This window comes from Pseudonaja textilis, chromosome 2 (assembly GCF_049901715.1).
Source record: "Pseudonaja textilis isolate UNSWEBS1 chromosome 2, rPseTex1.2, whole genome shotgun sequence".
In the NCBI taxonomy this organism is placed as follows: Eukaryota; Metazoa; Chordata; class Lepidosauria; order Squamata; family Elapidae; genus Pseudonaja; species Pseudonaja textilis.
In genome coordinates, this window is record NC_141991.1 from 159,751,254 (window position 1) to 160,019,302 (window position 268,049).

Sequence of the window (268,049 nt, forward strand, 5' to 3'; positions counted from 1 at the left end):
GATTGAAGCTGAAGTATTCATTTGCAGGTAGGACATTGCAATGTATGATTTCATATACTATATTTAGATCGGACCGGAGGCGGCGTAGTTCTAGGTTTTCTAGGTCTAGAATTTCAAGTCTGGTGGCATAAGTATTCTACAATGAGTAGAGGAGCAGAGAACTCTTCTTGTGAAATATTTCTGGACTTTCTCGACTGTGCTAATATCAGATATGTAATGTGGGTTCCGGACTGATGAGCTGTATTCGAGTATTGGTCTAGCAAATGTTTTGTATGCTCTAGTTAGTAATGTGATATTACCAGAGGAAAAGCTATGTAGGATTAGGTTAACAACTTTTAATGCCTTTTTGCCTATGTAGTTACAGTGGGCTCTAGCACTTAGATCATTAGAGATGAGTATTCCAAGGTCCTTTACAAAGCTTGGATCATCAACAAGGTCTTGACTATTCAGCTTGTATTTTATTTTCTGAATTTTTTTGCCAATATGTAAGACAGAGCATTTATTTGTTGAGATTTGAAGTTGCCATTTGTTTGACATTCTGATACATGGTCAAGGTCTTTTTGAAGGTCTAAATCAAAGGCTTTACAGAAGTCTATGTAGATTGCGTCTATTGTTTTGCCCTGATCGAGTTGTATAGTCCATATATTTTTGCAGTGTAAAAGTTGCAATTATTTTTTTCTGAAACCAAATTGTTTATTGGAGAGTAGGTTGTTTGTCTCTAAGTGGAGGATAATGGATTGGTTAATAATTGATTCCATGACTTTACAGGTGATGCAGCATAAGGAGATTGGTCTGTAATTTTCAACTAGGCTGGGGTCTCCCTTTTTGAAGATGGGGATGACCGTGGCTTGTGATCATAGGTTAGGCAAGGAGCTGGTCCTGAAACATTTTTCAAAGATTATGCTTAGAGGTTCTGCTATGGCAGTGGATAGCTTTTTTAAGAAGTAGGCACATATTCCATCTGGTCCAATAGATAGAGATGGCTTTAGATTGTGTAGTGCTTTTTCAACATTGTCTTCTGTAAAATCGATATGCATTAGATCATTGTAGTTTTCTGTGGTTCGACTAGGAAATACTGGGCATGATCCATTGCTGTTTACAAATACTCAGCCAAAGAATGTGTTAAAGAGGTTGGCTTTAATGGTGTCATCATTGCAGTCTTTACCATTAGGTCCTATCAGGGGTGGGATGGACCTTGAGTCTTTTAGTTTGTTGTTTACAAAATTGTAAAAAGCGCGGGTGGAATTGGTGTGTAGAAGGTTTTCCTCTTGTTTAATTTGATAACTGGTGCATTCAGTCTTTATCTGGTGGCATAAATTTTTGTATCACCAGAGTGATCACTTTTTGGATTGAAGTTTCCTTATTGTTATGGGTAATCTGTTTTTGTTTTGTTTTTTTAGCACACAAAGTAATAGACAGAAAAGTAGAAAAAGAGTACAACTCAGATCAGAAGAACCTAACCAGGACACACTGTCAACGTACCTTCTTCACATTCAAAAGGGAAATATATGAACAAATAAAGGGGATGCCAAGGAGTCCAACATCAGGAGTCATTACAGAAACTATCCTGTGCGGACTAGAACACTGTGCAATTCAAAACTACACTTCTAACTTTTGATGCCGCTACATAAATGATATGTTTGTCTTCATCAAAAGAAATGCACTGAAAAACTTTCATATCCTACTGAACTCCATCTTCCCAGAAATATAATTCACAATGGAGGAAGAAATGGCTAGACAATTACCCTTTTTAGATGGGCTTATCAATAGGCAGGAAGATGGAAGCCTAGAAATCAGTTTATTGCAAGGCCACCAACACTCCATGAATTCTCAGTTTCAACAGTATCCACTATCACACAAAAAGCATTGCATCAGAACACTATATGGAGCCTGTGTAGTTTGTTTGTTTGTTTGTTTATTGGTCAAGTGATTATAAGATAACAGGTATAAGTATAAACATAGTTACAAATACATGAAATGGATATATATAAGAAAAATAAAAAGAAACAATAGGACAGGGATGGTAGTCACATTGGTGCGCTTATGTACGCCCCCTACAGACCTCTTAGGAAAGGGATGAGGTCAATAGTAGACAATCTAAGGTTAAAGTTTTTGGGTTTGGGGAAGAAACCAGGTAGAGTATTCCAGACATTGACCACTCTGTTGCTGAAGTCGTATTTCCTGCAATCAAGTCAATGTGTAGATCAACGCTAATGTGACAAACAGCTTGCCCAGAATAACAATCTTGGAACAGTGTCAGTGGGAACAGGGAAGCAGAAATAAGGGTTTGGGAGCAGGGCAAAGAAGTGAGAGGAATGGACAGAAGTTAAAATGCAGGGAGATCTGGGCTAATCTGAAGGTAGAATTTGGGCATATCCAGGGTTGCTTCTGGTGAATTGGTGTTGTTGCTTACTGGCAAAGTGCGTGTGTGCACGCAGTCACTGAAGCGGTTATTATACCGGTGAAATCCCACCTCTGGATAAAGGATACTGTCGGTATGTGCTCCTTTCAAAATCCAAGAAAGAAATACTCAGACTCCATGGTTCAGAGCAAAGTTCTTCTTTTACTGGAAGATGAAAAGGAAGCTACAAATGGAATTCCGAAAGTGAGAATTTGGCGCGCAGATCACACATACAAAGAAATGGAATTGTTCCCACCCCCCAAAGTCCAGAAGTCTCTGCCAATTAAAAGTTCCGAATATGATCATGTGAGCATCTTCAGGTAGTGATGAGGCCTCTGTCCGTTGACCTTGACATATTTTGATAAGACCTCGCAGCTGCGCAAAAAGGATAGAGGCTAGGAAAGAAATGGGGAATTGGAAAGAAGAAATCCCCCCCCTTCTTCTGCCCACAGTAAAAGAATGCAAAACACCTCCAGCTCTCTTCCCCCCCACAATTACCCCTCCCCCCCGTTGCTAATGACAGCCGAAAGAAGTAAGCCTAGTAGTAGAGATACTAAGGGAGAAATAAAGGATAATAGTTGGGGTACCAAGAGATCTTGAGGCTGACATTCGGACCCCCTAGAAAAAGGACATTAGTCCCTGTAAGAGAGAATAAAAAGATATGTTAAGCATTGCATACATTCTTATGGTTTATCAGGATACTTAGTATAAAATTTCTTTAGCAGGTCAGGAGCCCTAACGTCTTTTCATTCACCCACTCAGCATGAGAGGGGGGAAATGTTTCCAGGCTACAAGATATTGTAGGCGACCCCCCTTTTTCGAGAGTCTAAAATCTCTTTAACTTCAAAATGTTGTTCACCCTCAATCAACAATGGGACGGGGGATCAGTCTGGGTCGGTCTCAATGTACAGGTGTGTTCGGGTTTTAGCAGGCTGACATGGAAAACAGGATGAATGCGACGAAGAGTCTTTGGTAGCGTCAATTGAACTGTCACGGGATTCACACCGCTCAATAGGGAAAGGCCCCACATACTTAGGGCCTAACTTCTTTGATCTCTGAGTGGTTTGCAGATACTTGGTTGAGAGGAATACTTTGTCGCCTACTTGATACGACTGTTGTGGGGCTCTTTTCTTGTCTGCAAACTTCTTATGGGATTGATGCGCTTCGTCCAGAGCTTTGCGAGCGACTGGCCAATTGAGTTGTAGTTGAGATATCCAGTCATCCAATGACTGGATATTGGGTTTCTCGAGGAAGTTCAGGTATGGGTACAAAATCTTGTCCCGTGGCCACTTTGAACGGGGTAAAACCAGTGCTGCTGTGAACGGAGTTGTTATACGCTACTCGGCAAAAGGTAGCAGGTCCACCCAGTTGTCTTGCTGATAATTTATGTAACATCGGAGATATTGCTCTAGCACCCCGTTAGTCCTCTCGCAGGCCCCATTAGTTTGGGGTGGTGGGCGGAGCTTAACCCTTGGGTGGAGCCTATCAACTTCAAAATTCCTCCAGAAGTTCGAGGTAAATTGAACTCCTCGATCTGATATTATACGCTCAGGAACACCATGCAGTCTGTAGACGGTATAATGAACAGTTTGGCTAACGACTTCGCCGAGGGAATCTTGGTGCAAGGTATGAAATGTGCCTGTTTGGAAAACAAGTCGGTCACCACCCAGATCACCGTGTGCCCAGTACTCTCAGGTAAATCTACTATAAAGTCCATAGAGATTTCCTTCCAAGGGGCAGTTGGCCTGGCCACATTCTGCAACAGACCTGGCGGCTTACCGGGAGGTCTCTTAGCTGAGGCGCAAACTGGGCAGCTTGCTACATAAGTTTCAATGTCTTTTTTCAAAGAGGGCCACCAGAACTGCCGTTTCACCAGGTGTAAGGTCTTCACGAAACCAAAGTGACCCGCTGCCTTGGAATCATGAGTTTGTTGTAATACTTGGCTCCTCAATGTTTTAGGTACATACAGCTTCGCTCCCATCCAGGCTAACCCATCTCTAACAGTGCAGTTATTTGCATTTGCCTGGAACCATTCATCTGTTTTCAAAGCTTCTTTAAATTGTTCGATCAAATCATTGGACAGATCTGCCTCTTGTTTCTTCTTTTGCGCCCTGGTGACCACTGGTGCTGCCAGCTGTGTGGTGGGCACAATCGGACTTATCACTTCTTTTCGAACACTGTTGTATTGTGGCATCCTAGATAAAGCATCCGCCATAAAATTCTTTCCTCCTGGGATGTACTTCAGAAAGAAATTGAATCGCTTGAAGTACTGGGCCCACCTAACTTGCTTAGGAGATAGTTTCCGAGGCGTTTTAAGGCCTCCAGGTTTTTATGATCAGTCCAAACCTCAAATGGGTACCTCGCGCCTTCTAGAAAATGCCTCCAGGTCATTAGAGCCCAGCAGACTGCAAAAGCTTCTTTCTCCCAGACAGCCCATCTACGTTCAGTGTCAGTTAATTTACGGGATGTGTAGGCACACGGTTGTAGTGTCCCCTTCTCGTTTAATTGAAGTAAGACCGCTCCTACCGCTACATCACTTGCATCAGCTTGGATCACGAAGGGGACATCCATGTCCGGATGCTTTAGCACTGGCTCGGCAGCAAATAGTCTTTTTAGCTTCTCAAAAGCGGCTTGGCACTCCATAGACCAATTCAACGGCTGGCTAGGCTTTGGCTTCGCTTCTCCCTTTGTTTTTAGGAGGTTGGTGATAGGCATGGCTATTTTAGCAAAACATGGGATGAATTGCCGGTAAAAGTTAGCAAATCCAAGGAAACTTTGAAGTTGTTTTCGGGTTCTTGGTGGGGCCCACTCCAATACGGCTCGTACCTTCTCCGGGTCCATCTCAAGACCCTCGGGTGAGATACGATATCCCAGGTAGTCAATCTTTTCTTGATGGAACTCACATTTGGACAATTTGGCGTACAATTTGGCAGCGCGCAATTTGTGCAGCACGGACGTGCACCAGTTTCACATGTTGGTCTCTGGTCTCCGAGTAGATAAGGATATCGTCAAGGTAGACCAAAACCCCTTGTATAAATGTTCGTGGAGCACTTGGTTGATCAATTGCATGAAGACAGCTGGTGCCCCTGTAGGCCAAACGGGAGAACATTGAATTGGAAGCAACCTATTGGGCAGTTGAATGCAGTTTTCCACTCGTCTCCTCTTTAATTCGGATTCAATAGGCCTCCTCAAGTCCAGTTTCGTGAAGATCTTCCCTTGGCCAGGTGAGCCAACATGTCCTTCATTAGAGGGAGGGGGTACACATTTTCCACAGATACCGCGTTCAAATTTCGGTAGTCCACCACCAAGCGCTTGGAGCCATCTTTCTTCTCGCGGAACATCACAGGGCCGCCACTCGAGGTCTGACAGGTTGGATGAACCTCGTTTCAAATTCTTGTCGATAAACGATCTCAATTCCTCTAACTCCTTTGGGGTCATCGAATACATCTTTGGTTTCGGTAGTGTCACCCCGGTAGAAATTCAATGCTGCAATCGGTTGACCGATGGGAGGGAGCTCATCGGAGGCCTCTTCGCTAAAAACTTCTCTTAGGTCCCAGTACTCTTCGGGATTTTCTCCTCCCCTTCTATGCTCGGCCCCTGTGGAAGCTGTCTCAGCAGGGGTTTGGGGCTTGGGATGGGGATTCTCCCCGGTTTAAGGGGGTTTGCTCCTCCCTTCCTGGAGGTTGGTCAGTACGAATCCGTATCCACCCCTTTCTCCAGTTTACTTGGGGATTCCATTTCAAGCCAGGGCAATCCCAAGATTAGGGAGTGTTCCATCCCGGGAGCCACAATAAAGCACAAGGTCTCGCTGTGGGTTCCCATGGTCATCTCTAAGGGCTCCGTTATAAACCGTGCAGGGCAAACCCCGCTTCAGACCCATCTAATTGGTAAAAGGATATGGGCGTTTTCAAATTTCTCAGTCCAATGCCCATGCCTTTAACTACTTTCATGCTAATTAGGCACCTCGTGCACCCCGAGTCCAATAAGGCCAGCATTTCCCCTCAGTACCCGAGGTGGGCACCCTTAATTTAATTGGAATGGTAAGGGGGCCCCGGTTAGGACTTACCGAGACGTCATCTTCCGAGTCGGTCTCACTCTCGCCGGGAGGAGTCGGGGTCCCAGCTCTTTTCCGCTGGGGAGTGACTTCTACAACCTCCCCTATTGTTAGCCCGGTTTGCGAGGCCTGGTTGGGGAGGATTCGGGCTTCCTTCCAGGGCCCCGTCCTTTTTTTGGATCTGGTTTGACTCGACAATCCGCACGGTGGCCTTCCTTCCCACAACGGAAACAGGCAGTGGATTTGGCCCTTGTCATCACCCCTCCCTTCCGGGGCTTAGGGATCTCTCGGAGCCGAGGAGGGAGCATGGTGCTCCATGCGGAGCCTCCTCTGCGTCTACTTCGGGCTAGATCTATTTCCACCTCTTCCGCTAACAGGTACCACAACTGCAAGTCATGGGGATCCCTTCTGGAGATGCACATGTGGTATACCTCTTCATTTAGGCCATCTTTGTAGGCTTCTATTAGAGCTTCCTGGGACCAGCCTCGAATGCGATATGCCAGCTGTCTGAACTCTTGGGTGTAGTCAGCAACTGATCTTCCCCTTGAGTTATGGTTTTCATCCTGATCCTGGCCCTTCTCTCTGCCAGAGGGTCTTCAAACCTCCTCCTCAAGGCAGTCATAAAACATCAAGGCTTCGCAGTTGGGGGAGTTATCATTATATAGAGTCACCACCCAGTCAGCTGCCATCCTCCAGGGTTCTGGTAACACATCTTACTTTGGCTGCTTCAGAGGTGAACTCCCTTTCATATTCTGCCATATAGCTTCCAACCTGCACCAGGAAAAACCCCAAGTCCTTGGGATTTCCTCCAAACTTCACATCTAAGGAGGGCAGGTGGCGTCTTCTAGGCATTACCCCGCTGCTGGGGCTCCCCAGACGGGAGCTGGTGGTTGCGCCGGCGGGATGGGCCAGGGGGTGGTGGCAGCCCGACTTCCCAGGCTGAACTCGCTCTCTTCCCCTCATATGTTGGAGCCCTGCCGGGTTTCTCAGAAGCATCCTTAAAGCTTTTCCCGGCTTGATCCAGCCTGCATTCCATCTCCTCCCCCTGCCACAGCCGTTCCTCGCACCTCTTCGACTTACAGTGATTCCAGGAGGGGGGTCTTCCGGATTTTTCCATCCAACTCCTAACGACCATCTGGGCATCTCGGTTGGAGTTTCTTCCAGTGTAAGGTCAGCTAACAAATCGGTGGCTGGCATCTCTGGTAACAGCATTTGCTGCCCCCACAGCTCCCTGCTCATCCTCCTCGCTGGCTGGAGATGACATGATGTGAAACCCCTCGGAAGAAAAATTGGTGTTTTCTCCGGGTGGGCTGATGGGGACTTTCGGAATAATGTCGGTATGTGCTCCTTTCAAAATCCAAGAAAGAAATACTCAGACTCCATGGTTCAGAGCAAAGTTCTTCTTTTACTGGAAGATGAAAAGGAAGCTACAAATGGAATTCGAAAGTGAGAATTTGGCGCGCAGATCACACATACAAAGAAATGGAATTGTTCCCACCCCCAAAGTCCAGAAGTCTCTGCCAATTAAAAGTTCCGAATATGATCATGTGAGCATCTTCAGGTAGTGATGAGGCCTCTGTCCGTTGACCTTGACATATTTTGATAAGACCTCGCAGCTGCGCAAAAAGGATAGAGGCTAGGAAAGAAATGGGGAATTGGAAAGAAGAAATCCCCCTTCTTCTGCCCACAGTAAAAGAATGCAAAACACCTCCAGCTCTCTTCCCCCCACAATTACCCCTCCCCCGTTGCTAATGACAGCCGAAAGAAGTAAGCCTAGTAGTAGAGATACTAAGGGAGAAATAAAGGATAATAGTTGGGGTACCCGAAGAGATCTTGAGGCTGACAGATACTATTGAAGTCTGCCTCTGTCTGGGCAACCTGGCTCATAACATGAGATGGTTACATTGTTTCTAGTGTCTGACACTTTCTCCCAGCCTTTTGATAATACTTTAAATTTTGTATTTGTTGAATGTTCTTAAATAATGTTTTTATCATTTGAATTTATGCTTTCTAGGTTCAAATCTCATAAGATGGGTAACTATACAGGTAGTATAGATTTATTGACCACAATTGAGCCCAGAGTTTAAACATCTGTAAATCAGAACAATCTTGTGAGCCTTGGTTGTTTACAAAATAAAAGCATTCATTGTATTGTATGTAAAGTAAAATAAATAATCTGTGAAAATTATCATTAAATTTAAAAAAGTATCATAATAACTGAGTTGAAACAGAGGCCTTCCAAATTGGTCCGAATCAAGCCCAAGAATAGACTTGTATCAGATGTATAACCTGCCAGAAATAAAGAAAAAATCTCAAGAGTTTTTAAAATGGCATTTTGGGATTAGGGTAATCATTTTAAAAATATACTGGGACTAGAAACCCAGACCTGTTGAAATAACATTTTCTTTTTCCATCCTTTAAAAAGCCTCTAACATGGTTTCTGATACTGGACTTTAAAACAATGTCTAGCCTAATTTGATTATATAATCTTCTAACTAATAATTGTTTGGAAAGGCTCAATCTTTTCCTACAAGCACTGACAATGCTAGAATGCAGTATTGCTATGGCAAAGCCCATTCCCAGAACCATAGGCACAGTCTACATTTTAGGGGACAAATCCTTAGCTCTAGAGAGCAATAGTTCCAAGTTCCAAGATGTGATGACTGATGTAATGCTTTAGGAGATGATCCTCAGCAGACCAGGAACAGCCTGTGCCTAAGTTGAATCAGTTGACACCCATATGCACTAAGGCACATAACACTTGCTGCACATTTCCTGAAAATAAATTTTCTCTTCAAACTTTCTTGGCATTGTAAGGGAGGACAAATACAAGAACCATTTGTTCCAGCTCTCGATGAGAAAGTGCAGGAGAGAGTCCACAATGCTTTCTATGGTCCAGGTAATCATTCTGGATCACTTGTGTTTAAACTTTCAACAAACAATATTTTCTAGATTGAGATGCAGTCCACTCTCTTTTCCACACCATTAACTCTCCCCACCTGTCTTGGCAGCGCCTGATGTTCTAGCCCTGGATGGTCTTCTAGAGCTTTTCTCCAAGAAAAATCTGAGTCCAAAATCAAAGAATATATTTCAGAGCAGACCAACAACTTATTTGTTCCCATCTCACAAACATATTGCTATTCTGTAGAGGAAGATGACTTAAAAGATATTAAACTAGTACGGTATTTCTAAAAGATGCACCTGAATTTTTAAAGTACTCCTCATATACTTAAGTAATACTTATTGTATTTTGACAGTCTAACCAAGAGTCATCCTTTAGCAACTGCTCAAAGGTTTGCTTTCCCCCCATCTGCTCTTCATTCATTCTCTCCAGAGTAGGATATGATTTACATGGAATTTTACATCAATTATTGACACAGAAAGCCCTTCTTGCCTATATGGGATATTTTCAGTCATAGTGAAAAATATCCCGCCCTACATTTTAATTTAATGACTGGAAATGACTTCTCACATCTGCATATCAGCAATTTGCTGTTGGGTATATGGATACACCAACTAGGTTTGGATGACTAAATATATAAACCTAGGTTTAAGTGTTTGTAGCTTTAAGCACCAAACTGCAATGTAATTAGATAATTAAGGGTGCGGTTGCAAGCAGCAATAAAGGCAGTAAGAGAAACGTAACACTCCCTGGTTACTGGTTCTCTGGTCTCTGTTCCGGTCTGCTGGTCTCTCTGATGTCTGCTGCCTGCTGTTTACTCCTGTTTGAGACGTCTGCTTGTTAATGCTTGTTGGCTACTGTGCTGAACAAAAGGACTGTTTACTTGGTGAGCTGATATCCTGTGCATACTCAGCGTTGTCTTCGAGAGAAAGGTATCGTGAGGAGAAAATGTACAAGCAGATAAAGACATTGTACTGACTAGTTAATGGACTAGGTTACTGAATGGATATATTGGATAATGACATATGGACTGAATGACACTGCTTAAACTCTGTGTGAATTAAATAACTATTTAAAACTACAAACAGTGTTTTTGTTTCCAGTGTGTGTATACTCTTGGGCCCAGCCTCTCTCTCACGTGGCTGCCTGGCTTGACTGCTGCTGTGCACTCTGCTTGGGGGTTTGTCCCCAAACACTAACATTGGTTATGGGCCCAGTGCACACAGTCTAACTAACCAGGTTATAGCAGAGAGAGTTTTGGGGTGAGTTGCACATTACTGCACAAACTGTTTGTTGAATAGTTATTTATCTGAAGAGCAATGGCACAAGTAAATTTGCCAAGTCTGTCCATGATATCCAGACTAGATGGAACAAACTATGTTTCATGGTCAATGAAATGTAGTTTACTTCTACGAAGAGAAGGTTTGTGGGACATAATAACAAACCCACCAGATGTATCTAACTTAGATCCTACTGTTGAAGAGGATGCCAAAAAGATACAAGACTATGAACGAAAGAATGAGCAGGCTTTATGCATCATAGGACTGACTCTATCTGACCAGCAACTCATTCATATCCGTGGAGAGGAAAATGCTGCAAACTGCTGGGAGAATCTCAGAAAGATTTATGTTCGAGACAGTGTAGGAGCTCATATCAATCTTACACGGAAGCTGTTTAGAACACATCTTGAGAAGAATGGAGACATGTTGACTCATTTAAACTGTATGAAAAGCATTTTTCAAGAGTTACAAGAAAAAGAGCTTATATTTAATGAGTTGCAACAAGTATACATCATACTGTCTTCTTTGGATCGAAGCTATGATGATTTTGTGACTGCTTTAGAGGTATTGCCAAAAGACAGTTTATCAGTAACTGAGATTACCGGCAGGCTATTAGAAGAAGCCAGAAGAAGGTTTGAACGTGACCAGCTGAGAGAAGATAAACCTAATAAAGAAGAGAAATTATCTTCAAAGCTTGAAAGAAACCAACTTAGTAAAGTAAAGCACCCGGAAGAAGAGAATTTATCTTCGACGGCATACACAATTAAAAAGTGTTTTAATTGTGGAGGCAGAGGACATTTGGCAAGATTCTTCAGAAAAGGAAAAAGCCAGAATGTAAAGAAGCCAAAGAAATCCTTTGAACTAGCCACGTTTAGCAACTGTGATGTGAAGAATGATTTATGGGTGGTGGACAGTGGTGCATCCCACTGCATCACGAGAGATAAGACAAAATTTATAAAAATGTCTACAAGCTCTCAACATATATCACTCGCGAATGGCTGGCACCTCAAGGCCAAGGGTGAAGGTATTGCATATTGTCCGTGTTTAAAACAGAATATAAAAATGTTGTATGTACCACAGTTAAAGATGAACTTACTTTCTGTAAGAGTATTAGATAAACTAGGTTATGTAGTTACATTTAAGAATAATAAGTGCATACTTGATAAAGATAACAAAAGGGTAACTGCAGCTTTAAATGGAACATTGTATGTTTTACATGATAGTAAGAAAGGGGAGGCACAGACTGTATTTAACAATATCAAGCCTCATAATGAATGTATCCATTTATTGCATAGGCGTTTGGGGCATGTAAATTTTAAAATGCTAAAACGTACAGTAAAGTTATCTCATGGAATAAGGTTAAAACCCTGTGATAAATATTTGCGTTGTAATGTCTGCTGTGAAGATAAGAGTAAAATATTGCCTGCAAATAGGCTAAATGGTTTCAAAACTAAAGAACCTTTAGAAGTAGTATTTGCAGACATTATAGGTCCAAAGAAACCCAGTATGGGGGGTGCTCGATATATACTGAGCATTATGGACCATTACTCTAGATATGGGTTTTGTTACCTAATGAAAAGCAAAACTGAAACATATCAACATTTCTTCAACTGGTTAAAGTTTGCAGAAAGAAAGACTAAACGGCAACTGATAACCCTGGTGACAGATAATGGTACGGAATTTGTTAACAGCAAATTCCAGAATAGATTAAAGGTAGCTGGAATAGAGCATAAGAAATCTGCACCATACAGACCACAACACAACGCATTTATAGAGAGAAGAGGCCAAACACTACAGGCAATGGTTAGAACAATGTTAACTGATTCTGGATTACCTGATTCTTTGTGGGGGGGAGGCCACAATGTGTGCTAATAACATATTGAACAACATTGTTAACTCAACTACTGGTGAAATACCATTCACCATGTGGCATGGCAGGAAGCCTGATCTGAGTTACCTGCACACATTTGGTGCACCAGCATGGGTGCATATCCCTACACAACTCAGGCGTAAAGGGCAACACAGAGCTAAACAATTTTTCTTCGTTGGTTACCAAGCTAACCATAGGGCATATAGATTTTGGGAGAAAGGCACATCTAAGGTGCTATGTAGTGCCAATGCCCAATTTCTAGAGCACGTAGGATGGGATAAGTTAGAACAGGATAACAATAAAGAAGTGATTATTGAATCCTACAGAAATCCCATTAAGTATCCCTGTAACTTTAAGAATAAAGTAAAGAGGGAAATACAGGAAGAAATTGTGCCCATAGAAGAAGAAATAGAACCAATAGCTGAGCAAGCTGAGGAACGTGAACAGGTAGTAATTCAAAAAAGTCCTCATACAAGCCCTGTAATTCCCAGAAGAACTACACGTATATCTAGACCGCCTGATAGATACCAGGCTAACACAGTGTGCCAGGAAAATAGAGTTCCATATACTGTGGATGAAATTAAAAAGTATCCTTCTAAAGATAAGGAAAGTTGGTATGCAGCAATGAATAAGGAATTAAAATCCTTGAAGGATATGAAAGTATATGAAAATGTGAGATTACCTGGTGATATAAAACCCATTGGCTGCAAATGGATTTTTAAGATAAAAACTGATAAGGATGGAAATATAATCCATAAGGCAAGATTAGTAGCCCAAGGTTTTAGACAAAGTGCCAATGACTATGATGAGGTATTTGCACCTAGTCTTAAAGCAGCAACATTAAGGGCAGCATTAGTGTGGGCAGCAAGCAAGAAATATATAGTTAACCATTTAGATGTGGAAACTGCTTACTTGCATGCTCCACTAAGACATACTGTATATATGAAAAAGCCTATTGGATTTAAAGGTGAAAATAATAATGATTATTGGTTGTTAAAGAAGAGCCTCTATGGTCTTAAACAATCGGGCTATGAATGGAACCAGTATATTGTGAAGGAACTGAACAATATAGGGTTTAAAGCTGGTTTAGCCGATCCATGTCTGTTTAAAAGGGAGACAAATGGGAAAATATCATTATTATTATTGTTCACTGATGATATTGCCTTGATTACTGAGACTAATGATGAAGCAAATAAAATAATAGCATCATTAGCTAAGAAAATAAAAATCAAGCAATTAGGGGAGATAAAGAAATATCTAGGTTTGAATATACTGAAAACACAGAAAGGTTTTAAGATATCTCAGGAAGATAAGGTATCTAAATTGCTCACAGATTATAAGATGGAACTTTGTAAGCCTGCAAAGACTCCAATGAGTCAGGATATTTGCAAAATGGATGCTCAAAGTCCCAAGTTTGATAAGGTATTATATCAATCCTTGATTGATAGCTTATCATACATTAGCAATTGGTCAAGGCCAGATATAGCTTATAGTATTAATCAGCTGGCACGACACAATAATGATCCGCTTCAATGTCATTGGATAGCATTGAAGAGAATCTTAAGATATCTTAAAGGAACATTACACCATGCACTGTATCTAGAACCAAAAGGTGATCTCATATTGAGTGCTTATGCAGATGCTAGTTTTGCATCAGAAAGAGACACAAGAAAGTCGACTTCAGGAACAGCCATAATGCTGGGTAAGACATTAATAGGTTGGAAGTCAATAAGACAACAGCATATAAGTTTGTCTACTATGGAGGCAGAATTCTCCTGTTTATCGCTATTATGTACTGAGTTAATCATGTATAAAGAAATGATGAATGATATGGGTATAACTGTAAATTAACCTATAATTGTACATGAAGATAATCAGGCAGCAATTCAAATGGCCACAAATATTGCAGTAAAAACTAGGAGCAAGCATACAGATTTAAGGTATCTAAACGTTAGACAATCTGTGCAGAGTAAAATGATACAGCTGGAGTACTGCATGTCGGAGGACAATATAGCTGATAATTTTACTAAAGCCCAAGGTGCCATTAAGCACCTAGAGAGTTGTGAAAAGTACGGGTTTAAATTGTAAGCGTATTATATATTTATATCACCCAAAAGGGGAGAATGTTGGGTATATGGATACACCAACTAGGTTTGGATGACTAAATATATAAACCTAGGTTTAAGTGTTTGTAGCTTTAAGCACCAAACTGCAATGTAATTAGATAATTAAGGGTGCGGTTGCAAGCAGCAATAAAGGCAGTAAGAGAAACGTAACACTCCCTGGTTACTGGTTCTCTGGTCTCTGTTCCGGTCTGCTGGTCTCTCTGATGTCTGCTGCCTGCTGTTTACTCCTGTTTGAGACGTCTGCTTGTTAATGCTTGTTGGCTACTGTGCTGAACAAAAGGACTGTTTACTTGGTGAGCTGATATCCTGTGCATACTCAGCGTTGTCTTCGAGAGAAAGGTATCGTGAGGAGAAAATGTACAAGCAGATAAAGACATTGTACTGACTAGTTAATGGACTAGGTTACTGAATGGATATATTGGATAATGACATATGGACTGAATGACACTGCTTAAACTCTGTGTGAATTAAATAACTATTTAAAACTACAAACAGTGTTTTTGTTTCCAGTGTGTGTATACTCTTGGGCCCAGCCTCTCTCTCACGTGGCTGCCTGGCTTGACTGCTGCTGTGCACTCTGCTTGGGGGTTTGTCCCCAAACACTAACAATTTTTAAATAACTGAACGTGTTGTTGGCCATCAATGGCTCACAGAAATGAACTTGAAGTAAGTCCGAAAATAGGAGAGATAAACTCACAGACAGCAAACTGTAGAAGAGGAATTTGATAGGATCCAGAAAAACATAGGCAGCATTAATGACACTGCAGGCATCAAGACAGAAAAATATTTTGCACTATTTGTGGCAGAAGATAGCTGCAGATGGTATGGCTGTCATACTGCAGGACTGGAGTTGCCAGGAAATTACCATGATGGTGTTGTTAATTCAATAATGCTAATAAACAACTTGGTAGGATTAATATCCTGCATAAGAAACTTCATCTATATATTCAAACTTTAGTTCAGCTGTGGGAGCGTGCATGCGGGCATGCATGCTTTATTGATTTTATTGACAAAATAGGAAAAAGTATTGAAAATACTGAAAGTGCAAGGAAGAAAGAGGAAAAAAAAGAAAAATAGAAAAAATTGATTTCCAACTTTCTTTGGTACAGATATAAGTAACAAATACATAAAATACTTATTCTAGGTTTAATAATTGTCTACATTTTCATAGTCTCATATAATTCTAATCTCAAAATCAATTTTTCTCTTATTTCCATTTCTTACAAAAAATCCAGAAATGATTACCAAGTAGAAATACAATTTGTCAAAGACTTTGCTTTCATCAAGGCTGTCAATTTCACCATCTCTGCCAATTCTATCAGGTTCCCCATCAATTTTCCCATTTTAGGTATTTGAAGTACTTCCACCCTTGATATTCAAAAGTCTTGCTGCATTTATCCTATATAAAAGCAAAGTTCTATAAGTTGTTTACATTTGATTGTCCATTAAGTCCCCAAAAAGACCTGGGGTTTTGATTGTATATTCACTTTTAAAATTCTGCGTCAAAAATATATACTAGATCCCAATATATTCTAGCTTTGGTATATGTTCATCAATGACAAGAAATGTTGCTTCAGTTTGATTATATTTCCAACAATATTTCCAACAAATATTTGAAATTCCCTTATATATTTTGACAGTGTTCCTGTGTAATATACCAAGAATACATCACTTTATAAAAATTCTCTTCAAAATTATAATTCAATGTAAATTCAACCCTTTTTCCACATACTCTTCCTTCGCCAACTTTACATTATATTCAAATTCTATTGCCCATTTTATCATACAATCTTTAACTTGTTCATCCTGTTTCCATTTCAATAAGTTTATATTATTAGCATAGTATAATCATCATTTGTACAGAGCTCTACATCAAATTCAGTTTTAGCCTTTTCAAATTCATAATTCTTCTTATCCAACTTAAATCTTTTTATTAGACTTTTCCTATAGTTGAATAGTGCAAATTGTGCAAGAAATGAATTCCAGTCAATTACAAACCCAGTAAATTATAAATTACAAAGTTAAATCATATACGGGCTGCAAAAATATAGATGATCACTAGAGGGAAGCAAAGAGTTGTGGTTTCCTGATCTTTGTAATCCTGGTGTGATAACCTTACTTTTACAGCTTAGTTTTGGGAAGGGTTTGAAGAATCAGATTCCAAAAAAGAAAGACTATATAAATGACATCAATTACATAATTACATCAATTCTAAACTATGTAATGACATCAATTGCATAACCTTTCTATCCCATGTATACATGCCTAGTCAAAAATAAACAATGGCATTGTTGAGAGAAGCTGTTTATTAATGCCTTCTCTGATGTGACACTCACTGGAATTGGTGCTGCTTATTCTGAAGAAATATATGTAAGATTGTACTTTCTTTACAGAAAATTAACACCCAAATAACAGCATCTAGAAATCTCCTCCAGACAACCCCTTTTTATTGGGCTAACATAAAACCATTTATAGCAATGCTGTCTTGTTCTACAGAATGTTACATAATAGAGAAGAATATTTGTGGCTCAGGGTTGAAATGCGGGGTCTTTGAAGTTCTCTGAACTTGAGTGTTCCATCACTGGAAGTTTTTGAGTTTGGACAGCCTTTGTCTGAAATGGTATACAGTCTCCTGCCTGAGTAGGGGTTGGACTGGAAGACCTCTAAGTTGCCTTCCAACTCTTATTTGGTTCTGTTCTGGTTGTACACTGATGGTATTATCTATTTGGGTAACAAAATGTCTGCAAGAAAACAGCCAAGCTCAAAGAGCACCAAGGATCCCTCAACATGTTAACTGTTATGGCACAGTGCAATCTTATACATGCCTGTTCAGATATGAGTTCCATAAAATTTAGCCCTAGATAGCAATAGCACTTAGACTTATATACTGCTTCACAGTGCTTTACAGTCCTCTCTAAGTGGTTTACAGAGTCAAGAGTATAATGGGTTTGCAGTCTTACTATAGGAGAATTAAACACCACAAACAGATTCAAATGATATTGAAGATTGATTGATTGATTTATTTTGTATCTGGTGGCATTTACAATTTTGCAGCGTTTCTGAAATAAACATTCCATCATTTCCATCTGCCTCCACCTTCTGCTGGTTTATCATATGTAAGTATAATATAATCAAGAAATGTGCACGTATAATTTGTATATAACATGTACAGTAGCATTCACCATACTTTTTATCAAAAACTTGGGAGGCAGAGAATAGATGAGGGCAGGGCCAGTCAGAGGTGGTATTTCCCATTCTCCAAACTACTCAAAATTTCCACTCCAGAACTAGTCAGAACCTGCTGAATACTACCTCTACATCAGAGTCAACAAGCCTATGTAATAGTTTTTATTGATTTGTCTTGGTTTATGATCTGAAGTCCTTTGTCTTACATTGGCATGGTTTAGTGCCCAAGTGAATAGAGCTGCGAGCTGTTTAAATCAAACCTGACATCCACTACTTTGTTTTCTCAGCCTGCATATTCCGCACATTTCTTTCTGGTTTTGACAGAATCTATTTTCACAAAGCTGCCATAGAATAACAAGGTTTTTTTTTTTTTAGAAGGTTGTATGGATAGCCTTGTGGTGTGGCAGCTTGCCAAACAGTGAACATATTACAGAGAGAGTTCATTATTGGGTGGTTAATTTGACATGCAGAATAGAGTGATTAGGCCCTCTCTGAACATTTCAGACTCCCAGTATTATTGCTAACACTTGCTTTCACATTTAAGCTATGTCACTACAAATCAGATTGACTTCAGCCAATCTGATCTATTAAATATTCATTTTCTTTGACTCAATCGATTTACTCCACCGTAGTGTGTAATATTAATTGCACCTTTACAGATCTAAATGGATCTTATCAAACTGAGATGTATCATAGGTGAAAGAGAAAAATTTGGTATTGGGAAATAAAAATGCCCAACATTACCGATGAGCAACCTCTCATTCTTTGAAAATGCAGAAGTGAGGTTTAGCATTGCCTTGAATTTTGAGCGGTTTAGCCCTTTCCACAGAACCTCCAGGAAATGAAGTTCTCTTAGAGAACACTAAGAGAGAAAGCTTATGCTTATTTGGTACAACTGTATGGGTTATTAATCCTGTCTCTCCCCTCCTATATTTATCAATTCCTGGCATCTGTTGCTTTTTTCTCTGTATCTGATTATAGTTTTTTTTTTCATGTCTATTTTCTAGGGCCAAATATAGAAAATGATTTAATCAGCAAATTAACAAGGCTACATGACAGTTCAAAATTTTGCATTGAATGGGTGATTGCAAGCCTCAAGGTTTCCTTTTGCATACCAGTACAGTACTTAGGATTAAAGCTAATAGCTATTTTTGTATTAAAGTGAGTTATTACGCAAAATCCCACTGCCTTCTTCATAGACTGGAGGTAAACGGAGAAAGGACAGTGGGGTACTTGTTTAGACTCCCCATGAAACACTGACTCCTATTGTGAAGTTCTAACACTGTGGCAGATGCCATGTTCATTATAGAACTAAAGATTGACAAGGGACATCAAAGAACAACTCGTCCAACTTTTTCCCCAAGAATGGGACTCCACAAATGTTTTAGAAGTGGCTTAATTGGTTTATTTACCATTATGGGCTCCTATTGATGTAAATTAGGTATCCTGCTCAACTCACATATGCTGAGTAGTATACAAAATTAAATCACACTGTAACAGTTTAAGCACTTTCCTTGACTCATCACAGTGGCTAAAATGTTTGAATAACTTCTAGTCTTTTCTGTTACTACTAGTCTTCTAGCTGAATTCTGTTCAGCTACTAAATGCAGACTTCCTGTCCAATCCATTCAAGCACAACTCTGTTAATGATATCACCTGGAGCCATTCTTTGGAAGATGCCTAACATTGCTTCTGGCCCAATTCATACAGATGACATATAAGGCTGATAGTATGTCCAAAGAGCAGTGAGCCACTCATAGAAGCATTACCTCTGCTCTCTTCTTTTGTTTCATTATTTGATTTTAATTGGTCTTTTTTATGGTTTCCTCAGCCCTGGATTAACCCTTAGGCAAAATAATCTTATGCTTAGGACACCCAGGGAAGAGGTTTACCCCCATAGTTATCATGCCCTTAACTCTTTCATTGCCCCATTCAACTTTAGTTTTCAGCATTTATCTAGTTTTAACATCTTGTCAGATAAGTAATGTAAATACCAAGAGGCACCATTGTTGGGCTGCATCAGTTACCCTTAATTTGGCTTTAATTTGCCTGCAGAATAGTCCTTCTTTTTCATTGTTTATCTAGGAAAATAAAACATTTTTTAAAAAATCTGAATAATGGATGGGGCAGTACTTGGAGGTACAGAATAGAAAAGAAAAGAACTGGAGAAAAATCACAAAATACAAAGACCTGCAAATAGAAAGAGAATGGCTGTGGCCAAAGAAAACAAAGTACCAGTAGTAATAATGAAGTCGAGTGCAACCCGAAAACAACTAGAGCACCAGTTGAACAACCGTCAACATTGACAAAGTCATCATCAGTCCATTGCAAAAAGCAACTTTCCTTGGATCAGCTTAGAACCTGTAACAATATCTTTAACACCATCAAACAACATCTGCCTACTCCAGGTCCTTTGGGAAGGACTCTACAGGTGGCTAAAAATGACAAATTCATCTGGTTGACTATGTAATCAACCATAATAATAATATCGAAAATAGCTTCCACAAAATAAATCAGTATCATTTATTGGCCTGATTGTGGTAATAACTGCATGTTTAAAGAACATCTGGAATGCTCTATTGTATGTTCTTAATCTTTTGAAGCATATAAATATAGTGTAATTCAGCTTGGTTTTCATGAAAAAATTGCATGCATTACATGACCAATTTAATAGATTTTTGTTTTAGTGGATTTCTTGAATTTGAATATTTTATACCTTATTCTGACCTGCACCGAAACGAGAGGCTAGGAATACTTTAGAAGTGAGCAAAGATGAAGAAATTGACTGCCAAATCCTGGCAGCTCAAATGGCTTTTCTCCACCTCCAGGTGAAGTGTGCTTGGTAGATAATTTAGGGTTCACACTTGTCATTCATGCTCTCTATTCCCTATCCCTGCTTTCCCTGGTGGTCTAATGTCAGCATCTTAAGCCTCACACCTTTTCTTCCTTGAGGAACCAAGGGAAGAAGACCTTGAAGTGTACATGATAAAGCAGAAGAACTGATGCATAAATCAGAAGGATTTTAGCATCTGATGACAAACCTAATTCCTGTCAGAAAAAAGCTGAGCTGACCCTTCCCAAACTGTCATCGAAGCTAGCCCATAAAAATCATAGCTGTCACCAAAGAATGCCTGGCCTCTCTGGAGCATGCCATCCAGGGGAATCATCTGTTATGTTCATGGCCAAATTCCCAGCCCACAAGCACATTTCTCTTGACATTTTGTCACATCTTTCACTGCTGCATCTGTTCCAAACTCTCTACTCTTCCTAAATCATTTGTTCTCTTTTTCTTCTGGAAAAAAATAAGGACACACAAGATGAGCCCTTGATTTGAGAAGGCAAGCTAAACCCTTGGTTTATCATCTAGTTAATTCCATTAATATTTAGATTTTTGAATCAGCAAATTTCTGCAGTATCAAACAATTACTAAACTGACCCAACTGAAAGAACTAAGATTTAATTTTAAGATTTTATTTTGCAGCTGTTTCCTTTTCAAAAGATATTAACCAACTTTGACAGTATCACTTTCAATCTTTTGAAAGTACTGTATAAGGAGCATGGATCATATGAAAATGAGTGCAAAAATTCTTCCTGGTGTTTAAAACACCTATACCAGAGGTGGTATTCAGCAGGTTCTGACCAGTTCTGGGCAACCGGTAGTGGAAATTTTGAGTAGTTTCGGAGAACCTGCAAATACTACCTCTGACTGGCCTCACCCCCATCTATTTTCTGCCTCCTGAGTCCCAGCTGGTGTGCTGAGTTTTCTTTTGTTGCCCTGCACAGGAGAATGGAGCTGGAAAGCAGGTTAGTGGGGTGGGGAGGGAATGGGATTTTGCAATAACCTTCCCCTGCCACGCCCACCAAGCCACGCCCACAGAACCGGTAGTAAAAAAAAATTGAATCCCATCACTGAATCCCACCACTGACCTATACACCCCTTCACCATGTAGAAATTATTCTGTTAAAAGTGGTTCATGTCCCTTTCGGTGAGATGGTAAATCTTAAGAACTTCAGAATTTATGTTGGGGTGAATTCTCATGAGCAATAATCTAGTTTGAGTGGGAGAAGTTCAGTCCAGAATCTTCCTTCATGATCTTTAAATTTATATAAGAAAAAAATGCTCTATGAAAGATGGTTTTTAAATATATATTTTTTGAAATTTAAAAGTACAAAGATAAAAAATAATACAAACTAAAGAGGAGAAGAAGAAAAAGTAAAATGTGCAAAAAGGAGGGAGCGGGGAGGGAAAAGGGGAAAATACATTAAGTAAAAAATAGAAAGAATTAAGTTTCCCCATTCATCAAGACAAATTTAAACATGTTCAATAGTTTAACACCCTTTTAAATACTTCAGCCAAAACTTTCATTGCATATGTCATGTTTATCTATATAAAACCTCATCTTTCAATCATAATAAATGAAAATCTATGAAGAGCTACCTGAAATAAGAAACAACATTAAAAAGTAAATCAGTTTTATAATTCTTTCCTTTCCTTTACACAATACCTTGTCGGTTTGTCGGAAAATGCAAAGGGAAAAAAACCCAAAACTTTTCTTCCCGTGTCTTACTTCATATCTATGAACACATCTTTAAAACCTTATCATTCAGACTAAATTCACTAAAATTCTATTAAAAGTTTCTAAAAGCAATAAATTGAAAATTAATATTTTTAATTTGTTGCTTCTAGTAACACTTAATAGGATAATTCCCTCAAATGTTCTACAAATTAATTTTTTATCATCATCACCTCATCTCTCAATTTTAATAACATAGCTTATCACTTTCTCCAAAAATAATACAAATTTCCTGACCTGGTCTACCTCAAAGTCAACATTACTGCAAACTCTTCTCAAAAAATAACAAACACCTTTGCTAAACAAAATATTTAAATTGTACAAAACATAAGATTAAAAAAACAAACGGATTGTCTTTCCTACCTCAGATTTAAACTTAGATTTTGTAAGTTACCTTCAATATAAGTATATCTTCAGCCTGAAAGCTATTAAGTTTAAAACCAACATAGGTAGAAAATAGATAACCAGTTCTGCCATTCTTCAATCTTGACTGTATGCTGGCTTCCCCTCCTGGATCTTGTCAAGCACAGAATAAGAATAGCCCCATTTCTGAGCTCAAGAACAAGGATGCTGAAAGGGTCCATGACTGTAGAGAAGGCCAGTAGGGCAGCAGACAGGGATAATGGGAAGCCAAGCAGCATGGGTGCTGCTGAAAATTGTGAGCTGTCCACTCAACCTATGCTAGTCACTTCTTCAGATGAAGAGGAAGAATTTAATCAGTTTGTATGAAGTATAGCAAACAAGGTATGCAACACCCCTGCTACTAATTTACCAACATCTCCACATACTGAGGCTTCAAGAACACAGACTAAGGTTGGGATAGACCTAGAATGAAATTTGTTCAGTGCACATTTGCTGTACATGTTTGAACTAATGTACAAACTGAAACCCAGTTGCTGTTCAAGAGTGTGTACTTCTGTGGATTTTTAGCTGAAGTGCAATGTTTATATTAATTAAATTGTGTATACATTTTCAGATGCAATTTAGGTGGGCATGGATGGTTTCCTCCCATAGGTTCTCCATTCCCAACACCTTCCACACTGTGATGCCAATGAAAAACAACATTTTCTCAGTCAAATCACCTCATCTTCTTCATGCAAGCAATATATTTGTTGACAGCCAGCCTCTTGTTCAGTGATGGAGGGTAATGTCTGGAACTGTTCTAGCTGAGAACATCGGGTGTCCTTGAACAAAAGGGATATTTCTTATTGCTTCTTAATGATAAAACAAAAAAAGCATTGGGCTCCTAAGGACAAAACAAAACATCTGCAAGCCTACCTTGAAAAGTAGGACATAGTGCATTAAACAAGTCTATGAGATAGGCCTTCAATAGGATTTACCTGATAGATGTGTTCTGTCTGTTAATATGAGTCTAGCATTGTTGTTTTGCTGGTACCTCACCTGGAAGTACAAGGAAGCAAAATTAACAATCCTCCAAAAAGAGAAACACAGATTTTTATCTGGATACAGTCTCTGTTTCTAGACAGCTAGTTCAATGTCATTAATTACTATATATACTATAGAAATCTGTAATTTCACAAGATATACAGACATTGCTGCCATCCTTTAACAACCAGCCCATTTTATTTTCTTTCTTTCTCTTTCTCTCACTCCCAAATTGTAATCATCCTTAAAAAAAAGATTTTATTGCACAACCATGAAAGGAAAAAAAGCGGGGGTGGACCAGAAAAGGGTTTTATTATATATGATGGAAAACTGGACAAAAAATGTTCAAAAATATGTGAAATCAATACCTTATATAAACTAACAATTATTATTGGAACTGAGTCAATGCAGTAATAAATTTTAAACAGAATAACAATAAAAATATTTCAAACTTAGGAGATAAGTATTACAACAAAGCAAAAAAATCTGAACGTCTTTAAATCTTACATTAACAGAAGCCCACATTGCTGTGTGATACAAGTCCATGAAATTAGACAGAAAGGTTTGGATCAAAAGCTGAAATATGTCAGATATCTTGTCTGCTTTAGTGCTTCATTCTTTTATAGTTTTCAAGGAATCTGGTGATACTCACCATAGCTCTCTTCCACAACTTTCTCTACTCTCTTTAACCCACTAATTTTTCCAGCCACTCATAGACTTGTTTCATAAATTTAATCATTCACCTTTGAAGAAAAATCACAATTCCAGAATGTCAAAACTCAGATTTGTCAAAAATGTATAGAACCCCCTAATTTTGGTTTGGAGACAGTTCAATCTTCTTTTTAGTTATATATAACATTTCATTAAACTTCTTCCAAAAATCTGAAGCATTGGTTGTGGACCAGATGAGTGGCACATAAATCAGATAGATAGATAGATAGATAGATAGATAGATAGATAGATAGATAGATAGATAGATAGATAGTCACATCTTGCCAGAGAATGTTTCTTCAATTTACAATTTACAGTGAGTTCTTCCCAGAAACTCACTGAATAGTTAGAAGAAATGTACAAGATATTTACTAGAGTTTGATACTCCAAACCCCCAAAACTTTAACCTTAGACTGTCTACTATTGACCTCACCCCTTTCCTAAGAGGTCTCTAGGGGGCGTGCATAAGCGCACCAACGTGCCTACCGTCCCTGTCCTATTGTTTCTTTTATTTTTATTTTATTTTTCTTATATGTACCCATTTCATGTATTCATAACTATGTATACATTTTGTTAGTGTTTGGGGATAAACCCCCAAGCAGAGTATGCAGCAGCAGTCCAGCCAGGCAGGCAAATGAGAGAGAGAGTGGGCCCAAGAGTATACACACACTGGAGACAAAAACACTGTTTGTAGTTATAAAATAGTTATTTATTGCACACAGAGATTAAGAAGTGTCATTCAGTCCATATATCATTATCCAGTATATCCATCCAGTTATCTAGTCCATTAACAGTAAATACAATGTCCTTATCTGCTTGTAAATCTTCTCCTCCCGATACCTTTCTCTCAAAGACAACGCTGAATCCTCAGCTCACCAAGCAAACAGTCCTTGTATTCAGTTGAAATGGTATCTGGCACAGTAGCCTCCAAAAGTAAGCAGACAGACGTTCCAACACAGCAGGCAGCAGACCAGGAACAGAACCAGGTGCATCCAGAAGCCGGGTCTATTACGTTTCCCTTCCTACCTATATTACTGCCTGCAACCGCACCCACAATGACATTGCAGTTTCTTGCTTAAAGCTACAAGACACTTAATCCTAGGTTTACATATTTATTCAACCCAAACCTGGTTGGTGTATCCATATACCCAACATTCTCCCCTTTTGGGTGACATAAATATGTAATGCCTTACATTCTAAACCCATATTTTTCACAACTCTCTAGATGCTTAATGGCACCTTGGGCTTTAGTAAAATGATCAGCTACATTGTCCTCCGACATGCAGTACTCCAGCTGTATCAATTTACTCTGTACAGATTGTCTTACATTAAGATACCTCAAATCTGTATGTTTACTTCTCGTTTTAACTGCAATATTAGTGGCCATTTGAATTGCTGCCTGATTATCTTCATGTACAACTATAGGGTAATTTACAGTTATACCCATATCCTTCAACATTTGTTTGTACATAATCAACTCAGTACACAGTAGCGATAAACAGGAGAATTCTGCCTCCATAGTAGACAAACTTATATGCTGTTGCCTTATTGACTTCCAGCCTATTAACGTCTTACCCAGCATTATGGCTGTTCCTGAAGTTGACTTTCTAGTATCTCTTTCTGCTGCAAAACTAGCATCTGCATAAGCACTCAATATGAGATCACCTTTTGGTTCTAAATACAGTGCATGGTGTAATGTACCTTTAAGATATCTTAGGATTCTTTTCAATGCTATCCAGTGACATTGAAGCGGATCATTATTGTGTCGTGCCAGCTGATTAATACTAAAAGCAATATCTGGCCTTGACCAATCGCTAATATATGATAAGCTACCAATCAAAGATTGATACAGTTCCTTATCACATTTGGGACTTTGTGTATCCATTTTGCAAATATCCTGACTCATTAGAGTCTTTGCAGGCTTACAAAGTTCCATCTTATAATCTATTAGCAATTTAGATATCTTATCTTCCTGAGATATCCTAAAACCTTTCTGTGTTCTCAATATATTCAATCCTAGATATCTCTTTATCTCCCCTAATTGCTTGATTTTTACCTTCTTGGCTAATGATGCAATTATTTCATTTGCTTCATCATTAGTCCTAGTTATCAGAGCAATATCATCAGTAAACAACAATAATAATGATACTTTCCCATGTTTCTCTCTCTTAAATAGACATGGGTCGGCTAAACCAGCTTTAAACCCTATATTGGTCAGTTCCTTCACAATATACTGGTTCCATTCATAGCCCGATTGTTTAAGACCATAAAGGTTCTTCTTTAATAACCAACAATCATTATCATTATTATTGTCTCCTTTAACTCCATTAGGCCTTTTCATATAAACAGTATGTCTTAGTGGAGCATGCAAGTAAGCAGTTTCCACATCTAAATGGTTAACTATATATTGCTTGCTTGCTGCCCACACTAATGCTGCCCTTAAAGTTGCTGCTTTAAGACTAGGTGCAAATACTTCATCATAGTCTTTTGCACTTTGTCTAAAACCTTGGGCTACTAACCTTGCCTTATGGATTGTGTTTCCATCCTTATCTGTTTTTATTTTAAAAATCCATTTGCATCCAATGGGTTTTTCATTACTAGGTAATCTCACGTTTTCATACACTTTCATATCCTTCAGAGACTTCAATTCTTTATTAATTGCTGCATACCAATTTTCTTTCTCTTTAGAAGGATATCTTTTAATCTCATCCACAGTATTTGGGATTCTATTTTCCTGGCACACTGTATTAGCCTGGTATCTATCAGGCGGTCTAGAAATACGTGTAGTCCTTCTGGGTATTAATGGGCTTGGTTGAGTTACTACCTGTTCCTCATCTTCAGCTATTTCTTCCTCTAGGGGCTGTACTTCTTCCTGTACTTCTTCCTTTACATTATTTTTAAAGTTACAGGGATACTTAATGGGATTTCTATAGGATTCAATAACCACCTCGTTATTGTTACCCTGTTCTAACTTATCCCATCCTACGTGCTCTAGAAATTGGGCATTAGCACTACATAACACCTTAGATGTGCCTTTCTCCCAAAATCTATATGCCCTATGGTTAGCTTGATAACCAACGAAGAAAAATTGTTTAGCTCTATGTTGCCCTTTACGCCTGAGTTGTGTAGGGATATGCACCCATGCTGGTGCACCAAATGTGTGCAGGTAACTCAAATCAGGCTTCCTGCCATGCCACATGGTGAATGGTATTTCACCAGTAGTTGAGTTAACCACATTATTTAATAAATGATTAGCACACATTACGGCCTCCCCCCACAAAGAATCAGGTAACCCAGAATCAGTTAACATAGTACGGGTCATTGCCTGCAATGTTTGGCCTCGCCTTTCAACATATGCATTGTGCTGTGGTCTGTATGGTGCAGATGTCTTATGAGCTATTCCAGCTGCCTTTAACCTATTCTGGAATTTGCTATTAACAAATTCCGTGCCATTATCTGTCACCAGGGTTATAAGTTGCCGTTTGGTTTTTCTTTCAGCAAACTTTAACCAGTTGAAGAAATGTTGATATGTTTCAGTTTTGCTTTTCATTAGGTAGCAAAACCCATATCTAGAGTAATGGTCCATAATGCTCAGTATATATTGAGCACCCCCCATACTGGGTTTCTTTGGACCTATAATGTCTGCAAATACTACTTCTAAAGGTTCTTTAGTTTTGAAACCATTAAGCCTATTTGCAGGCATTATTTTACTCTTATCTTCACAACAGACATTACAACGCAAATACTTATCACAGGGCTTTAACCTTATTCCTTCAGATAACTCTACTGTACGTTTTAGCATTTTAAAATTCACATGCCCCAAACGTCTATGCAATAAATGGATACATTCATCATGAGGCTTGATATTATTAAATACAGTCTGTGCCTCCCCTTTCTTACTATCATGTAAGACATATAATGTTCCATTTAAAGCTGCAGTTACCTTTTTGTTATCTCTCTCCAGTATGCACTTATTATTCTTCATATCACAATTGCTAAACATGGCCAGTTCAAAGGATTTCTTTGGCTTCTTTACATTCTGGCTTTTTCCTTTTCTGCAGAATCTTGCCAAATGTCCTCTGCCTCCACAATTAAAACACCTTTTAATTGTGTATGCCGTCGAAGATAAATTCTCTTCCTCCGGGTGCTTTACCTTGCATAGCTGGTTTCTTTCAGGCTTTGAAGATAATTTCTCTTCATTAGGCTTATCTTCTCTCAGCTGGTCACGTTCAAACCTTCTTCTGGCTTCTTCTAATAGCCTGCCGGTAATCTCAGTTACTGATAAACCGTCTTTTGGCAATACCTCTAAAGCAGTCACAAAATCATCATAGCTTCGATCCAAAGAAGACAGTATGATGTATACTTGTTGCAACTCATTAAATATAAGCTCTTTTTCTTGTAACTCTTGAAAAATGCTTTTCATACAGTTTAAATGAGTCAACATGTCTCCATTCTTCTCAAGATGTGTTCTAAACAGCTTCCGTGTAAGATTGATATGAGCTCCTACACTGTCTCGAACATAAATCTTTCTGAGATTCTCCCAGCAGTTTGCAGCATTTTCCTCTCCACGGATATGAATGAGTTGCTGGTCAGATAGAGTCAGTCCTATGATGCATAAAGCCTGCTCATTCTTTCGTTCATAGTCTTGTATCTTTTTGGCATCCTCTTCAACAGTAGGATCTAAGTTAGATACATCTGGTGGGTTTGTTATTATGTCCCACAAACCTTCTCTTCGTAGAAGTAAACTACATTTCATTGACCATGAAACATAGTTTGTTCCATCTAGTCTGGATATCATGGACAGACTTGGCAAATTTACTTGTGCCATTGCTCTTGTGAAAAATAACTATTTAACAAACAGTTTGTATTTACAGTAATGTGCAACTCCCACCAGCTCTCACTGCTATATCCTGGTTAGTTAGACTGTGCACACTTCTGGGCCCATAACCAATGTTAGTGTTTGGGGATAAACCCCCAAGCAGAGTATGCAGCAGCAGTCCAGCCAGGCAGGCAAATGAGAGAGAGAGTGGGCCCAAGAGTATACACACACTGGAGACAAAAACACTGTTTGTAGTTATAAAATCGTTATTTATTGCACACAGAGATTAAGAAGTGTCATTCAGTCCATATATCATTATCCAGTATATCCATCCAGTTATCTAGTCCATTAACAGTAAATACAATGTCCTTATCTGCTTGTAAATCTTCTCCTCCCGATACCTTTCTCTCAAAGACAACGCTGAATCCTCAGCTCACCAAGCAAACAGTCCTTGTATTCAGTTGAAATGGTATCTGGCACAGTAGCCTCCAAAAGTAAGCAGACAGACGTTCCAACACAGCAGGCAGCAGACCAGGAACAGAACCAGGTGCATCCAGAAGCCGGGTCTATTACGTTTCCCTTCCTACCTATATTACTGCCTGCAACCGCACCCACAATGACATTGCAGTTTCTTGCTTAAAGCTACAAGACACTTAATCCTAGGTTTACATATTTATTCAACCCAAACCTGGTTGGTGTATCCATATACCCAACATTCTCCCCTTTTGGGTGACATAAATATGTAATGCCTTTACATTCTAAACCCATATTTTTCACAACTCTCTAGATGCTTAATGGCACCTTGGGCTTTAGTAAAATGATCAGCTACATTGTCCTCCGACATGCAGTACTCCAGCTGTATCAATTTACTCTGTACAGATTGTCTTACATTAAGATACCTCAAATCTGTATGTTTACTTCTCGTTTTAACTGCAATATTAGTGGCCATTTGAATTGCTGCCTGATTATCTTCATGTACAACTATAGGGTAATTTACAGTTATACCCATATCCTTCAACATTTGTTTGTACATAATCAACTCAGTACACAGTAGCGATAAACAGGAGAATTCTGCCTCCATAGTAGACAAACTTATATGCTGTTGCCTTATTGACTTCCAGCCTATTAACGTCTTACCCAGCATTATGGCTGTTCCTGAAGTCGACTTTCTAGTATCTCTTTCTGCTGCAAAACTAGCATCTGCATAAGCACTCAATATGAGATCACCTTTTGGTTCTAAATACAGTGCATGGTGTAATGTACCTTTAAGATATCTTAGGATTCTTTTCAATACTATCCAGTGACATTGAAGCGGATCATTATTGTGTCGTGCCAGCTGATTAATACTAAAAGCAATATCTGGCCTTGACCAATCGCTAATATATGATAAGCTACCAATCAAAGATTGATACAGTTCCTTATCACATTTGGGACTTTGTGTATCCATTTTGCAAATATCCTGACTCATTGGAGTCTTTGCAGGCTTACAAAGTTCCATCTTATAATCTATTAGCAATTTAGATATCTTATCTTCCTGAGATATCCTAAAACCTTTCTGTGTTCTCAATATATTCAATCCTAGATATCTCTTTATCTCCCCTAATTGCTTGATTTTTACCTTCTTGGCTAATGATGCAATTATTTCATTTGCTTCATCATTAGTCCTAGTTATCAGAGCAATATCATCAGTAAACAACAATAATAATGATACTTTCCCATGTTTCTCTCTCTTAAATAGACATGGGTCGGCTAAACCAGCTTTAAACCCTATATTGGTCAGTTCCTTCACAATATACTGGTTCCATTCATAGCCCGATTGTTTAAGACCATAAAGGTTCTTCTTTAATAACCAACAATCATTATCATTATTATTGTCTCCTTTAACTCCATTAGGCCTTTTCATATAAACAGTATGTCTTAGTGGAGCATGCAAGTAAGCAGTTTCCACATCTAAATGGTTAACTATATATTGCTTGCTTGCTGCCCACACTAATGCTGCCCTTAAAGTTGCTGCTTTAAGACTAGGTGCAAATACTTCATCATAGTCTTTTGCACTTTGTCTAAAACCTTGGGCTACTAACCTTGCCTTATGGATTGTGTTTCCATCCTTATCTGTTTTTATTTTAAAAATCCATTTGCATCCAATGGGTTTTTCATTACTAGGTAATCTCACGTTTTCATACACTTTCATATCCTTCAGAGACTTCAATTCTTTATTAATTGCTGCATACCAATTTTCTTTCTCTTTAGAAGGATATCTTTTAATCTCATCCACAGTATTTGGGATTCTATTTTCCTGGCACACTGTATTAGCCTGGTATCTATCAGGCGGTCTAGAAATACGTGTAGTCCTTCTGGGTATTAATGGGCTTGGTTGAGTTACTACCTGTTCCTCATCTTCAGCTATTTCTTCCTCTAGGGGCTGTACTTCTTCCTGTACTTCTTCCTTTACATTATTTTTAAAGTTACAGGGATACTTAATGGGATTTCTATAGGATTCAATAACCACCTCGTTATTGTTACCCTGTTCTAACTTATCCCATCCTACGTGCTCTAGAAATTGGGCATTAGCACTACATAACACCTTAGATGTGCCTTTCTCCCAAAATCTATATGCCCTATGGTTAGCTTGATAACCAACGAAGAAAAATTGTTTAGCTCTATGTTGCCCTTTACGCCTGAGTTGTGTAGGGATATGCACCCATGCTGGTGCACCAAATGTGTGCAGGTAACTCAAATCAGGCTTCCTGCCATGCCACATGGTGAATGGTATTTCACCAGTAGTTGAGTTAACCACATTATTTAATAAATGATTAGCACACATTACGGCCTCCCCCACAAAGAATCAGGTAACCCAGAATCAGTTAACATAGTACGGGTCATTGCCTGCAATGTTTGGCCTCGCCTTTCAACATATGCATTGTGCTGTGGTCTGTATGGTGCAGATGTCTTATGAGCTATTCCAGCTGCCTTTAACCTATTCTGGAATTTGCTATTAACAAATTCCGTGCCATTATCTGTCACCAGGGTTATAAGTTGCCGTTTGGTTTTTCTTTCAGCAAACTTTAACCAGTTGAAGAAATGTTGATATGTTTCAGTTTTGCTTTTCATTAGGTAGCAAAACCCATATCTAGAGTAATGGTCCATAATGCTCAGTATATATTGAGCACCCCCATACTGGGTTTCTTTGGACCTATAATGTCTGCAAATACTACTTCTAAAGGTTCTTTAGTTTTGAAACCATTAAGCCTATTTGCAGGCATTATTTTACTCTTATCTTCACAACAGACATTACAACGCAAATACTTATCACAGGGCTTTAACCTTATTCCTTCAGATAACTCTACTGTACGTTTTAGCATTTTAAAATTCACATGCCCCAAACGTCTATGCAATAAATGGATACATTCATCATGAGGCTTGATATTATTAAATACAGTCTGTGCCTCCCTTTCTTACTATCATGTAAGACATATAATGTTCCATTTAAAGCTGCAGTTACCTTTTGTTATCTCTCTCCAGTATGCACTTATTATTCTTCATATCACAATTGCTAAACATGGCCAGTTCAAAGGATTTCTTTGGCTTCTTTACATTCTGGCTTTTTCCTTTTCTGCAGAATCTTGCCAAATGTCCTCTGCCTCCACAATTAAAACACCTTTTAATTGTGTATGCCGTCGAAGATAAATTCTCTTCCTCCGGGTGCTTTACCTTGCATAGCTAGTTTCTTTCAGGCTTTGAAGATAATTTCTCTTCATTAGGCTTATCTTCTCTCAGCTGGTCACGTTCAAACCTTCTTCTGGCTTCTTCTAATAGCCTGCCGGTAATCTCAGTTACTGATAAACCGTCTTTTGGCAATACCTCTAAAGCAGTCACAAAATCATCATAGCTTCGATCCAAAGAAGACAGTATGATGTATACTTGTTGCAACTCATTAAATATAAGCTCTTTTTCTTGTAACTCTTGAAAAATGCTTTTCATACAGTTTAAATGAGTCAACATGTCTCCATTCTTCTCAAGATGTGTTCTAAACAGCTTCCGTGTAAGATTGATATGAGCTCCTACACTGTCTCGAACATAAATCTTTCTGAGATTCTCCCAGCAGTTTGCAGCATTTTCCTCTCCACGGATATGAATGAGTTGCTGGTCAGATAGAGTCAGTCCTATGATGCATAAAGCCTGCTCATTCTTTTCGTTCATAGTCTTGTATCTTTTTGGCATCCTCTTCAACAGTAGGATCTAAGTTAGATACATCTGGTGGGTTTGTTATTATGTCCCACAAACCTTCTCTTCGTAGAAGTAAACTACATTTCATTGACCATGAAACATAGTTTGTTCCATCTAGTCTGGATATCATGGACAGACTTGGCAAATTTACTTGTGCCATTGCTCTTGTGAAAATAACTATTTAACAAACAGTTTGTATTTACAGTAATGTGCAACTCCCACCATCTCTCACTGCTATATCCTGGTTAGTTAGACTGTGCACACTTCTGGGCCCATAACCAATGTTAGTGTTTGGGGATAAACCCCAAGCAGAGTATGCAGCAGCAGTCCAGCCAGGCAGGCAAATGAGAGAGAGAGTGGGCCCAAGAGTATACACACACTGGAGACAAAAACACTGTTTGTAGTTATAAAATCGTTATTTATTGCACACAGAGATTAAGAAGTGTCATTCAGTCCATATATCATTATCCAGTATATCCATCCAGTTATCTAGTCCATTAACAGTAAATACAATGTCCTTATCTGCTTGTAAATCTTCTCCTCCCGATACCTTTCTCTCAAAGACAACGCTGAATCCTCAGCTCACCAAGCAAACAGTCCTTGTATTCAGTTGAAATGGTATCTGGCACAGTAGCCTCCAAAAGTAAGCAGACAGACGTTCCAACACAGCAGGCAGCAGACCAGGAACAGAACCAGGTGCATCCAGAAGCCGGGTCTATTACGTTTCCCTTCCTACCTATATTACTGCCTGCAACCGCACCCACAATGACATTGCAGTTTCTTGCTTAAAGCTACAAGACACTTAATCCTAGGTTTACATATTTATTCAACCCAAACCTGGTTGGTGTATCCATATACCCAACACATTTATACTTATTATCTTGTAAACAATTGACAAATCAAATAAAATAAATAAAAAATAAATAATCTAAAAGCTTAAGACATGGATACTTATAAGAATCTCATGGTGCCACAGAAAAGTCTAGGCAACTTGCTGCAGGATAACTCACCATGGGACAATTCAACGCTACATTAATCATTTCAGGTACTTTTATTAGTGGTGACCACATTTTTGTCAAAATTATTGCAACTTTTGTATTTCTGGATTGACTTTATTTTATTATTATTGGCCACAGTTCTGTGGAAATTAGTTTAACTTGTATTTGTTGGTTTGTCTTGCAGCCAGTTGTCCTATGGCAAGTTGTCCCACGATGAGTTGGCCATGGAGAGTTGGCTTTCGCAAATCGGTCATAACAAGTTGGCCTGGTAAGTTGTCCAATTCCAGCCACAAAGATTGCCAAGAATGAATATTTAATTGTTTCTGTAAACTTAATTCTTTTCTTTCATTTTGTGGTTGATTCACTTCATCCGTTTCCAATGAAATCTGATACTATATATTCTAGAAATTACACCCTTAGATATAAAATCTGTTGGGAAGAAAAAGGGAAAATTTAGATTATTATCCCTAGAGTCAATATTTTCTAGCAACCAACTGAGCTGCTTGATAGCAAGTTTTAAGTAAGGTCTGCCCCATCATCCTTTATTTTGTATAAAATATAGAGTATTTCTTTTTATTCATTTTTACATTGACTTTAAAACAAAAATTCTCAGGAATATCTATCAAAAGAATATAAAATCAATAAATCTGTCATTATCTTTATTGCTACTATTCAGCTTTATGTTATTGGTTCCTTCGATCTTATTCCACTTTTTCATATAGTTTATTTTTTTCCAAATAGGACAATAATTATTATTGAATAACCTGTTTATTTACATTCTTGTATGCTAATTCTTAAATATTTAAATATCTCCTAGACTTCTTTGCGGCAACTGGGAAGAATAGCAAAATGGCCACCCAACCTGGGGGTGGAGGGGGGAGTCAATGCAAATGGGATCAGTTGACACATGTTGATGAATTGATTAAGCAAGATAACAGATTACTGAGCCATCTGCCTTCTGCAATTTTTTTAAAGGACATTGTAGTAAAATTAATTTGATGCTTTGGAGCAGTCTAAAACAATTCATTATTGTGTACATTGCCCATGGAAGTAAACAATTGCAAAGGAATGAATTTTAACTCTGTCTAGGAAAATAGTCAAATACATTTTTAAATATTTCAGAACTTTTAAATTATAATGTTTGTGAGATTAACATTGTGCTGAATATTTGCAGTAATAGATTTTTAGCATCCCAACTCTCAAAAATACCTCCCACTTTCTATATATAGTGCCATTTCACAGCCTGTTTGCTGTAGGATCAACAGCTGCTTCAATGTCATTTGAAAAAAGAAACTATTTACTGGCTACATGATCACAGCCAGGCAGTCAATCCAATGATATCACATAGCACATTTAACCAATCAGATCTGACGAGCTCATCAAGGTAAATCCAAAGGAAGGCAGGGTGGCCAAAAGGGCATTTTTCTTCCAGTTTCGAAAATAATACTCAGTCTTTCAGCTGTAAAAATTCAGATTCCTCCACCCTAACCCTAACCCCAATTGAAATAAGTAAATTGGCAGAGGCTTTCAGGTCTATTCATGTTAGAATTTGAGAAAGAAGTTAGGGAATCTTTCCAGTGGAAGGATGAGAGAGCTCTTTTTCATATGTAATTTAAAAAGAAAGGTTTTTCTTCTGGGTCGGTGATCCTATTTTTCTCAAATATTAGTTCAATCAACCCAAAATTATATAGCAGTAGCTTTATCAGTCTCATGGTGGCAGCAACTACTATTTTTCCTACCCATTTGGCTACCATTGCCTGTCAAATTTCTGCAAAGTGTGTAATTTTATAGTTTCTCAAGGAAATATCAGGGAAAAATCATTAAAGATTAATTTTAAATATTACTGTTTTTAAGAAAGAAGAGTTGAAATGAGTTCCAGGCAGCCTTTATTTTGTAATCTTTATGAATCCTATAAAAGCAAATACTTTTTCAGCGGAGGATATACTGTACTGTAATATGGAATTGATGGATGAAAGAGTTAGTGTACAATATCATTGATTTCCACTAAAGAGCATAGACAGATCTGGAGAAGAAATGGCAAGTATTACTGACATGAAATGAGCAGCCTGCAAGGTTCCAGCTTCTCCTGTCCTGCCTGTTGGTTTAGAGGAAAACATCCTGATTATTCATTGTTTGTCATAAAGGGCAGAGGGAGACTCATTGAATTTGCACATTGAATTGCAGGATTTATAGTCAAGCTGCATTACAACAGAATGCACTTCTCTCAGGAACTTGAAATACATTCTTGTCATTCGAGTTCCACTTGCATCCATATGTTTGAAACTAAAATGTTCCACAGATATATCTTGGGGAAAAAAACCAAAACTTTGACATCTTGAATGCCATCCAAACTTTTATTCAGGACTCATCTTTATTAAAGATAACATTTCCTTCCAGATAAATTTGATTTTTGGTGGGACTTCTTGGATGCCTCCATGTAGTCTTTTTACACAAGACAGATTGTAGTTTTCAGTTTTCTCATTTTTTGTGTGTTTTGAAAGGGTAACTGAAAAAAATCAGAGCTCGGTGTTTTGAGAGTAGGAATCCTAACCCGTCCTCACCCCATCCTATTTGCCCATCAGGCTGCCTCCCATAGCTGCACCTCCGGCTCCCCTTCCATTTCCCCTCATCTGGTAGTTTTCTGAATAATCTCATCCACCTGTTAAACCCAGGAATGTCATCTTGAATTTACAGCAGAGACTGGAAACAGGAAACGCCAGAGAAAGAATTTTAATTAAAGTCCTCTAATTGAATGCATGCTTCTCCACTGGGGAAAGCAGCTGGTCTGAAAGGGCCCATGGTGGCACCAATTCTCCTCCTGTGTCGATTTGGAAGAAATGGATGGATAGCAGCAATGGAGGTGGGGGGACCAGAAGCAGTTCCCTGGGAGGACATTGCTTGGAACCACCTCAAGATGGTCAAAAGAACTTGTCCAATTTCAGCCTCAATATGATTTCCATTTGCTGTTTTCATAAGTCCTTTCTTCTGCATGACCATAGGCCAACATATATCCAGCTGCAAATACACCAGGATCCTAATATTAAATAACATTGGGCTGACAACATGGAGTAATCTTCATAATGATTTGTCAACTGGTAAGAGTGTATTTCAATTATGACCACCAATTCTTAGGTGTGGCCTGCTAAATATTGGAAGGCAAATCTATCACATGATCCAATAATGTTTATATTTAACTAAGGAATGTTAACAATCATTTGATGAAAAATTGAACTTTCAAGAGAGGCAAAAGGAACCTTTTCAGAAGCAATATACACCAGAAAGCTGGATCCGGCTCAGGAAGGTTGTAGTGTTCTTGCTTCTGCCTAGACACAAATAGCTGAACTAAATGGGTCTTATCCAACCTGTAATATTCAACCATTTGTCATTAAATAGCATTGGCTACTGGTCATTATTTAATTGTATTACTAAATTTTGCAAGGTTCTTAGAGTCCTGTTTCATATAAGCTATGCAAGAACAGTATTTACAGAACCATGCTGGAATCAATTGGATGAGAAGTCAATCAGTAGCATTTTAGTAAGACTTACACCCAGATAAGTATGGGGAGAATTGCTACAATTATTGAATTATATTTTTCGATGTGCAATCCTGTGCAATAAGGAGGCTGTAATTATAATGACTAGTTATAGGATCCAGGTTAATGCTATGTCTGGTTTTTTTTTACCCTCTTCCAAGTTCTGAGGTGATGCCATCAAGTGATGCTGCTATCTCTGATGGAGGTTGCAGTCTCTTGGCATGGGATAGGATTCTCCACGAGGTAAAGCTGTTGTGGAATCAGAAGAGAACTTGGTTCAGTGGTACTCACATGAGAAAGTTCATCTGTATCAGGTCCACAAGTTTGAATGTTTTCAATTCAGAGGCTATAGGCAATCCTATACCACAAAAAAGTATTCACATTCTAATGGGAATTGGAGGCATGGAAACTAAGAGCAGCATATTTGTCTGCCTAGAAAGGAAACAGAGAATGAAGAATTTTGGTTTCAATCTCTATGACAAGTCCTTACAATCCAGACAGCTTTTGTCTGAACAAAAATGGTTTTTATGGGATTTTTTCCCAAAAAACAGAGGTTGGGGCATGGAGAAGCAAAAACAAAGAAAATCTAAGTTCAAAAGATCAGGTTTCTTTTTCATTGATGTTAGACTTGTAAGAGGTGCTCCATCAATCACAGTTGCCTAAAAAAACCCATTAATGGCTCTGAATGTTGGAGTTTTCCATATGGTTTATCTTTGCAACATTTGGGCTTTTTCACTTGAACCAGCGTGTGAATCCGTCAGTGTCAGAACCAGATGCTGGGCTTCAGCTTCCCTTCCCATGTTCTTAGCAATCGTCAAAAGAAATTGAGGAAGAAAAGAAGTTCATGGAATTGAGGAAACTGAGAGGTTCATATGATAAAGCACTGCTCTGTATAGATGAGTATGTAGCTTTCAGAATGTCTGCCTTCAGAAGATTCAGCAGGCACAGAGTCCAGCTTAGGAAACTAAATTACAAATCAGTCCTGCCCAATTCATTGACAATAACCTCACTAAGGTGCCAACAGGATTATTGAGCCAATAATCTTAGTGCTGTTTAAAAAGAATATGGGAATTGTTTGGTCTAGTGGTTAAGGCACCAGGCTAGAAAGTGAGAGACGGTGAGTTCAAGTCCCACCTTAGCCATGAAAGCCATCTGGAGTGACTTTGGACTAGTCACACTCTCAGCCAAATCCACCTCACTGAGTGGCTGTGGGGAAAAGAAGAGGTGTTGGATATGATATGTTCACCCCCTGTGTGTGTGTATCTGTCTGTCTGTATGATGTTTAACACATCACACACACACACACACACACACACACACACACACACACACACACATATATATATAGCTAATTAGTAGCCAGGTTTGAAGCCAAAGTGAAACAAATTTATGCCCTACCAATTTTTTTGCCAAATATGTAAGAAACTGCTGCTGATTCACAGTATTCTCTAGCTTGGTAGATTTCAGTCAATATCTACAGCACTCAGATTTATCATTTCAAACTTTTTCACCAATTCAACACTTGTACACTATTCTGGAATGTTTACCTTTGAGAAGAGAAAACTGAAAAGGGATGTAATAGCTTTTTTCAAATATCTGAAAGGTTGTCAGACAGAAAAAGCTCAACTCCTGCTTTCCAGTGTTGCAGAGGCTGTTACAGAATAATGAGTTTCAGAAAAACAAAGTCTGGTTTAATACAAAGACAATATTCTGTACCAATAAGATAATTTCTTGTACAAACAACAAATGGAATATTTCAGGACATGCTCAGGGCTTGTTGTGGTATTCTATTTTTTTCAAATATTTCTTAATATTTCTTCTAATATGTTTCTCCAAAGGCAACAATATTGTGTGCCAAACTTTCAATGCATTGAAAAAGGAGCATGTTACCTAGATATAACCATGTTATCAATCAGTCAGGTATTTCTAGAATCAAATTAAATTAGCCATTATTAGGAGCAACACTTGACATGCAATTTGCACTGCAGCCAGTAGAATCTCAAAATGTTCCCTATTCATATTGTATGCATTTTTATGATACTTTATTATTTGAATCTTCCTGAACCCTTCACAAATTCAAAGAATGCACAAGAACAACAATATATTCTTTCTGTGCATGTTGAATAAATGTCAATAGAACAAATTATATTGACACATACTCTAGGTCGTTTCCTTGTCATTGTTTCAGAAACAACAATTTATTTAAACTTGTACAAAATCTGATCATGGCTCATTTATTATTTACTTGCAAATTGGAAATTCCTCTTCATTTTTTTTTAAAAAATGGCCTTTTGATAGTTCCTGCATAAGCCACAATAATTTTAAAAAGCAAATGTCTACAAAGTTTCAAAAACGATTAAAGGCTCATGTCTATGTTGAGCAGGAAGCACCAAAGAACAGTGATTTTGTACATTCCTCATCAGGAAAAAAATGGGACAGTGTAAGAAAAAAAAAAGTTAAAGGACATTAAAAAATATTATCTAACATTTGTTCCTTATTCCCCTGCTATGCTTTCTAAGAAATTGCAAAGTAATAGTAACTGTAAGCTTATTTTCTACTAAAGCAAATTTGTATGAATATTCTGCAAAATCCTGAAGAATAACCAGGGCAAAATGGCATCTCAATTAAAGCTGTAATCCTTTTGTGGTTTTTTTGCCCCAGCAATTCAAGATATTATAACATGTATGCAACATCTGAAGAATAAATGTCAGCTTTCAAGAGTGTTATTCAAAACTTAACAAAAAAGATAAGGAGTTAATGGAAAACTATAAAAAGTCCTTTTTTTCTCTCTAAGTGAACGTGTTGTTTGGTTAACAAATAAACGAGTTCAATTTCTGAATGTGAAAAAATACATGATGTAGATCTTTAAAAAAAACTGTGGGTAGTAAAAATTATCTAGCATACTTACTAAGTGATGAACTTTATCATGAACTTAATCCTTCATAATTAAACTGAATATACTTGTTGAAAGAGAGAGAAAGAGGGACGGAGGGAAGGAGAGGGACAGGGAGAGGGAGAGAGAAAGATGGGGGCTGCTTTCCAAGAGCATGTTTCTCATTTTCTCATCCAGGGAGGTATAATATTCTGCCTTTTTAACATTTCCTAGACTATTTCATTCTTCTAGAAGAGGAGTGGGTACTAACTTTCTACAACAGGTATGGATATTTGCAATGTTATTCATAAGGTCAAGCAGAATAAAACAATTGCTAATTATTGATGGCACACAATCTTCCCTACTCGAATTAGCAAAATGAACTTTTGTCTTGGAATCCTGGCTGAGTACAATATAAATTGCAGTCAAACAGATTTGTCTTTAGAGAGTATTAAGATGCCAAAATCAACTTTGTCTAGGCAGTTTCACTCAGGTAAAAAAACAATAATTTGCCTTGGGCTGAGAATATTTGGTAATGTATCTCAGAAAAATAAATTGTTTTGAATTGTTGGGTCTCACTTGAATTGAATTCTTAGGATAAAGTTAATGGTTTAAAAATTACCATTGACAATGCCTATTTTGATAGTGCCTAGGATATTTGACTGTATATTCCAGTGGTGGGATTCAATTTTTTTTTTTACTACCAGTTCTGTGGGTTTGGCTTGGTGGGCATGGCTTGGGACTCATGAGGCAGATAATAGATGGGGGCAGGGCCAGTCAGAGGTGGTATTTGCTGGTTCTCCGAACTACTCAAAATTTCCGCTACCAGTTCTCCAGAACTGGTCAGAACCTGCTGAATACAACCTCTGGTATATTCTTAACATTTATTTTTCAGAGGGAGATAGAAGGACTTTTCCCACACTTTCATATAGAAAGCTTCAGTTAGGAAAGAAGATTCTAATTTTCTAAAGTTAAGTTAATGCTGAAAGTTTTTCTTAGTGTAGTGAATGGTAAAGGTTTCCTACTTGTCCTCATGAGCCGTTTGACTTTTTCCTTTATAAATTAGCATATTTGGTATATCTTGAGTATTGGACGAGATTAGGCTCCAATTACCTTGACATATATGAAATTGTCCCTTCTGTTATTCATGTGACAGAAGATATTCTTTTTTTCATCTCTTTCAATAGTGACAAGGTAGTTGTGCTATCTTTAGCATATCAATTCCAGCCTGATCTTTATGATCATTTTTAATTTTAAGAATTCCAATATTTTTTATTTTAAGAGTTCCAATATAGAAATATTTACTATAAAAAGTACAGAGTAGCAGTATCTTCAAGTAATGTATCTTTTGAAATTTAGATATTTGCCAGTTCTCAGTGCTCCAGAACACTCTCAAGTAGTAAGAGATTTAATATGTTCTCTATAAAACAAGATTTACAATACTGATATAAAAATGGTTAGAAGAACACAGCAAGATAATTGTTTGGGAGCACAGGATGGCATGAAATAACGAACTAGAGTGATTATCACCACAAACATTTTAGAGAAAGACAATTTAGCACCTACTTTTATATTAATTTAAAATACATTGGTTTTGGTTTTGCTGGAAACTTGTTTAAAAAAGAAATGGGTGGGTTCAGCTCATTGTAACTCAGCATGCAGTTCCTATGGTGAAGAAATCATACACTACGGTTGCTCAATTTGAGAAATGCATTATTTTACTATTTTTTCTGAAAGACTCATTGATTTTGTGAGTACGTCCTTATAAGTTATATTTATAGTTTGGAAACATAAACAGAGGGAAACATTTTCCCCCTCACAATTATACAATGACATGCATTCTCAATGTTACTCTGGGATCTCATAGATAAGTTTGGAATGCATATCTTAATCATACATGATTTTTATATTACTAAATACACTCAATTTAATAGTAATTTTCTTGTTTGTGAGCCATATGCAAAACAAATGTGATTCTCTCTGCTTATATGTGTTTTGTTTGATTTCTTGTTCTTTTTGCTTTTGGAAAAGATGAAAATAAAATGTTTGTTATGATTTCAAAAGCATATTTGAACGGATAACCACCATCTCTTTCAACAGTGACTCCATAATTGCTATATTTCCAGAGCAGCGCAAATTAGAGGATTATTTCCCATTGTGAGACAGTTGGCAGCCCAAACGGGAAACACTTGAGCAGCAGGTGACTCAGAAATGTTGCCATGATGCCAATAGTGTGAGGAGTTCTAGTGTTGCATCAACCCTGCACAGCAAAGTAGCAAACAGCTGTATGGATTGAGGCCCTCGGGGGGGGGAGGAGGGGAAGGCAGTTGCTTTCCCCAGCTAGACAGGTCAGCTGGGTTTCTTTCTCTCCTGCTCAGTTGTGCTCAGTAAGGCAGAAAGGGACTCTATATAACTGCAGGGCCTGGGAAACGGAAAGTTCAGCTTTCTACAATATGCATTGCATGGCACTGGCATGTGTGCGGAAGATATATATAGCAACAGCAATATATTGCTCAGACTAAACATCTGACTTGGCTGTTTCAAAAGCAGGGTCCAGCTGAAGGCATACAGTAAGCACAAATCTGCATATCTCTAGGTGGTTTTAGAACATAGAATAATAGGGCTGAAAATGACCTTGGAGATCTTCTAGTCCAGAGGTGGTATTCAGCAGGTTCTGACCAGTTCTGGAGAACTGGTAGCAGAAATTTTGAGTAGTTCAGACAACTGGTAGCAGAAATTTTGAGTACTTTGGAATACCACCTCTGATTGGCCCCACCCCCATCTATTCTCTGCCTCCCGAGTCCCAGTTGATTGGCTGGGCCTTCTTTTGTCACCCTGCACAGAAGAACAAAGCTGGAAAGCAGGTTAGTGGGTGGGGAGGGAATTGATATTTTACAGTATCCTTCCCCTGCCATGCCCACCAAGCCATGCCCACCAAGCCACGTCCGCCAAGCCACACCCACAGAACCAGTAGTAAAAAAATTTGAATCCCACTACTGTTCTAGTCCACCTCCCTGCCCAAGCAGGAGATACTATACCATTTTGGAGAAATGGCTGTGCAGTTGCTTCTTAAAAACTCCAGTTATGAAGCACCTACAACTTCTGGAAGCAAACTGTTCCCCTGATTAATTGTTCAGTAGGGAAATTTATCCTTAATTCTAGGTTGGATCTCTCTTCAATGATCTTCCACCCATTACTTCTTGTTCTGCCTTTTACATTTCCATTAAGAATCAATGGTAACACCTTTTCTTAGTGTTTCATAGATTGAATGAAACTGCAGACTTAGCCATCAAGAAAAGAAATAGGGAAACATACACTGCTCAAAAAAATAAAGGGAACACAAAAATAAGACATCCTAGATCTGAATGAATGAAATATTCTTATTAAATACTTAGTTCATTACACAGTTGAATGTGCTGACAACAAAATCACACAAAAATTATCAATGGAAATCAAATTTAGCAACCCATGGAGGTCTGGATTTGCAGTTATACTCAAAATTAAAGTGGAAAAAAACACTACAGGCTGGTCCAATTTTGATGTAATGTCCTTAAAACAAGTCAAAATGAGGCTCAGTAGTGTGTATGGCCTCCACGTGCCTGTATGACCTCCCTACAACACCTGGGCATGCTCCTGATGAGGTGGCGGATGGTCTCCTGAGGGATCTCCTCCCACACCTGGACTAAAGCATCCCCCAACTCCTGGACAGTCTGTGGTGCAATGTGGCATTGGTGGATGGAGCGAGACATGATGTCCCAGATGTGCTCAATTGGATTCAGGTCTGAGGAACAGGCGGGCCAGTCCATAGCATCAATGCCTTTGTCTTGCAGGAACTGCTGACACACTCAAGCCACATGAGGTCTAGCATTGTCTTGCATTAGGAGGAACCCAGGGCCAACCGCACCAGCATATGGTCTCACAAGGGGTCTGAGGATCTCATCTCAGTACCTAATGGCAGTCAGGCTACCTCTGGCGAGCACATGGAGGGCTGTGCAGCCCCCTAAAGAAATGCCACCCCACACCATTACTGACCCACTGCCAAACCGGTCATGCTGGAAGATGTTGCAGGCAGCAGAACATTCTCCATGGCGTCTCCAGACCCTGTCACGTCTGTCACGTGTGCTCAGTGTGAACCTGCTTTCATCTGTGAAGAGCACAGGGCGCCAGTGGCAAAGTTGCCAATCTTGGTGTTCTCTGGCAAATGCCAAGCGTCCTGCACAGTGTTGGGCTGTAAGCACAACCCCCACCTGTGGACGTCAGCCCTCATACCACCCTCATGGAGTTTGTTTCTGACCGTTTGAGCAGCCACATGCACATTTGTGGCCTGCTGGAGGTCATTTTGCAGGGCTCTGGCAGTGCTCCTCCTGTCCCTCCTTGCACAAAGGCAGAGGTAGCGTCCTGATGCTGGGTTGTTGCCCTCCTACAGCCTCCTCCACGTCTCCTGATATACTGGCCTGTCTCCTGGTAGCGCCTCCATGCTCTGGACACTACGCTGACAGACACAGCAAACCTTTTTGCCACAGCTCACATTGATGTGCCATCCTGGATGGGCTGCACTACCTACTTGTGTGGGTTGTAGACTCCGTCTTATGCTACTACTAGAGTGAAAGTACCGCCAGCATTCAAAAGTGACCAAACCATCAGTCAGAAAGCATAGGAACTGAGAAGTGGTCTGTGGTCACCACCTGCAGAACCACTCCTTCATTGGGGATGTCTTGCTAACTGCCTCTGCTTTCCACCTGTTGTCTATTCCATTTGCACAAAAGCATGTGAAATTGATTGTCAATCAGTGTTGCTACCTAAGTGGACAGTTTGATTTCACAGAAGTGTGATTGACTTGGAGTTACACTGTGTTTTTTAAGTGTTCCCTTTATTTTTTTGAGCAGTGTATTATTTTTAGGCCTTTAAAAGTAAATTTTTTAAAAAAACTGGATGCACTTCATATATAGGCAGCCCTCATCTTATCACCAATTGTTTAGCAACTGTCAAAAGTTATGACAGTGCTGAAAAAAATGACTTGCAACCAATTCTCACACCACTGTTGCAACATCCCCATGGTTATTTGATCAGAATTCGATTTGGCAACACAGAGTTATATGATTGTCATTTGCGACTTTCCCAGCCAGCTTCTAAGAAGCAAAATCAACAGGGGAAACTGGATCCATGTAATAAGCATTCATTTAACAACCATGGTAATTAAGGTTATAAAATTGGGGGTGTCTCACTTAATGACCACCGTACTTAGCAACCAATTTCCAGCCCCAATTATAATCATAAGTTGAGGACTACCAGTGTATATTCATTCATTTTACGATATCTCAAAAATACAGTTATTAGAAGTGGAACAGCAAGTACAGCATAATGTCAGGGTTCCAAGTAACACCCCCAACCAAGTAAGACTCCGAGGCAGGCATTTCCTCAAAGTTCCATTTTATTAGAGATGTCATATTGGCACATCTGGGAAAACCCGAATCTGAAAGCCCCCCTAGGTTATCCCCGCCCAAAAGAAAGTCAAAGTCTCTTCTCCTGCACCAACATATCCGTCACATGGTCCAATCAATCCACCATCCCAACTGGAGATGACTCCCAGTCACACCTCTCCAGGTGCAGGCTGAACGTCCTTGACTTTCAGAGAAAAGAATGTTGTTGTGGACATATATAATTCACTCCAACTCCATCCAACTCCCAACTCCTGTTTTCCCACAGCATACCCATCCACTAAGTGTGGCAGCCCTGAAGTTCCAAAGTAAAAGATGGCTTCCAGGACTGACAAGTAATGTTTTTCAACCTCCCCTCAAATATTATTTTTTGTGGAGCACTTGTTTATAAATATTTCATACAGCAAAAAAAAGTGGCTAATGCAATATATTATTGATGTCTATTGTCACTAAAGATGTCCATGAAGTACTGAATTGCTCACAATCTGATCTGGCTCAACATAGGTGAAAAGGTGTAGCAAAATTCTGAGAATGGAAAATTGTTTCTGTATTTTAAAAATGCATCAGGCTGTTAATAAATAACTAGCTGATAACTAGCATTGTGCTGGAAATTGATTGACTTTTTCTAATCTTGCATCCAATGAGATGTTGGAGGTCATTTGTGGCAAGATAAAGAAATGAATGTGAAATGGTGGAAGTTAATGCTGAGCAGGGTCAGAATTGCTAAGAAAAGGAATGGGCAACGTTCAAATGGGAGCAGAATTGTCTTGTTCTGTTGTCACTACAGAAATGTACAGGAGTTAGTGATGTTTTCTGCTTTTGTTCAGGTTCTGGCCATGCTTTCAGAAAACTGCAATGGAGTTGAGAGGCCAACAGAAGACTGAATGCCTGGATGGATTCTATGGTGGGAATGTTATATACAGCTTTGGTTCACTGAAATGTTCATGGCTTCTGTTTCCCTTCTGGGCCTGGGAGAAGCATTAGAGCAAGTATTTAGACATCATAAATAACTCTGTTCTATTTGAGTTGTTAAAATGTTGCCAAAAATGAAAAATGGTAGCTGAAAACTGAATTAAAAATCTCCCAGTAGTGCCATTGTGGAAGCAAATGATGAGGGGGAAATTCAGATATTACAGCTGCATATATGGCAAGAATTTCTGGGTGTTATACTCAGCTTTAACTGAAGATATACAGTGACATATACAGGAGGCTCAATGGAGTCTTTATTCATCTTGCCATGTCATAGAGCAAGTAAAGAGGGCCGCTTTGCCGTTTTTCTGCACATACCAAATTGGTCCCCAAGCACACTTCGCAGGAACCGGAACATCCTAATTTTGAAATATCCAAAGCAATTAGGAAGCTATATACCTACCAAAGTAAAAAATGTTGCTGCTAAGGGGTTTTCTCTTGAATTAAGCTTACATCAAGGCTGCATTTTTTGGACGGTTGAAAGCTGAGATCAAAACAGACACTGTGGTCAACAGATCTAGCTGTAAAATCATACTATCTGAAACACACTTTTGTTTCAGAAACCAATAACAATTGCCCCCCATGGCTATACTACCTCAAGTGTGTGGTTATTCTGATTCTTGGATTCTATTCTTTGGATGGCCTACACAGAGATGTCAGTGAACTAATTCAGGATGTTAACCTAGCTGTTTTTTTAATGTTTACAATAGTTTAACAATTCTACTTCGGTCAAATACTGTATGAATATTTCCTATTTTGCATGTTGGAAAGGTATGGGAATGTAACTGAGTAAATCTAGCTTATGGCCACCCTGTAAAATAGCATAATGTTCCTGTAGCTTTCATTTCATTGGCTGCTGTGAAAAAGCCGTACGTAAATCTGAATCTGAACAAGAAACCATAACAAGCAGGGACCAAAGTGCTTTCATTGCTTGCAAAGTTACTAAAATGTGAAAGAAAAAGAAGTCACAATTTTTTTTCCTTCGCAAATTTCTTCTATTTCTAGTTTTTGTTGCTGCCCTGTTCAAAAAATATCAAAGATTCTATATCCCATCTCACTTAAAGAACTTCTTGGGGAAAAAATCAGCCTTATTATTACTTTATTATTGTTATTGCCAAGATCCTCAGCTTCTTTCCAGTTCTTCCTCTTTTTTTTTTTTAAACAGATTGGTCTTGGAAACCTATGCATGGAAATCAGGCAAACTTCCACTACTCGGTGGCCTTCCTTAAAACAAGTCATTCAACTGTTAGTGCCAAGATAGATCAGACCAAAAACTACATCTGGACATTCTTTCATAATATTTATTCATCTACCATAGAGACCACTAGTACAGAGTGGGCTACTCATTCTGGCTTTGAGGATGGGTTCTTCTCTGTCTATATTGCTTTTTATGTGGTTCTGTCTGAATTCTGGTGGGTAAAAATATACAATGGAGATTTTGCTGATTTTTTTTTCATTTAGGAATGGCTTACATTAAAAGGCAAAGTTTTAAAATAACCAAAAGTATCACATCTTTTAATATGAGGAAACAAGCATGGAAAATAGACAGGATCTATCTGGGGCCCAGTTCCATAATTATATTAAGGTTACTTTTTTTTAAAAAAAAAGGAAGTACCAGTACAATGAATACATAGATTGGTGTTTCTCAGCCTTGGCAACTTTGAAATGTATAGACTTCAACTCCCAAAATTCCCCAAGCAGCATGCTACTTGGAAATTCTAGAAGTTGAAGTCCACACATTTCAAAGTTGCCAAGGTTGAGAAACACTGGTATAAATGTATAGGATAAATACTGTGCTCTAAAATTTAGTTAGAAACCAGCTAGCCTTCCTAAAAGCATATACCAGTGGTAGCTTTCAACTATCAGTTAATTTGCAGGCCTGGAAAAAACTGGGTTCATCTCACTTGGTTTTATAGTATATCAATTTCATTTCTTGACAGACAAAGCACAAAAAGGGCAAAAGTTTATTTTGTATAAGATCTGTGCTTGGCACCTAGAAACAGAGTTCTCTGCATAAGGCAAATCTTTATACACTTTCTTTCTTAATATATATTTTACATACACTTTTATCACCCTCTTTAATATTCATAATATTGTACTCCCCTCCCTCCCACAAATTCTAGAAACATATTAAATACATTTATCTACAACACATCAAAACAACCTCTCTACTGCAGTTCACGTTATTTGGCAATTTTATTTTCACACTTTAACTTAAAAGATCACTTTACTCTTTTTCTATTGAGCATCATTTGCTTACTTACTTTCCAACAGATTAAGAAAAAAAATAATATTAGAAGAGAAAAATATTTGAGAAAGGCACTTATTTCTTGGCCAATTCAGCAGACAGAACAGGCCTTCTTTGCAATGAGGCTTCTGCTTGTCCATTCAACAAAACCTCTGATTAAGATAAATTCTTCCTTTATAACTACCTCCTGGGGAAGATAAACTTTTTGCACATGGCTTGCCATTTTTTTTTTCAATTTTATATAAGCCCCTGAATGTTCAGTTGAGCACAACTTCCCCTTATTCCTTTTCTAAATGAGATGTCGTGGGCAGCAGTCATGCCTGTTTCCAGATAAGCCTGCTATAAAAACAATTCCCTGCCTGCATACATCAAGAAAATATTTTAGGGTTAATGGGCATTTCCTCTCCTTCTCTTCAGGCAAAATTTTGTAAAGAGAAAAAGATACTGTTCTCTTGCAAGAGTCACATACTCTCAAAATAGAAAAGGCAAAATTCTCTCAAGAAGAGACATTCCAGTCAAATAAAATGTTCACCAAGCTGAGTGAGAGATGGCTATGAACTTGAACTAATAAATGTAGATAACAAGAAGGCATTTTGGCAATTGTCTATTTCTGATAGTGCAGTTTTATAGGACAGCTTGAATCTTCAGGGATTGGTGCACACATCCGGGAAGCTTCAAAAAAAAAAAAAGGCAGAAACACTGGTTTTCTGTTAGGAACAGTTCACACCCAATTTAGAATTATTGCATATACTGTAAAGCACGGCCCCTATTATTTGTAAACAGTTTTCTCTTTTTAAAATGCATCCATTGAAAATGGAAGCTATTTAGTTCCACATGGCTTTTGACTCCAGTCTGCACGATTCAGTTCTTTGAAATATAGCTATAATTGGCTTAGATTCCATTGAGCATTCAAATGCAAGTCCTGTTTAAATTTGAAAAGCAACCGGAATGAACCCACCAGAAGATAAAATGAGATGTTTGTTCACAATTTGGCCAAGGCGATGGCTCCGAGCACCCTTTAAACCATGTGCATAGACATTTGTGAAGATGATCCTGTGACAGCACCATACTGCCTATTCTCACAAGTGCTGGCTGTGGGCTGGCTACTGTTGGGGGGGCTGATCATGTGCATGCTGTGATCCATCCCTGTTGAAAGATACTGCCTCTCTCCAAAGGCACCGCTGGAAGGAGCAGAACAAAGTAAAGTGCTTTGTGTGGTGGCCAGTTTTTCAGGGCTTCCTGCCAACCTTGGAGAAGCTGAGAAATTGTATCCATACAAATTATAAGGGTTGTGAAGGGAAAAGGCATTGTAGGAGCTCTGTTGCATGTGGCCACCGCTAAACATATGGGAAGAAGAGGAAGAAGAAGAAGAAGTGGAGGTGGGGTTGCCAGCTTGCATGACATACTGGAACTGAGATGTTGGGAATGATCCCAGCTGGCCACCATAAGCTTCCATTTTGCCATTAGTGGGCAGGGCAGAAGGAGCAGGCATCCCTGAGATCAGAGTTGGAGTCCGCTGAGGTATGAAGTTTTCCGATGGCTGAGCAGCAGCAGAAGACCCGCTCTGGAGCCGGCTGTATCCACTCTCACTCAATCCTGGGTAGCTCTGCAGGGCAGCCATGTTGCTTCTTGCACACGGTGGATACTCGGAGAGATTCAGGTTACAAAACTGGCTCTCTCGGCAGCCAACATTGAAAGTGTTGGGGGTTAAATGGAAGGCTGGAGGAGAACAGGATGGGGACAGGAGGTGGGAAGATGCCGAGGGTGAGGGGGTCCCTGTGCTGGAGGTTGTTGGGGAAGTGCCTGTGCTGCCCCCTAGGAAGACAACAGAAAAGAAAGCAACAACTTAAAATGGACTTAAATTATATAACACGAACAACACTTATTTCAATTTCTATCTTTTCCTCTAATAATTTGCTCTCTTACTTTATCCCAACAGAAAATATGAAAGATGTGATCTTTTGTCCTAATTTCAAATTCATTCCAAAAGTGCTAAGGTAGCCAGAAACTTTGCCAACATAGTGCAAAGCAAATAAAAAGCTCCGCTACATTCCCCCCACCAAAATGCCTCTGAGCCCCAAATGAGCTCCGTAGGCTTTCTGAGAAAATGAAATAATGTCCAACCACATCCCAAGGCTTTGTTTGAACTTAGTTTTACATATCCAGAAAAAGAACAGAAGCAAGCAGGGATAGTGAAAACGACCTATAGAAGAGGGAGGTAGTAAACTTCAGCATTTCAGTAAAGCGGCACTTTCTCATCTAGCCTCCATTTATTGAATTGAATAAGTAACTTTTCCATATCCTCCTTTTTCAAAAATTTCTCACAGCATATTTTCAAATTTAACAGATAACAGATAAACAGAGTTGGAAGGGACCTTGTAGGTCATCTAGTCCAACGCCCCCCCCCCCGCCCAAGCAGGAGACCCTAAACCATTTCTGACAAATGGCAGCCCAATCTCTTCTTGAAAGTCTCAAGTGATGGTGCTCCCACAACTTCCAAGGGCAAGCTGTTCCATTGGTTGATTGTTCTCACTGTCAGAAAGTTTCTCCTTATTTCCAGGTTAAATCTCTCCTTGTTCAGTTTCCATCCATTATTCCTTGTCTGGCCTACAGGCGCTTAGGAAAATAACTTGACCCCTTCCACTCTGTGGCAGCCCCTCAAATATTGGAAGACTGCTATCATATCTCCCCTGGTCCCTCTCTTCACTAGACTCACCATGCCCAGTTCCTGTAACCGTTCTTCATATGGCTTAGTCTCTAGTCCCCTAATCATCCTGGTTCTTCTCTGCATTTTTTCTAGAGTCTCGACATCTTTTTTGTAATGTGGTGAACAGAACTGGATGCAGTACTCTAGGTGTGGGCTTTATAGAGTGGTATTAGTACCTCCCTTGAAGGCTTTAAAAACACCTCCCTTTTTACGACTCTTTTACGTAATCCCTTAATTTAGGATAGAATCAGGGCAACTGGATCAATCAGCACTTACTGCCTAGATGCCTCTCCTGATGCCACAGAGTTCACAGCAGATATTTTGTCTTTGTGCCCTAGGAGAGAAACACCTGCTGCCACCCAGAATTGAACTCTGAACTTCTGGATGGGAGGCAAGCATCTTCACCACTAGGTCACCACACTGCTATCTCTGGATCTCTGTCCATAAGGGAAGTATCACTAGGGTGGGGAGTTAAAGCATGTGGCAAATCATACTATATCCATCCACCTGATAGATTCTTTGAATGGCCCTCTGCAAATGTTGCTATTTTGTTCTTCACACATCCACCTCCCCTCAAAAATGTAGTCCTCCCATTTTCACTGATGGTACCAAAAAAAAAAAAAACCCAAGTCCAGGTTCTTCTCCTCCCATGAAATCCTGCTTCCAGTTGTGAGACTTAAGTGTCTGTTCAAAGTCAGCTGGGTTTCTAAATAATAGGATCTTCTCAGAGGCCTAATTCTCAGTGAATCATTTTGTTTTATGTCCCACTTGTTATAAATATTATAAAAGCAGTTTATAATGCAGCTCATAGAAAATAATACCACTTCTATTTTCCTTTTTTTGAGAATACCAGGCATGAATAGTCAATGTATCTTCAAGAACTCAGCTTAGATGTATGGATATGAACTTTTATCTATTTTTCTTATTCAAGGGTATAAAAAACATCTGTCTTTCCTGCTACCCAATATTCTGCTTTCTGTGTCCTGGGAATCCTTATACCTCTTGCACTAAATTTTGGATATGTTTATTTTTATGGGAAAACTTTCTTTGTCATCAATTTTTGTTGCATAGACTACAGTATCAATATAATGTGATAAAAGGAAGCAGAAGTCAGCAGCTAGTGCCTTACATGTTCAGAAAATAAGAATACCAGACAATGTTGATTGATTTCACTTATGTCATCATCTTCTGCAACCTGGACAATGTCTCTCTGCTGAAAGTTGATTCAATTATTTGAAAAGTCATCCAGCCCTGATCATTGGAGTCCCAGCAGAAAACCACATATGAAGTGCCAAAAACATCTATGCAATCACTGAGGACATCAGGGAAAGCGGCATGCAACAGAACCTATTTAACATACTTAATAGGAGTGTCTAAGGCATCAGCAGGAGCCATTTGGAAACAGGCTGCTATTTAATAACAGGAAACATTTATTATATTTGTACGCCATCTGACTCTCAATGACTCTAGACCAGGAATGGGCAATTAATTTTCCCAAGAGGTCAACATGAGAAATGGGGATGGTTGTAGAAGGCCAAAACAAGAGACTGAACTTAATTCTGCTCAATATAAATTTTATTGCTTTATAAAAACTAGTAAATTCTATTATTTTGTTTATTGTGAAAGTGCATAGGCACACCCGCACTCGCGTATGTAAATTAAAAAATATATCCATCGCCTTCCAGATAAAAGCAGCACAGTTGTATTGCATGCATGGCAAACATTTATGTTTGACTTCTAAGTTCTGATTGGTCTCACGGGCGCTGGACAGGGACAACTAGTTGTCAGACGTGGCCCCAGGGCTGTAAAATGCCCAACTCACAATAATTGAAGAAATTACAATAAAACCAATGAAGCATAAAAATAACCACAGGGTTGTTTAATCTGATATATTTTCAACAATGAAATACCAATTCGAAGCAATATTCATTTTAAAGCAGATAGTCATGTTATAGTCCTTTGTTTTGCATTCCAATGCAGGTAGTTCTTGACTTATGACCACAACTGAGTCCAAAATTTCCAATGCTAAGCAAGACAGTTACTTAATTTTGCCCCATTTTACAACATTTCTTGCCACAGGCGTTAAGTGAATCACTGCAGTTGTTAAGTAAAGAACACGGTTGTTAAAGTAAACCTGGCTCCCCGTTGGTTTTGCTTGTCAGAAGGTTGCAAAAAAGTGATCACATGATCCCCAAGGACACTGCAACATCATAAATACATGGCATTTGCCAAGTATCTGAATTTTGATCACATGACCATGGGGATGTAACTGAGAAGAACCGACACTTTTTTCAGTGCCTTTGTAATTTCAAATGGTCACTAAATGAATAGTTGTAAGCGAAGGACTATCTGTGTATCCTCTGAGTATTTGAGTTTAAATAGCAGCACTAAATATGAATGTGTTAATCATGCTGCTTACTAGCATAGGCCTCTGCTTTTCTTACTGTAGTGTCTCTGTATACAGTACAGTATACAGTATACTGTATATACAATAGATCTATATTCATCTGTATATCTTTTAGAGATTTGATCCATTCAGAATCCATCATTAGCCATCATTTTTAAACTTAGCCATGCTCTTTTTCAGTTAAATATATATATTTAAAGGTTCTTCTAAATCTGAAATGTGCCGGATATGATTTACCAACATATTTCTAGTGCTTCATTTTCATTACTGTATTTCAAAAGATTTTCTCCAATTTCTTCAGTTTTAATACACTTTCCATTAGCAAGATATTTTTTTCTTTCAGATAAATTATTAGTGTAAATTATTCAAAGGCAGACCTGTCATTTGTAATATGACTTACAGCTGATGTCAGTCCATCAGCCTTTGGAAATTTCCAGTCCAGTTATTTATCCAGTCTTTATTAGTGCTTGTTATTTTGTCTTTTTGTCTATGCAGTTGAAAAAATCCCCATAAATTGCTTCAATTTCAGTAAGGCACAAGCCTCATTTTCTTACTCTTGAATCAATGTTTAATTTCTTTTTCTGTATAATTTATTATTTGTAATATTACAAAGCAGTTTCTTTTTTTTTTCTTTCTTTCACAACTTTCTAACATTGCTTCAGATGGAATACACAAAAGTTAAAGCTGTTCCACCTACTACTTGTAATACAAAATGAATGTGTTTTTGACTACTTTCAGTCTTTCTTTTCACTGAATACAGTTTTCTTAGTTGAGGCTTCTTTTATGTTTTTAATGTAAAACTACTCACAACCCACCTTAGAACACCTGGATCTATTTTTGCACTTCATGTCCATATGGTCATAGAATTACTTTGTGGGGATGGCAAAATCTTAAGAATTAGTAAACTAAGAATTAACTTATCTACTTTTTATGCTTCAGCTTAACATTGAAAAAAAGCTGCATACAGAACATTTGTTAGTTAATTGTACATATTGACAAAGCTCGTAGTACTAATCTGAACATTTCCTATTTGTATTGTGTGGGAAAGAGAATTCCATACAGAAATCAAGAAAATCTGTTGAATATATATATAATTACTGGAACTCTGATTTTATTTTTGTTTATAAATTCTCTTCATTAAACAGAATAAAACAAAACCAAATATTTTTAACAATGAGAATCTAGATCAGATTCAACATGATTTTTAAAAGTCAGTCTAAATTGTTTAATCAATTTTTGGCTCTCTCTAACCTAACTGAACCCCATAAAATTTAATTGCCATCTGTGAGAAATTAATTGTATGTCTGTTTTATCCCAATGTAAAACCAAGTTTGGGGGTGATAATATCATTTTTGAAGAGTTTTTCCTTTAATGCCTGGTATTCTGGAACTATAGTTTTTTTATTTCAATTCTGAAAGAAGGTGCTTGAAAAATATTGATAAGTTTAGAACCTCTTGTTTGTCTTCTTGTAAAGCATTTTTTTCTAAGCTAAAAAGATACAGGTAGTCCACAATTTCCAACCATTCATTTAGTAGCTGTTCAAAGTTACAACAGCACTGAAATCAGTGACTTACAATTAGTCCTCCTCACATTTATGACCACTGTAGTGTCTCCATGATCATGTGATCAAAATTCTGGTATTTGGCAATTATTTACGATGGTTGCAGTGTCTTGCAGTCAAATGATAGTCCCCAAGTGGGCTATCTTTCAAGTGGGCTTCTGGTAAATAAAGCAAATGGAGGGAAGCCAGATCTTGTGATTCACTACGCAACTGGAGTAGTTGTTCACTTAACAACTATGGCTTATATAGGTATTAAAATTGGTTGCAATTCACTTAACCAACATCTTGCTTAGCAACAAAAATTCTGGTCTCAATTGTGGTCATAAATCAAGGACTACTATAACAGTTTCCCACTGGAAAGGGAAGAAAAAAATCATAACTGAGTGCCAATCAGTTCTGTTGAGGAGTAATGCATAAACATCTGCAGTTTCCATATCTCTGCAAGTCATGCAGACCCAAACTGGATCTGTTTGAAAGAGTTCATACCATAGAAACACGAATAACATCCCTTGACACCATAGTAGCATCCCTGGATGCTTTAAAAGAAAGATTATCCAACCTTGAAAAAAAAGACACAACGCAAAATCCTGAACATCCAGTAGCTACAAATCACATCTCTACCCAACAACCACAACCCAATCCACACAAAAACATAAACCAGACAAATAATGATATCCCAATCCTCATCAGAAAAGCTGTTGAGCGCGAATGGAAACATCCAAACGCCATCTTCTCTGGTCTAGGGGACATCAATTACAATGATGACATCACAACTGTCTGCAACATCATCAGTGATTATCATGCATCAACCATCTCTCCAATGAAATATTTGACATTTCCCGCATTGGCCGAGTGCTCAAAAACAGGGACGGCTCTGTGGCCCCACGCTTCTGCAGGCCATTTGTAAAAATGAATCAAGCAAACGTAAATTCATTTATACTATAAATTCACTTGCCAAAAGCAACATCAACCATAAGAACCTCCATTCTTGCCCCAGCTTAACCATACAGCAACATGCCTGCTCCCGTGTACTCCACACAGAACTCAAAAAATGTCTAGACAATGGAGAGAAGGACCTGTACATTGACCTACCGTGCTGACTGTATCAAAAGTAAGTCACACAACCCACAACTCAGCTTTAATGTTCAACCACAACCCTACTTCAACCAATCCACCATCACCCAAGACTAGGCACACACGCCCCTAACTACCTCAATTCCAACTACAGCTGGACTTAAATGCAAGCTAGTCGATACAATTCCAACTACAGCTGGCCTTAAATGCAAGCTACTTTTATGTGAATAAAATACCTGAATTTTTCCTCTTACTAAATATGGCTAAATTCGACATCATATTTGTCTGTGAAACATGGCTCAACGTTTCTCTCCCTGACTCCATTACCACAGTAAGAGACTATCATGTTTACCAATCAGATCGTGAAATTCGTAGAGGAGATGGTGTTGCTATCTTCTATAAAAAGTCCTTACATCTAAAAAACATCCAAGTTACCCAGGAGCTTGATCTTCCTGAGACCATCATCTGTGAACTATTCTTAAATATCACATTTTGATTCTTACTATGTTACAGAACCCCTGATTATGACATTGAACATGTAAACAAGCTAAATTCACTACTAACATGGGCAACATCCTGCTCAAACACTTTTATATTTCTTGGTGACTTCAATCTACCTCATATTAACTGAACCGTAAATGAATGTACAACTGAACCCATACATACAACCTTCTACAATGCTGCTACAAATCTGGGACTGGAACAACTAGTAACCAACAACACTAGACTTAACAACTGCCTCAATCTCATCTTCTGCAATAGATTGAATTCAATTTACAGAATAGAAATTAAAGAACCCTTTTCCAACAGTGACCACAATATGACTGACATTTGTCTCAACATACACCCATACAAAAATCATCACAATGACGTAATCCCCAATTATAACTTCAAAAAAGGCAACTATGATCTTATAGAAAATGATCTCTCATCCCTTGATTGACAATCTCTATTCACTGGATGCAATACTGTTGAAGACCATTACAACATATTTTTACTTGAAGTCAAAAGAGTCATCAAACTATATGTACCAATAACAACTCCCAAAACAAAAACTAAAAACAGATTACCCATAACAATAAGGAAACTTCAATCCAAAAAGAGATCACTCTGGCGGAAAAACAAATCTGGTCATGTTGCCAACTTCAAAAGCCGATACAAAAATTTATGCCACCAGATAAAGACTGAATGCACCAATTATCACATTAAACAAGAGGAAAACCTTCTACGCACCAATTCTACCCGCACTTTTTACAATTTTGTAAACAAGCTAAAAGATTCAAGGTCCATCCCACCCCTGATAGGACCTAATGGTAAAGACTGCAACGATGACACCATTAAAGCAAACCTCTTTAACACATTCTTTGGCTGAGTATTTGTAAACAGCAATGGATCATGCCCAGTATTTCCTAGTCGAACCACAGAAAACTACAATGATCTAATGCATATCGATTTTACAGAAGACAATGTTGAAAAAGCACTACACAATCTAAAGCCATCTCTATCTATTGGACCAGATGGAATATGTGCCTACTTCTTAAAAAAGCTATCCACTGCCATAGCAGAACCTCTAAGCATAATATTTGAAAAATCTTTCAGGACCAGCTCCTTGCCAAAACTATGGTCACAAGCCACGGTCATCCCCATCTTCAAAAAGGGAGACCCCAGCCTAGTTGAAAATTACAGACCAATCTCCTTATGCTGTGTCACCTGTAAAGTCATGGAATCAATTATTAACCAATTCATTATCCTCCACTTAGAGACAAACAACCTACTCTCTAATAAACAATTTGGTTTCAGAAAAAAACTATTCTATAATCTGCAACTCTTACTGCAAAAACATATGGACTACACAACTCGATCAGGGCAAAACAATAGACCTAATCTACATAGACTTCTGTAAAGCCTTTGATTCAGTGGTACACAACAAACTACTCCTAAAACTAAAATCTTAAGGTATCTCCGGACAACTGCATAACTGGATTGAAGCATTCCTGTCAAACAGACAACAAATGATCGAAATTGGGAGTGTCCTATCAAATTCTGTACTTGTCAATAGCGGTGTCCCCCAAGGCAGTATTCTAGGACCAACTCTCTTCATACTCTACATAAATGACCTCTGTGATCATATTAAGAGCAACTGCATTCTCTTCGCTGATGATGTAAAGCTGTTCAATACCATAGACAATACTTCAAAAAGATCTTGACTATGTATCAGAATGGTCAAAAAAAAAGGCAACTTCAAATCTCAACAAATAAATGCTCTGTCTTACATATTGGCAAAAAAAAAAATCAGAAAATAAAATACTAGCTGAATAGTCAAAACCTTGTTGATGATCCAAGGACCTTGGAATGATCTAAGTGCTAGAGCCCACTGTAACTGCATAGTCAAAAAGGGATTAAGAGTTGTTAACCTAATCCTACGTAGCTTTTTCTCTGGTAATATCACACTACTAACTAGAGCATATGAAACATTTGCTAGACCAATACTCGAATACAGCTCATCAGTCTGGAACCCACATTACGTATCTGATATTAGCACAGTTGAGAAAGTCCAGAAATATTTCACAAGAAGAGTTCTCCACTCCTCTGCTCGTTGTAGAATACCTTATGCCACCAGACTTGAAATTCTAGACCTAGAAAACCTTGAATTATGCCCTCTTCGGTCTGATCTAAGTATGGTATATAAAATCATACATTGCAATGACTTACCTGTCAATGAGTACTTCAGCTTCAACCATAACAACACAAGAGCACACAATAGATACAAACTCAAGGTTAACCGCACCAAACTTGATTGCAGGAAATATGACTTCAGCAACAGAGTGGTCAATGTCTGGAATATTCTACCTGACTCTGTGGTTTCTTCCCCAAACCCCAAAAACTTTAACCTTAGACTGTCTACTATTGACCTCACCCCTTTCCTAAGAGGTCTGTAGCAGGCATGTATAAGCACACCAACGTGCCTACCATCCTTGTCCTATTGTTTCTTTTATTTTTCTTATCTATACCCATTTCATACATTCAAAACTGTATATACTTATACCTATTATCTTTTAAGCGATTGACAAATCAAATAAATCAAATAAATAAAAATAAACAATAACATCTTGGGACACTGCATTACTTCTTCAGGAAATCCTATTGTTCATGAAAGTTTCAGTGGGAAAAAGGATAACTATGATTTTAGTAGACTTATAATATCAATTACTTAGCAATACATTTCTGATTACATTTAGATATGAAATCCTTCTTGCATTGCATTGCAAATTTCCAACTTAATGAGATCGTATTGCTGGAATTCTTTTAATGTCATTAAAATCCTCTGGCAGTGTCTAGTTTTTGCAAAAAATAAATATATATTTTAAAAAACAAAAGGAATCTTTTTCTTATAGATCCATCATCTACCTTTTCTCCCAAAATGCAGTCCCTGGAAAATGTCTGGGAAGCTGTAGGTCACTACTGCATAAGTGCAAGTATATTGGTCAGTGACTTGAAAGAATTATTTCTATGTTCTTAAAAATGTTCAGGTCCTCGAGAATCTGTTGAAACAAAAAGATCTAGAAAATTGGAATAACCTTCAACTATCACTGATAGGTAGAATTTCAGCAATCAAAATGAGCATACTACCCAAATTTTTGTTTTTATTTCAAAAGATACTGATTAAATTAGAAAAAAAATCTTTAAAGATTTGAATAAAATGAAGTTAAATTTCATGTGGCAAGGTAAGAGACCAAGGATTAAATTGAAACATCTCCAATATGCAAAAGAAAGAGGGGGATTAGGGTTTCCAGAATGGGAACTGTATTATGAAGTGGCCGCTTTAACATGGATTAAGGATTGGATAAATGTGGATAATAAAAGACTCCTACTTTTAGAAGGGCAAGATTTACAACAGGGCTGGCATGCATATTTGTAGAAATATGATCCACCAATATTTTCTGAGGCACAAAATTCAGCAAGCTTTAATTTCAATTTGGAATAAAATAAGACTGCAAAATTATATGGAAACCCCATGTTGGCTCTCATTTTTAGAAGCAATATCATACCCGAATCTCTACAATCAGGAAAAGGCAATCACATTTAAAGGTATTTAACAGATGAAGGCAGATTAAAGCAGAGACAGGAACAGACAACAAGGTATAGCATTGGAATGGTGGGCATATCTTCAAATACAATCTAGATATGAAAAAGACAAAAAAGAATGGGGAATTAATTGTCAAGATATAATATCAGATAAAATACTATTAGGATTAGAGAAAAAATAAAGAAAGAAACTGTACAAATATCTATTGGATCACAAAATGTATGAAGAGCAGTTAAAGAACCGATGTCAATTTGGACTAGAGATTTCGGACATAGCATAAACTTAGACCAAGGGCAGTAAATTTGGGATCGGAATAAAAAGATCATGCTAGCCACATCTTGTAAAGAAAATCTGTTTAAGATGTTATATAGGTGGCATCTACCATTGGCCAGGTTAGCAAAAATGTATAGTTCTCAATCGCCTACATGCTGGAAATGTTTGAAAGAACGGGGTACCTATTATCATATGTGGTGTTAGTGCAAGAAAATACAAGAGTTTTGGCATAAATACAAGAGTTTTGGCATAAAATCTGGACCTGGCTAGAAGAAATGTTGGGTATAAAAATTAACTTTACATCAGAGATGTTCCTATTAGGAATAATAAATGAAATTTTTAGTAAAGCAGATAATTACCTAATTATTCATGTTATTACAGCAGCAAGATTATTGCTTGCCCAAACTTGGAAGTTAAAAGAAATCCCAAATGACGAAGCAATAATAGACAAGATTTTTCCATGCGCTGAATTAGATATGACATTAGAATTGAAAGAACAAAACATATCAGAATACTATAAAGTATGGAATATTTTTTATGTGTGGAGGGATATGAAAGGAAGTCTATAAAATGTCAATCAGAATTTAAGATGTGATTGAAATACAGCACAATGATTAAGATATAAAATCACACAAAGATCAAATGTAAATATATGTATATATATATGTATATATACATATAAATGCTTATATTGTTTAATTATTTTTCTCTAGTATAATAATGTAAAGACTGATATGTATGTCAAAGAAAACCCACCACAGATTTTTTTAAATGTTTATCTTCAATAAAAAACTTTTTTTTAATGTTCAGGTCCTCTATAGTGTTCTAGAGTTCCATAGAAGACATGTGTTCCTCATTTAAAACATGCTCCTGTATAGGACTTGGCATGTCTTGCATCAAGAAAGTAACTTTTAGCAGTACTTTTAATTGAAGAAAATAGCATGTGGAAAAAGAATTATTATCTGTCTGAGGTAGCTTTTCTGAATCAATGTGGTGCCAATGAAATAAACAAAAGGGATGTTAGTCATGAAATATTTATACCCTATCTAGTTTGGTTTTAACAATCTATGAAGTTTTAAGGATCCTGCTGGAAATATATATATATATATATATATATATATATATGTATATGTATATGTATATGTATATGTATATGTATATGTATATGTATATGTATATGTATATGTATATGTATATGTATATGTATATGTATATGTATATATATGTATATATATATATATATATATATATAAATATTTCCAAGAACATAAGCAAACAAATATTAAGTTAACTAACATGTAATGTAATTTCCATCTGCATTTGTCAAATTGTTGGTTGTGACACCTTCCCAGCTATTTGAAAAGCGAAGATGAGAACTTTTTCTACAGTCAGGGGAGACTACTGATTGCAATTTTGTGACTTCCTTTTTCTATCTCTTTCGCAAGGAATTGAAGATACTTTCATTCCAAAGAGGTTGTAATATCATGTGAAAGATGCAATATAATGTGAAATAAAGTTTTATTGCTGCCATTTTTATGTATTAACAGCTTTTAAATGTCTTGCTATTCTTTTATGAGGTTATTATACAGTTACCATACTATATTCTCTTGTATTCATTTAGGCATTCCTGTATATTCTGTCTGTTATTTTATTATACACCAACCTTAATACTTTCATAGAAGCATATCTGTGTATGTGGGCACAGATAGTTTGTATAATTTTAAACAGGGATTTACATAAGAATTCTACCATATGATATGAATTGTGATGCATAAAATCTGTGTAAGTTACTATTTGGATTATCAAATGGCAAGGCCTCTAATGTCAGAGCCCCTTGACAAAACTGAAGGTGTTAAAGGTAAAAAAGCTGTCCCTAGATTCCCTAGAAAAGGTTGGTCATCTGCAAAATATCGACCAAATGATAACCAGCTCTGTGGAGAGCTAATACTCTAGAAGATAGAAATAACAAATAAAAACAACCTACCTGTGACAGAAGAAAGGATTGAAAATAACAGTGAAATTTAAGAGAGGACAAGGACAAGTTCTTTGCATAGGTAGTAGAAACTAGATGTACAAGTATAGGTCAAGGGAACCCTTAGTTTAACAATAGTACATAAAAAGATACCATAATACTGTAGTTGTTGATAATAAACTGAATATGGATCAATAGTGTGATATGGCTGCAAAAAAGACTTGAGGAATCAGGCTACAACAGGGCCCCCCAAACTTGGCAACTTTAAGACTTGTGGACTTCAACTCCCAGAATTCTCCAGTCAGCTATGCTGGCTGGAGAATTCTGGGAGTTGAAGTCCACAAGTCTTAAAGTTACCAAGTTTGGAGACCTCTGGGCTACAAGAACAAACATAATTTCCAAATATCAGGTAGAAGTTTCAATTCCTTCTGCTTTGTCAGGAGCCACTTACAAAGACAGTATTGTCCAGCCTTGAGTGCCAGACTTTAACAAAGGTCCAGAGAAGTTAGACCAGGTTCAAAGAAAAGGTGGGAAGAGGATCAAAAGACTGAAACCTGAGGGTGTTTGGATAGATAGAAGATAGGGGGAAAGAGGAATGAAAAAGTTTCACCTAAAAAGAGGCGCTTTTTATGTCAAAGTGTGATGCAAGGCATGGTAGCAATACTACTGAATTACAGGAAGATGGATTCCAACTAAACATTTAAAAAAATACTTCCTAACAATAGGAAGAGACTGGTTTGGGGGGTCTCTTTCTCAGGATTCAAGCAAAGGCTACCTAGTCATCTCACTTGGGGGTATTTTAACTTAGATTCTTACATTGAGCAGAAGATGGACCTGGATAACCTAAAAGACCTGAAAGTTTTCTTGTTATATGGGGAAGAAGAAAGGAAATAATTGTGATGGTTTTTTTCCAATTTTTGAGCCCCATTTGAGTTTAACAAATCTGTACTTGCAGTTAGAAGCAGCATTTATTTATAAGTCATTTGAAAGATTGGTTAGTATTCAGAGCCTGTATGAAATACTACTAAATTCAGTATTCAGCCCAAAATCTGATCATTAATGTAGAAAGGATTGGGAATAAGAGATCATCCGGTTGCAATGAAGGGCATCGTCACAAAGGACTTTTCCTTCTCCCTCAATGTGGAGATTAGAAATGGAAATATTGTTTAGGAGTTCAGGCTCATGCAAGCATTTGGCTCTGCAACAGGCACTTCAGGCAGCGAGAAGTTGCTCTTTTAACACTAGCAACTCTCTGCTTTTGGATCTACTGAATTTGTAAGAATTTGGAGAATCTTTAGATTTCCTCTTTTGCAATTACTCAGCCTTCAATATAATTGCCTGCAAAGTAAAGAATAAGCGAATAAATTCAAGATTTTAGCAAGCAAGTTCTGAACTGGAAACCACATTTTGTGCATGCCACCTTTGCTTGAGCAGCCAAAAGAACAGTTGCTAGTAGCCTGCAGGGAACTAACTGGTCACATGGTGTTGGCTTCCTTCCTGGTTTTTCAGCTGCCAAATTACATTTAAAGCAGCTAAAAATACATTAAATATTTTCCTTTCCTTATATTACTTGACTATATCAGCAGTTGCTGTAGCTGCTATGAGTATGTTATTTGATAACCAAGAGGAGGATAGAAGGTTATCAGTGCAGATATTAATACAAGGCGCATCTAATCAAGCGTGTAAATGCCACAGGTTTCAGCTCCAAGGATATCCCCAGAGAAATGAGGAGTTAAAATCTATTCCACACTCTTATTTACACCTCCAGAATGCACTGAGATCTCTTATACAATCTTATTGCAAGGAGAAAACAAGCTACCCTAGAGGTAAAAGACATATCCCCTTGTTGATTCTTGCTTTAAAATAGCTCTTGGAAAGTTTAGAAGAAAGTTGCCTTTTTTAAATTTGTGCCATTATTCAGATCTAAATTTCTTCCCTTCAAATTTACTATTAATTTTAAGGAACTTCTAGAAAACAATGTATACTACAGAAAGCACTTCAACAACAATAGCAACCTCTTTACTATGATTTTTGACCAGAATTCTTTCAGAAAACACATTATCAAAAATTATCAGAAAAGAAAGAATAAATCTAGAAAGTTTGTGCCATTGCATGGCTCAGTGAAGATATTTGGCAATCTGGATTATGAGTCAGTGTCCCTTAAAAATCATATATGTAAAGTTTGTATGACCCTCAGTTTTGGAAATAATTGGAAAGAGCACAGCACATCTCAGAATATCATACAAAAAACCACCATAAGTAGATGTGGGCAAGAGTCTTTGTCTCCTTAGAGTCACAAGGACAAAGTTTCTGAGAATAAGGAGTCTCATGAAATCTTCCCACAAATAATGCAGAAAGTAGAGCATTGAAACATATTCTAGGAAAATCCATGTACATTTAGTCAGGGTTAGATTCAGAGGTGATATTCAGCAGGTTCTGACCAATTCTGGAGAACTGGTAGGAGAAATTTTGAGTAGTTCGGAGAACCAGCAAATACCACCTCTGACTGGAGATTTTACAGTATCCTTCCCCTGCCAGGGCCACCAAGCCATGCCCACAGAACCAGTAGTAAAAAAAAAAATTGAATCGCACTACTGGATTGTGTAAATACCCTGTAGGAAACAGGGTACATATGATATTACATATGACAATAAATTCCAGGAACAGTAATGGTGAGATCATTGTCATGATCAGTGTTCTTGCTTCATTACCATTAATTGGCCTATATATTCATGAGATAGGCTAAATTATGAAACTACATAATTCCTCCATACATTAACTACATAATTCCTCCATATCAACAAGGTTGATAGCAGTCTATCAACAGCAGAAGCAAATGTCCTTTAGGATCAAACACGATTCTGAGAAAGGAACACCCATTACACAGGTATCAGCGTAAGGATCACAATACAGGGCTTGGAAATAACACATTCAAGTATTGCAAGGAATGCTGTAATGGAGTTGGGTAGTACTATTACAGGAATATTTTTTTTCTAATATGTCAAATCAGGGAGGGGTTTGGAGTTTTTGTGTCTTTGATTAACTATCATGTTTTTTCTAATCAATATTTTTTCCTGCTAAGCATATTTATTACAGTTGGTATAGGCAGGATTTTTTTTTTAACAATCAAGCAGGATATAAGGGCGATTCTAATCTTACGGGGCATGTAACAGCAGAAGGGCATCACTAGGAACAGGCAAAAGTGCCATTCGGTTGGGTGTTAAATTCCCGAAGTAGCTCCATATAATTGAAAGAGGGTTTCCAATTACACAGCTCACACATGTAATTGAGCAATGAGGGACTGACCTTTTCATACATTTGAATAAACTTTGGATTGAAAAAAAATAGTCTTTGAGTAACAGATGGACAGATCTAGAAAACCCAGCTTGGACTTTACCAATTTCAACTAAATCCTAATCTTTCCCCTTGTGGTTGAGTTCCATCTGATCCAGAATAGAGGCACAGTAGGGGACAGGGGAGAGATGATGGTTGTTTCTGACACTTTTATAAAGAATCTTGCTAACCAAAAGATGACCATTCTGGGTGCAGCAAGGTGCTATTTCAGTTGTACTATACTGTCTTTCAGCCTACACTCTGCCAGATCGTGCCACAAATGTTTTGTTAACATAAATATTAATAATTAAGAATATTAAGAAATATTCTTAAAAGCAAGAGAAGAGGGTGGGGAAGCTTAGCTTCTTCCTACCACCTTATCACTCAGGAGAAGACAGGAATCCAGTATTAACCAGTGTTAGGATTTTCCAGTGACCATTTACACTTTCATCCTTGAATATTATACTATTTAAGAATGTAAATCCTCAAGGGATATTGTGACAAACAGACTGGAAATATTGCCAGTTTTCCCAGGAAATATATCAGCAAAGGTTTATTTCAGAAGTGGCATTTGCTAAAGTCAGGGATCATCTAACAGTGCTCCATGTTCCTTGGCAGTGACAAGAAGTAGCCAGGCCCAGCAGGGAGGCAAGGTAGAAACCGTAAACATACAAACAAGCAACATCATCAGAGAATTACAGATGGCATGGGATGGGAGGTAGCAATAGCTCAACTACTTGGAAGAACATCCATTGATCAGCTGGAAAAAAAAAAACATTATGCATTCAATCTGGTAAGTCACTAGACAGGCTTTTAAAAAGGCATGAATCTTTTCATGAACCAGGTCATATAGGTTCATACTTTTAGCATTGTTGACTCCAACCAACTCTTAAATTTTAGGCAGAGGAAGGCTTTCTTAGCTAGGCCAGGTATTAAAAGTTGCGCCTGCCTGGGGCTTTAGCTTGGAAGCATCTGAACAGAAAGTATGCAAAACAACAGACCTCCCCTCTACCACAGGGGAGGTAGCCCAGATAAGAATAGCCCCTTTCAATGGCTATAAAAGCTCCATGTTACAAATTTTTCCCTATTTCTGAAACTAGTAGCTGGACTATTCTGTTTTATATCTTTGCCCGACTGTCAAGAGACTTAGGAGTTTCATGAATTCAGCTGGAGGCCAGATGTCTCTTATGACACTCTGAGGCTATTCCATCGCCACCCGTCTGCTGCCTCTTAAAAAAGCGGCTCACCTTGCTGTTTTTGCATGGTGGTGAAATCTTCAAAGGTGAGTGTGCGCACAGGGGGCCTCCAAAATGCATATGTTTCCATAATGGCCTCCAGGCCAGTTCTGCAAAATGAAAAAAAAAAGAAGAGAAGAGGGAAGGAAGGAAGGTTAAAAACATCAATGAAGATGTATTTCTCCTTTAGCGAATAAGAAAAGGCATGATTTTCTCTACCAACTCGACAACCATTAATTTTATCATCCTACATTTCTAATGACACACTATCCACCTTCCAAGTTTCCTCTGAAAAATGAGAGAGAAATAATATTAAGTCTGAACTAGATGTCCACCTGAAAAAAGACAAAGAATTAAATGCTGTTTATGAGGGAGAAAGAGGGAGCTGATGATGTGCCACAGAGCAAAATCAAGGTCAAGTGAAGAACTGGGAACGTGTCCAAGGTTCAGGATGGCTTCTTCATGCTAAATAACGGTTGGGAGAAAGAAGTATTAAGAAAAGAGAGAGCAATTCATCTTCTGCTATTATTACTCAATCATTTGTTGTTTGTTTTCTTTCGTCTGCTCTGTCTTCTTTCTTTTGGTTCATTAACTTTGAGAACATGCTCACCTTCCATTTCTGGAGTTCAAGGTCCCTAAAACCCCTTTTGTTGATGAAAAGACTTTTTTTGTTTGTTTTTTTGCAGCTAAAAAGGAATGGAGCTACATTCCAAAGTCACCCCGGAAGCAAGGATATCACTGGTAAAACGTACCGTTTTAACAGTTAATTTAGCAGTGGAGAAATTGCCACAGTGTATTAGCTGCTAAATGTCTGCAAGCAGCAATTGGGAATAGGGGTACAGAATGTTTCATCACAGACATTCTCTCTCAGTAAAATGACCACCCAGAACTCAATGAGAAGAAATTAATACAAAAAATGTTTAGATTGCTAAAGATAACAGAAACCATTACATCCAAAGTTCACACAGTGGAAAGCAAGAAGTACTAGAAATAAGATGATGCAACAAGACTTTAATTCATTTCTTTTCAAATATGATTTATGTGAAATCAGCATAAGCATATTCATATGATAATATAGAGTTTGCCAACATTTCTCCTTTTTTCAGATTGGGGAATCACAGGAGACAGGTATTCATCCATCTCATCAGAGCCTGCTGGTGTGTATTGTTTAACTTTGCATACAATGTTTCCACTTTTTGTCTGAAAAATGCAGCAAAATTTAAATGGAACCCAGATGATTCAGATGTTCACAAAACCCAATTACATCATGTCACTGCTAAATCTACAGGAGATTTTCAGAGTCTCCATGGAAATTATTGAATATTTGAGTTACAAACCAAGGGCAAATCTCTTTTATATAACTTGGTTCACGTATACTATTAATCTGTTGATTAAGATGCAGCACACACTCCAATTCTAGTGCCTGTTCTATGACAAATTTTGTTTTTCATGCTTTTATTAATGATAGCCTGAGAGAAAGAAAAAAGAGAGAGAAAAATATGCACAACTCTAGTTTGGTCTCTGTTGTTTGATTTTCATGGAGGAGGGGAAAGACCACTACATTGTAATAATAGGTAATATAAAAGGATCCCGTGGTACAAAAATGATACCACGTGAATGATATTTGATACATTTCTTTGTTTCAGTAATGCCTTCCATATGGTCCTCCTCCCCTGTTGCTTTCAGCCATCATTGTTCTATGAAACCACCCTCTAAGCTCCAAATTCAGACATATCTGATCCTAAATAAATGCCATATCTCTGAAGCATTCAATGGGACTTTCCCCAAGACACACATATATATATACTGGACCCTAAAATACTGGACCCTAAAAAGTCTTTTTAAGAATAAAATGTCCCATAAACAGCACATGTACATAGACACATGTACCTTTCATTCACTGGATTGCATGTATGCAAAATTACAATTATAGCATTCAACCCTTCCCAGATAAAAAGGAGCTTCCAAATGAAGGAAAACTTCTCAAATGAGATTGAAATGAGTTCTAAGATTCAGGGAAAAAATTGCCAGAAAATAATTGCCAATAAAGGTTTTTCTACAAAATGAAGAAGTTGTTTGAGAATATGAAGCTAAAACTAACTCTTTGTGAGCAAGTTTTAGAAAGGCCACAATGAAACAGAGATAAAAAGGAGGTTTTTTTAAAAAGCCTGCCACCTTATTTATTTTTGCCTTTTTATATTCCACATAAATCCATGTCCATTGTCTCACACAATGGCTTTTTACAACAAAACAAAAAACTGAGGATTATTGCTTAGTAAGAATACTATTCTACTACTGTAATCATGGAAAGCAAAGCACACACTCATGCAAATCCTATTAGTTTTGGCTTAATAGCAATAGCACTTAGCCTTATATACTGCTTTATAGTGCTTTACAGCCCTCTCTAAGCGGTTTACAGAATCAGCATATTGCTCCCAACAATCTGGGTCCTCATTTTACTCACCTCGGAAGGATGGAAGGCTTAGTCAGCCTTGAGCCTGGTGAGAATCGAACTGCCAAACTGCAGGCAGCAGCCAGCGGAAATAGCCTGTAGTACTGTACTCTAACCACTGCTAATACTTGACTCTAACCGAAGGTATTACTTGAGATTTATCTCTAATATCCACTATTAGACTTCACTTAAAAATCTATTACTATGGATTGTTTGTTATGAAGGCCCACCATCACATGAAGATTTGTATTTAACAGTCCTTTAACAGGTGACTAGCATAATGTTTAGGAATAACTTTGGATGCTCCAAAATGAAGCCAAGCCAAATCTTTGCAGAAAGCTCAATAACCTGATATGGGCCGTGGATGTTTTTCTACTTGTATGAAAATCATCTCCCAATCAGGGGTGGGATTCAAATTTTTTAACAACCGGTTCTGTGGCTGTGTCTTAGTTGGTGGGCATGGCGTGGTGGTCATGTGACTAGGTGGACATGGCTTGGTGGTCATGTTATTGGCTGGGTGTGGCCAACTCAACATCACTCACATTGAGGCACGCATCTCACCTGGCCTCTCGTGACTGTGGGGATGCTGCAACAGTCGTAAGTGTGAAAAACGGTCATAAGTCACTTTTTTCAATGGTCACTCCACACAAGCAAAGTACCAGCAAAGGAGGGGAAAAAATACCTCCAGAGAAGTTCCTGAGACAGGAAGTCTAGTCCTGCCAAGAAGGGTTAACCGAGAGGCAGTTTCTGTAAGCAGAACCAGAATGTTTCCTTCCTGCCTTCCTTACAAGATTTCTTCTAACAACTGGTTCTCTGAACTGCTTAGAATGTTCTAGTGAATAGGTGTGAACTGGTAGAATCCCACCCCTGCTCCCAATACTTTGTAAAGTGTCAGTTTGACCTTGCAATGTTTTAGCAAATGTACATTCAGTGTGATACTTTATTTGGCAAAAATATTCTCTTGTAATTAATTTTTTAATAAATACTTTTCCGGATGTTTATAGCAAAAAGGCAAAGAAAATTCCCATTTCATTTACAAATTATAATTATGTATGTTCAAAATTGTTAAGATGAATGAGAGATAGGCTTGGGGAAATAGATGAAGTGGAGACGAATGAGAAAGAGCTGGTATGGAAAAATGTTGTTATCCCCACTGGTGAACTATAGTATAGCATAATCCAGCTTTTACTGAAATGATATGGCTTTAATACAAACAGACTATATCACCAAAGCATTCTTCTGGATGAGCACAGCAGGAATGGAAAACTAAGATCAGGGAGAATTTTTAACATCAACTCTATATTAATGGGAAAGAAACTGGAAAAGCCACTTTTACATTATATATTAAGGCTACACTGATCACATAATTTTCATAATTATTTGCCTTACTTATAATGGACTTTTGATTCATTTCTCTGTATGAGTTTAATTAAATCATTTCACTAAATGAAAAGCCATTGTTCACATATGAAAAATGGCTGTACAAATGAATGAGAAAGAGTTCCAAACTTTCAAGAGCCATAAGCAATTGGGTAGGAAATTAAGCTGAAATTAAATCCAAACAAGACAAAGGTGCTATTAGTAAGGTGAAAACTGAACTTTAAGATGGAATCAAAACCTAATCTGGATGGAATTGCATTCCCCAAAGAAAGCCTATTCAAAATCTAGATTTCTTGACCTAGAGGCGTCATTTGAGTTGCAGATGGCAATGAGAACATTTTCACAATTACAGCTAGTGTAGCAATTGCAGCACTTCCCAAAGTAGACTGGACTTAGTGGTCAGCTGTCCCTTGGCTTATAGCTCAAATGCTGTAATGCTTCTTTTCTGGGGCTTCTCTTGAAAAGAAAGCCAGTGTGGTGACCTAGAGGTGGAGCTCTTGTCTCACAATCAGAAGGCTGTGAGCTCGATCCTAGGTAGAGGCAGGGGGTTGGACTAGATGATCTCCAAGGTCCCTTCCAACTCTGTTGTTCTAAGTGTCTACAAATTGGGGTGGTGTAAAAAATGGTAGCCAAGGTCAGGAAGGATATGGTTCCTGCTCTAAAAGATTTAAACTGACTCCTAATAGCTGGAATAGATTATTGGTTGCTTCTACTAGGTACAGTGTAAGGTTCTAGTTTTGACCTTTAAAGTCCTTAATGGCTTACGTTCTAATTATCTGAACCAGCCCAATTACCTAACTTAGCCAGACAGAGTCTTAAGAAGAAGCCTCTGTTGCTGGAAGTTTAGCTGTTGCTATGTGAGAAAAATATATATATACACATTTGGCTCCAATTCTCCCAGAATTTAGGAAAAGGACAATAATGGTTGTCTTTCACCAAACTTTTAATTGTTTTAAGGATGGATTTTGGTTTGGATTTTGATTCAATTGCATCAATTTTAATCATCGTGCTTCACTTTTTAATGCTATATACCTCCTGAAGTGTTTGGATAAATATGGTAGAAATTGAGAAATAACTAAATGAATAAAAATAATTCTGTTTCCTAGCATTCTTTAAGATTAGGCGATTACTGACCTGTACATCACTTAGCAACACATTATTTTTCAAACAATCCATTGTTTAAAAAGGACAGGATGTAATACTGCAACTCTGCTAGACTGACTTGCCTTCTCTGACTGCCAGAGAAGAAATACAAAGCGTAACTACCAAGTCTAGGACTAAATTACATTAGGTGTCTTCCTTGGTCTAGTGCCCAATCATATACTTCTTATTTCTTTTAAAATTGATTTATGTATCTAAATATTTTATCCTAACAAGTTTTATTTATTTCAGAAACCTATTTGGCCACCCACTTTATGTACCATAAATCACAATGAAAGCAGTAAAACCATTTAAAAAGCATTGACAAATCAATGTCAAAAAAGGAAATGGAAGCCTCCGCCTATTCCAATCTTTGGGGGAAGTATTCAATTTAACAGGACTGTATGGGATAAGTGGCCTATATGAACAAACTAAAGCCATGTCATGAATGCCAATTACACGCTTTACAAATGCTACATTTAGCTAATTAAAAAAACAAAACCACACATTGAGAGCAAACAGACCTCAACTTCCTTTCAGCAAAGGAAGAAAAACAGACTACTAAATAGAAAAGATTGATGAAAAAAAGAAAAGAAAAAGGCATTCTCTTTTTGATACAAGCTACTCATATTTCATGCTCAAAAAGCATGACCCAGAGAAAGAGAGAGATTTAAAAGGAACAAAAGTTGGTAATGGAAGATAAGAGCGTAGTAAGTTATCACTATTGTTTTTCATCTTTGTGATCCTTGACTCCGCCAACATAGTCAAAAGCATTTTTATGACTCATTTTAAGTTAGGAGCAGCTGCTGTACTTTAATGCCTCTCCTGACTGCTGCTTCATAACCACAAAAATCTTAACTTCCCTGTGGCAACTTCCAAATGTGAGTCTGAGCGCATAGAAATACTTCTGTATTGGTAGAAAATTTGCAATTAGGAGAAGAATAGAGAATAAAACCCTAGACTTTTAGTGATTTTACAAATGGCCAGCCATAAAATGGTGGCAACTGAAAGAAAAGAGAACACTGGCATATCCTGGACAAAGTTATACTATATGCTTAGATCTGTTGATTTGCAAACATAGTCCCCTCACTCTTTAAAGAATTCTATAATTGTAGTTTGACTCCTGAGAATATCCTCAACCTACGACCATTTATTTAACAATGTTTCAAACTTATAATGGCCTCAGATAAAATGACTTACAACCAGTCTTCAAATTTACAACTGTTGCAACCCCCCATGGTTATGTGATCACAATTTGGGCACGTGGCAACTGGATCACATTTACAACAGTTGCAGCATATTGCAGTCATATGATCAAAATTTGCAACCTTCCCAGCTAACTACTGACAAACAAGTCAGCTAGGGAAGCCTGATTCATTTAACAACCATGTGGTCTGCTTAATGACCATGATGAAAATGGTCATAAAATCATGTCCAATCACGGGATGATTCTTTAATGACCTTAGCAATTAAAATTCCAGTCCCAATTGTTGTAAATCAAGGAGTCCCTGATTAGCAGGCATAAGATATTATCATTGGAATAATTGTCAGCCTCTGGGCATTGCTGCAGACAGCATCTGATTATTTTGGAAACCCCTGAAGATTTACAGGCCTTGGACAAGCCACTCCTTCAGCACCATCTTGGTACTTTTTCTTCACAGAACCCAAGGCATTTAAATTCTTCTTGTCTGGGACCCGGTTCCATTTGTCTCTCTTTGATTATCTTAAAATCTTAAATATTTCAGTTCAGTTTTGCATCAACAAAGCATTCTGTTTCAGTTACTTATCCTTTCTAATATGAATGAACCACAAGTTATCATGATTCCTAGTATTTGTAGGAAAATGTCCAAATGTAATACACTAAGACCTTCTGGGAGTCTCATTCAGCTATGCCTGAATTTAGCCAGTAAGCTCTGAATCACTAATAATTTGCACAAATAATTAAATCGACCCTTCCCAATTTCTTGTTTAACATCCTCAATGTTAATATCAATAATGGCTTGTCCATTATTCTCAGTTCAGAATAATGGCAAATAACCTCTTCAACATTTAAAAGACAAGACAGTTTAATTTTAGAAGGTGCTTGGGAGGATTAAAGCAGGTAAAGTGAGAGGCAGAACAAGGTTTAGATGCAGTACATTGATTCCCAACATAGGTTCAGATGAATTAAATGAACAAGTCTATTCTGCAAAGTATTTCAAAATATGAAAACATTTGTGCTGAATTCTTTTTAAAAAAATGCTATGAGGTTTGCTGTATTAGCTTTTAGAAGTGTGTGACTGGGAATTGGTTAGCAGTGCAGGCAACCCATACAAATCCACCTGGCTTTATATTTGGCTAGAGAGCAAGAATTTATGTTAATATTACAAAAGATGCATTACACCAAAGATTAATTCAAGTCGCAGATGATAACTACATTGAACTCTAAGAAAACAACTTTGCAAAAAATGGTATACCATTTTAAGCATTACATTATACCAATAAATTTAATACAATTTTTTTACACAGATCAGCAAAGTACACCTTGCTTGGCCAAATATTGCATAGAAGCAGAACTCTAATGTGGGAAGTTTTGGTCTAGTTTTCCAGTGAAATCTGGATATTATAATAGCACTCTTGTTCTTACAGCAATAGCATTTAGCGCTTAGTCTTATATACCACTCCATAGTGCTTTACAGCACTCTGAGCAGTTTACAAATGGCAGCATATTGCCCCCAGCAATCTGGGTCTTCATTTTAACTGACCACAGAAGGTTTGAAGGCCAAGTCAACCTTGAGCCAGTCAGGATTGAACTGCATACTTCATTCTAACCACCATACTACCACACAGTGGTGAAAAAAATTATAACTCATGCACAAATCATAAAGCGTAAAGTTGCTGGACTATGTCTGTCCCTATAGGATTCTAGATTTACTGTATCATTACTTCTAAACTGCCTTGAGAAACGTTTTACTGAAAGACGTATGAACTTCAAAGCAAACATGTTACCATAAGTGTTGGTTGCAGAGCATTTTTGCTCCCTATGGAATCACGGGATTGGAAGAAACTTTCTAGTCCAATCCCCTGCCCAAAGCAGGGGGTATCATCTCTTCCATCCACTGGCCTACAAGAAATTGGCATGCTTAGAAGGGAAGACTTGAAGGAGTTTTCTTACCTGTTTCTTCCAGAATCCCTGAACCCTTTTGCAAATGGATTTCGGTCAATTTTCAACCTGGTAATCTGGGGAACAGAAAATGATTTAGATTCCATAGTGAATATCTTATTCATCTTTGTAAACTTTCACCATTCTGCAACTTTTCTTTTTTGTTGCATTGTCTATGAGACAATTAATTTACTCAACCTTATCTTCAAGCTATCTGATTTTATGGAACTCCACTTGCTCCTTGCTTTCTTCTTTTACTGTTATTTATTGATGAAATCTAGCACCAACTTCTGGGGCAGGAACTTTGAATAGTGACATATATATATATATGGATATTGACTAGTTAATATATATTAACTACACTGCTATATGAATAACAAATGCAGTTTCAGATGGAATGTTAAAATAAATTTCCTCTCCCAAATGAGCATTTGTGATTTTGCATTTCTTGACAGCTGAAAAATGTACAAGTCATCCATGTATTTAAACTGGAGCTCAGTCACATCATGAAGAAAAATATAAACTCTCTAGTGCAGATGATTAGTTAATACATATACACAGATGTTTTCCAAGTGAATCAAAAGTGCAGGAGGCAAAGGTCAATACATCTGGGTGTGACAGACAGCACGGCTACCCACATGACCCATAACCTCTCTTTGGTTCCTTTAATGCAAGAAACCCGGCGGGGGTGGGGGTGGAGAGATTAACCCAGAATGTTACTAAAATGATATGAAATATACAGTATTGTTCCATTCTGAAGGAAATATATTCATTCCATTCTTAGACATTTTTATTGTTATCCAAACATGCAAGGCTGTATTCAAACTTCTTTCTTGACTTTCCAAAATGAAGTTAAACATGTTTTTTAAGTAAATTAAAAACATATTGTCTCTGCTGTTAGCTAATGCTTCAGAACATAAGCAATGGGTTTTTAGTGCTATATTTGCAATACAAGAGATTCATTCCTTAGGTCAGGGCAAGCTCATCAGAGCATTGTAATCCTTTGTAGTTCTCAATCCTGCAATCTCTTATACAATGTAGTGACCTCAATATCCATTAAAGTTATAAATTGTAAAAATATTTTCTTTATATTCTGCAAAAGCCATTCAATATTTAAGATGGATTAATGGATGGATGGACGGACAGATGGACAGGCAGGCAGGTAAGCAGGCAGACAGACTAGACAGACAGATAGACAGACAATAGAGAATCTTGATATTTAGATTGTTTTTCCTGGAGTTCTTCCAAAGAAATGAATTTCTATATTTACAGGTGATTGTCAACTTAGAAACAGATCAAGCCTGCCTCAGCCATCTTTCCAATTCTCAGCTTGCCACACGGTGTGGAAGGGGGGAGAGGTTAGAATGTCAGACCAGACAATAACAACAGATCATCCTGTGGGTGGGAACCAAGTTCATCTCAAACAGGTGCTAGCCTGAGACCAGAAGGAGTTGCCAGAGAGATGCCAGAACACCTAATTGGACAATCTGACCTGTGACAATGAGGGAGGGAGTTACCTATTCTTTAATTATACTACAACTGCAAGAAATAGTTAGAGTTGATTTTGCTTTCATGCGTGCCAAAATGATATACTCAATAAACAGTTTTTTGAGAAAACTCTTAGCCTCGGAGTGCTGACTTAGTTGGATTCGTCAGTTGGAATCTTGACGGTGATCTTGTAATTGTCCAATGGTTCTGGTTTATAACAAATTTTGCTCCTCTGAGAAATGCAGCCTCAAGAATACGGTGGGTTCTTCCCACCTGCCTTTTCTTTCAAGATGTCATCCCGCCCTTTCTCTACTATATTATAACTTTAGATGACCAGTCTACTGATCTATTGCAATGGAACTATTCTTATTATTTTTTCCTCTTTCCAATTAATTTAAAGCAAATTGCTTACATATTTGTTCATCCATGAATCATACAGCTCCATTTCCCAATCTCATTGATAGGTCCATGGAAGATGCTATCAAAAATCAAAAACTCAAATTTGATTGATATTGTTTAATAATATAATCTGATATTAAACCACGTAAGCTGAAGTGAAATGCAGTTGCAAAGCAGACAGGTTACCAGGAGTTAAAAAAACGAAGCAAGAAACACCCTTAACATATCCAGGCCAGCCAGATTCCAGGTGAGAAGAGCTCTCCCCTGCTGAAGTACATTTGTATATCATGCCCTACCAGAACAAACATAAAATTTAAATTACAATATGTGATATTTCAGTAGGGAAATTAAGTCCTAAGTGAATTTAACCTTCTAGAAAGCAAGTGACCTTTCCTTACTAATGTTTTGTTTCATATGTGAAAGGAATGTTCCTGTGCTCGCAACTTGAAAATATCATGATCTGAACATGTTTCAGCTATTCAACAGATCTGAATTATAGAAAAGAGATTTATGCCACCTAAAGTCACAGCTTTCCTTCTTACACTATATCCTGTTGAAATCTAGATAATATTGCTTGATTTGGCTTCTATTAACTGTCTTTACATTGTGCATCATCAAATATACAAATTTGACTTTTTTTCCTTTACAGGAAAAAAAGGAGAAAAGGTTAAAGTTTACCATTGGATTTTATGTTTTTCAAAACAAAGATTGGGAAATCAGTCATGTCGATGTTTATTTGGGTAGTCTGTGAGATGGCCTTGAGTTTATCCTCCCAGGAACTTTTATAGCTGATGGGAATATGTCCATTTGCCTGTCTGCAATCTGTTTCCACATTCCAGCTATGAGTAGACATAATTCTGGCATGGTTTCAATATCAGTTACTTATCTTCCTCTCACCTTTTTCTCTTTTTGGTTTTGCCTGATTCCCTTTTGTTTTTTTATAATCTAATCTTAAATAAACATTTAATCTGATTTAAATTTATGAAGTTGTAAACTCAGAATGAGTAGCATGCTCTCATGAAGCTTGTCAACCACCCAAGCTGTAAAGACTAGGATAAATGAGGACATGTCTTTTTCCATTCCTGGCTAGGATGGTCTTATTGTCCCACAAATATCTCTGTTCCTTGGAGGAATGTGATTTGTCAAATAGATACAAAAGAGATGGAGCTGGGTCAGAATGTGGGGCAAACATAGTACAGGTCTCCTTTTTAAAAATAATAATAATAGAGGATACCTGTTTATGAATACTATGCATTTTCTAGCTCATTCTAGCTTTTTTTTTATTACAGTCAAAGACAGCCATTATAAATAAAAGCATTAAAAACACTAATGATAATAACAAAATTAAAAGCATTTAAATAAAAAGGTGTCAAGGGGCACACCTTCTTGCTGTAATGGTAGAATCAAGACTACTGCTGTGACAGGAAAAGGCTACAAGCCTTTTCAAGTTCCTCTTTGATTACCTGCTGATTTTGATAAGCAGTAACTGTGGTGAAGACGGTCTCTGGAAAATGGAAGGTTTTTACCCCATCACCTGTGGGGACTGGTTTTGTGGGAGACAGGTCACTGCTGAAGTCTTTGCAAATAACATGGATGCGCGGCTGATACTTATGCATTGAATGCAAGATTATCTTTTAAAAAAGCAAACAAGAAAAGAGAAAATCATTTGAATGCATTATTTTCAAAATAAGATTTGAAGTGAGATTTGGAGATCAATAATTAAGAATGACACCTCAAAATATAGATTACTGATCCATCCTTAACAGGGAGAGCAAAATTGAGAGCCCCTACTTTTTGAAGAGTTTATTGCAGGAAGAGATGGGATGAGGCTGATATCTAATTTGGGTTGACAATATCAGCACTTTCATGATACAGAAATAGTTTTATGAGGAGAATTTCCGTAGAGGGTTTTTGAAGGACCCCTCATCCCCAGTTAAATCTAACCTTCCTCTCAGGTCTGACATGAAAAGCATGTGACAGGTCCTGTCTGCTACGGAGTTCCAGCTGATGGGACCCAGAAGTAGACCCTTCCTGGTAATGGCACCCACCCTGAGGAACATCATCCCCATCAAGGATGACTGGCCCTAACACTACTGATTTTCCTGAAATCTCCTAAAACTTGAGGATCCCATGGAAATGGGGAGTCCATGAAATGGTTATATTGTATGCAACCCCTTGAATCTACTCTCCTGTGGTTTTGATTATGCTTTTATTATTATGTTTCCTAGTATGACTTGATTGCTTATTTGTACCCTTTGACTACTATTTAGCATTATACCTATGATTCTTGATAAATGTATTCTTTTCTTTTTCTTTTTATAAACACTGAGAACATTTGCACCAAAACAAATTCCTTGTGTGTCCAATCATACCTGGCCAATAAAAATTCTATTCTATTCTATTAATATTAGTATTTTTTTAGATTAAGTTGTTTTGTTTGTATTGCATGCCACATTCATGAGATAATATACATGCTACACATTATTTGATAGATAAATAAATGAATACATTTGATAAATAATCAAATAAACTAGCTACCTAATGAAGTAAATACTTTATGTTTGTTTGTATGTGCCTTCAGGTCAATGGACTCTTGGCATTTGGTTGGAGAAATCCCTGTAGTTTTCTTAGCAAGACTTCAGACATGGTTCACCCTTGCCTACTTCCTAGGGGTAGAAGAAAGTGACTGGCCTAACATCATCCAGCTAACTTTGTGCCTAAAGTGGCATCAGAACTCATAGTCTCCCAATTTCTAGTCTAGAGCTTTAACAACTATATACTAAATTGGTTCTCTGCATGCATAAATTTACACTTACAACAGAGAGCAGAAGATGGGAATACCTCAAGAGAGGTAAGAAAGTGGCACTAATGTTGTGAACAGACATTGTTTGGAGAATGTAGAAGAGTAAAACAGGCAATATTGAGAGCTAGAAAGGGCAAAGCTAAGTGGACATCTATTGAAAATTGAAGGCAAATTTTTGTGACTTACATGGCCTTGATCATCTAGTTCATTGTTGGTCAGCTTGAGTTTATCAAAACTGACAACTTGCCGCATCCAGGTGTCTCCAGATGCCAGTGAGTCAGGGTGAATATAGACTCTCGGAGGCACAGGGGAGTCAGCATTTCCTGCTACCATCCACTTGGAACTGTGATACACATACCTGGGAGAAGTGAAGATAGGAGGGAGAAAGCTGTATTACTTCAAGAGCAAATTCTCCCTCCCTTTATTTTATTTCTCTTTTTCCTTGTCACCCATCAAACAGCATTCAAGATGTCAGATTGTTTGCACAGGAAGGAAACAATATCCTCTGTCTGTCTGTAATGGGACCCAGATGATATCTGGAAATACTTCCTCACTTCTCCATCTCTATTAATCCTCTTTTCCAATTAGTACCCCCTAAAAACTTTGCACAATTGGGCAAGTTAATTGGTTAACCCTGCTAAAACCAGATGAAAGTCTTTAGACGCACTAGGAAATATTTCATTATTTGCAGACAATCCAGATGCTTGTGTTTCTCAATTTAAATCATGGAAATCCATTATTTCTTCTCTTGTTTCTTTTCTGTTTCTTCTCTAGATTTTGTATTATGACGCTTGCCGCTATATTTCTCGTGATCATGGAATTCAGTAAATACCAAGGGCACAGCATTCATATCCCCTCCTGCCCAAAGGGTGACGTCTGAGGAAACTGAATGGAATCTAGATGGACTGGAACAAAGGAACAAACGCTAACAATCTGAATCAGACAATGCCCAAAGATCCATTAAGGGTTCCAGAGCCACAACTAGGAAGGAATCAATCCTTATTTAATCTAGAACATTGTAGATGAATTCGTAATCACAGAGAAAGAAAGAAAAATACCATAGTAGCCAGATACATGTACACTCTATGTTTAGTTATTTTAAGAAGCCAGATTCCAATGAAAATTGCTTCCCTGGTACTGCTGACATAACATTTATTTTGTTGTTATTAAGTAGTGTGGTAGATTTGTATTTTGCTTCATCATTTCTTCTCAAGCAGTTTTTAATCTAAGCTTATATTTCCATTTCATTTTTCTACATTCTGTACAGAGGTGGTATTCAGCAGGTTCTGACCAGTTCTGGAGAACCGGTAGCGGAAGTTTTGAGTAGTTTAGAGACCCGCAAATACCACCTCTGACTGGAGATTTTACAGTATCCTTCCCCTGCCATGCCCACCAAGCCATGGCCACAGAACTGGTAGTAAAAAAAATAAGAATCCCACCACTGATTCTGTTGTGCCTTTTGAACCAAAAAAGGGTGAGCAGGTGGGGAACAGCTTGAAAAACCTAAACCCATTCAATTCCTAAAGGTAAAAGGTGAACGTTTCCCCTGTGCAGTTGAGTCCAATTTTAGGGGGAAGTGCTCATTTCTACTTCTTAGCCAAAGGAGTCAGTGTTTTCCAAAGATACTTCCATGGTCATGTGATCAGCATGACTTTATGCTGAGGCACACAGAATGCTTTACCTTCCCACCAAAGTAGTGCCTATTTATCTACTCGTATTTGCATGCTTTCAAACTGGTAGGTTGGCAGGAGCTGGGGCAAATAACAGGAACTCACCCTGTCATGCAGCCCTTGGGTCTTGAATTCAGGCTGTCAGCTTTCCAGCTGACAAGCTCAGTGATTGATTAAATACTATATCCTTCCTGGTTAATGGGTAAGAAGTACGCCGTGTTTGGCATGTCTCTCTGGATTGTTACCCCATTCTTTCTCCAAATTCTTTCTAGCAAATGGGCTCAGCGTTGCCTTGCTTGGATTCCTACTCCTTTTTTTTAGAACACTATTCAATATAATTTTTTAATCCACTTTTTTCACTCCTTTTCTCCAAATGTTTATATTGTGTTATTTTCTAAGAGTAGCTTTTGAAAATATTAATGTTCTTATTCTTTATGGAGAGTAATAAAATATGTTTAGCAGATATTATAAGGTACATCCCCATGTTTAGGTAGCTATTTTTATGTTATGCATTGTTAGGAATATAAGTCACCTAACAGGTATTTGGGTTGGAAATATATAAACCAAGATAAACATTTTAATACTGTATCTTTAAGAAAATGCAAAATTGTAATTGGATGTGGTTTCTCAAATGGCCATAAGATGGAGCCAGAAACGTGGGTTGTTTAGTCTTAGTCTTTGTCTCAGAAGAACTCTCAGTGAGTCTCTGTTTTCTTCTGTTGGAGAATATTGCCGTTCCTCTTAATTGACTGTTATTCTTGGATTTGATGTAAGTCTGATACTGAACTGTTTTTGACACTGGACTTTGTTATTGGATTATCCCTGGGTGAAAACTGACTGATTGTACCTGTAAGTAACTTTGGACTGCCTGTTTTTGAACTTTGCTTTAATGTCTCTGGAAGTAAAAACCTACATTTACTGTACAGTGTATCTGTGTGTTGTGTGTGTATTATTCAAACACTACTCTCAAATATGTTTCCCTGTATGCGCTCATTCTCCTAACAGGGAATTACCTCAACATGCATCAATAACCATTTTGGTTCAACACTCAAGAGAAAGAAAATTTCTCAGGCAGATGAATAACATATCTATGAAAAAGATCTGAAATAAGATACTGTCCTATTACAAATTTTGGAAAATCTTGTTCTAACTTCTAAACATTTCTCAGCTAAGCTAATCTTTACCTGTATCTCTTATTATCCACAGGTACAATGTCCATGGCTATGTAATACTGCTGGTGAGGATCCAATCCTGTAATCTTCACTCTCATTGCAGGAAACATTCTCCTACGAAAAAAAGGGCGGGGTGAGTAAAGAAATATGATTCAGTAAGAGCTCTCTTTGCTGAGACAGAAATGTTCCAAAATTAAGAAGTTATATTGTAAGGTGCCCAGAGCCACTTTGAATTGAAATGGGCTGCCAATAAATTTCATAATAAATACATACATACATACATACATACATACATACGCAAGTAAGAAAATAAGTAAGTAATTCATGGGATGTATTAAGTGAAACAACTATATATTTATCTCATTGCTGCGTCTTGTCCATTATTTTGTTGTACAGATTGTTGTACAGATTCCAAGATTTGGGTCAGAATCAAGATTTTCGTATAGAGACAGAAGTATGCATATAAGATTTTCATAGTTTTTTCTGTACATCTTACAAGACTGTGGCAAGCCAATGCCACAGAACAATTCAATTTGTTTATTCGTACAGTATATTTAACATAGTAGGTATTAATTGATGTTCTGGTTTTTTTCTTTATTCTGCCCTTCCATATTTAATTACATTCTTTTTTCTTTTCTTTTTTCTTTTTTGGATGAAGCCCACTTCTGATGGCCTTGCTGTGGTATCAGTGCTGACAGCTGAGGTGATGTACATAATTTGTATCATCTAACTAATCATACGATATTTTGCATTAAATAATAATTTGCAATGAAGATAGCTTTCAGAAATGGTGTGAAAACATCAACTGCATAATGATACAAATAACATAACGTACATCAAATTGGATTTAATAGACATTTCCTTTTAACAGACAATCCCTCATCTCCAAATGTTCCATTAAGCCAAGGTTTTATGGTTTAAACTCAGAAATGATCTCAACGAAGTAAGTTATCAATTAATATCTTCGGGGGGGGGATAATAGAGGGAGAGCTGATGAGTAAACTGTTGCTTAGTTAATGTTACCTCATGAAGTGAGAGATCAGCTATAGTCTTTTCACCTTTAATGTGCATTTTTCACAAACAAGAGAATAATGAGTGGCTTTTACTCCTGACAGCTAGACGGAACTGTCTTCTGCATTTTACTGCAGAATAACAGGGGAATGAACATAAAAAAATACATCATATCTTGCAAAGGCCAACTAAAGCCTGAAGCATTATGCTTGCTCAGCACACCTGATATTCTTATGTTCTTTCTGTGTGGTCAGTGTCATTTTACATGACCTAAGCAATTTCTCTTCCCCAAGCAATACCTTATATGAAGAATGAGCCAAACTTCACCCAAATAATGTGACTGTTCTCACAGCCAAAACCGAATAAATATATAAATAGTATTAATTTCCACCACCTTTTTTGGTTTTGTGACTATTTCTCCTGCAGGATGTGAGAAAGAAATGAATGTATTTGCAAGCCCTAGGGTCTGCCTGCTCCCCTGCATATATCCCCTCCATCTTAGCTCATTTTCAACCTTAGACAGCTTATTACAGGGCCTTTTTATTATTTTATTTAAATGCCTTCATCCTAGAAACTCTGAGGTCACACTTAGTTGGTTGATTTGATTCATTACTGACAACCCTGTGGGTAAAGAAAGATTATGGACATGTGCCCTTAATAGTTTCATTTGACTTGAAACAAAAATATCACTGTGATATGTGATATATGAAATATGTGAAATGGGTAAGAAAACAGTGTCATGCTAAGATTTTATTTCACTCACAACTTCACACTACTCTATCTGGGTTGTGTAATCTGATGGTGCTTGCAGTTACTCCCTCCTCCAATAGCCTTCATCAAGTCAAAAAGAATAGATTCTTTTTCCTAACCCAACAGTGCATGTTTATAAATGCATTTCAACAGAATTAAAATGAAGAGCTTTTTTTAAATCATGACCTCCCCTCACTCTCCCAACTTCTGATGTTGAGATTCAGTTATCTGGAATAAAACATTTATCCCCCATTGAATATGAGATCTCAAAGCACTTTCAGGCCTACTAGATAAACAAGGGATGTCAACAGTTACAGAGTTTACAGGATGAAAAGCCTGTTGTGAATGAACCGTTATCAACAGGGGTGGGATTCAAAAATCCCAGCAACCAGTGGGTGGAGCCATGGTGGGCGGGGGTTACTGGAACTTCCTGTTTCCGGCTTCCGGTGGGCCTCCAGAGCCTGGGGGAGGCCGTTCTCACCCTCCCGAGGGTCCAGAGGCTTTCCCCAGGCCTCTGGGAGGGCGAAAAAAGCCTCCCTGGCCTCTGGAAGCCCACTAGAAGTCAGAAATAGGCCTGTTTTGCCACTTTCGTTTTTTTCTGGGAAGGCCATTTTTTGGATTCCCAAGGGTCCAGAGGTCTCCCCCAGGCCTCTGCAAGGGTGAAAATGGCCTCCCCCAGGTTCTGGAGGCCCTCTGGAAGCCAGAAACAGGCCTGTTTCTGGACTTCCAGAAGTCTCGTTTTTCCCCCTCCCAGAGCCTCCGTGCGGACCCTGTTCTTACCTCCATTGAAAATGGACCGTGTGGAAACTCCTGGGAGGGGAGGGGCGGGAGAGGAGGGGCCAGCCAGTCGGTTGAAATACCGGTTCGGCGAACCAGCTGTAACTTTAAAATCTGGTTCGCCCGAGTAATCACACTTGATTATCAATAAAAAAATTTTACCTATGACAAACAGGGAACCAATGATTTTAAGTTACTAAAAGAAACAAATGCTCTAAAGGTACTCTTCAAAGCTGGCGATATCCTCTTTTTTTCCTTCCCTTTTTACTTTGGGATCAATCTAAAAGTATCCCTTTGCAAAAAACCATATTTACTACTAAAAACTGTGCTCAACTCTTTATTAAGAACCAAAATCTCATTATGTTATTTTGGAAATATTTAACAGGTTAATCTTCCTTTATAAATACCTCCTAGGAACTACAAGCCACCACCCACAAACCTCCAGCAGCTCCCAGGTTACCTGTTGAAAACATCAGATCTAATTGATGACTTATTCTTATTGAAGGGAGGGTTTTCAGAGGGGGAAAAGTGTCTATCCTAACTTTTTCCCCAGACAAGTACCGGTGAGAATTTGGCACAGAGTTATTCTTTAAAGCAATTGTACCATAGGTAGAATATAGAATACAGAATGATAGGGTTGGAAGGAGCCTTGAAGGGTCTTCTAGGTAGTACAACCTCCTGCTCTAGCAGGAAACCCTATACCATCCTGGACAAATGGTTGTCCAATCTTTTCTTGAAAACCTCCAGTGATGGAGAACACCCACAACTCCCCAAAGCAGGCTGTTCCACTGATTAATTGTTATCGCTGTCAGGAAATTTCTCCTTTTAATTTACTTTGATTTAAGATCTCTCTTTAATGATCTTCCACCCATACCTGCTTGTCCTGCCCTCAGATACTTTGGAGAATAGAATGGCCCCAGGAAGCCTACTGCATATTAGAACATCATCTTTATTGCCTCACAAACCATGAAGGCTTTCAACCTTGTCTAAAGGAAAAGTTTAGAACTACGCGGAGAAGGAACAGACGTTTAGAGGTATTCAGCTTTGTGACTTTGAATCTGCTGTAGTAATAAACTGCTCACATTCCAGTATACAGTAGCTGATCACAATGATTGTTTTACTGGATTTAGGTAAACTGAAAGTGGTTAAAAAATACATATTCAGATTCTTTTCTGACCACTTTAGGAAGACATGTAACAAATTTATGATCTCTTGCTCCACCTAGCTGTTGTTTCTTCCATTTCACTCCTTTCTAGGTTGGGCTTTGTAAGCAATAGCATGAGGTTTTGGTTGATAATTGCCTCTGTCTTGATTTTTATGGATCGCTTTCAAATATCTCCCTGTTTCCAGGAACATTGGCAGGAAGGGACTTCTAAATTTCAATATTGAGAAAAAGGATTTATACGTCTGAGACTGATTGCTGAACTGAATATCTGGTGCAACTTTTCAGGGTAAAGAAATCATTCCTACATTGACTTTTATTTGTACGGTAGAATGTCTACACTGTTTCAGTAGACATTATGTAGATCCTCTTGTATATTTATAACAATAAATACACAAACATATAACCAATATAATAAATGGTACCACATCTTCCTGAGGCAGGCAACTATTTCATTCCATTCCCCAAAAGCTTATATAACATCTATGCTTCAGAGAAATCCCACTTCCATGCCCTCTCCCATTCATTCTTTTGATAGGAGGGAATTTCAATCAGACAGTCAGTCAATTTCCATAGCCATCCAATTCAACCAAGTGATTCTGGATGGCTTACAATTCTAAAACAATTTAAATAATATAAAAGAACATTAAAACAATCAAACAACCACAAAATAAATATGTACAAATAACAGCTGTGGTGATTAATCAACCTACAGTAAAACTAGGTAACAGGGTCCTTAACACTTTTCAAGCACCAGGCCCATAGCCAGGCTTTTAAATCTTTGCAAAAACCCACAGGATTGGGGCCATTTCCAATCTCCAAGGGGAGAATATTCAATAAGGCAGAGGCCTCACAGGAAAAGTCCATCTTCTAGTTCCCATCAGCCGACAGTTTTTGATTGATAGGATCTGCAGCACACTCTGCCTGTTGGATTGGATTGGATGAGTAGAAACTCTTGAAAAAAGAGTTCCCTCAGGTAACTCAATCCCAAGCCATGCAGGGATTTAAAAGTGACAGCCAACACCTTGAATTATTCCCAGAAACAAACTGGCAGCTAGTGCAGCTCACAGAGCAATGGTGTTATGTGTATTCCTGCAGCTGCATTTTGCACCAGTTCAAGTTTCCAAATGCTCTTCAAGGGCAGCCCCACATTACATAAATCTTAATCTGACCATCTTTGTTTGTATGTATTGGGTGGGGAGATCTATTCAGAGTTCTCAATGTTGAAAACACTAAAACTGTATAGTTGTTGGATATGTTTGCCACTTTGAACTTATGATCTAAAGATAATGACAGTATTTTGAATAGATGCCAATTTCAGAAATATCTTCAAGGACCTCCCCATGTGCAGTGCACGGAATGAATCTAAACTCGAGGTTGTCCTAGCATGTGACTCCTGCACAATCACTATGAAAACTTTATTTATCAGTGGGTCTAAATTGCAAAGTTGATTCTCGAAAAGAAGTGTAATCACTTGTAAAACAAGCTAAACCTTCTTCCTTTCTATTCCCTTTCATAGGAAAAGGGTATTGCCATGAACACTTGCAGGATTGTATCCGTTCAGTTCGCATGAAATTGTATAAGAGAAGCTAAATGTAAATATCATGGGACTAAACACTTGTTGCTGAAAGGCTCCCAAATTTGCCCATAAAGCAACATTAGTTATGAATCCAATTATGCTGACAGAGCAACAAGTCCTGTGAATCTATCAAACATGCTCTGCGCTATAGTTGATCAAATGCCAAGGAGCATTGGGGATGCTGAAAGCACCAGGTGCAAAGAGCCAGCTGGCTCCAAAGCCTGGGATCACCACTGTCTAGAATCTCAAGAGATTACAAAGTACTGCAGAATAGAGGAGGGGGACACATGGAGCCAGCTGCAATCAGCTTAAAGGCTGGGAAAGTAGTGCAACATCCTGACCTAAGTGAAGTCATGGGAGATTTGCTGTAGAAGTCAATTGGTTAAGGCTTTTAAGTTATAGCAAGATGATCGTCATGCAGCTAATGTGCTGCATGATAGCAATTTACAACTGCTATACACTGTAAGTAAAATGCAAGTGCCATATCCATACACAGAGCACTTAAGAGGCCACAGCCCTAACTTGTTGCAGGCCCATCAGAATCTTCAAAACAAACGTGTAAAGCTATTTGGCTTTACCCAGCCCCAGTTGTGAAAATTGAACAAAATGCAACAGTTAGCAATCCTGTATGCAAATGATTTCCTTGCAATGAGCAGCAAACATAAATTTCAATAAATGAGAAGTAAATTTCTTATCTGTGATATATATTAATTTGCATACCAGCTTTCCTATTATTTGTAATGGTGCATTCTGACCAAATATTAAAATAGCTGCCCAAATCTAATGTATTTGTTTATGTTTTTAATCCTACCATATTTTCAAAAAGCAGAGAAAGTGTATCTTCCTGACTGATACTCAAAACAATCCTTGCTGGTAGGTTAAATAGACAAAATCATCATATATCCCTGACAATATTATGAATTGTTGATCATAAAAGCATGAAGACTATTGAGATAAACAGTAATAAATATAATTTAGGATTAAAGGCTATAAACTATTTTTTTAAATGTTAACTCAAAATCATAACTCAAAATACCAAAACATATATACAAATTAAGAACGCATGAGTAACACTGCCTAGAGCAGTGTTTCTCAAACTTGGCAACCCAAGTTATGTGGACTTCAACTTGCAGAACTCCTCAGCCAAAATGGGGAATTCTGGGAGATGAAGTCCACACCTCTTCAAGTTGCTAAGACTGAGAAATACTGACCTAGTATCATGACTCTCTATGGATAAGTTGCACAAATAAATCAATTTAATTTTTTTTTAAAAAAAAAAACATGTTTTGAACAATTTTATTTGAGGTGATAAAATTTTGTCAAGATAATTTTTATTAAATTGTACTGTAAAGAGGCAAAGGAAAATAAGTTGTCAAACTGACCATGTTTCCAGATGATGCGGTGTTGATTCATTCCATGCAACATTATAGTGGTGGTTTGCCATTTTAGGATATTGTGGGGGTAGGGATGGGGGTTATTTCTCAAATTCCTAATTCAGCATTTCTTTGTAGTACAGTTTAAGCAGAGGATTTTGTTATATGTTTGATGATAAATGCCATCTTAAAAGTCTTTTGATTTTTAAAACTTAACAGCTAAATATGCTTTATAAAATTAAAGTGGTTGGTTCCTTAAATGTGGAAAATGTGGCTAGCTACTTCTATTGTTTTCAGTAGCATATATCATTAGGGGATTTTTTTTCCCCCAGTTTTTAAGCATATAACAAAAACAAGATTAGTGACAGTTGTTTGTACCCCATTTAAATGCATCAAAAGGCTTCAAAAGAGAAGACTGGATTTAATAATTTTCTGAAGTATTGACTGTCAAAACTTTTCCAAGTACATCTCATTTATTTGGAACTTGAGATCCTTACTACTACCGCAGAGATCATCTCACAAGCCACAGAGACAATCTACAATTGGTCTCACTAATCAAATTCATGAAGCAAACCAAAAGGGGAAGAAAAATAAAATATTGTGGACAGGAGGATTTCTGTCACTGGGTATTGCTCAGGCAGAATAGTCTTCTTCCTGGTTTTTTCTCTGTCCAAGGTGCTGATTGCTTAGAAAATAAACCTTAATTTGCAATGATAAAGGAAGCTGGCTGGAATACACAAGTTTATACACAAGATCAGAGACTTTTCTTGAAGAAATTAAAGATTTTGCTCTAATCCTATTAGTCTATTATAACATTGCAATTCCTTAAAAGAAACATTAGCAGTAGGATGTGGAATTTGTAGAGGGTTTCTACCCATCAATGTTGACCCAGCTAGGTATGGTATGTTGTTCTTACAAAATGACAACAGAGGCAAAAAGATCTAATCCATGGAACCTGGATAGGCTGGATGAAATGAATGTCACTCTGTCTGTCCTCTGAGACATTGCATAGTGCCTGAATCAATGTGAATGGAGGTTGGCCAGCTGTGCATTGCAGGTTTTCCCCTCACTCTGCTACGTGGTGCTTTCTTTTTCTCCATATGCAAGAAAATATAGGACTCTATTTTAAGGGGTGTCTAGTTCTGCCTTTAGAAATCCAAATCTGGGATGTAGAGTAAGCTTTGCCCCTCTCAAGTATAATAAAAGATAATTTACTGCCATGCACAAAAAATACGATCCTTTTAAAGTGGAGACAACTTTACAGAAGATATTATGGCTATATCATTTATTGTGTCAAAAAGTTGTGTTCATAGCAGGGAAGGCATGGAAATTAATGCAGCTAGTTATGATAGAATGATGCAAGTTATGTAAGGACATAAAAATATATGCAGTGCCCTGCTTGGTCAGATCCATGGCCTATCTTATCCAGTAGTCTATTCTCACAGTGACCAACAACTGCACAAGAAAGCTCACTAGTTTCCCAGCAGGTGGCCTTCAGAGGCAGTCATGCTTCCATCAAGACTAATAGCCATTAACCCCCATGAATTTTTCTCTAACCAGCTTATTTTTTAAAAAAAGTAAAGGTTTTTCTTGTATGGTCATGTCTGACTCTAGGGGGCAGTGCTTATCTTTGTTTCCTTATTGAGGGAGGCAGCATTGTCTGAAAATGTTTCTGTGGCCATGTGGCTGGCATGACTATATACTGAGGCACATGGAAAGCTATTATATTCCCATCAAAGTGATACCCATTTATCTACTTGCATTTACATGTTTTCGAACTGCTGGGTGGGCAGGAGCTGACATGGGAGCTCTCCCATCACTTGGATACCTGGGTCTGGAACTGCCAACCTTCCAGTTTATAAAGCCCAGCATCTTAACCATCTTATGAAGCCAGCCAAACTAGTAGCCAGCAGCACATTGTATGGTAGCAAATTCCAAACTTGAATTATGTATTGTGTAAAAAAAGTCCTTATGTGTGTTCTGATTCTTCCAGGATTCAAACTCACTGGATGGTTATAGTATCTTGGAAATGAGAAAATAGCTTCTCCTTGTCCATTTTATTCACACCATGGATAATTTTATACACCACAACCATGTTCCCTCTTATTCAACTCCTTTCTGGCCTAAAAAGCCCCAAATATTGCAATCTTTCCTCATAAGGAAGCTATTCCAGATTCTTGATCATCTATTTGCCCTCTTTTGTACTTTCTCTATCTTATATCCTTTCTGAGAGGAGTGACCAGAATTGCACATCTCTCCGATGCAGACACACACAGATTTCTATAAGATCATTGTGATATTGACATCTCGATTTTCAATTCTGTTTCTTATGCCTAACAATATGTTATCCTTTTTTTTAATATAGTGGGTGTGCACTGTGTTGACACCTTGCTATTCCTAATTTTAGGTCTTGGATTTAAAACAGTCAGCTGTCACAAGAAGTTGCTAATAAAAGAGCTTTCTCTGCCCTGATCAGTTTTACCAGTAGATTTCATTTTTTGAGCTATAATGAATATTAATTTCCTCAACCGTTTATTTTGTGGGTTCCCTTTTCAATTAAAAACGGAATTTATTTCTAAACAATTAAAGACTGTTTGGGAATAAAAATGGAATTGAAGTCAAAAATGAATCAACACTACAAATTGTTGACTCAACTGCAAAATCCTTAATTCCACATTCTCACTGATCAATTCTGGAGTCAAATACTCCATAAACTCCAAATATTCCTGAATCATCGATTTATGACCACAAAAGAGCCCAAAATTTCTGTTGATAAGTGAGATCCTTGTTCAGAGAGTTTTACAACTTTTCTTGCCACTGTTGTTAAGTGAATCACTGCAGTTATTAAATTAGTAACACGGTTGTTAAGTGAATCCTGCTTCTCCATTGACTTTGCTTATCAGAAGTTCACAAAAGGTGATCATATGATACCGGGACATTGCAACCATCATAAATATGAACCAGTTGCCAAGCATTCAAATTTTGATCACATGACCATGGGGAAGCTGCAATTATTGTAAGCATGAAAAATGGTCCTAAGTTGCTTTTTTCACTGCTGTTGTAACTTCAAATGGTCACTAAATGAATGGTTTTAAGTCAAAGATTACCTGTAACTTTATCAAGGAAATTTGATGCATTTGTATACTGCTTATCCAAACTTGTAGACTCACAGCATTCAATAACTTAATCATTGAGAATAAGTATGGATGTCAGGAGTTGGTCAGCATATTGTTACTAGTACAGTATTATTCATTTGCACTCTTGCATTTATGGTAGGCACTGCATAATTCATCATTTCTTTCTTCTTCTGTTTTTAGCAAGAACTACATACTGTATACATCTGTATACAGAAGGCTACAGGTGTTCATTTGGTTAGAAGCATTCTCACAAATATTCATTGGAAAATCTTTGCAAGTGATTTCAAAAGCATAAACATTGACAAAATATTAATAAAAATTTGAGATAATGACAACTGTGTGAGTGTGTGCATGGGTGCACACATGCATGTGCATGTATGTATAGGTCTATCTATTGCTCAATCATTGTGGGTGAGACCTGAACCTGATAGTTATTTTCACATTGTTGCAACTAGAATTAAGAAATAAATTACAGAGTTTACTGCACGCAGAGAAGTTAACCTTTCTATCTTTATCTGCTTTGTAACTGCTGGGCAATACCGTCTATACACCACTAGCTGGGAAAGATATGGGGCTAAATTATAATAAAGAGGAGCAGTTATCAATAAAAAGCAGACAGGATCCCTTACCTGCCTGCTTTGGTGATGATCATTTCGGTGCCAATATCATGGAATCGCTTCCAGAGATCAGCACATTGCAATTCCACTTGGATCTCCTCCATGGATGAGGCAGGCAGAGACTGAGAGAGTGAGCTGCTTGAGGTGAGGTCCGATGGGGAACCAAACGAGCAGGATGTCCGCTCTGCCAGCACTTCGGTTTCGGATCCTGTGCTCTGCTCTGAATCTAAAAGAAGCGGAAGCAGAAAGCAGAGTCAAACCAACTTGAAATGTCTAAAGTTCCTCGAAGCAGGAAGAGATAAAATGAAGCTATTTGAACGGCTCCAGGGAATTAGAGGAATGACATATTTCTCATTAGAAGACTGTTGTTGATGCTGTAAATTGTGCTGTAAATTACAATCTGACTTCTGGTTTTTAATTTCCAACATGACATCTGGTACTTTAATTAAATTTTAAAGCTGTTGAATAAAACTGCCCACAGTTAAAAATAGAAATAGTAACAAAGTAATCTGGATACAGGAAAATGCAGCTTGCAGTTGTAGGCTGAGAGAAATGGGGGGTGTGGAGGGGTGAGAATCATTCAAGAGTGGAGAAATAATGTTGTATTTAATTGTATGTTTTACCACATGTGCTGTTTATGTGTTTTGAATAAGGGATTTTTTCCAGATTTCTAATTTCTTTGTCCTCAAAAACAATAAAAGCTGTCCTTTTGTTTTGGTTTCAAGCAGATATATGTTATTTGTTCCTATGTTACAGTTCTTGAACAATTATTTTCCCTGAGAAAATAATAACATTGTGTTATGGATGTAGAATCCCCATGGAGTTGAAGAAAGCAAGCATATGGAAAAAATTACTGCCAAAGTAATTGTTATTTCAAAGAACACCTAGACTTTTACAGAGTCTTCAGATATAAACATCTGGACCAAAATGAGAGAAAGCCAAAAAGCTGGAGCTGAATTAAAGACATCTCTCAGGTTCAAATCTTTTTACAAAGAGCTCTGAACTCATTCGTTGCGAGGACCCAAGGGAAGACTTGCCTTGCAGGCCTTGCCATTGGAAGTTCAGTTGACTGGGAATGCAGGTCACAGGGAATCCCATTTTTTGTCATGAAAATCACTTCCACCCAGAGGCCCAACTGAATTGTGATTCTCAGCACTGCACTTCTTTGCCACTTATTACTCCCTATTATTATCTCCTTCTCATTTTAATGCTGTCTTGATGTAACTACTACATGGTCCTGTTGGAATTAGGGTATCACTGAGTGTTAGTTATCTGACAGATAAAATGTTATTTATTTATTTATGGTCATCAATCAGTAAAACATGCTCTCTTCCACACAAGGATATTCTGGGGCCCTTTCTCTCTCTCTCTCTCTCTCTCTCTGTAATTTTAATTTTGGGAAAACATTAAGCCCTCAGCCTCTTTAATTGTAGAGATATAAGAGAAAATGTCTGTGCAGTATTCATATCCTCCCACTTCTTCTAATGATATGAGCTGATTTAACACAAGATAATTTTCTGAGAATCCAATTACAGAATGTCCAACACTGTAGCTTGGGTTTTAGTAACAAATGTTGAAAAGGGTGGAATACCGAAGAAATCAACTCAGCAAGCACTGCTGGCAACAATATAATCGGCTTGGAGAAGATACTGAATTGCAATTCATGACTTTCATACGAATTGTGCCAGAGTCACATGTAAAGGAAATGTAAGCTGTCCAGCACGCTCCTCTTAAAAATATTTAATGGAAGGATTTCAGCAAATCTTATTTCCAAACAATAATGCTTGGCCTCTATTCAGTGTGCTCAAAATGTTTCACATCTGTTATCTAATTGCAGTTCAGAAAGATAAGGCAGCATTACTGTAGATGGAGTTTAAGGCTCTTCCACATGGCAACCTTCAGCTGTTTGCCTCCCATAAATAAACCAGCTGGAAATGAAGCCGGCTTAAGCAATTTCTTCCCAGATGTCAATCCCTTCCTCCACTTTGGACATGGTGATGGCCAGTTGTTCTGTTGCTGAATGGTGATTCACACAGCTCCTAATTGGTGAATTCTCCTGTTTCTTTACCCCCTCAAGGAGGTAAAACACAACTGCTTCCCTTCCCGTGAGAGGGTCATTCAGGCCATAGCCTTCAAGCAGGACAATGGACAGAACATTCAAAAACCCATTCCAGAAATAGCCAACATTAGCAGTTCACCCTGTAGCAAAGCAACTATTATACTGGCCTTACATGTGAAGTGTCTCTGGTTTGAAGCTGGGTAGAAACCACTTTTGTTCATTACTGTTTTTCCTTTCCTAAACTCTCCACTTTGTTGCTGTTCTTCTTTATCAGTTTGCAAGTGAATATTTTCACATTTATCAGTCTTGCCCCAGTTCCCAAATAGCCCAAACAGAGAAATGTTGCAAAAGGGCTTATCCCTGAATTTATCTGGGGCTCAGAGAGAGGTAGGCAGGGGTGGGGGGGAGGGGAGGAAGGAAGGATTGTTTCAGCGTTTCAATGGTCTACTAGTGAACTTATTATAAAATAACAAGCAAAAAGAGTTAGTAAAATAATTAAAAAGGGAGGTGATGTTTTCAACCCATTTCACGTTACTCTACAGGACTACTGTTATAGCAGCAAATGCAGCAGAGATTAAGAAGCACCCAAGACAGGGGCTTTTATTTAAAGCTGGTAGTGGTGAATGCATGAGTACAGAGGAGCACTTTAACTTTATAAACTGCAGTGCATCTTCCCCCCAAATGTATATATAAATAAACAAAAGCAAAAGTTCATGTTGATGATGAGACTAAGAGGCTCTATTCACCCTGTAGATTATGTGGATTCATCCCCTTCAAGGGCATTTACCTACAACACAGAGAGCGCAGCCGATGAACCAGTCATCAACCCTTGTTCCATCCATTAGTGGAAAACACCCATTCTGAAGCAGTCCGGGAAAATATGAGCAGAAGTTACATTTCCTGCAAGCTGGGGGGTTGGGGGTGGATTGAGGACAACCTGCTTTGGCCCTCCAATGGTTGGTGGTTCGTGCTCGGGCAATGTGGATCTGCCTATGATCTAACCAGCTGAGAAAATGGGATTTTGGATGGGACATTACTCTTTTATGGCTGTATCACCTTACAACACAATCCTACACAGGGCAGGCCTTTTCAGAAGTAGGGCTCTTTCTGACAATCGAACAAGCCACTTGTGTTGTATTTGTTTGGATGAAACCTGTACGGAACAGATGTAACCCTTGAAGAATTTTTATTGTTTTCACCATTATGGTGGTTGGAGACTTAGTCCAATTCCAGGCATCTAGAAACAGAGAGAAAGGGCCTTTTTTCAAGAGTTAAATCACATTCATTTTATTATTTATTATTTCCATAGTGGACAACAAAAGGGAATTTAAGTACAAACAAATGCGGAATATACAGGTGCAGAAGCTGAAATATATTGAAATATTTTTAAGATTGGAATGTTGGCTTTTTTGGTTTAAATATGAATGGAATAATTAATGCAATATGTGTATTAAATATATGGAAATAAATGAAATGATATAGGAGGAGAGCTGAAATGGAATTAATTTAGGATTGTTTTACTGTTTGAATGAGTAGATTAATATGTCCTTTTGGGGGGGAAATTTAATGAAATTTAAAAGGAGAAAAATCATGCAGAATCTGATGTACATATGCTATGTAGTTTTAAAGGGATTGTTAATTTTAATGTTTTAGGTAATAATGTTAAATGTTTTAACGAGATTTAAAAGGGGTGAAAATAAATGAATTTATAACTTAGAGGTGGTGCACTTATATTGAGATTTCAGGGGGGAAACCAATTTATAGAAGAAATGTCCTTTTTTTTATTAGAATTTAAGATGAAATATACAAATGTGACAGTTAAAAGTACTAAAGTATAATGATTATGAAGTTATCATAAGTGAATTAAATAATGAGATAAATATTTGGAATAATACAATAAAATAGAACATGTATAAAAGCACTGTTAAGATGAGGAATTGGATATAAAAATTGAATATGTAACCATGGTCATATTTGTATGTATATGTGAAACCTGTAATCATGCTGTTCACTAAAAAAGACGTTAAAATATGGAAAACTGAATAAAACTTGTTTTTTAAAAAGTGAATTTAAGTACAAACAAATGCTGAAAATACAGGTGCAGAAGCTGTACCTTTTAACCACTTTTTTTTCTAGGTTCATGTTAAGGTGCCAGCTCATCATTGAAAAAACATTATGGGTTTGAGGTTCAATATTAAAGGAAGAATCCACTCTCACTCATTCATTCCCATTTTTCCCTCAAACAGATTCTCAAAGCGTCTCGCTCCTCCTATACAATATCTCCTCCATATCTCAAAATATGTGGCTGCTCCCTCCTTCAGGGACTTTGACATCCTCAACAAGGGACCATTCTCTGTGGCCCTTTAAATAACTAGCATTGATGTCTCTGGAATGTTCTATAATACCTTCAACTATTCATTGGAGCCACAAAGATTTAAACAAAATAACAAATATAAAAACCAGGCATTTCTTACTTTCATAGTTTATGGAGTGGAGTTTGGTTTGTATTCCTTTTATAGTTACTGCTGTTCATTCTTCATATTTGGGTATTTGGAGCTTTACTGTTGCTTGCTTTTTTATACATATATTGCTCTCCATGAGGAGAATTTAGCTGAGCAGAATTAATTGTAATTTCAATTAGGTAAGGTAAGTTTAACTACAATTAAATTGAATTGAATTGATATCCTGATTCTGTCCAGGGTTGGAGTTGGAGACCATGGGAGAAATTCAAAGAAGTGAAGTGGCCCTTGATTGAGAATGATTGCTGATTTAAGTAGAAACTTAGCATCAGACATCAGATGGGCATAAGAGTAAAAGGAGAAGAAAGGAGAGGAAACAGTAAAAATAATCTGAAATTTCTCTTCGGAAACACCGAGGGAGGCAGTAGAGAGACAGAATATTTTAAATGAATATATTTAAAAGCCAAGTTTTTAAATCTTTGAGAAAAGCCAACAAGGTTGGGGCCATTCCAATCTCAGGGAGACCATTCCATAAGACAATAGAGAAAACCCATCTTCTAGTTCCCATTAGCCGACAGTCTTTGACTGGCAGGATCTGTAGCATGCCCAACCTGTTGGATGGACATGTAGAAACTCTTAGAAAAAGTTGATCCCTCAGGTAACTTGGTCCTGAGCCATGTAGGGATTTAAAAGTGATTGAAAGTGATTGCACTTTGAAATTGTACCTGGAAACACACCAACAGCCACCACCACCACCCCATGCCCAAGAGAAAAGAAATAAATCCTGTAAAATGTGCAACATTCCCATCTCAGGTTGCCAAATTCAGCTAAAATTTAGTTCAGGCTCACTGAAATAAGACCCTCACTCATTTCCCCACCATATTCAGGGTATGTTTCCAAGCAACATATTTGCAGGTATATGTATTTAAATGCAGAAGTAAAAGAACTGTAGTGGCGCAGTGGTTAGAATGCAGAATGGCAGGCTAACTCTGCCCATAGCCTGGAGTTTGATCCTGACTGGCTCAAGGTTGACTGAGCCTTCCATCTTTCCGAAGTCTGTAAAATGAGGACCCAGATTGTTAGGGGCAATATGCTGACATTTGTAAACCGCTCAGAAAGTCATCAAAGCACTATGGGGCAGTGAGTAAGTCTAACTGCTACTGCTATTGCTATAGAACAAGGCACAGAAAAATAACAAACATAATATACTGAAATAGAATTGCTTCTCAACACTGTTCATATATATAGCCAAGATATTGCAATGTAGTTTGGACTAGTGACATCCTTGTCATCAACAGGGGGGAAATAGTGAAAACTGAAGGAATCAAGATGCCTATGGAGCCTGGATGAACACAATCAATAAAAAAATGCCTGGGTTTCCTTCAACTTGATAACATCAAACACACTGAAGTCAAGAAGAAGCTTAGTCATGAAAACATTATGAAAATGAAGATTTAAAGTTCAAATTTAATGGAATTTAATGGAAAAAATGCCATCAAAGAAATTAATAGCCATGCATTATATATACAGATGCAATGGTGACTGAACACAAGAAGAGCTGAAAGCCCTAGATAAGAAGAGAGAAAAAAATGACAATAAATCACCTTTCATCCATGCAGTGAAGTGGACAGATTCTACTTACCAAAGAGCATAGATGGGCATGGAGTGTTGTAAGTACATTAGACAACTGAAGAAGAAGAAAAACATTGGAAGAATATCTGAAGGACAGTGAAGATGATGAATTGAAATTATTACACTATGAAAGATTACTAATACCAAAGAGACCTGGAATACAAGAAAGACCAAATGAAGATTAGAAAAGAGACATGGCAAGGCAAATTAATACATGGACAGTACATTAAAAAGTTGGCAGGGAAAGCAGATAACAGCATGGCCTGGCAATGGCTAAGAGCAGGAAAGTTGAAGAAAGAGACAGAGGGATAATTCTGGCTGCACAAGACCAGGTCTTAAGAAGAAATGCATACAAAGCCAGAATTGAGAAGATAGCAACAGACAAGTGCCACCTCTTCAAAGACGCTGAAGACACAATGGGTCAAATGATTAGCTGCTGCAAGATCATACAGAATGACTGCATACAACAGCATGACAAAGTAGCAACAATGGTGCATTGGAATAGTTATAAGAATATCACTTCCCTGCAAGCAAGAACTGGTAGGACCACAAAAATAGAAAGTAATGCTAAATGAAGAGGCTAAACTGCTCTGGGGCTTTAGTATTTGACAGACACCTGCCAAATATCATCCTAGATTTAATAACTATCAATAAGAAAGACAAAAAAGGCTTGATAGAGGACCTGACAATACCTGGATGCAGCAGAGTAGAAGAGAAAGAAGAAGAATATCACAAAATACAAAAAAACTTGCAAATAGAAGTAGAACCATTGTGGCAATCAATCAATCAAGCAGTAACCAATAGTGATAAGCTCATTCAGTACAATGCCCAAGCATCTGGAGTAGCATTTGAACTCCATCAGCATTGACAAATCACTATCAGTCAATTGCAAAAGACAGTCTTACTAGTAATAACTTACATCCTGCAGTGATATCTTTAAAATCATCAAACTATACCATCTGCATGTCCCAAGTCTTTGAGAAGGGCTCCATGGGTGGATAAAAATGTCAAATCCAGTCAAAACATCTGGCTAACTGTGCAAACAACCATAATAATTGAATAGATAACTATTGGTTAAAAGTAAGCATCTCTTAAATCAGCTCCTGTTTACAAAATTAATGTTCATAACTAGCTGTTCTCTCACAATAGACAAATATCCACACTCTTCTTTCAAGAAAGAGAGGAGGAGGGAGGGAGAGAAAGAAAGAAAGAAAGAAAGAAAGAAAGAAAGAAAGAAAGAAAGAAAGAAAGAAAGAAAGAAAGAAAGAAAGAAAGAAAGAAAGAAAGAAAGAAAAGTTAAGAAGAAATGATAGCTGTATGGAAAAGGAGAAGAAAAGAGAAGTGGAGAAACAAGATTAGATGGAAATGAGGGAAGCAGACAGGAAATGGGGGGAGCTAGTTTTGTTTAGGCATTACAAAACTAGTGCTGGCTAGGGAATTCTGGGATTTGAAGTCCACACATCTCAGTTGTCAAGTTTGAAAAACACTGCTTTATAACAACCAATCTCTTCACCTACTTGTAGCTCTTGTTGGTGCCTTTATTTTCAGCAGTTCCTTCTATTCTAATTGACCCAATAGAGTCTATAAAATGGATTCCAAGTCACAGGTTGTTATTCATGAGGAAAACTGGTTTTCCTATAATAGAAATGGGTGATCTTCTCTCGCTGTTCTCTGCTTACAGGAAGATTTATTTTTACAGATCAAATAGCCATCTCATACATATAGCCTTCAGCTTATGCCCATTCATTTAGCAACTGTTTGAAGTTAAAACACTGCTGGAAAAGTGACTTATGACTACTCTTTGCACTTAACGCCCATTGCTGCATCCCTACAGTCATGCAATCAAAATTCAGGTGTGTTTTTTTGACAGTTGCTGTGTCCTGGGATCATGTGAACACCATTTGTGACCTTCCCAGCTGGCTTTTGACCTGCAAAGTCAATGGGGAAAAACAGATGTGCTTAACAACTACATGATTCACTTAATGACCATAGTGATTCACTTAATGACCATGATACAAAGGTCATAAAACCAGGTGTGACTCACTTAACAACCACCTTGCTTAGTGACAGAAGTTCCAGTCCCAATTGTGGTCATAAGTTGAGGACTATATTATTCTATAAACTCCCTGAGAGTTTATTATAAATAAACAAATACACTGTCTATGTCATGGCTGAGCTACTATATTCCTCAGGTAAACATACAAATATATTTCATGCTGTGGGGAAATTTCTGGCATTCCTCCAAAATGTTTAAAAACACATTATTTCTCTAATGCTTCACCAAATAATGCTTTGACAATGCCATGGCACAGTCCTCCGTGAAACAATTTTACTGAAACAGATGTAGTATCTGTAAAGTATGCAGTAGTATTATGTTTACTTTTTATACCTTTCATCCTTAAAAACATATCACTAGGGCAGTATCTGATCATACTTCTGGATAATTGTTGTCATGGTTTTTTTGTAATATTTAATCTGCTTTTATTCTTATTTATTAATACTCTTGATTCCAAATTTACCCTCTCCCTGAATTCATCCCTAGGACAGATTTCAGAGCTCCGTTTTCTAAATGTTTGTCATTCATTCTTTGTATTTCTGCCACAAAACGCAAGTACAAGCAAGCTGAAAGACACATCTGCTCAGTTCCCCTGACCTACGCTGCTTCGTTTTTTTAAACTGTGAGATTTCAATGGAACTGAAAATATCTCATAGGAGAGATTTTGCAGCATGCTGTCAGCAATTTACAGCTGCCAAAACTATATCAATCAAATCCCACTGGAGACTACTTTCTTCCAATCAAGAGTGGTTAAGAAGAAAAGGAGGGGCACACACACACTCAGACACACACAGACACACACAGACACAGACACAGACACACACACACACACACAGAGAGAGAGAGAGAGAGAGAGAGAGAGAGAGAGAGAGAGAGAGAGAGAGACTGACTCTAGCTTTCCTCAATTGAAATAGCTCCATTAGATGATATTTATAAAAAAATCACTAACATATTATAGATAAAATATGTTATAAAATATACAGCACACATTATAAAAATAATTTTGGATCCTCTGTTAAATGAGATATTCCATCTGGCTACACTGTATGATCTGTATAACTGATTTGATTGCATACAATATGCACACAGAATTGCAATAAAAGGTGGCTGCCAAATGTGGATCTAAATTAACCATAATATTTTTGTTTATTTTCAATGATATAATGTGTGTTTATGTGTCTGTGAATATGTGAAGAATATTCAAAGAATTGACTTTGCTATGCAGCCAAACTATTTAATCCCTGGTGGTATGGGGGTAAGTAAATAAAGATGGATGATTCTGTATAGAAAGCAGCTAGTTGCAAAACCCAGCAATTAAAGTATTTTTAAAAGTTTCTGGCCAATTCTCTTCTCAGATTGATCTTCCATCAGTCATGATTAAATATTCAATGTAGTTCCCATTTCAAAATAAAAATTGCTTGACAAGTACAGGAAGCACTCTAGAGATTACCTACCAATGTCAAGATAATATGCAAACTCCCCCAAACATGTACCAGAATAAATTACATAGACCTACTGTCTAAACTGAAGCTTCATGTGAGTTCAGTAAAGCCCCTGAAGTTTTGAGATGACCGGGGAGCTGTAACCACACAAGATCTTTTTCTTTACCCTCACAATGGTTGGAAGCTGCTTCAGACTTTGCAAAATGCCAATCTGTTTCAATCTCCATATAAAATGATCTCTATGCTACTTTGATTCCCCACTCTACATCCTGAGATGCTAATTAAAAAAAATATTGTGGGAATCACTGGCAGTTCCTAAAGCCCTGGAGATACATATGGCCAGAACAGAAGATGATGGCATGTTATTTTTGTTTTCTTTTGATTTTATGATTTCCTTCCCATTGGCTGCTATAAATGGGAGCTAAGAAAGGCTGATGAACTGCTGGGCATAATTTGTGGAGTAATTAGGTTGATAATTTCTCTGAACTTCTGAGATTAAGGATAAATTTTCCCATGATTTTTCATCAGTGGAACAGTCTTTTATAATAAAACCATTCTGGAAAAAGCCCTATAGAAGGAGTTCCACTATGATGTCTCTTCCTTGGGGATGAATTGAAAAATGGAAAGCAAGGGAAAATACAAAATACTGCAGATGTTTATTCAATGGAAGAGATATTCTTACATATATCTCAGCCACTCCATAACTAAATAATGTTCTGTATTGCCTGCAAGTATTTCTTCAAAATGTCTTCTTTGGAAGCATTTCTAAGGCATATTCTCTTTCGTCGGAATGAATCTATAGCTGGTAAGAAAAACAGAGAGAAGAATTTGTCTGCCTAGATTATTGATATAATTTTTTTTGTTATGTTACATTTGGATCAGTTCAGGAGTATGTTTGGTGACTCAAGAAGAGCCTCTGAATAATTTCCTCAAAGGGTTTCTTGTAAATGTTGAAAAATAGCATGAGGGCCAAAACTCTATAGACCAATGAATGAAATATTCTATCACACTACTTGTGAGGCTGTTTCACAAGGAAAAACTAAAGCCACCCTGCTTCTAAACCCAAGCATATTGCAGATAAGCAATCCAAAAGATACGATAGAACCATATATCCTGCATTCATCACCTGGTATCAGCTATCTATTAAGATGGCAGTGATTGCATTAAACCCGTACAGTTTCCAGTCATGATCATGCATATCTAAATAAACTGATGAATATCCAGAGAAATGTAGTGGAGTTCACAGAGGAAATGGAAAATATTTATATGCAGAATGTCCCAGAATTTAGATGTAACATCTTTGTGTTTTAAAAGGGTACAACATAACAAGAGCGAATCACTATCACTTTAACTAGATCATGGCTGGACAGTGTGGCCTTGGCCTTCCTTGCAATCCTCTATCCCTACTGCCACAGAGAGCCATAGAAAGCTCCACCATCTTTTCCCACTGCCAACTATCAGCACAATCATTTTGTCAGGCAGGAAACAGATCGCTGCTTTCCTGCTGCCATTAAAGAAAAGAAACCAGACAATCTGGTCCCCACCCGCTCCTTGATTACCTGATCAACTGAATGTGGGGACCAGATCAAGTATCCGGTTTCCAAGAATGACCTACATGTGGGAAGCACTCAAGCTGGGCAGGAGAAAGACAACAGCTTTCTCTTTTGTTTTGTTCTTAGCACCTGGCTGCCGGAGAAATTTGTCCTTGAACTTTCACTTGTATTTCTGAGAAGGCGGCTAATCAAGGCAGTTTCATATGTTTAAGTGTGGAAAATCTGAACCTACAAGATGATGAGGAAAAACTTCTAAGGAACCAATAAAGCTTTCCAAATCGCCCAAAGATAATGTGACAAAAAGGGATTTTTTTTCCCTTTAACATGTTATTTTTATTTTTTTTATTTTAAAATATTTAAATGTTTATTCTAGAAAAAACATTTATTTGACATACATTTAAAACAGACAAATCAACACACACACACACACACACACACACACATATATATATATATACACATATATACATTTTACAGCATATATTGAGCACTGGTTAAATTTTTTTTCTTTATCTTTATCATTGACGTGATCTGCCTTGTTACAATAACTCCTTCGTTCTTTTAATGTTTTAATTTCTCTATATAGTTTATAATTAAATGCATGTCTTCTGTCATTTCCATAACTTATCCAAATATCAAGTATTACCTTTTCTTTAACCAATCATACCAAATGTTCCATATTTCATAATAGTCACTATCTTGTTTATTTTTTAACAGTTTGGTTAGGCTATCCATCTCAGTGCATTCATGTATTTTTTTAATTACCATATCCTCTGAAGGGATAGAAGACACTTTCCAGTTTTGTGCGTAGGTTATTCTGGCCGCAGTTATGATGTGCAAAATTAAATATTGATATTTTTTCTCCATGCTTGAATCTTTCATACATAGCAGAAAGGTTTCGGGTTCAAGTTTTAAATTTTGTTTTGTTATATTTAAAATCCAATTTCTAATATTTCTCCAAAATTTCTGAGCACAAGGGCAAGTCCATCACATGTGAAAATATGTTCCTTGTGTGTAGTTACATTTCCAACAGTTGGGTGGTAGGTTGGGAAACATTTTAGCCAGTCTCGCAGGAGGTAGGTGCCAGCGATGAAACATTTTATGTAGGTTTTGAAACATTTTATATAGGTTTTCTTTATCCGAGACTGACATGGTTAATTTGTAATTTGTTTGCCAAATGTGTTCCCACTTATCTAATTCAATATTATGACCCACGTTTTTGGCCCAAATTATCATAGATTCTGTGACTGTTTCTTCTTTTAATTTGTAGTCCAAAAGATATTTATATGTTTTACTAATTGTTTTCTTTTCCTCTCCTAGCCATATTTTATCTAATTCTTGTGGGGTCAAATTAAAGCCAAATTGTTCTCTATCTTTTTATAATGGGTTTGTATTTGTGCAAAGGGCCACCATGCTATCTCCTTTCCTTGAATTTGTATTTGGTTCCTATTTTTAAGCTCTCCAGTGTCATATAATAAATAACATGTTATTTTTCATAGCCATGAGATCTCCTGTTTTAACTCAGTGACATTTGACTGTTTGGAGAGCTTCTGCATCCTTTTTAGATGGATTTTGCTGTTCTTGCCTGTTCTGCCCCCCCCCCCTTCCTCCTCCTCCTCCTCGCCCAGATGGATAGACCAGGGAAAACACAGCAGGGCATTCTTCTGATTTTGCATTTGGCTGGTTCGCATCTTGCAGTGTTTATAGGCTTGACGTGACTTTTCCAGCAAAAAATTGACGTGGGCAAGCTCTCCACATTTTCTCCCCACCCCACCCCTTTTCCCTTTCATCCAAACCGTACACCAGACGTTTCTGCTTTCAATATCCTAGTGCATTTTTGCAATGGACTTGCAGGGGGTGGAAAAATCAATACATAGGGAAGTCACACCAACCCACTAGGAGATGCAAAACTTCCCTATTAAATTACAGCATCAGGCTCTGGTGATCTGATACTATTTCCTCTTTGAAGACCTTTTTAGTCCTGAAGATTATGAACAAGTTTGTGCTACGCTTAACACACATTTTTTTCAGCTACTAGAAATAATCAAAACTTGAGGCCCCCAAACTCTATCCCTTTTCCCAAAGCATTCCCATTCATATCGGGCAAAGATGGGAAAGCAGAGTTCATGGAACACATGGCATTTAACACAAGCAGCAGATCTGCTATTTCTGCAACAGAGACCTATCTGGGGTGCCTTCTGTGCCCTGACCAGAGAGAGACAATGGAAGCCCAACACCAGTGTCAAAAAGAAGAGAAAAGCATGTGATCTCCAATAATTACAACTCAAAAGCAGTTCTGTAGGGCCATCCAAGTCTTCAGTACCCATTCTATTTTTTTGATCCAACCAAATCATCCAGACCCATATTTTAGATTTAGACAATGTTCCAAGTGTCTGTTGAAACAGTATTGTGCAAAGCATTTAAATTCTTGAAAGTTGCACAATAGCACTACAAGGGAGCCTCAAGTATTTATTGCCAGTTCTGGGCAAATGTCAATCTTGCCAGATCAAAAACAACACTGTTTTAATCTGGCAACTCCCTGCCTCTTTATTTGTACACAGAGAGGGGGGAGGGAAAGAGAAAGAAAAAGAAAGAGGGAGATGAATGTACAACGGGCAAATTTTCTCAGTTTAAGGGAAGAAAGTTTATTGTTTGCTTATTTTCTGATTAATTGGAAGCTGGAGCTGGAAGCATTTGCTGACCTATTGCAAGTAACCTGGAGCTCAGCAAGGTGATCCTGCCACTTTTCATTTAGAGCCTACCTTTCAAAATTATGGGTTGAAGAATTATCATTGAGAAGCCAGTTCAAACCACTGGGAATGCTGAATGTCCCACAGAGCGCAAAAGATCTGATTGACCTAATCAGGGTCACTTGGTGGTTACTAGTCCCAATGGTTCTCTGTGTTATTCCCAACAACAGAGGCAGCAGCATGGCTCTGAATACCTGCCACTGGGGAACAGTCGCGGAAGACAGCTATGGCCCTGGTGTCCTGCCTGAGAGCTTCCTGGATGCATTCGGTTGGCCACAATGGGAAACAGATGCTGGACAAGGTAAAGCCTTGGTCTGATTCAGCAGGATTCGTTATGTATTCATAATTCAATTCATTCAGTAGGCATGGTTTTATACAAAAAAATACTTTATTGTGAAATATTTCAGTAATTGTTCTTTAAATCAAGTAATACAATGGTTTCTTCACATATTAGATCAGTGCAAGGAAACAATTATTCTTCTGAAGTTTTAGAGTAGATTAACACTGCTAGTGTTTCTATGTGTCTCAGTAAGTAAAGCTTTCTATCCATCTAATCTTTCATCAGCTATTAATATAAGACTGAACACAGTCACAATTTGAATGGGTAGGCCTTGGAATGAAAATAATCACATGTTTAAATGCAAATAGAAATGTCCAGTGTTCACTGCTAAGTATAATTTGAATAAAGATCTGCTTCATTCCAGTATTTGTAAAACAAGGGCCTCAAAGAGAATCAAGTAATAATATTTAAAAGATTCCCAATGTAATTATGCCATTAATATACACTCTGAAAAATAATTTTAGTCCATAATCCTTATTCTATAAAGGAGAAAATAAATGTTTAGAATGTAGTCCTTGCCCCTTGGATATTTTGGAACTTCTAAATAAATACTTTGAGCATTACTTTGAGATTGAAATTCTGAGGCTTGACCCAATGGGCTCAGTGGAATACAACTTTAGAGGAAAGTGCAGTACTAATCAGGACCTTTACATATTCTACAGTAACAAAATTATGTTCATTATTGATGTCTATTCAGTAAAACTCATTAGTATTTTTTATTAAAAAAATAGTATTAGTATTTTTTATTAAATCTCTGGCATAATTACCTGTTACATATATTTTTGGAATGTCTCCTCAGTGAGAAATGCAGAAAACAACACAATGTAAACATTAAGCGCTTCAGCCATGAAATCCTAGTTAAGAGATCGTCAATCACAGAACAGACTGAAAACTGAATGGTTAGTGGAATTAGTGGAATTACAGGCAGAAGAATTAATTTTGTCTTGTCCACCTTTCCAGAAGAGAAGTCAGAAGGGGCTGGTAGCACCATTTTGAATGGCTAGTCAGTGCAAAATCATGATGGTATTTTTTAAAATGTTTCATCTCAATCAATATCCATTTATTGATTCTACCCAATTTCCACTTTTATCTATGACAATTGTCCCACAAAGCAACATCTCACTTTAGACACAGCAGTGTGACTAAGATTAATTCATATCAAACCTGTAAAGACCATATTCCCTGAGCATTCTCCTATGTAAGGGTTGCAGAAATCAGTGATCACTATGGATGGTGGCTACATAATTTTGATTTAATGTTTAACATAGAAAACTAAGATATTTCCTTGAAAAGCAGATTAAAGTATTCTTTATTTGAAGGAAATGTACATACAAAACTTCTGAAAAGATTAAAACTGAGAAGGAATTTAAAAAAGAAAAACACCTTGGAGATATTTCTATTATCAGGAGGGAAAGTATACTACTATGAGTTGCAAAAACAATCTGACACCTTTTGAAAGACTAAGGAAGATACACATTTGTTAAGACCTGAATTTAGTGGATGAAAGATCACCTCTTCAGAGGCATGCAATCTCAATGAGCAAGCATAGATATTTTATGAATATGTATTAGAGAGGGAGACAAACAATAATGTATACACACAAACACACACACACACACACACATATACAGTATGTCAAATAATGCTACTGATCTGTGACAAAGTATTACTGATGTGAATACAACCCGCATTAATCTATATTACAATGTTTATCTGTTTGCTTGTTGGTGCCCTCAAAAGTTAGTCCAAACATTGCATTATACCACAAAATTTGAATCAAGCTTGAGTCTAACTTAATGAATGCATTAATATTCCAAAACCCATTACTCTCTATAAAATTGGAAGGTCCTTGATTTGCAAAGTCATGTCCATTTTAGAATGGCCACAGTCACGTGAGTATGATTTCCAGTGCTTTGTGCCAATGGGGAAGCCAGGAAGAAGTTGGAAGTTTCTCCTGCTGCCTCTGGGTTTTTTTGCCCTATTGTGGTCTGTTTAGGAAAGTGAATTTTGAGTTATTACTGAAGTTCATTTGCCACTAAAATTATTTCTCTATTTATGATCATGGTACCATCCACCATTGGGCTAAAAAATTGTCAACTGAAAATTTAATATTAATTCTGGTCACATCAGACTGCACTACTTTTTTCTTAAAGGATGACTCAATGGGTCACAAGGTTGTCAAATAGACTAATATCAATGATAGAATACATCCATGTATTGAAAACATGGGAAATCTTCATATTTTGTATCATAATTTTAAAGGTAGCAGAGATGTCATTTGCATTTCTAAAAAGATGTCCACAAACATTGCAGATTGTAATCCCTGGAAAAAATAATGTGGCGAACACAGTAGTAATTGAACCAAAAATATAAAATTCTTTGTGCCACAGAACAATTTTTCCTTGAAAATACAGCCCTTAATCAAATTCCATAGATGGATCCTTCCTGTCCTAGTGTTGACATTTTAAAATTCAGGCTTTTTAGCCAGCCTGAAAGAACAGGTGCAAGAGCAGTTGTCTAAAATATGCAAGGAAATATAGTCTAATAGTATTTTCTACTACCACAAAATCAAAACATGCTGACTTGTTATTTATTATAAAAAGAAGAAGCAATAACAAGAGTAATTCATAATATGCAATATATAGTGGATCAACATGAAAGACACTTCAAAGTCGCAAGCTAGGAGACAGCACAGCAGGAGAAGGAAAAGAGAAAAAAATCTATTAAACACCAACTTCCATGTGAAAGAAGAAACTGATTTCATTCAGACCAATAGTAAACATATGTGTGCACACGTATACATGCATTTGCATGCATGCACATGCACACACACCCATTTATAAACACATTACATCCATTTGAGCCAATTTGAATGAATGAATGAATGCCTCCTCCCATCAAAATACGATTTCTTGTCTAACTCTGGATGCCTGGTCTTATGCAATATGCCAGTGATCTAATACCCATGAAAGGAAAGATAACCAAAATGTATCCCAAATGCACTCAGTTTGATGTATTACATGATTGTGTATTCTCCATGGCAGAATTTAAAACAAAATTTAAGCATTTTCCTCAATCCTTTGGGTATATTAACTCAATGCATACCAATTCTGTAATAAACAAAAATCTATATAAGCTAGAAATCAGATCTTTTAATATAGAAAAACATGGTTTATCTAACACCATTCCTGGAATACAGGAAAAATCTTTGTAGATGGAACAAAATATCCTTTAGCTACAGTCCAAATTCCTGCTGCAGCCCTCTAAGCAAAAAAGACATTGATGCCTGAGCTCCCTATTGATATAAAAATACCTCTATAGTTGACCACTTCCCAACATTGACCACCTCCCTAAGTTGACCTAATTTTCATAGACCGGGCATACATTATATGTACACAATAGAAATCCAACCTCTCTATATTGACCACCTCTGTAAGTTGTATCTTGACCAATGACCAACTAGACCTTGATACAGTCTAGGGCATGTCAAATTTTTCAACTTTCAATATCCAAACATTAGGGGTGTTCAAAAGTTGTGACACACCTTGGGGATTGTAAAGATACTTTGGTTTTTTTATACCAAGCACATTATATATTTTATATAATGTGCTTGGTAAATAACTACATAAATATCATAACTTTTCAACATTTTGTTTGTTTCATTAATTTACTCCCTGTAACTTGACCAGTTGAATCCTGTCTGCACCAAAGGCAAAAAAAGTAAAATGCAGAATTGGTAGCAATGAATTCCTTTCAAGAAGAATATCAAAAAATACAATATTTTTTACTTAGGCAGAAAAGATGATGCCACTGATGAGTGTGGGCTCTTTTTCAAGGGGATGCCTGATAGGAGCCTCATTATGAGGGGTGACAAATAAGAGTGGAAACTTTTTTTTCACAGCTCTGCTGTGCACTAGCTTAACAGGAGGGAAGCTAAAACTTTTGGTGATTGATAAATCATCAAAACCACACTCATTCAAGAACCTGCAGCCTAAAGACCTTTCTGACACCTAGAAATCTAAAAAAAACTGCATGGATGACTGATGCCCTATTTGAGGAGTGGATAAGAGGTATTAACCAAGAAATGAAGAAGAAGAAATGGTCCATTTGTCTTGTAGCCATCCCCAAGTGGATCATCTTACAAATCATCTTACATGAAACTGAAATTTTTGCATCCAAACCCTACATCAACAATTCAACCTCTCGACCAAGGCATAACCAAAACATTCAAAATGCACTACCGAGCCCAGCTTCTGCAACGGATCATTGCTAAAATGCAAACCTAGGGTCCATCTGCAGGAAGACTAGCTGTGTCTAGCTGTGAAGGCTAGCCCAAGGAGCAACACAGGTGAAGCAGAAATGCCAGAATGCCAGAAGCAGCTTTAGGAAAGATGTCACCTACAAAAATCATCAGGTAAAACCTTAATTAAAGTCTTGTCAGAATATTTAAAAGGGTGCCAGACAATACTGTACACACACACACACACACACACCACATACACACATATCAACAAATTTTGTACTACCCTCTCATCATGGCTAAGTCTAGGTAAGATTTTCCTCCACTACTTCTCCCAGCTATCACTACTGCACACGACAGTGGTCTATTACATCTGAAGAAGTTCACCTTATTAAATGTTTCTGCACTTTTAATACATTTGTGAACATGTAGGGTCTCAGGAAAAGCTGCGCTAAAATTTTTATCCCTGTCACCCAGTTCAGATCCATCCTTACCCTAATCGCAATCATCACTAGGAATAAATAGCAACTTTAGGGAAATCATTTCAATAAGAAAAATTATGGAGTATGCTGCCAAAAGTCTGAACCCCTAGAAACTCATCCTATGAGGCTTTTTTTATGATATGTAAATTTATTCAGGAACTTCACTCAGATTACTCCTCCCTTGAATGACGTCAGCCAGGCCTATAAAACAGACCAGACTCAGAACCAGACACTACCAAAACTACTTTCCTTAGAATAGCTATAAAAACAGAATCTTGCAAGTAAATGGGCTACTTCTCCTCCCTCTTTTATCCCTCATGATAATTGCAGGAATATCTTCCTTCTGTCCTTCGAGACTTTATTCAAACATTGGCAGATACGATTCTAGCCAATGTCCAACTGCAAAGGAAAAAGCAGCTATGAGAGGACATAGCTGCAAATGCAAATCTCCTACTCCACCCCTCAGACTGGTTTGCCTGGAAGATTCAGTCAAAAATTCCAGGGTTCTCAAATGACAGTAGATACCCATTTTTAACTGAACCAATCAGAGAATTTATTACTGCAGGTTGTAGTCTTGACTTCCTGTATGAATTATGTTCTAGCTGCAGATACCCTTTCAAAAATGTTTTAGAGGAGGTGCATAACAGCTCTTTCTGGCTCATAAACTAGCGGAAGTCTTTTAGTAGTCATAACAGCAATATTTGGCCATTTTCCTGAAAATGTATCACTAATGTTATAAATGTTACAACCCTTATTTTTTTTAAAAAAGGGGCACCACAAATTCATCCAAATGAAGAAGTCCATGCAGATTATTTGCATAACCTACTAGGCACTGATTAGCATTGACTTCTGAACCTGTAGCCTGAACAGGCTCTCAACATTAAATAGTTCCCCCATTTTGGAGAGATGACGGAATAAATGGGCTAGTTGAGGTTCTGCAGACTTAAAGCACAAATTTCATCCCTTTTCTTCTTCCAAGGTCCTTTTAAAGAAAAATAAATCTATGTAATTCAGCCACATTCTCCTTAGTTAACTTCATACCATCCCTGATAATGGCCTTCGTGGTTCTCAGCAGGCCATACAAAAGAAAGGAAGCCTACTTTATGCCCCAATTTACAGTGAAGTGCACTATGTCTCGCATTGCTTTGTGTTTATTTGTTTTCATCTTATGGACAAATTCATTCTTACAGAAGGAAATGAATTCCAAAATAATGGCAATGAGGGACAATTTCATTTTGCTCTTTAATAATTGCTGACGATCAATTTTCCATTTCATTTAATACTGTATCTTTGATGGGTTTGTCTCAAATATCAACAACAAAAAGGAGGATATATTAAATTGCAGACTTAACTTGCTTAACATGAATTTCCTTATCTGGTAGTCTTATCAGAGAGCAATCTAGAAGCGTAGCTGAAATCCTTCCCCAACTCTTAAGTGGGCTTTTTCAAACAATAAAATATAAATATTCACCAAGGAATTCCATTTTTATTTTGACAACTGTATATTTCTGATTTAGTTTATTTTTGTTTTTAAATGTCTTAAAAGGAAACATTAACGAAGAACAAAATAGCTGAAAATGTGCTACTTCTGCATTACAGATGTATCAAAAGTAAAGCTCCCATTTCTGGCTCCAGATGGAGCCTTCCATTTTCTTAAGCTATGGCAATCCCCCCAAAATCTTGCTGACATTAGTAGAACTTCACTGGTGTGGTTAAATGCCATACTAGCAGAAGAGCAAAGGATGACAGAGCAAGAAAAATATGCTTGAAGTTACTTAAAAGTCTGCATCTATATTTAATGCAGAATGCTGCCAAAGCGTTTTTAATTATGCCTGCACTGGAAACTTAAATGGATTCCAAAAGATGCATTAAAGACAAGCTGTGATCATTAATTTTCACTGCAGGCTCTTCATACCCCCAAGTTCCAGTTGAAGATCTAAACAAATCAAGTAAAATAAAAATGTAATCTTGAACCAGTTTTTGGATGAAGGCATTTTTACATATGCAAAGCCCTAAATAAATGCATCCCAAATGGGTAAGTTGTCTGCAGTGTATCTTTACTCATTGAAGCCCTCCCTGGAGTTTAATAAAGTTAAGTAACGAGCCTTCTGTTTAGGGGTGGGTGAGGCTACCTTGCTCAGCTATAAAGTCTTTTCTGAAGCTTGAAGGCTACCCTTCCTTTTATCCCTTTTTTTCCCATGGGGGGGGGCACTTTCTCTGAAGAGAACTATCGATGAAGACTGAGTGATGCTACTGAGGGAAAGCTGAGTTGAGCTGATGTAATATGATAGAAAACTGGCACCCAAATGGGAAAAGAGAATCATGGTAGGCAGTTTGGATCTCATGTTCTGAATCTTGCTTACAATCAGGCTTCTTTGGAATAGCCTAAAACTAAAAGCCCAGAACCACACGGTGAGTCGAATCCCCCTCCTTTCTCCAGCTCCATATGTAAGACAATAATATGATGTGGAAATGGGTGGTTATTTAAAACATAAGTAATCCCTTTAAATGAAGACATTAGTCAACACATACCAAGCTCTTTTTCTGCACCTCTTACAGTCTTGAGTGCATTTGCAGGAAGCTATTAATTTTACCCTCCCCAAATCACATTCCTGTTATATTTTTATGGCAGTGTAAAAAGGTTGGCCTGTTACAGAATGACATCATGGAAATGATCATGTGGAGGAATAGGCTGAAGAATGCTGGGCATGTGTGCCATATTTTAAATCTTTTGTAGAAAAAAAATTAACAACTCAATCAACAATAGTAGACATCAACATCTTTTTTCATGAGTCATCTTACTGCTTATAAGGGCCAATTCCCCCCTCCTCCGAGAGAGACTATTTTAAAAAGGCACCTTTTATTCACAATCTCATTTTATTCACACCCAAGTTATCCTCATTCAGCAGGTGCATGATAGCCCTACTTCTTCTTTCTGCAGGAAAAATGTGGAAGACATTTCCAGCCATAGGCATTTTTCCTTAAAATGTGATAGATTCCTAAAGACAAATTTGCTCCCAGACAGAGCTAAATAACATCTTTTCTAAAGAATGGGTGACCAAATCCAGAGTTTATACCTACTGGCTTGGGTATTTCGCCTTAGGACCCTTCCAGTATATGTTACCAATGGGTTCTTGGGAAAATTAAAATTGAAAAAAAAATTCTGTCCCATTGGGCTGTTTTTAAAGGAATGGACAAAGGACAGGGCACACTTTTATGAATACTAATCTTTAGAATGTGAACCAGTGGTGGGATTCAAATTTTTTAATGACTAGTTCTGTGGGCGTGGCTTGGTGGGCGTGGCACGGGAAGGATACTGTAAAATCTCCAGTTAGAGGTGGGATTTGCTGGTTCTCCAGCAAAGTACTCAAAATTTCCACTACCGGTTCTCCAGAACTGGTCAGAACCTGCTGAATACCACCACTGATGTGAACTAAGTAAATTCAGATTTATTTCAGAGTATTCTAGTGGGAAATAAAATTTAATATAACCCAAGTATATTTCTAAATGCCATTAACACTATCCATATATTATAAGTTGAATTCTGACTTATTTATACTTAGAAACCCACTGATATCAATGGAATTTAAATGAATGTACATTAAACAATGTATTGTTCAATAATGCTTTGTGTTTTGTTTTCTTTTAATAATCTCAGCTGATCTTTTTCTCTTTCAGGGGACAGATAATATGTATATTCGTGTGTGTGTGTGTAAGAGAGAGAGAGATGATGGAAAATGGGTTAATTAATGAATTAGTGAAACTAATTTCACAATTTCAAGCTATTAGCTTGAGTGAGGGTAGACTTCATTTTCTAAAGAAAATAAACGCTGTTTAAAGTGTTTAGAATAAGATAGTGTTTTGATAAGACAGAACCTTATGATCATAAATGTTCATCTCAGATAATGATAATAATGTACTGTTCCTCTAATCTATGCAATCATTGAGTTATTCCTCTTTTATTAAATATTCTACTTCATCAAGGGCTCTATAAATATTTCCTTGAATCCAAAATGTGCTTCGGGGGGTAATTAATTCTTCTCTTTATGTCTTAGATTCTTATTCTCAGGTTTCTTTCCTAAGGAAGCATACAGGACATTCCTTCTCCAATTTTTTTCAGAACTGCAACCCTCTGAGGTTGGCTGAGTTGAAAGATAGGGACTAGCTCAAAGGGAGGAAGTTAGATTTGAAGTTGAGTCTCCTTAGTTCTCAGCCAACATTTTAACCTATAACCTTTCAATATTAAGTAAAGATTTAAAAAAATTATGTATCAGTGATCGACACAATCTACATACCAAGATTTAATTGCTATCCATTTCAAAAATATTTTCTCCTGAACATGAATAGGCATGAGAAGACTGTTTTCCACTGCAGTTATTTTTGGTGGGTAAAAATTCAAAAGGCCTCAAGTTTGTTATTGGAAATTTCCAAGTTAGGCTGCAAAAACAGGGTCTCTGACACTTTGCAGAGATAATACTGTCAGCCAGCAGATGAACTGGTCTGATTTGATCCAGGTCAGCTTTCTGCCCAATGATTTCTATCCATGGAAGTGCCTCTGCCAGTGCAAGCATGACTTCCTCTCCGGCCCAGGATGTAGCCTAGAAAGGTGGACAACCTCCAAAGAAGACCAATGTGGGTCTGGGAGGCTGCAGGGAGGAGAGCAGATGTTCACTTATACTATATAGGATGTAGCCTGCAATTTCCTATAGTGATGGTTAATTCCTCTTTGTTAGAACTACTTCAAAATGTTGCTGCATGTAATTGAGGAAAACATAAGTATCTCTCCGGGAGCAAGACAGCCTGGTATAGTATACTTATACCAGTGGTATACTTACACATTCTTCAGACAGTGTGTGTTTTGTGATTGCTCCAAAGAAGGAAAGTTGTTCATGTTTGTCACACTCTGATAGTTTGCCCTTCTGTGTCATGCTCTTTTTTTGAATCTATGGGCTACATCCAAAGTCAAAGAAGCACTCCTCCACTTGCATCACACAACTTCTCCTCCACACCATCTTCAAAAGTTCTACATTTGTTGCAAAGTTTCTTTTAACCCTCAAAGCAAATTTGGAAGAATGTAGGCATAAGTTTTCTGAAATTCTGCCAATAAAACTGTTGTGTTGAACGCAACTGATAAAAGTCACAGCATTTCAAACACCTTTTCAAAGACATAATATTCTTATATGCCCACAATTCTTTGAAAAAAAAATGAAATACAAAATGAATTAAACTTCAGAAAGGGCAAAACAGAAGAAACAAACAGAAGAGCAATTTATATGAATTAAGGGAAACAAACATGTTGCCATATTTCCTAAAATGTGTGGGACTTGATAGTATTAGAAGACATTAGGATTGTATCACTACTTTTTTTGTTTCAAAACCACATATCCAAAGAATGGTACTGCCTGAAAATAAATGAACTGAACTTTCAAAATGACTAAATAATGTGCATAACAACAACAACAAGCACTTTGGATGCAACACCAAAGCACCTCTTGGATACCATTGGCATTGACAAAATCCCCATCAGATAACAACTACCTATCCCAGGTCCTTGGGAAAGACCCAATAGATGGATAATAATGCCAAATCTATTTAACCGGCTAGCTGACTTGCAACCAACCATAATAACAATAATCTGTTCAAATAAACTTCTGAAAAAAATGAAGCAAATTTTAAGCTATTTTAAACTCTTTGATATGGCCCAAGGGCTAATCAATAACTAAGCAATTTTAAACTGATTTTTCAGTTTTGCATTTCAGCCAATGCCACATATTCTTTGAGAATCAACGTTATCAAATTAATGTGTGCTAGGCAATTAAAGCACATTGCCCAAAATAAAACTTAATTTAGAAAGTGAGATTCCAAGGCTCTTGGGGCAATTGAAAGGTTCAAAAGCATGATTTCTGCAAGAAGAATTCATCCAGAGAAAGCTTATCAAGCCCTCATTGCAAACCAGTAATTGAAGGGGATGTGCCAATTAAATGCTGTCCTCCTTGATCTGCAGTTAATGAACGACTTGGTTGATCTGCTGAACCACTGGAGAATGGCCCCGGGTTCCTCCTCCATCAGCAGGCTGGTGGGAAGGGGGTGCCAGGTCCAATGAATGCAAAAGTGGCTTGCCAGAGCAGGCTCCGTTTGGAATGCTTCCTTGTTCCCCTTCCCCATGGGAGCAATAAACAAACAGAAAAATAGGCTCTGAGTGTTTTTCGGCAACTGCCTGGGCCACCTGCTACTCCCCAAGCAGCCTCTAGCCTGGGGATCATGGGGAAGAGTCAGAGGCCAGGCTGAATGGTCATCAGCTTTATAAATATCTCTTCCACAGCTGCTCAGGCGGAGGTGTCAGGCTGACAAGCAAGAGAGAGAAATGTGGGCACATCTTGTAATATTACGGAGACTGCTTAGATGGCTGTCTAGGATTACACGCATGCATGCACACTATATTTTACAACTTTCCTCTCGGGCTGTGAAAACTTTTCAGATGTTTGAGGACTGTTTGTCATAGACAGCCATTATGCATTCATCAGGGGTTAACAAAACTGGCTGTTTATAAAGATAAAACCGCAGGCCACCAAAAAAAAAAAAAAAGAGGATGGCATGGTCAAACGACTAAGCCAGCTCACCATTCCATTTTTTAATGGTTAATATTGCCCCCCTCCTGACCGAGTAATGGAACAGCCAAGCTCAGCTAAAAAGCATTCTGTCCTCACAGTAGTTATTGCATTTGGCTCTGGAGGGGAAAGCGGCTGACCACTCCACCCATTCCCAAGAACCTACAGAGAAAGAAAAGAAAAGAAAAGAAAAAGATTCTTCTTCTTCAACAAATCATAAAATGCAAAGTTCTGGAGCTTGGTTGAGCCCAAGCAGTTTGCAAAGTTTGCAACCCAACCTCCAAAGAGCTCTACTGTGGCTCTGCCTAAAATGCTAACTCCACTGGAAGAATAGAGAGATATTTTTGCCTGTAAGGTTTTATGTCTGTTTTTTCTTATTGTCTCAACAGAAACATCAACTATTGTACAAGGGGATGGGAAGTCCTGAAATAAATATGACTAGGACGGCATCCTAAAACAAGCTGATTATATAACCCACAATAATTTATAATTGTCTAAAAGTGAGGCCATCAGTATTAACCTGGATAATAGAATCAAGTTAGCTTAATTTTGGTTAAAAAAATACATTAAAATGTTATCTTTCCATTTTTCCATATGTGGAGGCATCCCAAAATATCACATCAATGTGCACAGATGTTCTTAGCAATTTGGCAGTCTTTTCCTATTAATAATTTCTTTATGTTAAAGTTCCAGATAAAACTTAGGAAATTGTTATCAGAAAATAAGAAATTTGCTTAGACCATTTTTGAGTGGGGATAAAAAACAAATGGAAGCGATTTGTCAGAGTGTTCTCCTTAGTATTATTAATTGAAAATATATTGGATTCTATTCGTGATCTATACTGAATCTGTTTCTTATCAAATTAGTATATATTAAACAGCGTAATGAATGTGTTTTGCTGCCTCAGTTACAGAGGAAGTGTAATTAAGAAAATAAGTAAAAGAAAAGTACACACTCAAATGCAGCTGCAATCTAACAAAAATACAGATATTTTTGCTGTGGTTTCTGAGGGACTGTGATAATAATAATAATAAATTTATAATAATAAAAGTAGAATATAAATAAATGAAATGTATGTATGTATCTTTCTCTCTTTCTTTCTCTCTCTCTCTCTCTGTATATACTCACAGGCTTACATGCATACATACAGATAGATTAGGAAATTTATTACAGTCCCTCAGAAACTGTAGCAAAAATATCTCTATATTTTTGTTAGATCGCAACTGCATTTGAGTGTGTTCTTTTCTTTTAATTATTTTCTGAATTACACTTCCCTCGCCATTAAGACAGCAAAAGACGTTCATCACGCCGTTTCATTAATAAATACAGTTCTAATGTGAAGTAAATCGAGATAAGGTAAAGTAAGGGGGAGCGAATAAAGAAGTCCTCTGTAATCCTCCACAGTCGAATCTTTCTTCCCTTTGGCTGCGGCGCTCTAAGAAACGAAGCCCAAAGAGCTCTTTTATGCCAGGTTGAATCTATTTCAGTGGGAAAGCGGAGGGAAAAAGAGGGAGCCCCGCCGAGGGACCCTTTCCAGAGGAATCGGTCCTTCTGTCTTCTCTACGGGCGGGCGACTGTTGGAAGAACGGTACGCAAAGATTCCTCGCTTGAGACCGGGCCCAGATACCTGAAGCCTCGGGGTGCAGACTTCTCAGCTAAACTTGGGGAGGCAATGCATGTAAAGCAAGGGCTGGAAGTGGGGGTCGCCCGCTTTATGGAACCCTGCAACGCGTCTCGCCACCTTAGAAAAGATCAAAGGGCGCCCTGCCCCGATTTCAAGGTCTGGTTGTGCGGCTGAGAGTAAGGAAGCCAGGCTTTGCAGCGCTCCAGCCGTGGCTGGGAGATGTGTGTTGAAACGTGATAAATCAATAGAGCCGGGAAGTGTCGGATGTCCTCGACCCCCAGAACAGGGGAGCCGTTTTCTTGAGAGGAGACCGCTACGAGAGCGCGACTCTTCAAGTTTTTGCCTACTCAAGGGCGTAGCATCGCAGCCTTATGCTCGTAGTCTGAACGGAAGGAAACTGTCCCGATTTAAAAAAAAAAAAATCAGAATTTCACTACGCGCCTATCGAAGAGGGGGAAACGTCTCTCCTAAACCCCATGAATTCAGTTGCGCATTGGAAGCGAGGCGATTCACAGCTAACTCTAAGAGGGGCAGTGGTGACTTTTCTTCCCTTGTATTTAGAAATTTTATTTAGAAGTTCTGTGGGCTATGGCCGCCAATCTTACATAAGTAACTCTCTAGGCGACCAACAGTGGTCAATAATAAAAAGTAAGTCTAAACATCCGGCCGTCTATGCGATCAGCCATAAGAATTATAACGATCTCTGTAAAGAAAACAAATGTTGATAAGACAACTGCCAACTCTGTACCGACGTCTGTTCCCGCTTGAAAGCAAAAAATCACGGCCTGTGTTCGAAGGCCGGCCAGCCTTTCCGACTAGAGTGAACCCTCCTGGGCAGGAGCAGCCGCCCCGCAAAGCTGAAGGCTCCTCGCTTTTGGAAGAGCTCCGGGCGCTTCCATTCCACTTAACGCAGCTGCCGGCCAGTCAACTTCTCGGGGGAGATGCAGACCACCAGAACCCGGGAAAAAAAAGCTGTCTTGGTCCGGCCAGCCTGATTCCAAAAGTGCGATAGGTCTGAAAAGAAACCGGAATAACCAGCCAAGGGATCTTCGGAGGTTTGTAGCACTCGCCCACCCCCACCCCCGTGGAAAATCCCTTCCGCGTCCTTCTGGGGTGAGGGACAGTATGCAGTTATGGAGGGCCAACTCGTCACCCTGGCGGGTTTTGCTTCGAATATATTTTTCAGGTGGAATCCGACGACGCAGTTAAAAATCCTCTTATACGCGAAGGGTTTTGGACCTGTAGACCGCGAAGAAAAAGCCTGGAGGAGGCCGGGTGCAGGGAACCCTATAGAACAGGCAACTCTAAGAGGCCGTCAGGCAACAGGAATGAGAGTCTGGTATAGAATAACAGTCACTGCCTGGAACACAAGAGAAATCAGTTGCATCAAGACGAAAGGGAAGGAAAAGGAAGGGAAGGGAAGGAAAGGGAAGGGAAGGGAAGGGAAGGGAAGGAAAAAAGTTCAACTTCCTACCTTTATATGGTTCAGTAAATTTCTATTCCTTCTCTGAACATTCATAGAATCCCAGTTCATTCATGAATGTTCAGTAACCTTCTATTTATTCTATACTATTCTAAAATAATCATTGACAAAAAAAAAATCTCGATTACTTTTCTTTTCTCTAAGGAAAAGAGATTGAAGTGAGACTCAAGGAACCCGGGCGGCTAATTCTAGCAGGCCTGCCGGCCTTTCATCCCATCGATTATAGGGGAAGAATCGCCGTTTGGGCTTCTGAGCCAAGAAGAACTTGTTTTCTTTTGGAGGAGAAACGGAGAAATTTGGAAACTCCGGATGGTCTCAGAAAATACCTCGCCCCAATAGCCTGTGGGTGGAAGGCCAGTCTCTGGAGTCTCGGACGTTGCTCGCCGGGCCCTCGGGCCTCGCTCACCTGCCAGATGCTGCAGAGTCAGGAAGGAAAGCCGTAGTGAGGACTAGGACCTTCCATTGCACTGACTAGTGCTCGTTATTTCCGTAGAGGAAGCAAGACCAACCCGCTGTCACCATCCTCTGGCGGCTTTCAAAGCGCTCAACCTCTGGAGTAATAAATCACAAAGACGCACACGCACCCACGCACGCACCTCGCCAGGCCTGGCCGCTAGGCTTCAGAACTCAATTCACTCAACTGCAGTTCCGCTGGTGGAAGTTTTGGATGAGACACGGCGCCATCGGGGATTGCTTTCAAGGGAAGAACAGCAAGGCAGGCAGACCGCAGCGGAGGAATCAATTGCTCAAGAGTAGCGCATTGCCAGGAACGATAGAAGACAAGGCCAGGCTGGGCCGCTCCCCGCGAAGCCAAAGACGACGGGACGGCTCTTAGGCCCAACTTTTGAGGCGCCTTCTCTTGTTAGACATGAAGCTGGAGAAGGGTGTGCAAATTACCTGCCTGGCCTTTGGCTCTAATTTCATCTCTAAGAAGTTCCCCGTGTTTTAGAATGTGTGTATTTGTGCGTATTTGTGTGTGTGTGTGTGTGTGTCTTAAACCTGTCCTCGTGAAAATTAGAGATGCTGGAAAACCCCAGGCTGACCTGCTTAAAACTGAAAGCGCAAAACGTAAGCAGATGCTTAACCAACACACTTTTCAAAGCGGATGGTTTTTCCATCCTTTGAATGCCTTTTATAAAAAGAGCGGTTTGAAGAGCGCACCAATCCTCTCCGCAGTCCCAATTTAGCGAATCCTAAGAAACTTGCTTCTTGGGAGGGATCTGCGCGTTTTCGCTTCGACAAGAATCTCGAGAGCGTTGATGAGGGGCAGAAGGGGGAGCGTTCGGCCTCGGCCAAGCCCCGCGATGCACTCCCCACAGTTCATGATCCACCGCCCCACGGGGCTTGCCCGTTGCCAGCTTGGAGGTCTTCGATCCTGCTGGACGCCGATTTGGCGACCCAAAGGTGGCACCGAGGTTTGACTGCCACTCTTGGCGCCTCCTCAGCCCTTGCAATTCAGCGGACCCTGGCAGACTTGGACAACTGCTGGGCACCGCCGTGTCCCCGGCTGAACTTACTAAAGCTGTAAACACACGCCTTTACAGGGGCGCTCCCCCCACCCCACAGAGAAGGCCTTAGGGCGTTTCTCTGCGCCTGTTCTTTCCCCTTCCTGCTTTCCCAGACACACACAGGACTGGTGGAAGTGGCCGGCGGCCTTCCCCGAGGTGGGCCCCTTTTAATTCCAGGTGAGTTTTGCCTCGATGCCGGGCTATTCATAGCTAGGAGCCGAGCTATTCCTGTCCAGCGGACAGGCAGGGGCTGCTGTTGGACGCGCCCGGAAGAAGCCAGAGCAAGAGAAAGGCGCCTCTGGAGGGGCCTTTGCTTGTGCGAGGGGGCCAAGCAGTCCTCGCATAAGCCCCCCCACCCCCACCCCAACTCCATCGATCAGCACTCCACTGATGAAAGCGAAAGTGCCCTGTGACTGGCGGGGAGGGGTGAGGAGTGAGGAGTGAGGGAAAGGGAAGCGAGGAAAAGGCCGCTGCTGCCTGGACCACTTTCCCGGCTGAGGCTCCATAGCTCGTCCTCTCCCTGCTCGCCCGCCCGAGCATACATTCCTCCCTCCCCCAACCCCCCAGCTGTCAGTGGAAGGGCAGGCTCCCGGCCTTTAAGCTCTCCCAGATCCAGTTTCTCTTAGGGCAACCAGGGCCCTCAAGGCCGCTCACCCGCCGCCTCCCGCCCCGCCTAGCGCCCCGCTCACCGGGGTTCAGGTCCAGGCACCGGGCAGGGTCGTCGGCGTCTGGCAGCTGCCCGTCGGGGCTGAGGCTCTCCATGGACAAATCCAGGCCTTTGCCGTCCCAGTCGCGGAGCTTCCTCTTCTTGTGCGAGCCGATCAGGGCCTCCACCGAGAAGGCGTGCGCTCGCGAGCTGAGGGCCACAGCCGAGCGCCTCCTTTCGCTCATCTTAGCCGCCCGGCGGGGGTGCCGGAGCCAGACGGCCGCCGCGCCACCGGCCGCCGAGCTGGCAGAGGACGGGTCGGGGCTGGCCGGCCGGAAGCAGAGCGGCGAGGCCGTTCCGACGTGAGAGCGCTACATGGGTTCCGAGTTGTTGGCTGGCCGAAAGGCACCGCTCAGAGTCTGGCTCTCGGGCTGCGCTTCATCTCTCTCCCAACCCCCCTCCCCCCGCTCCGATTCTCCCCTCTGATTGATCCAAACTCCTGGGGACCTTTCCCCCCTCTTTCCTCCCTCGCCCGGGTCCCGGCTGCGAGCGCCCGTCAAGAGTCGCTGCCCAATGGGAAGGTGGCGATCGCGGTCGCCGGAGTCAATGAGGAAGGGGCGGACCAAGCGCCCGGACTTCCCGGCCGCCCGCGGCCTTAACTCTTGCAGAGCGGGGAGCCGGGCGCCCCTCCCCTCCCCTCCCTCTAAAAGGCGGCCAGCGGGCGCCCAGCCTCCACTCAGGGCCCAGATGCCTCCTGGCAGCTCACGTAAACCCCCTCCCAAATATGAGAGGCTGCGGGGAGTGAACTCTGCAGCGCCTGTGATCGTAAGCAGAAAAGATTAACAATGTTACACTATCCTTCTGCTCCCCCCCCCCTGCTCCCCCGCTTATCGGTCGGTCACACATATAAGGAAGAACAGCGTTTTCTTCAAGAAAATTCTTTATCTTTCTAAGGTCCCACTCCTAAGTGGGAATTTGCCACAGTCTGTGCCCTATAACTTTACATCTGTAAATTGAGTTTTATGTGCAGACATACTGCACTCCTTTGGGGAAAAGAGCCATTCTGTTCAAACCCAGCCAAACGTCGATTTAAGCAGTTTGGACGATGGAATCTGAAAAGAAGCATGGAGCATATTTTACGCTTAGGAACACTATCAACATCTGACTATACTCCGCTATATTTCCTAGCTATACGCCTTGTGCAATCACGGCAGTACATCGTATACACTGCATGTATAATATTGTATGACCCCAGAGCGGCTTTAACAGGACCGTGTCTCGGATTATGTACCATGGTAGGACTGCCCTTGTTTTATATAACGCAGGATATAAAATGAGGGAAATGCTTCACGCCCGAAATTCTATCGACCGAGCCACATCCATAAACGCGATTTATTAACGGCCAGAGAACAGAGATTAACGATGGAACAAACTGGCAACTTGGACATGTTACCGATTATAGTGGGAGATCGAGGCGCACAGTTGAGGCTGCCATTTAGCTCTGCTGCGGTCTTTCCGGCGGCTCTGCTTTAGAACCTGCTCGCTAAGAAATAAGGTTTTAAGGCTAAAATCAAGGTCCAGCTAGGCAAATTAATTTATCTGTCAAGCTGTGCAGCCGATGGGTGAATTCATCGCGGCTTGGCTTGTGCCTTGCAGTTGAAGGCTTTTGTCCAGATTCCCCCCAGGCAAAGGGGCTTCCAGTTGTGATTTTCAATATATGTTGCGACTATAAAAGACTCCTCCGGAACACAGTGTATAATTTGTAATCTTGGTTATCTTTACGTTGGCGTTTTATTCATATACCCTGTGCATTCGTTGACTCCCAGAAATAAAGAAACAAGGAACCAACAAAAGGAGGCGATTCGTTTTTGCATAGAAGGTGAACGAGCAGATGAAGCGAACCGAAAGAGGAACGGCCCGCAAGCCGCAAAGCGAAGCGGTTTACCCTACGGCAAAATGTAAATGGCGCGATCCAGATGTAAGAGGACGCGCGAGGCTTGGCGGCCCAGGGCCCTGCGTGCAGGAGGGAAGAAGCCCCCTTCGCCGCCTCTTCTGCGGACCCCCCAAAGGCACTGGAGAACGTGCCTTGCCTTTCACTACAGGATCTACACACGCGCACAAATAACACGCATCAAACGCGTGGATCCGTTCAAACAGGCAAAAGCCCAGGCGAGGACTAGCTCAAGGAACTCGGCCGGGAAGGCGTTGCCCAGTTCTGGAACGGGTGCGCCCTCGAATTCCTCCTGTTTGCCTCGCTGATTTTGCCTCTGCTGGGTTGCCCAGCACGACTTCTCCCGCTTCCTACCTTAGCGATGCCTAAAAGAGGCAGAGGGAGGCTGAAGAAGCGCCCAAGAGGCTCCCAAAGGCTCCCCTTGGCTCAGCCAAAACGGGCGGGTTTTGTTCTCATCAGGGACAGAAACGGACTCACCAAAAGCTACAAGTTTTTAAAAAGATTTTACGTTCCCTTTTGTTTAAATTTAAAAGCCCGTTTAAGCCCCGCTTCTCCCATCCAGGCTTTCTTTCCTTTAAAACCGTTTGATATTGTCTTCTTTATTAAATAGAATATTAATTTCGGGACAATATTAAATGCTGCTGCCATCAAGGAAGAAAAACAGCAAGCACGCTTTGAATTTTTTTGTGTGGTTTGTGTGTGTGTGTGTGTGTGTGTGTGTATCTTTGGTTTAATGCTTTTGAACACTTTAGGGTATGAACCTGGTGAAACTGTTTCCAAGGAGAGGATACTGCCTTGGACTTCGTTGAGTTTCATATGTTTGCAGACATGGTTTTAAAATACATGAAATATCCTCTCCCCGTGTACCATTTACCTACCCCTCCTCCTGCTCCAAGGCAAAAGGGTATCTCACCCCTTCATCAGAGGGGTGAAGGAAACTGTTGCCCCACTCAGGGAACTAACGAAAGTTGTGCAATTTAGACAGGTTTGCCCTTCAGAGAATCTGCCAAGGCTGCTGATACCCAGGATCGGAGGGCAATTAACCACACCATTTTGCGTCACTTTCTCTGAAGATCCACTTAATTACTGGGAAGACAGGCCATGTGAATACGGCAAGGACCTCCCTTCACTTTGTCAGAGATTGTCTCTTCTTTGGGACAGGGCACTGAACCCGGGCTCCGATAGATGGCGGCCTGTATTCAAGGCTGGATTAAATGTCATTTCTCCTCCCACTGCAGCCAAGTGTCGCAACCACCCAGGTGTGACCCTTCGCGGACAGAAAGAACCTTTTGGACCCTGGTCTGTCACTGGCACCTGCCACTCAAGCATTCCACTCCTGCACATGCTTTTTCTGCCCTTTCTGTCCAAGTGAGAGAGGGAGATTCCATCGCTTTCCTTCAACTCCCCAAGGCCTGACTGGTGTGGCCCATAGAGTCTGCTGGTCTTGTCCAGCCCCTGCTCTGCCCTGGCCCAGGAGCTGGGCTTTCCCGTCATGGGTCGCTATGTGGGTTGTGGACCTCCAGCAAAGCACAGGAAAGACCCACTCTTGGAGCTCCAGAGACTTGAGGCAACCATTTGACCACGTTCAAGCCTCTGGGCTTAGCTGGAACTAAGCAGATGTCTGGCGTGTTTATTGCCTTTGTATGAAATGGCCATTAAAGAGGTTGGAAGAGCCAAGCCCAGCATTAGTTCAAGAGAGATTAATGTCTATCTCTGGGGAATGGCAGGTTTGTGAGTTTCCTCCTGCTGGGTGGTGAAAGGGGGGCATTTGTGAAAACTGTAAAAAGCAGGCATAGCTTTAGAAAACACCCACCCACCCCTGACCCCCATCTCCACCCCTCAACACAGGTACTGTTAGCTAGTTAGCATGGGGCTGTTCTCTTCCCAGCACCTGAGTGAGCCATTTTGGTCTCTGGCAGAGCCCATACTCTCTCTTGCTGTTCAAATGGCTTGCTGGGTGAGTCTGAGGAGATCCTTGAAAGCCAAGGGGCAAAGGCTTAGCAGGGGCTCTCCAGGGGCTCTTCAGAATGTAAAGTGGGGGGGGGGGATCCTTTTGCTTGAGCATGTGGATCCCTGATCCCGTTAAGGTTCCTGAGGCTAGGAACCTGATCTGAAGGAGTGATGGGTGGCCCACAGATACACCCTTTGGTTACCTAAAGCGTCCCTCAGTTTGGTGTATCATTAGGAAAGAAGCTCATTTTTTTTTTTGCAGCTTGCAGTAACCAACTGCAAAATGAAGCTATTCAGTCTACCGGGCTGCCCCCATCCCACCACACCCACACAGCTTGTACAGCCCCAGTTTCTTTCCAAAAGATTTGCACAAGAGAATTTGTTGGAGGCTTTTTTTTCTGATTTCTTTGGACAAAATGGGTTTTGGGGAACTTTCTCTTCTCTTGCTCTTTTGACCTAAATTAAAACATGTAGTTTTAACCCAAGCCCATGCCACTCTTCTTAAAATTGCAAGATGTTTACGATAACATGTGTGCTTTTACCTCTAGGGACATGATACAAAACGTTAATGGCCTTTCCCTACAATTATTCTTTTAGCTAACTATTTATAAATATATGGCTTTTTTTTCACAAAAGAAAAAAAAATCAATTGTGTACAAATGCAGTCACCAGAATGCTCTAATTTTTATCAATCTCTTGCTCTGATTCAGCACCAAGCCTGCATTAAGCAAAGTCTGCATTTTACCTCTGAGACAACCCTAATCTCCAAAATGGGAAGCTGAGAAAATACTTAGAGATGGTTTTTCTCAAGGGCTCAATACTTTTGTTTCCACAAATTCAGAGGAGAACCTTCCAACAATTGTCCAAAAGGTGATTATGCTGGAATTGATAAAATGACAAGGATATCTGGAGGAGAGGAAGATTCGGGGACTAGGTCATTGAGACACCCTTTATTAATGTAGTCTCTGTCAATCCAAATTAAATTTTCTATGGAGCCAAAATAGATCTTCAGTTTCATCTCAGGAAACTGCATTCAATGCAATCCTGGCTGCTTTGCATCAGCAGCTCTGTGTTTTGGAAACTGACCACCTAGCCTCAAAAGCTGGCCAGTTAGTTTCAAGTTATGACTCAAACCCAGGCGCTTTTCGTTCTCTGGTGAAAGATGCTTCCAGTGCTTGACCCTGACTTTTTAGCTTGGCTCCAATATAGGAAGAAACTTAGATCTTGTCTCCCACCGGAGAACAGGACCTCGGGGAGCTTGCATTCCTTTCCAGGCCTGCGTCAGTGAAATGTCACAAGGCCACAACATTCCACCCTCAGCAATTTCCCATACTGTGTGTTGCTCAGAGTATGACAAAGACACAAGTAGCCTAACTGTGCTGTCCAGATAGTTTGGAGTTAATGGGATTTGGGATAGTTAGTTAGGGTTTGTGAGCTATCCCCTTAAGGGAATGCATCATGGTAAGAGTAGTTAAGGTATCCTGGGAAATGTAGTCCATGTCATGTGGTCACATCTGTAATCCAGATTGGTCACTAAATTGATCCTTGTTGGGTTGGGGGAGGCTCCCTCACTCTTGCCTGAAACCACCATACCATGCGGCTGCTTCAATCATCATGGGGTTGAGACTTTATTATCTTCCTACACCACAATTCAGATATGCAAAGGATTGGACATTAAGAAGAACCTTGTCATAAATGTGAGTTGACAGGATGCCTGATGAACCAATAAAAAAGACTTTATATGGATGCTTTGTAGAGTTTATCTATCTGCCCTTGTACAGTATTTGTACAGGACAGGCAGAATAGTAGGAAGATATTAATCTTGATTCCTGGATAAAGATAAAGTAAAAAGATAAAGACAAAGACAGGCAGAATACTAACTGAACTCTCTCCTCCCCTCCCCACTCTCCCACAATCCAGTTTCTTCTATGGGACTCTCTTTTATCTTCACCAGCAAATCTCAGTGCAACCCACACAAAAGACGTTTCTGAAAGGTGAGCAAATCGATTGTTTAGGCTTGAAACTTAGATTCCCGCAACTCTCCGTGTTTACAGAGCAGGGCTGAAGGTCAGTGGCTTTTCAGTTCTTCTTGGACTGACTGGTCCAGGGGTCTCCAACCTTGGCAACTTTAAGCCTGGAGGACTTCAACTCCCAGAATTCCCCAGCCAGCAAAGCTGGACTTTAAGCCTGGAGGATTTCAACTCCCTGGGAGTTGAAGTTCTTCAGGGTTAAAGTGGCCAAGTTTGGAGGCCCCTGGACTAGCCCACCCTCCCTAGTAGCGATCAGCACTTTTCGTTTTAAAGGAAAGTTCCGGTTCTGTGCGACTCGGCTCCAAGTCCCGGCAGTTGCTCCCTCCGAGTTTGGTCCGGCTTCTTGCAATTGCTGATTCGGGCGGACGCGCGGCTTCTGTGCGGCTCTCCCTCTCTCTCGTCGCCGAGCAAGAAAAAGCGCGGAACGTCTCTCTCTATCCATTTTACTCCGGCGCTCACCGGACCCTGTGCTGGCTTGACGCCATTCTCCACGGGGGGAAGAACAGGCCGAAATCAGTTACATCTGCAGCGCTACCCCCTCCTCTCCGGGTCGAGACCTCTATTCCTCGGGGTAGGCGGGGGGAACGCAGAGAGAACCAAGGTCGGCCACGCTTTAATTCAGACGCCCGACTAAAGAGGAGCAAAGGTGGGAAATCAGAAGCTGGGCCAGGCACGGTGTTTGCGCTTCCTCGGGGCCGTGCGGGTGCTTTTTTATTGGCAAGAAGCCGGGGAGGGGACGGTGGACACGGGGAAAGTCCTTTGCAGCAGGAATCGGGAGATCTTCGGACCGGCTAAAGCAGGGATCCACCCGCTTGGCAACTTTAAGTCTCGTGGACTTCAAGAATTCTGGGAGTTGAAGTCCACGAGTCTTAAAGTTGTCAAGTTTGAAGGCCTCTGTGCTAAAGTTTGGCGCCCTTCGAGGCTCCTGAGCGGCGTCGGGGAAAAGAAAAGGCGGCCTCTTTACTGCCGTGAGGGAGGGAGGTGGGTCAGACTTCCCGGCCCAGAGCTTTAGGCTGGAAATTTTTCCCGGCAACAACGCAGATCAGAATAGCCACCTCGGGCCTTTTTCACGTTTGGGAACCAGCTTACTTGGCGTAACAGAAAGATCCGATATAAAATGTACCACTACTGGGAAGATCCCGCTCTTTTTTTCGGAAGCAAGCGCCCGTGCTGGAGGAGCATATTTAGGGCAACTCCGGTCGGAGAAGAAAAAGAAAACGCCTTTCCGACTTAAGCCAAACTTGGGCCCTGCACTGATGTGCCCCCGGTCCCTCCCTCCCTCTCTCTCTCAGGGGTCTGCTGCCCTCGGGCGGCAGGCCGGTATTTTGACTTCCGAAGCGGCGTTGACCGTCGCCCAAGGAGATTTCTTGCTTCGGGCAATGCCAGAAAACACCAGGAACGCGCCGGCGTTGAAAACCACTTCGGCTGAAACTCAGAGACTTTAAGGTGATCTGCATCTTTCCAATAAAATTGAGCGAAATGGGAGCTGAAACGGAGCCAGGAGCTCTTGTTCCGGCTTTTCCAGCCAGAGTTTGGGGCCCAATTTCAAAGTTGGTCTGTCAAGCTTGTTGCAGCCTCTTCAGGTCAGCCTGTCGGAAAGAAAGGCAACAAAGGAGTCAGCCCACCTCAACTGGCTGATTTCGGGCCAGCTTGCTCAATCCCTTGTCTCTACAGCTTATCCTAGGACCTAGAATAACACCAGGGAGCTTAACAGAAGGATTTTGGCTTCAACTCCATAAAGTACCGGTAACAGGAAACTAAACTTGTTAACAGCATCTCCATCTCTAAATCAAGGAAAGCCACTTTGGGTAAAACTCCGGTTGAAATTCTGGTTCTGAAATTTTTTAAAAAAATCAATTTTCCTCCGCTGCACCTTCCTGTCTTAGCAAGAAAAGATGTGTGGCGTCTAAAAGTGTAAAAGTCTATGAATGTAAACCATATGCAGTTTTAGATGGGCTCATCAGATGGTGGTGGCGGTGGGGTATTTACATACGGAGAAAAACCTGCTGCTGAGAAGACAAGACACTAAAAAACAGAAGCATTTCTCTTTTACTTTTATTAAGTAAAATGTTTATCCAGAACGGAAAGCTGAAGCAAAAATAAAAAATCGGTGTCGGCTTTTGAGTATAATCTGGATTTTAACAGAGATTGGGTTTTTAAAAAAATCAAATTTAGCTTCAGGTATGCAAGTATTCTCCCTGCTTCTGAATATTAAAAGTGCTATTTCTGTGCAGGTATGAATGTGATGGGCGGGGGAGAGTACTTAAAGCAGCCCACAGATGTATATCCTTGCCAATATAGCCTTTGTTTTTTTTACAGAAGTAGATTTAAAAAAAAAACGTTTTGCAGGTTTTGCTCTACAGTTGTAGAAAACGGGAAGTCTCCCAATACTTTCCTCTACAATAAAACGTAACTAGTAAAAAACACCTAATTTGGGCAGGGATCTCTATAATCCAAAACACCTAAATCGTGGTTTCCCCAGTATTGCTTGATTTTTTCGATTGTTAGATCAAGGTAGCATCCTGCCTGCTTTGAGCCAAATGGCTTTTCTACTGTCCCAGCAGGGCGTCGTTTGGGGCGCGAGGTAAGGTGGAGGGAGCAGCTTTTGATGCGGCCTTTCAGAGACAGACGTCGAGACGAGCTGATATAGCCGTCGGGAGGAACGCGAGCCCTGGGTGACGTGCGGTGGTTTATTTCCTCGAAGGCGGGGGGATCTTTGAGAGCTACTGGAAGTTCACGCAGCCTCCTCTGCAGACCGGCCCCAAGAGGACCGAACAACAAAGACGCGGGAAGGGGGGGGGTGAAATGGCCGCCTCCTCTAGCACCTTGGTTGGGCGCAATGGTCCTTTTAATAGCTCGCCCCCGTAGACCTTCGATCTTGGTTAATCGCTTTTCCGGCTGCCAAACATAAGTTGGCCTGAAAGCCAAAGTGGGATCTCCGGCACTCTTGGCTATTTGAACCAAGACCGCCGGTTCTCATGAAACTGGTTGGCCCTGAGTTTCCCTTGGAGACTCACGTGCCAAGGCGGCGAATATCTCTTGGCTCGCTTTCAAGGGTGCGGGAGGTCAGACAAGAGCCGGGACGGTGCGATCGAAACTCTGCGGGGTGGTTGGTGGAACCGGCCAGGCCCTCGACCACACTCAGGTCGCCATCTTGGCCTTTTTGCCCGTCCGCCGCGGATACTTGTTAGATTTCTTTCGATGTGTGGGGGGCTCGGACCAGATTTCTCCCGCCCGGTTGCACCGCTCTGCCCTGAGAAAGGCCCGAGAGACTCTCCGCCGCCGCTCATGTGATCTGCGCCACTGCCTTGCGGTAGGATCGATCCCCTCCGTCGCCTGCGAAACAAGCCTCTCGCAGGTAGAAATCTAGCCTGGCGGGAGCAAATCGGCGTCGTCTTTTAGGCTGGGATATCAAGCAAAAGAACAACAGGTGGCAAATCTTGGATTGTTGTAGGGCCGTGATCTCTTGGTGGTGCCGATTTCCTTCTCTTCGTGCAAGCTGCTCCTTCTTCCGCCAGAAAAAAATGCATAGGCCCCCGGGAGAACATTGCCGGCACCTTCCTTGCGGGGCTCTCGTGACCCCCCAAAAAAACCCTCCCTTGTCTAGCTCGCCGCCTGCCTCGCCCTGGGCAAACCTTGCCTTAAGTGGGACGTTGAGAGGTTCCAGCAACCAGCGGCCTTGCATGATCCCGTGCGACCCACCAGATACCATTTCTCTTGAGGGCGTCCTTTTGGCGCTCTCCCCGGCACTTCCTTGGCCTTTACTTGAGTATGGAAGAGAGTTTTAGGCTGTTCACCCGAGCTTAAATCCAGATAAATACGACCGGGACGGAAATGGCAGGATTAATTCGAGGCCCGGCCGCACGGGAAGTTGTTTCGGTGGCGCAGCTCCTTAGATAGGAAGGGGAGCCGAGAAACTTCCTTGCCGAGTCTTTGGAAGGAGCGTTTCTTTCGGGGTCGGACCTTTGGGTTGCTCGCTGATTAATCTGTGTGTCGATTGATAGGTCAACGTTAGAGCAGCAGCGCGCCACGTGCCTGCTGGGTGTCCGTCTTCGGCGGGCGCCTGGAGCATTTCTCTTCAACGTTGCCTTGTCTCCGCGAGGCAGTTCGGGTGGCGGCGGGGCTGGGAATATTCCTCTCGACGTGATTTCAATGAAGCGTTAACCCTAAAGGATCTTGATGCCTTTGTATTCCCCGTGAGGCAGACGCCATTTCTGGAACCCAACGCGCCAAACTTGCTAGAGGTAGCAAAACAAAGCCAAGCTCCGCAGAAGCAGGAGCGAATTCGAACCAATTTAGTCTCCAGCCCGCGATCTTGCACTGAACAGGCCCAAAGCACGGAGCGACGCGAGACCTCGAAGCACCTAAGGCCGCTCTTAAACCCGCAATTCTCTCCCAGATTTCTTTATAAGCGAGAAGAAAGTCCCGCGGAACTCTGTGAATTTGCTTCCCTCGCAAGCGGACTAAGGCAGGCGAGAGTGAAGGCGCCAGGAACGACCTTCTCCACCTTTAAGGGACACGCCGCGATTACAAGAGCTAATGGGAACAGGCCACACAAAAGCGAGGACAGCCTCCCGCCGTTTGCAAAACCGCGCAGCTCATTCTCGAGGGAAGCGGCCAGCGGCGGGTCGCCCCGTCGATCCTGAGCCTCGGATCTGGATCCCTCGCGTAGGGAGAGGAGAGGAGAGGAGGGAAGTGCCTCCCCTGCCGGGAAAAAGCGCCGAGACTGCGCTCGTCGGCGATGGCCCCCCGAGCCGAAGAGCAGCTTAGGGCACCCAAAATAGTCTTTGGCGCAGCTGATGCTCTCCTCCGGGAAGGCGATGCCGGATTTTGACCTTCGAAATAGAAATACGCCTGGTGTAAAGTGTGCGCTCATCCAGCAAGGCAGGAACCTCCGGGGGAGTTTTTGTTTTTTAAGCGATCCAGCCTGGAGGACCGTAGCCAGATTCAAATCGCTGGAAGAGAAGACGGGTGACGCAGAGGGATTTCAAAAACGGAACAGATGGAAGGAAGAGGGGGGAAGAGAGACTAACTCTTGCCCGCCTTAAGTGGTGGTACTGCCGGTGGTGGGGAGTCCTAACAGAACACAGAAATAGGCCTGGTTTAGTCCCCGGAATCTTCCTGCTTGCCCATCGCTGCGTTAGCAAATGTTCTGGTGGAGGTCTTTTAAATACTGAATTAGAACACAATTAATTGTAGAAGCAATTAAGCAAGATTCTTCCATGCAGGCAAGTATATTTATTTTTCTGCATTTTTATTAGTGGCGGCTCAGACCCTGAGAAGAGGCAAATGCCCATTGTCACCGATTCCACTTCCTTGCAGTATTGCAGCTATCAAAAACATAAGGTGCTTGGGAGTCTTTGTCTTTTAATGCTATTGTGGTCTAAGATGGTGTTAATGTTTGAATTGAGATGGGTCCTATTTTAGGCTTGTGGAGAACTACTTCATTCCACTCTTAATAACTGAAAATAAATATTAAAAGCCTGCACCCCTCCACCTTCAAATTTAAACAGAAGCCGTATGATATTTTTCTGGACCTAGGGCAAGGACATTTTCAAAGGATGTTTGAATGCAATTAATAGTAAGCATGCTGTTCAACTCAAAACTTGCATGAAAAATTAATTTTGCTATTAAATGCTGTTTTCTTGTGCTTTATTTGTTGTTGCCACCAATTAAAGTTGCGATTTATTTGAATTCCAAAACTAGTTTCTTAAGAATGCAGAATTCAAACACAAGTTGATTAAGTTCTTCAGAAAACATCCCTAAAGAAATGGTGTGAAAATAATGATTAGGATTTTAAATCAAGCGTTGTCTTGCAAATAAACTAAATCAGACAACCTATGGTACAGGAACAGCCACTAAAAAGCAGCCTCCAGAAACTCAACTGCTTCCCCAGTGTGGTCTTTGTGGACTTGGAGGATTTTGAGAAGTTCTGCTATTGGAGAACTGGCTGGAAGGTTAGCCCCGCCTTCCACTTTTGCTGGCTGGCAACTGAGGTACCAGACGAAATATTGCTTGACTATTTGTTATCCACATAAATAGTGAACGTTAGTTCCAGACTGATTTCTGTTTTTGTTTATGAAGCGTTTGCGTACAGTATATTCCTTGTTTAAAACTAAATGATGACATAGAGAATGCACATCTAGCAACAGTGTTTAATTCCAAAGTTGGGGGCCTTTTTGCATTCGACTGACAATCCAGATTTTTTTCTCTTTTTATTAGGCTTTGGCAGCCAAGTCCTTGTTCATCCAGAAAGGTATTTTGGATTTCTCTCAAAGGGATGATGGATGGTCTGAAGACTGGAGCATGGAATTTTGCATGCTGAACTAGTTTCTTTCCAGAAACTACTTACTCATTGATTCTACAGCAACCCAATTGGAATAAAAAGTCTTATGGGAAGAAAGCATTTAGGTTTTGTGAAAGAGGGGAGGTGTGTGGGGGGGGGAACAGCCGTTCTTCAAATGAATGAATGAGCAGTGGAGGAGCACTTCCACCGATGGGGTGGAAGGAAGAGCAGTGAAGGCCTGGTTCTCTGTCCCTCCCCCTCCCACACACACCAACACACACTCCACACAGCTATGGAGTGACCTCATACCTGCATGGTTGCCATTAGGCCTTGAGTTATGCAACCATCGGCTAGAAAATAAAAATAATGGCATGGAATGACTGCTTTCGGAGATCAAAGCATGTATCTCGCTCAGTGCATCTGGAGCCCCAAATAGGGTGGGGCGGCAACAGTTGCTGGAGTTCAAAGAGATTTCCAAATGTTGTTCAATCCCCTCCCCTGTGTAAGCCCTCTAGTGCTTTTGCAGACAATGGACTCCATGGCGGGCCTCCAAAAACAAAAAGAAAAACAATTTGAAGGAAAAAAATGCAGGGCTTGTGGTAATCTAGAGTGGATCATCCTGCCTAGCCCAAAATTCTGTCCAGCCCCATCCAGTTCTGTCCAGTACACTATGGTGGCACAGCCTACAAGGAAAGGCCTTACATACCTGGGCCTCCTGAAGAAGCCAAGCATTTCACCTCCAGCAAATGTTCAATTTACCATAAATGCGGCTGGATGGCAAAACCCTGACCATCTATGAGAGTTTTCTTTGCTGCCATCTACTGGTGAACCAGATTTTTGCAGCCCATATGTGCCCTGAGTTTGGAAAGAAAAAATGATGACCATTGGCATTGCTCACAATGTGAGTAAAAATTTGTGAATTTTTACATGGTGGAAGTGACCTGGGAGTGAAAGGTTTTTCGATTCATTCCCACAACTCCATTCAGCAAAAATCGGGGTGACTACTAGAGGGCAGAAAATCCATATGGAAAACTAATTCTTGGCTGTCACATAGAGATCATGCAGATGTTTTCAGCCCTGATCTGGTAGCTCTACTTCCATCAATCTGGCTAGCAGACTCTGTAAATCACCATTTGCGCTGTATTCAGGCCTGCAGATCGCAGCTGAATATTTTTAAGGGTCTCTTTGGGTCAACGAATAAACTTGGCCTGCAAAAATACAGACAGCCAGTAGATGGCAGCAGAGGCCTTTGTATCACTTTACTGCCATCTACTGGTCACATAGCCTTCCTTTCTTGGGACTCTAGGTAACTCCGAAAGTGTTGGCCCACTTGCTCCAAATGTCCATGTGGAGGACTCGATCTTGCATTTGGAAACTCTGAGTTGGCAAATAGGGGCTCCCAGAGAGTGCCAAACTATCTGGGCACCTGGGCTGGAAGAAGGCCTTGACTTAGCCTCTCTCTGGATCTGGGTTCTCTTTTTCTCCATTCTTCTTCCAGTTCTAATTCTTCCAGTTAGATGCCAAAGCTCTTTGGTCTTGAATCAGTTCAGTGGCTCAGCAATGATTTTGGGGGCGGGGGGACTAGCCGCCTTGGCAGAGACAACCCTTCTCTTGCAAGAAGGCTTGAACCTTTGTCAGTGTCACTGCCCTGAAGACGTGACCAGTTTTCAGAACTGAGTAATGGAAGCCAAGGGAAACCTCTGAACGCTAAGAGCAAGTAAATGAGATGACTCTAAAGAAGGGAAGAGGCATCCTTCCAGATTGATCCCTTGATTCTCTTCGGCCTACCTGTGAATTCCCTGGATGCAAGAAAAGGCAGTGCTGACCTTGATTTAGCTACACTCTCCAAAATAGATGGAAAACCTTGGTATGTCCAACAGCTCCACATAGGTTGGTTCAATAATATGGACTAAGGTAAGATTGGTCAGCTGCCTTGTTTTCAAAAGGCCTTTTGGCAATTTTGGCTAACCTCACACAGTTTATATAAACCTTAAGAGCTAAACATATACAGTTGCTTTGGGTGGGGAAGGTATTTCTGCAGCAAGAGATCGCTCAGTTTCACTTCCAAGCATTTACCGCTAAAAGGATCTCAGTACTGGAGAAGCTTCGAAGTCTCATCAATGCCCCGGAGAATAAAGCCTGACTTGGTGGAATCGGGGGATTGGCAGAAGACCAGTCAGTCAATGTTTCCTCACTTGTGATTTATAGTGGCTTAGTATCACGGTACTGATATAACTAATATAGACAGGTTTTATATTGCCACAAGTGGCTGGGCGGCACTGGAAGGTGCTATAAATCACTAGTGAGGAAATGACAAAAATGGAATCAGCAGGTGTAAATCCAGGGCAAAAGGAGGAGAAGCAAGGGAGAGGTCAAGAGGTTGAGAATACCAGGCAAATAATAAAGGCAACTTAAGATCTTAGGTTAGGGGTGGACCATAATAACTGCAGTCCAACAACTGCCGCTTCCAAAAATTGGCAGTGAAGATTCTCTTTGAAGGTAAGAAATTAAACGTGGTAGGATGGACACCAAAGAAGCCTAGAATCATAGGGTTGGAAGGGACTTCGGAGGTCTTCGAGGTCCTTGTATCATCACAGACAAATGATTATGCAATCTTTTCTTAAAACCTCCAGCAATAATAGTGCACCCACAAGGAGGCAAGAGTTGGTTAACTGTTCGCACTATCAGGAAATTTCTCCTTAGTTGTAGATTGGATCTCTCTTTAGCAAGCTTCCACCCATTGCTTCTTGTCCGGCTCTCAGTAGCTTTGGAGAATAACTTGCTGCACTCTTCTCTGACAGCCCTTCATGTATTTGTGTCATTTTGACATGAGATGGGCAGCAAATAAATTTAATAAAACATTGGAAAATAGCTATTATGTCACTCCTCGTCGTTCTCTTCATTAGACTAAATATACCTAATTCCTTTTCTCTTTGCATTCTTTCTAGAATGTCAGCTTCTTTTTTTGTATCATGGTGACCAGAACTGGATGCAATGTTCCAAGTGTGAGCATTACCAGTGCAGTATAGTTTCCCATGATCTTGATGCTATCATCCCTCTGTTGATGCAGCCTAGGACTACATTGGCTTTTTTGGTAGCTGCAGCACACTGCTGGTTCCTACTTAAGTGGCTGTCCACTAGGATACCTAGATCCCTCTCACAGTTACTGCTGTTGAAGCAGATACCAGCTATTCTATACCTGAGCATTTGTTCTGTTTTGCCTAAGCATAAGACCTTACTTTGCTTGCCACTGAATTGCAGTGCCTTTTTTGGAAGTTGCAGCACGCTGCTGGCTCAATATTATTAAAATGGTTCATTATTTTGAGGGGTGTGAGTGAAAATTCTACTTGGGACAGAATCTTTGGGTATAATCTGTCCCACTGCAAGTGGATTGACTATGAATGCAGAAGGCAAAATTACAATTCAGTCACGAACAACTCATTACTTGCTTTTTAGGTGGGGCTTCACTATTCAGGGAGGATGTGGGTGGATACATTTATAAATTACTGACTTGTTTCAAAGGAAAATTTTAGTACATGCCAGCAGGAAGCAGTATATCACAATCTCTCAGAAAGCATGGAATGCCAGACTCGATAAATATGGCCCTAGGAAGTGGAAGAAGAAAGTTTGGTGGCCTTGTCAGCTTGCCTTTGAGTCAGCTGGTATTATACATTCACAGTAAAAGTTCTCTATTCTTGATCCAATTGTTGAGTAGATAAAGGATCCAGTGCGCGTAACTAAGATGAGGTGAGTTGCAGGTCAATTGTACTTCTCAGCTGTATTCTCTTGAGTACTTGATCCAGAATAGACTAGAGCAGAGATGGGTAGCTTTCCTTTGAAACCTTTCAGCGGGTTGGGATTTTTGTGCATTCAAAATCAGTGTACTAACCTCTAGCAGGCCATTTAATAGAATTAAAACAAAATTAATGTATTTTACATTTAGAATTGGCCAGTGAATGTTGGCAGTGCAATTTGGGATAAGAAATTCCATGAATCAGAAAAATGAGTCAAGGAACTAGAGGGTGAAGAAGAAAGTATCGCTGTGAATTATAGACTTCTCCCCCTGCCATTGCAATTCATGTTTAATAAAAATTCATTGTTTTGGGGGCAGGGGAAGCCCATGCCTGAAAGCCCGGAAGTTGTACTAATTCGTCCTCTTCAGTTAGCCAGGTTTCCTGTCTCTTGCGTAAGAGTTTAAAAAAAAGTTTAAAAAAAAGTTGCTCAAAGAATCATGGGCATAGAAGCACAAAATGATATAGCTACTCTTAGTAAAGCTGGTAACTTGAAATGGTTGTGTAAATCTAAACGTACTTTTTAAACAGAGAGCTATTTAAAGTTACAATTGCCAAAACATCTTAGGGAGATATTTACGTGAGCGAGATTTGAAGAGTTTGATACAATGGTCGTTGGATATGGGAGATTCCATTCTATACTATATAATGGATTGCGTTGTGGAGTGGTAGTGGTAGAAGACTTGGCTCACATACTATGCGATGGTTCTTTGTATAAGAGGGTGAGAGACAGGTACCTTGGTTCGTATATTAAACAAATGACCCCATATTAAAATAACATACCTTATATGTGGCCAGAATCTGAAAACAACATTCAATACGGCATAATACTTGAGTAAAATGGTTCAACAGATCAGCATCTGTGGAACTGATTGGGGTAGATTGTAGGGGTGATACTGAAACATAATTTTATCTTATTTTACTTTCCTACATATCAAATTATTGTATTTTACTCCAATTTCATTTTAAATTGTTTTTATGGGCTTTTATAAATAATTTGTGTTGGAACTCTACATTTTGATATGGCCTATGGGCTAATCAATAAACTAAACTAAACTAAACTACATATTTAATCTCTGTAGACTTCCTATTCATATAAGTAGCCAACTGGGATATATCTCATCATGGGATGTATTGGAGAGTCGACTGCTATAAGCATGATTAGCACTTGTCCTGGTGGTTCCTGTCTTGTTTGACAAAGATGATTTTTTGAAATCCAGAATTTGCCACAAGTGATTTTTTAACTGGCAGACCATCTATGCTGAGGTCCCTGAATCAGGACCGGCTGTGGATTTCACATCCTATACAAAAACTGAGGCTGACCGCCTTATTGGATTAACACATTGGCAGGTTGTACTTTAGACCAGGGATGGACAACTCTACAGCTCTTCAGATGTTGGAGTTTACCACCTATCGCCTGCCTTCATTGGTCATGCTTACTAGAGCTCAACTGGGGAAGGCCATATGTTGAGATCCCCATTCTAAATATCATTTTCCTTACTGGGCAAGAAGGTGCTGGTTTAAAAGAAAATTATTAAGAACTTTTCACTGTTTTTAGAATTTTTCCCTTATCATGGTTTGCTTATGTTTAGATTTAGAATTGCTTTTCCTGTTTGAAAAGGTGAGAACCTGTCAGATCAGTCAGCCCAACCACCAGGAAATGATGGTTTCAAACTGATCCCAGGGACTTTAAGAAAATTGGAGATTTTTTTCTGGCATCACTGGTATTATCTTGTTAATCACTGAACTGCAGAGATGACTTAAGTAACTGATGCAATAAATTTTAGAGATCCTTCCTTTTCAGCAGAGTTTGGGCAGTTCCAAGATAAACAGAAGAAATTTTAGAACAATTAACAAATGCTAACAAGAGCTCATTATGGAATCTATAGCTGCATCCTTACTGTCACATCTTTCCTCAAATGGTTAGGGGCCTTCTATAATCTGGTGTTGATGTAACTGGTTCCATGGCAATGCCCTCCTTAGCGCCTCTGTGAGGCAATTAGAAGGATAAAACATTTCTAACAGTTGCTGTCTGGACCCCATAGTGTGTAGATATAAGTCAGTCCTTGAGGGATCTTAGAGCTTTGCTTGTCATGTTTTGTTGGATGAACATTTGGGGGGTGGGGGGCTGAGGCTGAGCAGAAGGGGTAAGATTCAGCCAACTACGGGTTCATTTGGCCATTAGCACCCATGAAATGAATCTGTATGGTTAGTTGTTAAAATAGTCACTAAATAAATTCTAAATCAAGTTATGATGTAGACTTAGCACTTTGCTAAGGGTTTGCCATCAGTCGCCAGCCCAAGCAAGAAATCATTGCCAATTGTTACCCTCTCCACAGAGTAAAGGAGATGTACTGTGCAACAGGGGAGAAAGAAAATAAAGATGGCTTTGAGTCTAGTTCAGTTCCTGGTTTGAGTCTAGTTCAGTTCCTGGACACATTCTCATAACTTTCCTGGCACCCCTACATAAGTGGTCTATCAATGTCTTCTAGTAAGCTGTTACCCAGACTCAGCTATGCTTAGCTTTCGAGTCCAAGATGATCAGATGTTAACCTTGCTGAGACAAAAACTTTCTGGAAACTCAGAAACTCAGCTCCACCCAAGTATTGAACAGGCCCAGTCTTGCTTAGCATTTGAGGACCAGGCAAGGTTACTCAGATGGCTATGTCACCTCACTGTGGGAACATGGTGGAAGCCTGAGTACACTATCAGGAAGGCTAGTTATTAGTAGAAAGAATCCATAGCACATGTGAACTCCAGATTTGCCAGGTGTTTTTTTTTTTTCCTGCTGGGACTTAAAGATGGGGGAAAAAGAAGTGGATATAAAAGAAAAGGAACACATCCACCTTTTCAACTGCTGAGAATTGAAAATCCTTGACGACTTACTTCCAGTCCTTCAGACTTTGACCTTCTGATGACTTCTTTGTACTGATAGAGGAATTCCAATCGGGGGGCATAACTGAAGAGTGGTGGTTACAGCCTCTGTGCCACCAGGCTTTTTGATGCCGTGCCTTTTATCCTACCCCAAGTTTCAGGGCCACATTTTTGTCTGTTTTGCAGTATAGACACAAATGGATGGAAAGCTGATTTCCCCTAGGTTTATCCAGAAAGTTCCGTGTTTCTTACGTCTGAGGCAAAATGAATTGTATCCCGAAGGTCAATTTTTAACTGCAGATACTGAATGACTTTTAAAGTTGTTGAAAAATTTTAAAACTAGTAAACACATTACTGATGTGTTTTAACCAAAATGTTTGGTTTTGAATATGACTTTACTTGGGAACTTGAGCACTCTATGATGGGACACAAATTTGACAAATAAAGATATAAAATTAGGCTGTTGAACTAACTCTCTCCTATTTATACCCATTGCCTCAGGAAATGATCTGAAGTAAAGCACCTTTTTATGGATTGGAGCGAGGAGCTGTACGGTAGAGGGCTGAACAAGTAGCCTCTCTTCTCTCAGCTCTAAGAAAGTTGTTATTGTATAGGTCACATTTCGGTATGTATCTAATTAACACCGAACTGTTCCATATAACTAGAAGGACATGAAAATATATACAAAAAAGAGAAACATACCAATGGCTTTTTCCCTAAATGTACATACTTGCATAATGATCATGTTTGTGCGAGAGTAGCCAGAGTTTCTGATTTCTCTGCTTCTAAAAATATCCTTTGCATTAAATTCCAAAGGTCAGCCTTGGTCTGATTTGGAATGTTGCAAGCCAAAGACTCTCTCTTGGAGCAGTAAGGAAGATCACTTCAGCCATTAAACCAGCATCCAGCACACATTTATATTGCAAAGCTACAAATGGAAAATGTCTGTGCAGAAAGCAGTGCTTTTCCAGGCAATGTCCGTATCCCGCAGATCCAGTTTGGCTGAAGCTCCTTGTTAATGTATATACACAACAGCAGAGGTGGGATTCAAAAGTCTTTTACTACCCGTTCGGTGGGCATGGCTTGGTGAGTGTGGGTGTGGCAGGGGAAGGATACTGCAAACTCCCATTCCCTCCCCACCCCACTAGCCTGCTTTCCAGCTCCGTTCTCCTATGCAGGTTAATAAAAGAAGACCCAGCAATCCGCTGGGACTTGGGAAGCAGAGAATAGATGGGGGTGGGGCCAATCAGAGGTGGTATTTGCCGATTCTCCAAACTACTCAAAATTTCCGCTACCCTTTTTCCAGAACTGGTCAAAACCTGCTGAACACCCCCTCTGCTCAACAGCCTTCCTATCTTTAAGGATCTGTAATGTGTGAAACAGTAGCAATTTTTCAGATTTCAGTAGTTCTCTTCAGTGTTGAATCACAATCTATCAATCAAACAGTACTTTGGATGAAATCACAGCTACCTTTTAGTATACAGTAGTCAACCAAGGAATTTGTTTCATATTAGACAGACTGAACCCTTTTGCATGCAAGTCCATTTCTGAGTATCCAAAGTTTTCTAGGCAAAGAAAAGTGAATCAGAAACCCTTGTTTGCTCCATAAAATAATTTATTTTGTCCACTCCATTTTGTCCTCTAGGAGTGCACTGAAATGCTGCATTTTAGATGATATTGCCCCCTGGTGGCCATCTCAGGCAACAGCTCCCCATTGCTGTTGCTGCCAGTGGGAACCAGTTAGTGCTTCTAAATTCCAAGGCCAACTGAAATGTCTGATAACTGTGTGCATGTGTGCTGGATGGAGAGGACTGAGATATCTCTGTATCAAAAGGGCATAGTAGAGAAATTTCAATCAATCAAGAACAGAGGTGGAAGGGACCTTGAAGGTCTTCTAATCCAACCCCCTGCTCAAGCTGGAGACCCCATACAATTTGAGACAAGTCTCTTCTTAAAATCTTCCAGTGCTGGAGCACACAAAAACTTCTGAAGGCAAGCTGTTCCACTGGTTAATTGTCCTCGCTGTTTGGCAATTTCTCCTTAATTCCAGGTTGCTTCTCTCCTCGATTGGTTTCAGTCCATTGTTTTTTGTGTTCTGGTGCTTTGGAAAATAAACTGACCCCACTCCTCTTTGTGGCAGCCCCTCTGCTATCATGTCAGCCCAAGTCCTTCCTTTCTCTGGACTGGCCATACCCAGTTCTTGCAACCGTTCTTCCTATGTATTAGTCTCCAAGCCCTTAATCATCTTAGTTGCTCTTCTCTGCACTTTTTCCAAAGTCTCAACATCTTTTTTGTAGCGTGGTGGCCAAAACTGGATGCAGTATTCCAGGTATAGTCTTACTAAGGATTTATTAAAGCAGTATTAATACTTCACATGATTTTTATTCTATGCCTCTGCTTTTATACAATCAAGGATTGTATTTGCTTTTTTGGCTGCTGCTGGACACTGCTGCCTCATATTTAAGTGACTGTCCACTAGCACTCCAAGGTCCCTCTAACAGTTACTGTTTTTGAGTCAGGATTGTCTAATCTGTACTTGTACCTTTGGTTTTTCCTGCCCAGGTATAAAACCTTGCTTTTTTCCACATTAAATTTCATTTTGTTGAAGAACGCCCATTGTTCAAGTCTGTCAAGATCTCTTTTGGATCCTGAGCATGTCTTCTTGGGTGTTGGCTATTCCATTAAAATGGAATTAAAATGCTCAATAGAAAACTGTTGTGTGTATATGTACATTTTTTGATGCATGCTTGTTGTTAATACTGAACTGTAGGGACATCCTAATGCTCTGGCAGGGAGGTAATGAATGGGGACACAAAATTTCAAGACAAGCCATTTCTGGTGATTGAACAGACTGAGTAGTCAGCCAGGAAAGACACAAGTTGCCCTAATGGGTTCATGAGAAGTTCATCTTTAAATTATTTTAAACAAGTAATTTAACACTTAATACTACGACGATTCATGCAAGGTTCTATACTTCATGCAAGTATAGAAGAAAAAGAGAAATGAGCATAGTGAAGTACAAAGCGGGGAAATGTCTGTGTAGATTCTCATTCATCCAGGTCATGGTCGTCCCAAAGGTGATGTTTAAAAGGGTTTTCTTAGTTCTTCAACAGAACTGAAGAAGCCTCTTGGATGAGAACACCCCCAAAGTCCAGCTGCTTTCTGAATGTCACTTTTAGGATTACGAAGTGGGGATTGTAAACCTTCAGTGTCCTCTCTGCCATTACAGCTTTAAAGTGGAGAATAGGAGAAATGATGCAGGTAATGTTTTGCTGAGTATTTTTAAAGAGATATTTCTTTATGCCAGCACGGTAAGATGCAACACTAATAGGCTTGAGTGTTGATTTTTGATTTGTTGATTTTCTGAAACAAAATAAGGTCTCACACAAGCCCAGGTGCTTTATTATTCCAAAAGCAGGATCTTGGGTTTAATAGGCCATAACTTTACCAAGCAATATTTCAACGTTTTATGCTGTGACTTCTTGGGATCATGTTTCTTTAGAACATTGTGGTGCAGGTTTTATTCATTACATATTGCACAATGTTTTCATCCTATCATTTTCTAAAAGACAGCATGTGTTCCTTGCTCTCCTGAAAATAGCCGAATATAGTTCTATAGCAATATGCTGTGTCTCATTAATCATCCAGCCAGTGATTAGCTTCCCAGTTCTAGGGGACCCAGTTCAGGACTTAAAATACCGTTCCTGGCTTGTCAGTTTTTGGTTGAGATTCTGCGTTTTCTAAGATTGGAACTCTCCTAAAACCTCCCTCGTCCACCTGACTGCTACCACATTGCATGGAGCATGCTATCACTAATCTGTATCAAAATTATCAAAGGTTTAGCTATGCAGTGCAACAAAAACACTTGACAATAATGAGATGCTTGGTAGAAATCTCACTGCTTTTACAGCGTATGGAAATAAAGAATCCAAATGAATAAAACTTACTTCCCGTTCACCAGCATTTTAATCATTTTACCAACAAGAGTTTCCAGTTCATTCAGCAACAAATGTCTATTACTATTTTATTACTGTTTTCATCTTTCACTGTCTTTAGAATGAGATAACGGGCCCAACAGCTCTTTCCATTATATCAATTCATATTAGTTTATGTGGGGGATTTGTGTCAATGCACTGAGTTTAAAGAGAATTGGGAAAGATTACAGAGTGCAGGAAAAGCACTGAATTCCCCAAGTGCTTCTCTGCAGCAGCCTATCTCATAGGACCTTTACAATTTTGACACTGAAAAGCGAACCAGTGGTGGCTGATGATGACAGAGAGATCTGCACACAAAAGTAAACATTTGTTTAAGTTAGCCTGCAAAAGAGAGAATTTAATCCCACTAAAGAGCTAAAATGGTTAAATGAAGAGCTTGAGTTTGTTTTCAAACACACCATTTGATGAGTCTGGATAGAGAGCTGAATCTGTCTGTGGTTAGCAGGCAGCCCACGTGTAAACAGTTTCCAGATGGCAATTCAGAAGAAGATGCTAGCATCCTGCCCTTTACCTCCTTTCCCGGGAACCCACCAATCAGCTCTCTGGCAGGCTGCAAGAGGTGCTGACCGGCTGGGCCAGTGCTTTCTGGGCTGGCTCTGGCCGCGTAGCCACAGGGCACAACCATGATCGTGCTATATAGCTGGGTAGAATATTTCCTTACTTATTTATATTTCACATTTTTGAATCGCTCAAAGAGGGAACAGCCAGAGGTATCATCATACAATAGAAACATACCCTCTTCTTCCACACAATGGGCTAGGGAAGGCTTTTTTCATGAATGCTTACACACAAATTCTGGGAACCTTACAGGAGAATTAGTTTTGCAGGCAGGGTGTGAAGAATAGAGAACTGATGACGAGGCATTGGCTGGGTAGGTTTATGGCTGCTCCCACATCATTTGGGATTTTTCTGAAGACCATGATCTAACAATGCTAAACGTTAAAGGGATGACAGTGGAAAACTGGCTCTGGAGTTTGCAGGGCTTCCTATGAAGTCAGTAAACATGAAACAAAATAAGAGAGCATGGAGTTGCTATGCAGCTGTTTGGGAATCCTGGCTCGGGCTGTAGTCTTTTGCTCACACTCTTACATAAGGCACAAAAACGTGAAGATGTCTGTTTCAGAACCAGTCTGGCTGCACGTGAAAAAAAATCTAAGTTCATACAGCAGAGGCTGTTCTGCCTGCCAAGCATCCACAGTATAATAATGGTGTCCTGTTTTCCATAGTTATGCTGCACTTCAAATAAACTTGCAAACATACCAGAAGAAAGATGCACGGATGTGATTCACATCTTATGGAATGGAAGGAATAACTTCTCTGTTCTGAGAAAGAACACAAGTTATAAACTCAGCACTCCTTTTTCAAATATCCAGAGATATGTGGCTGACTTTTCCCAAAACTTGTTTCATTAAAAAATAAGTGCCACTTCCTATCTTCATAAACTCTGTAACAGAATAAAATGCCCTGAGAAACTCTCTTATGGAACAACCAAAGCCTGCATTAGGAAGGCAGATTATTCTAAGCAACACCGTTGCTTAGCATTGTGTGCCATTTTTGTCACATAAGCCCAGGTTATCTAGGGCAGCTTTCATACTGGAAAGAGGAAGGAAAAGATAAAAGAAGTGAGTAAGGAATCTTCAAACTCTGAACTATCCATTCTCCCCATTTTATCCCTGGGACCGCAAACCAGATTGAACTTCCTTCTTCCCCTAAGACAAGAGCCATCACTTCACTGAGCTCCTTCAGCATAAAGTTCCTTCAGGGCTTTGCTCTATTTTTGTCTTTCTTCTCAGGAAAGTTGCTATTCTGGCATAGACCTGGGAGCAACGAAGTGCCAGTTTGGTCTAGTAGTGAAGGCACCAGGCTGTAAACCAGGAGACTGAGTTCTAATCCTGATTTAGGCATGAAAACCTGCTGGGTGATTTAGGCAGGCCACTCTTTCTCAGCCTAACTCACCCCAGAGTTGTTGTGGGGAAAATGGAAGGAGGCAGGTGTATTGGGTACATTCAGTGCCTTGAGTTATTTATAAAAATAATAAAAGTGGGATCATTTTTTAAAAAGTCTCAACAATAGTGTTGTAACTTGCTTGGAATACTTTGAGAGGAGAGTTTTCAGCTGAGCTGGCTTCACAGCATTTTTACTTGGACTGGCAAGGTAGTCCTTAAAGATCTTAATTCTCAATATCTTGCCATCTTTTGCCCCTGAGGGCAGATCAAAGCTAGATCAGCTACAATTGTCTTCACCACTCAAATGATCCTGGGAATAATTAACTGCAGCCACTAGTGGACCAAAGAGACAGTTACGTGGCAGAAATGGAAAGGGCATCTTCGTCCAGAAGTTCCACCCCACATAATCATCTATCTGGTGGGAAACCTGGCCCTTGGAGCAGATTCAGCTTTCCACCCTAACCATACTTAGATGTCTTCATTGTATTGCATGTGGTTTGGCTCTCTGCAGCCTCCAAGCCTGGCTCTAAAATAATTAATACATGTGAGGGAACAATCTGATAATCAATCTTCTTTTGGATCCTCAAAACAGGACTGAAGTTATGGCACATACTGAAGTAATGAAAGATGATAGCTACTTTTTCTTGGATTCAGTTCAACCCCACCAATCTTTTAATTTCCCAGTACACAGGAGCTGCAAGTTCTTTGGCTTTTTCTGCTCCGGATGACAGAACCTCTTCCAGGTAAGTTTTATCTTCTTTTAGTCTCTTAAACTCATTCCTAACTGGTGCAAGTTTTTCAATGACCGCTTCGGCCACCACTGCCTTGTAATGGGCTGTATCCAGGCCAGTGCTCTGCTGTACCACTTCCTCTGTGCTGAGCCCTGTGGCAGCAGAGTGAATAGCCACAAGATTGGAGACTCCCAGGCGATGTTCGGGATTGTAGGTCACTTCGGAGGTAAAGTCCGTCACAGCCTTGCGAAATTTCAGCTTTATCTCCTCAGGACTATCCGTGATACACACCGTGCCTAATTTATCAGGGTCTGATTTTGACATCTTTGAGGTGGGATCTCTAAGAGACTTCACTTTTTTTGCCGAGGCTATAATCAAAAGAAAATAGGAAATTACAATCTGTACATAATATAGGAAAAGAGTCATGTCGGTCTAGTATTATAGCCCAAAATCAGAAAGAGTCTGGTAGCATCTTTTAAGACTCGCCTATTTTTAATTTAAGTCATAGCTTTTGTGAGCTGCAACTCACTTCATCAGATGCAGAGTGGCTTGATGGACACGAGATGCAGAGTACCAAGCTACTCTCTAGATCTGACAGGCAGCCTTTCCTGTAGCTTTTGTGGCCTTAAAAATATTTTCCCAGTTGGAATGATGACATATATTTATTTCAGACTGCCAAAAAGGTTCATTGTTGAATTTTCTTTTCTTTGATAGTTGCCCAATCCTCCTCCCATCCCAAAGACATTGATATTATTCAACCAGCAGCTTGTTGTGCTTTTTGCTATTCTTCTTACTCACTTAAAAGGGCTTTGGGTACTGGAAAGAACTCCCCATACTTCTTATTGAACTGGCGGGCTGTATCTTGAGTCAGCTCCAAGTGGAGGATTTGATCTTCTCCAACAGGAACATGTGTTGACCTTTCAAATGAAAAAGAAAACTGTGCCCATCTTATCTGCTTATTTCAAACTCCTTCAGAAAACTGAAGAATGAGTGAATGCTCCAACGCTGGAAGTTTTTAAAAAAGATGTTGGATAACCATTTGTCTGAAGTGGTGTAGGGTTTCCTGCTTAGGCAGGGGTTGGACTAGAAGACCTCAAAGGTCCCTTCCAACTCTGCTATTCTATTCTATTCTATTCTATTCTATTCTATTCTATTCTATTCTATTCTATTCTATTCTATTCTATTCTAATGCCATGCCACGCCACGCCACTCCACTCCAGAGTGCTAAATAGAACAGTTAGATTTGCTGGTAGTTTACAGAAGCTGGAGCAGAAGGAAATTCTATTTTGCTTTCCTTCCAGGCTTCCAGCAGTACCCTCCATAATATCTGCTACAGAACAATTCACACTTCTTAAAGTGAAGGGCAGGGGATCTGCTCCATGGCTGATACCATTTTGTTGGAGGGAGTTGGATGCTCTCAGTAACTCAGCTGTAACTTTTGTCTGACACGTTATATTACAGGCATTCCATCTGCAAATAGAAAAACGGTCATTCTTACTTGTAGAGAAGAATATCTGCCGCTTGAAGGACAGGATAGGTAAAGAGCCCAACTGTCGCTCCACTGGTCTGACTGGCCTTCTTAAGCTAGTGGTAGAAAAATAACATAACCTTGATTAATCTCTTTATTATTTGATCTTGAATAAAATACTCATCATTAGGACAGGTTGCTTTTCCATAAACTGAGAATTTATTTATTTATTTATAGATTAGAAGGTCATTTACATGATTTATAAGAATATTGTCCAAAATCAGAAAGTAACTTAAGCAAATTCTTTAAAGGAAAGGAGCAGCCTACAGAAAGTGCAATTTAAAAAAAAACCTGGAACATAGAGGATTCAAATATTTAGTGATCTCAGCCACATCATCAAGCATTCCCACTTCCTCTTTATGTTTATGCACAGGCAGAAGAATGGGCTACTGCTGTGAAGAATGGGCTATTGATGGAAAATAACCTTCCCAGATAACTCACCTCTGTCTTCTCAATGGAACCTTACCTTCCACTGAGGAAAATGTTCTAGACGTTGGTTTCCTATCAAACACCCTAAGACCCAGCTAAGCTGAGCATGTTCAGGCACCTGAAACAAATGATAGACGAAAATAAGTACATTGTGGTTTTATAAAAACTCAACATCAATTGGAAGATATCCTTCCAAATAAAAGGCAAGGGTTTTATACATACATACATACATACACACATACACATACATATATAGAGAGATATATAGATATTTATATTTATTTATTCCATGGATTGGGTTATTTTAGTTCCCAAAAATATATTCTTGGCTCAACTAACTTGCTGATCTGTGTTAATTATAACTTACCTTACTTGTACATCACATCAAAAATATTAAAGGTAATCTTTGACTTTAAATAATTCATTTAGATTTTTATTTGATTTTTAATGCCTAACCAATTGATAAAATATCAAAAGGATGAGTGCAAGAGCCTCTGAGGTACCATCCTAAAGGCCATAGGATTCTGTCCTCTGAGGTTAGAGAAAGAACTCCCAATTCTGAAGGGCAAAGCTAAGATAGGAATTCCAATCCCATCATTCTCCAAGTCTATGAAAGGTAGTTGGGCAAAGTGCAGATGAGAAGCCAGTTGTTGGATCCTAAACCATTCTGGCTGTCTCCTACTCTCAAATAAGGAGACATTTAGAGCAAGCCTGGAGCTTAAAAGCATTTCCCAATGTGTACTTAAGACTGGTCCTTGACTGTAATATACAAAGAAACAAAACCAATATTTTATATCTCTGCTACAACGTATCTCCCCTCTTATCAAAAATCAACCAGTTTAATCTCATATCCAAACAACCAGAATCAAGGGAAAGCTTATGATCAGAATACTTATTCTTCTGGAAATCTTTCTTGCAGTATAAGCTGAAAATATGGAGAAGTATTATAAAATGTTATAAATTCCATTGTACTTTACCCAGCTGAATTTGCCAAAGATGTGATCATCCAAAATCGCATCCTCTACTGATCCCCAGAGCTTTGACTACGTATTAATGAGCACCTAGATCTGATTTGTAAATTTCTATTTGAATGTACTCTCTTTCTCATACTCATTTTATTCTGCTATTCACATTTCAATTTTATTTGGTCCAAACATGGAGATAGTTGATTTTCTGAAATAATAACAATAACCAACAACAGGAATAACCAACAACCCTTTGCATAAAGTTTTGAGTGTTTCTTGATTATTTGTCTTCCAGGACAGATAACCCTAGCCCTTTTTCTTTGCTGGTCAACGTTATTTGATCAATGCCTTCCCTTTATCTTTGGATTCTGACTGTAAATTCTCATATATTCTGATAAGTTATATTTTCTGTGGGCTCCTGTTAATCTAATCTACTTTGGATAGTTTTCTAAGAAATGACATTTTTCAAATAAGCTGACTGTTGCATTAATGTTGAATGATTTCACATATGTATCCCTCTGGCAGCTTTTCCAGATTTTTTCCTTTTTAACTCAGCCAATGAGATTCAGAGCCAAATAGCCGTTCCAGATCACTCACATCCAAACTATCAAAAATCTGTGTATAATAGAAACTATGAAACAGTTAAATCAAAGTTCTGATTATCAGCGCTACATTGCCTGACTTTATTAAAAAAAGATAGTTATTAATGGTCAGAAAAATAGTATTAGCTAGTGGCAGCAAATTCGAACAAAATTCTACAGCTCTGTTTCTGGAAAATGACACTCTTCAGCCAGAGAACCACATTTGTGTCAATTTGAATCTGCAATCCAAAGCAGGAGCTCAGACAGTAGCGGTGTGGAACTGTGTGCAGAATCTGTCATTCTGTGTTCAAGAGTATTTTTGGTTCTGTATTCTGTCAGTACAGAACTACTAATTCTGAAAAAGAAAAAAAATCTGGCACATTAATTCCAAAAAAAGATAATCCTTTTATTTCTTGTAAAAACCATTGAATGAGCAAAGAATATTAATAGCCAGTAAAGAAGATGCAATCTGACTTATCCATATACTCTACTAAACATATTTTAGTCAGGTTGTGTTAGAATGTTTTTGTTGAATGCAGCGTGTTTTGTCTCCCACTGGTTCTTTTCTCTCTTCTCTTCTGAGACAGTGTTAATTTAAAATCAAATATTCCAAGTGGTTCCCTTCTGATATATTCTAGTTCTCTTTTGATGTTTACAATTTCTCTTGGGAGATTCTTAATTATTGTAACCAATGCAGCTGGTACTGGGTTTTTGTTTTGTTTGATGAAGCTGTTGGAACACCACATTAGGGACTAGACTTATTAGTGTTGGAACTATCTCTGCTTTCTTTTGCCAAAGTCATTCTGCTTCTCTTTGCAAGTCTTCACATTTTGAGATTTTCTCCAGTTCTTTCTCTTCTATTATGCTGTCTCCCAGTACTGTCACATCCACTATCCAAACTTCTTTTGTCTTTCTTACTATTATTAAACAAACATTAGGACCCATTAAAATTTTGACAAATTAAAGAAGCTTCTCAGAGTGTTTGGAAAACTTTTTCATGCAAGATGTCTATTTTTCATTCAAGCTTCTGCCTTGACTTGCCAAATTGCATACTTTGGGGCATTGAAAAGAAAGCACTGGGAGCCTTGTGTTTGTAGAGGTAGTCGATGAACAGCAGATATAAGATCAGCAGTTTCTGTGTGACCACTTGAGTCAGCCTCCTGCTGCTAAGGACAAATTAAAGACAGAACAATAAAATTCACCCCAATGCAGGTATTTTGCAAATTATTTCACTGGCACCAAACATTCCTGTTTTGTGGGCAGAACCCTACCATTAAATCAATGTTCATGAAGAGAATTATATGCTTTGAAGGGAAAGGAAGGAAAGGAGCAGAAAATAAGCAAATGAACATAGTAACATTTTACTATGTTACTTAAATGTAAGAGCAACTGCAAAGCATGCTCGCAGTCTTCAATATAATTTGTTATGTTCCACACATGGAGGAAAAATACCACGTTGCACTTAGCTTGTGTTCATACACTGTACTAAACCATGTAGTTTATTTGGTTCTGGCTTATTGCATTATATAACCAATGGTTTATGGCTCCCTGTGTTATGAAAACTGAATCCCTCTGCAGCCTGTTCAACAAATCTTGGTTGTAGCAATCACGATTTAGCATAGAATGTGTTTCAGTTTTAAGCTTTCCACCTTCAGTGCGTCTGTTCTCTTCATGCACTTGAGGTTCTCATTCCGTGAACTCTGCCTGAATGATGCAGAACCTCCTCTTTACAAATGTTACTCCAGAGTTCATAAACAATGCAAAATTATTTTTAATTCTCCCTCCTGCCTTTGCTGCTCTTATTGTCAGCACCAATTCTTTTCTCTCCAGATCCCAGAGATGCCAATGCCCCGCCAAAGCTACAGCAAGCAGACTCTTCTTATGCCTTCTTTGGACCATTGCAATTTAACATCAGAATGGAACTCCTTTCTTTTCCTTACTGGAATTCTTCCTCCACATTGCTGTGCAAATAATCAAACCATAAAAAGACAGCCTCACAATACATTTTGTTTTACTGTGTTCTCCGTTCCCCATTTAAGTCTCTAATATAGACCAGGGCTGTCTATACAGGAAGCCAGATGAACACTCTGAAGCATAGTTGCCTGCTCTTTCATTACAAACATTGTAACTGGCTAAAATGATTTCTTCGTTAATGAGCCCAGAAGCAGATCCCCTAAAAGGCTGATAATCTTTCCTGTCCATTTTCCATAGGAAATACCTTCTGGATTATTCAAAATTAGCTTTGAATATTGATGTAGATATGTGGGTAACAGCATAAAGATACACATATATAGTACGGTCTAGAAAAATCAAGCAGAAACCTCCAGAGGAAGAGACTGACCTGGGACTGCTGGAAAAGGAAGCATCTTTGTGGGTTTATGCCGCAGGCCAGGAGAACAGCAGTGATGTCTAGGATGCTTTCCCTTAAAACAGCTGGCTCTCTTGGAATGGTGAGGGAGTGGAGATCCACAATGCTGTATAATACAGAACTACATTCTTCCTGTAGCTTCACCCAGCTTGTGATGACACCAAAATAGTTCCCCAGATGAGGAATCCCCGTTGGCTGAATTCCTGAGAAAATTCTTTTCAGACCTTTGTTCTGCAAGAAAACCATAACCATAGGTATAGATATAGGTAAATTATCACTGACAGCTCACATATAGTTTATGCAGGCTTGGTCTTCTTCCCATAAAGCTCAGATGAATCCAACAAGTTTGGGGAGCAGCACAAATAAGGTCACAATGGCTGCCCATTAAAAACCACTTTATACTAAAAGGTAGTATAGAGCCCCGGTGGTGCAGTGGTTAGAATGCAGTATTGCAGTCTAACTCTGCCCACTGCCAGGAGTTCAATCCTGATGGGGTTTAAGATTGACTCAACCTTCCATATTTCCGAGGTCAGTAAAATGAGGACCCAGATTGTTGGGAGCAATATGCTGACGCTGTAAACCTCTTACACAGGCCTGTAAAGCTCTGTAAAGCAGTATATAAGTCTAAGTGCTATTGCTATTGCTATAGGGTTTTTTTGTGTGCTATTTTTACAAACAGCTTAAATCGAAACTTTTCCAGCAAAGTAAACAAAATTCATACAGTAATTAATCCAAATATTGTCTAGTCACTGCTTTCATTTTGATCTGAAAGAAAGGTGATGGAAGAGCAAATCTACTTTTTTCCTATTCAGTTTCTTTCCTTTATATTAAGGTTGCCTAATGCTAGAGGCAATTTTTCTTTTGCTGTTCTGTGTATTATGAAAGACAATAACACTGCAGTATAAAGTAACAATGGACACATTGCTTGTAAGAGAAAATGAAAATGAAGTTATGTACTAGCAATCTGCACTTTTCTTTAGTGACAGAATGGAGTGAAAAATGGATGAGACTGGGATCAAAATTCAAAGCCCCTGTTGTAAAATACGTAGTCACCACATTGTTTATTGTTGCATCATCCTATCAACTTCTAGTTATTCAATTTCTTTTTCCTAACCATCTCATTCTCTGGTTGCCTGGATGTCTTTTAAGCACTACCCATCCACTGATTCCTTTCAGAGAAAAGCTTGCCTGTAGATACAAAATGGAAAGCCTAAAATATGACTGTCTAAACAGAACTGGATTATTTCGTAAGCTTTGAAAAAGAACCCGGGCAATAACATGGTATTAGGCTATTTAAGGAATCATTTCAAATCATCAATCATCAGTAAAGGTTTGACAGTTCCATCTCTCAAGAGTCAAGCTACTTCCTGGGTGGTCGCTTTAACTTTACCTTCCATATTAAATGATGGAGCAAATTTCATTCACATTATCACTTCTGCTGAAAAAGTTATTTAATGTTGAAAAATACACAGCAAAGACTAGAAATGCACTATAAGCTAAAAAGGGCTCCTGCGTCCAAAATCTGCATCCTGGTGCCAAGCTCACCACTTCTAGCAGTAATAGAATTTTTTTAAACCTCACATTCTTTTAGGATATAGGTTTGCTCTTAAAAAACTCCAGGGATTCCATTCATCCAGAATAATTTGTTTTTACTTCCTTTTTTTTTGAACCCATAATGTACTTTTTTGAACACATAATGTACTTTTGAAACTCAGCTCCGTTTCAAAATTTATGTGGCACAGCAAAGTGTTGTTGGAGACCCCATAGCTAAATATAAGGCCCAAATTTTTGTTTTTAAAAAAATAATGCAAGGTATGTTAATACATAAAAGTTGTAGTAAAAGTCATTCAGAGGTACCAGGTCCCCCTCCAAGATAGACTAGATAGCTAGATGAGATAGCGTTGCATACGTGGATTAGTATCAGCCTCAGAAAGAGGGCACCTTGAATTCATGCCCTCTTTGTTATGAAAAAGCAGAAAAGTCACTTCTGTGTTTGAACAGAAACCTGAACAGGCAGGCAGGGAAAATGGTTCATTAAACTTGTAGGATAGCCACACTGTAGCACATTTTTAAAACATCTATTTAAAAATAATAATAAAAAAGATTAAGGATGGATCAAATTACATGCAGAATTAAAAAGCACATCTAATATACTGTAACCCAATTATGGATACCTCAACACTGAAACATATTGATAATCTGGAGAGAGTTCAGAGAGAAACCAAAATGATTAAACGCCTGGGAGCAACTAAGTTCTGGAAGAAAAGATTAAAACAATTACATATGTAGGGCTTAGTTAAATTACGACATCTTAGGAAGCTTGCTTTATTCCCCTCCCAGCCTCTAAGGCTGACCAGCCTCTCAGCAATCCAGGCTGTCAGAATTTGATCTATTGCACTTCAAACATCCCATATACCTCCAAATCAACTGGATATATTTTTATTTTAAATATTTTCCATGTGCCAGTGTTTAAGGCTGGGAAGAGGTGAAAGTATTACTAGGACTTCTAATAAGAATCCCATTTTCCTCCAAATTACAATCACTACCTCCCCATAGTCCTTCTCAGAGCTTGGAATCGAAGCTCATTCCCCTCTCCATTCAGTATCACCCAAAGACTATAGCAGACAACCCCGATAAGCACAAATGGCTTTAAGAGGCTATTTCCCATTTCCAAGACATCTGCAGCAAAGGTGTCTCTACCCAGCTTGGAATTTTGGGTGGAAGAAACTTATTAACAGGAGGGAAATGCAAGCAAGGCTCACTATTTCAGAAAAAGAGAGAAGAGGAAAAAATTACTTTTTTAAAAAACTTAATTTGTTAATAAACCATACCACTAAAAAAAATAAGGGTGAAACCTAACAGCATAGTTTTATTTACGTTTATTCAGGAGTTCAGTTTCATTTGAATTGTATAGATTTGCAGATACAGAGGGCACCTGCAAGTTATCCAGCCAGAATGGACTTTAATTACAATCCTAGAAGATGTATTTCGAAGTGGCTCTACTGTACTATTTCCTGAGAAACAAATTTAGCTAAAAGCACTATGACTAGAATTTCAACAAAATTTAAGAAAGAGGAGGCAAATTTTAAATTCTAAAGATAATTAATACTGATTACAGAACAGTGAAGATACTCTCAAGGATATAGGCACAACAGGATAATACTTGATTCTTATTCTGCCTTTGAAACAAAAGTTTAAGGCAGACTACAACATGATCCCTCATCTCATTTGTTCCAAACAACCCCTGGCCTCCTTTTGAGGTAGTTGGCCCGTAGTAACCAAGGGAGCTTGTAAAGCTGAGACCAGAGTTGAATGGGAAGTCTCCCCATTCCTAGGCCAACACCTAAACCTGGTTCTCTATTCCTGAAAAAGGAATAACATCTGCAGTTATATAAATTGTCTGATATGACAGTAAAACGTGAAGGATGTATGTGGCTAACATTTTTGATAAACTAAGTGATGAGATCATGAAGTTTGTTCTTATGCTGTTTGTAAAATTTCTTCTTGAATGGTATTGTACGCTATTTCTATTTTTGATTCTTCATTAGTGAAGGATTCAGGCAGCATAAAGCATTTCAGTTTACTGAGAGGAATAAAAGAGAATTCTTGAAACCAATGTACTAAAGCCATACCTAGCAGATTGGTCTTCTATAAGCATTGTTCACTGTTTATCCACCCAGCAAGAGTCAGAAGGCAGCCTAGCAGGGAGTTCAGCCTGGTGTCATGAAATCATGGAGCTGGAATGTGCTTCACTAAAATGTTGAGGTCAGGCATTAGAGCCGTATACTCAAAAGATTTGGAGTCAGTAAAGGATTAGAGAGAGAGGAACTCCCATTGGAAGGAAACATAAACTGCAAAAAATGCAAATTCAGATGAGAGCCATTTTTACATGGGAAAATGTCTCAATGGATTTTAGATTCTGAACAGAGTTGCTCAGTCCTTTGGTACAGAGTGAAGACAGAGGTTGTATAGATTTGCAGCAGATTAATTACTGTCCTAGCAGTTTTATATCAATACTTTTCAGTGTATCTTTTCATAACTTTCTATCCCTACAACCAACTGGCTTCCATAATGTTCTTATCTCGTAGATACATTGTCTTTTTTCTTTATTCTTCTCACCTCTTTTTCAAGTTCCCATCAACTCCATTTAACTATCACTTTCCTAGTCCTCTCTTGACCTATCCCCTCTGCTTTTATGCATTTGTTTTGCAATTCAGTTCTCCTGCATTCTCTCCATGACCAAATCATCTCAACATACTTTTTTCCATAGTGATCATTAATTTTTATATTTAATTCCCATTCATTCCTGACATTTTTAGTATATTGCATATAGCATTCCATATGCATTAATTCATAAGTAAATTAAACACCCAAGGAAACATTATACAGTCTTGCAATAGTTTCTGTTCAGTGTTGACCATTTCTTAAGTATGTCAATTATTCTTGTGTACACTTTTTTTCTGCTTTTATCATATTCAGCAGTCAACCTTCATCTCCATATTCACTACAAATATTCCATACTTCAGTCTTATATACACTTTATATTCTTTGTCCAAATGAACAAATATATCATGTCATATTTTCACTTACATATATTCTTGATGACTTGCTGAAGAACAAAAATCCAATCTACATTTCTGAAATTTTTACCCTATTTTCATTTCTTGTTCCCCTTGACTCCAACATATATTTCAATTCTTTGACATGTCAGTCACATCCAAATCACAATAGCCTTTCCATTAATTAAATAATTCTAAAAACACTTACTGAAATTATGTTGTAATTATTATGTAAATGCTTTGTCTGCTAGGGGTTAAAATATGAGGAAGTATATCCACCACTCAGAGTTACTCTGTGAGGGAGATGGGTGGTCAATAAATATGATTATAAATAAAGAAGTAAGCATTACTGTGTCCGTCCATCTGTCCATCCCATCTTATCCCTCGCTCCCTCCCTCCATCGCTCTCTGTCTATTTGTATAGCCACCCATTTCAACAAGGAACTCTAAGCAATGAATATTAATAAAAATAAAATAACTAATATATATAGCAGCCAAAAATGTACTACAACCACAATCCCTAACCCAGACAGGCTCCTTTGCACACTTGGGGCCCCAAGCTTTGGCATAGAACCATGTACACGGGCTTTTTCTTTGAAAAGTACTATTCAAAATTCTCTATGCCATCGCAATTGGCTTGCATTTTGGAATGTTAGGTACCTATAACGTGTGCCTGTGGCATAGAGCAGGTGAAGAAAACTAATTCTAAATACAGGTGGTGTGTGCTTATGCATGAATGCATGGGAGTGAGGGACAACACAGGAAGAAGGGAGCGAATCACTGCTGACATCTGTGACAAAGAAGATTGATGGTTTCCCTCTCTAGTTTTCCCCACTGTGAAGGCATACAGGGGGTGGGGAAAGGGATGAAGCCGCCGCTATGAAGCTGCTATGCTGGCAGTACAGCAAACTGTTTCTCTTAGACCATTTGAACACTGATTAATGAGGTAGAAGCAGCAGCCCAGGAAACAGAAAAATCATGCTTAGACTATCCTCTTATTTGTCCTTTACTGTAATTGGAATCACAGAATTCCATATGGTTTTGGTCGTTTCCTGGGTATGAATTTAAGCCCCAGTACGCAAAGGCAAATCATGAGGACAAACAAAACAAGATGTTAGAAACTGTCTTATCTTTAAATAAAGGTACATATTTTTCAAATTGTGCCTCAAAATAACAACCAGTCTATTAATGCAGTAATAACAATTTCAACTAAATACTATGAAAAAAATCCACTTATTTAGATGAGAATAAGAATAAGAAATACTTTTCTGGCTGGCAAAAAAAAACCTTTGGTCATTTTTCTTTTGTTTCTTTTCATTCCTAAAAAAGGGAAATTGCCTAAATAAACTACCCAAAGCACGAAAAATAACAATAGAGCTTTTTATTTGTACATTATAATGTAATCTATCAAGAAACAGATATTATCTGCCAGACAACATTTAGAAAATCAAAAATAATTTATTCAACATTACTACACATAAATAAACATAAACTAACGGCATAGAAAAGTGAGGCAACTCATGGTTTTTAATCCACTGTTTTATGTAATGCATAAAATGAGAATTCCTTAACAGAGCCCATAGAGTAAAACAAGAATTATGCAGTAGTTAGAGACCTTTTCCAATGACAGAAATTTTATTTCTTGAACATAATTAAAAATTTAACACTGTTTTTTCTTAAATGCAGTAAAGGTGTATGCATATGAAACATAGTAATTTGTGTAATATAATATTTAAATTTAGATCACTTCACATAAGAATATTTCTATGAATATGTTGTCACAAACTAGAAACTGAAAGCAAACAAAAGTCCAGAAATTTATTATCCAATATCTTTATCAAGTCTTACTCTAATCTATGCTATGTAATAGATTGTGAATGTGACATGTAAATCAAGAGTGATTTAGCAAGTGAAAAACTGAAGTTTAAATAATATGTCTTCTCAGCAAGACACCTACATTAAATGGATAGAGCTATACCTTATTATAAAACTGTTATTTTCCACAATAATCCCAATGTAGAGGTTTCCATCTTGAAATACAACTATTGCCAACAATGAAGAGTTCAAAAGAAACTGCATCCTGAACTCCATCTGAGTGGTGCTAATTAGTCAAAGCAAATAAAAATGAAAAATACTGAAATACAGGAATGAGTTAATTGGAGTCATTATCTCTGGTCTCAATCTCATATCCTCTTGCCCCAGGACCAAGGGTTTTTTTTTTTAATTTATTATTTTTTCAGGTCCTTTTGGTTTCATCTCCAGCTAATAACTGAGAGTTAAAAACAGTTAAAAACTTAACTAGCTGGGTCAATACAGAGTGTACTTTGACAAATGAGCAGGCAGGTTTTAGAGCTGGACACTCTTATCTTTGACCTCACCTTAGTTCTGCAACATCTGGCCCAAAATTTTCAATCAAGCCAGGTTCATAAGAACTCCAGAATAAAGTTTCATGGTAGCATGTGAGGCATGTATCAACTAAAATCCAACTTGAAGAGGAATAAGATATGTATTTTGGTTCCCCTTTTCTTCAATTTCAAACTGCTTGTGATCAAAATAAGTAATTTGGATCGACACCCCCCCCCACAAAAAATGGCCAAAAAGTAACACACACTGCTACAGAGAGGTTTCCTGAGGGTGGGCTCCAGAATGAGTCCAAAAGCTCAGAAGGCTAAACCTCTGGTCCCGGTGACTGACACAGATTGGATCCAGCAACATTATCCTGGGAAGGGGATATTCACTTTCATTCATCACAGTATAGTGCTTTAAGATAGTGCTGCAGACCCTGATAGTTTTGAAGAAGCACTTAAGAACATAAAATATAGAATAACAGGGTTGGAAGTGACCATGGAGGTTCTCTAATCCAGTGGTCGCCAACTGGTGGGCTGCAAGAAAATTTTAGTGGGCCGCAGAGAAATCTCACCCCCAGAGCACCCCCCAAAAGCAATTAATCCAGGCTGTGCAGAAACACAAGGCTGTATCGCTCACATGACCCATGGGAACCCTCCCTGCCCACTCACTCCTTACCCAGTAAACTTGCCTGCTAAATTGCTATTTTTCCCTTTTCTGACCATCATCTGTTCTGCTGTACTAGGAGATTTAGATTAGCTAGGAAGCAGGAAATGGTTGGATTTCTTGCTTTCTAGCTAGTCTTTAGATCTTTGGTTCAGCACAGCTGAACCTGCGAGGTTTGCTTGCAGAAAATTCAGTGCACTCAGGCAAGCAAATTTAGACTGAGACTGAAGGTTTGCTTGCATTCTGAAAATTGCCAGTGCCGACTCACAGCAAGCAAATTTGAGAGTTTGCTGCAAGCAAATGCTAGTGACGATGAGCAGATAGATAGATCACTGAATGATTCTGTGAGCAACTCAATCTGCCTGCTTTGCCTGATTTTGGGTAAAAGTTGCTCTTTTTTAATAAAAAAATCAATATTTATATAAATATTTATAATATTTACATACAAGCCATGTCCAGCCAGTCACATGACCACCAAGCCACACCCACAAATTAGGCCATGCCCACAGAACCAGTTAGTGGTCCCTGGGATCTAAAATTATGAGTTTGGTGGTCCCTGAGGTCCAAAAGGTTGGCGACACCTGCTCTAATCCAACCCCTTGCTCGAGCAGGAGACCCTATATCAGGGGTTCCCAACCTGGGGTGCTCGCACCCCCTGGGAGTGCGTGACGATATTCCAGGGGGTGCGAGAAAAGTCCAGGTAAACAATAGGATATTGGCTATATGTTGGCATTTTTATTTATTATGCAATGGATTAACTTTGTTTTCATTTTAGAGTTAAGTATCGTTATTTAGTGGCCGGCACATACATACCTGTAAAGATTCAATCCTACCATATATTTAACGCGTTCAGTAGTTCCTAAAGTCTAAATTTCAGGGGGTGCGAGGTTTGAGTGAAATTTCTTTAGGGGTGCGGGGCAAAAAAAAGGTTGGGAACCACTGCCCTATATCATACAATCTCTTCAGGGATAAAACACTCACTTCTAACTTCTGGAGGTAAGCCATTCCACTGATTAAAATAAATAAATTTTAATAAATTAAATAAATAATGACTTAAAATAATTACATTAAAATTAAAGTCTTAATTTTTGCAAAGTGACCTAGACTGCTTGCCCGGTGGCTTAAAAAAAATCTTTTAAAAACTCTTTGGGCATGATTTTTCATTGTTTTTACAATTATAGCACATACCAAAACTATAAAATCCAAAATGCCCTAAAATCAACTTTTCTAGAAGAGTACAGCATATCCCAACAGTGTTAAAATTTCATTTGACTAAGGCATATGTGCAACTTTTTTTGAGGTGTTCAGTTGGGACCTTGTAGCTCCCTAGCCCCTCTGGAAAGGATTAAATCCAAATTCTTAAGAATTTACTCCAAGTGACTCCATGTGTAACTAATGTGGCACTAAGGAGAGAGGGTGTTTATTCTGATTAAAATAGGACTGGTGCATGGATTTGTATTACTGTTCACTGGTTGAAAGTTCACCCCTACCCCCAATCCCCAGGCTCTTTGTCCATTATGGTTATGAATAAACAGAGAAAAGAACATCCCTTCAAAAACTATACTGCTGGGTCACTCTGAGAGATAGGCACTCTGAGAGATAGATAGGCAGTCCAGAAATATGGAAAATAAATAAAGCAAGCTACATTTTACCTTATGCTCTCAGAGGGAAGATTTTAAAATGTTTCATTTCTATAACATCTTTGCTGATGCTCCCTAGAGGAAACAAAATAGTTTCACAACTCCTGCTGTAATGCCTTTTGCATAACATGGTGCACTGAATTAATTATTCCTTTTCCAAGTCATAGTTATATATGATCAGATAAGGCAGGGGTATCAAACTCAAGTCCCGAGAGCCAGAGATGGCCCGCAGGGTGCCTCTGCAGGTGAGCTCCGTTTTGGCTGGACTGCAGGGCTGCAGGTGGCTGTTGCAGCCAAAAATGGGGCCCGGAGGGGCACATGCAACCCACCCAAGCTCCATTTTCGCTGGCAGAACACTGCAGGAGGCTGTCACAACTGAAAATGGAGATAAGGAAGCCGATTTCGCTGGCAGAGTGCTCGGGCCACCACAGGCATCCATACAAGTGACGTCAAGCTGGCCATGCCCACCATGCCCACCCCAGCCCCCAAGGTCAAACACAACCCTAATGCACCCCTCAATGAAATCAAGTTTGACATCCCAGAGATAAGGGATCATGAGATCCTTTTACTCGTCAGCTTAGAAATATCTCCAGAACTAACAAATTTCTTACAATTGCTATTGATGCAAGACAATAATTGTTCAGTAATTTTGATAATTTGTTTTTCCTAAAATGATTTGTATTTCCTTTTTTAATGCTCTTCACTTTTTTCTGATTAATTAATAAATATATCTTAATTTGCCTTCCATACTTCATCTTCTTTCCATAAATTTAATTTAAACCCACTGTAGTAATACTTTAATTTTGTGATTTCACCTGTTTTTTAATCTGATTGTATTGGACTGCATTTTATTGTACTATGCTTAATATTGGTTTTTGACCATAAATAAATTTCCTAGTCTCTATGCTTGGAGAAGGAATGTTCTACAACAATCTAATATCATAGTTACGTAAGAGCCATAAAATTTTGGCTTTTAGACCCCCTACAAAGTTTGGATCTGCTTGTAAATTTTAACAAATAAGATGGAAATGGATGATTAATGAATGGAAATCATAAACTGGATTTAAATTTCTTTAAATAATCTGAAATCAAATTTAGAGTTTCTGCTGCCACAGATACAATATTTTACTGTTGCTAACATAAAAGCCGAGCCTTGATCTTCCCAAAAAGTTGTGCATCATCATTTTATATTAATTATTATAGAGTATTATTATTTACCCTATAATGCTCAGCAAATTCAAACCACAGAGCACTTCCTGCTGTTCCATTCATTTTACAGAGATAAAATGTATCAGTATTCTTATCCTCCATTTTACAGAGATGAAAGGTACAGTATCCTTATGCTCCCACTGCTCATCAGTATAACAGGAGACATATACTAATTTTACACTTTTCTATATTATTTTCTGACTCTTACCATTCATAACATACAAAGTTGACAAGTTACAGTGCAGCAATAAGCAAAATCCTGATGGCCAAGTAGAGCCAATCAAGCTTGATACAATTTATGTTCAATTATAAATATTCAGCTATTCAGTTGTACAACTTTTGCTGATAACTTATTTTTTTAGCTTTCTAGAAAGCACAGTACATATTTTGGTTTCACAGCAAACTTGCAGCTTCGTTTCTCCATCTTTTAACTCTAAAGTTGTGGTCCTTATCATTTTCTGATACCATAGTGATTAATTTTATAGTCTCATGAAAGATTGTATCATTATTTCAAGATATATTAAGTCTTTCTGCCAGGGGAGTATTCATAGCAGCTGGTTACTATTTTAAAAAACCACAGATGCGTTTAAAATACAATTAAAAAACACTAAATAAATGGCACTGTACAGTCACAGATTACATGCAGACAAAAATGCTTTAGCACTCAATCACAACTACAATAATTAATTTTGTGAAGTACTAGGCCAATCGATTTTTCTGGGGGACTAATCATTTTAACATACCTGTACATAAGAAACTAGCCTATCTGGAAGAAGGCTAACCTAAAATCTTTATGTGTGTAAATCCCAAACATCACATTTATTTTTATTTATTAGCTACATTTACAATCTACTTTTATCCCGTGGATTTCAGGGCTCTATATATCCCACTGTTTCCTTTGCACCGATATCGCGGGCTGGCTTAGTCTGGGAGGCGGAAATTGGCCCCAAAGTTACCCACTTAAGTATAGATGCGATTTTTAAAAAATCTGAATTCTGTCGAGGTAAGTCCAACATGCCAAAGATACCCGACACTGGTTTCCACTTCACTTGGGAAAAGACCAGCAGCCGTATTGCAAAAGAAGAATTGCGGTGAGGAACGCAACACCATAACGCGGTTGCCATGCAGGCTCCTGAGCTGAATTAAACGATCCAGCGCTACGCTGTCCCACGTAACAGGGCGAGGCGACGAGACTCTTAATCAAGATATCATTCTCCTCGTTCGAGGATCGAACCTTCCCCGTTCCTCCCGCCCAGACCCTCCGCTCTACCTGCACAAGCTGAAGAGTCCGAACAGCAGAACTGGGCGCAGCCATGTTGGAAGAAAGGGCGACGATCACATGATGGCGCGCATGCGCCATTATCAACGCCCGCTCTGCTCTGCCCCATCTCGTTCCCCTTTTCCTACGGAGGGTATATGTATCTAGCGCGGTGTCTCTAATCGTGCTTGGAACGGTCCTGAAAGGGTCTAATGTGCAAGACACCTAATGGATCATAGTAACAAATTCGATCCGCAGCAAAAGTTTCCGAAAAGTTCCCTTTCCCTCCGCCGTCTCCTCCCCGTACTGGAGTCGTCCCCTGGTTCTCGACTCAGCTATTTTAAGATGTGTGGAGTTCAACTCCCAGAATTCCCAGCCAGCATGCTGGCTGGAGAATTGTGGGAGCCCAAGTCCTCATATCTTAAAATTCTGAGTTATGAGGGTCGTGTAGGATGGACTTTGTAATATTTTAAATACGGGTTTTGTAGTACTGTAGCATTGGCAAACTAACATTGGTTTATCTTTCATTCAGCTCACATCCATGCTATGTGGCCCTCATTGAAAAACTGCTAGACTAGTGTATAGATATTGCAAATGCTAAATACTATTAAATTGTGATGGAATCCTGAGAAAGACTCCTTGAAAACAGATGTATATTTTTGTTATATCTTTAGAGCAGACTTCAAGCCTGGATACCCAGATTTTAACTCTTGAGTAGGAATGGCTTTGACAATCTGAGATTGATATTCTAGTTACATCAATTCCTTGGAGAAGGTAGATTAAACAACAGTGATTCATGCCCGAGTTACATCATATCTGGACTAATGCAGTGCATTTGAAATAATATATTCTTCATACAAGAAGTATGAAAAGATTAAACAATAATTCTGAAATACCAGAAGTTATTCAAAGTGGGACAGGTAAACTGTAGAGCACCTTCTCATTGACCATTCTTAGGACAGGAAATTCCATTCTACAAAAATCCTGCTTTCCTTTCAGTGGCTATTCACATAATGTAGTATAAGCTTTTATTTTCAAGAAAAGTTTACTTAGAAAAGTGGTGTTTTATCAGTCTCTGGTTTAAAATATCTTTTTCAGTTGTAGACTCTTATTTTTCCACTATTTGGTGTTAAATGCAGTGACTCTAGGCTCTAGTCTAGAACAACCAAAGCACATGTATAGCCATATTGTAGTATTATCTCCAGTAATGGCCTTTGGACTTGCTGAGTAAAATCATAGACCATGTCACCCAACATCTAAAGGTTGCTAAGATGGGAAAGACTGACTCAATCAAAGACCTTTGGCTATTATTAGATTTGTCTTTCCCCCCACTCTTGAAACATTCACTATATAAGGCTGAAATAAATTGCAAATCAGATTGCTATTTTCATCAAAAATGTGTTCTGTGTTATCTAACTATCCAACCTCAAGAAGAGTTCCATATATTTGGAAAACCTGGATCATATATTATAAACATGGCTGCTCATCATAAAGATGATAATTTATTGTTCCCCAAATGTCAGAAACGATTCTTACAGGGCTATGACCCTGTCTCCTATATAACCGAATACAGCTATCCCTGTGGGTCCTGGCTCCAGAACTCCTGGCTACAATATAGAACATGAAAGATTAGAACAATTTACAATTCTGCTTGGATGCTGAAGACAGATTGGGGGTGTGGATGGACTGTTTTTGACCATGATTATAAAATCCAGAATGCATCAAGGAAATGTCAAAATTTTATTGTTTAGTTATTGTCTGTACTTTTCTCTCTCTTGCGTCTCCTCTGATCAGTCCCTCCTTTATATACCTTGGTGTCAGACACTTCGTGATTTTATATAATTTCTATCTGAGCCCGAAACAGCACAATCTGGCCAACATATGCCTTGTGCTCAACAGATGTTTACACTCCAAACTTAGTGCCTGAAATTCAAGCAGCGTGAGACAAAAGATGGCCAAATGTTAACCATCTCCTTACAGTGCATCTATTTGCAGCCTTTCCAAATCTGCTCTTCCCTCACTTTCTTCTTTTACTACTATTTACCTTTTTTCTTAACTTTTCCTTGTATATTCTTTACCTCAGCTGCATACTACAAAGGTTGGAGATAGATAATGGTTTTTAAGAGAGCTGAAAGGTCAATGAAATAAGAAAGGCCATGGTGTACATCTTTTTGCTGTTGTTTTTTCATTGTTCTCACCAGACTTATCAACTTGAAAACCTGGAAACCTTTTTTTTAGTGGATGTGTATCCACATTATACAGATTTTTTTCTAATATTCATATTATTATTTTCCAATGAGTTTACGCCTTATGTTGCCCCTTCTAAAACAGGAGACACCTTCTGAAGATTGTCTAGGAATGTTTTAGTAGACATATGTAGACTAACTAAATTACATTCTGTGTATTTAAGCATTTAAGCTCCCTGTATTTTCAGTTCCCATGAAGGTAACAATGTTAGATTTTTACAAGCCTACAAAAATCTTGTGCCATTTTTTTAAAAAATAGTAATTATATTACAGCATGGTTTCATAGACTGCAATCCATTATCAGTTATATGGACATCAGTCCTGTGAAAGGAATTTCATCTACTGTTGAAAGATGTTGAAGATGAGGATTGCTTTAGAAATGACTAAGTATAAAGTAGCATTTAAACTAATTATACCAAATGTGGCAAGACACCTTGATCTTTGAGGAATGTTGTTAAATCTACTAATTATTATTTTTTCCTTGTCAATAGCTTTATCTTATTAGCCATTGAGCCAAAAGGACATAATAGACTTGTGGTAAGTGTTTAAGGATTCTGACTAATCCTGTAACAAGAGCTTTTCTCCTTTGGCATGGAATACTTGAAAATGCTTGGGGTATCAAGTGGTTTGTGCAGGTGGCAAACTTGTAGGCTGTATTTGGTAATCTAGAGGGCGGGCAGCATTTCAGAGTTGTTTGATAGGGAGATGGGTGGCATATCAATGTAACAATAAAGAAGAAAAATATCCCAGCTGTAGCCTCTGCAGAAGTCCCCTTGCCTTTAATTGTCTCCCTATGGGTTCACCCTAAGATGGAACAGCCAACCAGCAACCCACAAATAAACAGAGATGCTGGCCAGAAGACAACAGCACAATCTTGGTGGTTGTTCAGGGTGCTGTCTATTTTTTTTTCTTAGATTATTTAACAAACACTGTTTCACAAGCAGCAGAGATTTTGTTACCTTTCATACTCATGTAATGGTTGGTGCCAGTTCGCTTTCAGTCATTATCATTTTTTTTACTCTGTGAAAATGAAAGTTTAAATTTTCTGCAGAATTAAAGTCCAAATTCTTATGTTTTCAAAACAGTTGAAAACAATTGGAAGCCAAGCACTTGATGCACAAAACTGGTACATATATCTCCATGCCAGTAAAAGTGCTGTTGGTTTGTCATGTTTATCACAACAAAGAAGCAGTTCAAGAAGAGAGTTTCTCAATATGACTAATAGATTATTTATTTAATCTGGGTAACAAATCAGAGGATGCTGATTTCATATTAAAGCATTCAGTAGGTTCAAGTCAATGGACTGCACATATAAAGATGATACAATAATACTTCCTCAGTCTGCAATAGACTGAAAACATTCAACTACAGAATTTAAACCAAATTTTATCCTGGTCTGGATAAAATACGTGATACTATTATATGGTAGTTCAGAAGAGTTGGCTGCTGAAAAATATATGTGTCATATATACATCAGTATTCTACAGTAGGAATCATCACCTAATCATTGGCACTGCTCAGCCTCATTGATTCCTGATTGATTCCTCATCTCTTGGAGAGGTGCATTTTATCAAGGAATTCTCTGTTCCTGACAATGGAACTGGTGGAACTTCCTCACATATGTGTCAACTTAACAGCATTTGGGAACAATTGTATGGTTACGTCTTCATAGAATCAAAAAATCATAGATAAGCAGATTTACCCATTTGCAGATTCACAGAATTGTAAGGTTGGAAGGAATGCCCTGCCAGTGTAGGAATTCTCATACCACCCCGAATGGTGAATCAATCTTTTTTTGAATATTTCCACTAATGGAACATCCACAGCTTCAGCTATTCCATTATTTAATGACTCTTACAATTTAAAAATCCCACCTTATTCTAAGTGTAGATCACTAGCTGTAATGTTTCCAACAACTGGCTCTCATCTTATTCTCAGATTATATACAGACGAAGTACCTACTCTCTTTTCTATGAAACCGTTTCATGTATTGAAAGTCTTTCTCTTCTTGAAGCTAAACATTCCAAATTCCTTTAAATGCTATTTGTAGGATTTAGCCTCTAAGCAAGCCCCCAACCATCTTCGTTGTTCTTTACAGGTCTTTAGCACCTGTATTGTGATAAGCAGAACCGGACACAATGTTTCCGTGCCATATAGAATGAAAATGATTTGTATTGGATCTGAAATTTTGATTGATTGATTTTCAGTATTTCTAAACATCCCAAATCAAAGGAGACTTTGTGCACAAAAAACCCCCACAGCAATATAATTATATAATAAAATCTTCATATATGTACATATACTGGGCATTCCTTTACCTATTCCTTTACTATATGTTTTTAATAGAGTCAAAATCACCAGGATGAATGGTTCCAGTTCATCAACAGAACAATATGAAATTCATCACAAAATGGTTGATCAAGGAGAATAAGAGAATAATGTTTTCAGATGACATACATTTCTTGACAGTTTGGAGCCAACTCACTGATTCAGCACAATGAATACATTTCATTGTAAATGAGTAAGACTCTTGAGTTTTACAGAGGTCATTTCTTTACTAGTGATTTATAGCATCTTCAAAGCAATGCCCAGTTATTGCTGAAATTATATAAAGACGATCTGTATTGCTGTTACTTCGGCACAATGACTGATGGATGAACCCCAAAAACTCTATAAGTCTCCAGTGAAGAAGTAACTAGTATGTAGCCTGAAAAATGTGGCTGTTTGATGTATTGATAACATATAATGCTATTAATTTCATTTGCAGTGATGCTTTAAAAAGTGGTTGCACCAAATAATAGTAAAATATATAGAATTAAAACAAATCAATAAGTGATCTACAGAATGCTCAGTAAATGTTACTGAGAATTTTGTCTTTAAAATGAAGTTGGAAGTATTGATTTTAGCCCACTCTTAATGTATCAGCTGCTATGGAAACAAATTTCTGATTTCAGTTAATTCTTAAATCTTGAAAAATCCCCATATTACTTCTGTTCTTGATATTTGTAAATGCAAAAACTTACAAAAACTCAGTGTTGAATTCCTTCTGATTGATAAAAATTTATAATAATAGGACATTAATATAGTGAGATATATAATAGAATTATAGATGTGATGTTAGATTTTAAAAAAACAAGCTGTTTCACTGTGCATGTAGAATAATGCATAGTATTCTTCATGAAGATGGGAATGTTTTATAAAAGGAAATGATGTTGAACAGATGTTAGTTAATTAACTAATGGTTTATTTTTACAGTGAAATTACAGGATATTTCTGGAAACTCTTTTTGTTAAATACAGGTATTATTAATATGTAGTGAAATTAGTCAGGACAATTTATTCTGATTGGCAATAGATCCTTTTCATTGACTTTTGCTAGCTGAATTAGTCTTTTTGAAAAACCTTTAATTGGAGAGAGTGAATGTGGATTCTTAGGCTAGACTGGAATTACAAACTCATTTTTTTGAAGAATCATTCTGCTAAATTAGTTAACAATAATTCTTTGCAGCCAGTATTTTACATCTGGCTTTAAACAGTGGAATATAAGATCAGGCAGATCTGGAAATCTGAAGTGTGAGAACTTTAGAAGGTCCTGTTAATGGCATATAATGGCTCTGGCGATTGGATGAAGGAAAATAAGTCTTTTTCCTTTTCCTTTTCTATAATCTCATCATGTGGCTCAGGGTGACTGCTCTTACTCAAGTCTTTTGTATATTACTGTAAGTGTTTGAGACTTATCCCAAACATGATTCCAGCACAAACATACCTTGGCAACATATTTTTATTAATTTCACACAATGTTGCCTTCATCTCTTTCCCAACCAGTACAATGAATGCTGTCTCAATGCTATAGCCAGATCAGAATCCAGACTGAAGAAGATTTCCTGCAGGGTCTGCTGGAGCTGCAAGCTGACTAGTTTCTCAATAACCTTCCTCAGGAAGGGAAGATTGGAGATAGGATGATAATTGACCAATTTTGCTGAATCTAATAATGGCTTCTTGAGGAGATCTACTGAAGTGGACTGAGTCACCTTAAACCAGGCTACTATATTGGGCAGCCCTTTATGGACATGATGAGCACAGAAAAAAAAATGGCATTTTGCCTCTTGTATCACCATGAAATAATCCTCGAGAAAGACTTGTACCTTTCTTAAGGCACTTCGTTAGGCTCACAGTGATGATCTAATCATGCTGCTTCATCACTTGGGAGTTCTAAAAATCAAGGAATTTTCTGAGACCCAAGCAGATAGAAAATCTGGAAGGTGTAAACATATCCAAAGCTGTCATTGCCCTCACTTTCCTGGCAGCAACTAAGCCAAACAGAAACAAAACCAACTTCCCTGTAAATTCCAACAGTGATTATTAGGTGTTGGGGGGTGGGGGCTAATCAAATAGATCCTTCCTCTCTGCAACAGGGCACAGCCGCAGAGAACTCCCAGGTCAATAGAGTGTCTGATCATGACAAGGGATTGATGGTAACACCCCCCAGTTCCAGATCACATCATCGCTGCCTTGTGATTAAACAACAACAACAACAAAAGCTGATCTAAACATGTAACTTCCACTGTAATTTGGACTCAGAATTATTGGGGACAGGTCCGTGGATGTCATAGTGGCCATGAATTTCTGAGCTGCCTTTAACTTCATATGCAGAGAAGACAGGTTGAAATTTTCAATGCCATAGATCTGGGGGAACTCCGCCCTGATTCCAGGTACCATATCAAACAATCCAAACGAGGAGGCTTTTATGCAGCAGGAAGCCTGACCCCTAGCTTCACAAACTGGGTCTCATATGCAGACATCAGTAGAACATCTACTCTGGAGACCCATCAAAATATCTCAATTAAAAACTTGCTGCCACTACCTTGGGATCATAGCTAATGTCCATACAAACTCCAGCAGGTCACCTTCCCAAGTGAGGGCACTTTCCATCATTGCTAACCTGGTTTTGATACACATAATACAATAAAGCACAAAGCACACACCTGCCAAAATCAAGGCATATCTATTCAGTTACATGCTATGTGCACAAATTAAAATGAAAAAACCTTATGGCACCTTCATTCTCCTCCAGAAAAAAATGCCTCTGAAAGTCCAGGCTCAGAACATTCTGTATCTCAATGCTTAAAATGAGTTTCAAACTTCTGATTGCCTGCCTGCCTGCTCAAAATGGCTAGAAATGATAATTGCTCCTAAAAAGAATAATGAAAAAAGATAGGAAAAATCTGAAATTTCAATGTTTCTGTACTTGTTTGTTGAAATTTGTTTTAATTTTCCAAACTGGCACTCATCTGTGTAGATAAGAAGTCCACAAATATTGGAAAGTTCTCATTGGGCCCTGCCCAATTATTTATGAAGAGCTATTTTTGTACCTACCCAGATGGGTCTTTTCAAGGACATGGTTCTTATAACTTTCAGAGCATATATAAGAAGATTCATACCTAGAAAACAATGTGGAAAGGGAGAAATAGGATCTAGGGCACACAAGCTGCCTTTTCTAGCCAAATATCAAAAGATAATTCCATTTATTAAAAGGTTTCAAAAACCTGATCCACAGAATGTTACCTTCACTCTACAGATATGAATATTTTGGCACAAGTTGCAAGATTTTGCTCTGAAGCATAAGTGCTTCATGGATTAAAAAGCAAGGCCACGCTTAGCAAGGCAAAATTCTATTTCATTCCACTTTAATATTGTTTGCAATATAGTTATTTACTTCATTTCATTTTATCTTGCTTATTCTTTCATGGATATAACCAAGAATTGTACAGCAGCAAAGTAGGTATGTTTTGCATATATGTAGTGGACTTAGTTAATTAGATTTGCTCAACAGGTTTTATGTCTAAGGTTAAAGTTTAAGAATTATGTTTAAGGTTTTATGCCAAATCACCAATGTCCTCATTTATCTATATGTATACGAACACTTTGCTATATTTTTCCTTTTTTTTTCTTTGCACAGAACACAGACTATAATGAAGTTCTTTCGTTTTGGGCCCTAAATACAAAAAAATCCAATTTCTTATTTATATGTGGCCCCATTTTTTTTAATGGCAACAAGTCAGACAGCCTCAAAGAAGTGTGTCCAAATTTTGGAGAAAAAAATAGAGATTCGAAATGGTCTGTAACAGCTTTTTACTTTTACTTAAGAAGGACAATGTGGCTTATCTTTCTTGATTTTCCCTTCTAGAACAAGGACATCTTTTCTTCATCTTTTCTACATGCTGTTATTTTATCATCCATTATGCTCTCTCTGTTCTTTTTATTCATTTCAAGTCTGTGTTTCCTGTCATATGCAGATTGGAAACAGAAAATAGTTGGGTGAAAGTCCTCTATTGCAAACATCTGTTCCTGAACAAGCATTGTGCTTCCCTGTCCTGGAACATCAAGAGAATTTAATTCCATCTGCACACACACACACACACACACCTCTCACATCTGAGACAATAGAGAGCTTAAGAAAAAGTAGTGGTGACATAACTGATAATAATGCTTGTTTGTTTGTCGTCAGCGACTTCGTTATATGAACCTAGTTATGTGACTGGACTTGCCTGAGACTGTTGAAGACTTTCCTTTTCCTCAGATGGTGAGATTAGATCAGCACTGTCTATACATGGGCTCCACTAACTTAATCCAAACACATTTCTAGATCTATTACTAGGAACAGCAAGGATAGGTTGTTCTTAATTTTTAATTAGAGCTTTTAGGATTTTTTAAAAAGGGTAATTAGGCAAATGGTTGACAGAATAAGGATTCCCTATATATTCGTAGAAGCTGGGAACCCAACCATTCAGTGACCAAAAGCTTGCTAAATAGTTCCATCCATGGGAATCCATGACAGGAAATATTGCTGGGACACTAAAGAGGCATATATTGATAATGAGTAATATGCTATTACAGCTTTTATTAATTAGAACTGCTTGAAGTCCAAGCACGTTTGGTAGAAAGCAGGGACTGGGAAGACTTCTATTCTGTGTCTTCCGCATCCAACAAATCGCCCTATCAATATTAAAGTGTATCCCTTTGGTGTTATGCTCTCCCCCCACTCCCTTCAATTCAGTCATGTCTGATTCTTAGAGACTGCCTGGACAAGACCCTACAACTTTCTTGGCAAGTTTTTTCAGAAGTGGTTTGCCATTGCCTAGGGCTGAGAGAAAGTGACTGGGCCCAGCTGGCTTTGTGCTCAAGGCAGGACTAGAACTAATGATCATCCGGTTTCTACCCGAATGTATAATAAATTTAATATTTACTATTCAACACCCACAAGCAAGCGTATCTAAAACAAACAAAGAATGAGGGATGTGCTAAGTCGGATTACCATGTGATTGCAAAAAATAAAAAAATAATCCAAATGACCACTAGATGGGAGCACAGTTTATTTTTGCTGCCATCTAATGGTTGTTGAGATTTCTGCAGCTCAGATGTTGTACCCTTAAATGCTTTCAGCTATGTATAGAAGTTAATAAAGGCAAGCAATACACTACTATTGAGAAGTAAGACACCCAAAATAAAATGCCATGTTCACTCAAAACACAATGACAACAAAAGCCCACTATTACTGTGGCCAGAGCTTTCTTCACATCTAAATAAATATCTGCAGCAAAATCTTGCTTCTTCTGAGTATTACATTAGTTGGGAGCTGGTTTGACATGATGTTTAAAGCACCAAATTAAAAACGGAAACTGATTTCTAGTCCTGCACCATACCCAGCCGGGTCACTTTGAACCAATCTCTTTCCCACTCTCTCTCAACCTATTCGATTCATGTTACACTAATATGAACTGGCCACCTATTTGTTGGGATTAGGGAACTGCCTAGCACATGCATCAGTGACAAAGGAATGAGAGGAACTGAAACCAGCAGAACTCTTTTCTAGGGTTGTGCAAAACTTTTCACTTCAATCGTTCAGCAGTTGTGTAGCAGCCCTCCTGCTATGTTAATTCACTTGCCAGGACTTCAAGCTCTCCTCTAGCTGTCTATGAGTATGAGCCTATTTCTAGTCAGCTGCCGGAAGCTCAGACATGCACATGTGCAGAACTCTCTTCAACTTTGCAGAGCCAGCTCGATCGCTAGATGAACAAATGGGGAAGAAAAGCATATTGGTTGGACCCCACAAACTGCCCTCCCAATCCACTGCCTAGAACAGCAGATTCTCCCAATGCCACGCTCTAAAAATGTCTCAGAATGACTGGATGATCTCTTGAACAGCTTCCTGCATCCATTCCTTACTCTGGGGAACTGTAAGATCCAATCATCTAAGATAGTATCACATAGAAGGAGAGGAATGTATGTCCTGAATGTGCACCACATCCCTCCCTCCCTCCCTCCCTCCCTCCCTCCCTCTCTCTCTCACTCTCTCTCCTGGTCTCAGAAAAAGGTACAGTGGGTGAGGTTGGTGAAGAAGCTGCCTGTTCTAATGCAGACAGACCCCATGGACGTTCCACTGTGACTCATACTTTGGATCTCCACAGTTCAAAGAACATAAGCTGGAACTGAAAGGTGGTAGCTACCTTTGGTGGATATGTGAATGGTAAGAAGCAGAGAAGTGGATAAGTGAGATGTGGCCAAGCATAAAGGAATGGCTGGCCCAGCAAATGTCCTTTTTTCTCACCATGGAAAAAAAAATCTTGGGTCTCTCCTGTGTCTTTGGAAGTGGATCAGAGATTAGGTCACAGTGCAAAATGGACCACCACCATCTATTTTTACACCATCAATAAGAACAAAAACCACGCACATGAGTGGCCTTCTAGAAGAGCCTCCAGAGACCTTGATGACATTCCAGAAGGCCTTGAAAAATCTGGCTAATTATTTTCAAATAACATTTGAATTTGAAAATTCCAGTTTGGTTATCGACCATTGAAGCATTTTCCTATCCTATAATTTATAAGCAGGAACAAACAGTTAGATATGGGGAAATATTGGATGAAAAGGGTGAACTTAAATCGATGCAAAATCTAGAGGAACAAGGTATAAAGATGAATTGGTTTTCATATGCACAAATACATTGAAGGTATGATGAAGATTTAAAAACAGAGGGCTTTTATGATAAACTGACTGATCTAGATAAGATTTTGACAGGTACTGATGAAAAGGTGATTAAAAAATTATACGGTTATTATTGGAAATTAAACTAGAGGAAGAACAAGTTAAAGAAACTATAATTGCTTGGGGGAAGAATTTTGGATATGGGATTGATTTAGAGAAATGGCAAAAATTGTGGTCTCAAAATTATAAAATGACAATGTCAACAGCTTATAAAGAAAACTTGTACAAGATGTTTTATAGGTGGCACTTTCTCCCGACAAGAATAGCAAGAATGTTTAGGAATAAATCTGAAAAATGCTGGAAATGTCATCAGATACCTGGCTCATATTACCATATGTGGTGGACTTGTGAGGATGCTAGAAAATACTGGACTAAAATTCGCATGTGGTTGGAAAAAATGACAAAGAAACACATAGATTTGAAACCAGAGATCTTTTTATTGGGAATCTTACCTGATACATACAGCAAAGACTTGAAATATCTGATTGTAAATGTATTAACAGTGGCTAGGATTGTATTTGCTAAAAATTGGAAAAATGAGAAAATACCATTGCAGGAAGAAATTATTAAGAAAATATTGAAATGTGCTGAGATGAGTAGATTGACATTTGAAATTAGAGAGCAAGAGGATAAACAATTCTATAAAATTTGAGACCTTTTCTATCAATGGTTGGATGATAAAATACAATAATAGAATATTTAGAATTTTAGATAATAAGGAATATATAAAAAGATATTTTTTCTTTTCTTTGTTATTTGATATCATATCTATAAAATGTTTTAGGATAGATTTTGTATGACTATATGATTTGTTATAAAATAAATTACGTAAATTATAGTTATCTCGTAAAGTATGAATGAATAAAATTATAGTCAAATGATTGTTTAATAGTGATACTAGGATATATAATTTTTGATTGATAATATGAGTTATTACGTAACGTAACTGTAATTAAGACTACGAAATGAATGCACAAAAACTGGTAAACCAACTGACACACTGTTTGTATATATTTATGAGAGAAAGCTGATGTTTTTATGTTTTATCTGTTTTGTTTGTTTTTAAAAACTAATAAAATTGTTTTTTAAAAAAAGTCTGGCTAATTATTCAAACATTGGGTGGTGGGTGAGACTCTGTGGTGTTTTGTTTTCCTTTGTTGTTTAGGTTGCTGTCTTGTAATTTTTGTACTTCTTCTGGTTATTTCTTTTGATTTTGTTGTTTGATGTTATTTTTATTGTGTGAGCTTCCCAGAATTAGATGGACTCAGGTAGCAAAATGTACAGTGATATAGAACATAGAATAACAGATTTGGGAGATACATTGGAGGTTTTCTAGTCCAACCCGCTGCTCAAGCATGAAACCCTATACAATTTCAGTCAAATGGCAATTTCAGTCTTTTCTTAAAGGTCTCCAGTGATGGGGGAACCCACAAATTCTGGAAAGGCAAGGCATTCCACTCATTAATTGTGCTTTAACAGTTCAAAGAAGTTCCTCAAAATGAAAATTCACAGAAAAATTATGATAAAAATGTATCTGAGGTAAAAGTTTGGGGAAAAGTTATTCAGTTTTAAGGAATAAAAAACAAATGCTTTTAGAAGTGAAACAAAACTAATACAAAAATATCCTGATATAAAAAAATAACTCCATAATACATTTTCAGAATGCTGTCGTGCAAATAGAATCTAATTTTTCCCTGCCCAAATTTTGTATTTATTGGAGGGAGAGGTTGTTGTACAGGGAGATTCTTCTTCTTCTTCTTCTTCTTCTTCTTCTTCTTCTTCTTCTTCTTCTTCTTCTTCTTCTTCTTCTTCTTCTTCTTCTTCTTCTTCTTCTTCTTCTTCTTCTTCTTCTTCTTCTTCTTCTTCTTCTTCTTCTTCTTCTTCTTCTTCCTCTTCCTCTTCCTCTTCCTCTTCCTCTTCTATTATTATTATTATTATTATTATTATTATTATTATTATTATTATTATTATTATTATTATCTGTTAACTATTAACTAGATTTTAAGGACAGCAAAGAAATGAAAAGGAATGTCAAAGAAAACTTCAACCTTACAATACAACAATGAATAACAGATGCATTCTGAAGTAATGTTTCTGCTCCCATGGATTACATTAGTTGCTCCAGAAAAGAATGACCTTGTAATAGACCCCTAAATTCTGATTTTGCAGAACTTTTGCTGTCTGCTTTTGTCCCTGTTTCTTCTGTGTTGTCTTTACTGAGATGAATATCAAGCAAAAATAGAGGGCTAGAGATGTAACGCACATGCATGAAGTGATGTTCTCCAACTCTATTCACATCTGCAGCACATTTAGCAGCCTGCATCTGGTTGTGTTTGTGCAAATATAGTTCCATATTCACCAATAATTCCTGAGGCTAAAGGGCCCGCTCTGGTAACCTTGTTAATATTCTCACAAGGCCTGGTGTGAACGCCTCACAGCAACGGAGTTGAATTCAGTCTCCCCACCCCCCCATCTTCAACTTTCTCTTCTTCTCGTACTAGGGTGGCCTCTAGTTTCCTGGCCACCCACATGACGAGACACTCTCCCTCCCTCTCGATTCTCAGTTTCAAGGAATTTCCTTTTGTCAAAGGCAAACTGTGATTGACATATTTTCCTCCTCTTAAAATGCAACCCTCTTAATACTTGATTTAACTATATCCTTATGGAGTTCATACAACAATCACCTGGCTGCAAAGAAGGATCACGATTCAGCAAGCACTATCCATGTTCTTATAAGTATTTATATGGGTATGTATAGGTGCACACTCTTTCTGGATTTTTAAACATCGCTTTCAAAACTAGAAGTTGGAAATGCACACAAATTGTCATCCTTGGCAGCTCAGAGCCATAATATTCCATATAAGAATGTGTGCAACATAGCGCCTAGGAGTAAAAATCTGGGGAATAATTGTTTTCAAATATCACCATCTTTCTTAAAAGCCCGGCTGTCTCAGGGCAATTAGATCCTGCAACTTAAGCTGTTTTTAAGCCCATTTCAGGAATTCCAGTTTCCAGTGCAGTGGGTTGTCAACAGGGCTGGGCTTATGGCCACCCGAACACCTGCTTGGTTGTTGCCCTGATGCTTGTCCTTCCCCTCCATTCCCATCCAGGCAGGTTCATAGGTTGGTTCTTGTGTGGATTGATCTACCAGTATCTGTGATTTTTTTTTTTTGAAGGATTATTCTTGCCTGGTACTCTCTGTGTCTTTCCTTGGCTTTCTTACATGTTTGAACACATGAATGTTTTTGCAACCCCTTCCCACTTTGTCTCCTAAAGCAGACCCTTTTTTCTTTCCCCCTCCTCTGATTGCAGCATTGTCACTCTGATGCTACAATGATCAAAGCAAGAAATAGGCTGTTCTTTGGTGCCTCTGTTCCTTTGTAGCTCCAAAAAAATAATTCATGCAAAGAAGAATGGATAGTTCAGTTTCCTAGAAACAATGCTCTTATATTTCAGTTTAAGATATTTTAAGAAAAGAAAATGAAGGGAAGCTTTGCAGAAGTTTTGTAGGATATGGGAAAGCAAAGGGAGCAGGGTTCATACAACCTGGACAGAAACTAAAATGGTGCCTGCCTTGCCCGCTGGGTTATTGAAGGGTTGAATGGAATCTGAGCTTCTAAGACTTTGAAGATAGTTCATTGAGTTCAAGGGGCATCACTGGATCAACTTCCAAGATTTGTTTTTGTTTTAACATAGCAGCCCAATAGCCCAGAATGAAATATTGGCCTAGGCCAATGATTGAGTGCATGACAGGCAGCACATCCAATCATACCAGGGCTGTTTATAAAATGGAATGAAGCACTGTGGAGACCATCTACCTTGAATGGCTTAAGATGCCTCAGGTTAGAAAACAGCCCTTTTCAAAGTTGGAAAACATGGGCACAGGGTGCATTTTCAGTAGGGTGGAAAAAGATGACATCATCCATTTCCGCACTCAGGAAACAGTGGTTGGCCCTTAGCAGTGATGGGCCAAGCTGAAGTGCAGACTGTTTTTATAATATATATATAGTATCAGTCACTTGTATTCCAGGATTCAGGAAGAGATTTCTCTGTAATCTGTCCTACAATACATTATCCTACAAGGCAGCCATGTTTTGTTTTAAACATAAAAAAGCGACAATAGCTGAGTTTATACATAAAGCTAAGACATAAATCATATAGCTGGACCTATGCATTGCATGAAGTCCAATCAAACTAAGTACATGATGTTGTGTGAAATCAGATTATGTGTGAAATACTTTGAATCCCTGAAATGTAATACAATATGCTGACCCAAACAAATTGTAGTGTGAGTTTTTCTTCTGTTTTGCCAACCAGATTATCACTCCTGCAGCTTTGGACTGGCCCATTATTTTCTGAAATAAAGAGGATACAGCTTCCTTTCCCCGGTCTTTATATTCCCCCACTCAGCTACTGAAACTGTCAACAATTAGCACAGTTACAGGCCCTTTTAGTTGCAACATCTTGACTTACTTTCAACACATCTTAAAATTGGCTGAGGGCTGGGACTATCTCGACTGCCTTTGTGAAATGCAAAGCAAGTAAACTTTGGCCAGGAGGGAATTCAGGTACTGGGCAGGTATCCAGATTTCCTGCCTGTTCTTGCAGAAAGAGCAAACAATGTATGTCCACACAACATCTGTTATAGTTATAAAGTTATATGATAACTCTATCTGATGGGTAACACCCATCTGATGACACTTCACTGCCATCCAGTGCTTGTCCTGAGTTTTGTAACCCAGATACAGTAGCCCTAATTTGCTGTTACATGAGCCCTGATATTCCAATTTAGAAGTAGAATTTTATGTATGGATCATACTGACTATATGCTTCTTGCTTACAATCACTATTTAATGCTCATGACTACTGATCTGACTCAAGCACGTTTTGTGATGCCACCCATTCATTGTTTGAACCTAAGATTTAATAGCTTATTCCAAATCACCCCAGTTTCAGTTTTTTGGGTTGGTGCATAAGTGAACCAACGTGCCTACTGTCCCTGCCCTAATGTCTTCTTTTATTCATACCCATTTCATGTAATCACAATCATGTTCTAATTATATCTGCAATCTAATACATGTTTGACAAAAACTTTATTGTTAGATCGGGTAGATCGGGTTCATTGAGACGCGAGACCAAAGTGAACAGTCAGCTCTTTATTGAATATACAGTTCTGTCCAGGACCTGCGAGCCACTCGGCTTTATTCAGCTGGCCAGCGGCTCGGTGGCCAATGACAGCGCTTTGAATTTCCCGCAATCGGCTCGGCCAATCGTGGTAGATTCCTAGCGTGCCAATCACAGGGGTTTAGTTGACCAATCGGGTTGCAGTCCATGCAGTCCAATCAGAACTCAGGATTTGGAGAATGCTAATATAAAACAATTATTGTTGTTGTTGCCTCCCAATGTTAGGATTTAGAATGGTTGAAAGATGAGGGGGGGTTTCCAGGATATTCTTAGGTAGTTGAAAGGGTGGCACTGATTGGTTTATTATGTTTTTAGCATTATGAGGTCAGAAGAAAGGTAAAATGGTTGGCATGTCCATTTCAAGTTGCTTTTGAGTTGCAGAGAAGCACATTTGAATTCTCACTACCTTTCTAATAGAAGTTCCCTAAGCAAATTTAAACATACTATATATATTTTTAAAGAAGCAGACAGAAGGGTAATCCAGTGAAAATAATAAATGCAACAAATAAATCCACTTTCCTAATGTAGAACAAGTCTTAAAAGTCAAGCTGACCACAAAACTAGAAAAATGTCTGGGAGAGGAGGATAATTTGGCCTGATGTCAAAAAGAGATGATTGTGGATGCTAATGTGCTTTCCTACTAACTGTTATAAAGCCATTCCCACTGATTGTGAACCATTAAGCTAATGGACTGGGAGACTGGGAGTTCTAGAGCTCCCATAGGCATGGAACCTGACTGGTGACCGGGAGGTAGGAGCATTATGTACATCAGCAATACCCAACCTTTGCAGCTTAGTGGCCCAGCTGGGTGAGTGGGGAAGAGGGGAACTGGACTGGGGCTGCGTGATTGGCAGGTTGGCATGCACACACAGCTCAACTTATGTGAGCAGTGAATCAACATGTGCGCACATGCACACTGGCCCACTGCTCATGCAGCCTGGTTCCAATAAACTGTTGAGGTATTCCCCATTAGGAGAATGAGTACACTCAGGGAAACGTAGTGAGAGTGATATTGAATAACACATGACCAGCACACAGATACACTGAATAGTAAAATGTAGGTTTTACTTCCAGTAAACGAGTAAACAAAGTCCAACAAACAGTCCAAATCATACATGGTCAAAGCAGTTAGTATCAGTCCAGGGATAATCCAAGAACGAAGTCAAGTATCATAAACAGAATTCAGGAAAAACTGAGTTTGCTAACAGTTTACAAAACTCAAAGCAATCCGAGCAGAACAATGATCAGCCAAAACAGCAAAACAGGAAATGCAAGAAGAAAGAAACCAGGTTTCTGGCTCCATCTTATGGCCTTGGAGGAACCTCAGCCAATCACCATTACAGCATTCTCTTAAAGATACAGTATTAAATTATTATCCTGGTTTATATATTTCCAACCCAACTGTTAGGTGACTATCATTCCTAACATTCTCCCCTTTGGGTAAGACAATATATAAAATCTTACAGTTTAAGTCCATATTCATCACAGAAAGCCTTATGTTTTACAGTGCCTAGGGCTTTCGTAAAATGAACTGCAATATTATTCTCTGACATGCAGTACTCCAGTGTAATCATTTTACTTTGAACACATTGTCTCACATTCAGATATCTTAGATCAGTGTTTTTTGATCTTGTCTTTACCGTGAGATTGGAAGCCATCTGAATTGCTGATTGGTTGTCCATATACAACAATAGGTTCATTTACATTAATTCCCATATCTATCAATAGTTGTTTATAACAAACTAAATCTGTACATAATAGAGACAAACATATCTTCTATAAAAAGTCCTTACATCTAAAAAACATCCAAGTTACCCTCTTCCTGAGACCATCGCCTGTGAACTGTCCTTAAATATCTCATTTCAATTCTTACTATGTTACAGAGCCCCTGATTATGACATCGAACAAGCTAAATTCACTACTAACATGGGCAACATCCTGCCCACACACTTTTATCTTTCTTGGTGATTTCAATCTACCTCACATTAACTGGACCCTGAACGAATGTAAAACTGAACCCATGCATGCAACCTTCTACAATGCTGTAACACACCTGGAACTGGAACAACTAGTAACCAACAATACTAGACTTAACAACTGCCTCTATCTCAACTTCTGCAATAGTTTGAATTCAACTTACAGAATACAAATTAAAGAACCCTTTTCCAACAGTGACCGCAGCATGATGGACTTTTGTCTCAATATACGTCTACACAAAAATTAACACAACGATGTGATTATAACTTCAAAAAAGGCAACTATGATCTTCTAGACAACGATCTCTCATCCCTTGATTGGCAATTTGTATTCACTGGATGCAGTACTGTTGAAGACCATTACAACATATCTTTACTTGAAATCAAAAGAGTCATCAAACTATATGTACCAATAATAACTCCAAAAAACAGAAAAAACAGATTACTCATAACAATAAGGAAGCTTCAATCCAAAAAGAGATCACTTTGGCTGAAAAACAAATCTGGTCACATTGCCAGTTTCAAAAGCCAATACAAAAAATTATGCCGCCAGATAAAGACGAATGCACCGATTATCACATTAAACAAGAGGAAAACCTTCTACACACCAATTCCACCCACGCTTTCTACAATTTTGTAAACAACAAACGAAAACACTCAAGGTCCATCCCACCCCTGAAAGGACCTAATGATAAAGACTACAATGACAACACTATTAAAGCAAACCTCTTGAACACATTCTTTGGCTCAGTATTTGTAAACAGCAATGGATCATGCCCAGTATTTCCTAGTCGAACCACAGACAACTACAATGATCTAATACATATCGATTTTACAGAAGACAATGTTGAAAAAGCACTACGCAATCTAAAACCATCTCTATCTATTGGACCAGATGGAATATGTGCCTACTTCTTTAAAAAGCTATCCACTGCCATAGTCGAACCTCTAAGCATAATCTTCGAAAAATCTTTCAGGACCAGCTCCTTGCCAAAGCTATGGTCACAAGCTACAGTCATCCCCATCTTCAAAAAGGGAGACCCCAGCCTAGTTGAAAACTACAGACCAATCTCTTTATGCTGCGTCACCTGTAAACTCATGGAATCAATTATTAACCAATCCATCATCCTCTACTTAGAGACAAACAACCTAATCTCTAATAAACAATTTGGTTTCAGAAAAAAACTATCCTGCAATCTGCAACTCTTACACTGCAAAAACATATGGACTACACAACTCGATCAGGGAAAAGCAATAGACGCAATCTACATAGACTTCTGTAAAGCCTTTGATTCAGTGGTACACGACAAACTACTCCTAAAACTAAAATCTTATGGTAACTCTGGACACCTGCATAACTGGATAGAAGCATTCCTGTCATACAGACAACAAATGGTCAAAATTGGGAGCGTCCTATCAAATTCTGTACCTGTCAACAGTGGTGTGCCCCCAAGGCAGTGTTCTAGGGCCAACTCTCTTCATACTCTACATAAATGACCTCTGTGATCATATTAAGAGCAACTGCGTTCTCTTCGCTGATGATGTAAAGCTATTCAACACCACAGACAATACTGCTACCCTTCAAAAAGACCTTGAGTATGTATCAGAATGGTCAAACAAATGGCAACTTCAAATTTCAACAAATAAATGCCTCGTCTTACATATTGGCAAAAAAAATCAGAAAATAAAATACAGGCTGAATAGTCAAGACCTTGTTGATGATCTAAACTCTGTCAAGGATCTTGGAGTACTCATCTCTAATGATCTAAGTGCTAGAGCCCACTGTAACTACATAGCTAAAAGGGCATTAAAAGTTGTTAACCTAATCTTACATAGCTTTTTCTCTGGTAATATTACACTAATAACTAGAGCATACAAAACATTTGCTTGACCAATACTCGAATACAGTTCATAAGTCTGGAACCCACATGACGTATCTGAATTTCTTCTTTAACAGTGAAATAATCTCAGTAGCTTCTTGCTCAGTTGTAGTGACTAATGCTATGTCATCAGTGAACAATAGCAGCAATGAAACTACACCATCACTTTTCTTTTTAAATAAACATGGATCAACCATTCCAGCTACAAAACCTTAATTCCTTCACTATACGCTGGTTCCATCCATAGCCTGATTGCGTCAAGCCATAAAGACACTTTTTTAATCTCCAGCAATCAGTTTTATTATCAGTTTTTATACCTAAAGGCTTCTTTAAATATATAGTATGTTGCAACGGTGCATGAAGATATACCATCTCAACATCTAAATGGTTTATTATGTATTTGTTCTTAGCTGCCCACACTAATGCTGCTCGTAATGTGGGTAGCCTTCAGACTAGGTGCAAACACCTCATCGTAGTCATTGGCTGACTGATCAAACCCTTGTGCTACTAACCTGGCTTTATCGGTAACAGTCCAATCTACACCTGTTTAATTTTATAAATCCACTTACACCCTATGGCATGCTCACCTGGTGGTAACCTGACATTTTCATATACCTCCAACCTTTGTAAGGATTTCAGTTCCTTATCCATTGCTTCCTGCCAAGCAGCCTGATCCTTAGCAGGATACAGTTTCAGTTCATTATAATTAGTAGGAACTTGGCATACTATATTAGCCTGATATCTATCTGGTGGTCGTGTTACATGGGTTGAACATCTAGGTAACTCAGGGCTTACTGGTGGACTCTCCTGTTCCACCTGCTCCTGTTCTTCGACTTCCTCCTGTGCCTGTTCTTCCTCTTTAATGGCTATTGATGGTTTAACTATATCATCATTCGGGACTACTTAGGTGTCGATAACTACATCATTGTTGGATTCCTGTTCTAGTTTATGCCACCCAACATGCTCAAGAAATTTAGCACTAGCGCTCCAGTAAATATTAGCTGTGCCTGAATCCCAGAATCCAAACCATCTATGGTTGGCCTCATAATCCACGAAAAATAATTTCCTAGCTCTATGTTGCCCTTTTGGTCTTACTTGTGAGGGAATATGCACCCATGCTGGAGCTCCAAATGTGTGTAGATAACTTAAATTTGGTTTTCTGCCATGCCAACAAGTGAATGGCAATTCACCAGTTGTTGTGTTCACCACATTGTTTAACACATGGTTGCTACACATTATTGCTTCACCCCACAATGTTTCAGGCAAACCTGAATCGGATAACATAGTGCGAGCCATGGCTTGTAATGTTTGCCCTCTTCGTTCTATAAATGAGTTATGTTGTGGCCTGTAAAGTGCAGAACGCTTATGCTCAATACCAGCCAATTTTAATATAGTTTGGAATCTATTGTTAATAAACTCAGTCCCGTTATCAGTAACTAAAGTAATTACCTTATGTTTTATTTTTCTTTCTGCAAACCTTAGCCAATTAAAGAAATGTTGGAATGTTTCTGTTTTGTTTTTCATTAAATAACAGAAGCCGTACTGTGAGTAATGATCCATTATACTCAAAACATAGCAGGCACCTCCCAAACTGGGTTTCTTAGGACCAATTATGTCAAATTCTAAAGGTTCTTTGGTCTTAAACCCATTCAGTCTGTTTGCAGAAGTAACCTTGCTTTTCTCCTGGTTACAGGCATTACAGTTTAAGTACTTACTACAAGGTTTTAATTTTACTCCCTCTGACAATTTAACAGTTTGCTTCAGCATTTTGAAATTAATGTGCCCCAGACATCTATGCAATAAATGTATACATTTGTCATGTGGCTTAACATTGTTATAAACTGAGTTAGCCATCTGCAACTGGTCATCATGTTTAACATATAAATCATTAGCAGTAACACTTTTACCCTCTTTCTCTATCATACAGTTATCTCCCCTAAAGGTTACTACATAACCAATATTAACTAAAGCTCTTACTGATAACAAATTAAATTTCAGTTTAGGTACATATAACATAGATAAATGTTCATTTACACATTAACGATATGCAGTACCTTCACCAGATGCTTTCATCTTCCATCCATTTGCCAATGATACATGTTGCTTATTCATAGACATCTTTACAAACCTCTCTCTATTTCTAGTAATGCACTACGATGCTCCACTATCAACTACCCACAAATCATGGTTTATAGTTGAATTGCTAGACATAGCTAAATTAACATTCTTCTTAGCCTTCTGGTGATTACCAGTATTCTGTCATTTTCCCTTCTTACAGAATCTAGCTATATGTCACCTATCCCCACAAGAAAAACATTTCCTAGCAGTATAGGCAGTTGAAAACAAATCCTCTCCTTGTGGTTGTTTCTCTCTCAGTTGGTCTCTTTCCTGCCTTCTTCTTGCCTCTTCTAATAATCGTCCGGTTATTTCATTTAATGTCAGTTCATTTCTGGTCAGGACTTCCAGTGAAGATATGTAATCATCATAACTTTCATCCAATGAGGAAAGAATGATGTAAACCTGATGCAGCTCTGAAAAAATCAGTTCCTTTTCATGTAGCTCTTGAAAAGTTCTTTTCACGAAGTTCAAGTGAGCTAACATATCTCCACCTTTCAAGAAGATGTGCTCTAAACAGTTTACGTGTAAGATGTATGTGTGCACCTACACTGTCACAAACATAAATCCTCTTCAAATTCTCCCAACACCTAGCAGCAGACTCTTCTCCATGAATATGGATTAGCTGCTGGTCACTCAGTGTTAGTCCAATTATACAAAGAGCTCGTTTGTTGTTCCGTTTAAGGTCAGCTAACTTTTTGGCATCATCCTCATTATTTGGATCCCAAGCATTTACATACGGTGGATCCTGAACTGCAGCCCATAACCCTTACCTATGCAGAAGTAGACTGCACTTCATAGACCAGGAAACATAGTTTGTTCCATCCAATCGGGTTATCAGTGATAGACTTGTTGACGGGCCTTGTGCCATCTTTACCAGGACAGCAACCCACAATTATACAGTAAGCAGCTGTCTGTATATGGTACTGTGTATTCAAACTAACTCTCAGTTATCTGAGGCTGGGCCCATAACCAGTGTTGAGGTATTCCCCGTTAGGAGAATGAGTGCACTCAGGGAAACATAGTGAGAGTGATGTTGAATAACACACGACCAGCACACAGATACACTGAATAGTAAAATGTAGGTTTTACTTCCAGTAAACGGGTAAACAAAGTCCAACAAACAGTCCAAATCATACACGGTCAAAGCAGTTAGTATCAGTCCAGGGATAATCCAAAAATGAAGTCAAGTATCATAAACAGAGTTCAGTAAATGGAGTTTACTAACAGTTGCAAAACTCACAGCAATCTGAGCAGAACGACAATCAGGCTAAATGGCAAAACAGGAACCAGATTTCTGGCTCCATCTTATGGCCGTTGGAACCTCAGCCAATCACCATTACGGCATTCTCTTCAAGATACAGTATTAAATTACTATCCTGATTTATATATTTCCAACCCAACTGTTAGGTTACTATCACCTGTTAGGTGACTATCATTCCTAACATGGCCAGGTAGTGGGCTGCAACCTGGGGATTGGGAACCCCTGATGTCCATCAACTTTATTTGTATATGAGAAAGCCAGAATATAAATTGAATAAATAAAATAAACCATGGCACAAACATGTTCTAGCAACATCTCTTTTCTGCCATGACCTGCCCCATAATATTTGCTTAATCTTCTAATCTATGAGTGAGATAGGATTAAGTTGTCCCCATGCAGTAATTTTAGAGCCCCTTGACAAACCAACAGTCTCCAAAGTGCATGAATCTGTTAGGCTCCATCACTCTGGGGGAAGTCAATGGCAAGAGAGGCAGGATAGGGATTTGGAATGGGGGCATCATACCAGTTGTTTTCTGCTGTCTCAAGAATAGGTAGAAAGCCATCAATGGGGAAAGCTCACACCCACCTCTTTCACTTCTTTTAAAATCAAATGAAAGCCTAAATTAGGTCTAGGCAAAGAATATCTGCCAGAGCAGCTACTAAACCTTTGGGGTCAGATGCCAGTTCCAGTTCCAATTGATAACTGTGGAGGAAAATGCACCCTAGCCAATGTATTGCACCCGGACAGTAGCTTTGAAATTACAGGCAACTGTTTCAACCGAATGCAGTGGTCGCCACATGCTAAGGCTTGAGGCCAAAGCGCCAATATCAAGTGACTATAATGCAGATGTTATACACACATAGCACATATGATATGCACAGTCATGCCAAGCCTACCTAAGGTGTGCCTATCCACAAAGGGCATCTTCTGTTTCATCAACATGACCGTGAAGGAACAAAGTCCAGTACTGACATCTTAGAAATGGAAAGCTGGAAGATTATGATTGAAATAGTAATGTATTTCCAGATGGGTGGTTCCTAAAGCTACCAATCAAAACATGTTTTGCAACAATTTGTTTATTCCTTTTAGCTGATCTTGTGGAATAAAAAAATGACTAAAGAAGTAAAGCAAAAACACTGGGGAGTTACATCATCTTAGTCCCTCATAAAATTCCATGTTTGAAGCAGGACAACTTCACAATAAATCCTGCGCCTGGAAGCACCCAATAAGACTATTATTTTGTAAAATTTGCATAGAAGAACGCATGCAGAAACCACACACTGTGAGTCCTTATTTTCTCAGATGTTTTCAGTTATGTCCACATTCACCCATCACACCAAGACAGAATTCAGAAGGATATAAGCAGGATGGCAGCAAATTATTTATCTGCCATTCCTGCTGGGGTAGTTCATAATACCACTGAAATGCTTTCTGAGGTTAATTTCACAAGAACTGGGAATCATGCTTTGTACTTAGCTTCCAAATCTGACTTCTTTTGAAAGGGTAAACTATGAATCCCTGTTTATCTTGTAAGAGTCCAACAAACAATAAAAACATTCTTCATTTTTTTTTTCAAGATGCTGCTTGGGGAATTCTAGAAGTTGAAGTCCACAGATGTTCAAGTTGTCTAGTTTGAAAAATTCAGCTCTAGCAGGACCCTTTCCAAATATGCCAGATAGAATATATCTTCACTCTCAGGAGCATGCTCTCACCATATCCCATCTTTGCTTGCTTGCCAGCATAGTAGGGTATTTTATTGCATTCAACCTAGAATTTTGGGACTCAGATCTATAATTTTTTTGTAATAAATATTTTGGTCTAGCTTGGTCTTTTTCTACATTTAAAAGTATCATAAAATTTCACAGCCAGTTACACCTGCAATGTTTTATGATATTCAGAGGCTTTATGTACTGACATCTATGGTTCAAGGTTCTTTTTTTAATGCAAACACCTTTCTTTCCAGTGTAAGTTTATTTTTTTTTTAAGTATAATGGCCACTGTTTGCATATAATTTTTAGCAGCATACCGAGTAAGATTGTCAGTGGATTTTGCTTAGCCTTTGGGATCAGAATGCTTCAAGTATTTTCCAGTGAATTTTGGGCTTTGAAGTCCATATATGTGAAAATTGCCAACTTTGAAAAATAGTTCTTTAAACTCTGGTTCATTAAACTTTACTTTGAGAAAGGCATGATTTGTCCACTAATATTTTTATCAGCCATCACATGATTTCTTCCAAAGTTCCTTTTTTTTCTTTCCCACTTCTGTCTTTTTTTTTCTTACTGAAAAACAACATCACTTAGATTTTGGAGAAATGGTGGAAGAGGAGCACAATTTATCTGTCTATATGTTCAAGACAAAATGGGACTCTGGATGGGGATGTTGGAAATACTATTATTTTCTTTGTTGACTGATGATTTAGTGTTGAATGTCCATGATATCTTCTTTCTTTTTCATTCTTCTACATGGCCAGAACCAAAGCCCAGGAAACCTTTAAGAAAGTGATGGATATTTCTTGCTGTGCTTGGACTTCTCCAGCTGAAAACAGCAGGAATTTAACTCCAAATGACAAATAAATGCTGAATTAAAATGTAATATTTTTGAACTGCTGCAGTTCAAAGCAAAGAAACGCACAGAGCAGAGGTTGGTATTCAGCAGGTTCTGACCAGTTCTGGATAACCTGTAGCAGAATTTTTTTTAATATAAATTTTATTTGGGTTTTCAAAAAAACATAATACAAAGAAAACATCTTTTTTTTTTTTGAGAATAGCATGATCCCGGGTTATCACTTCTTCATACAGACACAAACTCAATTTCATATTCATCTTTGTGTTCTATTCCATATCTTATTACTATTTTAACATTTTCTCCATAATTTTCCCCTCCCTTGGTTTTCTCAACTTTTAAATAAATTTTCCCCTGTAGTTAGTAATTGGAGTATGACTTCTTTATATCTTTTAATTTTATCCATTCAACTCTTATTTAAACTTCAATTTATGCCTTTAAAATTATAATATTCAATATAGTACATAACTTCCAATCGAATTCTGTTTGGTACATTCTTAAAATACACACTATGTTTTTAAAATATATATAACAATAGTAAATAAAACACTCATTCCATTCCAATTCAATTCTATCATTAATATTAGTTAGAATCTTAACATCTTTAATATTTCTTTTCAATTGAATATCATACTTCCTTTTGAACATTTATAAACTTTCCATAATTAATTATTTTTTCCATATTTCTCTTCACTTATATTTTTATAAATCATTAATAATAATTAAAATGTTCCCATACTTTCCTAATTTCATTCTCTCATTCACTTTATTTCATTTATTTATTAACAAACATTCCACTGCATTACAATAAGTATTTTATCCATCATTTCAACCATACATTGTTTCATATTTTCTAAAATTATTTCTATTTCTAACATAACAATACTATATTATGTACCTTTGCAGAATCCCCTTTTCAATTAAATTTTCACCCATTATCTCTAAATAGGCATATATTTTCAATCCTTATACATTTTCCCTGATTCTCTATATCTTGTTTCTGTCTTTTATAACTTCTTTTTCTTTCCTTCTTCCCCCTCTTCTTCTTCCTCCCCTTTTTGCCCCCTTGTCTCTCTACTTCCAATTCTCTCTTCTGTGATCTTCTCTTCTGTTGCTTCCTAATATTATAATTATTTTTCAAACTATTCTTTTTTGTTGTTGTTTTTTCAAATCTTAAACTTTTCACACTCTTTCCCCCCTTTCTTTTTTTCCCCCACATAAAATTACTTGATCATTAAAAATGGCTTCTTTTTTGTCCCAACCTTCTTGTTCTACAAGCGTTTTTTGTTGTTTCTCATAATTCCAGATCTCCATTTCTAAAAATTGAAATACGAAGCCAAAAGAACCTCTTCCTTCTTGTGCATCTTCTTTCTGTTTTTTAAGTTCCATTTTCAGTTCTTCTAAAAGTGATGCCATTTTAAACACTTTTAAACAACCACCCGATTGATTTTAGTCATTTAATTCCAATAGCCAAAAATCCAAAAATCACCAAGTAATCCAAATAATCCAAAACTGTTTCCTTTTGCTTTTTTTTCCACTTTCTTTTCCTGGGGTTCTATTATTTTGTTACAAAGTTTTAGTTAGAATGTATCTTTTAGGAACCTTGTTAAGGTTTCACTGTAAGTTCCTTTTAGTTCCAGGCAGTCTCGTCCATTTTTCCAGATCCTGCCCTTTTATTCTTTCCTTTTCTCTCCTTTCCTGCTTTTAAAGGTTTTTGAGTATCCAAAAGTCTTTATTATCCCTTTGACATTTTATTTTCAGCTTAAATGCCTATTGATGTCAAAGTGGATTTTCGTCAATTTCTTACTTAAATCTCTTAGTTGTCAGTATAAGGAAGGGAAGAAAAAAAAAGCCAAATCCTTTCCCTTCCCTCTCTCCTTCGCTGCTTCAAAGTCTTCTTAGGGAACAATGTTATTTTTTATAGTTCAAATTGCAGGGTATCTTACGTTGTTGCTTTTTCAGTTTAACCCGGTCAACCAAAACTTCTTATCTTCCTCCTGCACATTCTTTTCTGGTTGAGTTCTTCTTTGACCACCACTGCAACCGCCTTTGGGAAAGGGAGTAATGGCCAGCTGAGGAGAGATGCATCTCTCCTCAACCCTGCTGGAGGTCTCCCCACTCTTCACTACCTCTATGGAATGGCTTAGCCCCGAATCCAGCTGGCTCAGGGTGCTCAAGTGGCGAGCATGGATCAAAACCACACACGATCACAGATTTCAGTCCGTCACTGAAGAAGCTCAAACCGGAAGGCTCCCGGTAGCGGAAATTTTGAGTAGTTCGGAGAACCAGTAAACACCACCTCTGACTATTCTACTCTCATCTATTCTCTGTCCCCATCTATTCTCCCATCTATACTCTGCTCCTGAGTCCCAGTTGATCGCCTGGGTTTTCTTTTGTTGACCTGCACAGGAGAACGAAGCTGGAAAGCAGGTTAGGGGTGTGGGGTGGGGAGGGAATGGGTTTTTGCAGTAATCTTCCCCCAAGAGTGGGGAGGGAATGGAGATTTTACAGTGTCCTTCCCCTGCCATGCCCACCAAGCCACACACACAGAACTGGTAGTAAAAAAATTTGAATCCCACCACTGGCACAGAGGTAAAGAAGGTGGCCTTGGCCATTTCTCAGTTATTCCTTTTGGATATAATATTATAATATCTACCTTCAGGACAATATAAGAGCACCTAAAATAGCAAACCAACATCCCTCTTCCACAATATGGGTGAAAGATGAAAAATATCAGCCCTGCTTACTTGTGTGGTATCTTCATTACCTTCTTCTCCTTGAATCTGCAATCATTAGAAATAAATGCCATTTAAGAGTTGCCCATACGCATCTGAGTACCATACGCTTTGTTGCATGCCTGTTCCAAGTGATTGAATTAGGATGACCTGTGTCTAAATTACAGATACATATACAGATTAGCAGAGTTGGAAGGGACCTTGTAGGTCATCTAGTCCAACCCCCCACCCAAGCAGACCCTACACCATTTCTGACAGATGGCAGTCCAGTCTTTTCTTGAAGGCTTCCAGTGATGAAGCTCCCACAACTTCTGAAGGCAATTGGTTGATTGTTCTCATTGTCAGAAAATTTCTACACACACACACACACACACACAAAAGAGCTTGACCCCTTCCTCTCTGTGGTAGCCCCTCAAATATTGGAACACTGCTGTCATTTCTACCCTGGTCCTTCTCTTCACTAGACTAGCCAAACCCAGTTCCTGCAACCGTTCATTACATGTTTTAGCCTCTGGTCCCCTAATCATCTTGGTTGCTCTTTTCTGAACTCTTTCTCGAGTCTCAATATCGTTTTTATAGTGTGGTAACCAAAACTGGATGCTGTACTCTAGGTGTGGTCTTACTTACTTACTTACTAAATTGCAAGCGTTATGGAAATTGCACCCCCTCTCCATTTCTTTATGACAAAGTCATCCTATTCATGCGAAGTTGGAGAATTCAAAACTAATGAATATTATTTAATTGGGCTCCCAATACAAAGGCAGCTCTGAAGAAGGCACCACAGTCTTTTATACTCCCAAATCACAGTTTATTTTCTCCCAACACAGTGAGCAGCTTGTGGCTCAGCAGGGCTCACACATTTTGACCAGTATTTATTGACTCAGAATGCATTGCTGACAGACAGATGGACAGGCAGACAACATTTCCTGTTGCGGTGACTTCATTCTCTTAGCTTTCTTTGCTCCAAAGCTCTGACACCCTGACATCCTTTCCACACCCTGTACCAGCCTTTGCAGCTTCAAGCAAGGAAAGTGGCAGCTGCTGCTCACCCTCTGATGTTGGAAAATCAGTTGACAGTCCAGCAAGCCATTTGCCTTTCCAACAGTATAAATATAAAAATAAAAAATAACCCCACACATCTGCCCAGATGCCATATGAAGCAATGGAGTTTGGAGGTTGCAGAGCAAGATAGCAAAACTCTTATTTTTCTTTCTATGTAGTCATGATAACCCCAAGCAGCATTACATCTGCATCACAGCTGATATTATACGATACATAAAACCTTAATTGGTACTTGAGTATTACTGTTCTCCTTTTTTCTTGAACAATGTCTTTTGAGACTGTAAGTCTGACAGCAGGGAACATCTCTAGGGGTCTCCCAAGGGAGGAAGAATGGTTGGCCTCAATTATGGATAAATAATAATAACAATAATGCCCTTCATTCATGTAGAAATGTTGGCAGACTTTACTAACTAAGGAGTATATGTGGATGTGGAATGTTGGAAATATACTAGACACTTGAAGAAGAAGAAAAGTGCATTGGAAGAATATCTGAAGGGCAGGAAAGAACATGCAGTAAAGCGAGCATATCATAAAGGCTTATTCAATACCCGAGAAACCAAACTGACTTACAAGAAAGACCAAATGAAAAATAGAAAAGAGACATAGCAAAATGAAATATTATATGGCCAGTACATTAAAAAATAGCCAGCAAAGTAGATAACAACAAGATAACAACAAAGTAGATAATCACTCTGTCATTGGAGTTCTCATATCAAATGACCTAAGTGCCAGAGCTCACTGTAACAGCGTTGTCAAAAAGGCATTAAGAGTTGTAAAACTAATCTTACAAAGCTTCTCCTCTGGAAATATCAAATTGCTAACTAGAGCATACAAAACTTTTGCTAGACCAATACTCAAATACAATTCATCAGTCTGGAATCCGCACTGTATATTGGACATTAATACAATTGAGCGAGTCCAGAAGTATTTCACTAGAAGAGTACTACACTCCTCTGCTCACAACAGAATATCCTACATCACCAGGCTTGAGATTTGGGGCTTGGACAACCTTGAACTACACTGCCTACAGTTAGACTTAAGCGTAACACACAAAATTATCTGCTACAATGTCCTACGAGTCAATGTCTACTTCAGCTTCAACCACAACAATACAAGAACACACAACAGATACAAACTCAATGTAAACAGTTTCAAACTCGATTGCAGAAAATACGACTTGAGCAACAGAGTGGTCAATGCCTGGAATGCACTACCTGACTTTGTTGTTACATCCTCTAACCCCCACTCCTTTAACATCAGACTATCCACTATTGACTTCACCCCATCCCTAAGAGGTCTGTAAGGGGCGTGCATAAGTGTGTCATTGTGCCTACTGTCCCTGTCCTATTGTCCCCATTTATTTGCACCTATTTCCTGTATTCTTACTCATGTTTATACTTATACCTATTATCTTGTAAACTATTGACAAATCAAATAAATAAATAAAAAATTAAAAAAAGATCCAGCAATGGCTAAAAGCAGAAAAATTGAAGGAAGAGACTGGGGGGCTAAATTCTGGCCATACAAGACCAAGCCTTAAGAACAAATGCATGCAAAGCCAGGACTAAATAGATAGCAACAGACAACTGTTGCAATATCACCCAATGATCCAATGATACCATACCTGCCAGGTAACACGTGTAAAGCTATGATTGGTCAACATAGTGAGGCAGGTAACAAAACAACCAACAACACGTGTAAAGCTATGATTGGTCAACATAGGTATTACCTTATATGGTCAGTATGCCTTATATGGTCAGTTTCCTTATATGGTCAAATATGCAAATACATAGCCTTATATGGTCAAATGTACCCAAAAGGAATGTTTCCTCATACACCCTAAACCCCACCCTAAACTTGCACAATAAAAGAGAGGGGAAAAGTTTGCTCTGGGCTTCCTCCCCAAGAACATGCCTTTGTGTCCTTGTCTTCATTGCCTCTGCGAGAGAAGCCCGTCCGGGCAGTCGGTCCGGGCGTGGGCTACCAGCTGACTCTTCATCCCGGCACTGGGACCCGCAACTCATCAACTGGTGACCCCGACGTGATCGCTTCACGTCCCCTTCACAACGTGCTCCTTTTCTAGGGAGGCGTCGCCTGACTCCTGTACTACGCCACTGGGCAACAGCAAAGCGCATTCGTAAGTATGGGCTCCCACTTTCCAAAGTTCTGTCCAAGCATGTGGATGAACTTCATTTTTAGTCAGGAAGGCCAATGCTCTGCCAAAGAACTAATGGCATGACAGTCTTTCCTCTTTCAAGGAAAGCTATAATATCTTTTCTCCTCTATCTTCAAAAACATTGCCCAGCTTATTCCGAGGATGGCACTCTTAAACGCTCCACATGGGAGAAAATTGGGAAATGGATCCATCAACCTCCTCGGGCAGCGCCACATATTCTCTGTACCTGGAGCGCTCATGGCTGCGATTGATATTTTTTATCCTTCTTCTGATTCAACTTCGAATCAACAAGATTCCCTCCCTCCTTCTCCTTTGCCTAATCCCCCCCCTGCTCTTTCAGCAGCTTCTTTGTCTAATCCCCCACCTCCTCTTCCAGCAGAGACTTCACCCATCTCCTCTTTGTCTTCAAACACCCCCCGCTCCCCTCCCCCTCCTCCCCTTCAACAAAAGCCTTACATTCCTCGCATTCCTCTCCCCCTCTTCCCCCTCCCCTCCCTACAGCCTTTCAGCCTCAAAATCTTCCTTTACAAAACCTGACTCCTTCCCCTCTGATACCCCTCCCCACTTGCTTCGTAATACCTTTCAGGAAGCCTTGATTCAAGGAAAATAGATCCAGAGGACCTCTCTTGTTTTCCTAAGGTCCTCCAAGCCCCGGCAAGTGGTGGAAATGCAAATCCTGCTCCTCAATCTCTGCTTTTAACATCTTCCCAACTTGCTGCTTCCCCCTCCACACAAACAGCTTTTTCTGTTCTGCTTTCAACTTCTATCATCCCAAACTCCTCTTTGATCATGGAAGGGGTGGTTGCTGCCCCCTTTCTTTATGACTCATCCACTCTTAATTGCCTCTCTCTCAGAGGTGAAAGATCTTTTTCATTTCCTGTTAACACTACAGTAGCCACTCTTGTTATTGCAACCCTTTCCCCTCTATTCCATGCCCTCAAGGGCTTGATCGCATCATCCCCAACTGTCTGCTATCTTTGGCTATCTTGCCCACAGCTATTCTCTTCCAAACAGCCCCCAAAACAAAGAAGCTGTGCATCATCGAATGGCTTCACCTCCTCACACTCCTAGCCATCACAGTTTTAACTGATGGCTCTAAAACTCATGGTGCTTGTGTCTGGTATGAACTGGCACAAGCAACTGACAATTAAGATGCCTCAACCTTCCCTCTATTAGCAGGGGAAAGTCATAGTTATTTTCATCAAAACAAAAAGGCTCTGGTTAAACAATTTGGCATTTCTCTGCAGTTTGCAAGCAAAAATGCTTCCTCAAGGGATTAATCCCAGGGGCATAGAGGCTTGTGAGACATGGCAAATGGATGTCACTCAATTCTCACCTTTTGCCCTTGGAAATACCTTCATGTGTCTATTGACACCTACTCAGGGTTCATCATAGCCACCCCTCAAAGGGGAGAAACGTCAAAGCACGTTATCAATCATTGTATTCGGACCTTCATAGTACTGGGACTGCCAAAAAAATCTAAAAACAGATAATGCACCAGCCTATATCAGCTCTCAATTCTCTGAGTTCTGCTATCACTGGTCCATTATCCACAAGTTTGGGATTGCCTACAATAGCCAGGGGCAAGCTATTGTTGAAAGGGCCCATCAAACCTTAAAATTGGCATTGCAACGATACATGGGGTCAAATGGCCTTAAGGGCCCCCCTAGCCTCCCAGCATTACAAAATATTTTGAATGTTTGTCTGTATACGCTCAACTTCCTTAATCTCACTGGCACCCCTCCCCTGTCTGCTGCGTCTCGACACTTTACTAAACCACCTGTTCCCACCTCGAGACCGCTTGTTTATTACAGACAGTTACCTGATCCTGCGTGGAAAGGACCTGCCGAATTGATCACCTGGGGGCGAGGCTACGCCCGCTGTCCAACCCCTGAACGAGTACTCTGGATCCCTGCCAGGTGTGTCGTCCCTACCACCGTGACCCCTCGCTCTCCACTTCCTCTCCAAAAGGAGCCTCCACTGACCAGGATGAAGATCCTCTTGCTTCTTTGCTGCTGCTTCCTTCCTGAAGTCATACTTTCATCATCTCATGACAACGCTCATCGCCCCTACAACATCACATGGACAATCAAGGACGCTTATGGACAAATACTCAGCTCCACAACTAACTACACCATGATTTTCTCCTATTTCCCCAAATTACATTTTGACTTTGCTGAAATGATTATGTATTATTGACAAAAAAATCATTTTGTATTCAGGTACAATTGTTTCCCAAAATTGATGTATATAACTCAGAAGATTTTGTTTCTTTACTAGAACCTAGACAATATAACCTTAGGGCAAAAAGAGAAGTAGTAACTGCTTTGATGCTAGCTGTACTGCTGGGATTGGGGGCTTCTGGGACGGCCACAGGTATAGCTGGCCTTGTTACTTCTGATCAGCATCTTCACCATTTAAGTGCCACCATAGATGAAGATCTTAGAAGGGTCGAAAAATCCATTCTTGCCTTGCAAACTTCTCTTACCTCTTTATCTGAGGTGGTCTTACAAAACCGCAGAGGCCTAGACCTCTTGTTTTTGAAACAAGGGGGACTGATGAGTTGCGGGTCCCAGTGCTGGGATGAAGAGTCAGCTGGTAGCCCACGCCCGGACCGACTGCCCGGACGGGCTTCTCTCGCAGAGGCAATGAAGACAAGGACACAAAGGCATGTTCTTGGGGAGGAAGCCCAGAGCAAACTTTTCCCTCTCTTTTATTGTGCAAGTTTAGGGTGGGGTTTAGGGTGTATGAGGAAACATTCCTTTTGGGTACATTTGACCATATAAGGCTATGTATTTGCATATTTGACCATATAAGGAAACTGACCATATAAGGCATACTGACCATATAAGGTAATACCTATGTTGACCAATCATAGCTTTACACGTGTTGTTGGTTGTTTTGTTACCTGCCTCACTATGTTGACCAATCATAGCTTTACACGTGTTACCTGGCAGGTATGGTATCATTGGATCATTGGGTGATATTGCAACATCTCCCCTGTTTTTATTTTGTTTTTAGGGCTATTTACTCACTATCCTCACTGTTATGTCCAGTCTAGGTCCTCCGACTCATCCTGTCATAGGTTCATGAGAATTCGTGGTTCCCCTTTGGCAGCATCTTTGGTGAACTCGTTATCAGAGTCATCGGAATCTGAGGAGAATTGCAAGAGGGCCTTTTTCTCTATTAGCGCATTAATTTGTTTTTGTTTTGAGTATAAATCCGAATCAATTTGGCCAAATTTTCTTTTAAGGATTTCTAAGAATTTACCTATCACACATGGTCCAATGGTACATGCCAACAAGAGAAGGATAAGTGGACCAGCTATAGCAGATAACAATGTTGTTAACCATGGGGAAAGGTTAAATAGTCCTTGATACCAAGTATGTTGTGAAGCTCGTTCTCTTTCTCTTAATCTGGTGTCTAGATCTTTCATGGAATCTAGGACAACTCCTGAGCTATCAGCATAGAAACAACACTCTTCTTTAAGAGCAACACATAGTCCCCTGTTGCAATATCACCCAATGATCCAATGATACCATACCTGCCAGGTAACACGTGTAAAGCTATGATTGGTCAACATAGTGAGGCAGGTAACAAAACAACCAACAACACGTGTAAAGCTATGATTGGTCAACATAGGTATTACCTTATATGGTCAGTATGCCTTATATGGTCAGTTTCCTTATATGGTCAAATATGCAAATACATAGCCTTATATGGTCAAATGTACCCAAAAGGAATGTTTCCTCATACACCCTAAACCCCACCCTAAACTTGCACAATAAAAGAGAGGGGAAAAGTTTGCTCTGGGCTTCCTCCCCAAGAACATGCCTTTGTGTCCTTGTCTTCATTGCCTCTGCAGAGAAGCCCGTCCGGCAGTCGGTCCGGGCGTGGGCTACCAGCTGACTCCTCATCCCTGCAGTGGGACCAGCAACGCATCAGACAACAAATTCTGTCTCTGCAAAACTGAAGAAACGGGATCACCTAAGGAGCTACTGCAAGAAGTTTGCATGGACTGACAACAAATAACAGCATGACAAAGTAGCAACAATGGTGCACTGGAATATCTACAAGAAATATCATTTGCCTGCAAGCAAGAATATAATTGCCACAGCCACAAAATAGACAAAGTAATAGAAAATGAAGAAAGAAGCTAAAGTATTCTCAAACTTTAGAATTCAAACAGACGAGCCCTGCCACATAACACCCCAGACTTAACAGTTGTTGAGAAGAAAAACAAAAAAACTGAATAGTGGGCAACTCAGTACCTGCAGATAGCAGAATAGAAAAGAAAGAACTGGACAAAACCACAAAACACAAAGACTGCTAACAGAAGTAACTGACAGTGGCAAAGATACTACAATAGGTGCATTGGACACAATCCCAAAAGAACTGGAGATTTTGTCTGGCATTAACAAAATCAGTGTATATGCTGGACAAGTACATATATTTCAGGTTTATATAGCTGAACCCTGCACTAAAAACTTTTCTCAGCCATGAAGGCCTCTGGATGATCTCAGGACTCTTGTTAACTACTTCAGAAAGTTGTTGAGAAGCTAAATTGTAACAACCTTCTATATATCACCTGAGCTGCTTTAAGGAGACCAGGGGTACAAAAGTGATAAATCTCTGAGTTTTCAAATTGTGTAAGCACAGCCATGATTGAATCTACCCCAGGGCTCTCCAGTTTGTGTTTCAGTGTCAGAGAATGTATGAAATATGAACACCCTTAAGCTGGGGCAGGTTATGTTTTCTTTCCCACTGAATGGCTCTGAATACATTAATATTTGTTATTTAGGGTTTTTTTAAAAAAATACATTTACAAAATGTTGGCCCAAACTTGGGGGCTGTGGAATAACAAAAAGGGTGCAGGACCCTGCATGATCCAGGCGGTGGCTTGTCTATTTTTGCAATTGAGCCTCTGTCACTCTTTGCTTTTGGGTCTGGATGTGGGTACTCAGGTTGCCCATGTATGATCTGTTCTCATGCTATTTTACTTAACTTTCCTTCTTATTAAAAAAAAACTTTATTAAACTGTATTAGGATTCCATGAAGGATGTGGAAACATAGGATGGGATCCAGATTCAATAATGATAGTGTATATCATCTGACAACGGTGAGATTTTCATCATCCCACAGATTTATTTTCAATGGCTCTCCTTTATGTATGAGTAACTTTGGATCTAACTCATATTTTCTGTAGTATAATGACGGCTTATGCAAACCTCTGCCAACTCTAACCTATTTGGAAAGAGAAAGGGAACAAATTGGAGCCAACACCAGTGAAAGTAAACCATACAAAAGTATCACAGGAGAAAACAAGTTCCTCCATTATAGGGCCTGAAAAGTGACCCCTTGCCCATGATCGCCTTAGCACAGTTCATGCCTGCCTGGCCTGGCCTGGCAAATCATTTTCTTTGCCATGTCCCCAGGAGATTGCCTTCTTTCAGTCCTGTTCCCTGACTAAGTCAGTCTGATATCATAGTTCACTATACTGCTGTTGAAGTAGATTTTTCCTCCTTGAGGTCTATAAATCTGTTGCACTGTATCAAACTAACTAGTAATGGATGGGATCAAAGGACATTTTATTGGCTGTTTCCAAATAATGCAATCCCATCCATCCTTCCACCCTCTGAATCTTGACTATCATTCTGTTGTTTCTTCTAAAAGATTCAGAAAGCAGATGGTCTGTCAGAATTGTGCAGCAGTGCCAGCCTGCTCAGCTACCAGAGCTATCACTGCTTATACCCTGTGGCCCTTGTTAGTTGAAATAGTGGAAACGGAATAATAAGCTTCTTGACTCCTGGACTTGTGTGTTGCTAAGGAAGTCTTGTCTACTTAAGGAAAGGAAAGAAAGGAGAAAAAAAGCCTGTGTAGATGTGTTGTTTTTGACCAACCTCTCTTTGTAGTTCATTTAACTTACTTCATTCAGTTTACAGAAGAATGGCTTAGGGAAGAACAGGGAAGGGGAAGAAGAGCTTAGAAATAACATATTGAGTCCTACAGCCAATCCTGCTCATCCCTGCTCTGGTACACCATCTAGATATGCAGATGTTTTCCTCCCTGGATGCTGATCTGTCTGTCTGTCTGTCTGTCTGTCTGTCTATCTATCTATCTATCTATCTATCTATCTATCTATCTATCTATCTATCATCATCTATCCATCCATCATCTATATCTATCTATCTATCTATCTATATCTATCTATCTATCTATCTATCATCTATCTATCTATCATCTATCTATCTAACTATCATTATCTATCTATCTATCTATTTATCTATCATCTATCTATCTATCCATCCATCTATCTATCTATCTATCATCATCATCATCATCTATCCACCCATCATCTATCTATATCTATCCATCTATCAATCTATCTATCATCATCTATCCATCCATTATCTATCTATCTATCTATCTATCTATCTATCTATCTATCTATCTATCTATATTTATCATCATCTATCCATCCATCATCTATCTATCTATATCTATCTATCATCACCTATCCATCTATCGGTCTGTCTGTCTATCTATCTATCTATTTCTATCTATCTGTCTATCTATCTATCTATCTATCTATCTATCTATCTATCTATCTATCTATCTATCTATTTTATACATCCATCTAATATAACTGTCATAATAAAATAAAATACATATACTTCATTCTTTTTTTAAATCTTGCGTGTTTTTGAAAAATAAATAAAATAGTTTGAACATACAATGTAAAGATTCCACAAGCCTTTTTACATCATTGGAGATGCAAATCAAAACCATATTTTTAGGGCTTATCCAGACACGTCCACCATGAAAAGAATGATCCCTGCTGACAAACTGCAATAAAATCTGAGTTCCAATAATAGTTTCTTTGGGTAAGTCTTGTCTATCTGTCATTTTGTTGCAATGCTGATAAAGCTGATGAGGAACAGAAGAAAACAGAGTAACATGTTACAGTTAGCAATTAGCCCGTGAAATCACAAAAGATCCACCCTTTAAATCTCCTTAAATGACCCTGGCAAGTTACTAAATGGTTTGCTATTTTTTGTTAAGCAGATATTGACAGGACATAACCCTAAAATATTTCATTTATATTTTGAAGCATCGGGATTAATGTGACCAATTAGAAGGAGATTATGTTTCTGTTACTTGTTAACTGTTGCTGTCACAAAGGATTTTTGTGCTGAGGATTATTCTGATCTGGAATGCAACTATGATTCCATTCTAGCAGAGTGACCACAGCATTTTCACTGTGATCTATAGTGTTGCAATTCAAGTGAAGGCAGGTTTGTTTGTCTCTGTTTCTGATTCATGGAATACAGACTAGCTGAAAATGTAACATGGTATGTCATAACACTTCTCTGAAGATGGTGACTGTGTTAAGTAGCAATTAATAACCAGAGGCAAAGAGCACATAAAAATTGGAGCTAACCAATCAGCATCTTCTTCCCTGGATTAAATGCAGAGGTGGGATTCAATTTTTTTACTATGGTTCTGTGGGCGTGGCTTGGTGGGCGTGGTGTGCCTTGGTGGGCGTGGCAGGGGAAGGTTACTGCAAAATCCCATTCCCTCCCCATCCAATTAACCTGCCTTCCAGCTCTGTTCTCCTGTGCAGGGCAACAAAAGAAGACCCAGCTGATCAGCTGGGACTCGGGAGGCAAAGAATAGATGGAGTCAGAAGTGGCATTTGCTGGTTCTCCGAACTACTCATTTCTGCTACTGGTTCTCCAGAACTGGTCAGAACCTGCTGAATACCACCTCTGATTAAATGATATTGATGATGATAGATTTTCATCCAATGTTATAGAAATATCTCTTTGAACTCTATATATTCACATTATCAATAAAATAATGTATTAAGTTGTTGTGTGATCATTAAGGTTAATACATATAGATGAAATATAGTAGCCCTAACAGAGCAAACCACCTCTAGAGAAATTCACAAAAATCAACCAAATAGCTTATCTTCTACTCCAGGGCTTAGCTGAATCACACACTATTTAGCTTTTTAAGATACCCTTCTGTTGTTAATACTAATTCTAAATTATTGTTCCACAACATCCCCATATTGCTCTGTAACATGCTTTCAACAGGATTTAAGCACTGAATCAACATTTAAATCATCATAATTAATAATTTTGGCTCCAGATAGCACCTTCTCCTGATTTGATTGTGTAATACAACATTTCCAGTAGGAGTTGTAAGCTGGTGACCAGTGCACGACATGAGTTTTGATTGTTAATTTTGATGACACCATTCAATAACACTGCTAATAACGCAGCCATTATAGTTTCCTGTACTCTGTGGCTACTGTCTTCAATAATTTCATGAGGCACCTGCAGATACTTGAAAAACAAGAAACAATAAAAATTACCAAATAAACCATAGGACAACTGGATGAACAAAGCCACACACATCATTAAGAAGCAACTTAAGTGAACTCTGCAACTACCCTCCACCCAGACTTGGAAAAGCAGCCAGATTTTCACAGTGAGACACAGACACACACATATGTTTAAATATTTTTTATTTTTCTTTTAAGATAATGATGACCATGATGACCAATGTTCTAAATTTCTCTCCATATGTTGTTTGCATTGGCCAGATATTTTTTAATCTTATGACAGGTTTGCATGATAAAAAATAATGCTGAAAAACTTCTCCAGTGGTAGTAGCAAAATAATTTAGGGAGCAAAAATTTATGAAAAAAAGACTTACCATATGTATAACAAGTTAAGCCTTAGAAGACTGCCACCTACCGTATATTAAGTAAATAAATTCATAGAGACCAAGATATAATCCCAGAAAGGCTGATATACTACTCTGCAAGTAATAGGTTGTATTCACTGTTTGGCAGTTATATGTTTTTAAGTCCCACAAAAATAATAGGTCCTTATCATTAATAATTTCCTTGAATGATCTCCATGGAATTATCTAAACTAGTTCTAAATGTCTGAGCTAAGACAGATTCTATGAAAAAAAGTATGAAGATCATTATGTGAAATAAGTTATAATTCTGTTCCATGGTTATGGAGAAGGTAGAAAAGTGAGTATATACTTGATTTAGAGAAATGGTGTTCTACACCATGACTACAGTGCGTAGCTGAAGGCAAGGAGGATGTCCTTGTTCTGCTCCTCTTAAACCACTGAATTTTTGCTTAGACGTTTTGCAGTAGTGCCTTTATTGTTTTGTTACTAGTCATTAATGTATATTTCATATTTGAGAAGCTATCAGAAAATGCTGGTATGATGTATCACAACATAGCCAAGTTATTTCTAGTACATTGATCTGGCCACCAAAGCAGGTTGGGAGATTTCTGTTCAATCTTAGCAATAATAAAAATACTTCTATGTAGAAATGTCAATTATCTTCCTCCTGCAATGGAGGGAAGTTGAGTTGGCCTTGTTTGGTATGTTCTAAGAAACTTTTACCCATCTAAATCTAGGCTACAGCCCAAAAACTGAAGAAAAAAAAAAGATTTGAGGAAACAGTGGGATGTTTTTTGCCAGCTTCCTCTGTTTTCACTGAATAATTTGGTTTGCTTCAAAGTCCTGTCACCTATGAATATTTGATTTATGGAAACAGAAGAAACTTTTTTTCAAACTGTTCAGGTGAATGAGCTGGACTGCGGGTCATGGCCTTTGTTGCTTTGACAGAACCAGCTTCCTTTTAGTTGCTTAAACAAGTTTCATAGATGCCAACAAACAGAAATGAAACTGTTTTTCTGCAGGTAGGGTAGCTCCAAAAGCTGATGTCACTATTGATCTGTTTAACTTCAGCACAACAAAAGCATGAATTTTTCCCTTCATAAAGTAAAAAACCAAGCTCCTAAATTGTTTTGTGCATTTTATAAAAAGATATCATTTTTTCCTCTCAGGATTCTGCAAGAAGCAGCATTGTAATAACTTCTTTTCCTTAAATTGGAATTGTTGAATGTTCTGGTAGACTAAAGTCTGGATTAATGTAAGAATGACTGCACCTTGGTGGCCAAAGAACCATTAAAATACAGTTTCACAAAGGGTTCCCAAAGAGCAGGAGACACCATCTGTCCACTTACAGCACAGCATTCAGCCGCAATAAAGCAGCTATTACTGTGTTGTTGTTGTTAGTTGCAAAGTCGTGTCCGACCCATCGCAACCCCATGGACAATGTTCCTCCTTCCTGTCATGTCCTTGGTAGAGTTGGACTCTGAGAGAGAGGAGGAACAGCTGAGAGGGAGTGGAGGTGTGGCTCCTGAGGTTGTGGAGGAGGCTGGGGAAGGGCAGAGGCCAGATGGGCAAATAGGAAGAACCAGACCCATCCCCTCTGCATCCTAGGACATGCAGGAGGAACAGAGAAGGAAACAACTTGGCTTATGAGAGAGGAAGCGGTTATGATCCCCTCATTGGTGGCAGCTGGGAAGAATAGTATATAAGAGAGACAGTTAAAACACAGCATTGCCAGAAGGAAAGTGTGTTTTATTTTGAGGTTGAAGTTATCTTGGTTGGTGTCCTTCCAACAGACTGTGCCTTGTTATCTCCCTTACTTATCCTGGTTTGTTGTGGAAATTTCTTCATTGTAATTTGTTTGGTTTTTTTATTTCACCTCTATCTGCTCATTAAGTTCGGACTGTATTGCTTTCTTTTGAAGACTATTTTTGAGTAAGTTTTATCTCCAACTGAGAATTATTGAACAGTGGGGCCAAGTTGGAGGCATTAAAGGACATTTATTTATGTTTTGGATTTTGTTACATTTGTGTTACACTCCGGGTCATTACACTTCCTGTCGTCTACCATATTCTGGAGTCCATTTAAGCTCACGCCTACTGCTTCAGTGACTCCATCCAGCCACCTCATTCTCTGTCGTCCCCTTCTTCTGTTGCCCTCAATGTTTCCCAACAATTGGCTCTTCTCCAGTGAGTCTTTCCTTCTCATTAGGTGGTCAACGTATTTGAGTTTCATCTTCAGGATCTGGCCTTTTAAAGAGCAGAGTTGATCTTCTCTAGGACTGACCAGTTTGATCACCTTAGACTGCCAAGGGACTCGCAGGAGTCTTCTCCAGCACCATAGTTCAAAGGCCTCAATTCTTTGGCACTCAGCCTTTCTTATGGTCCAACTTTCACAGCCATACATTGCAGCTGAGAAAACCATGGCCTTGACTAGACAGACATTTGTTGGCAGGGTGGTGTCTCTGCTTTTTAGTGTGCTGTCTAGATTTGCCATAGCTTTTCTCCCCAGGAGCAAGTATCTTTTAATTTCTTGGCTGCAGTCCCCATCTGTGGTGATCTTGGAGCCCAGGAAAATAAAATCTGTCATTACCTCCATTTCTTCCCCATCTATTTGCCAAGAATTGAGAGGGCCAGATGCCATGATCTTAGTTTTCATAATGCTGAGTTTCAAGCCACTGTGATGTGATTTCAATACTGGGTTGTATACACTCTAAATGGCACTGGCTCCTTGTGGTTTTCTGAGAGCTACCAGCCATATCCTGCATGTGTTTTTATTTTTTGACTTATTTCACGTAATTGCATAGAGATGTAAATCTGGGAGATTTTTTTAGACTGTACCCCAACCATTTAGAATTGACAGCTGGAGAAAATCATGTATTCCAAGTGTTAAACAGGTTAACTGTCCTGTTGCAGGGAGAAGGCTTATCCCTTTGAGCTTTACAATTGTACCTCTAAGCTGTGGCCTTTCCTCAAAACTCTGCCAGTCACAAGACTACATTCTTGACCTCTGCTGACATGTACTCCTCTGAAAAATCAGAGCCAAGAAGGCAATAGACTCAGTGGGACAGTGGGCTGTGGCCGAGGCTTGCAAAGCAGAAACTTTTAGAAAATCTTTTGGACAAAATAAAATAGATTTAGTAAAAAAAATAAAATAGATTTAGTAACGGGAATAAAGCTGGGGTTATCAACTGGACAAATGACAATTAGAAAGGAGCTATTTAATTTTTTTGGCATACAGGACAAAAATTACAGCGCAAAACTTCAAAAAGTTACTAAGGCCTGCATGTATACAAAATTATTTTTTAAGCATCAGAAAAGGGTTTTCAATTGTATTATTTTGTCCAAGAAATCTTTATTTTCAAAAACATACTCGTGATATCCAATTGTCTATTGTACACGCTTTCCAAATTTCCCCATAGAAATGTACAATGAATCATGCAATCTAAAGACTCCAATGATGAAGCCAATAGCTAGAATCATAAAATGAATAATGTAAGTCTAAACAATTGAGTCTGTTGAGGATCAAGTAAGAGAAAGAAGCAGATAATTGACAAGGTCACAATAAAATAAAGTTTGAATGCGACTACTGTTGTAAAAACAGTTAAAAATGTTTTTTAAAATCAAGACACTTAGAAAGCCAGACAATATTTGATTATAAGGCTATGCCTGCTGAAGGGAGGACATGAGGACAGAAAACAACAGGTCCAGACATGTCTTTCATTTGCTGGATGTCTGGTAGATCTAGATGAAGCTGAGGTGTGCAATCAAGCCCCCTTTAGATTTTTATCATCATTGCCTTTTTTTGACACCCCTGGCAGATGCCTCTGGACAGAACAAAGTTTGCAAGCTAGAACAGAAAGAAGGGGAACTAGTTTTCTTTGGGAATCAAAAGACTAAGTGTTATGTCCTGAGAACTCTAGGAGTTCTCACTCAGGTCCACTCTCTTTGTGTGGGCGTCCTTCCTTTCACCCATTGGTTGGTTCTCCCCAGCAGCCAGCTATAAAAGCAGGCTGCGGGGTCCCACCAGTTGCTGATTGCTGCGAGCCAGTGCCAGGCGTGGCAAGCACGGTCAGCCCTTTATTGTTTCAATAAAGTATTCGTTGCATTCATGCTCTGGTTCAGCCTCTCTTTTCCCAAACTTAACACTGGCGACGAGGATGGGATGGCTACCAGAAGCACCATGCAACCGCTGAGTCACTAGCCGCCGATCCGCAGCCAGAGAGAGCGATCGGCCGGTGATAGAGCAACACTGATCCGCAGCCAGAGAGAGCAGTCAGTAAACAAAAAGAGCAAACAAAAAGAGCAAACGCTGATCCGCTGACAGAGAAAGCGGCCAGCGAGTGATAAGAAGCGAACACTGATCCGCAGCCAGAGAGAGCGGTCAGAATCGAAAGTTAGAAGCGTCTGTAGCCGCTTGTTAGCCCAGCTACAGGGAAAGTGAAGCGCTGCGAGCCGCAGCCGCTCAGAATTAGGCGCGAAATTCAAATGGCTGTCATTTGAATTTCAAACCTAGAAGGCACAGCATAGCACTGTAGTCCAGTCACTGACGCCCACACAGGCGCGAATCTAGACGCCGCCAACGGCTAACAGCCAAACGTGGTTAACCCAGAGAGAAAGAGAGGATCGCGAAAAGCCTCTCCTGAGCTGAAATCACTCGCCTACTACAGGCGCTAAAACATTGTCTGCTGCCCCAGAGAGATTTTTTCCACAGGTAGTTCAACCAGCCCCAGCACCATGAGTTCCAACCCAGTCTTCCCGGCGTTCAAACCAGATGAGGAGAAGTGGGAATCGTATAAGAACCGCTTTAATCATTATATCGATGCAGTCGGCCTGGCGGATGCGGGAGAGCATCGGAAAAAATCCTATTTCCTAATCTACTGTGGAGCCACCGTCTACGATACTGCCACGGCACTTGTGGCTCCTCGTGAGCTGAAAAACATCCCGTGGTCTGAGTTACTTGAAGTCCTCACTAACCACTATTCTCCCCGGCCCTCACAGATTGCCAGGAGATTCACCTTCCGTATGAGGAAGCAATCGAGCAAGGAGACCATCAATCAATATATGGCCGCTCTCAGAACAGCAGCATTGCATTGTGGGTTTGGAACCTACCTGGAGGACATGCTCCTTGATCAACTAGTCTGCGGGGTCAAGGACCTCCACCTGCAAAGGCGCCTTCTCGCCAAAAAAGACCTCAACCTCGCACAAGCAGTCGAGGAGGCCTTGGCAGCTGAGTTGGCAACGAACTCAGCCACTGAAATCCAGGGCCCAAGTGCCAAGCTGACATCACTTCCAGTCCACTCCGAGGAGGTGGTAACAGAGGAAGCCATCAGTGATGAAAACGACGTCCACCGCCTCTCCAACGATAGACGGCCGCAGGTAGGAGCCAAACAAGAAAACATCGGTCCTCCCAAGCACATCACCCTGTGCCTAGCCTGTGGGGGATCTCATCAGAGGGCCACCTGCAAGTTTAAGGGAGCCACCTGCAATAACTGCCATAAAAGGGGACACATCGCGAGAGTCTGCCAAGCCCCTCAAAGCGCAACACAAAGACACCCCCCCTCGCACTCGGGACCACAGAGGCAAGTATTGAACTGTCGTACGCACCACCTTGCCAAGCACACTTGCCGCACTGTTAGTAAAATTTCTCTCTCCGTTTCCCTAGAAGGTAAACCGTGCCGCATGGAGGTTGACACAGGGTCAGCGCTCTCAATTATCTCGTGGAACACCCTCAAGAGGCTCCAACCCAGCCTATCCACTAGCCGGCTCCAGAGATGCCAGTTTAGCCTGAAGGACTACCAGGGAAGACCATTCCTGTAATCGGCAGAGGCAAGTTCCTTGTCAGTTTTAGAGCTTTTAAAGGTCACCTACCTCTAGTGGTAGTTAACGGCAATCTACCCACCTTATTGGGGCTTGATTGGTTTCCCCATCTCGGCCTAGGGCTAACAGGAGTCCATGCTGTCTCAACCTCAGACACTGACTCCTTATTCGCTGATTACTCAGATGTGTTCAGCGAAGAGCTGGGGTGTTATAACGGTACCCCCATCTCATTCTCAGTTGACCCCCAGGCAGTCCCAATCAGGCTAAAACCGCGTAGGGTCCCATTTGCTATTCGGCCAAAACTTGATGCAGAATTGGATAAACTGTTAAAACAAGGGGTCATTGAGCCAACAGATTTCGCCAAATGGGAGACGCCCATTGTCACACCCCTCAAAAAAGACAGTAGCCTGAGAATTTGCTCGGACTACAAGACAACAATCAATAAATTTTTGCAAGTTAGCGCTTATCCTGTGCCCGTCATTCAGCATTTATTACACACATTCGAACCAGGCAGCATTTTTGCTAAATTGGACATGTCTCAAGCATATCAGCAGTTCCCTGTTGATAACCAAACAGCGGAACTCCAGACCATTGTCACGCACAGGGGTGCTTTCAGATGCAAGCGTCTCCAATTTGGCGTAAGTGTTGCCCCAGGTATTTTTCAATCCCTCATGGAGCGGATTTTGCAGGGCCTCCCTGGTGTAGTACCCTACTTCGACGACATCTTAGTCTCGGCCAGGGACAGACCCCAACTCTTCCAGAGAGTTCGAGCAGTGTTAGAGAGGTTCAGACAGCATGGCCTCAGGTTGAAAAAAGAAAAATGTGCCATTGCCACTAGACAGGTGGACTTTCTGGGTTATAAAATTGACGCCTCTGGCATCCACCCCCTGGAGTCCAAGGTTAAGGCAATCCACGAGGCGCCCACTCCAACCTCCAAAACTGAACTGCAGGCTTTCTTGGGGCTGTTGAACTTTTATGCGTCCTTCTTGCCCCATAAAGCATCAGTAGCCGAACCCCTACACAGATTACTGGATAAAAAGTCACCGTGGCACTGGGGGCACAAAGAAGATCAGGCTTTCCATGCCGTCAAATCACTACTCACGTCAGAGGCGGTACTTATTCAATTCGACCCTAACCTTCCTTTAGTGCTGGCAGCAGACGCATCCCCCTTTGGAATTGGGGCAGTACTAAGTCACAGGCTCCCCAATGGCGCCGAGGCTCCCATCGCCTTTTTCTCTAGGACGCTCTCTTCAACGGAGCGCAATTACAGCCAGATCGATAAGGAAAATTTCATGAATTCCTTTTTGGCCATTTCTTCGAGCTGGTCACGGACCACAAACCCCTCCTGGGCCTACTAGCCGGGGACAAACAGACCCCTCAAGTCCTTTCCCCTAGGATGACAAGGTGGACCCTCTTCCTAGCAGCCTACTCCTACAGACTTATACACCGCCTGGGTAAAACACTGTCCCACGCTGACGCTCTCAGTCGCTGCCCCTTGCCGGCTCCGGCTGAAGACCCCGCTCCTGTCCACGCGATTTTCGAGATCACCCAGTTAGACCTACCCATCACGGCTCTTGATATTGCGGCTAAAACCAAGACGGATCAAACGCTCGCCCAGGTGCTCGACTGGGTAAGGAGGGGGTGGCCAGGGGGGAATGTTGAAAACAAATTCACACCCTTCAAGACTCGCATGCAGGAGTTGTCCAGTTTGCAGGGCTGTCTACTATGGGGCACTCGAGTGGTCATCCTGACCTCGCTGCGTACCCGAGTTCTGGAAGCGTTGCACGAGGGACACCCTGGCATCGTGAGAATGAAGGCGTTAGCACGCAGCTACGTGTGGTGGCCGGGTCTCGACGAGGACATTGTCAATTGGGTAAGTTCCTGCAGCATTTGCCAGGAATCCCGTCCTGCTCCCCCCATTGCCACCCCTACCAAATGGGAAAGCGCCAGCGCTCCTGGTCCAGAATTCACATCGACCTGGCCGCCCCTTGCATGGGAAGATGTTCCTAGTGGTCGTGGACGCCTATTCTAAATGGATTGACGTAGCACAGCTATCCACGACCACCACACTAGCAATCACCAACGCATTAACACGCCTGTTCGTAACGCACGGGCTACCCGACGCCATTGTCTCCGACAATGGCCCACAGTTCGCATCGACCGAGTTCAGCCGTTTCGTGGCCAACCTGGGCATCTGCCACATTTTCACAGCCCCATTTCATCCTGCCAGTAACGGATTGGCTGAAAGGGCCGTCAGGACCACTAAAGAAGCCCTGGCCAGGTTCAACCGGGATGACTGGCACCACAAACTCTCGAGGTTCCTGATAAGCCAGCACTCAACTCCTTGCTCAGCCACCAATAAGTCCCCAGCCGAGCTCCTGATGGGCAGGCGCCTGAGGACTGTATTGGACAGACTCCACCCACAATATTGCCCTGACTCTCCCCTCGCTTCCACATCGGGGGTTAGACATTTTATCTTACAGGAGCCAGTATTCGCGAAGAACTTTGCTGGAGACCCCCTGTGGATCCCGGGCGAGATCGTAGCCATCACCGGACCGCGGTCGTATCGGGTCAGACTAGAGGATGGCCGCGTCTGGAGAAGGCACATAGACCAACTGCGGAGGCGCCTCAGCACCCTCGCCAGCAGGGATCCAGAGTCACACGATGAAGGGAGACCTCATCAGCAGCCCCACATCCACATCAGGCCCGGCGACCAGCTCACACCAACAGCCGATCCTGAAAGCCCGAACACGGACAGCGACACCCAGGCGGCTGACCAACCCGATCCTGTCTACAGGAGCGCATCCCCAGAAACCAACCCTACGAGCCCCGGGCATGCCCGAACCAAGGGGCATACTGATGACACCATGCCGACCCTGCCTTCCCAGGCAGACCCCGAACGGACAGACAGTGTTCCAGAGCTGCGCCGTTCCGGGCGCCAACATAGACCTCCGGCCTACCTCAGAGACTATGCGTGTTTGCATCTGGGGGGAAGGGGTGTTATGTCCTGAGAACTCTAGGAGTTCTCACTCAGGTCCACTCTCTTTGCGTGGGCGTCCTTCCTTTCACCCATTGGTTGGTTCTCCCCAGCAGCCAGCTATAAAAGCAGGCTGTGGGGTCCCACCAGTTGCTGATTGCTGCGAGCCAGTGCCAGGCGTGGCAAGCACGGTCAGCCCTTTATTGTTTCAATAAAGTATTCGTTGCATTCATGCTCTGGTTCAGCCTCTCTTTTCCCAAACTTAACACTAAGGGTGTAATTAGAGGGGTGCATATGGAAGGGGATTTTTTCTGACTGAAATGTCAAACAATCTTTGGGGAGATAGGAGAACCCCAAAGAATTATGTATGGTACAGTAGTATTCTCACCCACCCAGTAATCAGCATTACTATTTTGGAAGATCATTGCAATAATGGTAAAGAGGCTTAAGATGTCCTTCCCATTTTTCTCTGTATATAGTGGCTTCTCTTCCACATATTAGTCCACAATAGTTAAACGTTTTGCTTTTCCTCATTGGTATGTGCAAACCTTTATAACTTTCTCCTGTTTAATTGATCATTTTCTCACACAGTTTAGCGCATGAGTGTTATCTCTTTTCAGACAGTTTTGTTAAGGCTAGCCACATATCCTTTATTTATTCTCTTTACTGAATGTTGCCATGTCTTATTTTACTGCTTGTTTATTTATATTTCCTGTCCATATTATGCTTCATAGTCAGGATTATTCTTTTGCTACGCTTGGCTTAATATATCCTTGCAATTTTCACCTCATTCATGTCTTTATTGCTTTCAAATCCACGAATCTCCTGCCCACATTTTAAATGTGGCAGAACAGATGTGGCCATTTCCTCACTGATGTTAACAGCCAAAAATTGCATTTCTGTACTGAAGTTTTTGACAGCAGGGGGAGGGGTGGAAATGGGACAGAAACTGGGTGGTGATGGTTGCCATTGGCATAGGTGGTAGCTTCAAAGTGAGACAAAAGGTCTTTGGAAATTGCATGTGGCCTTTCTCATTTCTCATCACATAGTGACATCATTTAGGCAATTCATCTATTTGAATTTATAGAAATTGATACCTTGTCTGTAAGGAGCCATCGCTATTATCAAGAATTTGCAAATTATTTCACCTTCAAAATATTTTACCTGCTGGTTTCCCATATTCCTTCACCCCCTTTCTTAATAAAACAAGATGGAGGACACAATAGTCAAGGTGGTTGACAGTAACATAAGCAGCAAAAAAAAGAGCAAAGATGTTGGAATCCTAATTAAAAACAATTAAAAGCACGTTAATAAAACAAATGGGGCTTAGAAATTTAGCCCCATTTGCTTTAGAGTGGTATTTTGGTATTACTACTATAGTGTTTATTATCTATTTTAGTTTGAAGGGGAAAAGAATCCAAATGAGATTGCCCAAAGCTATATTGGGAGAATATTAACTGTTTGGCCAAATCAAAGTTAGGTTCAAAGCAAATGTAATATTAACTTTGCCCTCTATGTCTGTTAGCCTTTGGTAACCTTGTTAATAAAGACCTCCAGAGCATTCGCTGGATCCATCACAGATTCCACTGAATTCAGGAAGAACAATAATTTGACGCCTAGATTTCCCCCACTCGCTTATTCTTTTCTACTGTTGCTACTATTTTGCTGTTATTGTTTTAAATTTCAGCTCAAATTTCTAGCACAGGGGGCTAAGCAGCATCACCTTCAGGGCTCTGTTTTGAATTTCACACATGCTCTAGTTGGCAGGAAATTTAATTCAGATTTAGAACCTGAAAAATGTGCAGGCAAGAGCTGCAAAAGCTATATTTTTCTAGTATCAAATTTGAAAAGGGACTTTTGCAAAACAAAACTCTATACAAACCTTGGGAGGACCAATACCTATTCAGACAGGCCTTCCGTTTTCAATCACTCCTATTCCTCTTAAAAGCTGATTGATACATCAACTGATTCTAAGCAAGGAGACCTTTTAAAAAAAGGTGCCCAAAGTAAGTCTAGCTGACATTTAGATCATTGGGCCTTCCATAGACAAATGTTCAAATATTAGCATAACTTGTAATCCTGGGGTGGTACAGACAATAAAATGGACAATATCAACATAAAGAAGGATATTTCTCATTTCAGTATTGAAATACTTCTCATTTGCACTTCAGGTTCAGTTCTGGAATCCAGTATCTAACCATTTTTTCCTATTGCTTCTTTTGAAACCTATATTGATTAGTTAGTGAATGTGGTTTTGTTCTGAAATCAATGAATAAACTAATGAAGCAGTTTAAAATAAGCAACATTCTACAACTTAACAATACTAAGGGACTTTCATTTTTTGTTTTTTGGCTCTTCACCATATAATTTTTTAATATATCCACTGTAGAATTCTTTTATATACAATAATAATATAGCTGTTTTGTTATATTATTTGTGATATATACAAATTGTTATATATATTATACATTATTCATTTACAAAAAAGGAACTTTGACCAAAACTACATTTTAAAATGGCAGAATAACAATGTAACAATATTAAAATAAATGATCCCATTTCTTTTTCAATGAATGGATCCACAACCTTCCCCCCCCCTCATACTTTGACATATGTATAGCTTTAATTATTTATAGTCTTAACTATTTTAAATGGAAAGTGGTATATCTTTGCAATACCTATATTTTGCATACATTTTGATTGAAGAAATGTTTAAATTAATTTTACAATTAGTTTTGAAAGTTGAAAATAACAGCTTTAGATAAAATAATTTAACTCTACCTGGTTATTATGAATGTTATCAAGTATTTCTGCAAATCCCAGAAGAAAATGGGCCTAATTATGAGAAGGAAATTTAGCAAAATCCAACCATATCCAGATTCATTACAATCCTGCATCGTAAAAAAAAAGGCTCAATTTTTCATTATTTCTTCAAATCAATAGTAATATAATTTCAAAGCCTAGCCAGTTATACACTGTCTTTGTACTAAAGTTGGGAAAAAATACGTTCAGACCAAATATTTATACTCAGTTCGTATCTCTTAATTGTAAATGCACATGGTCTGCAATTTTCGGAATGTTATGTTTGAAACAAAAAATGTGTATATAAGGAATAAATACATAGAAACAATAGTTCTAGAAATCACTTGGAAGAAAGGTACACAGTAGAAAATACATGTTCAAAGTGAAATTATTAATATTAGAAGAAATGTGCATTAAATAAGAATCAATCAGATGCAGACTTTTTTATTTTATTTGTTGTTGCTGTTGTTTTCTGCATTTCTGCCATTTAGTTTCAGGAGCCACTAGTTTGGCAATGTGCTCAACTACTTCCTACAGTGAAGCTAATCAGTGCATGAATCTGATGAGAGATTTGACTTTCAGCCAAGGTCACTCAGCTCACTTCCATGGCTAAGAACTCCAACCTGTCTCTTCTTTCGTTTAATCCAACATCTTAACTGCTTCACCACATTGGCTCTCTGCCAATCCCTATTTATCCATGAGGATTAGGAATACTTTGATAGTTATTACTCTTTTGTGGTGTTAGTTTGAAGTGATATGCTGGTTGATATACTATAAGCAATAACAGTGTTTGAAATGTGGATTTTCTGCTAACAAGAAAACTCCCCTAAATCTAGGTTAATCCTAATCTAGGTAAGCCCTTCCTTTCCCAAATCCAGATAACTTTACCAACTGATCTGTTTATTGTCAGCAGCACCAGAATCAAGGACAGTTCACTCAATTTTGATTGAGAAATAAGATTTTTGTCTGTTTCATCACAAAGGCTAAGATGGAATTTTGGAGCTTCCTTCTCTCCAGACAGTAAAATCTATCAAAGGTCTGGTTGAGACATAACAAAAATGATAGCCAATCCATAATACATCAGTTTAGATTAACATCACATAATAGGCACTGGGGCCTGTTCCAGGCACTGGTTTTCCCTAGGAGACCACAACTGTCAAATGATCTGTTTCCTTATCCTTACTTCCCATTTGGTATCTGGCACAGATAGATGAAGTTACCTCAGCATTTTGATCTAGCCCAGGAAACTTACCAAAGCCATCCCTCCTGTGGCTATTGTGGATAGGGACATGACAGTTTTGCCACAATTCCTAAGGGAGTAATTTGGAGTTTGCATCTCAGCAAATCCATGGCGGAACAAACACTAACTGGAACAAATTTGGTTAATATTTATGTTTGCTTCAAAAATATGACTCACTGTTGGAAATGTACATGATAGTTAATCTTCTTGGTTTACATCTTTTTGTAGCAAGTACTGTATATTCTGTGCTTACAGCATCAAAGAAATGCTGCAAAAAAGCATGTGTGCTGTGAGCTCAAGCTTGTTATGAGAATAATCTGTAGGATATTTCTACTCAGAAAAACAAAAAGGAGAGGGAGGGTGGGAGGAAGCTACAGCAGGAGCTATAAGCCCAAGAAGACTCCCAAATTCCATACCAACCTTAAAGACGGAGGTCTAAGGTCAAAGATGGAATGTCCCCAGATCTGGGATGCTCAAACACCCTCAGCCACTCAATCTTGGTAGGAATGCATTGGACATTGTTCCTCTCTATCCAAAATGGCCTCCAACCACTTGGACAGAACCCAATAACTTCACTTGTCTGGCCAGGATCAAAAGATATAAATGGGGATCATCATCATCATCAAAATGACGATACTAAATCTCAAAGCAGTGGATGACTTCCCCTAGGGATTTCAAGTAAATATCTAGGGCTTTTTAACTGAAAATGAAAAAAATGTCAAACACAAATGCAAAAAGGGAAACTTTAGTTATCACTTCTGTCAATTCAGAGCTGGTAGCAATGTACCACCACAATTTGCCCCCTCTCACTCTAGCATTACACCTTGGTGAATTGCAATTGATTCACTGATCTGTGCTCTTAATGATTTTAAAACAGTAGCAGAAAAAGCCCACAAGTCAGTGTTATTTAATTGCCAGACGCAAAAAAAAAATAGCTGCATGAGTCAGTTAACTCTACATTAGCTAAGTTTCCTGGGAAATCTTGCTGATTTAAAATTATGCAAAATAGTGGAGGTGTTGGTTGGATGGGTGCTTAAGCTTTATGATGAAAACAGAAATCTGTAGTATAAGAGCAATTATGAACCTCATTCACCAAGTTACTTATAGTCACCATCCCTTTGTTATGTTAAGGAAACAGTAGAGAGTAGATTCTAGGATCCAGATCTTACTACAAAGGGTTGACAGGCAAAATGTATTTTACTCAATTGCTGTTGTTGTTTGGAAATCTGCATCAGGATTTAATACCTTTTACTCTGAAATGCTGTTCCCTTTTTAATCTCTTCAGATCTTCACTTTATAGTAAAACCATTTTGGACATATGTAATAAGTACTTTTGTCTGATTAATTTTCAATGAGGTTTTAATAGAAAGACTTCTCAGGAACTGTGCCCCAAGTGACAGGCATTGTCTTCCCTTTACTTCGCATCCCTGTGCCAATTTAGGGGAATGAATTGTGCAGCTTTAAATGCTGGCCTCTGGTACCCAACTCAATCCATGAAATAAACTTACCAAATTGCCCACCTAGTGTTGCAAAGACAGCAAGGTCAGTCTGCAGATCAAAACTAATCAAGTGATGGACAGAGAAGACAAGACGCTATTGCCTGGGAAACCAAATAAATAGAAGCACAAATTCATCCATCAGTGCCATCTGGAAGAGATTGGCCTGGATGTCTTTCTGTCAGGCTCTGCTATAGTATTTATTTGTGTAGCTGGGCTCTGGCTTTAGGGATTTCAGCAAAATATTTTTGTCGGCAATGATTTGGCGAGAACATCATCCAAGTTGATTGTCAAGCTACAATTAAAGAGCCTGTTGCTTCAGACTCACAATTACAAGTGAAGCTGGCTTTCCTTTTTAGACATACCTGGGGGACAACATATGTGAGATGATCTCACTTTGGACTCTGTACACATAGTTTTTATAAAAAAGTAAAAAACACGGATAATCATTAGTTGATGACATGCACACATATAAAGAACTCATGATGGATGATCATTATGAATGATGTATATGTAAGGTTTAGCAAAGGTTGATGTTTCTGCTTAAGACAAATAATCATACATACTTTACCAGTATCATTAGTGTGGTAGAACCATTTTTTTTTATTTAACAGCAAAGGAAAAATAAGGAGAGAATGATCATATTAAAAGGCATCTGTGTACACACGAAGCTTAAAGAATAAATGAAAGGAGTTATAAAGGATATCATAATAAATGATGCATATTATGATATCATGGAGACAACCCTCACAAGTTGAATGAGTAAGTTGTGTGCAGCATTACATTTTGACAAAGAAAAAAAAACCTGGAAACAATCTCTTGTCAATGAGTTACTTTCAGCGACTAAGTCTAAATTCTGTAGACAAATGAGGAAAAGCAAGAAAGTGAATCTACCATCTGCTCATCACAAAAAGAAAATATTCTGGAATATTTAATCATATTGTATTATGTTAAGGAAAAAATGAAACAATAATAATAACAACAATAATGACAGTATGGCTATGTCATCTTCAACCTGTTTCAGTTCTTTATCCCAGAACATCGCCTGATATGGCTCCCTACAGAGGTTCTTTAGGAGTACCACTGATTTGTCTTAAGTAGCCTCAAAAGCAAAAGTAATGAGCAGGTTAACTGGGGGGATGCCAAGAAAAAAACCTACTGGACTGTTGTATTTTGTAGTATTATAAGATACACTTCAAAAATTATTCAGATGAGGTACTTAGGAAGGCATAAGAGCACATTTTTAAAATAACTTTCTCTATTGTTAGAAAGTCTGAAAATGAATGAACATGGCACCAAGGATTCTGCAGACAATACCTAGATTGAAACATAAGAGAGAGGATATGCCTGGCCTGTCAAGACTGAAGAAACCAGCAGGTCAACTGGTTTGGAGTTGATGTGGGTGGCTCTGGGTGGTGTTGTGTCACCATAGTTTACTCTGAGCAGTCAGTCACACTTTTTGGATAGAGCTTAGTGGCCTGTCATGATGGCAACTGTCTGTTAGAATAGATGCCCTTTGGTTGCCAGTGATCACTGAATTAGACAACATCTGTAAAATGGCCATGCTTTATGAAAAAGATCAGACAGTGTTAAGAAATGGCCTGGGAACCTGGTGGAGGAGTGTTTACCTATCAGCTCCTTTGGGAGACATTGGAAGGCAGGAAAAAGGGAGAAGATGGGGGCATGAAAGTGAAAGAATGGGAAAAGGAAGTGTTAGATTTATTTTTTTATTTTATTTATTTTATTTGGTTTGTCAATTGCTTACAAGATAATAGGTATAAGTAAAAACATAGTTATGAAAATATGGATACATATAAGAAAAATAAAAGAAACAATAGGACAGGGACGGTAGGCACATTTGTGTGCTTATGCACGCCCCCTCTTAGGAAAGGGGTGAGGTCAATAGTAGACAGTCTAAGGTTTGGGGGTTTGGGGAAAAAAACACAGAGTCACGTAGAATATTCCAGATATTGACCACTCTGTTGATGAAGTCGTATTCCCTACAATCAAGTTTGGTGTGGTTAACCTTGAGTTTGTATCTACTGTTTGCTCTTGTGTTGTTATGGTTGAAGCTGAAGTATTCATTGACAGGTAAGTGATTGCAATGTATGATTTTATATACCATACTTAGATCAGACTGAAGATAGTGTAATTCAAGGTTTTCTAGGTCTAGAATTTCAAGTCTGGGGGCATAAGGTATTCTGCAACAAGTAGAGGAGCGGAGAACTCTTCTTGTGAAATATTTCTGGACTTTCTCAACTGTGTTAATGTCAGATATGTAATGTGGGTTCCAGACTGATGAGCTATATTCGAGTATTGGTCTAGCAAATGTTTTGTATGTTCTAATTAGTAGTGTAATATTACCAGAGAAAAAGCTATGTAAGTTTAGGTTAACAACTTTTAATGCCCTTTTAGCTATGTAGTTACAGTGGGCTCTAGCACTTATCATTAGAGATGAGTACTCCAAGATCCTTGACAGAGTTTGGATCATCAACAAGGTCTTGACTGTTCAGCCTGTATTTTATTTTCTGATTGTTTTTGCCAATATGTAGGACAGAGCATTTATTTGTTGAGATTTGAAGCTGCCATTTGTTTGACCATTCTGATACATAGTCGAGGTCTTTTTGAAGGGTAGCAGTATTGTCGGTGGTGTTGAATAGCTTTACATCATCAGCGAAGAGAATGCAGTTGCTCTTAATATGATCACAGAGGTCATTTATGTAGAGTATGAAGAGAGTTGGTTCTAGAACACTGCCTTGGGGGACACCACTGTTGACAGGTACAGAATTTGATAGGACGCTCCCAATTTTGATCATTTGTTGTCTGTTTGACAGGAATGCTTCTATCCAGTTATGCAAGTGTCCAGAGATACCATAAGATTTTAGTTTTAGGAGTAGTTTGTCATGTACCACTGAATCAAAGGCTTTACAGAAGTCTTTGTAGATTGCGTCTATTGCTTTGCCCTGATCAAGCTGTGTAGTCCATATCTTTTTGCAGTGTAAGAGTTGCAGATTGCAGGATAGTTTTTTTCTGAAACCAAACTGTTCATTAGAGATGTGGGTTTAAAGAAGGAAGAAGGATGTCCTTTTCCATATGAGAAGCAGAGAGGCTTGCAATGAAGGATTCTTGGAGTGAAAGACTAAAGGTGATTCCATACAATGCCACTTCTTATCAGATTTGGATGAGAATTGAACCAGACGAAAGGAATGGGAGTTGGGTTGGGTTGATAATGTGAAGTGAGGAGTGAATTGGAAGTTGGTTGGTGGCTTGGACTGAGTGACTTTTGAGTGTTTTGTCAAGTTCAGCCAACCACTAATGATGATGAGTAGATGGAAATGGATATTATTGATGATGGGATGGTCAGGGAGGTTAAGGAAGCCTGCCTTGGCAGCAGATGGAAAAGGTAAGAAGATCATTTAGTGATGGGCAGAGGATAATATCATGGGTGGAAAAGGGCAGACCACTTGTACCAAGTGGGATTGGGCAATTGGGACCAATTTCTAAACCTGGCTCTTTGGCTCCAAGTATCATGGAGGCTCCGGATTCCAGCTGCTGCTGTTGAATGTTAGTTCTAACTGAAATCACATTTTTCTTATCATAGTCTTATTGTAGGTGCAAGGCTAGACATGGGTTGAATCACTGAAATCTGTATAGATGAGGATAGGGACCAACCTTTCTTAGAACTGTGCCCGTCCAGGATTTAAGTCATGCATCAGTTGTAAACCGAGGGCTGAAAAAATGGAGTGGCAACTGCCATGTAGGAAACTGCAAGCAATCAGAAACAGTGCTGTTGTTAACTGGACCTCTTTTTAAAGTTATGCTCCAAGTATGAGTTTCAACTGCAGCTATTATACCATATCATTGCCCCTACTGCATTGTGCAGGTATGCGCTTCAATTGGCCGACTCAGGAATTCTGGGAATTGAAGTCCACAGATCATAAAGGGGTCATAGTTGCCCACAGCTGGCAGAGTGGCATCCATACCTAAGACTTATCTCAAGATTGGTGGAAAGTTCCCGCAGATTTACATGCTGGGAGACCAGCTTGCCTTCTTTGGGGGAGAGAATCCGAAGCAATACAGAGGGGCAAGTATAAAAAAATTAAATAAATAAAATATTAATTTGTTGATTTTCTCTGCTGCTGTATACATTTGGATGGTTTATTGTTTTAAATATTTAATTGTTTTTATATTTTTAAAACTGTAAGCTGCCCAAAAACACTGGTTGAGATGCGCAGCTAAAAAAATTGAAGGAAGGAAGGAAGGAAGGAAGGAAGGAAGGAAGGAAGGAAGGAAGGAAGGAAGGAAGTAAGTTAGTTCAGGGCTACTTATGGCAACCATGGGTCTTATTCTAGGTTATTAGACATCTGATGTGGGAGGCTACTCTGTCAGCCTAGTCCAGACAGTTAGCATGCCCAGATGAACTAATTCTACTTTATCATAAAATTAACAGAAAATTGCAAGTTTTCTGAAACTTGAAAGTACCTTTCTCCTCATCATCTCCTTGTTCAAACAACTTTGGTGGTTCTCTTCTCAGAGGTTTGCCATGCCCACATTCTTTTTGTGGGCTAAGCTTTCTTTTGTCCGACTGCTTTTTTGGATGTGGCTCTTCCTCCTATCTTTCAATGCCATTCCCACATACTATTATACACATTGGATCTGTTTGCTTGTTTTTTTAAATTTCAGATCTGAAAGTGGGGGACATTAAAATCTGCCCATTGTTATGATTAGATTCCTCTCTGCTATGGAGTTTTGCAATGCCCCTAATCTTTGCAGGGAGCATGGACCCATTTCATCAGTTTACCCCAGGGACCTAATGGTTTCCAGAAGGCATTTGAGGAACTTCCCCAAAGCCATAGCACCAGGGGTGGGATTCTACCAGTTCGCATCTATTCGCTAGAACTGGTTGTTAACATTCTGAGCAGTTCGGAGAACTGGTTGTTAGAAGAAATTACTAGCCTAATCCTGTAAGGAAGGCAGGAAGGAAACATTCTGGTGTTGCTTACAGAAACTGCCTCTCCATTAACCCTTATTACATTCTTGGCAGGACTAGACTTCCTGTCTCAGGAACGTCTTAAGTTTTTTCCCTCTCCTTTGCTTGTGTGGAGTGACCATTCAAAGTTACAATGGCACTGAAAAAAGTGACTTATGACCATTTTTCACACTTACGACTGTTGCAGCATCCCCACAGTCATGAGAGGCCAGGCGAGGAGATGCGTGCCTCGATATGAATTATATTGAGTTGGCCACGCCCAGCCAATAACATGTCCACCCAGTCACATGACCACCAAGTCATGCTTACCACCTAAGCCATGCTCACAGAACCAGTTAAAAATGTTGAATCCCACCCCTGCATAGCACTAGCAGGCAGTTCTGCTGAGGCCTTAGATGTATTCTGGAATATGAAAGTGGTGATGACTTTGAACAGGACTGCACCTAAGGGATCTCTCTCAATTCAATGATCCAGGGAATCTTCCTGGTTTGTTTAGGAGATGCTTGCAAAAGACAAGGAGTCCAACTGAAGGCAGGTAAACCTCAGCTTTGATCTTACACAATGGTGACAAGAGTTGCAAAACTACAATATTCCTTGGCTCTAAATGCATATGGAGAGTGCTGACCAATGGCACTAAACTACCTGTCCATTTGGGGGAAGGCCAGATTGGAAGAAAATTAGACGGTTGTAAAGTCAGGTTGCCAGGAGTCTGGAGTGAAAAAATAGCTCATATTTATTTGAAGTTAGATAATAACCGAAGAAGGCCAATGAAGATAGCTGAGTGGGCGACTTGTTTATCTAAGATGAATTTGCGCTTATGGAAAGGGTCTCTGTGATATCAGCCTCACCAGTTACGATTTAATCCCTGTCTTTCCTGATTGATGAAAGCTTCAGGAAGCTAATAAAAGATGCAATTGGATAGGCTCCTTTGAGTGAGAGAATGCCTTGAAAAGGTGATGGTTCACCTTCTCCTTTAGAAGCCATAATTCAGCCTGACTACTTTGGAAAATCATAGCCCAGCCTCTACGCGCCACTTTACAGGGAAAGATTGTTATGATAATGGTAATGGGTTTACAGTTAGGGACAGCCTAGATAAAATGGATTATCTGGAACTTTTTCAGTCTGGGTTCCTGCCGGGTACAGAAACTGTGTTCTTGAGTGATACAACCAGGACAGCAGAGGTACAGCCCCACCCCCCCCCACCCCCGTTGCGTTTGAGCTCTTAGTGGCCTTCAGCTCTGTAAATCGGGATTGCCTTCTGGACTGCCTGCAAGGACAGGGAGTAGGAGAGAAGGCACTTCTGCTTCTTACGCAGGCAATTCAAGCCATGGAAAGGAGGATTAGGGTTAGAGAGAAAAAAAAGGAGGTAAACTGTGCATGAGTAAAAAGGTAGACACTCTCAAGTCAACCTCAACCCTTAATGATGAGAATATATGGTATGTGGCCTTTTATCTGATCTTCTCCATTTTTATACTTTTCACGTAGATCTGTGCTTCTCCGTGGCTGTTTTTCCATAACACTACCAGCCCAGCATCCTCTTTCTCGATCTTCAGGATAACCTTTGTGAGCTAGCATTATTCAGTACAGGATGCCTGGCTCTGTGATAGGACAACCAGTTTTTATTCTCTTAGTTGCTGCTAAAGGGACTAGGAAGTTGCTATTTCTCTTCTTGACATCTTCATTTTTAAAATTTATGTTTACCTATACTGAAGGTGTGTGACAGTATAAAAACTGAGATAGGGATTGGTGCTCCTGTGAGCAGACTGCAGAGCAGGGACTTGCCGATTTTACCACTTGCTTTCCTTTTTTAATTACTGTGTGGCTGTTGATTTGTGAAAACTATGGACAATGGAATGAGGGTTTGTGGAGATGCCCCCTTTTTCACGTGTCTTTAGGACAGTTATCACTTTTAAGATGAGAGAGATCAACTTAATTCCTGGTAAGAACCTGTTTTTTTTAAACAATGCAGAATAATCATTAATTCAGGGGAGTGGTGTGGTGGCCTAGAGGTAGAGGTTTCGTCTCACAATCAGGAGGCTGTGAGTTCAGTCCTAGGTAGCAGCAGATATTTCCATCTCTGCACACAAAAACAGAGAATGTCTGCTGTGAGCTCCTTGTAGGTATCCAGCCAGTATACACTCAGCTCCATCCAGTTGCCCCGACTCCACCCTGATTCAAGGGATAACAGGGTCATTAAAAGAAAAATAAATAAAAGAACCAGAAGGAACCATGTCAAGCAAGGAGTGCAATGAGGGTGGGGAACCCAAAACTAATCTTACTTGGGTTAATTAAGTATATCATTTGTGTGATATTTTCATTGTACACTTCAATCATCTCATGGTGAGCATGGACAGGGAAAACCAGCGCTACTAATGGCATATACTAGCTGAAAACCTATGTCCCACAAATCAACCGCCTGCCTTGCTAGAGGGTCTTCACTGCAAACTACCAAAAATTAACACATCTATTGTTAGTTTCTGGAATCCCTATTTTTTGCAAGAAAAACAATATCTGAAAGTCCACTGTGCCATCTTTATGGTCACTATTTCGTCTACTAAAAGGGGAAGCAAGATGTATCAGCAGTTATCGTAGTTGAGCTCAATTTTGCTTACTAGTATAGCCAGTACACATCTTATATGAACATCCTTACAAGCTACTTACCCTATTTTAGAGGGAGAACTATTTTTAGTTCCATCTTGGCAAGGTTGGATCTCTGAAAAATGCCATGCTCTTCATCGCAGGCTGGCATGCCTTTAAGCAGGCTGCATGATCTTGGTAGACTCAGCAGGTGGCAGCATCTGACCGACCTTCTCTGGATTTAGAAGCTCAAAGCTAGTACAGGATATGTGAAAGGGAGATCTCGGGGGAATTCAATAGATAGAAACTTCCCCGAGCAATTAAATGGCACACCACTTTCTTGTTGCTGCCAAGAAAATTACATAATCATAGACAATTTCATTGAAGTCACCAGGAAATAAGTTCTACTTGAAGGAGAGTTCTATTTTATTTTATTAACTTTAATTATTTATTAATTATTTATTAATTAGTTATTTTATTAACCAGTGGTGGAATTCAATTTTTTTACTACTAGTTCTGTGGGTGTGGCTTGGTGGGCGTGGCAGGGGAAGGATATTGTAAAATCTCCAGTCAGAGGTGGGATTTGCTGGTTCTCTGAACTACTCAAAATTTCCACTACCGGTTCTCCAGAACTGGTCAGAACCTGCTGAATACCTCCTCTGTGGCACACCCATAGCCAAATCTAGGGCAACTGGGAAGTTTGCTCAACTTCTTAGTTGGCTCAATCTTATAGCTTGCATGATCTGACTTGATGCTCCCTGGTAGACGGCACAAGAAGGATACTGAACTTCCAATGAGCTTTTAGTCTTGAGTTCTCCAGATCTGCAAACAGTCATTACCTAAAACCAGAGAGAAGATCAAATGTCAATTTGCTTTTGACATCAAAATAAGGTACGCATTGACTCTAGTCAGCATATTGTAGAAATACATTAAATTAGAAACTGCATTTCATTTCATTAAAACTTTTGAAAAGAAATCTTAGTGCTCCAGTTTAAAAAGAGAGAATTAATTATTGGTTTAAAATTAAGCAAATTAATTGTTGGCTCCAAGTTAGTGCTGAAAATAATTACTTAGGATTTTAATTGTTAACTCTATGTGAATTATTGACAGGTAATCTATTTATGATTGTGCTTATTTTAAATTTGAGATTGAGCAACATTAAGGGTTTGCAGATCATGAAATTATGAAAAGAAGTTGACGTGTTTGAAATGAGAAAGTTGGACTGGTAGTTGAGAAGGAAGGTATACAACTGGACCTTTTAGCTTGCTGTGTCTGCAATGTTACAGCTCTATTGTGGATTGAGTGGCATCACAAGATTATTGTGCAATATTGGACAAACCTGGACCAGTTAGAAAAGCTGAGTTTCCAGAAAATGAAAGAGATTGAGATTGAAGCAGTATTCATAAACAAAGACTGATACATTGGAAAGCAATATTGGGCTCCATTTATTATTTAAAGGAAGTCTCATAATCTGAACCCAATATTAATTTTCAACCTTTGACCCATATCAAAGGAAACCCATTTTTGGGTAAATATCTGGAAACCCATTTTTTTCCATTAGAGTAAAAAAAAAAAGTGGCACTCCTATCATCATCATCGGTTCCTTTTGCATGAAATGCATTGGGCATCAAGCTTCTTTCAATGAATCCTATCCACAGCAGCATCTTTGGCATCTTCCCATTGTAAGTCATCTTTAAATGTCCGATGCCAAGTTAGGCATGGTCTACCCCACCTTTGCTTTCCCTATGGCTGCTCTTATCTTACAGTATTTTGGGGGTATCAATGTTCTACTGATAACAAACAAAATTTGTGGCCAGCTAGGTGCATTTGACATTCTGTCACAATTCTTGCAACTTCCTGGATCCACTGAGCTGGAACATTTCCTCATTGGTGACACGGTCATGCCAAGTGACACCCAGAATTTTCTGTAGGCAACTTTGATGGAATACACAGAGCTTTTGTGCTGTGCGTGCTTCACTGGCAAAGATCGCTGTTGGCCCAATGATTGTCTTATAAAGCTGTAACTTGGTCTTCTTATCTATTGTTGGAGCGGATCAAATAGGTCATAAGCCCTGGAATACTGCTGAGACTTTCTCTGTTTTTGTGTTTGATATCCCCATCTATGCTGCCATCTTGTGATAAGATGCTACTGAGATATGTAAACTGTTGCACATGTTCTATTGGCTGACAGACAATTGTGTTTAATATATTGGGAGGGTGACTCCCAATCAACACAACTGGTCTTAACTGCACAAATATGTAGTCATACTTTCTAGCCTCATTGTCTAAGTTGGTAGTCATGTCCTGCAAGGAGGCGCTAGTTACTAACAGGAATGCAACACTGTCAGCAAAATCAAGGTCTCGGAGTCTTGTGTGGTTCTTCCAGGTAATTCCAGCATTTGACCCATAAACCACATAACAAAGTATATGGTGAGGAGAAACAGAAAAGGTGATAACATGGAGCCCTGTCTAATACCAGTTTCAATGTTGAAAAAGTTGGGGGCTCCATTATCAATCTTTACACAGCAACTGTTGTTATGACAGAGATTTTTGAAGACTCCTATCATCATTCCTATAACCACCCTTAAATTTTGCTGTGAACAGGAATGAGTTTTCTGCAGTTTTACCCTGCCTGCTTGCAAGCTCCAACTCCCTCACACACAATCTATAAAAACTTCGTTGATCGGGGTTCCTGAAACCTGGCCCTCATTGGCTTCCTCTTAACTTCCTTTCACAAGTGAAATAAGGCCATTCTGAAGTGCTGCCAATTTTTTCTTCCAGTGACCCTGCTTCTGAGGAGCTATTGTCTTACCTTATGATATCTGAAAAGGGCAACATTTCTTTGGACACTCTGACTAGCGAAATGATGTCTAACACACTTTGGGTGCAATTATCTTATTTTTGAAGAGATGGCCCCATGAGCCCTACATCAAACAAAACATCACCATCTTGGTATGGTGCAGAATTCTACTGTTAGTGAGAATGAAATGAGACAACACAATATTTTCATTTTTCTTCAAGTTTGTATGCCTCTATTGAGTCATATGGTCTTTTCAGGAAAAAAAATTGTAGAATTTCATACCTCAGATTGGTAACTGCATAGCTGAAGAAGCCCAAGAAAGACATGAAAGGAGTTAATCACTTGGGGACTTTGTGCATAAGTGAAACAAAGCATTGGAGAAGTGAAAGGATCCTAGGACTGGCTCACAGCAGAAAAACAGTGAGTGACAGGAGCCATTTTCCATGAAACCATTTGTACAGAAAGTAGGGTGGGATAGACACATCACCAAATGCATTAAATAAAGCACGGTGGGACCACAAATCAAACATTTTCATTTATTCTTCCCAGAATATTCTTCTATATTCTGCAAGAGTTGTGATACCAGTCACCATTATAATTTATTCTGAATATTATGCCAACTTCATAGGTCTGAATTCTGCCTCTGTCCTTACTGGCATCAGTAGTTCTCTAGAACAATAGCCTAGGGTTTTTCTCTCTCTCATTATAGTGAGTATACAGCTGGAACCGGGAGGTTGTGTATGTCTTTTTGAGAGAGGAAGGAAGCAGTTCCAGCCTCTTTAAAGGGGGTGCGGTGTTCTGACCACCTACAGAAGTAGCCACATTACACACCAAAGACATACTTCAAGCCCTTCAAGACCAGTGATGAGATTCAAATGTTTTTACTACTGGTTCTGTTTGCGTGGCTTGGTGGGCCTGGCAGGGGAAGGAGACTGTAAAATCTCCAGTCAGAGGTGGTATTTGCCAGTTCTCCGAACTACTCAAAATTTCTACTACCAGTTCTCCAGAACTGGTCAGAACCTGCTGAATAACACCTCTGTTCAAGACCACAAACTATTATTGAGCGCCCCTCATTTTATTTTCACAATTATCCTATGAACTTGAGGCTGGACTGAGAATTGGGCTGGCCCAAAGATAAGTGGGGACTTGAGTATGGTGCCCTAACTTTTGCAGGGAACACAGGGGTCTTGTCATTGCAGATACATCATGTCTCACTTTATTCCAGCAGAAAGCCTGTCATCTCCTCTTTCACATTCCCACAAACTGCCCAAGTTATTCATGTTCTATTTTTCAGGGGCTCCCAGCATTTTCAAATTACAGGTTCACACCAGCGGTGGGATTCTACCAGTTCGCACCTATTCGCTAGAATTGTTAACAGAGTTGTTAACACTCTAAGCAGTTCAGGGAACCGGTTGTTAGAAGAAATTACTGGCCTAATCCTGTAAGGAAGGCAGGAAGGAAACATTCTGTGTTGCTTACAGAAACTGCCTCTCCATTAACCCTTATTATTCTTGGCAGGACTAGACTTCCTGTCTCAGGAACATCTCTGGAGCTTTTTCCCCTTCCTTTGCTAGTACTTTGCTTGTGTGGAGTGACCATTCAAAGTTACAATGGCACTGAAAAAAGTGACTTAGCACTGTCACACTTCACACTTAGGACTGTTGCAGCATCCCCACAGTCATGAGAGGCCAGGTGAGGAGATGGTGCCTCGATGTGAGTGATATTGAGTTGGCCACACCCAGCCAACATGACCACCAAGCCATGTCCACCCAGTCACAAGACCACCAAAACCACGCCCACCAACTAAGCTACGCCCACAGAACCGGTTAAAAAAATTAAATCCCACCCTATTCTGCTAAACTGAATGTTCCATCTGCATCTTTTTACTACTTTATTCAGACCAGTGGAGAGATAGGATAAAGAAACTAGATCCTGGAGCTTCTTTTCCTCTCCCGTCTGAACTATCACTCGAAACGCTGAGTTGCATTTTCATAATTTGCAAAACTTATTTACAGCAAGAACAAATTTTTGGTTACTTTCATGTATCATCCCCAGGATTTATGCACTTTCTGAAAAATGACTGGTGTACCCTGGCAGAACTAGATCCAGCTGGAGAGAACTCTCTTTCTTCACATTTCTATTTCCTTTTTTGTTTACTTTATCCTTTGTTACACCCCATGAATACCCACAATTCTCCTGCTGCTGCTTCTTTTCTAGGTTTCTTATAGTTAGGACCATATGGAAGAGCGCAGAGAATACACAAGAGAAGATGCAAGAAGGTCTCAGGCAACAAGATATTTTCAGGACAGACCTTCCTGCATTTTATGGAACTTGGCAGAAAGGAGGAAGGGGTTGTATTTGACACAGCAGCAGCAGCAGACTTTTCTGGCTTTATAGGACAGGAGGAGGCAGCAAAGCATGTGGAATGGACCAGGAATGGCTATGAAGTCAGGAACTTCGAAGTTGAATCGTGGCAATGTTTTTTCTTTTTCATTTGAAACACAGTGAAACATTTCAGACCAAAAAGAAAAGAAATCCAGTTGCCATGACTCGACTTCCAGGATGACTGAGAATCTTCATTGACTTAACCAAGAATGTCCTCTTCTCCAGACAGGTTGCATCTCCCTTTTGCTTCCCAGAAAAAAAATCCTATTTCTGTTGGCATTTTATTTATATATTTATTTAAAATGTTTACATAGCTGCTCATTCTATAACTCTGGGTGGCTCCCAATCAAAAATTTTAACAATTTCTGTGATTTCTCCTGTTTCTTTGCCAACTTTTCTGTTTCTTTCCCAACTTTCCACTCTCTTTTCTTTGACCAGGGCACCATCGTCTTCCTTTATGTTGTAGATTTCTTGATCTGTACCATGTAAGACATTAGGTAAAGACTAACATGATGAGCGTTCTTTTATATCAACAAAAAAATTAAATCTGTGTCTGTGTGTTGAAAATAACATAGAAGAGTTCGTGATATGACAATTTTCTAAAAGAAAGACATTTCATACAGAAGATTTAATAATATAAAGTGATTCAGCCTAAATACAACTTTACTACCGCAATAAGAATTGTGCCTAAATTATTTGCTTTCCACCAAGAAAGAGGCTGTTACCTTCTCTGTCATGCACTTTTTTCTTTTTTACATATGAAGTAATGAACACAGTAAACTTGAATTTTTCCAGGATTCTCTCCCTACTAAACTGAATACCAGCCTAATTCAGGCATGAAATAAAGGGGGGAGGAGGAGAAATAGAAAACATCTAGAGGAGTGTGTACTTATGCATGTATGTATATATGTGATGACCTATTCCACATGACCTATTTAATGAAAAATTCATCTGGCAACAGCCTCTATAAATTATCCCCAATCTTCCAACAATTCTTCTTAGAGGGCTTAATTATATAATTTGATTGCACACTATGTTTTGGCAAGTCTTTAGACTCTCAAATCTCAGCTTGTGTTCAGAGAAACTTTCCTTTGCTTGCCCTGATTTTCACATGCTGGATGTCAGTGAAAATAAAAGTATGAATTTTGTGCCTCTGTCATGAACGTTGTGGTTTGGAAAACCAGCATTTACTCATGTAAATAGCCACTAGAGAAGAATCATTGAGCAATATGAAAATTCATCACAAATGGTCTGAATAATCCACTTTTTGAATATACCGTATGCATCTGGTCTATATTCAGTAGAATTTAATGGCATTGGCAAGAGTAAAGAACTCCTTTGCTTCATGCATTGTGTTTTGATATCTATTATAAATTGCATTTATATACTCTCTTTGATTAAAATTAAAAAGGATATATAGTTGTGTGTGTGTGTGTGTGTGTGTGTGTGTGGTGTGTTCTACTGCTATTTTAAAAGAAAAGATAAATATGTGAGTTCACTGTCTTAAGGCGAATACATTGGTTCACAAAAACTGCATATCTTTTGTACTCTGTCCATATGTTCCAGCTGCTTGACTTCCCAATGGGATAATTATATTTTTTCCTTAGAAAGCAAAATTCAATATTTCCTTGGAGAAGGGAATATCCAACTGGAAAGCAAACTAAGGAAAAAGTGTTAAGCAACCCTTCTCCCTTTCTAACTTCTCCATTTAAGTTTGTCACTCCCCATGGCACTTTTTGTTTTGTTGTTAAATATCATTGGGCAAGCTTTTATCCAATGTTTCCCCAAGAAATGGCATATTTCAGTCCTTGTTGACCCTGTGGAGAATAAGTGAATCTGTCACATACTGTATAGCCAATTAATGATGTGGTATTTTATGTTATAGAAGAAATGTATTGCAACCAAAAAGAATTATATTTATTTGAAAGGAAGACAATTGTAAATTCAAGAGGCCCTCCTTCTAAGAATAATAGGAAAGAAAAAGTCATCTGACTCATTTACCATATTGTCAACAAACATAAAATGACCCCACTATTTCAAAGATGAATTCGGGGGGAATATTAGTCTTCTATTTAATAAATTCAGGAATTATCTGCAGATTACTTAACAAATCTGGCAGAATGAAGAGAGAGAAAATATAAAGCATCACAGTAAGAAAAAGTCAATTTGGAATAATAATAATAATAATAATAATAATAATAATAATAATAAGCATGAATAGCTTCAAGAATTCTGAAGAGAATACATTCTCACCCACCCACACAACTGCATGCATAAAATACTGTATATGAATTGAAATTTGAATTAAAGTTTCATTTAAATTTCTTATCTATGGCTGTGGGCTCACCACAAGCCTGTTAAGGCAGTATTTATTCTCTCTATAAAACATTTGCTAGTCCACAGGAAGAGTTTGTTGCATTAAGTAATTTATAGAGTGCTAAGAAGTTCCTTAAGCTGTTATTAAAAACATACAAAATCTTTTCTGGTTAGATTTCTAGTAACTTAGACTTCTAACTAAGCAGAACTGATCGAGCTGCCTTTTGATGTTTAATGAGTTCTGAGGCAGATGTGAGATGTGATAGACAGGGGAGCAGCAGTGATTTAGTGTTCATGAAAAGAAACGGTCTGACTCCCTCTTTGGAAAAAAGAAAATGTAGCTAAAAAGGACCCCCTTTTTTCTCCTTCTCCTCCTTCTCCTTCTTCTTCTTCTTTAGTCCATGTGGTTTTGATTTCCTCATCTAATGCCTCTCAGTGCTGGCTCGTTTCCATTCAAGCACACACAGAACACTGAAAACTAATTAGCCTTGGATGCCGCCACAGGAAGTTAGCCTGCCAAGATCTTTTTCCCCCACAATTCCTCAAACTTTCTCAGCTTCCCTCAGGCCAAGGAGCTTGTGCTGGGCCTCTCTGTGAAGGTTGCCAGGTCTAATTTTACAATTTCCCTTCACCTTATCTAGTATGCCCCAGGCCAAACCAAGGAGAAAGATCAGAGTCAGGTTGTGTTGGGAGCTTTTCATCCTCACACCCAATTCCCTCCCTCATTCTTTTCTTTTCAGCCCCAGTTTGAGGAATCCTGCTCATCTCCAGTTACAGTGTTGACTTGTTAATCTGACCTCTGCTAATGCTTTTTGAAAGAACCAAAGGGGACTTCACCATCTTGTAAAACTTGAAAGTATTTCTGCCTCAGAGACCTCTTTCGAAGGTTAACAAATTTTCCCAAGAGCCATAGTATCACAAGTGTCAACCACTTGCTGGCATTGTATTTCCAAGTAAGGTCTACTGGATGGTTACTCTCACCAGTGGGACCCAGTTTTAATTTCCAGAAGAAATAGTAAGGTGGATGGTGGCTAAGAATAAGGTTCCACCAATAGAGAATGCAATCAACCAAAAACCAACAGAAAACAAACAACAGCAAGCTTCACAATATTGATTACAGGTACTAGTGCCATCTAGGCCAATATTTGTGATCTTAGGGCCCAATGTTTTTTATACACATTACTAGAGGATGGGGAAATTCCATATGAAAAGCACAGATGCACAAATGATTGAGAACTGAACTAGTAGAGTATGTCAGGTTTAATGTGCTAGACTAGGATTCAGGAGACATTTGTCTAGTCATTCTCTTTTGGCCCAAAGGGTTGCTGTAAGGATGAAACTGGAGTTAAATCAGAGGCACACTTAGGAAATTGGGATATGCACTGATTTATGTGTTAGATGTATATTTCATCTCCTTTCTCATAGCTATAAATGTCATGGTAAGTGCTCCCTTTTTTATTTTCCCAAGCATAATACTGTGAGATAGAATGAGAAACTTGCCTAAAGTCACACAAGGAGCCTCTATCTCTAAAAAGAAGACTTGAACATGATTTTAACAAAGACAGCATACTAGTTTTCAGAAATAAAATTAAGAAGGAAGGGTAGGGAGGAGGAACATGAATGGGACCCTATGGAAACAGTTTGGCAGTGGATATTTTCCTTTTTACCATATGGATAGAATAATACCACTTATATAGTGGGTGTGATGGCTCAGCAGATAAAAACACTGAGTTTGCTAGCTGGAAAGCTGACAGCCTGGTTTCCAGACCTGAGTGCCACACAACAGGAGAATGAATTCCTGTTACTTGCCCCAGCTCTTGCAGTTTGAAATATGCAAATGAAAGTAGATTAATAGGTGCCACTTAGGTGGGAAGATAACAGCGTTTCAAGCATCTTTGACCAGTATAGCCATGCTGGCTACATGACCACGGAAATAGAAATAGAGATGAGCACTGTGCCCTAGAGTTGGACAAGATTGACTGGGAAAACTTTATCTTTTAATACCATTTATATGAAATATTTATTTCCATTATGTTTCTTTGAGGGCCACATTTAAACTAAAATTAATATGGACACTGGCCCCCAGAAAATTTCTCAGCTCTGCACACAGGCTGCTTCCCAATCAAATTTTTGTGATTTGTATTATTAAGTACTATTTTGGTACTTTCATCTTGAATTTTATAATATAGAATAATTTTATTTGGATAGCACTAAGGTATTTGCTATATATACAGACAAACAACAAACAAATTACACAATGAAAGTTGGATTATGGACAGTGATGGCCAGCATCATATGTAAACATAATCTTTTGAATGTGACTTCATCTGGAAAGCATATTTAGTATTCTTCCAGATGCTGCCACGGTGGTTTGGAAGGGCCAAAATGAGAAGGAAAATAGGAGTTAATTTCTCTTGGGGCATCTATTTTATACCTTTCTGACCTTGCATCCAGCTTTCATACTTTCCAACTGTAATACTAAGTACATTTTAAAATACTTATTACTTTTTTTATGATGTGTTTCACATTTTTATTTTCTATTTTCTTTATTAAAGATTCCTACATTATACACATAGCATTTTAAGAATCATTTCTTCTATCAGAGCATCTCTGAAAATTGTAACTCTATAGACGTACCGAGGTTAGATTTCTAAGAGATTTTAAATGTCAGTGCCACAGTTACAACTCCCAGTAAATTTGTTGAGGAAAGCTTGACAAATCAACTCCTACAACGAACTGCAAAACACTATCAGGAGTCAGTCTCTGTTCCTCAGTTTGAGTACAAGGCAGGCAACAAGTTAGATGTCTCTTAACATTGCAGGAAAATAGGAACAATTCAATCTCCCCTGAAACACACAGACACAGTTCAGTGTTTATTCAATGTTTGGAAGCAAATTCAAAGAGATGGGCCCAGGAATTGAGGATATAATTTTCAGTTACAAACCTGTAGATTATCAATGTTAAATTTTTCCACCATTAATCATATCTGAAAACTCAGTCCCATGGAGCTCCTCTGAATGGTAATCTTTTCCATATAGCCTTAGGAGGTTACTTGTCAGAATTCCTGTTGTGATCAATTTGCATGGCATTTTGCAAATAAAACCGTCTATACTGCCAGGTGCCAAGATTCTGAATAAGAAATAAATATTATTGTGACAAAGTTACCATATTTAAATTTTCCAAAAAGAAGGAATGGGATTCAAATATGAATCATGCACGCACAAAGTATTAATATTGTGTGAGCATAGAGAATAAGTAACAGACGTTTGTAACCTGAGTATGTCACGTGATATGGAATACATGTCATTAGAAATTGGGACTGAAGGGAGGCATGAAATTGGAATGTTCAATAAATCAATGCCAATGAAAAATGTTCTGGCAATCATAAGTTATATTTCAATGGATAGATCATGGTTCATTCAACAAAATAGTATCATCTTCTTCTTCTTCATCCTCAACATTACCACCATTACTATTACTTTAAATATATTGGAGTCCTATGTGCCTTCTCAGGAGGAAAATGAGGGTTTAAGACAAAAAAGACAATATTGTTTATTACAGTCCTGGATCAGTTCAAAAACAGATTGAAACAAGGTGTGAAACAGCAAATATAAACCACAGTCAAAACCAGTAAAACTCGTGTGATTAAGTGCTCAGCTAATTACTGAAGAAATGTGCAAAGTTCATTTATTTTATTTATTTATTAATCCAATTTATATAGGCACTCATTTTACAAAAAGAAAGATCATATTTAATATGACGTGGTTTCTTTGGGGCCAGATTTTGATTTGTAACTTTTTTTGTTTAGCTGCCAAAGAATATAATGTGCTATTTTGATTGCAAAACTGTAGAACCTATACTTTGGAAGCATATCCATTTCCCATGAATACTACAATAGTTTAAAGTCCCATAGTTGAAAAAAAATGTCCTACTGTCATGAATCTCAACCGGAAGACTATTTAGAAGTGTAATTCTAATGTACAACTGGAAAATATTCATATAAATTCTTGTTTTTTCTGATGATGTTGATGCTGATGATTTAAAATAATGATACAAAAATGGGTTGAAGCAAAGTTTGGCAATGTTGGAGTGCTCTTCCCAGACCCCAAATCCAGAAATAAACAATAAGAGTTAAAGGTAATACTTATTATCTTAAATTCAGCATATTTGTACATATACTTATTGTACATTACGCAAATAGTTTAAATGAGGAAATATATAATAAAATTGTAACAAATAGAGGGCTTGGCTGATTCTTACATTATTCTATTGGATGGTATCCCGCTTGGTTTGTCTCTCTGCCAATAGAAGTAATTCATCACTGAAATGGTCTTTCTTGGTGATTCTCTTTCCACTTCACCTTCCCCTCTTAAAATGTGCTTCAAAGATATACCCCCAAAATTGCTGGAGCAATTCTGAGAAGAAAGAGCAATTAGGGGGAAATGGAAGAATTGCTGCAAATCTATTCCTTTCGCCTTTGAAAAGGAATGATTTTATAGTACCATCTACTTTTATTTTCTCTAGACATATACTGACTAGATGGTGAGAAAAATATAGATTTAGTTCATAGTATATTAAGTATTATTACTTCAAATAAAAATGCATATCAAAACAAGTTCTTAACATTAACAAAGGAACTCTGGGTTAGCTCTTATCAGTTTACATATAAACCAAGGTCTTTTTATGGTTCCAATCACTTATTCTGCATGTGTGCAGTGCACATGTGTTTCCAGTGAGTGAACTTTAGTATTTCCTTCTATCCCAAATTGTAGCCACCACAAAGGAACCCCCACCACAAATCCCCATGGCAAAGCAGATTGCATTGCTCCTGGCAGGGAGCCCTGTGTGCAGTATTTCCACAGAGAGATCCCAGGTATCTTGGCCAATTGCCCTTTAAGAGGTTGCAAGGGTCAGAAAGACAGGCAGCTCTTGTGAAGTATAAATTCACAATCCACTAAAAACCCAACAGAATCTTCGATATTTATAAATCTTTTTAAAAACTTGGCCAGTTAGAGAGATTGTGCTCTTAGACCACCCAGTTGAAACAACTGTATTACCGAAAACACATAAGCTATTTCTTTCACTAATATAGAAAAACTCAAACAAGAACTCTCCAAAAATTGAAGAGATTCTAACAATAAAATTCTTAAAGCTAACATGCTATAAAGAATCACTGGTCTCCTGCTGCTAAGAGCACAGAATACTGGTGACCGGCCAATAGAATATGGCACAGTGGTTAGAGTGCAGTACTGCAAGTTATTCCTACTGCAATTTGGAAGGTTGAATCCCACTAGGCTCAAGGTTGACTCAGTTTTCATCCTTCTGAGGTGGATAAAATCCTTGTTGGGGGCAATATGCTGACTTTGTAAACTGCTTAGAGAGGCCTGTAAAATGGTATAAAGTGGTATATAAGTCTAAGTGCTATTGCTATCGCTATATATCAATGATTACAGACACTTAAGTTGAGGATGTCCCTACATTTGGCAATTGACAAAGTATTGTTTTATCTTTGAGAAGGAATCTGCACAGGAGTATATAGGAGTGTACAATAAGCCTTCAAATTCAAATGCATATATCAATCCAAATAATTGCTATTCTGTTTGATTTCACATCCCACTTTTATTGGGTTGAGTTGTAAATACACCTGTTCTCAGTATCCATGAGAATGTTGTATTTTATGGGGATACACAGTTTGTGAATTATCCAGGTAACAATCGTTATAATTCTAGAAAGATATATTTCATAAGAGAATACTTGTGGCATATGTATGTATGTATATGTATGTATGTATGTATGTATGTGTTATGACTCCCCTTCAAAATTCAAACGAACAAAACAGAAAGCAGCCATTTCACAATTAAATCAAACGGAAAGAAGTCTTACAAGATAACGGCTGGCAGAAACCACAGTCTTTACTCTGTCCGGCAAACCAGTCCTGGCAATAAATCGCCAGTCTCAGAGCTCCTTGCTGTAACGTCCTCACTCAAATAGTCATTTTGTTCCTGGCAAAATGTACCAGCCCAGCTGTGTCCTTTTATACTCATTGAGGCAACGTGCTAATTTACTGACTTGCTCTTCTCATTCGCTCCAGCTGATTTTGCCTTCTCAACCGTCTTCTATTTTTTACATTTAACCACAAATTTTCCAAGTTCTCATCTCCACTAGAAGACTCTCTCAAAACTTCCCTGTCAGCCATTCCCGGCTGTTGATCAGATAAGGAACCAGAGGAGGTCAAAGGTCCTGACAATTCTAATACATCAGGTCTGTCATCCTTTGTCACGTCCATCTCCTCATCCTGGTTATCAGTCCAATCACTAAGCCAGGCCGGCTCATATTTTTCTGCGATGACCTCCTCACTTGAACTCATATCAATCACAGGAGCTGAATCCAAGCCCAGAGCCACAACATGTATGTATGCATGCATGTATGTATATACATCATCAGAAGCCTGATGATGGCAGGTGAGATTCTGCCGAAACATTGCTACAACTTTAAAAGCACAACTATAATGACGTGGGAAAATACCCGAATAAAGCTGAATTTTATATACACACACACACACACACACACACAAACACATATATTTAAGTTTTCACAGGTATTTATACAGGTATTCAGCTTTGTTCGGGTATTTTCCCACATCATTATAGTTGTACTTTTAAAGTTGTAGCAATGTTTCGGCAGAATCTCATCTGCCATCATCAGGCTTCTGTATAGTGTTTGTTGAAGGCATCACATCACATCAAGACTTCCTTCAAAACAGACAGAAAAATAGCAGCCATCCTAAGAAACCCCAAAGATAAAATTGACCTGGAAAACCAAGGCATATATGAAGTCCCCTGTACATCATGCCCTGCCACATACATTGGACAGACCAATAGAAGAATAAGTACCCGCCTGGATGAACACAAAAATGCAGTAAAAAAAGCTGGAACACACTTCCTCACTAGTCCAACACATGAAAGCCACAGATCATAGCATCGACTTCAATGGCACCAAAACCCTAGTCACTATAGAAAACCCCAGCTACAGAATTATCAGAGAAGCCATAGGGATTGAAAAAAGACCTGAAAGCATGAATAGAAGAGATGACTCCACCAGGCTGTCAATTATCTGGAAGCCTGCACTCTCAAACAAAAAAATCTCCACACCACAAGCCAGGCAAACACCTGGGCACAAACAGACTCCCCCTGATACCTCCAGATCAAACGCACCCCAACCAGGCACCCAGATGAAACCTAGCTTCCTAATAAATGATAGCCGTCCGTTTACTCGAAGCCAAGCGGCACTAAAAGCCTCCAATACAGGAAACACAATGTTGCCAGCCAATCAAGACAAAAAAAGCTACAAAACAGACAGAAGATATTAGAAACGCTAATCAAGCAGAACACAGCAAACTCCAAGACCAATAAACACAGACCAAGACTCCCAACCAATCAGGATGAAGAAAAAACCATTCTGGCACAGCAGTAGGCTAGCACCAAATTTAAAGCAGAAACGGCTGTGAAAGTCTGACTCACAGACGAACACAATGCACAAGCCTGATGATGGCAGATGAGATTCTGTTGGAACGTTGCTACAACTTTAAAAGCACAACTATAATGATGTGGGAAAATACCTGAACAAAGCTGAATACCATATATATATATGTAGATATGTAGATATTTCTTAAGTTTTCGCGGGTTCTTACATGTATGTTATTTAGCTTTGTTCGGGTATTTTCCCACGTCATTGTAGTTGTGCTTTTAAAGTTGTAGCAACATTTCAGCACAACTGAAAAGTAAAAGCACAACTACAATGACATGGGAAAATACCTGAACAAAGCTGAATAACATACATACATACATACATACATACATACATACATACATACATATACATACATACATATACATACACACACACACACACACACACACACATATATATAATGGTTTAGCAATTAATGTTGTAGCTACAGGAAAGTATGTAGGGGCCATTAGTGACCTAGATATTAGCATATAGGAAGAACACTGAATATTAATACTTCAACAACTGCATTTATCCAGTCCATTTTTTTCTTATGGCCTCTGTATGTGCCTTTTTAAAAAATCAAACTACTAATGATGTTTTATTGGCAGCCAGGATGCCGGACTCATGGAGGGGGGCATTGATTTTGCTGATCCCGAAGGAGGATTCGGATCCCCAATATATAAACAATTATAGGCCGATTTTACTGTTAAACACCGACTACAAAATATTTACTTCTGTTATAGCAAGCAGACTAAAAAGAATGCTAAACGCGCATATACATGGAGACCAAAATGGATTTCTCCCGACCAGACAAATTAGGAACAATTTAAGAATAGTACTAGATGTCTTAGAATTTTATGAAGCTTACCCCGCCAAAAAAAATTGCACTTATGTTTTTAGATGCAGAGAAGGCCTTCGACAATTTAAATTGGCAATTTTTAATCCAAAAAATTTATAATATGAATTTAGGCACCAAATTTGAAAATATTATAACAACTATTTATGATACACAACAAGCTAATATTATAATAAACAGGGAATATACCTGCCCAATAAAAACAGAAAAAGGAGTCAGACAGGGCTGCCCACTCTCACCTCTTCTATTCATATTATCATTAGAAACATTATTAATGCGAATTAGACAGAACCCAGATATAAAAGGATTAAAGGTTAAGAAAGAAGAATATAAGTTGCAAGCGATATGATTTTTTTCATTGAGGAACCAATAGAAAGAGGACAAAAATTGATGAATGAATTAGAACAATTTGGAGCAGTAGCAGGACTCAAAATTAATAGGAAGAAAACTAAATTAATGACTAAAAATTTAACAGAAAAAACAGAAAATAGAGTTAGAAGTAGTTATGGAAATACAAGTGACAAAAAAAGTTAAATACTGAGGAATATGGTTGACAGCACATTGTAAGACACTCAAGGAAAATAATTATGATAAACTGATGCAACAGGTAAAGAAAGATTTAGAATCATGGGGTAAGCTGCAACTTTCATTATTAGGCAGGATCGCTGCCATTAAAATGAATATTCTTCCAAAATTTCTGTATCTATCTCAGACGATCCCAATTAAAGTACACAAAAAACTTTTTTGAAGAACTCAACAAAATAACTGTTACATTTATTTGGCAAGGGAAAAAACCTAGAATAAATTTAAAGGCAATGCAGGATATGAAGAGCAGAGGAGGACTGGCACTTCCAAATTGGGAGTTGTATTATATTGCTGCCTGTTTAGTATGGTTGAAGGAATGGGTGAATTTAACTAACAAGAGAATATTATTTTTAGAAGGCCATGATTTGCAGAGGGGGTGGCATGCTTTTTTATGGGATGTACGGAAAACTAGTCAGAAATATTTCCACAGACATCTAAGCAGAGACTCATTATTAACTAATTTGAAGAAAATATGGAAAAAAACACTATTTAAAAGTACCAATCTGGATTTCAACAATGGAGGCAATGATCCACCCAAATAATCTGGATATCACTAAAATGATTAAATATAAGGACCTATTGGATACACAAGGAAATTTGAAATTGCGGCAAGAACTTCAAGAGCAAGGACAAAAAATTGATCAGTGGGCATACCTTCAAATTCAAAGTAGATATAAACAGGACAAGAAAGAATTCGGAATCAACAATAAACTCCAGCAATTAGATAAAATTTTATTAGGATCAGGCAAAAAAAATATAACAAAATTTTATAATTATTTATTAGAAGTCGAATTAGAAGAAGAAATTGTAAAAGGGAACATGATTGCTTGGAGTAGGAATGTAGGACGTAGCATCACCTTAACAGAATGGGAAAAGGTCTGGGGTAGAAACAATAAGATTACAAAGTCGGTAGCATATAAAGAAAATGCCTATAAAATATTTTATAGATGGCACCTTCCTCCTTCGAGATTAGTGAAGATGCACCCCAATATGAGTCCGAATTGCTGGAAATGCAATAAAAAAATAGGGAACTTTTTTCCATATGTGGTGGTCCTGTACAGAAGCTCAAAAATATTGGCAGAAAATTAGAATTTGGCTGGAAGAAATGACAAGAGAGCAGATCGAATACAAACCAGAGTCCTTTTTGTTAGGGACCTTTGACAAACAAATATCAAAAAAAGAGAAATACATAATAATACACATTTTGACAGCGGCCAGATTAGCTTTTGCTCAATGTTGGAAGCAGCCTCAGGTTTCATCAGAGGAAATGATCATTCAAAAAATTTCAAGTTGTGCAGACATGGACAAATTAACTTTGGCACTAAAAAATAAAGACACCTCAATATACTACAATAGCTGGGACTGCTGGTACAAACGGATAGACCAAAGATAGATTTTACACTATAAGGCAAAAGAGGATAGGACAAACCCATAGCAGTGATATACAGATATATGTAAGGATGAGGTGTGTGTATATGGCATAAATTAAGGGTTAAAAAAAAAGAGAGATCTTACAAACTGATGAAGATGAGAATGTTTTTAATTGCTTTCTATTTTTTCTTTCTATTTTCTTCTTCTTTTCTTTTCTTTTCTTTCATTTGTGTATGTGTTGTTGGTTTGTTTTAATTGTAAAATTAATAAAATTTATTTATATATATAAAAAAGAACATTGTTAAAGGACATAAGGGAAAAAATAAGAACTTAATAGATGGAACAGACTATTGGGCATTTCCCCGCGAGTGACTTGCATGTCTTGTGGAATCTGAATTTTCCATTTAGTCAATATTTTAACTTTCTTCTGCTGAGTTGGCTGAACTTTCCTTGTCTGTGAATACTGTTTGATGAGAAAGCTAGCCAGGACATACAAGACTATTTGTATGTTTTAAAATCTCTAACATTCTCTTAGCTCATTGTGGCAAAAAAAAACCCTCTTCTGTTCAATGAACTTCAGCTCCTAATAACATCAAAATATGTTTCTGCTTACTGAGTACTAAGACCACTACGTGATCAAAATTAATCTGAAAACTGCTAAATATTGCTTTATGTTTAAGTACTTTATAAAACTCAAACATTGCAATTTTGAATCCAGAAAAATCTTAATTCATGTTATATAGACCAAGGCTGTACTTTTAACTAGAAAAGATTCTTGATGGATACATCAAAATTCATTCTTTCTGATCGGTGATTTAAATTAATTTGACTAAAATAAATCCTCTCTTAATCCTCTGTCAGATTGTGAAAAGCACAATTACTTGTTTTTAGGCATAGCAGAGGTAGCTACTCTCCAATAGGTTTGTCTTTGTTCTATTTTGTAGAAGAACTTCTAGAAGGAATTTTCTTATGCAATTCGCTTCAAACTATGCAAAAAAAATAAAAAATAAAAATCAGATTACTTCTTGTTCTTGGGAAATAGTTCCCACTGGCAATTTACTTTTTTCATAAATTGCTATTTTGGAATGATCTAGGGGTTCATGAACTGTTCAGTTTTTTCAGCTTATTTGTCTGGTTCAGAACCTGCAAATATTAATTCATAATTTATCTCAACCATGGCCCATTTATACATGCAGAGCGCTCTTTCCTGTTCTTACTGCTATGTTGAGATCCCTTTTCTGATGCCAGATAATGCTTTGTGTCATGGAAGAAAGAACCTTGATATCTACTTCAGGGTGGAAGCAGAGCATAAATGCATGTCTTAAGACCAAAACCATACCTTAAGTCTTTTTACTGGCAGTAGCTGGGATCCTTCTTTGTATCCATTTTGCTAGAACATCTTTGTCATAACTCCTTAATCTCAGTAATCGATTTCATAGCTGAAGTGGGATTTGAACAGGAGACTTTAATCTGCAGCTTGACATTTATTTTTGAACAGTCATATCACATTTTCAACTTATCTAGCAGAATTCTCAATGGGTCATTACCCATATGAGCTAATTTGAGGAACATTCATGCATTTAGTGAGGGTTAGAAGTTGTAGCTGCTGGAAATTTCTCTTTGCCTGGACAGGTGTAAGACTTTCGCTGGTTGTTGCTGCAGAGACCACTGTCAGGGTTCCAAGTAATTGACCCAACTTGTTGATCCATGGTGAGTGTGAGATAGGGAGTGAAGGATACTGTCCCAAAGGTAGGCCTGGATTTCAAGTATGGTATGGAGGTGACCAGACCCACCTTTCCATTTAATGGTGTGGATTTGAATTAAGTATTTTGACTCTATTTTTTTCCCAATGAAAAGTTTTGTTTTTGTTTTTAATTGCAGAATTCTATTCTTGTTATGTTTGGAATTTGGATTGAACTTTTAATTCATAATTTTTATCACTGAACGTTTGAACAGTACATATAGTAGCAACTATTTATAAAATTCATAGATTTTATTCCAAAGCATTAAAAAGTGACATACTTTGGAAAATCTAATTTTCAAACAGCAAATAAAACTAAGATATAGAATCATATTCTTTAACCTTGCTTCTCTGGGGATATAAAGCCAGCTCAAAGGTTAATAGTGGACAAATTTAATTCAGATTACTTTACAGTCTGGTACGCACTCATCCTTCCAAAAATATAGAACCACCCTTTTCATCACACTCCCAACTTGATATAACGTACTTCTGAAATTCAGAAGTAGAAAAAGACATTTGAAGTATAATTATTGCCCACAACCTGATTCAGCATTTTAGCAATATCTAACAAAGAAGGAATTACCAATGGGCATGATTAAATGATATGCATTAATGTTCCCTTAAATTTATTGCATCTCAAATACAGGAAGAAATGTAACCAACATTTTCGAACATCCTTGGAAGAATCCAAAATAAATAAATATGTATACGCACACACAAAGAGTATATTTATTGAACCAATTATTTTTTTAAAGCTGAGACTACTGCTTTTATCATAAAAGTGTATAGAATAGAATTTGATTGTTGAGTGTGAATGATATGCTTCTTTCTTGCCCTACTCAAGTCCCAATAAAGGAACTGGTTATGTGTGAGGAGGAAGCTGCAAAAGTTTATTTATCATTTTGGGGAATTGGTCACTCCAAAGGTTACGAACCTGCTATCAAGTATAAGCTAATTATTTAACTTTTAAAAGCTGGTATAATTTTTGAGCACATGCTAAAAAATATATAGAGCAAAAGCAGTAGATCATTATCATTCATAGGAGCCCTGATGGCAGGGTAGTTAAAGTGCAGTATTGCAGGCAGACTTTGCCCATAGCCTGGAATTTGATCCTGACTGGCTCAAGGTTGACTGAACCTTTCATCCTTCTGAGACCAGCAAAATGAGGATCCAAATTGTTGGGGGTAATATACTGACTCTGTAAACTATACAGAGGACTGTAAAGCATTATGGGGAGGTGTATAAGTCTAAATGCTATTGCTATGCTATTGCTACTTACTGTATAAGCCATGGTTAGAAAATATTTTAATGAAGGAAAGTTTACAAAACTATCCTATTGCCAAAATATTTTTTAAAAGAGGTCAGTTTTAAAGAAACAGCCATGCCTGCAGTTTGGGTTCCTTTTCAAGAGAAAATTATCTACCCCATTCCCCTTTCATAAAATCCCTATAGAAATATCTTGTGGTTATCAATCCATAAGCTTTTTTTATGTATTGCCACTGCTGTCACAACTTAGTAGATGAAAAAGTGGCATATTCTATGAATAATGTGTCATACTTTTTCCAGCAGGGAAATATTTGGCCAGGCAAATATGCCAAACCAATGGATCCAGCTGCCATGTAAATTTCTTCAGTGCCCCAAAAGGATGATCCAAAGGCTTTTAAAATACCTTTAATGGTTCTTCATATTAAATAAGACTAATACTAATTTGGGAAAATGTTATATAATTATAAAATATTTAGCAAGATAATAAGGTGCTTATAAATATTGAATAGAATCTATTATAAGTAAACTAGTGACTTGCATTATGCACATAATTCCATCAGGTTTGTATGCGTGTTTACGTTGATGGCTATTTAGAACTCTAAATTAAGCAAATTGCAAAACATAATAATATCTAATACAATTTCTCTAGTAATGCCTTCATTATTATTTTAATATGCTAATTGGAATGAGGGAGGAGCAAAGCTATTTTGTATTTTGTGTAGCAAATTTATGGGTTTTTTTAAACGTATTTCCATAACTCCTAGGTAATTCATTTTCATATCTTTGCCTGAATCAGATAACAGATAATCAGAGTTGGAAGGGACCTTGTAGGTCATCTAGTCCAACCCCCCGCCCAAGCAGGAGACCCTACACCTTTTCTGACAAATGGCAGTCCAATCTCTTTTTGAAAATCTCAACTGAATCCTGATCCAGTATGGAATTGTCACATATAACAAAGCTTAGCATAGGATGCATCCATCTCAGACATACCTATTTTATATAAAAGTTTTAGCATCTCTCTCATTCAGTTTATATGACCACGCATTTACCTGGGAATTATACAGTATTTTGTCAATGAAACTTTCTCCCCATTCTTTCTCTTTTGTTTGTAATTGTGACATCCCTGTGCTACTAGGTGGAATATATTTCAAATTTGCAGTGTTGTAAATTGCTGATAAGAATAGTTCAAAATGTGTTCTACAAAGTAGTGCAGGAACACAGCCTGACCACTGGCCTGTCGACACACACTATGTCAGCTGGTGGGTTGGGGCTCATCCTTGTTGTAAATCTGAAGCTCCTAATAAATAATTATTTAACATCCCATTTGTGTGAGCTGTGCATAATTGAAAAGCACAATAAGGTCATATTTCTTTTTGATTTCAGTGAAGCTCCCTCACCTGTAACACACATATTTATTCTGGAACCCAATCTCTCAAGCAAGAACTCTGCTTTCCTTTAGGACAAACTTATCTCTGTTCTGTTGCTTGTTCCCTACATCCCCCTTACCCATTGCCACTTTCTTTCTCAAGGTTTGGAAAATGACAAACCAATTGATTAATAGACATAAAATGCATCCTGTAATTTATTTCCTTTCTACACCTGACTAGAATCACTAGGTCTATTTGGAAAGGGAAATATATTGTCCTTCCTGACTCCAAGTGGCAGCACGGATTGCCGAGCATGTGATATCAAGCTGTGTATGGAAAGCAAACAAAACGCTGTTTCTGTATATTGTAAGCATCTCAGGTCGTAAAAGTGTCAGCACCCTATATTTCTTGCCATGATCCTTTCCATTTTATTACTTGAGACCGTTTCCATTGCATTTAAGAAGACTCTCTGAAGCACTCCACATCTGTTTCCCAACTATGTTTTTGATTATCAGTGCCAGATTGTTTGCAATTCTCTTACTCAGATAATCTGATCATCTTTGGGCAGAATTGAAATTGCCAAGACAGACTCTCTTTCCTTCATCTATTCTAATCTGTCATTTTCACATGTTAAACTTTAGTATTTTCTGGTTACAGCAAAGACCAGCTTTTATTCTTAAACAAAAGTATAACTAATACATTAATAACCTTATATTTATATACAATTGTATCTTTACACAATACTAACTCACCTTAAGCTTGGACCAACCCGGTGGTGGAAATTGTGATCTAATTTCTACCACCTGTGGTGGAAAAGGAATGCAAGATAATATTCCTCAAATAGTGTTGGACCTTGCCCTTTCATGTCTATTCCAGACTGATTCCCTGCTTGAATCTTCCTTCCAATAGGGACAGTATTTCTCTGATGTAACATTAAAAGTGAGAGTGAAAGAGATTGGGAAAAATAAAAGAACTTCACAAAGTTTGACCAAATGGATTGAAAGTTCACATCTTTGAGTCATTATTGAACTATTACATAAAACCTCATTTAAATGACTCCTTTTTGCAGACTTTGGATGTAATACACCAAATTTCTGTCCGAATATCTCCCAAGTAACCGAGAAACCTACTGCATGTAAACAATACAGGTAAAGCAGTTAAATTTATGTTAATTTAAATGATAAATCACCATCATGTACTTCAGTACGAAGGTTCACATTAACTCAGATGTGGACATACAGCATAGCTCAACAATCCACTCTTGTCCATTGTATTTAGATTTATTCTTCTATTACTGTATAATAATTCTTTTGTCCAGTTCCATGTTCACAGTTCTTGACCCATTCCATATACTGGAGGCTTACCCAAAATAAGCACATTTATCTTTGAGACACAATAATTGGTATAAGGTCCTATTAACCATCCTGTGGATTTCAGTTTAAAATACATAATTATAGACAGCCCAAGCCAGAGAATTTATGATCCAACACATGAATAGCAGCCAATCCTTAATAAACAGTCCCCGAGATGACTAATATACACAAAACCACTTTTTCTGCATTAACGTCATTTTAAAATCAAAGCAGAAGAAACCTTCAACTAATTTAAAAGAATAGGATATTCAAACTTGTAAAGTGACAGAAATTGTTAATATACATTCCATGTAATTCTTTCAGCTGAGGAACAGAGCCAAGAAGAACTCTTGAGATTAAAAAAGCTGTTTTAAGTTTTACAACCATTTTAAAAACTATTTCTTTATAGGTAAATTGGTCCAAAATAATAAACTTGTGAGTTTGCATCAATCTAGATTTCACAGCTTATTTTAATTGGGCTTACCCTATAATGTGACCTGTGCATATATAAAAGGATTTTTCAAGTATATTTTGCGTTATATGCAATTAAACATCACAATACTTGCTGGGATTTTGGTGGTGCCAAAATAAAAACTTTCAAAATGAAAGAATTTTAAAGTTCTTTTTCCAATCAAGTGCCATGGTTACATTACATTCTTGGGTTATTTACTTTAATTTAATACCTAAAGAAATGCTTGATATTAGTGCAGATAACCAGCAATTTATACAGTAAAATATTGAAGGATACTTCCCCCAGATAATATTATTTAATAGCACAAAATAGAATTGCAGAGTCATTGATTGGAAAGGGCCATTTCTGCTGTTTTCTCACTTCATGTGTTCTGCAAGAATTCAAATTAAAGTGTTTCTGACAGATGCCCATCCTGCCTCTGACTGAACACATGTAAGGGAGTCTACAACTTGTTTAAATAATTGGTTCCATTGTCAAACTGTTCTTCATGTTAGGAAAATACACCCCCACCCCCCCAGTTAAAACTCAACCAGGATCTCACTTCCTGTTCTTACTACATGCCTTCAATTATGGATTGTCAAAGGACAGGACTTAATCTTCTGCCTGACAATCATTCAGCTGTTTGAAGATTGCTAAGTAATATAAGCAGTATAAATAAAAGACCAGTCAAAATATAAATCAGACTTGAGATTAAATTCATTGTACACTAGATACTCATATGAACTATATGCCATTCATCCAGATCTTTTAAATTTTTATTAAATTACAGCATAAATTCAGAAATTCTAGAGGAGAAAGCTTCCCAGGAATCTTTATATCAAAGATAAGAATCAGTCTACAACCTAAAATCCAAGTCACTTAACATATCAAAATTTTAACTGAGTGCCAGTTTGTCGAGTAAGTAGACAAAGAACCAATAAAATGAGATTAGAAATGAATACGTATCATCTGTCCATAGCACTTTTATACTCTTCTCTATTACAATTCATCTAATATTTTCAGAATTCTAATGGGCTAACAAGATGCTGTATAGCTAAATCAAAAAGAAAAAGGTGTCTTGACAAGTTCCACACACAAGCCTAATAAAGTAAAATTTAACTATTTGGGATTGATTGATTTAAAGGATTTATATGGCTGTCCCACTTACATACAATTTAGGATTTAGGAACAAAAATAAAACAAAATTGTATAAAACATTGGGGGGACTCAAAGTGAGTAAAACTCCTCTTCAGAAATATCCAAGAAGCCTGTCCAAAGCCTGTCCAAAGGAATGGTTGCTGTTCAAGTGTCTATTTTAAGTTAAAGCAATGGCATCAGTTATCCATCAATCAGAATATCAGAATTACAGAGTTGGAAATGACATTGAAGGTCTTCTAGCCCAAGCCCAAGCCCCTGCTCAAGTAGGACAAATTGCTGTCTAATCCACAGGTGTCAAACTCACGGAGTCACATTGCCATCACATAACATGTTGTGATATTTTTTCCCTTTGTGGAGCTGGGGTGGGCGTGACTTGCATGTGATGCATCTGACTTTAATCTCTTCTAAAGAGCCTCCAGTGGTGGCGCATCCACAACTTCTGAAGGCAAGCCATTCTACTGATTGTTCTCACTGTCAGGAAATTTCTTCTAGGTTGGATCTCTCTTTGATAAATTTCCATTCAATATTTCTTGTCCTGCCCTCAGATGCTTTGGAGAATAGGTTGTCCCCTCTTCTTTGTGACAGCCCCTAAAATATTGGAAAACTGCTATCATGTCACCCCTAGTCCTTCTCTTCATTAGACTAGACACACCCAGTTCCTGCAGCCATTCATCATATAAAATCTTCAAATCTTTAATACAGCCATAGTTCAGAATATAGTTAAGAATCTTATTGCAAAACCTTGGCACCACTTGAAAATCCATTCTGACTTGCATGCAAAGTTGCTGGAACCAAGAGGCTGTATAACCTTTATCCAAAGAAGCTCTTAGAACCAAAGCAATAAATTAACAATTGGAGCATATGCAGGGGTGGGATTCAAAAATTTTAACAACTGGTTCTGTGGGTTCTGTGGGTAGGTGGTGGGCATGGCTTAATGGTCATGTGACTGGGTGGACATGGCTTGGTGCTCATGTTATTGGCTGGGTGTAGCCAACTCAATATCACTCACATCGAGGCACTCATCTCCTCGTCTGGCCTCTCATGACTATGGGGATGCTGCAACAGTCGGAAGTGTGAAAAATGGTCATAAGTCACTTTTTTCAGTGCCATTGTAACTTTAAATGGTCACTCCACACAAGCGAAGTACCAGCAAAGGAGGAAAAAAAATTCCAGAGAAGTTCCTGAGACAAGAAGTCTAGTCCTGCCAAGAGTGTAGTAAGAGTTAATGGAGAGGCAGTTTCTGTAAGCAACACCAGAATGTTTCCTTCCTGTCTTCCTTACAGGATTAGGCCAGTAATTTCTTCTAACAACCAGTTCTCCGAACTGCTTCGAATGTTAACAACCGGTTCTAGCGAATAGATGCGAACTGGTAGAATCCCACCCCTGAGCATATGGTAAGATCTTTGGCAAGCTTGGCAAGCATTATAATATTGCCATCATTAAAACTAGAGGGAGTAAGCTATTTCAAAAAACTTCTATATGTACTGCCAATAAACTAAGAAATAAAACACCCAATCTGTTTTTAAAAATCAGAGAAAGTTCATAAATGTAAATGTAAGTTCAACTTATTGAAAAGAAAAAAGAGAAGTGATGTTAATTGCTGGTCATATGTTATCTATCATGAGCTGTCAATCAATATATAAGAAACCAGAACTATTTATTGAAAATAAAAAGGTAGAATTGTTGATTAATAGTCCTAGAACCACTATTCATTTTCTCCAAAGTACCAGGAATCAAATAAACAGGATTATATAATTTAATTCAAGTCTGAAAAACAGTGGCTTTACTTGGCTTCTTTTTGTAATATTGATGTCTAGAATACTATACTGCATTTTCAAAAATTAAATATTTGAATGCTGTATTTGTTTAGTCCATATTTAAATGATGGGGGTTATATATAAAGAGATAACCATACTATAATGTCTGATTGGGATTCAACCTTAAGTAATCATTGCTTATTTTTAAAGGACATGTTGTGATCATACAACTTTTACAATGTTCCATGTCCAAGGCAATAAAGCACTCAAATCCCTATTAATACAAAAAAAATATGCCATCTCCTGTTCTATCTGCTTCATAAAGTTTTTATCATTTGATGAAGATACATCTAGAGATAATTTAAACATGAATTTACTTAACAGTAACTCTGTTAAGTAAAGCTGTGAAAGTCACAGAACATGATGTCAAATAGTTATGATATTATGCTTCCAGGATTTAGTGGGGTAACACACTTCACAGACTTTGCCAGAGTGAACTGAAAGTTTGTTTGCTAATCTTTTCAGAAGAGGAAAAACACAGTTTGTTAATGGAATTGATGATAGTGTGGCAGTGCTCTTCAAAATTTGAGAAAAAGAAAGCATTGAAAGGAACAGCAAAGTAGGTTGTAGACAGTTATAGGAGAGACACATTGGGGAAAATATGTCTCTATTTCAGATTCTGAAATGTTGGCAGCTGGGGATGTCTTCCCTCAAACTGTTCCCTCACTCCAGCAAATATTTTAGAATAGATTGTCAAAGACATGCCTTAAACACCATTTTACCTCTTTTTCCTTATTCTCTGCTTTTTCTCCCTTGGGAATTAAATAACCATGACTATATCTTAGCATTCATTTGGCTTAATAATGATCATCTCCATGTCTACAAATCTTTCTGTTTTTCTCTCTCTCACACACAAATATGCATACCCAGTTAAAATTGCATCTATATAGTTTTATCTTTGCATACATTATACAAATATTTGAAGATGTTTCTTTATTGGATTACATCTTGAACAATGGCCTGAATAACAAAAAGATCTCTGTGTATGTTGTATATTCACATAAAACTGTATTGAGGAAAGAATTCTCATGCAACCATCAAGTTCAACTATTTACAATAATTACCCATAAAAATCAAACAGACAAAGATAGGATTAGGTAACCTTATCAGTGCTAGGGAGTATGGGGTTTTGCTCCTTGTTTATTCAGTATACAGTGCCTTGCCCTGCTACTGTTGCTGGGGATGTGGTTTTCTCCTTAATATTCCTTGATTAGGGGTTTTTTTTCCTTGTCCCATTCTTTTTCTGGTGTTAATCCCTGCTTATGTGGGTGTTGGCTGCTGGAGAACATGTGTTCTGATCTTTTTGTTTTTTTCATAGCTTTTTTATTGTCTCTTGAATGGTGTATAAATGTGGCTTATCTCTGTCTATTGATGGCTGAAACAATATAGATACTTCACCCAGGTAAAAATAAGATTTAAATAGTCCTTTGATCTTATGAAAAACACTTGGAATGTTTGAAAACTGCTGGTATGCATTGTCTTGTTTCAATTTTTCCATAATCTTCTACTTTGTTTCTTAGCTTTAATCTGGCATATCAACGTTATATAATATCTCCATGTTTTAACTTGTCCAAAAGTCACTATTTGTATTGCGACTATGCTTAGTTCAGCTTAAAAGGGGAAAAAATTACCTTCAGAGGGTAGTATGTATTACGTGAGTATTTCTTACCTTAATTCTTCACATTTTACACAGGTGGATCAAGAGATTTTTTTTCGAAAATCTTTACCTATTGCTACACTTCTGTAATAGATGATAATTGTGAAGTATTTTAAAAGAGCAGATTGTATGAAACAGAAAAGCATCATAGAAAGGAAAATCTCTTCTTATCAAGCAAATCATAGCATTTGGGAAACATTAAAAAGTTCCCAAAATGTTTTAATACTTGAAAAGTAGGGCTGCTATCCGTATGCAGTTAGAAATAAGCTTAATTGAATACAGTGGGAGTTATTTCCAAGGTATGTAGATTTAGTTTGCTAATAGCAACTATTTAATCCACAGGTATAATCTTTTCAAGACTTGCAATTTAGAAATAAGAGCCATAATAATCAAACAATTGGGGCAATGCAATGGGAGCAGGGTATGCAGAAAAATGTTGCCTGGGTAAAAGCTAATCAGCCATTTACAAACTATATCATGCATCAATTTCGCTTAACAGAAGAAAGCGGAAGAAAAAAAGAAAAGCCATTACAGGAAAGCTCTTAGGAGAAAAAGATACCAACATACACCAAAGAGAAATGCTTTGATATTTAAAATATTTATGGCTTTAAAAGGCATGAAAATTGATACTGGCTATTAGCAAAATAGACATTCTGCTTTTGTGATACAACTTAAAGCTTTAACAAGAAACATATCTTTGCTTGACATTGTCTCAAGCCAGATGTAAACATGATTAATTTGGAGGTGCAACAGAGGGAGTTTTTAACCTTCCTCCCCACCCTTGGCTGCATGTCATTAGTACACAAGACCTCAGATGAAAACTTGGCTGAATGCAACCTGCATATTTCTTTCAGATAATCTTGGAGCCAGGGGGAAAGGGGAGGTGTCTGGATTGGGGGACAATTCTCTGAAATTCAAGAAGAAAATAAATGAAGCCTGGTTGAAAAGTTTATTCTGGGGATGATAGATAGATAGATAGATAGATAGATAGATAGATAGATAGATAGATAGATAGATAGATAGATAGATAGATAGATAGATAGATAGATAAAGAAAGAAAGAAAGAAAGAAAGAAAGAAAGAAAGAAAGAAAGAAAGAAAGAAAGAAAGAAGAGAGACAGTAGGAGACAGGTACATAAGAGATAGGTAAATATGATAGATAAAAGAGAAACAAAACTCTAGCTATGGAGATCAACCTGAATGCAAGAAAGGTCTCAATAGTTCTTAAAAGAAGCTTTCATGTAAAAATCAAAAGTTTTCAGCTAGGGGCAAAATAATTTTATGTACTTATTCTCTACTAAAAGGGGAAAAAAACCTCCAAATAAGAAACATTGGAGGAATTTATTTGTTTACTTATTTAAATCTATATTGTTGTTTTTAGTAAAACTATCTTGACAGTAAAATTAAACATGGGCACATATTTACACATTTGGATGCTGCACTCATTTAGTCTGTTCAGACACAGATAGCTACAAACGTACCCTATTCTGACCACTTTTATGCAGACTGGGCAGCTTCAGGAACAGGTCACAGAGGCCACACCTTTCCTCATTTAGTCCCCTTACTGCTGTATCATACAACTCTACCTACATGTTGAAGTGATGGCTTCAAATCAGCCAGCTTCTCTCAGGCTTTATTTGTCTCATTGGCAGAAAAGCCTGCTTCATTTGGTTTTCTCTTTTCCTGGCCTGAGATCTAAGGAAAGATATTAGACCTATTATTTCAGTGTGGCCCAAAATGAGAGCCATGCTCTATGAATGGACCTCAGGCTATAAAAGAAGTCCTGAGGCCAAATAACCCACAGCGGTTTACCAGCTCAATGTTTCAGTGCCAGGACATTTATTTTGGCATGTGGTAGCATGACTGCATGTTATGAGGATCTCTGCCCCTTGGATTTGAACAGAATAGGGATAGTGTCTGTGAACATTGCTTATTCTTAAAGAAATCTTGTTTTCTGTTTGCAAGGTCTATGCTATCATATCTGCACATGTGGAAAGATATGGGCATCAGAACTCTTTCAGAGTGGTAGACCACCAAGAGACATTCTTAGGGAAATTAAAAATATTGTTTTGCTAAAGGTCATGATTTCACTTGACGTAGATGTTGGTGTGGAGGAAGGATTAGAAATAGATTGGAGACAGTGGTGGGATTCAAAAAAATTTACTACCGGTTCTGTGGGCATGGCTTGGTGGGAGTGGTGTGCCTTGTTGGGTGTGCCTTGTTGGGTGTGGCAGGGGAAGGATACTGAAAAATATCCATTCCCTCCTCACCCCATTAACCTGCTTTCCAGCTCTGTTCTCCTGTGCAGGGCAACAAAAGAAGACCCAGCCAATCAATAGATGCGGGCGGGGCCAGTCAGAGGTGGTATTTGCCGGCTCTCCGAATTACTCAAACTTTCCGCTACCAGTTCTCCAGAACTGGTCAGAACCTGCTGAACACTACCTCTGATTGGAGATTTGTGAAGGCAGGGTATAATCGAAATGAAAAGTCAATATAAGAACAGGAGTAGATAATGTCCATATTCTGAATACGAATTATTGTTTGTTCTGCTGGCTTTTATGTTCTCTCAGCAGAACTAAGGAAAGAAAACAGTTGTAGGAAACTCTTGTGCTCTGCTTCAGAAACCATGGGTACTATTAAAATTACATTTTATTGTTGGGTCTATAAGCCTCATACTGAACAAAATTGTTGAGCAGCAATTATGATATGGTAAATGTCAATAAACAAAATATGAAAGCTTTGACTTTCTGTTCCACAGAATAATCTGATCCTCAAAGGCTTTTAGTCAGTTCAGAATATGAGCAAGCACTGTACATTCTTTCTGGCTTCTATGAAACTTATTAAGTTAAAATGATCATATAAATAGGTTCCCAACATAGGAGTGCTAGCGGTATAAAATGTTCAGCTATAGTAGTGTGGTTTTAAAACTTGTCTGTAAAAGTTGTCTATTGCCACGAATAGCTGAAAAAGCCAGCAAGGTGCTAGGATGGACATCTTGGGAGAGAGGGGACATCAGTTCTGTCTCTCTCCTCACCCCAACACTTAGCCTTGACACAACATGTAGTGGCACAACATTTTCTTTCTTTCTTTTTCATTTTGCTCTGTCCTTATGATAGTTGCCTTTGGAAATGAGTGTGAGACCACCTTAAGTGATCCTTATCTGTATTTCCTCCTCTGTTCAAACACCATCCAAGGGTAGCCTTAGCATGCTTAAAATCTGTTGGGTTTGTCACTTTATCTTAGAGAGAAGTCAGATTGCAGTGATATACAATAGAAATGGTAGAGGCAGGATAGAGATTGGCAATGGGGACAGCAAAAAGAAAAAAAAGGGGGACAGCAAAAAAAAAGGGAGAGTCCAGCCTAGTTGAAAATTACAGACAGACCAGATCTCTTTATGCTGCATCACCTGTAAAGTCATGGAATCAATTATTAACCAACCGATTATCCTCCACTTAGAAGCAAACAACCTACTCTCAAACAAACAATTTGGTTTCAGAAAAAAACTATCCTGTAATCTGCAACTCTTACACTGCAAAAACATATGGCTTACACAACCTGATCAGGGCAAAGCAATAGATGCAATCTACATAGACTTCTGTAAAGCCTTTGATTCAGTGGTACACGACAAACTACTCCTAAAATTAAAATCTTATGGTATCTCTGGACACCTGCATAACTGGATAGAAGCATTCCTGTCAAACAGGCAGCAAATGGTCAAAATTGGGAGCATTCTATGAAAACCTGTACTTGTCAACAGTGGTGTCCCCCAAGGCAGCGTCCTAGGACCAACTCTTTTCATACTCTACATAAATGACCTCTGTGATCATATTAAGAGCAACTGTGTTCTTTTTGCTGATGATGTAAAGCTATTCAACACCACCGACAATACCACTAACCCTTCAAAAAGACCTCGACTATGTGTCAGAATTGTCAAACAAATGGCAACTTCAATTCTCAAGAAATAAATGCTCTGTCTTACATATTGGCAAAAAAAATATCAGAAAATAAAATACAAGCTGAATAGTCAAGACCTTGTTGATGATCCAAACTTTGTCAAGAACCTTGGAGTACTCATCTCTAACGATCTAAGTTCTAGAGCCCACTGTAACTACATAGCCAAAAAGGCATTGAGAATTGTAAACCTAATCCTGCGTAGCTTTTTCTTTGGTAATATCACTCTACTAACTAGAGCATACAAAACATTTGCTAGACCAATACTTGAATACAGCTCATCAGTCTGGAACCTGCATCTGATATTAATACAATTGAGAAAGTCCAGAAATATTTCACAAGAAGAGTTCTCCACTCCTCTACTCATAGTAGAATACCTTATACCACCAGACTTGAAATTTTAGACCTAGATAACCTAGAACTACGCCGCCTTCGGTTCAATCTAAGTATAGTACATAAAATTATATATTCCAATGTCCTACCTGTCAATGAATACTTCAGCTTCAACCACAACAATACAAGAGCACACAATAGATACAAACTCAAGGTAAACCGCACCAAACTTGATTGCAGGAAATACGACTTCAGCAACAGAGTTATCAATGTCTGGAATACTCTACCTGACTCTGGTTTCTTCCCCAAACCCTAAAAACTTTAACCTTAGACTGTCTACTATTGACCTCACCCCCTTCCTAAGAGGCCTGTAGTGCATGAGCCCACCAATCGTGCCTACTGTCCCTGTCCTATTGTTTCTTTTATTTTTCTTATATGTATCCATTTCATGTTTATACTTATACCTGTTATCTAATAATCGCTTGACAAAATAAAATAAATAAAGAAAAAAACAAAAAAACAAATGTCATACCTGAATAGTTTCTGCCCAGTACATGGATGTGAGAAGAGCAATGAACAACAGCCCTGTAACTACTGTGAAAACAGATACTAATGTTTTAATGATATATATGAAAACTCTAAAAGGCAAATATATATTACTATCTGACTGGGCCAGGTTCATTCAAGATATTAAATTTTAATTATATATAAATAAAAGGAAGAACCCATCATGATGGCCCTCTACTATTGTTTTCTTATATCCTCCCCCTATCTCACGTGCTGTATTTGTATCCACACAGCATCACTGTCTCAATTTTTTTTCTCCCTTTTGCTTCCCAAGCTGATTCTCTTTCTTCTCAATATTGGAGCTCCACGGAGATTGAGACAGGATGGATTCACATTCACTGGAATGCCTGCTCCATCCTACCTCCTATATCTTAAAGCTCACTGATACATCTCACACACAATCTTAGAACCCAATCCTTGTTAAGCCCAGTTTGGTGCTTTTTTTCTGCTGATTTAAGCAATGTGCACCAAAGTCTTGCCTCATCCCGCCTTTAAGCTCAAGTAAGCCATTATTGATTACTCCTTCCTCCATGCCCAAAATATTTAGAGGCTCTACAATGCAAACTATAGCTAAGGTTACATTTGTTGGAAAAACCAGCTGGCTTCAAAACTATAGTGTCTAACTCTCAGATTTTGGAGGGAATATATATGTCAGATCCATGTATCTGTCATTTCTTCGGTGGAAGAAGAAAAGGGGGGGGGAGACTGACAAAGAAATCCTTTCTTGATGTAACCTGTATTTAATCTTATATCAAATTTGTATAACCTACACATGATACAATGGAGGGAGAAAACCCAGATGGCTGGAACCTATCACCTGAGAGGCACAGCCAGGAGATGAGAAGACCATAAAAATTCCACAGTGAGATGTGTCCTGGGAAACTGTGAGAAAGATTGTTCCTACAGAAGGGGTGGGAGGGGAATTAACATACTGGCTTTTGTTTCTCTAAATACACATCAAGATAAGGGGAGGGGTTCTAAACTCCCTTATGTATCCCTGTATGCCTGAGGGACCTCAGATGCTGCTTTGAACTCCAACATGAATTGTCTCATCTCAATAAAGGATTCCTTTTGATACGTTTGGTTTTCAGAAGTTCATTCTTGTTAATTGAATGGGAAAAAGTTCTGTAGCCTGACAATATATGAATTTGACTGTTGTCTCTGTTCTTGACAAGCTCATCTTTAAGAAAGCATGCAGTTGCATAATTTGGTTATGGCAACCACACCTGTGTTAAAGCCGCCTAATTGCAGCAGCCAATGGCAAATGTGAAAGTACAAATGTGCAAGACTTAATAGAGATTGAGAAAAATGTGCTGGGCAGAAATTCTACCAAGCTGGAGAAAAATGATACTTTATTGAGCCAAATATTACAACCAGAAACATGGAGGACAGATAGAACACATGATATGAAGGTCAGTAATTTGCAACTAAGGTCAATTAGTGATTTAAAAGGATTATCCACCATCAGGATGAAAGGGGAAAAATATGGAGAAAGGAAATAACTGGAATGGCAAAGACAGTGAGAAAAAAGTCTGTGGCAAAATTAGGTAGTGATGACAGGACAGGGGCATTTCCATTTCTCTCAACAAACTCAGAATACATCTCTGGTAATATACACAACAGGTAACTTAACTTCGCCTCCAAGATGAGGCATACCAATGCATTATATACTTTAGGTCAGGGATGTCCTTTTGGCCCATGGGCCAGATGTGTCACATTCTGACCATGCCCACCCCCCGGTTTAGCAAAGGGGAGGAAGTCCCGATATGCCATGTGATGACGACACAATGTGAGTTTGACACCCCTGCTTTATGTCAATGTTTCTTGAACATGGCAACTTTAAGATGTGTGGACTTCAATTCCCAGAATTCTGAGAGCTGAAGTCTATACATCTTAAAGTTACTATGTTTGAGAAACACCACTTTATATTATGGTTGGATAACAACCAATTAAAGGAGAGTAGGGGAGGAGGCGAAGGAGGATACTCTTATTCTTCTACCGTAAATGACTTAAACTATGGGCTGGGGACCAGATGAGGAAAACTTGCGTGATCAAGAGGAAAGATTGGATCATATGTTGTGGACATGTCCACAAGCTAAAAAACATTGGATGAAAATACATACCTGGTTGGAAAAAAATGATGAAACAGCATATAGACATGAAACCAGAAATATTCTTCTTGGGCATTCTACCAGAAAATATGATGAAGAGACTATATACTTGATTTTACATGTATTAACTGCAGCTAGAATTGTACATTCTCAATAATGAAGTGCGATGAGATTCCGACAGATGAGAATGTAATTAAGAAAATATTAGAATGTACAGAAATGGAGAGACTAATGCTTACTATTTAGGACAAAGAAGAAACTAAATATTTTTTGACATGGGACTTGTTTTATTGATGGCTAGACAATAAAAACAGAAGTTAGAAAGAAAGGGACACAAAAAGGATAAATGTTAAAATGGGAATTTGTTAAAATGGACAAACAAAATATTATTGTTGCTACAGTATTAATCTTATTGAGATGAATGATATTGTAAACACTTTGATTATGATCACCTAAAAAGAAAATGTACCCAGACAACACACTGATTGAAATGGAATTGTTATATACTATATTAATAAAACAAATAAAACTTGGAGGGAAAAAAAGAAGAAGAAAGATTGGCATTCCAGGACATTATTGTGCTGCTGGGAATTGCATGTTGGGACAGAGTGTACATAGTATAGAGATGTGGCATTATTCACAATTCCAATGTCTGTATATTATGCACAATAGGTACTTGAAATCTTAATGCAGGAAAGATTGTATATCTCTCTATGTTACCTATTCAGGAATACAATTCATAAATGGCATGTGGAAATGAATAGTATGACTTGCTGAAAAAATAGATCCAATGAAAAGAAATAACTAATATCCATGGAAATGAATATGCTGAAAACCTTTTATTCTAATATTAGTCTAATAGTAAAATTAAGTTCATTTAGATTTAAAATGAGATTAATACAAAATAAATGTTAATTTTGTATTCATTGCACATACAAGGAAGTTTTTAATTCAAATATGAAATGCAAATAAGGGGACTGTTGAACTGCATTGAATAACAAATTCAGATTTGCAGGAAACAATACGGACTCTAAGTAGATATTTGACAATAAGATACAGACTTTCAAACAATCTAATTCTACCAAACATTTTGCCCCACAATGGTATATTTTTTGAAGTTTTTATTTTCATTTATATTTTACATAACCATATATTGGGCTTGTCATTTTGTTTACCACTCCTTTTTTTGTCATTTAACATTTGTAATCTCATGAAATTTATCTTTGTGCTTATGGGGAATTTGCCAAACATTCTGAAGGAAAGAATGTTCAAGAGAGACCCTAAAACAGAAATATTACCAGCATAATTGTATGCTTC

At 38.9% G+C, this 268,049-nt stretch overlaps 2 protein-coding genes and 1 long non-coding RNA gene across 3 annotated transcripts; 1 reads left to right on the forward strand and 2 right to left on the reverse strand.

The window, feature by feature from the left end:
- Positions 1-48,633: 48,633 nt before the first annotated feature.
- On the reverse strand, positions 48,634-125,655 carry TBX15 (T-box transcription factor 15). The gene is made up of 8 exons (XM_026713316.2): positions 125,221-125,655; positions 94,308-94,521; positions 83,902-84,003; positions 81,234-81,405; positions 79,708-79,875; positions 76,370-76,434; positions 68,256-68,353; positions 48,634-51,409 (listed from the first exon to the last, which is right to left on the reverse strand). Exons 1-8 carry the CDS (start codon positions 125,420-125,422, stop codon positions 50,613-50,615), a joined length of 1,818 nt encoding a protein of 605 aa, XP_026569101.1. The 5' UTR covers positions 125,423-125,655; the 3' UTR covers positions 48,634-50,612.
- On the forward strand, positions 124,584-150,723 carry LOC148127210 (uncharacterized). The gene is made up of 3 exons (XR_015742073.1): positions 124,584-124,708; positions 137,331-137,364; positions 150,593-150,723. It is a non-coding gene; the product is annotated as an uncharacterized LOC148127210 (long non-coding RNA).
- WARS2 (tryptophanyl tRNA synthetase 2, mitochondrial) lies at positions 148,007-168,382 on the reverse strand. The gene is made up of 6 exons (XM_026713285.2): positions 168,292-168,382; positions 156,576-156,833; positions 152,726-152,806; positions 152,230-152,315; positions 151,530-151,648; positions 148,007-151,099 (listed from the first exon to the last, which is right to left on the reverse strand). Exons 1-6 carry the CDS (start codon positions 168,379-168,381, stop codon positions 150,651-150,653), a joined length of 1,083 nt encoding a protein of 360 aa, XP_026569070.2. The 5' UTR covers position 168,382; the 3' UTR covers positions 148,007-150,650.
- Between the last annotated feature and the right edge of the window lie 99,667 nt (positions 168,383-268,049).

Bases quoted from the DNA above. Each gene is read 5' to 3' on its own strand.
- WARS2 (XM_026713285.2), bottom strand. From the start codon at position 168,381: ATGGCGCATGCGCGCCATCATGTGATCGTCGCCCTTTCTTCCAACATG. The intron at 156,834-168,291 runs GTAGAGCGGAGG...GTTTTCTTGCAG, and splicing joins GGACTCTTCAGCTTGTGCAG to AACAAAGGTCTGAAAAGAAT. The intron at 152,316-152,725 runs GTAAGGTTCCAT...TTCTACCACTAG, and splicing joins AACATTTTCCTCAGTGGAAG to CTTAAGAAGGCCAGTCAGAC.
- TBX15 (XM_026713316.2), bottom strand. From the start codon at position 125,422: ATGAGCGAAAGGAGGCGCTCGGCTGTGGCCCTCAGCTCGCGAGCGCAC. The intron at 79,876-81,233 runs GTAAGTCACAAA...CTTTTTTAAAAG, and splicing joins AACTAGATGATCAAGGCCAT to ATAATCTTGCATTCAATGCA. The intron at 68,354-76,369 runs GTAAGAAAACTC...TTCATTTTGCAG, and splicing joins AGGGATTCTGGAAGAAACAG to AACTGGCCTGGAGGCCATTA.